The 286,628-nt window shown below is 48.7% G+C and overlaps 1 protein-coding gene across 9 annotated transcripts; it reads left to right on the forward strand.

Annotated features, from left to right (window-relative positions):
* Positions 1-12,833: 12,833 nt before the first annotated feature.
* HDAC4 (histone deacetylase 4) lies at positions 12,834-239,972 on the forward strand. Of its 9 annotated transcripts, none has more exons than XM_084892691.1 (27): positions 12,834-12,969; positions 45,250-45,452; positions 126,233-126,304; positions 152,675-152,919; positions 166,062-166,212; positions 175,031-175,151; positions 178,451-178,572; positions 181,135-181,266; positions 183,473-183,585; positions 187,335-187,451; positions 187,536-187,734; positions 190,366-190,589; positions 197,238-197,495; positions 200,332-200,518; positions 202,166-202,299; positions 205,922-206,027; positions 208,461-208,507; positions 212,115-212,222; positions 214,255-214,310; positions 216,246-216,333; positions 217,800-217,919; positions 218,709-218,806; positions 225,503-225,621; positions 227,229-227,362; positions 237,876-237,960; positions 238,876-239,017; positions 239,407-239,972. In XM_084892691.1, the coding sequence occupies exons 2-27, from the start codon at positions 45,431-45,433 to the stop codon at positions 239,444-239,446; spliced, it is 3,240 nt and encodes a 1,079-aa protein (XP_084748817.1). In that variant the 5' UTR covers positions 12,834-12,969; positions 45,250-45,430; the 3' UTR covers positions 239,447-239,972. The 9 variants fall into 9 exon arrangements, with proteins under 9 accessions (XP_084748817.1, XP_084748816.1, XP_084748813.1 ...); XM_084892689.1 differs by lacking the exon at positions 12,834-12,969 and adding an exon at positions 101,269-101,330 and having other exon boundaries at positions 45,318-45,452; positions 190,351-190,589; positions 205,922-206,042; XM_084892690.1 differs by lacking the exon at positions 12,834-12,969 and having other exon boundaries at positions 205,922-206,042.
* The last annotated feature ends 46,656 nt before the right edge of the window (positions 239,973-286,628 follow it).

Genomic DNA, 286,628 nt, shown 5'->3' on the forward strand with positions numbered 1-286,628 from the left:
TTAAAATTAAATCTGAAACCACAGGATATGTACAAGAGGGTGATGATTATGCCGGGATTTTTATCAGTCGCAGCTGTTCCATTCTGTTTGTTTACTTTCGGGTAGAAATGGTCCTTTGAAATACATGACCAAAATAAACACACTGGCAGCTGTACTTAGCTACAGCGAGGGAGCCAGCGAGTGGGGCCAGCCCGGGGCCACCAGCGCAGTCACCATGTCAATGGCAGAATAAATATCCCTGCGCTCTCATCCCGACAATACCCCAGAAGAGAGATCTTCTGTGAAAAATCCTACTGGAATCTAGGAATTGTGAAATTCTGTGGAATGTTGCAGTGCCAGCAAAAGCCAAACATTTTCTTAAAAAACACTGAATATGACATTTAATGTGGTGTTATGAAGAAGCCACAATGATACCATAAAGCAGTTACACTGTCAATAATTATTATATGCAAGTTTTATTGCACACTTACTGTGTGACCAGCATTTGCCTCTGTACTGGGCACCCAGCCATCAGAAAGGATTCCTTTCTCATGGGAAAACCAAAAGCGACAAGAAAACCGACAAGCAATATAATTTCAGGTAATGGTTTACATTATAAAAAGTCTCAATAACAACTTAATTTGAATTATTAAACTTGGTTGATCACCTATGTACAGATACATGTTACCTGAATTAGGGTAAAAACTTGGCTTTTATAAATCCCAAATCATCTCTGACCAAAAATCAATAGAAGAAAATAAGAGCAAAAGAAATCCTGAGAGACTTTCTGTTTTCCTCATACACATATAGAAATGCACATTGTTCATGGATTCATGTTTCACTTCCATTACATAACTTGTTTTAGAATGTTAGGAAGTTTTCAGATGTGAAATTTTTTATTTCAGGGAAAAATGTCAAAAATTTTTTTTTCTTTGAAAGGTTGGCATTTGTGCCTCCAATCTGAGATCATGAAATCACGGTTTCTGACAGCGTTTCCCTTTTTGCTAAAATTGAAACCACTCTGTGAATAAGGGACTACTTATAAAAACATCTATTAAAATATCTGTTTCCATCTCTGTGGCACAGTCGTCGTCTGAGGTAACGACCCAGAGATTTACAAGAGATTTCTGTTGACTTTTCACTCCCCGCAACGCGGAACGCATCAGCGGAGAGAAAATGGAACCACAGAGCAGTTGTACAAGGAGACGTTGTGTGGGGACTTCCTGTGAGTTGTTTGCCCCTGGCTCTGAAGGAATGTTCTGGAAGAGGCCATGCTGCGACTCCAGGATGGGAGAACCAACTGGGTGCAAGCAAAAGGATGAGCCGAACAGGTGAAGCCAGGTGGCGCCTTTCCTGCCAAGCGCGCAGGAGGTTTGTCACAGTCCACACACCGAGAGGCACCCTCTCCACACACAGCTCTCCTCTTGGAGACGCAGATCCTGGGTCCTCGGGGTCGGATCGGAGTTGGCCTCCATCTGAGATACAGACTTGACCCTCAGTTAATGTTTACACCAGGTGTTTCCTATACCAGATAAACATGTGACTGAATTCAGTAGGACTTCTCTAAATTACAGACAGCTACACAATGTTCACACCGGTCCTGTTTCACTCCAAGTATATGCGAAAAAAAAAAAAAATTCAAGTATACTTCTACCACTTAGGATAGCCTAATGCTTTAGGCTGCAAGGAAAGGGTGTCCAACCTCAGAAGCTAGAATCTTTCATATAGTTTTTACCTATTGCTGGAATCTTTCCTCTCAGTCTCCAAACTTGTTGGGTTTATTTTTTTCACATGCAAAACATCTGTAGGTAGAGAGCCCACGGCTGCACAGCTCCTTGCTGGTGTCCTTCAGGATACGGGCTTCTCCGAATTTTCTACTCCGGGACGCACAGAAGATCAGCTTCCATCTTTGTGCTCATTGCCTTCTGCTTCTAGCAGGTGGCTGCACCTCCACCATCACATCCATGTTCAAGTATAAAAATATATACAGAGGGAAAAGCAACAGGCAGCCCTTGCCAGGTTTGCTCAGTGGTTGGAGCATTGGTCCAATGACTGAAGTGTCTTGGGTTCAATTCCCTGTCAAGGGCATGGACCTGGGTTGCAGGTTCGATCTCTGGCCTGTTCGGGACATGAGTGAAAGGCAGCCAATAGATGTGTCTCTCTTACATCAGTGTTTCTCTCTCTGTGTCTCTCCTTCTCCCTTCTACTCTCTCTAGAATTCAATGGAAAAAATATCCTCGGGTGAAGATTTAAAAACAAAAGCAACAATGGGCAGAGGAGGGATGGCGTCCCCTAGTACCCAACCTGACCGGCTCCCACTGACATCTTGTTGGCGCTGGGAATTTCCAAAGATCTGGTCTCTCCTACCCAACCCAGTGCCATGAAACTATTCCCAAAATCCAAACCCTGAGTCTGCAATTCTCTGCTCCCAGAGTGCCTTGCACTGAAGAGTAAAAAGACGTCAGTATTTCCCAGGCACCCAGGGCCAGGTGGGCTTGGAAGCTCTAAGTCAGTGAGCACAGGAAGCAAGAACCCATTGGGACCACAGAACCCGCCCTCTCGGGGGACAGCTGGAGGGGCAGGGCCGGGAGGGTTTCCTGTGTTGGTGGCATGGAGATGAGAACTCCCAGACTTCAGGCTGCAGTGTGTCAGCACACCGATGCTTTCAGTGCCCAGGTGTACAGGCTAAAACTGCATGGGGCCAACGGGTCAAAGCACGATTGGTGGCTTCTACCTGACTGCCTGGTGGTCTGAGTGTTCGGGAGGCTGGCACAAAGAGGCTCCATCTAATGTTGGACGTTTGCTCTTCACCCAAATGACCCTGCCTGAGTTAGAGTGTTGCCACAGCTTTGTGTTCTTTCCTCCCCGAGCCACAGAGATAACCCTGGGATAGGGCCATGACAGTTGGAGCGCATTCATACGCAGTAATTGGCTATCAACTCCCTCGTGAATCTGTTTCGAGAAGAAAGGAATTTCAAAAACTCAAGGTTCACTCTGGAGCTGGGAGCGCTGCCTTCCCTGCTGCCTGGTGTTCTGGAGAGCACTCCCAACCCCACCGTGCTCTGCAGGAATGAATTGTTACCAAGAGGGCTTGTGCTGGGTAGGGCCTTCAAGGGCAACAGACAAAACACACAGTCTTTAAGGGTAAGAGCAGAGATTTATAGGCAAAGCGCAGCTATTCGGAGACTTTTCAATAAAGATATACAGCCTGAACAAAAGGTAACTGTTTCACCTAGTCTGTGAAAGCCTGTGAAATTTATTTTTTGCAAGTTTTTACAGTCCATGGCCTTCCATTCAATCTTGAATAATAGCACTGAATTGAGCTGTAAAAGCTTCCGAAGTTTGAAGCCTTTTGACAAGTTAATTTAGCAGTATGGTAAAAAGTTTTTCCCCAAGATAGAATAAAGCCATCATATCATGAGTGTAGCAGTCATCCAGAGGGAAGAAAACACCATTAGGGTTAGAAATGGTGTGCTTTATGGAGATAGTTTGTGGTTTCGTGTAATCTACTATCAATATTTCAGGAGAAAGACGCTCCACTCATCAGTCAGCTGAAAGTCAATATCTCCACTTAAAACCAACACCCAGGGGCCAGATCACATATATCTTTTATTGGAAAAATAACATTCTCTACGCAGCTTCCTTTCTACAGTTCTTTAGATTCTAATTGTGTTGTGAGTGTGTTACAAAGAGGTCTTTTCTTTTCCCTAGGAAAAAACAAAGAAAAGAAAGAAGCAATATTTTCTTTGTCTCCTCCCCACACATACATCTCCCACCCACAATTCTCCAGCTGCTGGGAGCAGCCTTTCCTTGCCCATTCAAACAGAAATAGAATGAGCCAAGTCCTTTCTTTAGAGAAGAAGAAAGCTAACTGAGAGCGGCTTTTTGTTTGTTGTTTGTTTGTTTGTTTGTTGTTTTCTGCCAGGCTCAGGTTGCTTCTCCGTTCACAATATGAAGACAGAGAAGCAAGCCGAACTGCCACCCCACCCAGGTCTCAGGGGTTGTTGCTGAGAATCTTCGGGGAAGGGTAATATTTCACCTATAAATAGGATCAATGGTACAGATCCAGCTTTGTCATGCTGGAGAAAGAAGCCAAGAAAAATTAATTATATTTAACAGAGAAATGCTGCAGATGCCACCTGGCCTTGTGCCCTGAATATAAATCTCCAAATGTTTCTCACTTGAATATTTTAGTGGGGGGAAAAAATAAAATTTAAATGAAAAACACACATATGTCCTATTATTGTGTTTATTTAGTGATTGCGCGGGTCGCTTTGAAGTACTCCTGGGTGGTCGGGCAGGATCAGCCATGGGTCAGGGGTCTCACTCTCAAATGTGTGGCTAGAGCATGTCCGTGTGACATGGAGCTCGGGCTCCACGCTCTGCGAGGAACTTGTGATTTCTCACCTGAATAAAGGGAGGGTTATTTTGTTGTTTCTTATTCTACTAGAGCATTTTAGGAGGAAAATGCACAGTGGGTTGGAGTTGAAGAAAGAGAAATAATAAAATTTATGGTGCTGGCTCAAAAAGGAAGAGTATGCTTCGAAGCAGCTAGGCCTGGGTCCAGGCTAATGTCTAATGATGTTGAACAATGACGTCAAATTTGTTAATGTTTTTCTTTGTGGTTTATGCTTTTTGTAGGAGAAATCTTTATAAGAAATTCTGCAATGGATCATAAAACCTTAAAGTCCCCAAACTAGAAAGTTTTGTGTTTTATGTATAGATTTTTCTCCCTCCAAGTTTATGTGTTTGGTGTGAGATAGTATTGCATTTTGTTTATTTCATCATGTTTAGTCAATTCTCCAAGCATCGATTATTTAACAGACCTTCCCTGCTGCTGGGTAACACAGTCGCTGTCAGAGATCAAGTTTCCTCAAAGATGTGTAGCTGTCTGGACTCTACTCATTTACACTGCTCTGTCCCTGAGCCAATGCCATGTGATCAGATTCCTGTAGCTTAAAAAAGATCTTGACATCTGGTAAACACACCTCCTCCCCACCCCCACACCCCACACACATGTATTTATCAAATCTGCCTAGCCTATTCTGGGCTCTTAGTTATTCAATGATTTTCAGAAGAAACGCAATAAAAATTACATTGAAATTATAAAATACATTGAGAAGAATAGCCATTTTTATAATTTTGAGTCTTTCCATCCATGGAAATGGTATTCATTTAATCCAAGATGCCACTGAGTAAAAGACTCACAGTTATTGTGTGTGCTATGAAGAAAGAAAAAAGTCTAATTGACCCATGGTTTATGACACAAAGCTTAAGGCACTGTAAATTTTAAGATATATCTGATTTCTGAGAGGTTACCGGTAAAACTAAGGGGGAAAAGAAGGGCATGTTTCTGAATAGATGAAATTTGGTGTACTAGTATGTTTCCAGTTATTTGGGTCCTTTTAAAATAGCTTTCAATAAAGCTTCATAATTGTCTCCATAAATATAAAACATTTGTAAGATCTATCCCCAAGCATCATGAGGTGTTTGCGTCATAAATGGTATCTTGACAATTCTGTTTCTGTGTATAGAAATGTAGTAAACTTTGATATGTGAATGTTAAACCCATTGATCTTACTGAGCTCTCTTGTTAGTTCCAATAGTTTCCATAAAAATGTTTGTGAAGTTATCTTTTTGTAATTGGTTTCTAATGAAACCATGTTTTAGTTAAATAAGTTTTGCATGGCCTTGATTTTTTGGAATGTGTTGAGAGTTGCTTGTTGGTCTAGCATGTGGCCATGGCCACTATTCTATATATGCCTGATAAGAATCATTGCTAATTTGTAAGTACAGAATTCTTTCAACATGTAAACATTAGTATAAAGGTGTTGATTTTACTATTCAAATCTTGTACATAGTTGTAGAAAGACTAGTGTTCTCTACTATTTTGGGTTTATAAATTTCTCTTGGGAACTTTAAACATTTTGCTTTGTATTATTTTGAGGCTAAATGACTAGATGATAAGTTGAAACTGATACATCTCCTGGGAGAATTGTCCCTCTTGCCTTTGTGTAGTGGCCACTTTGTCTCAACGTGTTCTTTCCTTGGAGCCAGTTTTGACTGATACTAAAGTAACTGGGACTCCTTTTGCTTAGTGTTGGCATAGAACATCATGTTTTGAATCTACAGGCTATCAGCTTCTTAGTATTCTCATGTTTAGGGCTATCACTTATAAACAGTAAGAAGATGGTGTGTATTTTTAGACCAAATCTGATGGTCTGTCTTTAACTGAAAAATTTAGTCTGTTTACGTTCATTGTGATAACTGATCTACTTGGACTCGGTGCTTAGGGCTCTTCTGGGTTTTCTGCTAACCCTGCTCCTTCCATGCTTTTTTCCCCCTTACATAACTTCTGGACTGTGAGATTTCATCTCCCCCTTTTCTTGACAGCCCCCCCTTTCAAAGCTGAACATTCTATTTCAAGTCTTTTAGTGTTTTCTTTAAAATTTGTAACAAGAATTTTGCTTAACCAAATCTAGAGTTACACTTCCCAGACAATACAAGGATCTTAAAATGCTTAAACTCCAATGTCTCTAATCATTGTATTTTATATTCTTGTTTGCAATAGCTTAGTGGTCGGCAAACTCATTAGTCAACAGAGCCAAATATCAACAGTACAATGATTGAAGTTTCTTTTGAGAGCTAAATTTTTTAAACTTAAGCTTCTTCTATTGCCACTTCTTCAAAATAGACTTACCCAGGCCATGGTATTTTGTGGAAGAGCCACACTCAAGGGGCCAAAGAGCCGCATGTGGCTCGCAAGCTGAAGTTTGCGAAGTTTGCCAACCACGGCAATAGCTCATGCCTGGTTACATTACTCACACATTTACAGTTTCTCTGATCACTTTTTCTTGCAGCTGACAGGATTCCCTGTCTGAACGGCCAGAAACCACATCCTCAGGTCTCTCAGGGTTAAGGGGAGGCCAACGTGCAGGTGAGGGAGAGCTTGGACTAGGTTGCGGATGCGGGGGCGTCTTCATGCATTCAGGTGATGTATCTGCAGGTGTGTGACGCGGCGAGGTGGGAAAGAAGGGGACAAGCCAGGGCTGAGGCTCTGTTCTGAGGTGGAACCCGGAGGAGGAATTCTGAAGTCAAGACAGTTACAGGACATGTGTATGGAGTGGATGGGGGGAGGGTACACAGAGCATGTATGATTGAACTGTTTGTCAGCTTGGCTTGCTCTTTTTAAGGATTCAGACATATATGTGTGAGCCTCCATTGGCACTCCAGGCCAGGGCTGTTCTGGAGCTTCCCTCTGGTCCTCTACATTGCTCGGGGAACAACACTGGCAAGTGAAAACACAGCACACAAGAGAGTATCACCCTCTTTGGAAGCTTTTGATTGGATCCATCCAGATCAGTTCCATCTAAGCAATGGAACCCAACAAGCCAGGTGAGTTTCCCTGCCAGCTATCCTGTGGGTGGTAGCTCCAGTCACCTGGCTGGGCATCCTCATCTGCAGTGGGTTTGGGGAGAGAGCTGTGGGGGCCAAGTCTTGGGGCTGGAAGATGAGCCTTAACTCCACCTTCTCTGCTATACGATCCCTCTCTGTTGGTGATCCAACCCCAAAGATCCTACAGCTTCTCTCAGCTACTCATCCTACTGGGTCCTCAGGGAACCTCATCTCTTTTTGGAGAATTAAAAAAAATAAAAATACAAAAGTAACACATGTTCACTGGAGGATGTAGAAGACTGGGATGAGCAAAAGAGAACATTAACCTGCCATCTCCCACAGATTCCGAAGAAAGCATTGGAATATTCTGATGGACATCTTTCAGTGTTTTCTCTGTCTATAAATGTTTCCATTGATAAAAAAAAAAAAAACCTGCACTATACTGTAATGATGTTTTATAGTTTTCCTTTTCACAAAAACTATATCGTGAATTTCTTTCTGTGATAGTAAACCCCATATTTTTGGAAACCTGAAGATAGATCTCCATAAGCCTATATTTACATATGTTCCAATCATTGTTGCTGTAAATCAGTGTTTCCCAAACTTCTCTCATGATGAGAATCACCTGGTGGAGTTGTTAAACTACAGATTCCTGAATCCCAACTAAGAGGTGCTAAACTAGCATTTTGGGGAGCATATACAATAGGTAAAAGTATACAATTTTACCTATATGCTCCCCAAAATAAAAGTATACAATTTTACCTATATGCTCCCCAAAATTCTAGTTTAGCACCTCTTAGTTGGGATTCAGGAATCTGTAGTTTAACAACTCCACCAGGTGATTCTCATCATGAGAGAAGTTTGGGAAACACTGCTGTAAATCTTTTAGCTAAATCTTTATCACCATCCTTATGTATTTCATTAGGCTAAAGCTCTAGAGGTGAAATCACTGATGAAAGAATATGCAAAAGTTTAAGATTTTGTGTCTTGATTAGCTCACAGTTTCTACCAGTTGACGCTCACTGTTCATGTGTAATTGTGTTTATTCTCATTGGTTTGTATCAAATGCATAAAGCATTGTGTTTCTCTTGTTATTAGGGAGTGGCACGTTTTGTCATGTCTATTGGGAATTTCTTCTTTTGTGTCTACTGTTCATGTCTCTGCCTGTCTCATTTCTGGAATGTTCATCTTCAGTCTCAGCCTTGAAAGCCCTTTTACCTGTGACGTTTGATTAAGCCTCTTTGAATTAGGTTGCAAGCTATTTCCCCAGTCCTTTGTCTTTTAAACTTAAAAATTGTGTTTTGAACCAAGAGGTTCCACCCCTCTCCCCAAATTGGGACCTCCAATCTTTCGAGTAAAACATCCTTGTGAAAGGCACAGCTCTTGAATTCAATTAGTTTTTTGCTTGCTTGTTTTTATTTATTTATTTATTTATTTATTTATTTATTTATTTATTTTATTTCAGAGAGGAAGGGAGAGGAAGAGAGAGAAACATCAATGATGACAGGGAACCACCGATTGGCTGCCTCCTGCATACCCCACACTGGGGTCTGAGCCTGCAACCCAGGCATGTGCCCTTGACTGGAATGGAACCTGGGACTCTTCAGTCCACAAGCCAACGCTCTATCCACTGAGCCAAACCAGCCAGGGTGAATTCAATAAGTTCTGATAAGTCTTTAGCCCTGTGAGATCTCAACCCCCAATCAAGACGTATAGCATCTCCATCTCCTCAAAAAGTTCTTTTATGCTTGTTTCCCAATCAATTCTCTGCTTGCCTCACCCTTGCAGAGAACCAGACTTCTGGTTTCTGTCCCCATTGATTCTTTAGGTGGGTTCCTGAATGTCACAGTAAGTCATGTAGTATATACTCATTCGCGTTGAATTTTTATGATGTTCTCGACATTCACAATTTGCATCAGTAGTACATTCTTTTTTTGTTGTTAATCCTTACCCAAGGATATATTTTTTCCCATTGATTTTTAGAGAGAGTGGAAGAATGGAGGGAGGGAGGGGGGAGAGGGAGAGAGAAAAAGATTGATGTGAGACTTATGGATTGATTGTATGCGGTATTTACCTTGATGGGGGCTGGGGATAAAGTTCATCTGGCATGTCTCTCCCATTTTGTACTTGTACAATTAATCTTACTGGACTTATATGCACTTCCTTCTGATCATTGCACAATCTCAATACTTTGTGAAATAACACTGCACCTTAATTTTTATCATCTAAACGTTACTCAGCCACTGATCCTTTTTACCATATGCGAACTTTTGGTTGTGTACTGCTTGCATCATTGCCCAGTGGTAATGGTGGAATTTTCTTCAGCTGTATCTTTTAATGTTCTGCAATTTACCATTCATTTGCTTCAAAGTTATCTTGGGATAGGCATTTCTACTTAGACTGCCCAAGGTTATCTAGTCGTTACTTTTTATTTCAAGATACTTAAAAGTATTGTAAAATTGTGCATTTTCATTTTGAAAATTGTATTTTCATCTACATAGCTACATTTGCCAAGAATCACTGGTCAATAACGATATTAAAACCAATCTCTGTTGATTTCTAAAAGGATAGACCTAAAAAATGAGCAACTACGAATCTCTGACTTCTTTCAGGCCAAGTTTGTCACAGATGCTCCATCAGGTTTGCCTTGAGGACTATTCTGAGATCGGTAATTAAACTGACCTGCTTTCTGAATTTATTTTGTTCTGCAGAGTTTAACAAAATTCAACTTCAACATTATAAGACAATAGAAGAACATAATACCACAAAGGATTGATTTTGATTAAGTCTGAAATGCTGCTTTTCTCTCCTAAAAAGCATCTGGGCCATAAGTCTTGGAAAAGCTCAAGGGTAAGTTCAGGAGTGATCAAGGCTTATCAATGGCTTTTTTCTGGATAGACCAGTGAGAACTGATGGTGTCAACACTTGGGCAGCTCAGGCCTCTCCTCTCCCTCCTGTAACCCAGCAGGTAATTTCAGATAACCTAGTCACCTCTGGTAATTTCTCCATTGACTTCTTTCTTAAGAAAATATTAAAAAAAATTATCCTCATTGTGTAAAGTATTATAGCTGCCTCCCTTTCCCCCTCATTGACGCCATCCACTCCCCTACACTATCTACCTCACTATTGTCTGTGTCCAAGTTTTTTTTTTGGTTAATCTCTCTCTCCATCCCCCTTCCCTCTGAGATTGGTCAGTTTGTTCCATGTTACTGGATCTATTTTGTTCATCAGTTTATTTTATTCATTATATTCCGCATTTTTCTCTGACTGGCTTTCTAGGAATATATCCTAAGAATACCAAAACACCAATCAGAAAAATTATATGCATCTCTATGTTCATAGCAGTGCTACTTACAATAGCTAAGATGTGGAAACAGCCCAAGTGCCCATAAGTAGATGAGTGGATAAAAAGATGTGGTACATTTACAGAATGGAATACGTACTATGCAGCTGTAAAAAAGAAGGATCTCTTACCCTTTGAGATAGTATGGAGAGACCTGGAGAGTACTATGTTAAGGGAAATAAGCCAGAGAATGACTTCTCTTCTTTTATGATTAAGTTCTCGAGATCAGTATTATTTCTGTTCCATCCATCTGCATGTATATATTCCTGTGCGGTTCAGTAGAATGCTCTCTGGGTTCGTGTTACCAGAGTCTGACAAGTAAGAATATATTGACACTTGAGAAAAAAAAAAAAAATCCTTGAATGCAGTTTTTAAATGATCTACCTAAATTCTGTTTTCTAGGAAAAAGGTTGCTTTAATTGAGCACCAACATATTTAACAGAATATGGTCATTAAGATCAAGGTTTTTTTTTTTTTGTCACTATTTTTTGTTGTAAAACATCCTGAGAGATTTCACAGTATCCTGAAGGTATAGGTTTTTTGGAAGCAAATCAACTCTTATAATTTAGAATATTGATTCCACACAGCACTCTGATTAAAGGAAGCTTTTTATAAACAATCATAAAATGCTGCAATTTGAATACCAATGTTTTGGTGTTTTAGTCTATCAAGACTCCCTCTAAGAACTCCCAACAGTGCTAGTGCCACGTAGGTCGGAACACTCATGGAAGGCTGACCAGCAAAACTGTTTCTGGAGTTCAGTGGGGAACCACAGCCCTGCAGCTCCCTGCATTGGCTCACATGGTCACCTGAACACGTGGGATTCTGAAACACTCGGTGCACCTAGCTGAAAAGCTGTCACACTCCCTAGAAAGGAAATGGTCAAGGGGCTGGCGTCGGAGACCTTGCCCAAGTTGCTGCGAGGGCAGACTATGTGCCTCACTGAGCCCCCGGGACCTCCGAAGGGCCTTAGCCCGACAAAGCACAAACCAACCAGCGGCCTTAACATGCTGAGCACTGGGGCAAGCGAGCCGGTCGTGACCCCCCCAGCAGCAGGGGTTAGGCTGTGGTTACCGGGAGAGCCCACCGTCCCGCCACTCAGACCCTGGACGCAGGACCGCAGCACCCAAATTGGCACCTAACTCAGCCCGGCTACCTCGCGTTGGCGCAGGCGCCGTGGGCCGGCTCCACGCCCGCCTGGAAGGCCCACCGCCAGCGTTCCCGCCGCGGGGCAGGGCGGGGCCCTCCACGCCTGCGCACTACCCCTTCGCACAGCCCCAGCGAATCTGGGCGCACGCAGCAACACGTGACCGCTGCCAGTGTCCAAGATGGAGGCTATGGCCAGGCCCCGCAGGCACCCCGCTTCAGTCCCAGCCCCGGCATGCGCCCGCTAAGCGCGCAGGCACGCGCTCTTGACCGCTGGGCCAGCACGGGGCTGCCAAGCCGGGCAGACCAAGGCAAGGACCCGAGTTTTCAGTCGCTTCCCGCGCCGTGCACCTTCCCAACGGCGAAGCACCCAGGGGCTGGAGCCCGTAGCGTCCTTTGGTCGCCCCGCCCCCTGAGATTGGCAGCTTCGGCAGCCAACGGGGTTCAGGACGTGTGCGGGAAGGCGGGCAGGGGTGGAGCCTCTCTGCTGTTCGTAGGGCGTCTGGCCGGGCCGTAGGCCTCTGCCGGACGAGGGGCGGGAACAGACGGGGCTGTACTTCGGCTGCCAGCGGACCAATGAAAGGACAGCCGGGAGCTTGGGAAGGGCGGGGCTGAACCGTAATTGACGAGCTCTTCATTAGAAACCAGGCAGGAGGGAGGAGCCCGGGAGGGAGGCGATGCAAAGATGCCGCAGCCAATGGCTGCAGAACTTTCGGCTGGGGGGCAGGGCCTTGGCGGCTGACGGGCGTCAGAGCTAACCTATCAGCGCCTGGCTCTGTGCTGGAGGGGGGAGCAGCATCATGGTTCAACGTGGGTCAATTTTTTGTGAATGAGGAGGGGAGGTTGTGGGGCCGCCGCCGCGGTGCACTGTCCCCGCCGCCGCCCGCGCTCGAGCCCGCGCGCCCGCCCGCCGCCCGTCCGCCCGCGCCGCCGCCTCAGCCGCCTGGGCCCGGCGCGCCGTGGCCGCGTCCGTGCTGTCGCCGCCGCCCGAGCGCCTGCCCGCCTGCCCGCCGCCAGTGGTGGTGGTGGCGGTGCAGGCTGAGGAGATGCGGCTCGGAGCGCCCGCCGCCGCCGCCGCCGCCGCCGTCTCCCTGCCTGCCGCCGCGGTAAGCGCAGCCCGGTCCGGCCTGGCCCGCGGGCCATTGTCCGCCGCCGTCAGCAGGCCGCTGGCCTCCACGCCCTCGGCCCGCCGCCCTGTCCGGCAGGTGGACGTCGGTCCGCGCCCCCGGCCCAGCCCGGCCCGGACCCGGGCACCCAGGCCGCGCGCGCCGCCTAGCTCGAGGGTTCCCGGGCGAGAGCGGCAGCCGGTCGGGACCTTCCTTGCAGCCGAAGCAAAACGACGGCCCTCCGCCGGGGCCGGGAGCGGCCAGGACGGCCGCTCGCCTCCGGGGTCGCGCGGCGCCTCTATCGCTCGGGCCAGGCCGAGTCCCCAGCAGGTGGGCCGGGGGCTCCTGGAGCCCGGCGGGCGCCTTTTATGTAACTTTGTCAGGGCTGTGAGTTTGCAGAAAACCGTCCCTCCCGGGGCTCGCGGCGTGGGGTGCGCCGTCGCTCCTTGTGGGTGCGCCCCGGCCCGCGACGGGGTTACGGGTGCTGCCCACGACCCTGCCTGGGTGCCCGCAGGGTTTCCACAGGCCGAGGTGTGGCTGGTCCTGCCCCGAGGATGTGAGCCGCGTCTCCCGGCGTTGTAAAACACACCATGGCATTATAAGCAAATTATCTCGTATTTACATTTATCGTTGAATTATTTGACACTGTTACAGCGGGAGACCGTGCGGATCTGTTGGAAAGGCCGGGGGTGGAACCCAGTGTACTCATTTAGTGCACATCAGAAATTTGTAATAACTCGCAGCAGCTGATATAAGTGTTTTTTTTTTATTGCATGCTGTAAATTGACCTGCTGTGACACAATTTTCAAATAAAGCGTTGCAGAAATTAAACTTAAGTTATTTTAAAACTAATGACTTTCTTAACTAAATCCTAATTGCATGACTGTAGAGACCTACCTAATTGCTTGCTGAGAGCAGCGCTGCTGCCTTGCCCTAGCCGAGGGAGGAAAGGGCCTGGTAGTTACTTCGCTTCCTCTTTTCTCCACTCGGGCTTTTCTGTTTATTCCCACAAACCACCTAAGCATGGAAGGCCTGGGAGTAAACATGCAAACATCCCTCGCCCAGAGCCCGCCCAGCAAGACTGGGGGAGTGCCAGTGGGTCTGTACCTTGGCCTGGTTTCACTTTTTCTTTTGTAGCATGGTCACGGTTACCTGGAGTTTTAATTGCTTCTGATAATTATGTGCATTTTGTGAGGTGCGGTGCTATGATCGTGGTGGTTTCACGGTACAGCCAGGAAAGGTGGTGATGGAGACGGGAGAGGGAGAGACATTGAATTAAGAAAACTCAGCTGCTTGTACACAAATATACACTACAGCATTTACAAAGCAACAAAAGTTATTGCAGAATTTTGCAGTAACTATGGCAACACAATTACTCTATTATCATTGGAAATGCAAAATGCCACCCTGCTAGAAGTTCCTTCAGAATGGAGTTTTGGATATTGAAAATATGTAGATTTGATTTTTTTTTTTTTTTTTTTTTTTCGGGTAGCTCCTGAGAATCCTAAAATCTGTGTTCAATTACCTATTTTTAAGACTGACCAAGCTTTCCCAGATAGTCTACTCACTTGGGTCTGTGGCATCTTGCCCTAGAACTCACATTTGTGTGGGAGGAAAGTGTTTTCCTGCTTTAAAAACACACACACCCTGACACATTGTAAGACTTCCACAGTGATCTGGGCTTTTATTTTAAACATCAAATGCCTTCCTAAAAGGAACAACGATCAGTCAGAAAATAAGCAGGGTTTCCACAGCAGGCAGATGTAACACTGCCCTCTTTAGGGTTCTTTCTCCTGCCAGGGGTGCAGGCACCATGAGTGCCAGGGGTTGGGGGTGGGGTGGATGACTTGAGGATGGCTTGTGGGACTAGAAGGCCTAGGGACCAAGGACAGATGTGGCCTGAGCCAGAGAGAATGTTCAGTGGTCGCAGCTTCTCAGCCGTGCAAAGTAAAAATCTCCAAATGCCATGCTCTCCGAGGCCTTGGGGGCTGTTATTGTAGTGGGATCAGTGGAACATGGCATCCTGGCAATGTGCAGCTGGAGTGCGGGTCTTGATTTTCGGTGGTTGGAACCTGCTTTGTGAGGATAGGATGCCCCTCATTATGTTTACCAGGAAGACTCTAGTTCTGGAAGTTTCCACACATTGTGGGGTTGTGCAGTTTAATTTTGTTATAATCCTTTCCTTTTAACCACTGCATATTTATGCCCAGTAATCGACTTCCATTTTCCAGCTTCATTGTGAGGTTTCAATGCAGCATGAACGGCTTTGAATTCTCATCCTTTGATGTTGGGGGTGGCACCAGAGGAAAGGGGACTTTGTGCCGTCTTAATTGCCGGAGCAGAAGAAACATTTCATCACTCCTGTAGAATGCGTCCATACCGTTCTCTATTGAAAACGGCTGGGCTTTCATGGCTCAGAAGCTGCCATGAGTAATAGATTAATACCTGATGTAGGGAGTGAGCCAGACACAGGGAAGGGGGGACAACTGCTGGTGCTCGGCTGCCTCAGGCGACAGGCGGTGCTGGGCTTCCTGTCCCTGGACCAGAATCAATGACTGGAGAAAAGGGTACCTGGTTTTGGTGGGAGCTGTGGATTTGGAACTTGGTTCTTCAGCCTGTGAAGCTGGGCCCCAGTCCTTGCTGTTCTAGTCAGAGGGCAAGTCCCTGCCCCATTGGTTGCTGCCCCACCTTGATCCTGGGGTGGGTGTCAGGGATCAAGTTTGGAAGGGGTTTTTGTTTCAATCTCAGATGGTCAGCATATGCTGTGAGCTGCATGGGCTCAGCGCTTTTGGCCTTGACTTTAGAGAAAGGTACAGTGTCTGCTGGTTCAAGTCAGAAGAGGGGCCCCCTGTCAAAAGTGATGCCGCATTTTAGCATTATTAAGTATGTTTATAGAGTGATTCTTTTAGGGAAAATGGTCACTGAAGTAAGAATTGTGAGTTCTTTTTGTAAGGTCATGTTTATCATCTCTTGGGCTTATGTGAAGAGAAGGGCTAGGTGGGGGTTGTATGGGGTGCAGCGTGGGCTGTGGCATCTGCAGCTGCTCAGGGTCTCTCTGCTGCCTGCCTTTTCTGACATGCCTCTTCCTTACTTTCTGAAAGGAAGGTCCAGGGCCCTACATAGGTTTTCTCCACTGTCTCCTCTCATAGAACCACGGGGACAGATCAGCATCTGTATCAGCCCATGCAGAAGCCAGAATGTCCCTCTTGGGAGGCGAGTGTTACCCTTACATAGCCAGAGGATAGCATTTAATGAGCACTTACATAGAGGCTCCCTTTCTCTCCCCACAGCCTGAGGTGGCTCTTATTCTGTACTCAGTTTGCAGAGGAGAGAGCTGAGATAGAGGTGAAAGCACAACTGGCACCCAAATGCTAGTCCCCTCTTCCTGCCTCTGCTTCCAGACCAGTGGTGGTCTTAAAGTTGAAGTTCATTGTCGGTGAGCCCTTTGGGAGAGCACAGCCTCTTTGAGAATATGACAGTTTGGGATACTTTCTGGGTTCAGTGTTGTGGGCACTGCTGTTGGAGCTGTCCTAGTTGACAGAGTTGCAGTAGCCTCTGGGAAGTAGCTCTGTTTTTCTTAGAATGTTTCCTACTCCTCCAGTGCACATAGAATTGGGAGGGATCTTAACAGTTCTGTCAGCTGGCAGTGGTGGTTGCATGGAGTGCTTGGATGTCTCCTGAGGCTGCCTGGGGGCAGGTGAGAGTGGTGGAGGACACCTCCTGCTCCACAACCATTTCAGCCAGAGCAGGGTGGCCCTCAGTGTTTTGTCTGGAAGATTACCTAGGAAGGATGCTCTCCAAGGACCTAAAACTTTGAAAAACCACTGATTTAATCTGTTATTATAATTCCAAGCCAGACCCCTTAAAAAATATTGACAGATTTAACAACATAAGAATTAAAGAAAACTCTCTTTGACAAAATATTCTGTGAGTTTAAGAGACAATGTGAGAAAATAATATACAAAAAAATGTACCTATATGAGCTTAATTGTCAATATGCAAAGAGCTTTTAAAAAAACAATAAAAAAAGGATCAGCATCCCTATTGCAAGATGAGCAAAGCATGTAAATATGCAGATCAAGTGGCTACTGTAAAAAACTCAAGCTTTACTAATAAAGAAATTTAGCTAAAAGGAGATCCCCTTTATGCTCATCATATTAGCAAGGGTAAGTTTGACAACACCCATTGGTGGTAGTATTGATAATTTCTATCTTCTGTGGTTTTTGAGAAATTAAAGTAAGTTAATATATGGAAAGTGCTTAGAATAGGGCCTGGCACATAGTAAACAAAATATGAGTGTTGGCTATTATGGTTTTTTTGCTCTCCGTAGAGCAAAATGTTATAATTAATTGTTCTCCAGAAAAGTTTTGTGTGTCAAAATTTTAAGTGGTCAGTCCCCTTTCCCCAGCAGTTCTATTAACTAGAATATTTATTCTTAGGAAATAATATAATGAACATAAGGCCATCTAGATGTGCACAGGATGTTTTGTTATGTTATTTATAAAGGTGACACTTATTAAATACATTTTGGTATTTTGGCCTGTGGAGTGTGTGTGTACAGGGTCCTGGCTGGCAGAAGTGCAGTGTGTTAGGAAAGCAGGTCCTGAACAATACCCAGGTTTTTTTTTTTTTTTTTTTGTTTTTTTTTTAAACTATTTGGGCCTAAAGTGATAATGTGGTCCTCTGGGGTTTTAGGAAAATGAAATGTGAGGGACTTTGATTGTCTTTTTATATGTAATCTATAATAATAAAAGCATACTAGTATGCTGATTAGACCAGACAACCTTCTGGACAAAGCCAGTGCTGCAAGGGAGGCCTGCTGCAGCTGGAGGAAAGCCCAGGTCTTGGGTGCCAGAGGGAAGCTGGTGCTGGTGGCCAGGGGAAGAAAGGCCTGCTCTTGCACAAATTTCGTGCATTGGACCTCTAGTTCTATATAATAAAAGGCTAATATGCAAATCAACGGCTGAATGACAGGTTGCTATGATGTGCACTGACCACCAGGGGGCAGATGCTCAATGCAGGAGCTGCCCCCTGGTGGTCAGTATGCTCTCACTGGGGGAGCACCGCTCAGCCTGAAGCCAGTTTCACGGCTTCTGGAGAGGGCATGGGCTGGGCTAAGGGCCTCCCTCTACCCTCCTAGTGTACATATTTTGTGCACTGGGCCTCTAGTGGTATTTATTATGTAACTTTTTGCTCTAAGCATGGAATACTTTTAAAAAGAAAGTTGATTTTTCATTGGGGGGAAATACTCTTCAATTACATTATTTATTAGGGAGAGAAAGACCAAATCCTTGGGAAGTTGATAAATATGCTTAGCATTAGAAGAATTTAGGGGATTTGTTTCTCTGACTTGCTTGTGAGCTCTCTGAGCAGAGAGCTGGCCTCCTGGGTCTGGGTGTGTCTGATGCAGTTCGTCTATGCTGCAAATGGTATTCTCAGTGGTCTCAACCCAAAGCAGGTTTGTACTCTGCATTGCCTTTCTCAGATCCTGCCATGTCTTCCTGTTGTTCTTAGTACCTGGAAAGCCTGCCTGATGCTGGCCTTTATTTTACCAGCCTCTTTCTGATAGCACTTGTCTGTTAACTGAGCTTTGGTCCCTCCCTGCTTGCTTCCTTGCTGTCAATAAGCCCCTTTAACCTCAGGGCCTTTGCACACATTGTTTCATTTCTTGGAACCACCTCTCTTCATCTCTCTTTCCCTCAGCCCCTCAATCCATACATGTCCTTTGACCCTTGCTACATATAAGCCTACATTTTTTCTGCTCCTTCCTGATAGGATCCAGTTGTATGATTTCAATGGCTTGTCATGATGATAGTAGTTCACTGGCACCACTAACATCATGAGGAGTTTGGGGCTCAATGGGGTTGAGGGCCTCATGCCTACTCTGTCTCCAAGGCCTGGCTGTAGGTGTTCCAGGAATGAATGACTGAGTCGCTGAGGGAAGGGCACAGTGTAGGCCCTGGTGGAGAGCCTGGTCCGGGCCTCACGGCACCTGTGTGCTTCCTGTGCTCTGGAATTGCCTGTTTCCTTCCTGCCACCATCTGGGAACTTCTTAGATCTGATTTTGGAGATTACATGCTTTTAAGGAGATGCCATAAATAAAAGTGATGTGGATTCTGTGATCCAGTGAGGAATGATCAGAAGAAGGGCCTCAAGTGGCAAAAGGGCCATTGTGCACACAGGCAAGGTGGGTGCACATGGCTTGTCCTCGGCCTGGGCTTCAGTGTTCAAGGTGGCCAGCTGCTGCTTTTGTTAATGGCATTTCCCTTTTTGTTTCATATTGGAGTTAATGACATTGTTTAGTCATTTCTTATTTAACCTCATATTTTTAATATGATACTTTAATATAGTTGTGTATGTAAACATTTTGGAGTCTGCTCTGTTTAAAAAAGTGAGTGTTAGGCTGTGTGAGTTTACTATTATTTATGAAGTATTTCGTCGGTGTGAGTCAAGTGCTTTTGTTGGATTGATGTTTGTACTTGAAACAATAAACCGGTTCTTAGGGCCTGAAAGCCCAAGCCCGCCCTCCACGTAGAAGAGTTCGGCAGTGATGGAATTACGTCCTCGCTGGGAGCATGTCATCTGCCTTCTGCGGCGCTCTTTGGTAGAGTGGTCTTTTTCAGACTTCACAGAGAAGTTTTGTGATCCCCTATGGCCTCTCTTTGGTGGCGGAGTGGTGCTGGTGATGTTTGGGAGTGTTTCCTGCAGTTTTTAATTGGTCAGTTAATATTTTGCAAACCTTAAGCCTGTACCCAACCCCAAGTACAAGGGGAGGGGACAGAGAGGGGATGGAGTTGAGCAAATAAATGCTCCTTGCCTGGAGGGACTCGGTGGCAGATGCAGTGGCAGGTCCTGTGACCCGTCTCCATCAGGAAGACGCCTGTGCCCACAAGGAGTGTAGTTGTTGGTGGTTCTGAGAGTGGGGGAGAGGAAACACCTACAGGTGCACCAGGCTGGGGAGGCTGATGCGGGGGGTCTGGAGGCCACAGTGGTAGAGGAGCAGGGCCCACATGGAGGGAGGCAGAAGCAGGGCTGGAAATGGGTGCTGTCCTCTTTAGCCAGAGCAGAGCTGTGGGCCTGTGCAGAGTGGAAAGGCCATCAGGATCAGGTGGTCTGAGGACTGAGGAAGGATGAGCTGAACAGCCTGTCCGACTGGCTAGTTGGGCTGGTCTTTGTGAACGACTCCCTGATGCTTTCTTGCACACGGTTTGCTTGCATTTCATTGATGTTTTTGAACTTCAGTTCCTTCTGTTTTTTGCCAAGTGCCATGTACCTGACCTCTTTGCATCTAACCTGGCTGAGGGAACAGGGTGAGGGACACCGTTGTGCACAGCCCCAGCCAGAAGCCTCCCCTGCCCCATGGCCTGGGACATGTGCTTGGACTGAGCCCTTTCAGGGAGGACCTCACACTGGGGGTGGGTGGGGTCATGTCCTGTAGGTTGGTGACTGATTCTTTTCTCCTTCCCTCAGCCAGTGTTCCTGAGAGCCCTCTTCCAGGTCTGGGGCTCTTTGGAGTAGCTGTCAGGACCTGAGCTTCATGGGAGTCATTCTAGAGAACATTCTAGAAGGAACCTGAGCCAACATTTAATCCAGGTGTTGGTTTTGTACATCTGGAGTCAAAAGCTGATTCTGAGCCCCACTTGGCCCTCAGCAGGGGCTTTCCTGGCAGAATGCAGGACTCTAACAGACATACAGGTCATGAGATAGACACTGAGCAAGTCAGAGGAGGCCACAGGTTCTTTGAGGACTGATATTTGAGCCCTACTAGGGCGAAAGGTTTAGAGTTCTGATTAGCCTGGCCCCCACCCCACTTTTGGGGTTGTGGGCACCCATGGGGAGGTACAGTCATGTATCATGGCCTGGGCCACCAGTGCAGGGCATGGGGCTAATTAGTGAGTGCTAAGAGTAGAACCACTCGGGCTGGGGGGCTCTCTGCCCTGTGGGCCTTCAAAGAATCTTCCTGGCCCATACTTCCTCGGTGGGCACTACTGTGGATTACAACCCTCTCTGCTATAAAATGTATGTATGATTTTGCACTGAAAAGGTCATAATAGGTGGTTTCAGTTCCTGTTCTTTGCAAAACCTTTCTTTGCCAGCTTAAGGGCTGGGTTGTAATTCCTTTCTGGCCTCCAGGTCAGAGGGACACATTGAAGGACATGACACTGGGGCATTTCTGTTCCAACTTTGGTCTCCTCCCCAGTACCTTCTCTGAAGCTGGTGTTCGCCTTTAACTAGTTTAGTGGCAGCCTGAGCCCATCCCCTGTTGTCAGCTTGGACAGCAGCCCACCTGCAACCTTCTAATTAATGGTCCTTTCTACTCAAGGTCCCCGAGGAAGTGTGGGCCAGGCGGCCTGCCTCTCTCTGGGCGGCTGGAAGTGGCCTCCTCTGCCCACAGCAGCCCTGAGCCCCCAGTGGAGCAGCATCGAGGTCACCTCCTGGCCACCTCCCGGGGCTGATGGAGAGTCGACCTTTTGGATCAAGGAGTTAACAAACAACAGTGTGAAATGTGTCCTAACTTGTGCCCTGAAGAAGAATGTCCTTTTGCGTCAGTATGCGTAGTGTTTGGCCAAGTGTGGGCTGCCTTTGGGGGAAGCTATTATTTTCAGAATTCTTTAATGAAGTGGAGGACAGAGCTGAAGGGGCAGAGAGGCACACAGCACACTCTTTCTTCCCAGTGCTTTCTTTCTCCTCCTTGTGGCTCCTCTGTGGGTTCATTGAGGTTTCGTTGCAGCTAGGTGCCGGGTAAAGGGTGGAGGTGCAAGTACTGTTGTGCCCAAGAGGGGTTTCCATGGTTGCAGATATCTTGCTTTCCATGGCTGTGAGTGCTGAGGACACAACGTGGGTGTTGAGTCACACCTCGGTTGAGATCCCACCTTCACTGTTGTGCCTCTGTTGACTAGCTGATATCACCTCGCTTCTGCCAGTTGAATGTTCTGTCTATAGGATGGGAGATGGGCTCCTCCCTGGGAGCCATTGGGAGGCTGAATGGGGGTGCTGGGCAGTCAACTCTCTCCCTAAGCTCTGCCCTTCTCTGCCCCCTCTCGGTTGGCAGGCCTCAGGTATGCTGTCATCTGCAGGGAACTGGGGGGGGGGGGGGGGGGGAGGGGGGGGGACTGAGCCTTTGACTCCCTGAGGCCCCTGTGCTGGCTCAGGCCTCTCAGAGCATTTCTGCCTGCATCTGTCTGCTGAAGTCCTGGTAGGGCAAGATCCTCCCTGAAGGACTTCAGTTGGGAAGAGTTGTTATCTGTCTTTGTCCTCGCAGGCCCTGTTTCTCACTTAGCCTTTGGAGATGTTCTTGAAAGCTCAGTAGCACCTGTTACATGGCACATGGAACACCATCAGCTTCAAGGGTGCTGCTGTGCGTGTCCCACACATAGGGCTGACTACAGTGTGCCTGGCTTGGACATGGTGTGATTCGTTTCTAGGCCAGGGCTGCTGAGGTCCCTGGCTCTGAAGGTGATCCATGAGCTGGAGTGATGGAGATTTCATGCTGGGTCTTCACCTCAGAGCAGAGCTGGCTGCATGTTGCAAAGCCAGTTGCAGGTTTCCCTGCCCCTGGCTTCTCTTCTTGTCACTGTTCTTTTATCATGCACCAGCAGGGAGCCTCAGGGACAGAGCATTCTACCCCTTCCTCACCCCCTATGGATGGCAGCATGGGAAGACCTTGGGAAGGTCTCCCCGAGGCAGCTGTGGTTTGAGGGAACCTGCATGGCCTTGGTGCTTGGGTCCTGTGTGGAGGGGACTGTAAGCACCAGGACTTAGAGATCAGAGAGGCTGGATGCTTCTGGTGCCCTGTGGTCATGCCCTCCACAGGAGATGGTGCTCTATGGGCCATGTGTATGTGGGGGCAAGGTGTAACTGTGTTGTAGGACAGGTGGCCTCCGGAGAATGGAGGAGCATGGAGGCAGGAAACCAGATTATGTCCTCCCTGGGATTGTGGGAAAAACACTTTAAGGGAATCTTTGTTGTTGTTGTTGTGGTTAATCCTCACCCAAGGATATTCTTCCCCTCTCCCCATTGATTTCTAAAGAGAGTAGAAGGGAGGGGGAGAGATACAGAGAGAGAAACATCGAAGTGAGAGAGATCCTTTAGTCCTCAGGCCAATGCTCTAACCACTTAGCAAAACTGGCTAGGACTTTAAGGGAATCTTTTGTGAGTGGCTCTCAGTATTGAGCAGGAGGATATTTCTGGTAGCTCTCTATCAGCTAGTATCTCTCCATGGCAAGTTCAGAGAGCACTGTGAAGATATTGATAGACTTGCTTCCTCAGAAGGTGCAGGTGAAGGAAGAGTTCAGGTATGGCTTGATCCAGCTTATCCACACTGTCATTAAGACAGACTTGTTTCTTCTCCCTCTCTTGGGTGAGTCAGCTTCCTGGTCCCAAGAGGGTCCTGCCAGCTGATGTCAGGGTTGCACACCTGCTAGTTTATGCCACCAGGAAAGAGAGTATCTTTGCCCCAAGAAAAAGTTTTGATTCACTCTCCTTGGTTTGCCTTAGGTCACCTATTCACCTCTGAACCATCACTGTAGCCAGGGGTATGTAATGTGCTGAAAGGTTCAGCCTCTTCCAGAAGCTGGTTAGGACGTCCGCTTCCCTCATCTGGAAATCACTGAGGTGGGGAAGGAAGGGAAGAGATCGTGATAAGGGAATCAGCTGACAGCATCCTCCATGGAGCTCCTTTCTCTTAGCAGCCCAGCAGCATTCCACACGGCCTTTCCTGTGAACCCCAGTGTGTGGGGCCATGCTGAACTCTTCACAGACCTTGTCTCATGGAATTCTGCAGCAGCCCTCAATGGAGGGAGGGATGATGCCCACCACAGAGGGGAAGTGAGGCCTTGAGTAGGACTTCTGTGGCAGTGGATGCCAGGGCACTCCAGCTTCCCTGTGTCTCCTTCCTGGATGTGACCTGGGCCCTACAAGTTGGGCATGTGGCTAGAACTGGCCAGTTGACATGGTGGACAAAGGTCAGGGAAATTCCTCCACTTTCTCCCTCTGCTGCTGTCTGGCAGGGCCCTCAGGTAATGGGGCTAGTCCTCCTGGTATCTTGAGTGCTTCCTACTGACCAGTCTCGCTGCCCTCAGAGTTGTGCCCCAGCAACCCAGGGGGGCCAAGGCAATTGTCAGGATGCTCTGGGGGCAATGCTGAGGGGGGCAAATGCTGAGGGTATCCTGGGAAGGGTGAGGGCAGTCCCAGGAACCCCACCAGCCATACCCACCTCTCTCTAGGCAAGAGGTGCAGTGGAAGGGATGTGCTTTGGGATCAGATAGAATGGGCTTAAAATTTGGCCTTCACAACCCTCCAGTGTGTAGGTGGTCGGTTGTCCAGCTCCCCTGTGCCTCAGTCTTCCCACCTACAAGGTGGGCATGAGGGTTTCTGCAGGGGAGAATTGTCGTCAGGATTCAGTGGGATATTGAGGCCTGTGGCCTAGCTCTAGACCTGCCAAGAGACACAGGATGAAGAAATGCTATTGCCTTTCCTTAGGTTCAAGTGTCTGTGGGTTGGGCAGACCCCGCCCAGGGGCCAGTGCCTTAGCACTGTGTGTTATTAAGTACCGTTTGATAGTCCTTCAACCTCTGTGGCATAGAGACCCTTACTCCCAGTTGACTGTTGAAGCTGACACAGAAGCAGGAGCAGATGGCTTGATGGTGAGGAATTGGACTCTGAGCCCCTGCCTTTCTCTCCTTCTGTTAACACGTGGGAATGTGTGGTACCACTGTCTGTGCCTAAATGGGAGGTGCTGGGCTCATTCTGGATGCACTTCTGGGTCCAACAGGCCGAGTGGTGAGGGGCTGGTGTGTGTCCTGTCACATGTTCAGGTATGGAGAGTGTCCCAACCAGAGGGAGAGGCCGGGGACCTCAGAGCTGCACTTCCTCCCAATCCTGAGGATTTCCTTCTTAGGGAGGTAGGGCTTTTCATCAATGTAGGAGGGGCATGCTGTTGCTGTTGGTGGTAGCTGGCCCTATGGCCCATGCCAGCCAGGAGCACAGCTGATAGTGTGAGGAACCAGCAGCCCATATAGTGGAGCTAGGCTGGATGTGGCCTTGGCCTGGGTGGGTGGGAAGCTGTTCTTACCCCTTTCCCTGCTCCAGTCCCTGCCCCCTTACACCTGTGCTCTGTTAGCCTTCCTCCTCTCCTGGCCCTGCCTCAGCTGTGTTGCCAAGTGGAGTTGCCCCTGCTTATGGTCACTCAGGACATTTGTTACCGGTGTCCTGTCATCTTCTCCCTCTTCTTTAGCCCAGCTGAGTTCTGGATCACAGCCCTGAGGGTGCCCCTGTTACCCCTATGACAGGCACTTGCACAGTTACACAATGCACACCCACAAGGGGCAGTACGTGCCCACATGCGCACACACACAGGCACATGTGCATGCAGTGCCACATGGGAAATATGAAAACCTGGCTCCTCTCTTGTGATTCTCATTGAGCTGATTTTAGCCCCATGTCTACGTGCCTATCACTTAATGAGGGACAGCAGCCTGTGTGGAACTTGGCACATCTGATGACGGTTGGGGTGATGAAATTCTCCCTCCATGTAGTGCAACTCTCACCCAGTTCCTCATCTCTAGGCATAGATCCTTTTTTAAAAAAATATATATTTTATTGATTTTTTTTTTTTTTTTTTTTTTTTTACAGAGAGAAAGGGAGAGGGATAGAGAATTAGAAACATCGATGAGAGAAACATCGATCAGCTGCCTCCTGCACACCCCCCACTGGGGATGTGCCTGCAACCAAGGTAATGCCCTTGACTGGAATCGAACCTGGGACCTTTCAGTGTGCAGGCTGATGCTCTATCCACTGAGCCAAACCGGTTTCTCTGAGCCTTTGATTTTTAATCCTTACAAGTTTGGCTTTCTCAAGGACATTAGTTTTACACGTGGAAATTTGAGTGTTGACCACCAAAGGGGGCTGAAGGTTGGGTTGGTCGAGGACTCCTGAGATCAGCCTTTCTATAAGGCCCTGGGCTGAAACCGGTTTGGCTCAGTGGTAGAGCGTCGGTCTGTGGACTGAAAGGTCCCGGGTTAGATTCCGGTCAAGAGCATGTGCGTTGGTTACGGCCACATCCCCGGTGGGGGGTGTGCAGGAGGCGGCTGGTCGATGTTTCTCTCTCATTGACGTTTCTGGCTCTCTATCTCTCTCCCTTCCTCTCTGTAAAAAATCAATAAAATATATTAAAAACAATATATAAGGCCCTGGGACATGGCCTCACTGGACTCTGACTGGCATTCCTTAGGAAAGTCCAGCAGCTGCTCCTGAAGCTGATGTGCTGACAGGTTCCCTTAAAGCACCAATTCTTTGTTTCATAGTGTGGTCATGTTCCAGGGCACACACAAGATTTGGAAGCTTCTATGTAACCAGGGAAACTCCAGTGGAGAACATTCTAGCAGAATCACCCAGGCTCCTGAGCCTTGCACCTTCCCCTGGGCACCCAGGGTTCCTGCATCCTTAGGCAGCACTCATCTTCCAAACTCTTCCAGTGGAGGGTGCCCCCTTCTTTAATTGTAGCACCTCAACCAGCAAGACCTTGGATTGGAGCCCAGGATCCATATCACATGGTTTCTCCAGTGGCCAGGACCTCAAACCTGGTGGTGGTGGTGGTGGTGACCCCTCCCTCTCATCTTTGGTCTTTACTCTTCTTCATAGTGATGACCCTGAACGTGCTCCCTGGGTCCCTACTCCAGTTCTTGCCTACTTACACTTGTGTTCTGTTATCTTTCCTCCTCTCCTGGCCACAGCACTCCTGCCCAGACAGTCATGGCTTCTGCTGTCTAGAGTAAAATTCGGGTCCTTTTGTATCACCTGCATGGTCCGCAGGCCTTGGTCTAGGTGCTCTTCCCCAGATTCATCATCTGTGCCTCTGGCCTGGCTACATGGATCTGTTTGGTCCATTTGCTGGGCTCCTGGCCCTGGGCTTTAACTTGTGCTTTGGGCTTCCACGTCCACATCTAATAATTAGAGACTCATTCTGGTGGCTGGATGGCTCCCTTTCAATTCCATAATGATGGAGGTTTTAACAGCCTCCTTGGATTCTCTGACCCCCAACCCGTTTCTCCTGTTCTCTATCCTCTACATGCCTTTTAATGGGTAGTGGATGAGGCCACAGTTAGGGTCTCTAAGTCCTGCTGCATCACACTATCCTTCAGTCCCTGGGGGCAAAGATTCCTATGTAGAAATGGGGGCTAGGGTGTGCTGTTCTTCATTGTCATGGAGGCCTGACCATGCTTCAGCTGTGCTGCCAAGTGGAGTTGCAAGACTTCTCATAGCTTGAGGTTGAGACTCCAAAAGCAGGTGGAACTTGACCCCCGCCCCCACCATCCTGTAGTCAATCCTGCCTTCCAGCACCTACCCTGAGGGGCTGGGCTGAGGCAGTCCCCACTGGGCTTTCACAGTTGGAGCCCATTTCCTTCTGTCCTTGTACCCTGCTCAGTGCTTAGAGCAGCCCCACCTGCTACCCCAGTGTGCAGGGCGTGGCTCACTTTCTTTGCAGGCCCTGATGGAGCAGGGATGGGAGGCCTCGGAACAAAGGAAGCTGAGAGTCAGCGATTCTCCCCAAGGCCTGCAGCAGAGCATTTATCAGAGGGGCTGGGAGAAGGTTTCCTTTCACAACAGGAAGAGACCTAGAGTCTGTGACCACACCACACCTGGGCAGCGGGCATCTGAACTAAGGGGAGAGACAGAAGAGGCTCCCAGGAATGCGCCTCTGCCTGCAGGTGCTAAGCATTTACGTTTGTTTGTCTCCGGCACCCAGGCTCTCCGTGTCTTTGGACTAAAGAGTTTGGGATTAGCTGCCTTGTACCCTCTGGTGGCCTTTCCCATTCACAGGAAGTGGGTGTGTCCTCCTGATCACTGAAAGACAGGCTGGGAGTGAAATCATTCTCTGGACAGTGAGGACAGTGACATAAAACTCCTTCCTATTAGAATAAACGAATACAGAACATCCATGTGTTGTGCAGCAGGTAGAAGGCTCCGACCTGGTGGTGGAGAGTTGGGGTGAGGCTGGGGGGGAGGGGAGTGTTCTCCTGGCCCAGCCCTGCCCAGGGCAAGCTGAGACAGCCAGTCCTGGGTGACTGATCAGGTCCACACTGGGTATCCTGCAATTACAGGATCAGAAGGTAGATAACAGAAATCATTTATCTTGCATTGCCTGAGAATGTAAAGCATTTCCAATATCATTATTAAAGGAACTAAATTGGGAGAATAGATCAGCAATACAAGTAATCAGTTACTGTAATTGGGAAAAATATTAATGATTTAATTTGCATATGTGGGAATAGCATTTTTTTTTTTTTTTTATGACTGCCTTGATAATAAAAGACAGGCTGCTTGTCACAAATGCAAGCAAATAGAGAAATCCATTAATTCTCTTATTAAAAAAACAAACAAAAGGTTCCCGGCTTTTCCAGTGACAGTTTAATAATGAGTGCCTAATTTGAATCTGTTCGTGGGTGCATGCCCTTCCTAGCCTGGGAAACCAGCTAGTATTGGTGTGATTCTGTGCTAGTTGATGGCCCAAGGAGGTCCAAAGGACCTTCACTGAAATCAGTCTGTGGCCCTGTGGGACCCTGTGATTTCCATCACTCCCGCTGCTTTGGAGGCCTGAGTAATCCGGGAACTTCCTGCTGTGCCCGGAGAGGCAGTCTTAGCTGGTAGAGTGTGTGTGTGGCACAGGGAATTTGGGTGTTGGCTTAATGACATGTCTTTTTAGAGAGAGTCCCACATGCTTCAGGAGTTCTCACCCAAAGGCGATTTTGCTGTCACTGGTGCAGAGGTTGGGAAATCCTGATGTCATGGTGTACAGAACACAGTCCTAGCATTTCTTTCAGCATTGAAGTAAGCTGCACTGCATCTGGACCAAGCTGGATTTGGTTCTGCTGTGCAGTCATGTAATAATTCAAGTAGTAATTTTGAAACCACTCCAGGGCAAGTTACACACGTCATGTGCGTACCAGCTTGGGGTGAGGAAGTGAAGTCAGCTTTCATTTGCTTTGTTTGCATATGAATGAAATGTACCTTTGTTCTCTCCTTTCCCTTTTCTTCCAAATTTGAAGAATAGATGTGAGTCCTCAGGACTTAACTTTTCTTAGCTAGAGCAAGTTTTTCATACAGATGTCCTTGGAGATAACCGAGGGGCATGTTGTGCTATAGTGACAAAAGAGAGGAACTTGCTGAATGGAAAATTGCATTTTTAGAATATGCTAACACCGGGGCTGAGATGTTTGTCTCTAGTGCTCGCTCTCAGTGCTGGTGTGCCTTTTCACTGTAAGGATCCGAAAGGTTGTTGAAGAAAGGAAGGCAGGGCCCTCGCTCCTCATTCCTAGAATCTGTTTCCTTCGTTATAACAGTGTATATTAGTCACATGTTCTGGTGACAGCTCAGTGACCATGGGTGATATCCTGATGTGTGTGATGGGGGTTGGGGGTTGCTTTAGTCACTTCCAATCATTTTCTCCAGTTATTGGGACACAGACGTTTGTTTGCTCAGTTGCATCCTGGAGATGCCGCTGAGCTGTAACTAGTCCAGTGTAGTTGTGAGAAAAACATAATGTGAAAATTATCACCTTAACCAATTTTAGGTGTTCAGTAGTGTTAAGTATATTCACACTGTTGTGCAGCTAACCGCTTCATCTCGCAGAAACTGAAACCATTAAACACTATTTCTAGTAGATTTAAAAAAATAGGTGGTTCTTACAAAACACAAGTCACCATTGATCCCATGAGTATGTTTAAGTATTATGTTAATATCATTTATATAATAAATGCATAATTTAGTGAGTTCTGTTAAGTTACATATATGCTAACACACGCTGCAGGCTCTTGAATGTGCATAGTGCGTGGTTGGGCTGCAGGGGCTTGCTTTCCCTTAGGAAAAGGAGCGAGAGCGATGCCTCCTGGGTCCCTGGACAGAGTCGAAGTCTGCAGAGAGGTCTGTTTGTTTCTTGTTGCTGAAAACCTGAGGTCACACTGTCTGATTGTGTGCCAAGGCAAAGGAGAGTGTGAGCTGCAGGCGAGCTCCTGAGCGAAAGAGCGGGGTCAGGGGACAATGTTGGGGGCCCAGGGACCAGTGCACGTCAGACATGAGACTGGCCCCTCATCCCTCAGCTTCTCAGAGCTCCCTCTCTCCCTGCTTTTCTCTGTCATTACTTGGTCAGATTTGGCTCTAACCCCTGGCCCTGCACCCCTGTCCTGACAGCTTTAGTTTTCTCCCAGCCCTTGTCACCTGACATTCTGCTTGCTTGACTCCTTCTAGGATCATGAGCCTCAGAGCTACTGCCCGTGATTAGGGGGCCAGGGGCTGCCTTCCCTTGCTGACACGGGCAGTAGCTGGTCAGGTGCACGTGGATGGGTCTGCTGTGGGAGCTGTGTGTCCCCACGGGTGCCGCCCACTGCTGCCTGGGCAGAGGTGCTGTTCTGGGACCAGTTTCCCCTGCTACCTGACACTTCGCCTCCTCCTCCACAGTCTTTTTGAAAACAAACAAACAAAAAGTAAGGAAAGTTTGAAAACTAGGCATTTTGGTTTTCATGGAACTTCAGTTTCTAGAGGAAGTTAGAGGTCACTGAGATGAGTCACAACTGCGCCGGTGGGTGCTCATCTGGTATTTGGAGATTGAGTCCTGGCTCAAAGCTGAAGGACGTGGTAGGGAATTGTCCCAGAACCTGTCTGCAGTTCACTGCCCCAAAGGCACGGTCAGTATCCTGGAGTCGGTGGCCTCTTCACCTCTTGGACCTTTGCCATGATTTGGCATCTGCCTGGACATGCTATGAGCTCTGGCCTATGTTAAAAGGCGGTGGCAAGAAGAGAGGGCACTGCCCTTCCTGCTTGCATGCTTTGGGGCTGCTGTAGATTTGCCCCAGCTGGACCATGTTCTGCCAGGTTGTGAGAAAGTGAGACAAGACTGGGGGTCTCACTAGGGCCGAGGGCAGGACTATGAGACCTGCCTCCCCTTACTCAAGGTGACAGATGTGGGACATCTCAGTGTGTAGGCTAGGAGTAACTTGCGGCCGGGTACAGCTAGTAGGACAGGAGTGCTTCATTTAGGGGGGTCTGGACTAGGGTCTGTCCAGCAGCCTGATCCCAGGTGCCATGTACACTAGTGGTTCCTGCCTGCAGCAGGCTGACTTTGTTTACTTTTTAAAATAGAAATAGCTTCGTTGTTTTTATTATAATAACAATGATCCTTATAGACCATTTCAATACTAAGTGTTGGAAATTTAGGAATTTAGAGGAACCCTGAATTCTACCCCCTCACTCCCTAGGAAACTGGGTCTCTGTGGGGATACCTCTTCTGGACAGGCCGATGCTGCTGTTGCCTTTGCAACTCCCTCCACTGCCAGCACAATGAGCTCTGGGCGAGGATTTGCTCTTGGTCCAGACATGCATTTATTGGGACCAAAATTTAGAACTTTGGAAAGTTAGGATGCCAGAGGCTGAGTCCCTTCACCCTGCTCTGTGTCTCGGGGTCGAAGCTCTCTGTCTGGAAGGAAACCAGCAGGGCCACTGGGTGAGCCGGTCCATTTCAGACCTAGCAAGTAGTTGGTTTCCAGCTTTCCAAATAGGCTTAACTTGGCTGGTATATAAGTGATACTCACTGTATTAGAAACGAGTACAGGAATTTAAAAAACATTTATTTCAAACAACACATTCCACAGTGATATAGATTACATACATTTTCATAAAGATTTATTTTGTAAAACAATAGGTAGAAACAAGAAGAGGCACCCTTCTACATTTGTGTTGGTCTTTGCAGTGTCTGCTTATTGGAGGTTGGGGCTTGTTGTAGTTGCCTCTATATCACATCTGTTGTCATTTCACATGACTTGTAGCCCCTGGAAAATTCCTCTGTACATTTGTGAGGGCATGGGTGAGGATGGCACATACTATCTCAGTATTACCATGGAAATGGGCCTGGGACACTTCCACAACCAGTTCAACAGACAGTGGTTTCCATATGGTTGTGAGGAGGAGGAGAAGGAGGAGGAGGAGGAGAGGTCTCACCTCTGTTTATGGCAGTTGATCAGGCATTTGGCCTACGGAGCCTCCTGTCAGTGAGCTGGTTTTCAGTTTCCTGTGACTGTCAGTGATGGCAGTTCCATGTTGTTGGTGCAGCACATGTGCTTGGGTTTATGGTGGTAACAGTTGAAAGGCTATGCAGCTGCTTGCCCCTTGCCCTGAGGTGTCCTGTATAGGACATTGGTCTAGGCCCTGTTTTCCTTAGGGGGTTGTAGCTGTCTGTCTGCCCAGGACATGACTGGCCTCTGGCTGGTGTATGTGAACTCATGGCCTTTTGATGTTAGATGATCCAGAATTTTACAATTAAAAGTCCAGTCTCTAGTCCCTGCCTGCCAGAATCCTCCTATCTAATAAAAGACTAATATGCAAATTAACCACTCTGTTACACCCATAAGCCACGCCTACCAACCAATCAGGAGCAAGTATACAAATCAACACAACCAATATGGTTGCAGCCACAGAGCGAGCAAGAGGCTTGGATTTCCCCAGCAATGGAGGAAGCCAAGCTTTCTGCACACTCTGGCTGGCCCAGGTCTCTGCTCAAGGCTACAAAGTTTCAATTATAGAAGTTAAATAAATCCCAGATAACAAGGCCTCCACTTGGGTCTCTGGGGAGCGTGGCTGGCATGCAAACCACCACAGGCCCCTCGCCCAGACCACCCCATGCCCGAAGGAAACCCCCACCCTGATCTGGGACACCCTTCAGGGCAAACTAGCTGGCCCCCACCCGTGCACCAGGCCTCTATCTTCCTATCTAATAAAAGAGTAATATGCAAATTGACCATCACTCCAACACACAAGATGGCTGCCCCCATGTGGTCAAAGATGACTGCCCCCATGCGGACACAAGGTGGCCAGCAAGGGAGGGCCATTGGGAGAAACCAGACCTGCAAGGGAGGGCAGTTGGGGGCAATCAAGCCTGCAGGGTAGGGCAGTTAGGGGCAAACAAGGCTGGCAGGGGAGCAGTTAGGCATCAATCAGGCTGGCAGGGGACTGGTTGGTTGATCAGGCTGGCAGGCAGAAATGGTTAGGGATAATCAGGAAGGCAGGCAGGTGAGCAGTTGGGAGCCAGCAGTCCTGGTTTGTGAGAGGGATGTCACTGCCCATTTAGGCCCGATCCTACTGGGATCATGTCTAAACAGGCAGTCGGACATCCCTCAAGGGGTCCCAGATTGGAGAGGGTGTAGGCTGGGCTGAGGACACCCCTCCTCCCCCTCTCCCCCCGTGCATGAATTTCGTGTACCAGGCCTCTAGTCTTGAATATTATTTTATTTAGCAGCTAAAGAAAATATATATTATTTTATCTGGATGCTTTATTCATGTGGACCCTTAATCTAAAAAGTTTATTTTACCAAGAAGTTTAAACATATTAGACCTGCACCATGGCTGTTTATCAATGAGTAGATGTAGCCATCTGGAAAAGGGGTCCTGTGCCTGGAAGGCATTTTCTTTCATGGAGAAAATTGGTGCTGTTTTGCTCCTGACAGACAGTTGTTCCTATGTGCACATGTGAATGTTTGTATGTGTGAGTGTGTGTGCACATGCTGTGTGTCTGTGCCTCAGGGCTCTGAGGGTTTGGTGGTGCCTTGCTGCCAGTACTGGTCCCCTCTGTCCCCAGCATCTGTCCTGGTCTTTTCAGAATGGCTGGAAGGTGTCTGCCATTTCCTCATTACTCAGAGTGAGTGAAATGCTTCCTGTTAGAATGCACTGAAATGAAATTTTATTACTCTCAAGTGTAGAGCCTATTAGGAAACTAAAATATAAATCTGTCTCAACAAATTATGAGTAAAGAAATCTTAAGTCTTCTGTGATGTGACCATCTATATATATAAAAAAGCCTAAGTGACCATTACGGCAGAACGACTGGAATGACCAGTCACTATGATGCACACGGAGCAGGCAGGCAGGTGAGTGGTTAGGGGCAAGCAGGCAGGCGAGCGGTTAGGGGAGAGCGGTCCCAGATTGCAAGAGGGATCCCGGATTGCGAGAGGCATGTCTGACTTCTGGATGTCCACTGCAGGGATCAGGCCTAAACCAGCAGTCAGACATCCCCCGAGGGGTCCCAGATTGCAAGAGGGCGCAGGTCGGGCTGAGGGATTCCATCCCCCCTCCCTGTGCATGAATTTCTTGCAGTAGGCCTCTAGTCTATCATAAAATAACATTTCCAAAACATGATTGCTAGACCTTACGGTCCATATTTCATTAAGAATGTTCACTGAACAAAACAATGCTTATTAACAATGGACACAAAACCCTGGAGGGGGGAAGGGTGTCAGGGTATGTATGGGAGTGGGGTGGAGGGGCAATGGTAAGATATGTACACATATAATACCTTAATAAAAAAAAAGAATAAAGGAAAAAAAGGAAAAAGAAAAAAACACACAGCTATTACTGTAAATAAAGTAAAAAAAAACAACCAACAATGCTTATTGAAAAGCTCACTGTACAAATAAGTCTCAGGAATCAGTTGAGTCTGTTTTTTTTTTTAGTTAAAATTTGAATTAATTTAAATGTATTAAGTCCAAATTAAATTATTTAATGGGAGAACGTTTACATTAAAAATTCGTGGTTCCAAGAGGGGGTAATTTGACAAATATTCCATGTGTACATGCTGATTGTGACAATATGGTAACGAGCTATGAAAGTGTAAGGAAATAATGCGGGTAGAATGGGTCAACCAAGGAGGTTTTATTTTTGGATTTTTCTTTGATGCAGGATGGTCTTTGAGGAGTTGATTTAATCAGTCTCTTTTTTTCTGCTTCCCCTTACTCTCTACCCAGTCAGAATTGTTCAGTGGGTGAATTTCTACTAGGTGAACTCACTGATCTTCACTAACCTTCTATTGGATCAGGAAACAGCCCCCTTGTTTATCTTTCCATTCCCCCCACCCCCTCTCAAGAGGGTCACCTGTCTTCTGACAGCACAGATTAGTTTTAGTTGGTGTCAGACTTTATCACATGGGGTCATACAGTGTGTACTTTTGTGTATCTCTCTTCCCTTGCAGACAGATTGTTTGATTCATCTGTGTTGCTGCTTATAGGTGTAGTTTGTTCTCATTACTATGCAGTATACTATGATATGACTATTCTTGAGTTATTTATCCATTCTACTGTTGATGGCTATTTGGGATGTTCCCAGTTTCTGACTACCACAGATAATGCTGCTCTGTCATTCATGTAAATAACTTTGATGAGCAATCCATGCCTTTCTGTAGGGTATGCACCTAGGCGTGGCCTTGCTGGGGCACAGGTGTGTGTAGATTCTGCATCAGTGCTTGTCACCAGGCAGGTTCCCATAGTGTTGTGCCTTTCACACCCATGGCAGAGTAGAGAGTCTCAGTTGCTCCATATCCTTGCCAAACTTGATTTTGCTTTGTGCAGTATTCTGTTGCAGTTTTAGTTTGTATTACCTGTGCATACAGTTGCTGTGCACCTTTTCATGTGGTGACTGACCATGTGGAATCCTCCTTTATAAAACTACCTGTTCATATCTTTTGCCCATTTTTTTATTTGCTTCGTCTTTTTTAAACTTAGTGATTTATAAGAATTATCTATATATTTGGGATCCGGGTCCTTTGTAGGATGTATTTTGGGTAGATTAACTTCTGCTATCTGGGTTGTTTTTACACTCTTCCACTGGGTATTTGATAAACTACAATTCTGAATTTAATGCATTACAATGTATCCCCCTCCCCCCCTTTTATGGTCAGTACTTTAAGAAAATATTTAAACATGTTTTTAAGAATCTTTGTCTACCTGCAAATCTTTCCCTTTGCTGTCCTTCAGGTTGGGCTTTGTTGTCTTACCTTTAACATGTATGATCCACCTCACACCGATTTTCATAATGGTGGGTCATGGTTCAATTGTTTCCATAAAGGTAACAGTTAACCTAGTACCTGGCCTGTTTCCCTATGGATTTGGAGTGTAGTATCTTCTGCTCTAATCATATTATTTTATTTGTGTTGGTCTCAAATAAACTGTTTCTGTTTTATTTGTCTAGACCAGTGTTTCCCAAAGTGTGGTATGCGTACCCCCAGGGGTATGGGAGGAGTTTGGTGGGGGTACATGTTGCACCAGAGTTTGGTGGGAATATGCACTGCACCATGCTTAGCTGCGCCTAATACATCAATTTTTATTTATTTATTTATTTATTTATTTTTTGACGAGCGGTACTCAGCATTACGAAAATTATAGAAGGGGTACACATATGTCAAAAGTTTGGGAAACACTGGTCTAGTCTTATACCAATGTCTTAAGTACAGAGTTGTATAATAAATCTTGGTATTTAGTAGCATAAATTCTCCAGATCTTTTTTTCTCAAGATTGCTATTCTGGGTCCTTTGTGCACCCATGTAAAATTTAAAATTAACTTGTCAATTTTCAAAGAATTTTCTGGTGGGATGTGATTGAGAATGATTGACTACCAATTAATTTGGGGAACATGGACATCTTAACTATATTGAGTCTTCCAATCCATGCACATAGTATGTTCCTCCATTTATTTAGGTATTTAATTTCACTTATAACATTTCATAGTTTAATGTGTAAGGTTCTTATACTTCTTTTAGTAGATTTGGCCACCAATATTTGCTGATATTGTAAGCTATTGCAAATTTTATCTTTTTTATTTTCTGTTTGTTGCTGGTATGTAGAATAGATTTTTGTATATTGACCTTGTACCTAATGTTTTGTTATGTGCACTTAGGAATTTTGATAGTTATTGGTAGAGTGTTTTGAGTTTTTTGTGTACATAGCATGTTGTCTGTGAATAAAGCAGTATATGCTTCTTTTTTAATACTTGTGCCTTTCATGTCTTTTTCTTGCCTTGTTGCACTGGCTAGCATCTCCAGCAGGCTGTTGAGTAGAAGTGGTGAGTTGGTAACCTGATTCAGAGCAGGGTCTCCTTGCCTTCTTTTTTTAATTTGCATAGTTTCTCCTCCTGCATTGGGGTGCCATAGCCTGTGTGGCATCTCTTTGATTTACCTACCAGCTTGGCAGGCCAAGGCCGTGCTGGGGAGGTATATGGACTTTAAGCCACTGTTATTGTTTGCTCATGTGACAGAATGTGGAAGGTTGTGGTCAGTGAGAAAACATGTCCTCCTTTCTCTCTGCCACAATTCTTTGTGGTCACTTAATAAGATTTTAAAGAGCATATTCTCCTAAGGATTTATAATTATAAGACATTTACTCTTTGTAAGGTTTATAGTCTATTCCATGAAATTAGGCCAACTAAAATTTCCAAGGACAGCTGCAGGATGGAAGAACTATAGGTAATCTTAGATCCAAAATCTTTGGTGGAGGAAATATTAACACACCCTGAAGCCATAGTGACACATTTGGTTTCATTTATTCTGTATGGAATGGAAGTAAAAATAAAGAAAGTGATGTCTTTATTAAATATATGCTTAGTGTCAGAGGCTGCCTAATTAGTGGAGTGACCATGCCCCTTTTAAAGCAGGATGTAAATTAAAATTACAGATTCTTTTCTATCACTCACCCTTCCAAATGTGGGCTTTGTATTTATGTCATATATCAGGGAAGACTGCAGTCATAAAAGCAGTTGTGTTTCAAGTTATAACATGTTCAACACATATCTAATATATATCAGTAGTATATGCTTTTGTTAGAGATGTACAGATATACACTTCAGACGTTCACCGTGAATAGGTTTCTGAAAGCTTCAGTTCCTGTCATTTTTTGAGATCTCAGAATCATGTGTTGTCTATGTGTTTCCTTAAAAAAGCAATGGGCTATTGTTAGTTAAGATGTTTATATCAAGATAAAAGAACTGTATCACACATGAATTTTATTTTATTTAAACATTAAATTTCTGGTGTGTTTTTATGTTGTGAATATTGCATTGGACTGTTCAGAGACTTTCTTTCTAACAGGATGTCAATGGCTAGAGGGAAAGAGAAGAAATATGGTTGAACAAGTCAGACTGTTATCCACAGGAGACAGAGTATAAAGGATTTTGTTCTCATTGTGGGATTTTTGTGGTATTGCTTTAGTTGTCAGGAGTTTTAGTTTTCAGCTAGAAAATGATTTGTTCTTAATTTTCTTCTCTCTGTCCCACCATTTTCATTAAAATATGCAAATTATGTATTTAGCCAGGTGTTCTGAGGGTTGAGAAGGCTGTTACCTGATGCTCTGTTGCTCTGCCCACAGTCCTGCTGTTCTCTGAGGCCGTGGCTTCCTGAGGCCACGTGCTTTTGAATTTTTGGAATCTTCTGCATTAAATGTGGTCTGTTTTCCTGGAACCTCCCAAAGGCAGTATGCTGTTTTGAAATTCTCTTTGACCTCAGCCCTTTTGAGGTGACTTCTGAGGTACATACAGGACGATTTTCAAAATGTCATTCCCTTCAGCACCTCTGGATATGTCAGACTGTGCCCCACATAATAGGGATCTAGCAGGGCAACCAAGTGGGGACCCTGGCAGATACACCTTTGTTCTAACATGCCTGCATCTGAACCTGAGTCCTTACCTCCTTTGGTTCACACAGTGTGTTATAATTACTTGTTTCTAGAAAGAATCCTGGAATTGGTTCTTCAGCCTCTATTCCTGGTCCACTGTTGTCTAGATTCCCCTAGTCTCGGCTTCTCCAGATCCAGCTCCCACTGCCATTCTCTCAGGGAGCCATGGGCCCTAGCACAACCTGGCTCTGAGACAACCTTAACTAGAGATGGTCAGGGAGTGACTTTCTCTGGGCAAGCAAGGGCCTCTGATGGCGGTAGAAGAGCTCTGATGCTGGAACAGGCTTAGTGGAGGGAGTGTCTAGGGTCTGAGCTCTGGCTCTGCAGAGGGGCTACTTACTGGGAAAGAGGCCGTGTCTAGGTTGGTACTGTTATTTGGCATACTCCAGAGCCCACCGCAGACACTCTGTCCTGCTCATAGACCTACAGGAGGCTCTTGTTTCCCACAGGATGGAGAACACGATATTCTGACAGGCCCCATTATTTATGACAGAACTAGATTCTGAATGAATTATATCAAAGATATTTATTTCTCACTAGTTTGGCAATGCATTTAAAAGCAAGAAAAGCCTCATATGGTAATAGGGTTACACACATCTACCCATTTTTACAAGAATTCAGTTAAATTTTGGGCATTTAATATATGTAAAAGAGATAGAGGTGAATGTTGGTAATTGCTGAAATAGGTGTTAGAAGCTCATTATACTGTTCTGTTCACCTTGTATATGTTTGAAATTTCCATAATACAAAAACCATGTTTTAAAGCAAGATAAATTTACATTAAAACTCTGTAAAATCTTAAAACTTAAATTGCAAATATCAACATGAACACATTTTTCTCACTTAAAGATTGTATTTCTTACTCTTCACATATCCAAAAAATAAACAGACTAATCAGGATGTGGGGGGGGTACCAAAAATGAAATACTAATACTTACAAATGACTCAAGTTCTATCACAAATGCAGTGCCCTCTATGCTGAAGGGGTGAAGAAGAAGAAATCTGAGCTGAGGAACTGGGGACAGTGGACTGTGGACCACAGGGCTGGAGACAAAAGAATGGGACACAGGCTGGAGCTTCGTGGGAGAATGTTTCTCGTGTAGATGGGTCAGCAATTATGAAACTACTCTGTACTAGAATTGAACAAATAAGTAACTTTATTGGAGATAATAAAAACCAAGGTTTCTCACTGGTGGAGAAATAAGTCGAACATCAGGAAATGGGTATGATGTTGGATTGGAATCGGAGAAGGTATACACATATACTCAGGCTCCTTGAAGAAGTGGTTGATTCCAGGCTGCAACAGGGACATCTTGTGGGACCAGAAAGTAAAGAATGGTTTAAAAAACGATGCTCTGGCCGGTGTGGCTAAGTTGGTTGGGCATCTTCCCAAGCACTGAAAAGTTGCCAGTAAGGTTCCTGGTCAGAACACATGTCTGGGTTGTGGGTTGGATCCCTGGTAGGGTGTGTGTAGGAGACAGTCGATCGATGTTATACTCTCACATTAATGTTTCCTTCCCTCTTCTTCTCCCTTCCCCTCTCTCTAAAAATTAATTAAAAATATATTTAAACAAAAAATAAAAGAAAAAGCTGGGGGAGGGTACTTGTCAGAAAAACGTAGGATTTGACCTAAAGGAGCTCCCAATGGCCAAAGCTTGAGCAACAAAATAAATAATGTTAGGGTTGGATTATAACACAGAGACTAAAATAAATACCTATGAGCCCATGCTGGTATAAATAAATAATTGATTTGCTAGACAGATAGAGAAGTGACAGCGCATCCTTGCACTGAAATGCTGAGAAGCAAGTAAGAAAGGAGGAACTGAACAAGAAGAGTCGCAGCTGGGATCTCCTCATGGATACTGACTGTGGGTGGGCTCTCTCCTTGAGTGACTTTGTAGTTTGGATCTTTAAGACATTTGTTGATTTCACCTAGATTGTCAAAGTTACTGGCATAAAGTTGTTTCATTTAATATCCATTTGGTCCATGTATATTTCTCTCCTTCTTGATATTAACTGGTCTTCTTTTTCATCTTTTCTGATCAGTTTAAGTAGAGGGTTTTCAATTTTACTAGAGGCCCAGTGCACAAAATTTGTGACGGGTAGGGTCCCTAGGCCTGGGGCGACCGGCGGGGTTATCAGGGGACACCCACCTTGGCTGGCCTGGGGCCTGTGGGCTGGGGCAGCTCCTGCATTGAGCACCTGCCCTCTGGTGGTTAGTGTGCCGTCATAGCCACCCGTCAATCCACTGGTGGTTTTGCTGTTTGGTTGATTTAGATATTAGGCTTTTATTTTATAGGGCTAGAGACCCGGTGCATGAAATTTGGGGGGCCCTCAGCCCGGCCTGCACCCTCTCCAATTCAGGACCTCTCCGGGGATGTCCGACTGCCAGGGACATTGGGCCTAAACCGGCAGTTGGCCATCCCTCTCGCAATCTGGGACCTCTGGCTCCTAACTGCGCACCTGCCTGCCTGCCTGATCACCCCTAACTGCCTCTGCCTGCTGGCTTAATTGCCCCCTAACTGCTCCCCTGCCAGCCTGATTGTCCCCTAACTGCCATCCCCTATCGGCCTGATCGCCCTCTAACTGTTCCCCCCTGCCAGCCTGATTGCCCCCTAACTGCTCCTTCCTGCTGCCCTGATTGCCCCCTAACTGCTCCTTTTTGCTGGCCTGACTGTCTCTAACTGCCTTTGCCTCGGCCCCTGCCACTGTGGCTTTGTCCGGAAGGATTTCTGGAAGATGTCTGGGCTAATTAGCATATTACCCTTTTATTAGTATGGATTGTCTCAAGGAATCTGCTTTTGTTTAATTGCTTTTTTCTCTTTTCTATTCTTTTGATTTCTGCTCTTTGTCATTGTCTCTTTTTTGCTTATTTTGGATTTAACTTATTTTTATTTTTTAGCTTTTTAAGGCAACACCTGAAGTTTTTGACTGGAGATCTTCTTTTCTAATACAGGCTTTCAGTGCCAGGAATTTCCCTCTAAGTACACATTGAGATATGTTGTGTTTCATTTTCATTCATTTCGTTATCTAAAATACTCTATATTTTAATTCTTTTCCCCATGAAGTATATTAGTTTCCAAATATTTGGAGTTTTCCAGATATCTTTCTGTGCTTGATTTCTAGCTTAATTTCAGTTTAGTCAGAGAACATATTTGTATGACTGGGCTTGAGTTCTTTAAAATTTACTGAGACTTGTTTTATGGCCCCAAAGATGTGTATCTTGGTAAATGTTCTATGTGCTTAAAAAATGTGAAGAATGTGTGTTCTGTTGTTTATAGAGTATTCTATAAATGCCTTTTGGTCAGATTGGGTGATAGTGTCATATCTTTTCTGTTTTTACTCATTTTCTGTCTTTTTTTTTCTAACAATTCCTAAGAGCAGGGTGTTGAAATTTCCAACTGTAACTGTAGATTTGTCCATTTCTCCATACACTTCTATAATTTGTGTGTGTGTGTGTGTGTGTGTGTGTGTGTGTGTGTGTGTAGGAAGCTCTGTTATTGGCTGCATGACTGTTTAGAATTGTTATGGCCTCTTGATGAATCTTTATGAAATGGCTTCTTTGACCCTGGTGAGACCTTTCCCTAAAACCTCCTTTATCTGATATTAGTGCAACTATTGCAGTTTTTTTGACTTGCATTTCCATGCTGTATCTTTTCCATTTCTGTCTTTTAATCTTTCTGTATCTTTATCCTTGTAAGCAGTGTTATACTTGGGTCTGTAAACGTGGGGAAGATTTATTTTACAACTAGAGGCCCAATGCACGAAATTCATGCAAGGGTCTTAGCCCTGGCCCCTGCTTGCTGCTGTAGCGGCTGGTGGCCTCTGTTGCTTCTGCCTCAGCTCCCACCCCTGCTCGCTGTGGCTTTTCCTGGAGGAAGGATGTCTGGAAGGACATCTGGTGTAATTAGCTTATTACACTTTTATTATTAATCAAGTGCATGACCTTCTCTCTGAGTCATTTTTTGTCATATCTCACATGATGCCTCTTTGAACTCTGACAAAGAAAAACTCTTGTTTTTTCTCCAATCTCACAACCTTTGCCCTCTGACTGGGGGGTGAAGAGTGGACCATTTGATATGCTAATTGATAGATTTGGGTTTAAAGCTACCATCTTTCTGTTTTCTGTTTGTCACTTTTTTGGTTCTTTTTCCCTTTTTGGCCTTTATTTGGGTTATGTTTATGATTGTATTATTTTTAATTGACTTGCTAACTAGAACTTTGGGGCTCCTTTAGGATTTTTAGTGGATAGGCTGCTATCAGGTGATGGTATGACACACTCCACACCTGGGAACACAGGGCCCTATGCTTCCTGGACCTCCTCTTAGTTTGGGTTATTTTTGATAGGTTCTTAGTATATGATATAAACATCTCAGTAAGTATTCTTTTTGCTTTAAACAGTTCTCTTTTTAAGAAACTCAAGATAAGAGAACACTTTTACATTTACCTATATGGCTCCCATTTCTGTGGATCTTCATTTCTGTGTGTGGAGCTGTGTGCCTGTCTGGTGTTACATTCCCTCTGCCTGAAGGACTCTTAATAGTTTTTTTCTTTTGTTTGTTTGTGTGTAGATCTGTTGCAGGTGGGTATTTTCAGTTTTTGCATATCTGAAAATCTCCATTTCTACTTCACCTTGTGTTTGAAAGCTAACTGCATGTGAGGTGCCAGTGCAGAGCCCTGAGAAGGTGCTTAGCCAACCTTGTGGTGGTCGCTGGGGTAGGACGCATGGAGTTTGGGCAAAACACAGCTCTGGATAGAGTTGTTCATTTTTGAGGATAAATAAACAGAAAGAACCAACACTATGGACCTCAGCAAGTTGTCCCAGGGGAGAGAGAATTACACTAAAATGCAGAAGATGAACTTACCTTTAAAAATGATTTATGGTTGAAATCAGAAAACAAATTTTAAAAGACTGGCTGGGAGAAGACGTGACTCCACAAACAGGAGTAGAAGGTCATTAAGAGTGAATCCATGGAGAGGAAAAGATAATGGATGAGTTGTAAAGGAAAATGGTTGGAAATAAATGTTTAGTTAAAATCCATAGTAGAAGCTGTAGGAGTACAACTGATCACATGAAAAATAGCAGTGATGTGAATAGCAGAGAACACCCTTGAGAAGATGCCTGGGTATGGGAATAAACAGCAGACGTGCCTGTGGTGATAGAGTGAGTCCAGTCAAATGTAGAAGGATCCCCTAAGAGCATTTCCTGAGCAGAAAGACCAATATGTATGGAAAGGTTCATGTTTGGAGCAAAATAAATGAAAGGAGGCTTTTATCATACATCTTCTGAAAATGTTTTTTTAATTTCAAGATTAAAAATATAATTCTAGCTGAATCCAGACAAAATAAAGTAACAATAGCAACACCACCACCACCACCATTATACTCTGCCCCCAGGGTCTCCATGGGAAGGAAACACTATTGAGCCGATGGAATTTTCTGCAATGTGAAGGTTGGGGCAATGCCTACAGATTTTTAGCCACAAAATATGAGTTAAGACTTTTATACCCAGCCAAAGTGTGACTTGTATGAAGGATACAGAGCCTAAGGTTTGTTAAGGGTTTGCAAAACATATAATCTACATTGCCTTTAAGAAAATGATGTTACTTCTGACTAAGAGATGAATAAAAATTCTGAACCTGAGAAAAATATATCACTGTGTTTCATAGGAAATAATCAGATACAGAACCATAATATAAAGATATTAGATATTAACCACAGAGTTACAGATCCATGTCCTTGGAAACCACCTAAAGACCAACCTCGGAGAGGGATCCCTTCCATGCTGTGTTGGCTGGGGTTCTTTGGTTATAAAGCATAGGGAAAGACTGTCCTTGAGTAATTTAATCAAGAGCAGGAATTTGTCACACTAGCAAAGGAAGAGGTGACAGAGGCCTCAGAAGGGCCTTCAGCCAGGCGCAACAGGAGAATTTCCAGAATTACCATTTTTTTCAGTCTATTTCTACATTCTGATGATAAATGTACTATCTGCTCATTTCAAAGTTTAAAAAGTCCCTCATGATGCCACCGCCTAAAGCAAGGGCTTGGTGGTGGGAGTTCCTAGACTTGTCTCAGGCTCTGTCCAGTGACTGACCTATGGGCAAGTCTGATCTTGGGGAGAGGGTTTGTTGAGCTGGCCAGTCACATGCCACCCACCTGGCATGGGGGTGGGGCAGCTCTGTCACAATGCCTTCCAGTTTGTGCTGCCAGGAGTGTTATGGACACTAAAACTGGCTGTAATGTCAGCACAGATAGTAGGAAATGTGGCTGGGAGCTGGCAGTGTGGGCAAAAGGCAAAGGAAAGCATGTCAGGATATTACCAAATGTCTGCCTCTGTGATGGCATCATGGGTGACTTTAAATACTTTCCTGTGATGCGTGCATACTACTTTTATAATGAGAAAATGAAAATCAGCTGAGGAAATGGTAATTGTGGAGGTGGAAACGTGGGGGATGATTTAAGTGAGGAGGGCTTACTGCAGACTGGGACTCAGATTGCAGTTAGGAAAGATTTGGTGTGTGTGTGGATGTGGGCTGGATGGGAGTGAGCACACATGAAAACTGGTGGGAATGGGCCAGAGTGACTCCCTGAGACACATTCTCCACTCATGGTGTCCCGGTTAGAAACGCTGCCCTGTGGATCGTTTCACTTATATTCACATGTGTTTACTAACAACCCAGTGCTTCCTGTCAGCAGAAACGCCCAGATGAATTGTTTTACCAGTTGGCGGTGAAATGATGAAAACATATCTGGGTTTCCTTGGGTCGCCTCCTGACTGGCCTGTTTCTGTCTCCCCATGCAGGTCCTCCCCTGAACTGGTGGACACGTTGCTGTGGACCGCCCAGCATTGACGTGGCTGAGGCTGTGGCCCCCGCCCGCTGCTGCATTTGGATGTGTTGGCGGGACTCTGGAGCTCTGTGCAGCATTGTGTCCGTGGAAGTTTCGAGCCATTGATTTGTGAAGAGGAGCAGACGGTGCTAGCGATGAGCTCCCAAAGCCATCCAGGTAAGGGGCTGTGGGCTATCCTGGGCAGAAAGGAAGTCACTGCAGCTGCAATGTCTCACTGGTGGGAGACTGGTCTTCTTGACAGTTGCCCCTGGTGGTCTGACAGCACCCGGTGCAGAGTAAATTATCCTTGGGAAAGACACATTGTAGAGCCCTCGGGAGACTCAGGCCCCATCTTTGCTGAATTGCACATTGACTTGAGTGGCAGATGTGTGTCCTAGACACCAGGAGACAAGAATGTTGCTTTAGTGAGGTGGGGTTCAAAGGTCAGTTTGTGATTTGAAAAGTTAATTTCTCACCCAGTTTCTTTGTTCCTGGGGACTCAGGGTTAAGGGTGATTCTGTGACAGGGCTCTGCTGCTGGATTGGGTTTTATTAGGCCCTATACTAAACATGTCACATGATTCAGTCTTTACAATGCCCTGAAAATCTCATCCTGTAGGGAAGGGGTGCCTTGTCCATGGTCATAGAGTTAGTAAGTGGCTGAATAGGACTGGAAACCATGCTTGTGTGGCCTTTGGCTTCAGAAATGTGTTGTGGGTACCCACCATTAGGTCAAGTCCCAGTGCAGTTGCCTGATGAAAGCCTGAGTCCTGATTGCTGCCACTCCCAGCACCTGGCCTGTAAGAGCACTTACAGCAGGTCTGTCCTGTGTCCACGTGGGAGGGATGGCAGTGGCCACTGGACAGAACTGGGCATCCTCAGGCACCCACACCCCTGTCAGTGTGACTGGGGAGTCTGGTCTGTGCCTCTGGGATGGCCCAGAACCTGCACACACTCTTCCTCCTTTGGCCCGACTGGAGTTGTCTGAAACTCTGGAGGCTAGGATTCCCAGTTATATTTAGATAGGAAGGCTTTATTGAGCTAAATTGTTCATGTTTGATTGATAAAATGTGTAAAACAAATTTAAGCATCTGGATTGAAGTGTGTCAAGCAGACCTTGAGGGGTGCCCAGCTCTCCCTCCCAATGAGGGAGCTGGGCTTCCTTCCCATGTCTGAGCACAGGGGCTGCGTGCAAGCATTTCAGTGGCGTGCGGTCATCTCATCTGTGAGCTTCTGTGTTATTTTTTTTTCCATCTTAATGTATTATGAGCACTTTTTTGATGTCAGTATGTGTATAAGTCTAAATTATTTTGATGGCTTGTAGATGAATATTTATGTGATTGCAGCACTATTTATAGCAGCCCCAAATTGGCATCGGACAATTATTATATGTATACTTTGTACATGCACTTCTATAAGCATCTGTCTGCACTGGATCAATTCTAAGAAGCAGAATTACTCCGTCAGTGAGCATGGTGGGTGTGCATGTTTAAAATGTTAAGTTTGTTCTCAGAATGCTCTAGAACCTGTCAGCTTATCTCTTGGTAACCCAGGTGTCTAAATAAAATACAATGTATTTCTCTTTGTTACCCGTGTCTTTGCCAAGAAGTTAATTGAGTTTCCTGAAAGCGTTTCTGCCCTTGGTTTCCTGGGCTGAACAACATATCCCCTCCCACTTATCATAACCTTCCAAGCCTTCCTTCTCTTTAGGCTTGTCTCAGGGAGGAGCAGAGTGCTTCACTGGCTTTCTCTCCCCTGAGAATCTGCCTGTATATGCAGGTTTGCCCATCCGTGTTTATTGCAATCACTACCCTATCTGGCCATGTGTGTCGTGCCACCAGCTGATTCCTGAGGCCTCTGTCCCTCCTTAGATTGGAGACTGAAGATGGAAGAGGGGCTGGAACTGGTGAGAGCAGGGCTGCCTTGGAGGCTGAGCCTCCTCTGTCAGTGGTGGTGGCATGCTGAGGGCCCAAGCTCTTGGGTACTCCTGCTCTCTGCAGTGCTCAGGTGTCCTCCTGGAGCCACCTTTATTCTCAGAGTAGCTTCTGGAGTTGCAGCAAGGGACCCCAAACAGCGCTGGCCCGCTGCAGGGGGCTGGGCTGGGCTGGGCTTGGATCTGTACCCTCCCTGTGTGAGGGCTGTTGTCTGTCTTGCCGGGTGGTGGGTTGATCACTAGAGATTGTTTTCCTGTCACTTTGATCCCATCAAATTTATATTTTCTTGGAAACTCCTCCTAGTTTTGGTCAGCTGAGCTATTCCCCACTGTCTAGCATTGCTATATATCCTTTTATATTTCTGTTTATATTTAGTAATTTAGTGGTTTGGGGAGGAAGAGATATAATGAATACTCACTTATTCAGTTTGCTATTTTGATTGGGAAGTTTCTTCAAACCAAGGAGGTCTCATCCCCACTGGACCTTACTGCGCAGCCTCCCTGCTGTGGGCCCCTCGCCCTCTCATCATCCAAGCGGTTTCTGTCTGGCTGTGACCTGCTCTGCCTTGCCCCCTGAAGCCCTCACTATCCCCCAAGCCCTCTTCCCTGGGGCCCTCCCCCCCCACCCCCCCCACTGTCCCCTGGGGCCTTCACTGTTGCCCAGGGTCTTCACTCTTTCCTGGGGCCCTTACTGTTCCCTGGGGCCCTCATTGTCCCCTGGGGCCTTCACTCTTCCTTGGGCCCTCACTGCCCCCTCACTGTTTCCCGGGGCCCTCTCTGTACCCTGGGGCCCTTGCTGTTGTCTCCTCACTCACACTTGCTGTGCAACTCGCCTTTGCCCTGATGATAAAGTGACCTTTTTATTTGAAGTGCTTGATTTTTTTCTCTCCTGTTTTCCCTTCAAACTCCCTCTGGTGGGTGAGGCATGCAGTAGGGTTTTATTGCTGTTCTTTATGAATGCCGCCAGAGCTGGGCTCTGGTTCTCTGACGTAAAACTGCTCACTGCTGGTTTTATTGCTCTGAATCAGTGTTTGTACTGATGGGAGCAGCCTGCGGAAAGGGCCTGAATTGATTTAGTCTCAAAGAACTCCTCTTTGACAGTAAGAAGAGTGGGAAGAGGTTCTGAAATATGGCGCTTTTTGCCTAATTCCATGCTCGAAATCTTTGCCTGTTGGGATGTGCTGAAACAGATCAGGATGAACGTGTAGGAAGGACACAGAGCCCCTGCCTGGACAGGCGTCCCCGAGTGACATGGAGGGAACTTGACCCTGTGTGGGTGGGCCTGTCCTCGGGGTGAGCAAAGGCTCCCTTTCCTACCCGCCTTTGTTCCACTCCCATGCAGACGGCAGGCTGGCCTGTGAGCAGTGTGCTGAGACCTGGGAGCCTGGCTCACTTGCTGAGAACTGTTCTTCAGGGGCTTTCTAACACCACCTGCCCCACCACCTTACAGTTTACCTTCTTTGCACCATTTCTGCCTGAAGAAACACTGTCAGTCACAAGGCTTGGACTGGTGGGTGTTATGGACCTGTGTGTAGTCATGCAGACTTGACCCTTGATAGGAAACTGGTTGAGCAGGATGGAATTGGGAAACTCAAGTGTTCTATCTTCTTCTGCATCTCGGGAAGAGGTGGTAACAGTGTTTAGTTATAAGCAAGTAACTATTTTGAGGGAAACTTGTATATTTAAGAGCAGTGTTTTAATTTGGACTATTCTTTGGTTTCCTAATATTCTATTGAGTTTGAAATACCCCCTCTGCACAAAAGCAGATAAAAAGTTTTGTCAGTAATAGCTTAGTTGAGTCTTGATGTGGTTTGATTTCTTTAGATCATGCTAAGGTTTTCATCCGGAGGTCTTCCCAGGGCTCTGCCTTGTTCTGGTCTGAGCTGGGCTGGCTGCTTCAGTCTTTGTGCTCCTGTCTCCTGTGCTTGATCTTGAGTCTGTTTATTGCCACCAAGGTTAGTATAATTTAGGATATAAGTTTTCTTAAAAAGAAACTTAACCCTTTGCACTCCGAACCATTCTGGACATTGGCTACCAGCTACTCCGAACCATTCTGGACATTGGCTACCAGCTACTCGACGCTACTTTGCGAAACGTGCGTTGAATTAACTCAATTCCCTGTAATCACTAATAAACTGCAATGTCCCCTGAGAGGGGACATCCGAGTGATATGCTAGAATTCCGATGTCCCCTGAGAGGGGACAGCGGAGTGCAAAGGGTTAAATTGTGCTTTGCAGTGCCAGACTGTTTCAGGATTCTACCAAGTTTTAAGGACTTTAAAGAGAGAAAATGAATTTTGAGGGCCTGCATTTAACGTAGAGAAGACATCAATTCCAAGCTGCAGGTAATAGGCGGGTTCTGGACCTAGTGAGGCCCTGGTTGGGAGAAGTGACTAACCTGAGAGCTGGGGGTTCCTGGCAGGGGTGGGGCTGAGGCCCGAGGATACAGGGGAGGGTAGAACAGTCAGTGACATAGAGGGTAGAACAGTCACTGACACAGCTGCATGCAGGTGTGTTGGAGGAAGACTGATTGGAAGGATTGAAATTTGGTGCAGAAGGGCTCTGAGCTCCTTGTGCAGCTTCCTTCTGCACCTGAAGGAAGGGTTTCAGAAATGCCCCTGAGCCTTCCCGCCCCAGGCCCTCCAGGCTGTTGAGAAGCCCAAGGGCACATTTGCAGCTTGAGCTGTCACTCCCCAACTTCCACTCTCTGGGAATTTAATCAGTCAGGATTTGTTCTGGAAATCACAGAGACAGAACGACTTCTTTTTCAACCTGCTTCTTTTTTTAATCCTCAAATTGTGTTTTGTCTTTAAAAATCACAAATCCTCAGAACATTCACTGTCAATGGAGCATTGATGGGTTGTTTTGGCAATTTTCTGAAATCCTTATACAGTTTGTGGAACATTTGCATTTATGCCCCTTTTTTCAAAGCCACCATTGTGGAAATGCAAATTTCTGAGTTCTGAGATGCTGAATGTTGGGTGATTAATGACATTGAGATTTAAGAATGAGTTCCCGGATGGATTTGACATACAAACTCAACATCAGAGACCATTGAGTGCAGCTTGGTGCCGGAACCAGAAGCTGTAATTGGAGCGCCTGGCAGTGGGCAGTCAAAGCAGACAGGTGTGCAGGTGTTCCGCCCCTCCTGACGCTGGGCTCCAGAAGGGGGTGCTGGCGTAATTTGGACTCTGTTTTACCGTAGGTGTTTAAAACTTGTAGTACGTAGTAATACATTTGCGTTGGTTATATGCTTGCTCTAAGTCAAAACCTGCTATGCTTTTAGGCCATAATGAGTAGTGGCTTTGTTCTGGGTTGTTCTCTACAGTTATTTAATATGTTTTGCATGATACCTTGTATAGGTAGCTCCAATGCCATTATTCTCATTTTATAGTTAAATAAATCAGTAGTTACTGCTATCTAGCGCTTAGCAAATCAGAGGCCAACCTAGAAACTGAATTGGTCATCTGTCCTTGACATAAGCCCCCCTGCTGGCAGATGCAGGGTGCACTGGGCCCACTTAGGAGTTGGTCTTACCAGCATGCATGGAGCTCCTGGGCCAGACAGAGGCTCCAAGGCCCTTGGTACACTGTGGTTCGTGAGGTGAGAGGGGAGAGGCAAGGAGACAGGTGAGCTGAGTTTGGGAAGCAGAGCAGGAGTTCACCTGCCTGGGTGGGGGATGGAGGGCTGGGCCCAGGACCCTGGAGGTGAGAGCCTGTGTGGCAGAGGAAGGACATTGGGAGTGAAGGGTGGGTGTTGAGGGACAGGGGTCGGTACAGGGAAGGCTGCTGCCACGTAGGTAGATGTGGTCTCATGGCACTGAAGGTGTGGAGAAGGGATTGTGGGCCCCGCGTCTCCTGCTCCCTGCACTGTGCCTGCTTTTGGGTTTTGCTGTTGACTCCTTGCTTTGCACTGGTTATGATGTGTCCTAAGTATATCATGAACTTCCCCGGACTCTGCCTCTTTAGGAAGCTGGGGCTGAAAGGGTTCACGGGTGACTGGCATACAGTGGCATTGGGTGGATTTGGTTTGAAACTTTCCGTTGTGCTTTTACCAAAGAGCCTCTTATTTGCTCATTTCATGAAAACATGATAAATTTAAGGGATTGTAATGATAAAGAGAACATCAAATGAGGCAAATAACTAAAGTTTTTAGAATTGTATCTGACTTTGTGTTTTTAAATTGTCTAGCTTTAGCCACATAATCCATCAGCAAGATAATGGGAGTATTGGCCTTTCAGAAGGAGTGATAAGCAGAGTATGATGAAAAGAATCCTTATCCTATTCTTTTCCTGTTTGCCCTTGCCCTCATTCCCTTCTTACCCAACAAACAGAAACAGAAAATACTAACTCTGCTTCTCAGGGATTAAGGTGCTAGCAGGTGGGAGCTTGGCGAGTGGAAATGCCAGGTGCACAGCTGACTGTTGGGAAGACCTTCAGCCTATGGCTCTGGGGCCTCTGTAGGATTAGGGGTCTAGACTACCCTCCACCCCCCTTCAGCTTTCCTCCTGTTGGACTTGGGCTCTCATCACCTCATCCCTAACCATTATCATCTCCTTCTCCTCCTCCTCCTCTTCTTACTCTCTTCCTCCCCGTGTTCTTGCTGCTGTTACTTGAATGTCAGGATTCTAACTGAGAACTGGAACATTCCATGTTGAAATGCAGCATTAGAATTTTGGGGATTTTTATATGAAAAATAATGTTTAACATTATAACCATTTTCTAACTTTTACTAATACTACATACTTCTAAAAAGTTTTACTGAGGTTTATTTTGATATATATATTTTTAAAAATAAAATACATCTATTTATCTGAGATAGCATTTGTAAAGAATTCTATAAAGTTGGTTGAGGCATCTTGATGTTCATTACTTAGTGGTCACTTGTTTGGGGAGCTGTTTTTTTGCACTAACTAACTCATTCTCCTAAGGTTCAGATGAGCTCTGACTGGGTCTTCAATCTGATTGTTTAGATTTGTTATCAGGGCCTTTCACTGAGGAGCTTTTGTGACTGTGGAGTTAATTTTTTTAAATTTTCTGCTTCTGGGCCATTTCTTAAAAGGTTTCTTCTCATGTGCCAATTGTTCAGGTGCTAAAGTCAAAAGGATAACTAAGATTTTAAGAACTAAAGCTTTGTTTTGATATATTTACATTCATAGCTAAGTTTATTCCTTTGTGTTTGATTTTTTCTGGGAAACCCTTTGTAGAAAGTATATTTTCAGTAAGCATGTCCTTAGGGGAAGTGCCTCTAGTATGGTGCAGTGTAACTCAGGACTTCTGACTCTTCCCCTTTCTAGGTTCACATTGATTTAACCCAGTTCAGGCTTAGGGACTTATTCTTAAAGCTCTACCTCCCCATTACTGTCTGACCCAATGCAAACATGCTCCGGGCTCTTTGGTCGGGAAGAGACATGGTCCTGGCCCAAATGCCCACAGGCTCAGGTAGCTGTGAGAGGGCAAAGGGTCATTCTTGCAACAGCAAGGGTCCCTTCCTTCCGCGTCCCTCTTGCGAGGGTCCATGGCACCACCTGTTTTTCTTTAGCCTCCTTGCAAGGATCAGCGAGAGGGAGGAAGGTGGGTGTGTGGTTTACGAGTTTGCAGTGGACTTGAGGAGGTACTAGGTGACACTGGAGCCGTGGATGAAGAGCTTTTCATAGGAAAGTCCAGTTGTCTGTCTGCTCTTACATCTTTCTGTGACCCGGTTCCTTCTGTCACCCCCCGATTGTCTTAGTTATTTTGTAAACATTATGTCTCACTGTGGTGTGGAAGGTAGGGGGGGCTGTGTCCCCTTGCCAATGAGTGGCACAGGTCATTCTCTCTGGTCAGTTTGGCATAGGCATGTGTCCCGGAAGGGCTGGGGTGACCTGGAGGTGGGGGAGCAGCAGCACATGGCAGGTGATTAGTGCCTGGGCACTGCAGCAACTCGCAGCTCAGAGTTATGGGGTGATTTCCACCGTGCTCACTTGTGGACAGGTACCCAGCTCTCTGGGTCCCTCTCTCTACTTTGGCCAGCACCTCTGTCCAGAGTAAAACTCACACGGCCTGGCTGCCCTGGCCCGGACATAGTGGTAACTTTTTTTGGTTCTTGTTGGCTTTCCTTGAACTTCCCGTGGGGCTATAGGACTAGATGTGCGAGAACCAGGGGGTATGTTTCTTTGAAGGTATGTGCTTCCTGTTATGAGTGAATTTGGTGGACCTGTTTGCGTGGATGTGGCCTCAATGACTGGGGTCCTAAGGAGATGGTTTTTTGCTTATTTGTTTTTGAAGAGCCATTTTCAGCAGTTTAGTGATCCGATGGGATAAGCCTGCTCTGGTTGAAGGATATTTCCAACATCAGAAGGATATTATTTATGAGAAGAAAAGAGCAATTTGGGTCTGTCTCGAGTTGCTTAAATTGCCTGAGAGAACATTGATAGCATTTCTCAACGGTTTCCAGTCTGAAATATATGGGTTTCACCTGGGCCATGGGTATGGGGTGGGGCTGAGTGAGCCACTTAGCAGAGGCAGCCTGTGTGTATTGGTTTCTGTGTATAACCATGCCATCTCTGCTGAGGAAATGTCCTTGGGGTTTCTCAGCCCGGCCTGGTTCCCTCCTAAGAGTGGGGCCACATTGCCTTGTACAGGCCCTGGCCCTTCAGAAGGACACCTAGCTTTTGGTTTTGCCCTTAGGGGCCACTGTGTTGGAGCTTGATAGAGGTTAACAGTATGGCCAGTAGGTGATCTTGTGTCTTCTTCCCTCAAGAGTTCTCCATTGGGGTGGCCGGAGGGGGAGAGTTGCGGGGGCTCGGTGAGGTGGGTCCCAAATAGGGTGGCCCTGTATTTACAGTCAAAACCTGGATGGTTTTACAGCTCAAAGGCAGTAGACATCCAGAGTAATCGGGCCTGGCCCACTGCACCTGGCTGGCTGGGCATGCTCATTCTCACCTGCACAGATCTGGGTCCAAGTCTTTACCTGGACAAAAGGCATCTTGTTGTATCAATTCCTATATTTATTTTGTGACATTGTTTAAAATTACTTATCAAAATAACTTCTTTACTGTTGTTTATGCAAGCCAGATTCTACATTTCCGGTTTTATGTAAACTAAATACATAGTTTTGTTAAATACAGGTTTCCTGTGCCTTCACAGTTCTTTTTGGATACCCTTCAAGTCAATTCTATATGCACGTTCTTGCTAGAAATAGAACTGTATTCCTGGGAAGCTGAAACTAAGCTCTGGGTGGGCAAGGACTGCAAGACTGGGCCACGCCTGGCATGCGAGTCTTCCAGAACCTTCCACCAGCCGTTTGTGAAATGCACTCTGGCAGAGTTTCACTCTTGCCTTGAATACGAATGAAATCTTCTGAGGTTGATTGAGCTCAGAAACCCATGGAACACAGAGGTCTTTGTCGGTCCTATAATATATAAGTCAAAATCCACACAAGTCCCATGACAGCTGCAGAAGATTGAGAAAACTGTCTGAGAAAAATAATAGTTATTTTCTCATATTTTATATAGTGATATGTAAATTTTGAACATCAAGTTTTAGTTTGGGATTTAAAAAACAAATATGAATAAACTTTGAACTTGAATGGGCCATTGCTATTTATTAGCATGTGAGTTAGCAAATCCATGTTTACACTGGGTAGGGGGGTGGAGGGTCACACAGAATTTGGGGTGCTCCGCAGAGATTGGAAAGGTGTCACATAAAAGGGTTTTCAGGTTCTTCTTGGAAGAAGCCAGGTGGGGACTGTGGCCAGACTGAGGGCATGGGGGGAGAAGATGGTGATGGGAGAGGTTACCTGCCAGGCCCTGCAGAGGGGGGGTGAGGGAGAGGAAGCCAGGTAGACCCTTGGGATGCACCATTTTTGGACTGTAAGGTGTCCTGGGAGGTCTCAGAGTAGTTCCCGTGGGGACTAAGGTGAGACCTATGTGGTTGGTGGGCGTGGACCCCCTGGCTGAGAGCTGGGATCTCACTCTGCTCTTTTGTGGCAGCCTGGGCACCTGGCTGGTGGGCAGGGCTGAGTCACACCTTTCTTCAAGGCCATTGGTGGTGTGGGCGTGTCCTTCTGTATGCCAGGCCTGTGCTCCCACCCATCTCTAGTAAGCTAGCCCCTGGGATTCCAAACCTGAGGGGTCTTCTCCTTTTCTTTTTCTTCCTGTGCAGACATAGCAGTGTCCAAAAACAAAGTCTATGTTTCTTGTTCTCCGTATTTGTCACTTGTCCCCACTTGGGCTGGGTCCAGGTTGCCTGTTTATTCTTTGGTGGCAGGTCTGCAGCCCTCAGCTAAAGCAGTTGTCCTGTTGTTGGGCTCTCACTGTTCCTGGAAAGCCTTGTCACGCACAACCAGGGCCACCGGGGGTGTATCCTGTCCCCCCTGTTGCCACGTGTGTGGGAGCAGAAGCCGGCTCTGGGTGGATCTGGGATATACTGTTAATTCATCCTACTTCTTAGAAGCAAGAGGGGAGGGTAGAGGAGAGAAAGAGCACTAACTGTCAGGCCCAGCAATGGCCATCTGACTTTGTGGCTAATCACCAAGTGTAATCAAGATGGAAGCTTTTGATTTTTCTTCCTTGTCTGCCAATTTCAGGTCTCATTTTGTTTACACTCATGAGTCCTGATTTCTTCTGGTTAAAAAGAGATAGCTGGTTGGGTTGTCTTCAGATGGACTCCTGTCAGGGAGACTGGAGGTGGGGGAGGGCCTTCATGCCCAGCAGCCTGGTGCTGGTTTCCAGCTTCCCGCCCTCCTGGGGTGCTTGTGGTTTCCAGCGTCCAGCCCTCCTGTGGTGCTTGTTTATTGTGGATTCTGAGGAATTGCTGTTTGCTGCATTCCCTGGGGCTCTTGTGTGACACCAATTGGCACCAGCAGTGGAGTGCAGTGGCAGTGTGCTGAGTTTAGGCTGTAAATTTCACATATGCGGTGAGAATGCCCTTTACCTACGTGCTCTTCTTTCCCAAGGCGCAGTTGGACCAGAAAGACATGACATTCCAGGAGAAGCTTGTCCTTTACGATCCTTGTTCAGCCCCTTAATACTGTCAAGGCTAACAATGACAAGGACAGTCTAGAAACTGTCAGGCCCAGAGTTGCCAAGGGGGCAGTGTGGGGTCCTGGCTGGCATCCTGGGACAAGAGAAAAACATGAGGGAGGATCTAGGGAAACCTGAAAGAAGTATAATGACGTGTCAGTGTTGGCTCATTAATTGTGACTAATGTACTATAGAATCGTGAACTGGGTGCAGCTTGTTTGTGGTTGGGTATGTGTGAGCTCTGTACTGTTCACTTGATTTTTAATAAAGTCTTGATCAAATTTGAGCTGACACATACAGGAAACTTGTAGATATTCTTGCTCATTCAATCTGTTTGTGAATTGTGGCACCCTGGAGACGCTCAGCACCTTAGCTCTTGAAGCTTTTCCTTTGGATATTATTCTAAATCAGTGCAAAAGCAGTGCCTTGTCCTATCTCATAGTTGTGTATTACTGCAATGTCATTCATTTAACACCGTTCACTGTTGGTGTGCACTGAGTTTGTTTCTAGTCTTCCCACTACTGCTCTGTAAACAGCTGCCATGAGCATTGCATTCCTGCGTGACCTTTCGTGGAAGTGTTACAGGCGTCCAGGAGAACACACAGCTCTCTGGGTTCACCTGGTGCTTTCTGTGGAGGGCATGCCCATGACAGCTGTGCAGGTCAAGAATCAGAGCATTCCGACCCCAGAGCCCTGCATGTTTCCGCTCGATTATCGCACCACCTATCCTGCCCTGGGAATCACCCTCCAGCTTCTAACAAGTTATATGCAATTTTTCCGTCTTTGAACTTGATATAAATATAATCCTAAAATACTTGGCCTTTTTGTCTGGCTTCCTTCACTTAACAGTACACTGCCTGTGTAAGTTTCTGGTGGTATGGCTTCTAGCCATTGTTCATTCCCATGGGTGTATGGTGTTCATCGTGTGGACATGTCTGTCTGTTCAGTTACTGAGGACTTTTGGGTGCCCTCGAGTTTGGGTGGGTACATCTGATGCTTCCATAGCCTTTTGATGTGTGTCTTGTGTCTGTGCAAGTACACATTTCTTTCAGTGAGGCATTTGTGTGCCCAACAGGTTTCCCATTGAATGTACCCATTTATGCTCTGTCAGAGAGAGACTTAAGGGCTCTGCCCCCCATCATGCTTGGTACTGTTATTCTCTGTCATTGTAGCCACTGTGGTTTACTCTGCCTTCCCCTGCTTGCTAAAGACATTGGGCATCTCTTTGCACTTGAATTGAACAGCTAGGTGAAGTACCTGTTCCAGCCTTTGGTTCATTAAAAACAATGGGTTGTCTTTATTTTTCTCACTGACTGGAGGAGTAATTAATATGGATGAAGGATAACTCCTTTGTTGGTTATTCCCTTTGCTGTTTTCTCTCTGACTCTGGGTTGCCTCTTTACTCCCTTAATGTTGCTCTTTGGTGAACAGAAGTTCTTAATTTTAACGTTGTTTAGTTTCTTGGTCATTTTATTTAAGCCTCCTTGAAGATCATGGAGATATTCTATTATTTTGCAGAAGTTTCATTGTTCTGCCACTCACATTTAGATTTCCGGTCCACCTGGAATTGATTTTTTAAGAAAACACGGTGTGACGTAGTATTTGAGGGTTACTTTTCCCATTTGGATACTCAGTTGGCTCACCAGTACTTATTAGAACAATTCATCCTTTCCCCACTGCTCTAGAGTGCTGCCTTGTCACAAGTTAAGAATCTGTGTATCTGGTCTGCTCTGGAGTTTATTCTTGTCCATTGTTTATGGGTCTATTTCTGTGTCAGCACAACACCCTCTCATCGAGCTGTGGCTTTATAATTAGTCATGATATCTGCTAATGTGGGTCCTCCAACTGCAGATCATTTCAGAGGTTATTCCTCTTAGCCCTTTGCATTTCCATGTGAATTTTATAGTTACCTTTTCAATTTCACCAGAACACTGGGATCTCTTTAGGGAGTGTATCAGTAAGAACATAAAATCAATTTAATTAGACTATTTCCATCCATGAATATGTCTATTTGTTTAGGTCTTCTTTCATGTCTTCAGTTACATTTTGTAGATCGCATTGTAGAGGTCTTTCATTTCTTTGGATAGATTTACTTGGTAGTTTTTTTTAATACTGTTTGCTTTAACATTTTTATTTTTTATTTGTATTTAGAAATATAATTAACTTTAGGATAGCTTCTTGTCTCATGACAGCTTGCAGAATTTGCTAATTATTATACTAGCTTAACTGTAGATTCTTTTGGGTGTTTTAATGTGTATTGCTAGCGCTTGTTTTATTTCTTTTGTGCTAACTTTTAAACCTTTATGTCTTTTTCTTGCTTTACTACATTGTCTAGGGCCTGCAATCACATGTTAAACAGAGCTGGTGCTAGTGGACCACCATATCTTATTCAACTATCACAGGAATATTCTCAGCATTTCATCATTCTGTGTGGAACCGCTGTAGCTTTCTTGTAAATGAGCTTCATCCAGTCATTGCAGATCTCTTCTATTCTTTGGTTGCCGATTGTTCTCTTGAGTAGGTGTTAAAATATTAGTTGAACCACAAGATAGTAGTTCATAAGATAGTGCAGATGTTTGATATTTCTTGTACAAAATGGCACTTCCTTTGGGTTCAACTTAATAGATTTTTTTTTTGCATCTATTAATCATATGATTTTTCTCTTGAACCATATGATGAATTAATTTTCTTGATGGATTTTTGAATGTTTAACCAATCTTACAATTTTTAGTAATTCTAACTTGATTTTAATATATTGTTGTTTTTATATATTCCTGGATTTGCTTTCTTATATTTGGTGTCCTTTTTTTTTCATGTAAATTCATGAGTGAGATTGACCTGCTATTTTCTTTTCTTGAAATATTCTTGTGAGATTTTGATGTTAAAGTTATGCTGGCCTTTACATGGGATGATGTTTCCTCTTTCTCTGTTCCTAGGGTTGACAGAGTTTTCTTTGAAGAGTCAGATGGTAAATACTTGGGGCTTTGTTGGAGCCCATATGGCCTCTGTTGTATGTTTTCTCTTCTTTTTAATTATTTATGTAGCCATTTTTTCCTAGCAGGTCTTATAAGTTGTGTTGGCTCTTGTGTGATTCTCTTGAAGAGTTTATATAAGATTGATATTATTTCATTCTTAAATATTTGGAAGAATTCATTGGAAAATTATTCTGGGAGTTTTCCTTGTAGGAAGATGCAGAAATTAAATCCCCAAGTGTTCAGATTTTCTATTTTTTCTTGTGTTAGTTTTTATATGTTTAGTTTTCTTCAGAAAATTTTCTATTTCTTCTAAATTTTCAAATGTTTTAATGTAAATTATTTAAATGCCCTCTCCATATCTTTGTAATGTTTGTGGGAGTTATATTGACATCTCCTTTTTCATACTTTATATTATTTATTTGCTCTTCCTCTTTTTTCGTTCATTTACCTACTATGATAATTACATTAATGTTTTTAAAGAACCATGTCTAGTTTTGTTGATTATTTTTATTGGATTTTTAAAAAATTTAATAAATCTTTATTGTTCAGATTATTATAATTGTTTCTCTTCTCCCCCTACCCCCCCCAATAGCTCTCCTCCACCTGGTCCCCACCCCATCCTCTGCCCTTATCTCCCCCCCCCCCCCCCCCCCCCGCTGTCCTCATCCATAGATATATGATTTTTGTCCAGTCTCTTCCCGTACCCCCAATTCAGACACCCCTCTGGAATTGACCTCCAGACCAATTGGCTGTGGGGACTCATTGTGTCTATAATGGAAGAATTGCTGTGTTACAGACACGTTTATGGGGCAGGACTTGTTCCAGTAGGGCTTTGGTGCTCACCGAGTGTGCCTCTTGAATGTGTCCCTTATTAGAGTAGTTGAAATCTGGTGTCGTCTCACACTGACCACTGGATACACTAGTTTCTGGATCTCCAATGGGGTGCAGGTCAGTTACTGTCTAAGGCCACCCAGCAGGAACTGCAGCAAGAACTACAGTTTTCTCCTCTTTGCTTGGGAGTTGGTGGTTTTAGAGCAGTCTAACTGGGGCTGCAGTTTATTTCATTAAGCTGCCAAAGTGCAGGCCATTTATATGCAAAAGCCGCTGTGTGGAGCCTGGGCAGGTTTGTATTGTAGAATGTACAGGGCGGGGCCTTGGGGCGGGGCGGGGTCTCAGGGCATCACTAAGCTGGGGCGTGGCAAACAGCAATAGCTACCTTCAGCTGTTAGCCATCTCTGCCTTTCTGCATTTCCAAGTCCCCGTGTCCCCAAGCTCCAGAGCAGTATACAATGATTGTTGCACGCACCTCTCAGCTTTTCAGCTTTTCAGTGCTTGTGCTCCTTTCTCTTTCCTTCTAGTTGTAAGACGACTACTAATACTACTACTACTTCTTCTTCTTTTATAAATATATTTTATTGATTTTTTTACAGGGAGGAAGAGAGAGGGATAGAGAGTTAGAAACATCGATGAGAGAGAAACATCAATCAGCTGCCTCTTGCACACCCCCTACTGGGGATGTGTCTGCAACCAAGGCACATGCCCTTGACCGGAATTGAACCTGGGACCTTTCAGTCCGCAGGCCTATGCTCTATCCACTGAGCCAAACCAGTTTCGGCTAGTTGTAAGACTTCTGTTCAGCCAGCTTTTCCATGGTTCTGGGTGATAGATGTTTTGTCTTTTAGTTGTAGTTTTGAAATTGTCGTGCGAGGTGGCAGATTAGTTGTTTACCTTTGCCACCATCTTAGTTTTCTCCCTTGATTTTTAAATGAATCAATTTCTGCTTTTACTGCTATTATTTGGATTTGCATTGCTTTTGAAAAACTAATTGAAATATTTAGAATACTGATTTTTTCAAACTTTCCTAAGAAATATTAGTACGTGCATTTAAAGTTATGCTTTTTACCTATCTATAGCTTTAGCTGAATTATATACATTTTAATTGTAATTTTTATTATAATACAGTTTAGAAAAGTTTCTTTTTGATTTTTTTGACCCAGTAGTTGAAAAAGTATTTCTTTATTTCAGCCATTTTTAAATTTCTTATTATTTTGCTATTGTTATTGGTTCCTAGTTTAATTTCACTGTGTTCAATGTATTTATTACATATATTTCAGTTCTTGAAAATTCTTTGAGTTTTGCATTTTCATTCCATGGTCAATTTTGTAAACGTTTAATGTATATTTGAGTAGAATACGTTAATTAAGACTTGTCAATTCTCCAATTAAGTGAAGTTTGTTAATCTCAATGTTTAGATTTGTTTACTAATTTCATTGTTCGCTTTACCTTTCAGTTACTGAGAATGGTATTTGAAAATCCCCAGATGTAATTGTGAGTTAGTATTATTTCTGCCAGTTTTTACTTTTCTATATTTGAGGCTATATTAATCCCATGCAAATTTAGAATTTTTATAATGAAATGTCTGATTTCAGTGTCTATGAGGGCCAGCCTTCTCCTTGTCCTACTCCCCATGTGGAAGCTCCTTGTCCTCACTCTCCTTACCTACTTAGACCTCTCCGTGTGGCAGGCCCTGCATCTGGCTCAGGTTTCCAGACTCAGCTCCTTACCCTCCATCCAGCCTGGGACTTGGGTGTCAGCAAATGCCTTTGTGTCCTGGCTGTCTCCATAGCGTTCTGATTCCAGCTGTAGTAGTATACACATTTGCACGTGTGTTTTATAATTTTACCAAGCTTCTGTTAGTTGTTAGCTACAGCCAAAGTGGAAGTGAGCTGTACCTGTCAAGTGCCAGGGCTGCTGCCAGTGTCATGGTGGAGACTTGATTTTGATTTGTCCCTCGTTCATGTCATTCTTGTGTCAGGGGTCCTGGCTGATCTTTCTGTGGCACTGAAATCCCTGCTGGTGTATTTGAAAGTGGACAGAAATATACCTGTAGCCTCAAGCTGCTCTTAGAGCACTTTTATTCAGATAGTTTACGAGGTGATTTATGTCGCACCTTGTAAACGGTCAAACCTCCCAGGTCCTAATGCAGGGCACACTTGTTCAGCGCCTTCCTGCCTTCCTGCCCTCCCCTCCTCTCCTCCTCGGTTTTTACTAAGTTGTTTTTTTTTCTTCCCCCAATATGAATGAAGAATTCATTTCAGATTTACCTTGAGAAGTCATTTGTAGGACGTTGCTTTTCATGCATGCCATTAATGTCATGACTGTACCAACTTTGGTTCCAGCACGGGGTTGGGCGGAGCATGAATGTGACACAAGGCCTCTCTTGGCCTCAGGTTTGTCATGCATTGAGCTGGGGCGGAATTAAATTATATCTTAGTTCCTTTCGAGTCTGAGATTTCATTATCCTCACATCCAAGTGGTAGCCAAATCCTGAAAGGTTGGAAGTAAGCCATAGATTGGCAATACACATTCTAGGAATTTTTATATTTGGGGTTGGGGTGCAAATAGTTTCTCTTCTTTAACGGCAGTATTGGGGTGGGGGAGACTGGGTGGGAACTATTTTTCCACATTAAACTTTACCATTCTGTTTTCTAACCAATGCATTTTATGTTATATGATTAGGCTATAAATATCAGGTTTGGTCTATTACATTTAGAAGTGCATTTTATTCATATAATTGCTAATTTAAATAATTTATAAAGAACTATAATTTTATTTGCAAATTGAATTATGGATTACTTAGTTTTAAGGAAGACAGGCTTTATGACTGGAAGATCATCTCAGCATTGCAGTAAAACAGTACTTCAATACTTTGGTGTGTTTTTTTCTCCAGAATTTGGTCCTCTTTAGAGATAATAAAACAAACCTCCTGTGAAGGTTAGCTGACCTATAACACTGTCCCAGGATGGCCTTTGGGGTCATGGTGCGCCAGGGCTCAGACAGTTCTGCCTAGCCACACTTCTCCCTGTCACCCCCTGTAGCCCTGATTGCCTGGAATGGGTACTGAGATCTGTGTCCAGGCGGCTGGCAGAGTCCCCAGGGGTCCTTATTCAGGCCTTTGGAACTAGGCAGAATAAAGCATTGCCACTTGTCACTCATGCATGATGTCCCCTCCCCTGGCTTGGGTGCCCCGTAGAGGACGGGCTGTGGACCCCTTCCTTCTCATGGTCTCCTGTGGTCTGGGAGGTGCTGATGTTGGTAGCAGCCCGCTTTCCCCACTATTGCACAGTCCCCCTGTCAACATGTCCTGGAGTAGGGAGCAGTTGGTAGGTCAGTAGTTTTGAGATGGTGGAGGTGGTGCCCTCTTCTTGGCAGCCCTGCGAAGGTGCAGCCGCAGAGCTGTGTGCCATTCTTTTCAGTCAGCAGATGACAGTCCCTCAAACCTTGGAGTGGGAGGAGCACCTGTTCTAGCTGTGAGGATTGGGAAGTGAACTGGGAGGAACCACTGACTGTCACGGGAGCAGAACCAGGAGTCGGGGCTGCTTGGCTGCAGGGCATGGCTCTGTACCTATGGAAAACCAGAGGTTGGGCCACTTGGGGCCCTTCCTTGTTCTTCCCTTTGTTCTCCTCCTGAGTCTCTAGAAGTGGATGTCTGAGCTCAGACCTGCTTCTATCCCCACGTGAACAGGGCCCCTTCCTCTGAGCTGGCTTCCTTATCTGAAAAGTAAGGACTCAAGAGGCTGCACCCAGAGGTTGCACCGTGTAGGGTTGTTGTGAGGAGTAACTGAGGTGGCATGTAGCCAGTGCTCAGTTGTTCCCTGGATGTCAGCTGCTGTTATCATCACAGGCATCTAGAACCATCCGTAGCCCAGGACCAGTCCCAGAGCGTGAGGCAAGTTTCAGTGTAGCTAACCTAGTCAGACTCATGCCCTTTTTGAGAAATATGAACACCATGTGCCCCTCCATGTTTGAGATTTCAGAATGCTGTGACATCATTTCTCAAAGCATGGGTGTTTGTACACATGCAGCCTCCTCTATCCCGGCCAGAAACCACCTGCTGGCCTTATCTAAATAGATCACCCCCTGACCTGGTCCTGAGCCCAGGCAGCACAGACAGGGGGAGCATTGGGGGAGCCCAGTGACAGGAGGGGTGTGGAGAAGACAGCGGGAGAGAAGCTCATGCAGAGTTGCTCCCCTGCCCTGCAGGATGCAGACATGCCCCCTCTCCCCCCCAAGCCCTACTGCAACAAGGGACCACTGTCAAACTCATGTACTTTAACTTTTTTCTCTTTGGTGATTATAAACTTTAAAACCCAGCTCTTGAGAAAGGGATTTTTGCAACAGGTGACAGAGTTCAGGGGCACCCATCATTCTTGCAGGGTCTGCCCAGCTGGCACTGGTGTACTCTGATCATCAGGATAAACCTCTGGAGTGGCCTGGGCCCAGGTCTCTGTTTGGAGAGATACAGCTAGAGGTAGACGGGACTCCCTGCCCCCGTTCTGGGAACCTTAATTTCCCTCTGGTAAGCTCTGCCTGAGCTTGACCCTGTGGCCTGTGAGTCCTGGGAGTGCTGCTGCTCTGGTGGCCCTGGGCCTGGAGGAAGAGCTCAGCTTACACTCTCTGCCTTTCAGGCCGGCAGTGGTCGCCAAGTGGTTTCTTAAAAAGAATCCTCCTGCCTGGTTAATTTCTGGCATGCGGCTGGGCTCTTGCGTCAGTAAATCGTCATAAACCCTCCGTTGTCTGGATAAGACATAAACACTAAGCCCAGCTCCACCGACCCTGACGCTTGGCCAGCGCTGGCGCCCGCAGAGCTGCAGGCGGGGCATTGGAAGGGAAGGGGCCTTGTGTTCACCACAAAGCCCTTTCTCCCAAGGCACCACTTGGCACTCGCACAATCTGCAGGAGGGTGCCAGGCACAGGTGTGATTTATTCACTGAAAGGCAAGTGTTGCTTCCCCCAGCTCCTCTTCTTACTGAGACCAAGTTTGCCATTTTCCACGGGGTCTTCCCTAGTGGTGTGGAAAGGCCTACATGGGAGGGTTAGAACCTGATTTCAGCTCTGGGAACCCAGGGGTGTTTAGCAGGCTGCTGCCCCAGATCCCAAGCTCCCTGTGGTTTCTTCATTCTCATTCAAGGCTTTGCCATTGGCACTTGGGATCTCCGAGTTGCTGGGCTGAACTCGTCCTGACCTTTTTTTGAAGAACCCTTTTCATCTGAGGCGCCGTGTGGTGCTCTGCACTTCTCATCAAAAGAGGCAGGAATGGGAACTGTTGTCTGCACAGCCCTCAGTTACTCTTAGTGTGCTGGGACGGAACTGAACACAACGTCCCTATGTCCTGGCTCTCCCTGGGTCCTCCCAGGAGAAACAGCTTGTGCCTCTAGTTTTTCATGGGTGACTCAGGCAGTTGGCAGATGGTCATTGAGCCCCACTAAGGTGTGTAGTGCAAAAATCATGGTTTCCAGAGTGTCCACAAGGAGCTTACATTTGAGATGGGTGTGGGGGACGACACTCCCCGAGGCAGTAGCTGGTAGATGCTGAAGGATGTGTCTCAAGGGCCCCTGTGGACAGTCCCTCATGGGTGTGCAGGAGAAGCAGTAAGAAGGTAGAGCAGAGGCCCTCTGGGGAGGGAGGCCTGTTGGATGCTAGCTGGTAGAAGTTGGGTGGGCAACTGAATGAGATTTGGCCAGTGCCCTTGAATTTAGCCAGTGGTTCTATAGTCTTGCTTCAGTTTCTGGGCACCTGCAGGGCACAGGGTGCACTTTGGGAGTTGTGTCAAACCCCATCTTGTACATCAGGCACAGTTCCCAAAGAACACCCCAAAGATAGAACGACAGCCTCAAGGCCATGCCCCTCCAGCCAGGGAGCTGAGCTGATGGTCTGATTCCAGGATCTTTAGTTTCTACCTGTGTACGTAAGCTGTGGTGAGGACCATGATTTTAAGGAAGACTTGTAAATAAAAAACAAGTAGGAGGCATCTGTAATGTGAACTTTGTATAAAATTGAGCAGAGACGGCCCTGTTCCAGTTGAGGAGCAGAGCTGAGTCCTGCTCCTTGGGCCCTGGGGCTCCACAGCAGGCAGCAGAGCAGGGGTCTGGACCCATGTGTCCTCTGCTGTAGGAAGGTAGACATGCCACCTCTCTGTGGTAGCCCCTGGCCCCGCGGGAAGGGGACAGTGCTTATGAGGCCTAAGCTGACCTCATTTATGCTGTTAGCTCATCTAATGGGATGGGTGCAGCTTTTGCTCTAGGAGGGGACAGTGAGGCTCAGCTGAGTGCTGGCAGCAGCACCTACTGGCGAGGGCAGGCCAGGGCTCTACTCCGTGGCTTGCTGGGGTCTGTGTGTCAGAGACTCTGAAACAGTTGTTCAGGAGGCCGTTTGTTAATTGTTGCAGTCCAAGCATAGTGTCTCCAGAAACAGGTGCAGATAGCTGGGAGCCCTGAGTGAGTGATGTGGTCTCTTTTTGTATCTCATGCTTTGAACTCACAGGGCTAGAGAAGGTAGAGTTGGGGGTTTAAGAACACGCCAGGGAGTGTCTTCTGTGTGGTCAGGGTTGGCATGCAGCTGCTCACCTGCCCCATGTCGCTGTTGGGAAACTCAGGTGCTGTAGATGTGGTGCTCTGGGGCTGGAGCCGAGCTGCAAGGTGCCAACGTGTCTGGGATAGCTGATGGAAAGGCCTGGGACTCTCAAGAAATCACATGGGTTCTAACAACAAACTGTCCCTGTGCTTTTTCCCAGCCACTTGCTCTTTTCACTTTGCATCTTGAAGATTATTCCCTGTCAGTTAGTGAGGCAGTCTCTTGGACAGTTGGGTATTATTTCTATTTACCAGCATGTATACCAATTTCTTTGTTCTCTATGTGTCTCTTTTATTGTGGTAAAATATAAATAGCATACATTTACCATTTTAATCATTTTTAAGTGTACAGTTAGTTTGGTGGCATTGGTGTAACTCACAATGTTGTGTACTTATCACCACTATTTCCAGAACTTTTTCTTTATCTGAAACAGAAATACTAACTCCTGACTTCCTCCTCTCAGCCCCTACGGACCTCCAGCCTACTTGTCTCTGAATCTGACTGTTCTAGGGATCTCAGACAAGTGGAATCATACATTTGTCTTTCTGTGACTGGCTTGTTTCACTTGTTACAACATTTTTAGGTTCATCCTTGTTGTGGCGTAGACTCTAATGTACTGCTCTGCTGTTTCCACAGTAGCTGCGCCATTTTATGGTCCAATCAGCAGTGCACACATCCTCATCAACACTTGTCATTTCCCTTTGAAAAAATAATAGACATTCTAGTAATAGGAGGTGGTCTCTGTGCTTCTGATTTGCTTTTCTGTAATGACTAATGAATTGAGCATCTCTCCATTGGCTTTTTGGCCATGCATGTGTATGTCCCTCTGAGAGAAATATCTATTCATGTTCTTTGCTCATATTTCATTAGATTGTTTGTTTTTTGTTGTTGAGTTGTAGTTCTCCATATATTCTGCCTATATGCTTTGATATTTTCTTCCATTTTGTAAGTTGCTTGTTTCCTGTCTGTAATGTTCTTTGATACACAAAATTTTAGATTTGCCGAAGACTTTTGTTGCTTATCCTTCGATGTCACATCTAAGGACTCATTGCCTAATCCAGTGTCTTGCAGATTTTTCTTTGTTTTCTGCTAAGACTTTATTTTCTTTAGGTCACTGATCTACCTTGAGTTAATTTTTGCATATGGTGTGAGGTCAGGGTGCAACTACATTTCTTGCCTGTGATTACCCACTTGTGCCAGCATTATTTGTTGACAAGGACCTGGCTTGCTCTTCCATTTGTAGACAAGGACCCAGTTTACTTTTCAAGATTTTCTCTGGAAGTATGAGCAACAGTCCAGGTTGGCATAGATCTTGCTCGTCTTCAACCAGGATGTTGCAGCCACATTTACAGTTTCTCCTCCTCTGGCTCCACTTCCTGTCACTGTGTCCCTCAGTTGGCACCTTTTCTTTACCCCATTCACTTTGCCTACCTCTCTGGGGTTGACAAGTTTGAGAACAGCCGACATGGTGTTCTGTAGAACACAGGACAGGCAGACTTGGCTCAGGTTCACTGTTGCTGCTTCCTGTTGGCAGTTGCCCCACATGAGTGAGACTCTGCAGCCACTGTCTCTCAGCCTGCCTGCCACACCGAGTCCTGATTAGTATCTGTAGCTCGGTGGCTTCAGACAGGTGGCAGGTGGGTTGCAAGCAGGGATGTATAGTATGCACACACGAATACCTTGGCCTTGCTCTGTGCCTGCCATAGCAGTAGGCTTTCCAGGAACTTTATTTACTTAGTATAGAATGCATTTATTACATTTATTTAGATTAAACATTGTTGTTCTTGTTTTTAATTGAAATGAAAAAACCCAAATTACTATTATTCTCTTGCTTTTAATTTTCATCCTTCAGCCCCTTTGGTATTGGATGGTGTATAGTGGGGATTTTCCAGGTTTCATTCACATTGTGACCTGCAGCAGGAGTAGTTTTCTCTTGGGATGCCTCAGGGCTGTGCTTCTTTCAGCTACCTGTGGCTAAATTTTTACTTTGCAAAAACTAAACTTGGGTTTGAAGTTCAGGATTATCTTCTGAGTGCTTTAGGTTGGGAAATACTCCTTGGATATACAAAGTTACTTTTGTCTTCCTACAGCTGTTGGTTTTTTTGTTAGCTGCCATCTGATTTCTCACTTTCAACTGTGTTACTCCTTAGCAGTTAAAGTTACATCAGCCTTTGTCAGTGCTTAGAAAACACACACCACTGTGTCTGTGTCCCCATCAGATACACTTGTTATAATTTGTATCCAGGGGAAGCTACAAAGAAAATATTTCATTCTGAAATTTTCATTTGTTTGTAAGCTAAAAAAGTTAAGAGTAATGCATTTCCTGTCTTTAACACACACACACACACACACACACACACACACACACACACACGATTTTGTGACACTTCTGTGCCTACTTGAAGATAGGCTTTTCTTTTTGCACAGGCCCAGTGAGTGTGTCACCTGTTGTCCCCAACTCCTCCTTTTCTGGGCTCCATGATTAGCTGCTGGCCTTTCCTCTTCCCCAAAGGACTTCCCTCCTCCTCTGGTTGGCTGGGGAGCCTTGGAGGAGGCTGGGGCAGAGAAAGTGAATGCCAGCCTTACTCCTGGCTCCTCCTGAGTGTTGTGTTGTGCAGGGACAGGGCTTTGCACCTCTGTCCACCTACAGTGGCCCTGCCATAGAACAGTCCTCCAGGGCTCAGCCAGACTTACTGTTACTGATTTTGTTTTCCCGAGAGCAGTTTATTTTATGGGAAAAACACTCCCCTCCCCAAATTTTTTAAAGTTAATATCCCATCTCCACGTAAATTCAGACAATGCCAAAGGATAGAAAAAAGAAAGGAAAACACCTCAACCCCCCCCCCCCCCCCCCAGACCACAGTGACTGAGAGGGACTGATTATGTTTTGTAGAGATTCTCAAGCAGGATATACAATATATATGTGTAACTGTACCTCTGATGTGTGTTGGTATAAGAGCATAAGGTATTTTGATAGCTGCATAATATTCTAGCACTTAAAAGTCCTGATCGGGTAGAAGTTGAATGTTTTATTGTATAGTAGGTAACATTTGAGTGGAACATTCTTAGACACACATTTTTTATTTGTGGTTGATTATATTTATTATTATTGCTTTATTGGGCTGAAGCCCTAAGAAATAGCAATTTCGGGGCTATGCTTACTGCTGGTGACCAGGCAGGTGTCAGGCTCTGGTACAGCTGTGCATTGGAGGTTGCCGGTTCCTTACCACCAACTGCTTGAAGGGAAAAATGCCAGTTTCATTTGGGAATATTCTTGACGAGAAGGACAGCTGTTACTTTTATTGTCATGTGAGTCTCTGCCTTGGAGGTGCACTTCTCTTTAATGCCGGGTATGACACGTAGGTGTGCACACAAAGCTTTGCTGCCTGGTGATGTGTGGTGACTGTCTCCAGGAACAGTTCCTGTGACCAGGTTCCAGCTGAACTAACCATGCTCTTCAAGGGATGCCATTTTTACTTGAAAGAGTGATTTACATATAGAATTTGGTTATTCAGACTTGAGTACTTGCCAGATACTTTCTTACAAATGAAGGGAGGCTGTCACCTGAAAGAAAATAAATGATGGTTTGTGTGGTCAGTGATGACATCCAGCTTCCAAATGAGACATTGTCTAAGGCACGTGTCTACCTGGGGACAATCTCAGTGAGGCAGTCTGACCACACGACCAAGTCACAGGCACACTCAGATGACTTGCAGGTGCCCACAAAGACTATGCATCTCTGTGAGGTGGGTGTCTTCCTCATTTCCACCTAACTAACCTGTCAGAGCACATGGAGTGCAGAACAGATATGAATGTCCCTGACTTCCACTGAGCCAGATAGCAGAGATCTGCAGAAGGCAGACAGTGCCACCCACTCACAGTTGTCTGTGTTGTGGAAAAGGTACTTACTTTTTTGTAAAAATAGGTAATTTACGTTAGCATTCAGTGACACTCATTATTATTGTTAAAAAGTTTAAAATATTCAGTTTTAACATCCAGTAGTAAGTATTGGTAGTAATTGCTACACAAATAAAAAAGTTCTTTGGGGTCCTCAATATTTTTAAGGGGGTGGAGGGGCCCTCAGACTAAAATCTGTTGATCCAAGCTCTCTGTGCTAACATACATAGGTTCTGAAGAAGCACTTAAATCGATTTTGTCTGTGTGTCTCGTCTGCAGGTGCTGAGGAGGCCAAGGTGTCTTGTGCTGGCACAGGGCAATGCCAGTCTCATGAGGGGTGGGTGCATGCAGGGCAATGAGCCAGCCTGTGCTGAGGGTTTCTTTGTGGTCCCCCGGAGGGGTGGGTAGACAGGCCTACAGGATCATAGCTCACAGGTGTCGCTGAACAGGACTTGTAGCTGCTATGATTGATGACTTTATGTTTGTGTTGCATTTGTTACATTTAATTATACATGATTATGACTTATTACATGGATAAGTTCTAGGTGATGAGAATAAATTTGCTGGAGTTTTCATTCTTATTTGCATTTTGTCATTTTGCAGAGAGGCAAACTTCAAGGAGCATGGTTGATGAGGGTAGGTCTTCCAAACCCAAACTGTCAGGGTCAACATAGTCTCACTGAAAATTAATGATGACAGTGTTCAAAGTGCTGAGTAATGAAGAAAAAAACAAAACAAAACAGGAAGAGCCAGGAGAAATCTAAGGACAGAGAGTAAAATCTATTCAATAACAAGTTTAGGTAGAAACATTCTCAATAAATGAACTTCTTTGGCCATAAAAATGAGACTTCACATTGTTCTTAGAAATTTAAGCACAGCTTCCCTGGACTGCAGGTGCATAAATGAAAGGGTGTTGCAGGGTCTGGGAACATGGACCCTGGGCAGATGTCACTTAGAGAAAGGGCACTGGGCTCCATAGGGTCCCCTGACTGTGAGACATAAATGACCTGCTGACAGTGGGGCAGTCAGGCTTCTGGAGAAATAGGAAAGACAGTCACCTGGAGGAACGACACTGAGGGAAACTTGGAAAATCTCATTTGAAGGGGTCTCAGCTATTAGATGGAGCATTAGGGACCCCAGTGAGAGGTGTGCCAGAGTGCTCATAATGTTAAAATGTCTAAACTCCACACTGCAGGAGGCATCCTTCCTCTGCCCCAGGAGAACTGTGAATGGTGGTAACCGAGACATGCTGTGGACTCGGGATTGCTGGTACAAGACCCAGCTGGATGTTTCTCAAAAGAAAAGTACCTACTTGTTGGGGGATCACTCAATTTTCCCCCAGGGTCAACCCTCCTGAAGATTGCCCCTAAATTTAGAAGAGTGTTATTGATGTTTATGAGGCTAAAAGTGCCTTCATCCTAAAAACCTATTAGAGACAGCAATAAAACAAAAACTATAAAGCAGATGTTGCTTATGAGCAGAAACACCAAACCCTAAACAAAATATCAGGGGTATCCATTACCAAGGGCTTTATTGCAGGAATCTTGCTGTATAAGGAAAGATGTGGAATTCTTGTAAATATGGGAGGATACCCTGGCGGTATGCTCGGTTGGAGCATCGTCCTGTGCACCAAAAGGTTGCGGGTTCGATTCCTAGTCTGGGCATGTGCAGGAGGCAACCCATTGATGTTTCTCTCTCACATCAACATTTCTCTCTCCCTCTCCCTTCCCCTCTCTCTACAGTCAGTAAAAACATACGCTCAGGTAAGGATAAAGGAAAAAAAAAGGGGGGGGGAGAGAGAATGTTTAAAGAAGATTAGATAGATAAGTACTCCAGTTTTCATAATTTATTAAAAATATCCCCAAACTGGGAGGAAACATAGCTCTAATAAGTAGGTTAAGGATTATTTGAAAGCAGAAACTAACCTTTCCTACGGTTAGTGAACTAGAAACCTTGTACTAACAAGAGTCCTGCACTGTGTATTCAGAACAACTATTCTGTATCCTTCCAGAGGCTCACAGTTAAAGACTATATAGACCCTGTAGCATCACTTAAAGAAATAAAATGGAACCAACAATGTACTCACTCCCCTCTCCACGGTGGAGGCCGAGCATGACTTTTGCGGGTTTGCTTATCATACCCTGGCTTTAATGAAAATTTATATAATGTTTCTCAATAATATGGTTTTAGTTTTATATGTTTTTAAACTTTATGTAAATGGAATCATATGTTTTTTATTTTAAATTTTCTTAAAAAACAAAACTATTTTGGAGAATGATCCATGTTTGTGCAGTTAGCTGTAAATTGACTATTTTGATTGGTGTTTAGTAATTCATTTTTTGAATTTTCATAACTTATTTTCCTGTGTCTGGCTTATGGCCTATTTTCAGATGTTACCACCCACAGACGAGGTGTTGTGAATATTTTCTTGTGTATTTTCTGGCACACATGCGCCCTGGGAATGGGGTGCTGGATCATGGGCTGGTGATATTCCCTCTCTATGCTATGCCAGCCTGTTGCCCTGTGTGGCTGTACTGTCTGCTCCATTCCTCAGCCCCACCAGCACCACATGTTGTCAGGCCTCATGAGCTGGTGTCATGAAACTGGATCTTACTGTGCTTGACCCAGATTGCCAGTGAACTTGAGCATCTTGTTTTGGCCACGTGTATATTCTCATATGCTGTACTCATTGTTCTTTTTAGATGTTTATTTCATTTTCTTACTGATTTGTAGACTTGATATATCTGTGTGTGTGTACATGTGTGAGCATGCATGCACATGTGTGTGCATTTTCCTTATAGCAGTTGGATGCAAAGCTGGTTATGTATGTTGCTTTTTAAAGACATGTCTCTTTTCGCTCTGGTCTCTCAGTGAATACAGCTTTTTACTTTTAATGTTATACTTATTAGTCTTATGTTATTATTGTTTTCTACAATGTTTATATTTATTTTATTTGCATGCTGTGTTTTGGATCTTATTCTGCTGAAAGTGACATCCTCTTTAGAAATGTCTTTAGCTGCTATAGTAGTAAATTCTCCCATTTTTGTTGGTCTGAAATGGCCTCTTTCACCTGTACTGTTGGCTGTTGTCCAGGCAGTAGTTTTGGGTAGACAGTTGTTTTTCACTTTGGAAATGTTATTGGTTTGTTAAATTCTACTGTCATTGTGCAGAGTTCCACATCAGTGTAGTCCTGACCTTTTTCTCTGTCTTAGTCTTCTAAGCATTTTACTAAGGTTTTCACTTATCTGTCATGATACGTTTTGGACTGCTTGAATCTAGAGATTAGTGTCTTTCAAAAATTCTGGGGAGCTTTTAGCCCTTAAGTCTTTCTGTTTTTCCTTTTAATTTTGCTGTAATTTCAGACTTACAGAAAAGCTGTAAGAACAGTGCAAAGCATTACTTTATACATTTATTTATACAAATGATTCTTTCAGGACCATTGGAGATTAGTGGGCAAGATGCTGCCCTTCACCCCAGCTCTTCCGACAGGTCCCACACAGAAGTAAGAGCAGCGTCCCACTGGCCGCACAGGACATGGTCAGTATCAGGAGGTCACCAGCATGCAGTGCTGTCATCCAGTCACAGGCCCTACTCATACTTGGCCTGTTGTCCTAATGCTACCTTCCATCTCCCGAGCAAGTCCCGAGTCCTGCATGTCTCCATGCCTCCTCTAATCTGGAGTAGTCGTATGGTCTTTGCTTTATGGCAGGTCACAAAGTACAGGGAGCTATTTTGTAGTTTCCCTCAGATTTCGATTTTCTGGTGCTCCTCATGATTAGGTTCAGGTGATCCAGCTGGGATGTTGGTACCTAACAGTGCGTTTGAGGCTGTCATTCACTAGTTGGCTTTCTGCTGCACAGAACTTCCCTTTCTTCCTTTTTGTCTACTCATTTTGTGGATTCTTATTTTATTCACGGGTTATAATCCTGTTATTATCTATTCTGGTGCCCATATTGCCCCTTCATGCTGGCTCCTCTGACAGGTCTCCAACATTTTAGAGCCTCTCTTTATTCTCTGTGCAAGAAGATGGTCTGGTCTTTCTTGTGCCCCCTGCCCTGCCCTGGAGTCTGCTGCTACTCCCAGGAGGCCTGGATCCTTTCCCAGAGGTTGGTGTTTAGAAAGCAAATTCTGTGTGCTGGATGTGCTCATTGCTTGTAGGCCTCTCATAGACAGAGCTGGGAAATGGATGTCTTTGTGAACACACCCACCACACAGCAACCATCACACACCACACAACACACACTACACTATACATATCACATAACACCCTTCCATCACCATCTGTGACTGAGGGTGCATATGAGCCAATGAGCTCACATTGATCCCTCCAGTTACAATTCAACTCAGCAGGTTCATTAATTGTCTTTCTTCTGCATGTTTGTATTCCCTCCTTCCACACTGAGATACTCAGCTCCCAGAATGTGCAACAAAAAATAATCTACATACACCTCTGTGAGAAAACCCCACTACCCAGATTTCAGCATTTGTTTAGGGTGTGTAGTCCAGATATAGTCCAAATACCACGTCCCAAAGCCACTTTGGACAGCTCTCACTCCCTCCACCCTGCCCCAGTGTGCTTATTTAATATCTATTTAATATGTGGTTGGGTCATTTGTTTCTGTTTTTATTTCGTTTTTGAGTTTTTCCCTCCTCATCTTTTTTTATTTTGCTTATTTTCATTTTTTGAGTACATGAGATATGAGTATGGTTCCTAAAGTTCTAACTGTATGGGAAACTAGGCTCAGAGAGGTGGCATCCCCCACCCTGCCATACTTCTGTCCTTCCCTGGTCCATCCCAGCCCCACTCTTGGCCTCCTGAGTCCCCTCTGGACAGTTGAGCGAACACATGCACTTAATTTTGCTTCTTTCTTGCGCAACTGGAACTTCCTATAGGTGGCTCTTCTGCAATTGATTTCTCACTCAGCCTGTCCTGGAAACCTCCCCCTCCCTCTACAGAACTGCTCTTCATTGTCTCTGACAGTCCCATCTGCTCTGTCCTCCATTCAGACATCAGGGCAGGTGACAGCATTGGCCCTTAAGACAAGTTCGATGGGTAAGGTCATGCCCATGCGCTTTCCTGTTGTCGGGGTCGTATCTTCAGACTTCCTTTACAGAAGTGATTCCTATCAGATAATAAGAAATATATACCGAGTGGCCAGATTATTATGATATCTCTCTCTCTCTCTCTCTCTCTCTCTCTCTCTCTCTCTCTATATATATATATATATATATATATATATATTTATATATATATATATTTATATATATATATACTTATTATTATTATTATTATTTATTTATTTTTTTAGAGGCCCAGTGCATGAATTCGTGCATGGGTGGGGTCTGGCCAGCCTGGCCAGGGGGTGGGGATGTGGGCAGTTGGCCGGCCTACCTGCTGGTCAAACTCCTGGTTGAGGGGATAATTTGCATATTAGCCTTTTATTATATAGGAAGGATTAGGATATACTACACTGAGTGGCCAGATTATTATGTGTTCAGAGATCATAATAATCTGGCCACTCTGTATAATTCTGTTAGATTCTACCAAATTTTCCTGTATGACGCTTGTACTACCAGCAACATACGAGCATGCCTTGTTCCCACATGGTCTAAAGAGCAGAGGAGGTTACTTATTTTGCCACTCTGATAGATAAAAAATGCAGTTTCAGTGTAGGATCTTTTCTTTTTTTCTTTTATGCATTTGGCCTGTTTTTCTTTAAGGATTTGATTTTTGTTTTCATCATTTTTAAGAGTTGTTACACATAAGTAATATTACCTTTTATCGGTGAGATAGATTGCAGGCAACTTCTCCCAGTTTGTCTATTGTTTTTTGAATTCTTTATAGTATGTATTTCTTTTGCCATTTAAGCCCCTCCACATCATGGTTCAGACTTAAGAATTGCTTCCTTTTTTCTGTTAAGTACATCTGGATTTGAGTTGCAGGCCACATTTTCTTTTGGAGCTCATGTGCTTTCCTTATAGTGAGTTCCCTGAGTCGTGCAGGGTGTGCTCTTATGTGTGTGAGATCTTGATCTAATTTTATCTTTTCCCAAGTGGCTCTTACAGTTGTCCCAGCACCACTGATGAAATAGCCCTGCTCATCACAGTGATGATCATGCCTGGAGCTCCATGAGCCTGGTCCATGGGCCTGGTCTGTCTACCTGGTTATGAGCCTGTCCTACACTCTCTAGCATGGGGCTTCCTAGAATATTTCATGTCTGGGAGGGCTCATGGCTTTTCTCTGAATGCTTCTGTACCCCTCATACATTTGTCTTGTGTGTCTCTGTCTGTTGTCTCTCTCTTCTCCTGGATTCTGACAGATGCATGTTAGTGTATTTCCTCTGCCCCAACCTCTTCCAGCCTCTCTCTCTTCCTCTCTCTCTCTCTCTCTCTCTCTCTCTCTCTCTCTCTCTCTCTCTCTCTCTTTCTTAATTTAAAAAATATATATTTTATTGATTTTTAACAGAGAGGAAGGGAGAGAGATAGAGAGCTAGAAAGGTCGATGAGAGAGAAACATCGGCCAGCTGCCATTGTACATGCCCTTGACCGGAATCGAACCTGGGACCTTTCAGTCCGCAGACTGACGCTCTACCACTGAGCCAAACCAGCTTCGGCCCAGCCTCTCTTTTTGTGGCCTTGTCCTTTTGTGTTGCATTGTGGGTTATTTCCATAGTGCCATTTTACTGTTCACCAATTCTCTCTTCAGCTCTACCTAACTCTACCTAATTGATTACCTCATTCATTTAAATTTTAATTTCTACAAGTTCTATTTGGATCATTGTCAAATGTGCCTGCTTTTTTTTTTTTTTTTTTTTTTATATATTAGTGATAACAGCTACCACATAATTTCATTTGCTCTTACATGTTCCTCAGGTGAAGGCTTGGCTGTTACAGCCACTCCCAGCAGATGAGGACCTGAGCACAGAGGCTGAGGGGCCCCAGGGCTGTGCAGCTACTGAGCGACAGTCCTGGACAGTCACCTGCTTCAGTGTGACCCTTGCATGACACCACTGTTCTCCGGCCTGTGGCTGAGATGTGCTTTGTGGTTAGAGCAGATTTCCTATAACTGAAGTCTGTCTTGACTGAACTTCCACTCCCTGGGTTTTCTGATTTGTGATTTTTGATTGTGACTTTCTGCCCTGAGAATGTTTTACAGACATTCTTCGGGGTTGATAGCACACTTGTGCAGGGCGGATGTACATGTTTCTGCCCAGTGCCAGGGAGGCAAGGCCTGGTCATCTGCAGGCTCATCTTGTTTCTCCCTAAACCTCCTCCAAGTGAACTCTGGTGATGGATTCTTAGAGGATCTTGTTTCTTTCTTGTTTAATCCTCACTTGAGGATATTTTTTCCATTAATATCTAGAGAGAGTGAAAGGGAGGAGGGGAAGATAGAGAAATATCAAGGTGAGAGAGACACATCAATTGGTTGCCCCTGCATGGACACCTATTAGGGCAGGGGAACCTAAGACCCTTTTGGTCTGAGGGCCAATGTTGTAATCATTGAGTAAAACCGGCCAGGGTGGGAGTCTTCTTTCTTGACCTCCCTCCCAGCAGTGGTCAAACCTGGACGTGGGCATGTCTTTCCAGCAGTGCCATTTCCCAGCTTCTCCCCAAGGGAGCCACAGACCCATCGCACTTCCCTGGGCCCCAGTGTGGTCTCCTGTGTGGTGGCCTTTGTGACCCAATGAGCTACAGCCCAGACAGTGGCCCCAGGATAGCCTTAGGGCACCCTTTCCCACTGAACCCCTCCCCCCCAAGTTCTTGCCTTCTGAGAGTTCCTTTACTCTCACTCAGCTCCCGTATAGCAGGCTTGTCTTGCCACCACATGGCTCACCCAGGCCTCTCCATGCACTATCACCAACACTGTGAGTGGGCTTTCTCTTGAGGGCACTTCTTTTCTCAAGAAATAAACTCTACCTGCACATGATGCGAGGCAGTGAGGGCCTGGCCCTGTATCTATTAAACAATGTAGAAGATGTGAATAATTTCTGTTGTTGGCATACTGATAGCTTATGCAGGGTCCAAACTGTTATATCAAAGCTCTATTTTAACAGTCACACTCTGACATAAAGCCAGTCCTGATCTTTGAGTCTTCAGGGAGGAAGGAGAAGGTTCTGGTGTGACCACTGGGCAGATCTGCCTGGAACACTCCCCATGGGCATCCTCTCTGGGGTTCTGCTCTAAGCCTCTTACTTTTATGCTGCTATAATTAGTCACTGACTATGGTAGGGATACTTACATCAGTTGGTTTGTCAAGTGATTGTTGTTTTCAATAAGAGTATATTCGTAAATGAAGTGAATCCAAGCAGAAGGCAGCCTCTGCTGCTCAGCACATCTGTGTACCTGGAAGAGGAAGAGATTAGATAGAGGATAGAGTTTCCGACCTCCCTTTTCCACATTCCTAATCACTGAGCTCACACCTAGCAAATGGACCTCTTACCTCCTGTCTATAGCCCTTAGAATGTCCCAGCAACATGGTGCAGAGGAGCTCAGGGGACCGAGCACTTTCGAGCTATTAGCACTTCCATCCTCACAGGTCAGAACTGGGAGGAATGTGAAACTTTTCTTTAAAGATGAAGATGTCCAGAAGGAGTCTGGTTTGGCCAAGGTCACCCGCTTGTGTCAATCTTGGCAGCCTGGGCCTTGGCAGCCAACGGCCCTGCCTTTCACTGAAGCCCTGTCTCCATTTCGCCAGTGGTGTCCTCAGGGACAGGACATAGTGATGATGCATGATTTCTGTTGTGGTTGCTGCAGAACAGAGCTGAGGGTCAGTGTCTTGAAAGACCACTGCAGAAGAATTAACTGTGTGTCCTTGGGACATGCTAGTGAGACCCCATGGTCCTGGCTCCATGTGCAGTTTTCTGTTTTAGTAGAAGGTGAATGTGCAGGTTTCAGAGTAGTTGACACATGAAAGAATGAATTTGAGTTTTCTCTGCAGCAGCCTGGTGGCCCATTTTTCTCAACAAAACTAAATAACAGCTGAGTGTTTGCTTCAGATGAAGGACAATAGGGGACATTTTTTCTCCTTGGTTTTACTATCTTTTCAGACAGTTGAGGAAGAAAGGGCGAACTGTGAAAGTTGGCATGTGTGTGCTGTGTGGGCATCTTTTGTTTCCTTGGTGAGCACAGTGGAGGTGCAGGTGCAAGGCCGCATTCCCCGAGGGCACGGTTAGGGAAGGCTGGCTGCCTGTTTGCCTCCTGGCATGCAGGGAGAGATAGCAGTTATCCTAGCCTGTGACAGAGTCCTCCTCAGAGCCCAGGGCTGAGGCGGTGATAGCGATGAGTTCTCTTAGGACGAGCCATTGCTGGAGTCCTGATGAGTGTCTTCCAGCTCCATGCCACTCTGCCCAGGGCTCGCCTACCAGGTCTAGTATGCAGTCCATGCCAGGGTGGGGCCCCTAATTGGTCCTCTCCAAGGAGATGGTGCATTAGGCTAGCAGTGAGGATGCATGGCTTCTGGTGCCTTTTGATGGTGACAGTTTTACCTCACTGTTGAGATCCCTCAAGTCTAAACTGAGAATAACTGACTGTGAACTTGTGACTTTGGAGTTTTCATTAGGAATTTTATCGATTTTATCTAACAGTCTCCCCACCCCCCAAGTGTTACTTTAGTGCTTGAGGGAATCACAGGATCTTGGCTTTGGGGACTTGTAAAGTAACTTTTTCTGAACTCTTTGTTCCAGGAGAAGCCCAGAGCCACCTGGGGATGGAGATGGGGATGGGGATGGGAGTGAGGCTGGCCTGGCCTCAGTTCTTGCTATGTCACCCTGGGGAGAAGCTGCCTGTGTCCTCATCTTTGGGGCTGTTATTAGCAAGTCTCGGCATGTTGTGTGAAAATGCAGTGAAAATGTGTTTCTTACTGTTGGTTTAAAACAGAAACATGGAGTCCCCTGTGTTTTTGGAGGCCATCCTGCCCTCTCCCATCGCCGCCACTGCCCCCTACCTGTAAAGTGATTACAGGCCTTGTTCCTAGTCTGTAGTGCTCAGTGTTACTTCCTTCCTTGACTCTGATAGTTCCAGCTTGCTGGCTACTCTCAGGTTTTCACATTCCCCTGATACCAGGAGGAAAGCTAGTGCTGTGAGTGTGGATCAGACAGCTGATGAGGGCTCAGAACAGTTCATCCCACTTTGGGTGTGCCCGTGACATGCTGCCTGAGACAGTAGACAGGCTGGCTGTCTGCAGCCTACCGGCACTGCTGGTGCCAACATTGCGACATGGTGCAGAGCCAGTGTGCCGTCCACACCGCAGTGTTTAATCGCAGGCTCTGAAGGTGGCAGGGTGCTTGAGAGTTCTCGGAGCCTCGGGTGGACCAGGTGCTGCCAGGCTGTGGCCACCAGGTTGCCCAGGGGTTACTACTCTGAGATTCTTTTCTTTGTCTTGAGGACTAACACTGCCTGACCTGGCAGAAAACTTTGAGCCAGGAAGTTTACCCAGGCCTGGGTGATGCCTCTCAACATAGGTAAATACCATCAGCATCTGTGGCAGAGACAAGTGTGGAGTGGTTTGTGATGTGGCCTGATAGGGATTCATTCTCTCTCAGTGGCTGATTCAGCGTGGTGGTGAACACCTTTGCCCTGAACCCAGGCCCATCTTCCTGGGGAAAGGCAGCCATAGGGAGTGCAGCCACAGGTTGGACACTGTGGGCTCCCTCTCCTCAGGTCCCTGGCCCATGGGATCAGGCAGCAACTCTGTCTGTGCTCTCTAACAAGCCACAGGCACAGAGGGCTGTCCTGGACACTGGTTTCTTCTCTCTCTCTCTCTCTCTCTCTCTCTCTCTCTCTCTCTCTCTCTCTCTCTTTATAGGAGACCCATCCCCACCCCAAGGAAAGAATGTCCAGCCCCCTGTCCGAGGCATGGATCCCTTAGCCCTTCCCTGGGAGTCTTTCCTTGGAGCTGAGGAGGGGCCCCTTTGCCTATGGTGGCTGAACGAGGACGTAGAGGCCCAGGAGCTGCTCCACTCAGATTTGTGTGTCCAGGAAGGAGAGGTGGGTAGATGGGCGGGCAGAGCACGGCCATAGACCTGAGAAATGTGGTGGTGCTAGGCCCTAAGGCTCCCGAGCTGCCTGGTGCCACTGTTCTACAGAGGCGTGGGGTTCTCTGGTTTCTGGGAGCTGCCCCAGGGTTTACAGACAGGTGCAACTCTTGGCTCCATCCTTGTCAACAGACAGCTCAGACTTATACTGAGAGTGATAAAGGATCTGAATCTGCTGTAGGTGGAACTAGGAAGGCAGGGTGGGACCTGCCACGCCTGGGTCAGCGGGGAAGGCCCCTTGGGAGACAACAAGGTCAAGGGAGACCCAGGGGGAGTTGGGCTCCAAGGCCTGGGCTGGTTGCCTGGGCCAGGGCTTTAGCAGGCTGGATCCATCTTCCCACCTCGCTATTTAGGTACAAGTTTGTGGTTGAGTCTGATGCTTAAACAAGCATGACTGTACCGTCCAAACCTACAGAGCTTCTTGGGGCCCCTGCTACTGAGGGCAGAGGGTCTGTTTACTCTTTGCCTTAAAGTGATTTTTCTGTTTTGGTCTGACTATCCGAGACAGAAAGCTCCTTAAGAACAGGGCCTGACACTTGGTGCCCAGTCATGCTTGAAGGGTGTTGCGTGAAATCACAGGTCCCTACTTGTTCAGACACCTGCCAGCCCATTGAATGGTGAAGGGCATTTCTTAGTCTATGGCCAGTGTTGGTGCAGGCAGATTAAAGTCAGGGAGGCAGAGGCTTTGGATGTGGCTAACTTATGAGGGGCAGCAGTGATCTTGGTGTTAGGTAACAGGGTGGGGCGAAAGCCCTTTATCTCCAGTCTGTTCCAGAGAAAGCTGTTCCTCAGGTCCTGCTTTGCATGTATCAAGCCTGGCCTGGCCTCTCCCTTTGAATTTTATTTTGACTCTCCTTGCTGTTCCTTAGCCCCTGCCCTACTTACATTAACAAGATGAGAAAGGACAGCACACTCCACAGGAAGAACCCCAAATTAGGAAAACAACCATATATTTACATGACATCTTCCAGAACCCCCTCCCAGTGAGAGGGGTCCTGACAGCTCTCCTCTCATCTGCTCCATGGCAGCAGGGTCGGTCCTTGCTGTTTGGGACCACTGTTTGCTCAATATTTTCCTATCATACTTGAAGTAGCTTCTCCCCAGCGATTGTCCAAGGTCCCTGATGGGGCCAGGAGACTGGATCTCAAACCTGCTGAGTTAGAGTGCTCTATGTCCTCGAGACTGGAACCCAGTGAGGAGTGGGGGTGGGGGTGGGGTGGGGAGCGATGGAAAGCACCCGCACTTCACACGCTGTGACAGACCAGACCCCAGGTCCACTGGCTGATCACTTCTGCCCCTCACATCAGCCTTGCATGTCCGTATATTAATAAGAAAACATTTTGAATTCCCGCATCCCCCCAGGCAGGACAGTTCGCCCTGCAGCTGAGTCATTGCTCTGGGTCTTTGACTGAGGTTAGTAGTTCAGTTTCTACCTGCACGAAGCCGCCCAGGGGCCAGCTGTCAGGTGTCCACCTCTACCATGGAGCCAGGTTGGTGGGCCATTCAGGCCACTCTGGGGAAATTTTGGGTTCCTGGCCCCCTCATGCTGCCTTGCCACAGTCCCCCAGGCTCAGGTGGGTGGAGATGCAGACGGCGGGCACCTGGGAGGGCAGCTTCAGGGAGGGGCATGGTGCTTGCAGAGGCTTTTTACTGCCATGCTTCCATAGCCATGTTCGTGGCCTGAGGTGTGTTTAGCCTGTGTTCTTAGGGAATGCCCACACAACCACCCCAGTAAGCCGAGGGGAGGGGAGGGCGGGCACTGCCCCCACATAAGGCTCCAGAGCTCTCAGGATACTCACTGCAGTGAGTGCCTTGATAGCTTTCTCCCCCTGGGTTGGTACCATACATGTCCCCAGGGTGGTAGGGACTCCTGGCCTTTGTTATCAGATCCGTCCCTAACTCACATGTGACCACCTTCCTGAACCTGTTGGAGGCTGAGGCCTCTTTCCAGACCTGGGAAGATGAACTCCAGGCCCAGAAACTCATCTTTTCCTCACATTTGAATGTGGGACCAGAGGAAGAAATTCAGAATAGAATGATTTCAATCAAAGGTACAAAGCAAGTGGTGTCTTTTTGCTGCTGAGGGCATGAGCTGTAAGTGCTGACTTGGAGCTTGGATGGTACTGCTTCCACGCTAAATTTGGTTGGGTGAGCATTCGTGGCTCGGGATAAACAGCAGTGCTCTGGGGCGTTCACCGAGAGTTCTGAGCCAAGTCTGGCGATCCGTGTATCTGCGTATCGTCTGCTTGTTATGTAATGTAACAACAGGGGTATGAAATAGAAACCGTACGGCAGGCGGGGCAGGGCGGGGCAGTGGAGCGCTTCCTCGGTGAGCGCCGCCGGGAGGGCATGCCTCACCTTTTCTCCACTGTCACAGGCTCATTGCCCCAAAGGACCAGTGCAAAGGGCCTCTGGAAGCTGCAGTAAAGCCTTCCCTGAAGGTAAAGTATAAACTTGGTGTGATGAACACTTTTTAGGGTTCCCATGCTCTGCTATTAACTGAAGAGTATCGTTCTGAGTCATCTGCCTTGCTACCAGGAATCAACCTAAAGCCTTTGAACTGCGAGGGGATGAGCTTTGTGTCACCTTCACAGCCTCTCTGCAAAGGCTTTGGGTTTAAGAGTGAAGGAGATCCATGTTTCAGTAATGAGAGGCAGGAAGCAGACTATAGGCCTCACATACAGACCCATGGGGAGCACAGGTTTGTGGGGCGAGGTTGCTGCCAGCACACAGCAGCTCCCAAACATGGGCACTTGGATGTTCTAGATGTCCTTGGCCAGCCCCTGTGCCACCTGCAGGAAAGCGCTTCATCTCTTCAAGGATACTGGCAACCTCCTCAACACGCTCTGCTTGGACGCACCATGAACATAGATCTCTGTCCTTTTCAAATGTGCCAAGTAAACTCACCTAGGTCAGCAGTGCAACGAGGCTCCCTTGCTGGAAGCAACAGCTGCTGGGCTTCATGGCCATGTGTTTCACTCTTGTCTAAATAAACAAATGCTGGTTGAGCTTCTAGAAGGATCCGCATGCTCCTCCTTCACCAGGAAAACCCCCTGGAAACAGAAACCTTGGCTGGGACCCCACCCTCCAAGGCTGCTGTATAGCCTCATGGAAATGTGACATTCTTATTGGGAAAACCTGTGCTAAATACTACTTGGGTTCTACTGACATCGGTGTCCCCATGAACAAGCCCCGTGAGGAGGGTAGGATCTGTGGCTACTAGTCCCTGTGTGGACCCTTCTCTCTCTGGGTTTCCACACTCTCCTCTATTAAATGATCATATCCATGGTGTGCCTTTCTGGGTGCGAGGCCTCATGCTAAATGCATTCATTAAATTTCTTAATGCTCAAAACATACCTATAAAGATAGGTATGTTTATGACCTGTAGTTTCCAGGTGAGGAAAGTGAGGCCCAGAGAGGGTGAAACTTGCCCAAGGTCATCTCCCAGGTGAGGGCTGTTGCTGGGGTCCAGCCCAGTCAGGGCCTCAGGAGACAGCCGGCTGTCTTTGGCTTCTCCTAGCTCACGATGTGGCCATCTGCTTCGATGGACTCCGGACCTTTGCTAATGCTGCTACTAGGGCCTCATGTTCAGATTGTTGTGAACATTGGAAGTGAGTGGCAGAAATCCTCACAGGATAGAGTGTGACATGTAGAAATGAGTGCCACAGTTCCTAAATCTCTTCCATGGAAGAGAACATGGAAGGCTAAGACATCCTTAGTCCACTTTGCTTGTTCTAAAAGAACTTGAAATACCCACCCCAGCAGGTTGGCAGGACCAGTGTTGCCGAGTCAAGGACTGATTCTCCATTACAATAGGTTGTTTGGATTCAATAGGGAGTCGAGTGAAGTGCCACGAGGCAGGGCACTGAGTTTTCTAGACAAGAGGGACGTTGCTGCAAAGGTGTGGAGGACCTGGCCTTCTGACCACTGGGTTAAGAACCTCTGGCCCTCAAGGCCCCTGAAGTGGCCCTTGGTCATCACTGGGAGGACCTGTCACATCCCAGCCTTAGACCCTGCACAGCTTTGTTTTAAAATATAATCCTCCAGTGAAGAGAGAGGTGTGGAGCAGAGGTCCCTGTCCTAGCACCCTACAGCCCCCCTGGAGCAGTGTGGGACTCCAGCTCTTCCTTCTCCTTCATTTCTTCCCATCAGCAATGTGCTGTCATGGAACAGGGAGGAAGGAAGGGCTGGTTGAAAAACTCTGTAAGAGCTGGTGAGGAGAGATCAGGCTTTTCCACAGCTCCCAGGCTCACTGGGGCCCAGAGCTGTGCTCTTTCCTGTCTGCAGGAGACTCAGTCTGGCTTAATCCACGTTTATAGGCAGAGTCAGAGACAGTAGTGTTTTCTGCTTAGTTGAGGGAAGAGGAAGACACTGGGAACAATGGTTGCTTTGTGAAGAGGAGACCTTGGCCGCTAATCCAGAACTCTACCATGGTGGACATGATCTGTAGCTGCCCAATTCATGCTGTGGCTGTTGAGCACTTCAAATGCCTCTAGTGTGACTGAGGAACTGAAGTTTACATTTTATTTAATTTTAATTAATGTTAGAAACCACACAAGGCCTGTGGCTACCTACAGTGCAGCACCGAGGAGGCTCTACAGTGAGGACTTGCTCTTCAGTTACTATATAATAAAAGCGTAATATGCAAATTGACTAAACGACCAAACAGCAGAACAACTGTCTGGATGATCTTCTGGATGACCACTCTATGACACACACTGGTACCAGGCCAATCAAGCGATTGCACCCCATGCCTGTCGCTTATAGAGGGAGTCGACTGTGGGGGAGAGGGGAGGGTCAGCGCTGCACAGATGGCAAGCAGTGGCAGCGGTGGGTCCAGGGTCAGTTGCCGGCAGCCAGGGCAAGGAAAACCCTGATAGGCCCTGATCACTAGCTAGGCCTAAGGACCCTACTCAAGGGGTCCCGGATTGCGTGAGGGCGCAGGCTGGGCTGAGGGACATCCTCCACCCCCACCCCATGCATTTTGTGCACCGGGCCTCTAGTTTGAGAATATAAGCCTTCATCCTTTTAAACATCATGGTTGGATAAAAAGAGCTGAATCTGTCACTGCTTTGGCTTGATCCCATCCCAATCCACTCAGGGAGTTCTCTTTTGCTGCTGTATACACTGTTGAAAATTACTTAGCCAGAAAGTAAGTGTGGGTCATTAGCCTGGGAAATCTCAGTTGCACTGTGTGGTGGAGGGACCCCTCCTGGTGTCCTCACCTCTTCTGTTTCTGCATTTTGAGCCCCTTAGCTACTGAGGGGTTCAAAGCATCTGTCTGGGATGAGATCAAGCACATGTAGAACTGAGTATCCAGATAAACTGTAATCCTCTGTCCAGGTTGCTCTATTGCTCTGTGCCCCTCACCAAAATGCCTTGGTTTGGTAGTGGCCATGCTACTGTCAAAAAGAAATATTTTTTATCATTGATGTGTTAACATTTGGGGACCACTCATGGTGGCAGGGTGCCACTCAATCCCAATTTCAAGAGGAGAGGGGTTTCCTGACACAGCACATTTTTGAGGAAATAGTATTATTGATAGTATGACATGGTTAAATGTCTGGGAGGTTTTTAGCAATGAAATGAGAATAGTTCTAACATGTTTCATGTTATTAGGCAAATGCCATCTTCAGCCCCTGCAAGTGGACAGTGGTGATGTCCACCCTGTTGGGTTCTGGGTAAGTGAGCTTTCCGATTTTAGGGCTTTGTGGACATGGCATGTGTTTCTGTTCACATGGTTATTCCTGTGCTGTCTCTGGGAGTTAGATGAAGTAGAATTAGAATGGTGAGGTAGAAACAGGACCAGATTCCTCTGAGGATGCTCATAGGGACTTTCCCATGAAGCACTCAGCACAAGGAGACCCCTGAGCTCCAGAGGCAACTGTTGCAGAGGGACTGTGACTGGGATGGTTGCTGGACTCATAGAGTATTTCAGTGTAGACATACTCGAACTTAGGGTGCCTTGAATCTCCCTAAAATGCAAGGCATTAGTGTTATGGTTTCCTACTGTGAGTCAGGCTCTGGAAGCATCTTCTCGCATCCCCATGATGCCCAGGTAGTCTGCCAGCCTCCAAGGAGCCCCACTTGCCCAGAGAAACTAGCCAGATCAGCAAGAAGCCTGGGTCATGTCCCAATTCCCTGTGCTTGTGGACTGTGTAGCATCCTGTTGAGCCCTAGCATGGGCCACTGGAAAGGGGAGTGGCTTTCTCTTGGGAGAGATTCTCCATTGCTTCAGAAGGGGACCCTCAGTGTGACAGTGACCCACAAGCCGATGGCAAGCAGAACACCATGTGTGGTCCACCTTCCAGCCTGTACCTGTGTCAATGTACAAACTGTGCTTGCTCCTGGCTTTGTTACCCTTGTCCCTTATTTAGAAGGGTTCCAATTAGGAGGCCAAAAAAACAGCTCCTTCATCATCCTGTGGTTCTCAAAAAAAGACTGGATTTTCTGGGGGTTGGATTCTGCAGTGGACAGTGTCTGTGTCCTCAGGAGGCCCCTCCTTGCAGGCCCTGAGCTGAGCCCCAGTCTTCATGAAGTTCTTCCATGGCATAGTGGCAACTGAGTGGCACCATGCCCAGGTCTCCGGGATTCATCTCTAAAGTGTCTACCTTCCAAGTAGGTCACTGCCTTGGCTTAGCAGTGATGCCCCTCGTCCCCATTTCAGAGGTTTGGGGGCACAGGGCTTCCCTGGTTGCTCACCCTAGTCCCCGCTCCCGGCAGAGTCCATAGGTCACTGTCAGGCTGAGCGGGGGAGGGGATACCTTGACTGGGACCACCCCTTGTATTAAGTAGCATAAAGTGAATTCCTTTTTTTAAAATAAAAAAGTAAACATAAATAAAAGTTTTGTAATTCTCTTCTTGTTTCCCAAGGGATATCTTTGGGAAGCCATCTACATCACTATCTCATTTCTTTGGCAAGAATAACCAAATATTGAATATCGAGGGAAATTACAGCAAATAGTTCCAAGATCATATGATTTAGGCAGGTCTGGTGAGTGAGATTAACCATTAACCCCATGTTTTCTAAATTTATCTGCTACCCAGAATCTCTGGGCATAGGTGAAACCCTGATCTCTGAGCCCCACTCCTGGACCTCAGGGAAGCCACCTCCAGAGTTTGGGTGTCTGACAATTACCCAGTTCACTGTCCCCAAGCCGATTGGGATGCATCGCTGAGGTTTGTTATTTATTGACTGTTCAAGGAAAAAGAGCCAGAAATGATCAGATAAAGGGAAGCCCTGAAAAAACAGCATGGATTCTCTTAAATGCCAGCCAGCGTTGTGACCCTGATCCCAGGAAACCTTACAAGATATCTGAGGCCACGGGAAATGTCATGACCTTTAGACAGTGCTCAGCTCGTTGTCTACCTTTTAAAAAAGGGACAATAAGCAGTGAAACAAGAAGTGAAGAGAAGCCAGGCAGTGGGGCTCTGGGACAGGACTTGGGCTGGCCCACCATGGCTGTTGGCAGGGACCCTGCAAGGGACGGATAGTGAAGGCTTCCTTTGGATAACACCCACGTCCATTCCCAAGGCACATATGTGACCATGTCTGCCATGTGTGCTAGATGGTGACACGGACACGTGCAGATGTGCATTCTGCGCATGACTGCTCTCTGTACAAGTGGAGTGCTTGGGCCATAGCTCCTGATGTCAGTCTGCTTGGTCTCCTGCTTGAACGTCATCCTTTCCTGCCTGGGACCTTGGGCAATCCTTGAACCTCTCTGTGCCTCATCTATAAAATGGGAGCATTGGGGATGCTGGCAAGTTCAGTTTTCTCTTGAGTGAAAGTTATGGTCAGTTCGTATGAGAGCTTGAGGCTTGGTTGGCTATCATTTAAGGGAAAGACTGTCAAGGGGGCCTAGTGGGAAGCAAATGCAGTGGGAGTTTCGACAGAGCAGGGAAGCTTCCCCAGAGTTCTCACTTCCCAGTTCCTAGGATGCTCCTTACTGGTGTCAGTAAAAGGTGGCTGTGGGAGACACGGGTAGCTGATTCTCCACTCTGTTCACACAGAAGATCATTGGGAGTGAGTCTGTTGCTGTTCTTGATTCTGGTGAGAACATTTTGTGTAAGAAATGAAATGTGGCTTCACGTGACAGTGAGAACAGAGCAGCTTTGGAGAGGTGCAGGCATGGAGGCTGCAGCCACTTCAGAGGACCCACAGATCTGTGTTCTTTTCTCTAACCATAAAGTGGTAACTGTTTGTTGGAGGAAATGCTGAAAAGAATAAAACATTTGAGGATGGGGAAAATTTCCTTTTAATCCTGTCACTGGTTTCAATGCCCTGAGCATGTCACTATTTCCTTCCAGTCCACTGCCATGTCCTTGTCCTGTCTTGTTGGTTCCAGCATGACTGGTCCCTTGATGAATGCTAGATTTGGCTATTTTGCATTTTACTCTTTATATTTTATAAATATTATAGGGTACGCTTTGCATTGATCAACGGCATAAGAATTGCCTTGGTAGGTGTTGTCCCAAGTTGGGCTGACAGTTGCTCCACACTGGGCAGGTAGAGTCTTTGAGGTTAATTTTGGGTAAGAATAGGAATAGAGCTTTTCTGACCCTCTGGCCTTGTTCTGAGGCTTACCAGTATTGACCAGGTGACCCTCCCAGTATTTCTGAGGGAGATGCTAAGAAGCAGGGGCCAGAGCAAGGCCCAGTCTTCCAGCTTATCCCTTCCCTCTCGTGCTCCTGCCCTGGGCAGGCTGAGTCCTAACAGCTGCCTTTTCTGTGCCCAGCTCTGCTCTCTCGCCTGAGCCTTGCTCATGATGGACTTTGAGTCACCTGTGAACATTGTTCTGCATCCTTAACTGTCTCTACCCCTGTTCTCCCCATCCCGGAAGAGACAGCCCCACCCACCCCAAAACCCTGGCCCGGACATGACTCTTCTCTTTCTCTCCACCCTCAATATTTCATCAGCTTCCCAAATGTACTTATCCTTTCTAAAAATTGTTTAATTCCTGTGCTTTATTCTGGTCCTACTGAAGCTCTGATTTCCCATTATCCTATCCCACAGCTTCTAGAAGAACCTTTCTAAAATGCATGTCTGACCAGTGGGTTGCTGTCGTCCCTGGTGGCAAGGACAAGTCCCTCCATGACTCACTCATTTTTCCGGCCTTAGGGCCTTGCTCACCTGCGTGGGGTGGTACATGCATGGTTAGTGGGGTCCTTGCCTCAGCCACCTGGGTTATAGAGTACATGAACGTGACCTAAACCACTCAGCCGTTTGGGAGGGCACCGTGTGTGGTAGGACATGGAGGGTGGGGGATAGAGGGGATAACTTGGATGGCCCATCTCTTTCTAGAAATGTCTTCTAGTACATTTGCTTCCTTTTTTCTTACTGCAAGTGGATCATTGAAATCCTTCTGTTGCTTTTAGCATCCAGGGCCTGTCTGGTGCTTAGCAAGCACATCCTTGTAATGAATATTTTCCCATTAAAGTCTTTTGAGGAAGGGTGGAGCCAGTATTCCTGTCTTCAGGGTGTGCATGCCACTGAGATGTGCTAGGATACACACCTGAGCTGTGTGTCCAGGTGACACAGGTCAGTGTCCCAGTACAGGGTGTGAATGGCCTGAGAGGAGGGTAGTCGGGTGAGGCAGAGGTCAGGGCTTGCAGGCCAGCTAGTTACTCTTATTTCCTGTCTAGCTCCTTTTTATTAGAAAGAGTAATCTCTTTAATGAAGTTTCCTGTTTATTGTTTGGATGGTAACTGAAGTTGAAAACGTTCTCTTCCCGCTAGACGCCTGAATGGGCTGTGCTCATGGACTGGCTTTTAAATGAGATCTGTCCACCCTAAGTCCCCATGAAGCACAGCTTCCCTGGCTCCTGGGAACTTGCTTTCGTCCCAACCCTATTCCAGAAAAGAACAAGAAAAAAAGAAAGAAAGAAAGAAAGAAAGAAAGAAAGAAAGAAAGAAAGAAAGAAAGAAAGAAAGAAAGAAAAAAAATAACAGCATCTTGTCCACTCCCTGCCCCATTCAGTCACTGGTCCTCACATGGGAAATGGCACACCCTTTGACCTGGTCACACCCATGAACTTGGGTGTTTATGTCCAGATGGCATACTCATTTGCTCTTCTGAATGTAAAAGTGCTCATTTTAAATAAGGGTGAGAGGGTGTGTGTGTTTTTCAGACCCTGCCAAGTGGCCGAGGCTGCTCTGTTTTTTTTTGTGTTTTTTTTTTGCTGGGACTGCCTGGTCAAGGCTGCCTGGCAGATTTCTTGGCTCAGCCGAGGCCATTGGTATTTACCCGCAGTTGACATTCTCATTGCAGATGCTCTCAAAGGCCTTTACGTCAGGCCTCTGACAAAGAACAAATGCTGAAAGAGTCTGTGTTCCTGCCACATAAGAGCAACAGCCAGAGCTCTTTGTTTACTGCCAGGCCAGGCCTGGGGCCTCAGGACCTCACTGTGACTGTGGTCCTAAGCCTTGCAGGTGTTCTAGAAAAGGCTGCTGCCCGAGTCTCTGCACATGCTTTGCAGCACCAGCATTGCTGAGACGGGTGCCTCCCAGGGCTGAGGGCTGTGTGTGTCAGAACACCCCATGTTCAGCCCCACTGCCTTGGGGTGAGGACTGCCCTGTGCTCCTCCTGCCAGGAATGCATGGGGGTCTGCAGACAGGGCTGCACTGTGATTTCCTCAGAACTAAGGTTCTGTTTCCTTGCACATGCAGCTTGCCACTTCCAGGAGGAGGCTCCAGCCTGAGTTAGGAGCTATCTATCGGGAGCTTAGGCCCTTTTTCTAGAAGAAGCTGGCAGAAGTTTTAAATCTTTACGATATTTAAAATGTGTGGCCTTGGAGAAGAAAATAAAAAGCACCCACATGGATGTCTCCAGTGTATCCTCCCCCCACAACCTGCCAACCAGCGATGCACAGTAGAATTAACCTAAATTAGGAAGATAATTGTTCCCATGTTAATTGTAGGTTGTCCTTTAAAGCTGTTTTCAGTTGTGAGGTCTCAGCAGCAGGCTGGCGCTGGGCCCAACCCTGCCTTACCGAGCATCTGCTCCCCTTAGAGGCCAAGCACCAGAAAACTGCGGTGGAATTTGGTCACTTCCCGAGTCATCTATTGCTCCACCCTTTCTAGATGATGTTCTTCTGAAGTCCCCACTGTTGACTGCATGTCCCTCAGGCCTCTGCCCTTGCCTACACCCCAGGACAACCCTCCCAAAGTGCTGAAAGGCTCGCTCTCAGTCGATATAAACAAATGTTGCTATTTTTAGTGTGCTCCTCAGCGTCACAGCTGTTATGGCCTGTGCACTCACTGCAAGGACCCCAACCCTACACTTCGCCTTGGTCAGCAGAGCCAGCTCTGGCAAGCCTGTGATGACCTTAAACCTTCTTTCCTTGCTAGTTTCAGGTTTCTCATAAGGCCCTCTGGCATAGGCTATAGGCTTCACCACAAAATGGTGTTGTCAGAGCCTAGAGGGTGATTCTGTGATGGTTCTTCTTCCTTGGGAACTTGGGTTTCTGTTTGAAGGTGCTCAGGTGGAATTTGTTCATTTTATCTAAATCTTTACTTTTATAGCTATGAAATGTTCATGATATTTTTTTATCTTTTGAAATATCTACTGAATTTGGAGTTATGTATCCTTTTTTATTTCAAACATTATATATTCTTCTTTTGACCATTTTTTGTTAAATTTTTAAGAACCAATGTTTGATGTTATTCCCTTTTTAGTTTGCTTTCTAGTTTTTAAATTTCCGCTCTTCTACTTTCTTTGGCTGTCATCTTGTATCATTCCTAACTTCAGAGGTTGAATTGCAGCCCATTAGTCCTCAGCCTTTCTCCTATATAGGCTGCACATTGCCTTGAAGTCCAGTATGAGGCATATCCAACAGGTGCTGGCACCTAGTATTTTCATATTCATTCTGGTTTTTGAAAGTCGTGTTGATAGGTGTACTCCTTTGGTATAGTATAAAGAGAGGGCACTTCATCTCCGGGATGTTTTTTCTGAAAACACAAAACCCCATGAAAAAAAACATCAGGTAAATCCAACTGAGGGACACTCCACAAAATAGCTGACCAGTACAGCCCACAGGAGCCAGAGGAGACATGGCCACTGAATGTTAGGTGGGCTCCTGTAGCACACTGAGGGAAAACTCAGAAAGCTACATGGAGTATGGACTTTAACTAATGATAATGTATCACTGTTGGTTCATTAATTGTGACAAGTGCACCATCCTGTTGCCATGGAAATAGGATTCTTCCATGGTGTCATGAGAAAAATATTTCAGGGACCCATATGTACGAGAATGAGGTGTGGTGGTAAGATTTATTGGAGCAGTAAGAAAGGACTGCCCCCAGGTGCCTAATGTGTCATCCACCACCAGGTGGCTCAGCTCAGTTCTCCAGAAGAAGTAAGTCCTGGGCCTGGTGAGCATTGAGCATAAGTGCCCACCAGGAGGCTCAGGATACAGAACTGTGATGCCATCACCTTGGGCTCCAGTAGTCCAACATAGTATCTGCTCTCATTGGCTAGCTGTTCCTGGCTGCACTCCAACTGGAGCTGCGCTGCCACACCCGGGCCCTTGCGTGGACCCAACTTGGACCTGCACTTAGAGCCTCATGGCTGCTACTAAGAGAGAATGCAGGCAAACCAATGGAGGAACTGATAAGTGCTACTGAGTAGGGCCTTTGTTAAGCTTTGATTATATTACCTCAGGATTGGAAGAGAATAGGCTTTCTTTCAAACTATCCAATCTTTTCCCTCATCCTTCACAGACTTATATTGGGCCCTCTCCCTTATCCAATACAATCCTTTCCTCAGATTTTCCCAGGCTAGACTCTGCCCATTTATGTTGCTGTTTGACATCTACTGCCCATGCCTCAAAGTTTTGCCTCATCCCTGCACTGTTTTGGTTTCTTCATTGCATAGTTCTCCCTTTATTGTTTATTCCTCCCCTATAGTGCAGGCAAGTGGAATGCTTGTCCCCTGGGGAGATGGGAAAGCCTGTCCTTCCTCCCTATATGGGGGAAAAGGGAAATGAATCTCTTTAGTGGGGGTTCAGCTTTCACCTGTGGTGTCTGACGCAGTATCTTCCAGACTTAATCAGACTTAGGCTTAGCTAGTTTTGTTCCCTTCTCTTTTGTTAATATCGAACTAGCTGCCTACACTGACAATCCTAATGTCAGGTGTTAACAACACCCAGTTCTCCTGTAGTGCACAATCCTCAGCACCTGCAGTGCTCACATCATCTCCAGTCCTGTGGTGTCCCGGTGCAGGTGCTCTTTATTCCCTGCTGCATCCCTCCTTCCTGGTCCCATTCTTTCCACCTGATGCACATCCCTCAAGAATAGTGTTAGAAGGTCTAGTGATGATAAAATGGCTTTGTTTATCTGAAAAAATGTCTCTTGCCCACATTCTTGAAGGATCATTTAAAACATCTCAAGAGGACCTTTTCCCCCCACCTTTTGCAACAGGTAGGGTGTTCTTCCTGTCTGTGGCTCCTGTGGTTGTGGTGAAGTGAGATGCCTGCACAGTAGTTGTCCCTCCCATGTCGGCCTGTTCTGACCGCTAACATTGTCTTCATCATCACAGTTTTGTGCAGATGTGTTAGTATGGACACACCTTTGTCTCTTGGTATACGTTTTCCTTCTGTGCTTGTGAATTTGTGATTTTATCAATGCTAGAAGCCCTCGGCCAGTGCTTCTTCAAACATTGTATCGTTTTCTTTGCTTTTTCTGCCAGAGGTCCTGAGTAAACAAATGTTGTGCCATCACATTTTACTCTATATGTTTTTTGCCTGTGTCCAGCTAATTTCTTCACAACTACCCTGTCCTTCACTTAATAGCTTCGTTGGTTACAGGTTCCAGAATGTTTATTGTGGCCAACCACTCTGAAACTGTTTTGTCTTTGTCCACCTTCTTGGGAATTTCACACAGAGGAGTTTGGAACAAGTGTGTCTGAGGTATTGTGGCTTGCTTTCTTTAGGTGATACAAATGGTTTCTCACTTTGTCCCCATCTCATGGGATGTTGGCATAGTTACAAATGAAAGCGAATACAGTACAGTGTATGTTTACATATGGCATGTTCTGTATTGTTTTTACCAAAATGTTTTCTTTCCATGGTTAACAAAATAGAGCCAGGGTGCATCTCAGGTGATAGGAGGAACTTTTATCAACAGTGACCAATTTCTCAGCTGATAAGCCTGAAATCCCAAGTTCCTGGAGATAAGTGTGCTCTGGAGAGAGATTTAAGGGCCCTGATAGTGAAGGTTCCTGAGGTGGGCTGACCATGGTCCTTGGCCACAGTATAAGTTCTGGAATGTGTGGAGAGTTACATTCCCACTTTAAAAAAGGCTGGAGAAACCCAGCGAGAAGAATTTGCATTTGTTCTTTTTCCCAGGAGAAATATCTCTAATTATGCAGCCAAACTTCTCTGCTGGGGAGGACTATGGAAACATTTTCACTGATTAGCCTTCTTCCAGTTTCTTCCTTGCAGCCTGGCTGGGTGGGGTTAATTCTGGGTCCCATTTGTCACCTACTGGCAGGAGGCACAGTGGGTATTTCACTGGAGATCTGCAGCTAATGACTTTGCTTCTTTTTGTGTGTGTGTTCTCTCCTCCCTTTGCCTCTGTAACACCTATCCTCCTGGTGGGACATTTTCCTTCATCCGTGGTCCATCTGGGAGCCAGGACTCTGGTTTCTGTTGGGACAGTGGAGGAGACTGACTTTGTTGTAAGCATGGTCAGTCTGCATCCAGCTTTGCAGCTCAAATAGAGGGAACGTTGCCCAATTTCTTTGCACCTCGCTCTTTCTCACCTGTTAGATGGGGGTAACAAAACCTACCTTATGCATTTGTCATAAGGCTTAAGGGATTGAGTGTAAGCTTGTAGTTTAGTGCCAGGTAGACAGTTTGTTCATTGATTCATTTAATAATTCATTTGTTTAGTCACTGTTTTCAGCAGATAAAACACAGTCTCTTCTGAAGGCACAGATCACAGGCCTCACCCTCTAGGAGGCAAGTCTCCAGGGGACTGCAAATCATGGCTTTATTTTTGCAAGTAAAGGCCATTATTACACTTGAATTTGAAAGTGCTCTGAGATCTAGAGAGGGCACAGGGCCTGTGGGCCACTGCCGCTGAGCAGTCACCTCCCAGCTCCTTTCCCTGCCTGGGGATATGGCCACATACCTGCCCTGCCCTTCTCTCCAGTTTCCAGACTTCTCTACAATTGCTCCTGAATCAGTCTTTCCCTATTGAAGAGGCTGCATCAGTGTTAGGGGAAGGGAGGTGGTTGTAGAGGGAGGATCGAGAAGCTTCTTAGAAGGTAAGCTAAAGCAAGCCAAAACCTTCAGCAAGTTACTTTGATACATAGTAGGAAATATGTCTCCATACTCAAAAATTTTTCTTTGCAAATTAGACTGTCAAGTATTTTTAAAAGCTGCTTAAATGCTGTGGTGGCAGGAATCCTGGCTGGGGAGGCACTTCTCAGCTGACTGCCCTGGAGGGCTCACTCAGAGTTAAGTGCACCACACCTTCCTCACCCCTGGGCTTGCCACTCTCTTGCTGATCTGTTTTCTCTCTTTCCCATCTGTGTGGAGGGTTTGATAACATAATGGTCTGAAGCTGTTGCTGAGCACAAATTTATTTCTCAGAAACCCCAGTCTCCAGGTGGCCTTAGCCGGCAGAGAACTCGGCGTGGAGATTGTCCTGTTGGGAGAAGAGTTGTCTTATTTGTGTCCGCCAGACTTGAGAACCCGAGTGTTTGGAGTTAGTTAAGGCCAGTGCTCCTGGGGAACGTCCCTGCGCAGGATGCAATTGCTGGGAAAGCAGCAGTGCATTGTGTCCAGTGCTTTGGGGGCGATGTGGGGACGCAGAGGCAACCAGGCCAGGGCTTTGGGTGCAGAGTGCAGGCCAGCTACGTGCAGGGCTGCTCTTCTGCTTTAGAGGACCCAGTGATGCCGACTGTGTGACCCGCACGGCATGGTGGCCCTGTGGTGGGATCAGAGGTGGGTCTCCCTATGCTATTAGTGTCAGCTTTGTGGAGACCTTCAGTGTGCTCTTTCCCACTCCATCTGTGTATGGCTCTTTGGGGTGTGGCCTGTGTGCCCACTTGGACCTGCACTTGGCTTTGACAGAGGCCCTTCTCCCCTGTGCATCTTCCCTCCCAGCCTTGGGCCCTCATCCTGTGCCTTCAGGAAGGCCTGATGAGACAGAGAACAGGAAAGAAATTACTGTGCCCATTCTCAGGGGAAGCTTGGAATGCCAATCCTGACTGGCGTGCTGTCTCCTGGGTTGGTTGGCTCCCAAGCCCTTCCATGGTTCTTCCCCTCGGAGAAGTGCACCCAGGATCCCTTCTGACTGCTTGTGGTTTTCCAGCCTCATGTGCTGCCCTCCCACCCCTCAGGGCCACCTTCCCTGCACTGCATCTCTGTCAGCCTGCTGTGCCTTGCACGTGCTGTTCCATCTGCCTGGACGGCCCCCACCCCCACCACCTATAATAGAAAGTTCTTGCTTACCTCCTTCTCTGGGAGGCTTTTCCAACTGAGGCAGGCGATGTGGGGCTGTGTCTTCCTTGTCCCTTGGGTGACACTAGGCACCATAGGGGATTTCTGGGGCCCCTCATCTTGTCACCTCCCCATGGGCTCCTGGAAGGCTGGGATCCTGGTGTGCGTGGCACTGAGATGCTAGAAGTAGGACCAAGGACTGAGGTTAGAGCTGGTGTATAAGGGCATCCACGCCCAGTGTCCTCAGCCCATGCATGCATTCACCAGCTGAGCAGGCACAGGGCTGGTGGTCACTGCCACTGCCTCTTCACTCTGGTCCCCCTACCCCCCCTATCCTGTTGCTGGTTGACAGGACTAGTGTCCGGCATTTCTTTGTGCTGTGGTCCTGCCAGCGCTGCCGCACTTAGGAGCCCAAATGTGTGCCTGCATGTGGAAGTTCAGACCAGCAGCGCCTCCAGAGCGAGGGGAATGTTCTCCAGTGACTCAGCAAGCTTGGGCTCTGCCATTTCTGTGGGAGCGGTGCTGGGACAGTGATGAATCACTTGCTTGCCTCTTGATTTGCGTCAATCAAACCACATGTGAAGAAAGCAGCAGTGAGTGAGGCTTTGCTGGCAGCCTGGAGTCCAGCGCGGGGACACTCGCCAGGGACAGCCACAGAGGGCCGGCCGCTCACCCCGGTGGTCCAGGCTGCAGGCTGGGGTGGCTTCCGCGAGCTTCGCCCCCACCGTCCCCGCCATTCCCGCCAAGCCGCAGTGGTAATTTCTCTCTCTCTCTCTCTCTCCTGGCCACTCTGTCCTGGGCGAGGGACGCTTTCAGTCATGGGAGTGTTAGCAGCTTTCTTCTCTGACATTTCACAGAATTGTCCTAGACGTGGCTCTTTGAAAAAATTCCTTGTAAGACAGACTCATTGAGAAGGCGTGTCACTGCTCCCTGCCCCCATGATAACCCAGAGACCTGATAGGGAGGACGTTTCCAGAGCAGGAGGGCAGGCCTAAGAGCAAGCCTGGGGAGACTGTTTGCAACACAGTTTGTTCAAGCAGATGCTTCAGGGACTGTGAGCCTTTCCCCGTCAAGGTGTATCCTCCATGTGGTCCCAGGAGCCGTGCCAGGGGAATCGCAGAGATTCCTGTGGCATCACCAGTTTACTGTTTGCTTTGTTTGAAATAGGCAAGTTAAGTTTTTATTTTTTAAGTAACTTTTACGGTATTATTATAGTTTAAATTGTAGCTGATATCCTAGTTGCTTGGCTAATCACAGCTATGGTTGCATCGTAGGAGGATATTGCCCTCACCTTCCCAATGTCCTCTTCTCTCAGTGAACCCCTACCTTAGCCCTGGAAGCAAGGCAGAGCTCCAGGGCACTTTGGCAGAGATCAGAATTGTATGTAGGTGCAGCTGCTCTAGGGAATCAGAGAAACTTAGTGCGGGTGAAGTCTTCCGAAGTCTCTGAGTATAGTGTGGCCTTCCAGAATTGTAAGCAACCTGCAGACAGCTAGTAAACACCAACCGAGCAGCCACCACATGGACAGAGTAACACTGGAGTCCAAATCCAGCCCTGTCCTGAGGTAGCTTTCAATTTTTTATTATGGAAAATTTCTAACACAAAAGCAAAAGAAGTGAGGATCAGGAATGACCAGATGGCCATCCTCAACTTCAGCCATACCCAGCTGCGGCCAGTCTGTGGCCCTTCTTCCTCACTGGGTGTGTGCACGTGATTATAAAAGATATCATTACCACAACTGAAATGTTGGCACTTTAATGCTGTCAAGTACTTATTGTTTAAAACTTCAGTTGTATCAATATTGCTTCATATTTTTCCTGGTTGTTCAAGGGTCAACTGAGATTCATATACGACTTCTCTCCCCTTCTCTCTTTGCTTGCAGTTTTTAAAAAATCTATTTATACATACATTATTATGTTAGTTTCAGGTGTATGACATAGTGATTCATCGTTTATATACCTTACAAAGTGATCACCACAGTAAGTCTTTAATGGGCTTGTTGACTATTTGTATTTTTATTTTTGGAGAGATGTCTACTCAAATCTTTTGCCTAACACTTTCAAATTGGGTTATTTGCCTATTTATTATTGTGTTGGAAGGGTTCTTTCTATATACTAGATACAACTCTTCTATCAGATCTGTGATTCATTTTCTGGATGGTGACGTTTGAAGCACAAAGGTTGTTAGGTTTGATGAAGTACAGCTTATCTGTTTTTTTCTTTTCTTTCTTGTTGATTTTGGTGTCATCAGAATTATTTATTAAAGTCAAATTGGATAGAAAATTACAGTGCAGGTCTCCTCCTAGGGCTGCTGGCTTTGACTTGGGTAAAATGTGAATAAATGCTAAAAGGCTTCTGGGGCTGTTAGCAGGGGCTTATTTCTTGGTTGTGCAGTGTTCACGGTGGCTCACTTTCTCACAGTTGTTTTTACTTGAATGTCCATGGGAAAATGGCCAACTAATTGGAAAGTTTCACAGAGAGAACCAAGTTTCTGCACTGATTTTTAACCATGGTTTTATTCATTGTTATTGTGGGCAGTTTGTTGGAATTTGGCATCATGTTGTGAATTTTCTTTGAGTTTACTATTGCTGGTCTCGCTGAATATCCCAGCATTAGAGTGGTTCCTCCCTTCCCCAAACAAAAATTCCACAGCATTTAGAATGCTTCATGTATCATACAGATAGACATTTCCATATCCGCAGGTTAATTGTGGGATTCTGTATGTCCTGGGAGGGAGGCTAGGGCATGGACTCTGCAACCTGCCGGCAGGGTGCACAACTGGCTCACCATTCACCCACTGTCATCAGTCTCGGCCACCCCAGCTTCATGTCTGTACAGTGGGATGACAGCAGCACCTGCCTGAGAGTCAGGTGGATTCACTGTGGGTGGGTGGAAGCTACAAGGAGGCTGCCGGTTGTAAGGGATTATACTGAGCAGTCACTCAGAACAAGGAGGCGGATCTCAACTGTCCAGGTGAGCATCTTGGCAGTGACAACACTGGAACTTAGAATGCACTTTGTGAAACTTGGAAACTTTGGAATAGGCTGCTGCTGTCTTAGGCCATTTAAAGATAAAACATACTAAACACCAACCTTTGTATCAGTTTTTAATTCTGAATCTTCTGTTTCCTTCATGTATGGTTTGTGTCTCTTGAGCTGTCTCACTAACCAGGGTATATTTAGTATCAATCCAGATAGTTACCGCCTTTCCCAATGAGGAAGGGTCACTTCGCATTTTCCTTGTCACCAGCCAGCCCCCAGTATATGGTTTACTCTGTGTTTGCTTTTTCCAAGGTCCGTGTACAGTGTACTGGTCTGAAGTAAGAGCCACTTAAATCTCCACATGCTGCTCACAGGTAATATTCACACCCATTCACAGCATCAGCTGGTTGTCTTATCCTTTCCATTAAGTGGCTGGTTGTTCTCCTTTTTTTTTGTCTCTGCATTTGCTCTGTTTTGCTGCAGTAATTCCTGATTTTTGCACGGTGTCAACTTACTCTGCTCCCTTCTAGCGGAACACATGGGAGGACAGCTAATGAGTGTCCCATTGAGGCAACAATTATTTGCACTTGTCAAGAACTTGCCTCCCTGTTGAATTGCCTTTAGCAGATTTCTGTGTTTATCATCATGTATTTTCACATGTACTGATGGGGACAGGCAGCTCTTCATTGGCACAATTAACTCCTGTGTAGCCCCTGGTTCTGTCTCCAGGACTAGCCTCCCTGCTCCAGAAAGGGTGTTGGGCTCTGTGATCTCAGAGCCGCCTGTACGGAGCTGACTCTTTTTCTCAGAGTCGCCTGTTTGTATCGTGTAAGGGCATTATTGAAAGACAGAGATCAGGTACAACCACTGTGCTTGTTTGAAGAGTGGGTACCTAGGAAGCCTTGGCAAGTTCTGATGAGCCATACATTAGGACGACAGGACACAGGCCCCAACACCATCATGTGTCCTTTCTGCCTTTTGTTACGTGTATACAGTGTGTCCTTTCCCATTTATGGCTGATGTGTAAGATTGTCAGTGTCTGTACATTGACATGGTTTGAGTGATCTTCCCATAAAACCTTCAGTGAGGAACTTGGTTGCTGAATACATGGCGGAGCCTGAAAAGGGCATCCATCCCAGTGGCTGGCCCATGGGAGCCTCTGAGAGTGTCTCATTTCTGAGCTGGCCAGGGGGTCATCCCTGATGCTGAACCCAAAACACCGAGTGGAAGGAGTGCTCTGCCGAGTATTCCTGGGCACCCACCCGAAATGCGTAGAGGTTGCCTGATCCTTTCTCCAGCCTGCAAACCCCATCATGTTTGTTATACACTTATGCGTACACACTCATGAATGTATGGGTGTACATATGTGTGATGACAGGTGCTTGGGTGGTTCCACCTATTGGTAAATAAGTGCTGATGTGGAAATTTCCACAGCGGCTGAGAATACAGTTGCTTGAGGCCCAGCCATACAGGTGACTGGCCCTGTATTCCCTGCCAGAGCTGGTAGCTTCCTTCATAGCAGCTGAACTCATTCCTCCCACATCGTTTCTTCTTTGTCCCTTTCATTTTGGAGGCTGAGGAGGATGGGGCTCCTTAAGTCTCTTTGAGTCCTGGGTTCTCCTGTACCTGTCCCCTAACTGGCCCCTTGGCCCCAAGCCCATCATGATCCCAGTGTCCAGAGGTCCCCTGGAGGCCTCTTTGTAAAAAAGCTGAGGCTTATTCCCTCCCAGAACCTTTGATTTTTTCCCCTTTCTCTGTTGATCCTGGTCTATGTTAAGGTGGATGAAAAAGCATAAAGAAGTTTGGCTCTCACAGTCTAGTCTATATAGTTTACTGGGAAATCTTGTTGGGAGCCTCTCGAATCTGGGACAAGAGACTGGGTAGTCAGCTGGCTACCTCAGCACCACCTGGAGCCCCTACCTTCCCATGGCCTCTTAGTGCTTCCTAATGCCATCTCTCCTGGCACTTCTGAGATAAAGCTGTTTGTGGAGATGCTTGGGAAAAGTCAGTGTGGAGGAAGTATTTTGATTCTTTGTTATGATAAGTCAAAACTCTGAGAGACCTTTTTTCACTATGAAGATGAGTATTTTTCTCCTCAACATATGCCTTATTTACTTAGCATCTTTTCAAAATCACAGTTCACCCCAAGAAATTCTAAACTTCCCTCCAATATCTCTTGGCTTGCTTTCTCTTTTTGAAGTACAGAGCTGGGTATTCTCTCCAGGAGGGCCCCTTTGCCATCCCAGGAGAGGCTCAGGCCTGGAGTAGGCTATTCAGCAGGTCACCAGCTCTTTTGGGCTTGCTGAGAATTTTTTTGCCTCTTCCAGCACATACTCATACCTTGAAAGGAGTAACTCAGCAGATGGAATGAGTGAAGAATTAGACAAATTAAAAAATGACATGTAAAAAAATATTTCCTATTTTGATAACCCTTAGATTTAATTAAGATAAGTGAGGATTCTGATAATATGCATGCAATTTACAGGCAGTTCATAGTGTGGTGTTTATTTTTTTGAAAATTGCTTAATGGTCTGTCATTTTAGGAAAATGCCTTCATTCTTAGATGGGATGACATTTGAAAGACCATGTGTATGGAATTATCCAAAAATCCAGAAGCTAGAAACAATGAGCAATAGTAGACTTCATGTTGAAAACTGACCAGCTGAGCTCCAGTAGGCTCTGGTCCTACCCAAGAGAGAGGCCTGAGCTCAGGAGCTGAGGCCCTAGGGGTGGGGGTTGGAGGATGCCTTTCCCATGCTCTCAGTCTCCATTACCCTGTTGTGATCACACGCACAGGACTGCTACTGCACAGGCCTTTTTGTGTGAGAGATCTGGTGCCAGCCTGCTGGGCCTCCTACACCCTCCTGGTGCTCCCCCTGAGGAAGTGCTCCTGAGCTGTGGTTTAATGTTTCCGGCTTGTGGCTGGTTTCTTAAGTGTACAACTCTCTCTATAGCTGCTGTAGAGCGGGGAGCCCTTCCGTGAAGTCATAGATGTTTGCTGTCTTCATGGCATCTGGAGGGGGTTGGCAGTCTCTACTGACTTTGGGGAACCCTGGCTGTGATGTGGCCCTGGTGCCCCTGACAGTGACTTTGGGGCACTAATGATTTCAGATTTTATCAGTTTCCACATGAGGGTTCAGCTTCAACATGGAGGAGGGAATCTGGGTGCCCCCACCGAGGCCAGGGAGAGTGGATCCAGAGGCAGTGCAGGGTCCACTCTAGCACCTGGAAAGAGCCAGGCACTTGGCTTTGTGGCTTTGAAGGCTGGTGCTGAGGTGCCTGACAGTGGGGGCTTTCTTTGTTTTGAAGAGGCCTGTTTTTGAGTGTGAGCCCCTGACTTATTGGGAGAAGTGATTTTTTTTGAAGTCACACCCATTGTCTGACTGAGAGTGATTTCCTGATTTAAAAAAGTTCTGTTGCTGTATTAACTGAGAAGTCACAGGTTTGAACAGGAAGCCAGTTGTGGCTTTGTTTATGAAATCTCTGGATTTATGAAATCTCTGGAACATGGTTAGAATATATGATTTTTTCTGTGAGAGATGTGTCAGCACCCTGTTTAGGACGGGCCAGCTAGGGAGTCAGGTGGTTGCATGCTGAGCCTGGGCCTGGTGCACAGGCTAATAACCCAGGTAGTGGCATCCTTCCTTTGGTGACACCAGGTTTGGGGTGGGGGTGGGGGCGCTCACAGCAGCTGAGGAAAATGTCTGGGCTACGGGGTCACTTCAGTTCTTGGCTTCAGTGGTCCCTTTGCTCCCAGGGCCCTACACCCCTGCCTACCCATGGTCTGTTGTGTGGTGGGAGAGGAAAGTCTAGGCGAGGTGTTCTCTGAACCTGGGAAGTTCTGAGGCAGCCATGCCACAAGCAGCATGGATGTATCCCGATCGGTGTCAAATGTATTCCAATCAGTGTCAAATAGGAGGAAAGGGGAGGTATCTTGAGGGTGACAAGCAGTCCCCTGCCTCCATGCAGGTGTAGACACCCTGGTATCTCCAGCAAAGTGCAGCCCTCTCATGAGACAGACCCTGGCAGCCTGGAAACCGCACTCTCTTTCCTGAGGGTTGGACAGAGACAGAGGTGCTTGCAAAGCGCTAAGTTCACCTGGAAAGGCTGACTTGTTCTCCCATAGCTCCTCTACAGGTGGGCAGGTGTGGAAATGCAGTGTTGTCAGCTAGCCCTTTGTGGACCAAAGAGCCTTAACTCACCCACTGTGTCTCCTGTGGCTGCTGTCCCATCTTTGTGTGGGCAGCCAGGTTTCTTTCCAGGGTGAACCATGGCATTAGCTGCCCTTTTCCCAAGGAATCTCACATGAGCAAATTCTTAACAGACATTTAAACACCAGCCCAAAGACCCACTTCCTGCCACATGCTCTTTCTGCACACTCATAATTATAAATTGCTTTTGGAAATGCCTGTGCTGAAATTGCAAACCTAAGCCTAATTTACCTTCAGTGGTACTCCAGTCCTGGCTGAAGATGGGCTGAATTGATAGAAGCAAAATGTGGATACTGCTGGGGGACATGTGTTCCTTCTCTCCATTCCAGCCAGTATTTTAGGAGGCTCCTAGGGATGAGCTTTGGGAAATGTGCAGCCCAGGAGGGCCCCCTGGTCAGGCTAAGTAGACCCTTGAGGGCTTTCCTATTTGAATTGGGAAGTGAGCTGCTCCTCCTTCCAGGGCTGTGTATCCTTCTATCCTTCCTTCACCAAGCCCCTCCTTGGGGCCTCTGGGCATCCAAATGGCTGAACTCTGTGTCACTCCATCAGGCTGTTTCCCTCTCATACACCTGGCAGCGCAGGCAGTGTCACCCACCTCTCTGTCCTGCCTCGGGTGAGTGCTTTCAGATGTGGTTGATGCCCCTTCTCCTTCTAGAACAAAACCCTTGTGAGCTGCATGCATTGCTGCCCTTTGTTTGTTGGCTCCCTGTCCTCGGACTGTGCCAAGGGCAGACACCCTCCCCAGCCCCAACAGTACCCCTTGGATGTACATGCCAAGAGTTACCTGGGTGCACCATGATCCATGCTACCAGGATCAGACTTATCTTGCTTGAGGACTGAGCAGTGGACTGGGCATCAGGAGAGCTCTTCAGTGGCCCCTCTGATGTTGGAATAGCTCTGATTTCTGGGCTCAGAGGCTGGAGCCCTGACAGTAAGCAGAGACTGAAGAGATGTTGAATTCCTATTCTGGATCTGAAGCAGTGACTGTGGTGGTTTGTGTGACAGGCTCAGGATCTGTCTGTAGGGCAGATCCTCAACCTCAGTCTCAGTCCTGGGACTGACCTGTGGACTTTAGTGGAACCTAGAGAGGCTTCCAGAGTGACTCAGGTATGCACAGACACTCCTGTCAGAGTCCCTCCCAAACCTGGCCTGGGGCACCTACCTGCTCATGGAAGAGATGCAGCAGTTCTGGAAATAGGCTCTCTGGGCAGGCCTCAGAGCCCTTCTCCCACACTCATGTGGCTGTGAACACTATAGGGCCTGGGTGCACCTCTGTGGGGACTGTGGTGCTGGCATGAGTGCTGGGACAAGTGTCTGGATCTTGGAGGTGGGCCTGTCAGAGGACGACATTGCGTCACCTCTGCCACATCTAACTTGGAAGGGGCAAGCAAAGAGGTTCCGGTCTGTTTCTGTTAGATTGTAATCTCTGCCTTCACAAAGCTTACCTCTCTCCTCTTCCTCCTAATTATTTTTAAAATTGCAAGGAAAATACATCTCTTCTATTTATAATTACGCAGAGAACCAAATTACTACTCTGGCTCCAAAGAGTGTTATTAAACCAAAGTTTTTGTAATTCCACGAAACTCCCTCTCGCATCATGGAAACTTAGGATCCCTGAGCCTGAGCTCCAGCAGGAAAGGCTTTCTGGTAAAACACCTCCTGCAAGCCCACCTGGTGTGCTAGGCATGGTCCTGCAGGCGAGTCCTCCCTGGGGTCACAGGTGCCTGAGCTCCAGCACCTTGCCCCTCTCTATGACCAGGGTCATGAGGGAAGGCTCCTCGGCCTCTGCAAGGGCTACCAGTACACTCTAACCCTTCTTCGCCCCCACCCCAACCCCACCCCAGGCAACAGCCACTGTCACAGCTTTCCCCTTTTAGGAAGTTGCTTTCTTGGTTTTCTCTGGGACCTCCAGTGCTCAGGCAGGAAGGACAGAGCCAGCCACACTGTCTTTGTTTCCTTTTGCTCCTCAGGCCCTGAAAGGAACCAGGGGTCCCTGTAGGCCCTCTTGTCCTTGGGGAGTTGTGGCAGCGTTTTGGTAATAGTTGAAAAGTGTTTCATCATATGGTCGCAGGGTATTCCTCAGATGTACAAAATCAGAGGTCTTTAGAGACTCCCTGCTCAGGCCCAGTGTTGTCCAAGGGACGGAGCCACGTGTGCTGTCATCTCATCTGTGGAAACTCTGGGCCTTGTCTCCACATCTGCTCAGAAGACCTTCCTCCTTCCCCCCATCCTCATCATCCTCATCTCTAGCACACTTCATGCGTCTGAATGTGTTTTCAGGAGTGACTCGAGCCTCTAAATGGAATTCCATGCATCAGTAACTGCCTCGTGCACATTTCTTGTTTTCTGTTTAGCTTTGTAGGTAGGTTGAACAAAATTCATCTTAATCTTCACTTGAACCCCTATTCCAACACACATGCACAAATGTCCCCATAAAAACTTAGTGTTGATGCTGAGCTTCAGTGGAGCCCAGCATCCTGAGACTTGAGAGGTATGCTCAGGTTTTGGGGCTTGGTGGGCCTGGTAGCCCCTTCCCAGACCAAGGCTAAGTGGCTCCTGCTCTCCACACTGAGAGCAGGGCTTTCTTTGTGGCTGCTGATAAGGAAGGGTGCCTTGGCCTCCCTCCCAGGCTCAGGGCAACAGTCCCCATTCTGGGAAAGAGAGACCCATTAGCATAGTGCAATGAATGCTGCCTTCCTGCCTTCTATGGGCTCAGGTCCCCAGGTGAGGGAATGCTCTGCAGGAGGCAGGGGTGGGACCACTGTGGGTAATGGGACCTGGGAACTCTCACCCGGTGGACTGGAGGAATCATCTCTGCCCTCCAGGGACCCCAGACCAGATCCTGCTGATGTTCTCATGAATAATCTGCTCCACATGCATTTTATTGAGGTGGTTCTGTTGTAGTGTTGGGATTATGGTGATTATGATTATGGAGGGAAGAGAGGCCAGTGGGAGGAAAGAGAGAGGCCAGTAGGCTGGCTTGAGGCCTTCTGTACTTTGTTGAAAGAGGGTAGAAACCTAGTGATGAGAACCTGTTCTAGATGCTTTTTATCTTCAGTGATGTGATTGATCCTGTGAGATCCCATGCTAGGGGGAAGAAACATGGCCACGATCGCCTTGCTGGTAAGTAGGGAGACTGGTGTGAAGTGCACATGCAGCTCCAGAGTCCACCCCTAGGCATAAAAGTCCTCACATTTCCCTTAGGTGGGGTGTCTACTAGATGCCAGGAGCAATCCCCCTTTCAGTTGTTACAATTTTCATCATTCTCACCAGAGAGCTTTCTATTTTATTTGTCTTTATAAAACCAGTTCTTGGTTTTGTTAATCCTGTTTATATCTACTTCAATAATTTTTGTTCTTTATTATTACTTTTTAAAGCTCTCTTTGAGTATATTTTGCTGTTCATTTCTAAACTCTTGAAATGAACCTTAATATATATGTATATAGTAGCTTTCAGGTTGTTCACTATTGTGAGACTAGATCAGAGGACCATTCACCTTTTCTTGCACTTGTGTTTTTGAAGAAGTCATGTTTGTCCATCAAATGTTGTTCAGAGTGTATTTTTCAGAAACAAAATCCCTTCCTGTATGACTTAGAGGAAGAGAGGAATAATGTAAGATGAATAGCAGTGTATCTGTGAAAATTAGTCAATTTGAAAAGAAATTAATACCTAGGTTAATTATGAAAGGCCGTTATTGGAGATGTTTATCTGATATTTTTGGAGTTTCAATGGCAAGTTGATTTTGAGGGGTATCTGAAAGTACACATTTCCTTTTCTTTGTAGTATGTTCCATGAAGATGCTTGATCTAGAGGGTCTGATTGGTTAAAATACCTGCAGTCCATGCATATGGAAGGGTTAGACTATTTCCGGACATTCTTGGTTGGATAGAGATTTTGGAAGTGTAATATACTTGAAATCTGCAAGAACTCAGATCAACTTTTTAGATTATCTCTCCTCATTTGTATTATGATCCGTCCATCCATCCATCCATCCGTCCTCTACTATTCCTGAACTAGTAATTAATTGTTTTAGGATCATTGATACAAGAACTATTAAGATTTCACCCCTCTTAGAAACTCTTGATTATGTCAGAAGCAAAAGAGTACTTAGTGAAGTGATCTTAGGACATCAGTGTTTTTAGCAAGGAGTCTTTGAGTCACTGTCCTTGTCTGCAAGAGGCGGGTATGCAGGGTGAAGGCAGAACTTTCAGAGGGAGCTAGTCTCTGCTCTGGTGGTAGCCTAGTGCTGCCCAGTTTTTTCTTTCCAACACCTGTTTTTCTGAGTATATTTTTCCAGCAAAGGAATATATAAAAAACAACCCTAATTTCCTCTTTAGTCAAAACTATTAAAAAAGAAAATCCCACACACGAAGCCAAAATTCTCCAGAAGTAAATTCTGAATTCATTTTTGGATTTGTTTCTTTCTTGCCTAAAACTGAAGAAGCCTCCCCAGGAATCCAGCACATTTGCTTTCTGCTTTCAGCAAACTTCCTATTGTGCCTCTAGCTCTCTGGAAATCTGTTTCCTACTCTAAAAAAGCAGCTGGAATGCACGAGAGCTGCTCAGCACAAACTACGAAGTGATGGCATTGACTGTGCAAAGCAGATGCTGTTTGCATTCAAATAAAAGACAAACAAAATATTTGCATTAATAGAGAGCCTTTGCAAAAGTATTTGCATAAAGTGATTTATCCTTTCCCAAGTGATGGTTACTTGGAACTAATTTCTGAGTGCAGCAAAGGATAAGCAATCTTTTGCTGATTATTTCTCAAAAGTAGTTGCTTTTGCACAAGGGTAGCTGATTTCAGAGAAGGGCTCTCCACCATGCAAATGTAGTGTCAAGTGCAACCCTGCATTGATTACCATCAGTCATATTCCTGGTAGTTTTCTATGTATAAAAGTAGCATTGATGAACTGTTACTCTCTTCTCAGTGAAGCTCTGCCCAAAGTGGGCCTATTTCAACACTTGCCTCTCCATAGCTCGAAGAAGCCAGGCAGTATTGTGAGGGCTTTGGTACCTGTGCATTGCAGTTTTAAGGATGTATGTTCTTAGTTCTTATGTCATTCTGAGGGCGATGTAAGTCAAGATAAAGAAATCAGAGCAAAGGAAAAAAGATAGTCTACCAAAGAGAAGTAGACCCAGAAATCCGTGGTAAATCCTGCATTATTCAAAAATTAACTGAAATTGAGCCATGAGTTTCCTCACTGTCAAAGTGAAGAGGGAACCTTGTTTATTTTTAGTATTTACATTGTTCTTAAGAGGAAACCAATGAGCTGTTTTAGACAGTGACTTCGAAACATAAGTTTGAAGAAACAGTGTTACACATAATGAAAGTGGTCTCAGTGACTAAATGAAACTCTGAGTTAACTTAGTATTCAGCACTTACCTATGTTTACTTATATGTTCACTCGTGCTTTACCTTAGCCTCTTTCTAGCATCTTACTTTCACTTTGGATATGATTTTCTTCTTTCTGAATAATCCTTTAGTTGTTATTTTAGCAATAGTTTCTGAGTGGCAAATATTCTCAAGTTTTGTCTAGAAAAGGTCTCTTTTCTCTTTTTTCTTTCTTTTGTCTTTTCATTGTTTTTATTACTCAATAAAGCTTCCTATTTTAAATTTAGCTGACTGTGCTTGTGCCTTCCACACTGTCAACCATTTCCCGCTCCTCAATAAGGAAAGCACACTTGATCCTGTCTTGGACACATTTAGCACACGTGGATCCAACCACAGGCCCTGCTGACATGTTTTTTTCATTTTAGACAACTTCACTTGAACTTTGGGTCTCACAGCAGAACTCATGAAGTCAGCCTAGACACAGGCCACATGCAGATTGTGGTACTTTCCCAACCTTCTCGGTATAAAGGTACTAATTTTATTAGAGACTACTGTAGGACAGCCTCTGCCAGTATGCCAAACACTGGACCATTCTGAATGCTTGTAAATAACCCTCCCCCAAAGAGCCCTTTTTCTTGAACAGTGCTTAGCTGGGTATAGAATTGTAGGTGACTTGTATTTCACTTAGCAGTTTGAAGCTGTTTTAATGTCTTCTGGTTTTTTTGTTACTGTCAAAAAGTTAAGCTCTCAGTCCAGTGTTGTTTCTTCTTAGGTAATTTGTGTTTTCATCTTGATGCTTCTGTTTCCTGTTTGGTGGATATTGTATTCTGATATCATGTTGCAATGTGCAGATTTGTACTTACCCTGCTTGGGATTTAGCATGCTTTTTAAATAAGGACTCTTACATCTCTGGAATTCTGAAATATTCTCCTTTATTATTGATTTGAATATCACCTTTTCTGTATTTTCTCTCTTCTTTACTTCAGGAAATCATACTATTGGGTCGGCAACTAAGTAATTGCGGGCTTCACACACATATGGCTTCAGTTGAATTTTTAGGTTTGCAGACGTAGTACAAATGTAAAACACATTTTGTTATTTGATAGTTGGCTATTCAGCTGTTAATCAGTAAAAAAATTTTTTTGATCTGTTTTGTAGTTTTCGTTTGGCGTTCGTTAAAAAATGGAAAATCAAAAGGAACATTTTCGTCATATTTTGCTTTTTTATTTCCTCAAAGGGAAAAACGCATCGCAAGCTCATAAAAAGTTATGTGCTGTTTATGGTGACGAAGCCTTAAAAGAACGGCAGTGTCAAAATTGGTTTGCCAAATTTCGTTCTGGTGATTTTTCACTCAAAGATGAAAAACGCTCTGGTCGTCCAGTTGAAGTTGATGACGCCCTAATCAAAGCAATAATCAATTCGGACTGTCACAGTACAACACGTGAGATTGCAGAGAAGCTTCATGTATCACATACATGCATTGAAAATCACTTAAAACAACTTGGCTATGTTTAAAAACTCGATACATGGGTTCCTCACGAACTGAAAGAATCACAGTTAACGCAACGCATTAGCAGCTGCGATTTGCTAAAGAAACGTAATAAAAATGATCCATTTTTAAAACGACTGATAACTGGCGATGAAAAATGGGTTGTTTACAACAATATCAAGCGGAAAAGATCATGGAGCAGGCCAGGTGAACCAACTCAAACAACATCAAAAGCTGATATTCATCAAAAGAAGGTTTTGTTATCAGTTTGGTGGGATTACAAAGGAATTGTCTACTTTGAACTCTTACCACTCAACCGAACGATCAATTCTGATGTCTACATTGAACAACTAACAAAATTAAACAATGCAGTTGAAGAAAAGCGGCCCGAATTGACAAATCGAAAAGGTGTTGTATTCCATCATGACAATGCAAGGCCACACACAACTTTGGTCACTCGGCAAAAATTAATGGAGCTTGGTTGGGATGTTTTGCCACATCCACCATATAGTCCTGACCTTGCACCATCTGATTACTTTTTGTTTCGATCTTTACAAAACTCCTTGAATGGTAAAAATTTCAATAATGATGATGATGTCAAATCGTACCTGATTCAGTTTTTTGCTAATAAAAACCAGAAGTTTTTTGAACGTGGGATTATGATGCTGCCTGAAAGATGGCAAAAGGTCATTGATCAAAATGGGCAATACATTACAGAATAAAGTTATTTAGTTCCATGAAAAAATTGTCTTTGATTTTCTTTAAAAAATCCGCAATTACTTAGCTGCCGACCCAATAGATTACCCTATTGGACCACCTTGCCTTTTTACCCATGGTCCTCTCCTCTAGCTTTTCTCCTTTTGGTGCTGCATTCAGGTTAGTGCTATAGACCTGTCATCCAGTTCATTCTGAAAGATTCTTTTTATTCTTTTTAATGGTTTTCTATTTCTTTTTCCAGAGTTCTATCTTTTATTATAGTTTTTCTCCTTTTATTGAATGTCTTACTTTTTAAAACATCCATGCTTCCTAGTATTTTTCATATTCTAATATTTGCAGATACGTTGGAGTTCTTTCTCTGGACAAGCAGCTAAATTCGACCACTTTTGGTGTTGTGGTGTTGGCAGGTTGTTTACATGTATTTTGTTTGTACTTTTCTACTTTAATTGTAAACTCTTCAGCAGGACTTTGTTTTTTTCTTCTTCCCCGCCTCTCTCCCCTCTCCCTTTCCTTCCTCCTCTTCTTCTGCCACTGGGATCTCATGTGTCTTGGGATATGGCTGTTTCCCATGAAAGTCAAGAAAATGACTTTCATGGGATTCAGGGTTTCCCAAGCTCAGGTCTAAATTTTACCTTAATTTCTAGACTGAGGGTTCCAGAACTGTTTAAGCGATGTGAATCTGGAGGCCACACTTGCATGGGCCAGGTTTAGGGCTTCAGTTTTTCATAGGAGACTCTTCCAAGCAACCCCTCTGCCTCCATGGCCTGGTGAGTAGAGTTGTCCAGTCCCATTTTTATAGATCCAAGAGTCCTCCAGAGTTCTGCCCTTACAAAGGAGTCTCAGTCCAAGTTTCCATCAGGACAAGTTCAGTGGACGGGCCTGCAGCTCACCCCAGGGCTGGTTCTAAGGACTCTGGGTCTCAGTGCCCTTGCTCAGAGAGCACCTCCTGTTGTTTTCTCCTCTGGTAACAGGGTCTTCTCTGTCTTTCTTTTAAAATTGGGGTGGGATTTTATTCTATTTTATGCTCACCATTTCTATATTCTTGTTTTGGGAAGTGAGGAGCCCTTATGAACTAAGTCTAGTAAGGTTCAGGAACCTCGGGTTGTGATAACTTTGCAAATTGTTCAGCTCTGTGTTGTGGACATGGATAGGCCCTGTGTTTTCCCGGGTGTGAAATTGGTTTTTGCCACAGATGTCCCTGTTAATTCAGTGTGTCAGCCAAGCAGCACAGACTCGACTACACTCTTTTTCAGTTCCTCTTTTCTTACAGTTGAGTTAAAAGGCTGCCCTTCTTTCTCATTGTCTGTGGATATTTTAATGTAGATCAATGATAACTGAGTACCCACCTAAGGGTGCTTATTTTAATTACAGATTGCTTTCATGCCTAAGCAGTTGGACATAATCTGTGTCTATACTGGTGTAATTGGTTATATAGAATAAGAAAGGCTGCTTCCCCCCCATGTAGTTTCTACAGATTTCCTTTGCTCCATTATTCTTCTACTCATTGTCACAAACGAATACACTGGGACATGATTGAACTTCATCTGATTTGAATATTGAAAAATATGAAATGAATGTGTTCCAATAATTATGATAGCTTACAAGAAGACATGCCACCAATTCAGGTAGGCTGTAAAGCAAGTGACTTTGGGATGAAAATGTCATCAGGCTTCCACTCTGCTCCATGTAGTGCCAAGTGCACAGGACTCTTGCTGGGAGGCAAGGGTATGGGGGCTGAGCCAGGGAGCATCAACTGGTGGTTTGCTAATAGAGAACAGTTTGGAAAGTGAGAATGCACATGTGTATGTGGATGGCAGGGGAGAAATGATTTTATTTATACTTCTTAATTCAAATTCAAAGATTACTCCATTACAAAACAGACAATAAGGAGAAATAGCCTATAAATTTGTATCTATCTAAGAATATATATAGATATGAAGTTTCAAAATGTGGAAAGGTTGTTTGTTGTTTAATAAGCCATTCTGGCTATTTGGAAATAGTCTACCACTCTCCAGCCTGGTCTGGGTCAGCCTGTCCTTAGGAGAAGAAGTGAGGCCCAGTACATGCACAGACCTGTTGGCCTGTCCCCAAGAAGGACTTGTGTGGGACATCAAAGCTTCCTGTTGTGTTGCTCCTTCCTGTGTCTCTTGATTTTCCTTTAATTACTGCTGAAACCTGGAAAGTACTGCTGAAACACATGCTGATGGGAGTGAAAGTCAGAGGACCCACTTCCACACTTCGGTTTTCATGGCACATGGTCCTGCTGTTTGTGAGCAGGTCCTGTGAGATAGGTATGGGGGCTGGAGGGGGGGGGGGGGGACTCACTCAGTGGCCTGTTTTAATCCTTTTGGTCCTGTGAGGTGAACATGTCACCCATTTTACAGATGTGGAAAATGAAGCCACCAGTTGTTATGTGAGGTCAGGGACAACTAGGAGTGGATCTGGGCTCTGGCATTGGATTATGGGTGCTGCACTCACAGCTGAACCTTGGTGCCACCAGCTGCAGGTGCTGGACTCCTCAGTAGTCATGTGGAAGCTACAGGCTGAAAGACTCAAAAGGACAGAAATTCATATCCTGTCACCGACATTAGCATAGTTAACATCTAACAGCAAATTGCTGCTCCTCCCAGTAGCTCTATTTTTAGAAGGTTAAAATAGAACATGATACATTGTAATCACTGTATTTTTAGAAACTGAAGTTAGCATTGTATAAAAGTGGCTATAAAAGGAATAATGATCAGGTTTAGAGAGTCTGATTTGGGGGAAGCTGTGATCAGTGGAGTACATCCACACTGTGTGTAATGAAAGTGTAAGAGTGACTTTTGCAGATTGCAGGCCTTTTTGGAGTAGGACCCAGGAAAGCTAGCTTTATTGGAGAGAAGGGTATGCTGTGGAATTCTTGAGAGAAATAATGTTGATAAAGTGACCTTGAGCACACATGCAAACCTCTGAGCACTTATCATTGGGCACAGAGGGAGCACACGGTCTGGGCTCTAAGGAGATGCTTGTGTGAAACAAGTTGCAGTATCGTCATGTGCACATCATGCCTAGGAGGCTGGAAGTCTCCCAACAAGGCTGCTAAAATGCTAACAGCTGTGGTATTTGGGTAGCATGGCTTGTATGTCCCCTCTCTTCTTAAAATAAAAAGATATATTTAAAATAGATATAACTTTAAAAATAATATGCTGTATATTATTAGGCGATACAAAAATAAAATAAAGGAAAACTAGAAATAATTTAAAGCTTCTGAAACAGAAGCTGCCCTGTTGAAAGCCCTCCTTTCTGCTGGACTCTGCGTGGCCCTGGGATCAGGGGTGGGGGGCGGGGGGTGGGGCTCTTCTGACTGTTTGCGCTTGTGGTGAACCCAGAGGTGTGTGGTGGAGGTCCGGGCAGAGGAAGTTCTCTCCAGGACCCAGTGGTCATCTCTCTCCTACTGCATGGTCAGCAAACTGCAACTCATGAGCCGCTGTTTGCGCTCTGTTGACTAATGAGTTTGCCGACCACTGAGTAAGGCATTACCCTTACCCAGAAGTTTTGACTTCAGGTTAGAGACATTAGTACATTATTAAAATGTTTTTTAAGTGTTTTTCCCTAAGTCAGTGGTCGGCAAACTTATTAGTCAACAGAGCAGCAAACTGCGGCTTGCAAGCTACATGTGGCTCTCGAGCCGCAGTTTGCCGACCACTGCCCTAGTGTAATTCATGGGACTTCCTCTCTTGTTTTCCTTTTGCTGAGAACTCTGTTAGCAGGGCAGTCCAGTATCAGACTGTAGAAAGTCATCCTTCCCATCTGGGATGTGGGCAGGTGGATGGAGCATGATAGCTTCTAGGGAGGAAGCACTTTTCTAGACCCGTAAGGGCTGGATCCCTTGAAATCCACTTCCCCTGGGAAAGGTTGAGATGTCAGGAGAGCCCAGTGTCATGGGTCACTGCTGATAGTGAGCACTGAAACTGTCACACTTCTGGGTGCTTCCCCACCAGTGGGACAGTACCTCTGTTTTGTACCTATTGTTCCTGCCCATAGATGAGCTGCTGGAGGGAGAATCCAGCCTCTGACGGCTCCCAAGCAGCAGATGGGGACAAGTAGCCACTGTGCAGAGCTGCCCTGGCGAGGCACAAGGGAGACCAGGAAGTTTTTGGGTCATACAGACATGCAACTTGTCCCATGGGCACAGTATGGGATTCATTGTCACCCTACTGGTTCTGGTGAGGCATTCCAGGGTCTTTGGGCACATCTTTGGGGTTGATATCTGGGTGCTGAGGATGAAGTACTTGCTTGTCTTCTCCATGGTCTGTGGCCCTAGAGGGCAGTCTGTCTCTGTTAGCACAGGGTTCCCAGAACTTGATGCCATGTCTGGTGGAGCACACTTGGCTCCTGAAAGCATGTGTCAGAAACATGAAATTATTATAAATCAGGGCATTTGATTGAACCAGGGGACATCTATGCACCATAACAGGAAATGTGTGGCACCTGTGATGTGGCAGATGCTGCCACTAAGGGAGGTGCTCCAGATGAGGCTTCCGTCTGGAACAGTGACCTTCCTTGTGCACAGTGCCCGTGGGAAGGGAAACTAATCTGCATGGAGGAGGAGGTGAACACACTCACCTCTGGGTGCTTTGGGCACTTGTTTCCTGGCAAGATTTCTGGGTGGAGTGTATACCATTTAATATTAACTTTCCTCTTTTTCTCTTAGCAGCTCAGCTGCAGAGATTGATACATATTTTGAAGATGAAGCCCACCCAGGATTCTGGGCATCTGGGCAGTGGGATGAGGGCAGCAGTGAAGAATGTGTTAAGGGGTGGGCGGGGAGCAGTGGCAGGGCCTATAAACTGGCAAGATGAGTGGAATAGCTAAACTGAAATACATTAATATCTTGAATTTTGAACCATTGACAAATCTTGAACATTTTTGGTAATTTTTTTCTGAGGAAGTCATAAAGTAACGAGAGAAGGTTTTAAGTTCCATTTGCTCTTCAGAATGCCGGTGGGTCTTTCAGAATGAACAGGTCAGTGAGACTTGCCTTCTGGGTTCCTAGCCTTTTCCCAGCAAACACACCTCCTCTATCTTCTCCTGGTCTGTCATACCTGGGTGAGTGTCTTTGTTCTGCAGACCTATGTGTCATCCACCCAGAAGTCCCAGTGGACTCACCTTTACAATAGAGCGTACATTGGACCACATCTCCCAGCTCTGTGGTGAGCATCCTCATACTCACCTGGACCATTGAATCAGCCTTCACTCTTCTCTCTTTATTCTCCCTCTGTCCCCCAGCCCTGGGTCATGTTCTTTGTGACAGCAGAAAGGAGCCTTTAGGACCAGTGGCCAGCTCGGATCATCTCACACTGTTCTGGCTCCTTGGCTCCTTCTACTGGGTGCCACAGCACTTACTCTTCAGGGCCTTCCCCGTGTTGTCCCTGCCTAGGACACTCTTGCTCAGGTGGTTTAGATGGCTCCTTCTTGCATGTCATTCAAGTGTCTGATCAGATGTCACCACCTCACAGGGCTCCCTCAATCACTTTATGTAAATGAATGATCCCCAATCACATCCTACCCCCATGATTTCTACTCCCAGCATGAAATCCCATGGTTTGCTATGTGTGTGTGCGTGCCATGTCTTTACCAGTGGAAGATTAGGGTGCCAGGCTTTACCCCCAGAATTATGATAATCACTCAATAACTGATTCAGTAACATTTGTTGAATGAATGAATTAATAAATGAATGATGTGAATTTGTAGGTAAAGTGGGCAGTGTGGAGAGGTAAACTTGCAGAGTTGGTCTGACCTTGATCACAATGACCTTCTTCATGCCTCTTACTTACTTTTTCATCTTTAAAATGGGATCAATAATAGTACTTACACCATTTGTTTCCCTGGTGAGTACTAAGCATGCTATAACAGGAATAAACTCTTAGACAAGTGCCTGACCCATAATAAGTGTCCAGTACTAGTTAGCTGTTATTTCTGATTTAGAAAGTAAACTTTGTTGTTTTATTCTGGCAAGATATGGCCAGATTGTTAGTTTAGGGAAACTAAATACACTTTCAGTGACTTGGAACAAATACTGTCCCAAAGAGTGCTAGGGGAGAAAACCTTTTGACCCCAGGTGACTGTTGGCTGTTGCAATAGCATGGTATCAGCAGACATTTGCCGATGTGACCTCTGGGGCTGAGTGTCCCTTGGGCTCCTGCTCTGGCATTCAGCCTGGTGGCTCGAGGTCCCTCCGTGGCCAGCATGGTTGAGCATTCCCTGATTATGCTGGGTGCTTGGTCACTTCTGAAACCTTGCATTAAAGGGAGAGGGCAAAGGCTCTTTTTTTCTGTATGAAGGACAAGAATTGCCTCTGATGCCAGTGTGGCTGGGGAAAGGGTGAGCAGGACCCACACTCTGTTCCATTTGCCCGGCCTGCTCGGTTAGGATGAAGCTTGACTGCTCTACAGCCACAGTTAGTATGCCTGCGTGGACTTGCTCCAAATGGCTGTTTCTGGTTTATTGTTATGAGTTAAAGACTCATTTCTCTTGAGCTGCTTATTAGTATGTACCTATTTTCTGGCTTCCTATCATTTAACCACAAACACCTGTGAGCTAATTTTTAATGCTCAGCAATGCAGAGAGTGTTCAGGGAAGTGGCTCATCCATCACATGGAGGTAGTGCTGACTCACATTTTCAGGAGATCCTGGGCCCCATCTGATGCCTTGGCCTATGTTCTGTGTCCAGGCAGGATAGAGTGGTAGCATCACCGACGTGTGGGGGAGTGGAGAGGAACTGATTTTGTGCCCTGCTCTTTATAGTATGTTCATTACACTGCTGGGCAGTTAAAAGGTGTTGGTTCAGAAAGCAGGACTCCTGCAGAACAGTGGTAGGTACTAGGAAGGGTTTGCCTCCAGGTTTTCACAGACCCAGCTGTGAGCCTGAGCAATTGAAGAAGGGGGTTATTCACAAGTAGGGGCTACTGGCTTCAGTGTTGGTCTTATGGCTTGACTTTGGACCTTGCTGATTTCACCTAGGGAACCTGTGCTGATGACGATTCTGAACTTCAGTGATCCCTGTATAGATTCGGAGTGCTTTTTTGTGGTATTGGTATGTGATTTTGTTGTCTGCTATTTCTCATATAGACTCAGAAACCTACAGAGTTTACCGCTGATGCTACCTCCTACACCTCTAGTGCTCCAAAAAGGCTTTGAATGACTCACCGATTCAGTCGTCCCGTGGAGCTGATGGATGTCCTTTTAGGGGCTGGGACAAATCTGTTTTCAAAGGTGAATAGGATATTCTCTCCAGATTTGTCTATATCTCTCGTTAATAGTTAATTGAGCTGTGCGGGGCCACTCAGTAAGAGCAGCTGAGAACTGTGGGTCTCCATGTTCTTTCACTCAGGGAGGAAGAAGTATGACAGACTGGTCCTGGAGGACCGGCTGAAAGACGTGCTAAGACGCTCCCTCCAGGAAATGTTGCCTCTGACCACACAGCAGAGAGCTTTGTCTGTCCTTCAGAGCACTGCTGCCTGGACACCAGCAATGCCCATCTGCCAAGCTTTTGACTCTGGTCAACCTTGGTGTTCAGGCCCTGTTACTCTCTGGCTCAGTGTTATTCAGCTCTGTGGGGACAGGACAGACCCCACTGTGCTCTCAGACCACTCCACCGATGTTCCTCCTTGCGGCATATGCCTCGAGCTGTTCTTTCCCCTTTACCGAAGCTTTTTGGTTTGTGGATAGTATCTCAAATAGGTGTTGGTGAGGTAGCCTTTTCACTTTTGGAATTTTCCAAAAGAAAATTCCCAAGTAACCAGCTCTGATCTCTCTTCTGTGAAATGATGCCTCTGGTATCTTTTTCACTGAGCACCAGCCTTTTTGCTCGTTGCCCCAGGGCTCTGCTGGGGCACTTGGACACTTGGCCCTGTCTGCCCTGACCGAGCCTCAGGTGTGACACAGGAAGGCTTTCGGGGTGTGACAGAAGCAGAGCAGGTGCTTGGGGAGGTCAGCCTCTGCATCATTCCACCCCCATGTACCTGTAAAAGGGAAGATACAAAACTTTAGATGACAGTGTTGCAACCACCAGGTAGGGCAAATTTTCTTGAACTTGACATAAAAAGCATAAGCTTTAACAGAAAGATTGATACCTGTGGTCTTAAATAAAGAGAAGCCATCATTTTGGCGGTGATATCTACAATGTATAATTAACAGAAGATTCCTCTGAAACAGTAAGGGAAAGAAAACCCAATTAATAATAATTAAAAAAAAATGGACGAAAGACTTGAATTCAGATTACCAGTAAGCATGTAAAAAGGTGCTTGATCTCCTTGTTATCCCAGAGGCAAAATTAACATGAGATAGTTCTTCCTCCCCACCTGGGTGGGACTGTATGGGGGGCCGTTCCCCATATTTTCCTCCCCCACCCCATCTCTCACTGGTAACACCTGTGTGTCTGTCTCATGGACTGCCTTTATTGGTCCAAGAAACATAATGTTCTTTTTGGCAGTAACATGCAGATGCTCTGTAATTATCTATAATAATAAAAGTATAATATGCTAATTAGACCGGACAGCCGAACAACTTTCCGGACATCCTTCTGGACGACCTTCCAGACGAAGCCGGGGTTGTTAGGGTTGCGAGGGCCAAGCCCCAGAGTTTCATGCATCAGGCCTCTACAGTAATAATATACTTCTATCATGGAAAGGGTGGAGTTGCCTTCTTCTTCAGTGTCTGAAAGTTTTGCTTTGGCTCTTTCATCCCATAGATTACATGGGAGTTGTCACAGAAATTGCTTTGGTCCACATTATTTGAGTCCCCGCTGGTTGACTATGCCTGATCTGACTTGCATGCCCATGCCTTCCAGGAGGGGGCAGTTCAGTTGTCCCCGGGTTTCACCGTGCAGCTAGGTCTGGGGGCCTCTCTGGGCTGATATCTCTGGCACTTGCCCGACTTTGTCAGTGGGTTCCATAGAACGCCCTGTGAACTCTGTTCTTTAGAAATTTTGGAAACTTGGACCTGAAAAGTGAAGAAGTGCATGAGTCATAACTTGGATGTGCTTTCATCCCTTCCACCCCCTTTCTTCTCTCTTTTCCTAGTGTTGTCTGTCTTTTCCTGCTTTCTTTCCTTTTAGCACAGGTTCCTTGGGGTTGAGAAGGATGTTCCTGAAGCCCTAAGTTGCTGGTACAGGTCTGGTGAGGGAGCTTTTGCCCAGGTCCAGTTCAGGTTTGCAACTGGTTTAGATGAGACCATTTTGGGGTCTGGGGGTGCTAACTGCATGATGTTGGGCACAGAGCTCAGCCCTGCTGGGCCCTTTCCCCATGAGTAAGAGATGGGAGCAGGCCAGGTGAATTGAGAGTGAGGTTCCTTTGGCTCCAAAGGACATGATTCTAGTTAGAGACCTTGGTGCTTATCACTCAAGGTAGAGTTCTGAAAGCCATCTGTGCTGTCCCTCGGGACACTGAGTTACAGCAGGCAATTACCGGTATTTGTAAGCTAAAGCTTGTAATCTTGAAACACACCCTGCTGTTTCTTTGTGAGCATGGTCCTGTCAGCTCCCGGAGCACAGGTGACTGTGCTCTGTGCGCATCCACGGTGAATCACATTGTGAGGAGACTTGGAGGACATGCATGCTCCCCACTTCTGTTTTCTGCATGTGCGTTCTTTTAGCTCAGTTAGCTAATTAAGTAGTCATTTTCGGACATGAAGTACCACAGTCCAATCCAGTGGGTTTCCAGATTAGATTCTCCCATGAAGGCAGACCAGGGAGAAAACCTGCCTGCTGTGGGTGTTTCAGGGTCCAAGAGGAAGTAGGTCTTTGATCACTTTCTTCCTGTTAAATGTTAGGTTCTTATTGCTGCTTCCTTCCGAAGTTTAGACTTCCAGCAAAGGATGTAAATATGGAAATTATACCTAATCCTCATTTCAGCTCACTCCGGAACATGCTGTCAGAAGCAACATAGCATTAAGGTGCAAGCCTGCGTGGGCTCGTTGACCAATGTGTCTCCATGGGCACTAGCCTTGTATCTGTGTGGCTGTATTCCTACTGTTTGCTGTTTCTTCCTGGCAAAGTGTGTGTTTTGCTTTTTGGCTACCTGGTTACATGCTGTTGATGCACTTAGATCTGTGTTCTGAATTGTCATCTCAGCCTTTGCAGCCCCTGCCCCTCAAATGTGGTTTCTGCTTTGTACTGGGACAAAGCTGCACACCCTGAAGTCTTTTTTATGGGAACTGAGATATGGAACCAGATTTGTCAGACCTTTGGTTGGATATGTCACCTATTCTGGTCCCTGTGCTGCTTCACTCCAACTTTCTTGTCTTATTACTATGGCTTTTGTGTGGCACGTTACTTACACATATAGGGTCCCGCTGCAAGTATTACATGGAGTTGGGACGTCTTTCCTTTATAATTAGATTTGAATCCTCCAAGACTAGGGAGGACCAACATGTCTCTGTGGTCCCTGTGGTCCCAAGCCAAGCCTTTGCCATGTGATCAGGTTCTTACCAACCATATGCCCAGGTCACACACCCAGGACTCAGTCTGGGCACCTGAACCAGGTAATTGCAGGACTCTGGGGCCAGTATCAGAGGTGGTGGTGCTTGTCTGTGTCTCGTGTCCCAATGTCCAGTCTGTTCTTGGTGGCCTTCCATTGTTTGCTTCTGCTCAGAGACATTTCCCAGGCATTCTGTACTGTTGAACTCCATGAGGCCAGCCTATCAGGTCTGTCACCTGCCTTCTTTGAAAGCACCTGGTTTTGGCTTTTGTCTTCCTCCTTTAGTGATGAGGTTACAGCTTCTGCTTATGGTGTCCTGCTGAATGAGTGACTTGGGAGGGGCCGAGGGCGGGATGTTTAGCTTTCCAGGGCTCATGCTGCTGCCCTGTCTTCTGCTGCAAGTGTCTGGTGACAGGCCTCTCTGCTTGCCCCTCTTCAGTGCCTGTGTGTTTAGACCCTCCTGCTGTTCGTAGGCAGTTTCACATGGTAGCTTCTTTATGGAGAGGCAGGACACTTTACTAGTAACCTAACGCTAACCCAGAACACTTTCCTACTAGATCTAAGTCGGACTTTATCCCACAAGGATGTGGAAAGGTCAGGTTTAGGGCGTGAGTGTACAGGTTGCCTCAATGTCAGCCAGCTCAGCCTGTCTGTGTACTGAGCACAGGCATAGTCCCTCTCCCTGACACCATGCACTGTGCTCGGCTTCAGTTTACGTATGGAATCTGTCATGCTCTTATCCAGTGGCAGTGTTTTGTGGGCTGCCAGCTAGTTCACGCATACGATTGTTTTCTGGTGACTCAGTATGACATACCCTAGGCCAGAGCCTGGAAATGTGGTGGGTGAGCCAAGACTCAGCCCAGCCATACAGTGATTTAAACCACACAGTGAAGCTTTTGAATACTCTGATACTACGTGTCTTTAACTTACACTCGGGATTGATTGCATAGAGGTTTAATGCATCTTCCAGCTTTAGTGTGGGTGGAGGAACGTATTATTAGGCATCATTTATTCATGTGATGATCATTGAGATCTTTAGGCCTGAGGCAGATAGCAGTTTCATCCCACATCGTGGAAGATCTGTACTGAGCTGGATGCTGCCCTGCACCATGGACCGCAGTGTGAAATGAGGTTGCTGGCTGGCGTCTGAGTGTCTTAACTGCTTCTGGTTCAAGAGTTTCACTCAGATGAAAGCTGAGGGTGGACATTGAGGAGGTGACTGGAGGAAGATAGTTTAGGGATGTGTATTGGCTGGTGGAGACAGAGAGAACAGCCCTTGCTTTCTCAGAGCCCAGCTGTGGAACCCTGTACAGGTAGTATCTCCGAGCATCTGGCTCTGACCCCGCCTCTCGGGGAGCTGCAGTTGGATGGGTTTTCAGAAGTACCTTTTGGTGTTTCTGAAGTGATCACAGTAGGTTAAAAGTCAGAATATGTATATACTTTCCTGAATTTTTCAGTTTTCAAAACAAATCACTCCACTTATAAATGAAATAAATTTCTTTTCAGGAGAAAGTTTTGTGACCCATTTCCCATCACTGTCTCGAGGTCTCTGTGTGAGTGGCAGTAAAGGTGCTCATAGCCTTAGGTTTACAGTTCTGCGGTCAGGCCAGCTTGGGGTGGTTGTGTTCCAGGAGAAAACCCTCAGTAGTTGGGCATGGTGGCCTCAGTGGCCTCCATCCTTCTCTTGACTCAGGGAGTATGGACTGTCTTAACCCCAAATATGCTGTTTTCTTATAGCTATTGTGATACCTTCACATGGCCAGAATTGGGGAGGGGTGCTAAGTGTGGGAGAGACTACACATACCAGCATTTGGTTCTCTGAGCTGCCCACAGCTGCTATCCCTGCGGGTACACAGCTAGAGCCGCTCCGTCCATCTCCCATGGTGCAGTGACGAGGGCCTCATGCAGGCCATACCAGAGGGCAGTTTGGGGGCCTCACACGCCTTGCCTTTCTTCCTCAGATTGTCTTCAGCTCTCAGGAGCACCCTTTTAGACCTCCTTAGGTCATTAATTTTGTCCTTAGATTTTTAGCATCTCCAAAGACACACATGGGTGTTGTATAACACAAAATGTGAAGGCTGCACAAAATGTTATCCATTTTGGATACAAAGCAAGGTTTTATGACAGTCAGTAGAGCAGAAGTTACTTGTTTTTATCATTATTGAAAGTCTGCCTCAGGACCTGATGGCTGCACTGTGCAACTTGTGTTTTCGCCCTTAAGTTGGTAAGGAAAGTTACCTTTTGCACTGTCATGGATAATGAAGTGCCTCTCATGCAGGCCATTTGACACACTTGTCAGGAGCTAATTTTAAAGAAGCGTGATTCCTGGAAGTTTTACTAGAGTTTTCTTTCTTTTCTCTCTGAGAGAATGTGGAAAATCTTAGGCTGTCTACGTGCAGCCTGCTACAAGCTTGGGTGGTGGACAGTCTCTGTGCCCAGCTCCGCAGTAGCCTGAACACATAGACATCATTCCTAAAGACAGTCCAAGCCTAAAAGGGGATGCAACAGAAACCATCAATTAAACATTGTCAGTTCCTGGCCAGGTATTTTTCTAAAAGGTTTGTGTCTTCATCTGTTTCCTTGACTATCCCGCCTGCATACCCACCACCGCTGCTTTAAGCTAAGCTGCCTCCTGGGGGCTGTTTCCCTCAATACGCAGGCCATTTGTTAGTGCCCGGCAAGAATGAGTAGCTCTTCTGTTGTTATTGTCTTTATGCTTGTGGTCTCTGCAGGAAGGCTGACTTCTGATAAACACAAGTAGGTATAATGTGGTTGCTGACTGAAGTAAACCAAACAGCTAAGCCAGATTTTTGGCCAGAAATTGGTGTTTGCCAGTTTGGGAACTTCTCTTGGGGACTGTTTTGGTTATTCTACCGAGGGTCTTTTATTTTCTGATTCAGCAAATAAAAACGACCCATGATGGAATTAAATCTATCATCTTTAAAGTAAGAAGGACACATACTTTATCATTGTTTTCAAGGATTTGCTTCGTGGAGGTTCTGAATGTAAAGTGTTCTCATTGAAATTCAAGCAGTTCCTGAAACCAAACACTTTCTCTATCCTGTAGATGGACTTTCTGGCCGAGACCAGCCTGTGGAGCTGCTAAACCCGGCCCGTGTGAACCACATGTCCAGCACTGGTAAGTCAGCACTCTCAGTCCTGGGGCTCGGCTCATCTGAAGGCTCCACTTTCTTGGGAGGGCACCGAGAGAAAGGAGTGGAATTACCAGCTCCATGAAGATGGGGGACCTTTTTCTGGGGTAAAATAGGCTGCCCGTCTTGGGAATGAAATGGGCACTGACTGGATCTTATCCGTGGCAGAGATGAGCTATCCTCTCTGATGCAGTGCCAGAGGCTGTGTCTGAGCTGGAGCTGGGGCCAGAAGTTGCACGCCAGGTGAGGCCACAGGGCCATTGGCGGTGACACTTTGACCATGGCCCCAGCCTTTCTAGAGGTGAACTGAGTCCATGACATTATTTCCTAAGCGCTTTTGATTTTTTTTTTTTAAACAAAAAAGCTTCAACTGTGATTATAAATCTTTCAGTCCATATATGATATTTCTAAATTGTATGCTTTTAGCAAAGTTTCCTAAGTTTACATGGCCATGGAAATTTTTTTTTTTCCTTTTTCTGTAAAACATTTCTCCCCGTGTGATGTCCTGCAGAGTTTCAGCTCAGAGTGGGTACTGTTTGTCCTTCACAGGCCGCTTGGCCTTACTGAAAAGAAAACTAACCTACTGAAGTCCTGGGGTGTGAGTGAGCTATTGTCGCTCGGTCATGTACATGTTCCGCCAGGACTTTGAGGGCAGTGCTGCTGGACCCTTGCCCTCACCGTGTCCTGAAGGCCTCTGTGTCTGTGGTTTTTGCTCTGTGGCTCCTCTTGGACCCAGGCTTCCTGTGGCCCCTCTGTACACTCCCTCTGTGAGCAGGGCTGGCTGGGACAGGGAGGTGGCAGACCCTTCTTTGGCCCATGGTCCCCATCAGACCCACACATTCATGGCCTCACCTTTCCCAGGCCCCTGAAAAAGAAGATAAAGCTTGCAACAAGGCTGCAAGTGTCAAAGGAGAGGTTTCTTTCTGTGCAGGACGATGCTGAGGTCTGCCAAGGATCGCTGTTGGCCTTTCCTCAAGCACAGACCCAGGCTGTTTCTCTGCAGTGCTCCTGGAAGGCGCTTGTTCCAGGGCACAGTGCTCAGGCCCTGCGGAGTTGCTGGCCTCCTCTCTTCTACACTGTCATGTATATCCTCCCCACCTACCAAGCAGTGTACTTTTACCTCAGGACCCGGGGTGGGGGTTACTTTCAGATGGCTGATGAAGATGCTTGCCGATTCCCACTCTCTGTGTTTCCTTTGTTTAAACACCGAGTCCTTGTGCACTTGGGCATTTTGAGACAACTTCCTGGTGCCCACCAGGTGTGGGATGGAGGAAGAGATTTTCAGTGGCTGTACAGACCATGAGAAGGTGGTAAATGTGGGTCATGTTAGCGTGAGCAGGAAGAGATGGGCTTCAAATGGACCTTCTGGTTTGGGAAGCAGTTCTGTGGCTGAGATCTGATGTCGGGCCAACTCCTGCTTCGTGTGGAGACAGCCCTTAGACTTCATTTTGGGCAGAGGGTTTAAATCTTATTCTTCCCCTTCTCCTTAACTTCTTATGCATGAATACCCATTTTATTGCTCTTTTTCCTTGTTTTATTAAACTTTTTAATTATAAAATAGTGCTATCATAAAAGAGGGAAAATATATAATCCTGTGTGTACAACTGTATTATAACAGATACCCGATTATTATTACTTTTAAGATAGCATCTATTTTCTGGGTTTTGAAGAAGTGAATAGCATGTCAATGGGCAAGGCTACTCCCTTCCCTGAGGTCGTTTGTTGTCTTCCTTCCCAGTGGGGACTTGGGACACAGACTTGGTGGCTGGGTGGGTGTCCTGTGGATGCCAGGTCATCAGCTCAGAGTTAGGTGGGGAGAGATGCTCAGGTTGGGGACAGGAGAAGATGAAAGATGGTTACCTAGGAGAGCTGACATTCATGTTCGGGATTACATGCCACCTGTGTCATGTGCTGGGATTATAGGGGACTTAAAAACAGTTAAGTCATTTGTTTCTGAATCATAATTTTTTTTAAGTAAAATACTTTTTTTCTTAATTATAAAAGTAACCATGTTTATCATAAAAAGGAGACATTATACTGAATGTGTTGGATGTTGGTTTTTAGAACGGGGAGACAAGCTTGAGACAGTGTAGACACTCACCAGTATGATTGAGTGAGGGGTTCCAGAAGGAGGCTGGGCTGTCCAGGACACTGTGGAGAAGAACAGAGCCTCAATGGCAGCAGGATGCATACCAGAGGTGCTGCTGTAACCAGACAGCAGAATGGAGGTTTCATCCTCCTTTCACTGATCCTTACAGCAGCTTTGCTGGAAGGAAGGCGGGCTCCTTCCAAGCATATAAAGTATGGGGGAGGGACCCATCTCTGCTTTCCAGGTGTGCTTCTGGGGAAAGACAGCCTTAGAACATGGTCTGAGCCTTAGCACCAGTAGGGGACATGGTGGCTGACACTTGGATGGGCTATACCAGAGAAGAGTATCTTGTGCAGGTTGCTCAGGTCCAACATGGAGGTCCAGTGCCCTTCACACATGTTCCCACTAACTCCTGCTCTAGTCAGAGTTCAGAAGGTTTCTGTTTAAGTTCTATAACAAAGGTGGAATTTTTAAAAGAAAATCCTGGAAATTTAAAGAAACTACAGAAACTCTAGAGAACTTATCCAAACTAATTTTTAAAAAGTGAGGTTTTAGCCCTGGATTCCCAAATCTTATAGGATATTTGACCACCACTCTGTCAAAGGGGTTATTGAATTTTTTGACATTCCTGTAGAGTTTTTGAACAGGAACTATTTGAGATTAGCTGGCTTCAGGAGCCTCCCAGGCACGTTTTACTATTGTTTGGTTTGCTGAGGAGCCTGCACTTAGGTCCAGATAAGAGATCTGTGGCCTCAGGGAAAGCTTGGACAACCTTCCTCCATTGGCCCTAGAAGTAATTAATTTACCCAGTAAACAGATGCCCTGGGGACAGAGCCTTAGGTGGAAAGCTTCTCACTTGCTACTCCTGAGTTCTGGATGGGGCAAAATAGAGGATTAATGGCCACCTTTGGTGGCTCCTAATGGCTTCTCCTGCTGAAGTAACAGGGTAGTGGGAAGGAGAGAACTCTCTCTGGTTTCCTTGTTTTAGTGCCAGGTTTGACTCCCTGAGGTGTCATTTCCTTCTAGCTGAAGGAACTGTCACTCAGTAAAGAGCTTCACACAGTGATGGCTTTTGGGCACACAGTAGGAGGCTTGCAGGCGAGGTGGACACACAGTACATGTCTGCAGACTAAAGGAGCATGTGCATCATGGTGACAGGTTATCTGTGGTGCTTTCCTGTTTGCTTATTTGTTTTAAATTTTGGAGTAAAAATGAAACATAGAACAAAAAGATATCAAAGTAAAATCTAGCCATCTGAAAAACTGGAAAACAGCTCATACAGTTTGATTTACTTAAATGAATGGTGAGAATGTTCCCCTTCCCTCTACTAAGTTTGCCGGAGGGAATCTGTGAACAGCTATGACTTAAAGACTGGTTTATGAGTGTGTAGCGCATATACTGTAAAACCCGAGTGTAATTATACTGTAGGTCTTCAGGTTACATTGGAGATCTGTTCCTACACTTTTCGCTGTAAGTCGGAACCCACCTACATAAGTACCTACGTCACTCAGATGGAACACATACACAGAAGTAAAGAAGTGAAACAGTAAAAAAAAAATCTACAAAAAAGATAACAATTCCTGACCTTTACTTGTTGTAAATACAATAAATAATAAAAATAGTAAAGCACCAATGTACATATGTCGAAATGAAGGAACTTTAAAAAAAATAAATACGTGGGAGATGGTGACGTAACCACGAAACGGTGTACATTGAGTCCAAAGTAACCTGAGGACTGCCTGAATTTTTTGTTTGTTCATGGGTTTTTGGAAATGCTTCATTCACTTTGGGGAACAGGTGAACTTATAGGCAGGAACAGCTCTAGACCAGAGGACGCTGCTCGACTGCTGCCTGTTCATTGGGTGTGGTGCTGAGGAGCCCTCAGATCCCAATTTGCCCTCACCTTTGAAGGTTCATCCCCGCTCAGGGTCTGTAAAAGGTGTGACCTTTCCAGCTTACACATGTCAAACACCCCTTGTCCAGCTCTTCCTGATCGAGAGTTCCTATGGGCAGTTGCTGTTTCTGGAAGCGCTGTGGTGCCAGGAGCAGTCTCTCTCCTGTGGCACAAAGATAGACTATATCTTTCTGCCCCATTTCTCCCCTCCTAGCTCCATTGGGGAATACTCTATTTCCGCCCTCTACACCCCCACCCTTGGTCTGTGAGTGAAGGGTCAGGCTTGGGCCTAGCTGAGCTGTGGCAATGCCAGGGAGCCAACAGACCTGGGGAAGCACGGTCCACCTGCCTCTAATTGGTTACATGGCTTTCAGCAGGTGGCCTGTCCTCTGAGCTTGGGTGCCTCTCTAGCATCTGGTGGCTGCTTGGCCTGGCAGAGGCCTCAGGTGACCAGGAAGCAAAGCAGGTGTCCATGGCTGTGCAAAGCTTTCCCCTCTTGTGTTTCTGGTGCCCTCTGGTCTGCCCATCCCAGCAGCTGGCTCTGCTCCTTTCTCCAGTGTGACTGTCTCTCCCCGCTTCCCTTCGCCAGCCCCGAAGCCTCTGTGATGACACCTAGGACTCCCTATTTAAAACGAAGCAAACACTGTGCAGTGCAGGGAAGCCCAGCAACTATGATATATAGTGCTTAGAGTTTTGTTGAGAGCCCCTCTGGAGGCTTCCGCCACTTTGTTCTCTCTCACTGCTCTGTTCTGTGAAGTTACAGGCGTGCTGCTTTAGTCAAGCACCTGAACCTACTGAATAGTAAATGTAGCTATACCTACAAGCAGAAACCCCCTTGTGTCTGCTGCCCAGGTACAGGGCGTCACACACTACCTGGACGTGACACCTGGCCCACCGCAGTCTTCCTCCTGATCGCTGCCCTCCTGGTGGATGGACCAGCGAAGAGGCCAAGGTGACTGCAGGTGTGTTTGCTGGGCGTCACCAGCTCTCACCCCAGGCTCCTGTCCTTAGCTGAGGGGTGGTGACCTCAGCATGGTTGTGAAGTGAATATTTGCCTTCTGGCAGTGACCCTAAGGTCTGACCCAAAGGTCCTTTCACGTCCTCTTGGGACATACGTGATTATTAGGGGGAGAAAAGGATGTTTTTTCAACATCCTGTTTTGAATTCTGTTTTGATTGTGCCTTACAAGTGCCCCCAGTGGACAGCATGTGCCTGGGAATGTGCATCACTGTGACACCAATTGCGGGGAAAGTGTGCTTTTTCTTTTTATTCCTTTTTTCATTGGCAGCAACTAATGAAGTGTTGTGTCCTACACTTTAGGGCTATGGGGTGTGCATGAAATGTCCCTGGAAGCAGGGACCCTGGAAACAAAGTCTAAATGTGTCCAGCTAGGAGTAGGGCGAGATGTTAACTCTTGTCTCTGTTCTCTTGGTATTATCCAATTGAGACCATTTTCATTTTCTGTGGTTGTACTAACATTTCAGTCACACCCACAACCTGCCATCTAGGAGGTTAAAATGTCATCTTTTTGGGAAAGGTCCCTATTTCTGAAGCCTTCCAGCAGTGGGTTCTGTTTGATGGTTCCCTTTTTTTTTTAAAATGAGATATTTAGAAGTGTTTTTTTATGTGAAGGTATGAAGTTTTTCAAGTAATCTATTTGCTATTGAATTACAGTTTACTATATTATGGTTGGGAGTGACTAAGCTTTTGAATTTGTTGAGACTTGCTTTGTGGCCATTTTTTATGAATCTACATCGTGTGTGAGAGAGTTAAGTTCTTCAGTTTAATGCTGGGTCCTAAATATGCTCATTAATTCAGTCATTGTTATAGTAAATTATGCAGAACATCAGATGTGAGAAGATGATAAGGGCTATGGAGAAAAAAGCAACCTGGACAGATGGAATTCTTGTGTGGTCCATTCCTCCTATTTAAATGAAGTGGCCAAGGGAGGTCTCACTGTTGACCCATCAGGCTCCTTCGTTCATTCATTGACTCAGTCATTTATGGCATTTGGGCCTTCTAGGTGCCAGTTACTGTCCCTGGCACACATAGACTTGTGAATGAAACATCTCCATGTTTGTGGAGCTCACATTGTGCCAGGGGAAGAGGACATTGAATAAATACAATTAGTTAACTGTGGCAAGGAAGCAGGGTTGGGGAGCTGGCAGAGAAGGAGCTGCAGGTTGGGTCCAGCAGGGGCGAGGTGCCTGGGATAGTCAGGAGACATGAGAGGAGTGTGGGCATGTGACTGGTGAATCCCTGCTTCAGGCTCTGGCTGGTCATAGAGGGACATGCAGGCCATCTTCAGCAGTGAGACTTTGCCTTTGAGTGAATGGGGAGCTCCTAGCAGGGGTCCTCAAACTTTTTAAAGTGGGGGCCAGATCACGGTCCCTCAGAGAGCTGGAGGGCCGGACTATATGAACTACTAATTCCTACTGTAACACCTCGGCTGCGCTCACTGCCTAAAAAACCTGGCGGGCCGGATCAGACTCCTCTGCGGGCCGCATGTGGCCCGCGGGCCGTAGTTTGAAGACCCCTGTCCTAGAGGTTCTGAGTGGAGTGACCCACCGGCCTTGTGCTACGGAGAATGACTGCGGACACATGGGGCAGGTGAGGGACAGGGAGCCTGGTGGAGACAGTGGTGAGAACCACTGTGATTCTACACATGTTAGATAGGATTCACTGAGGCTGTAGGTAGGCTGGGAGGGAAACCCTCGGGGAGTGACTATAATTTGAGATTGGAGCATCTGCAGGTGGAGTTGACATGAATCACAGTGGAGAACATGGATGAAGCTGGCCTTGGGGGGAGGTGAGGGCTAGTGTTGGACATGTGGATTGTTGAAAAGTTATGCCCATTAGTGATGCTGAGTAGGCAGTTGTGAACATGAGCCCCAAGTTAGGAAGGGGGCTGAGTCAGGGGGCTTAACATTGGGAGTCGGTGGCATAAAGATGGTATGGAAATGAAATCTGCCAAGGAAACGGACCTCCATGCAACATCTATAATGTAGACATTGTGTATAATTTTTAAAAAAGATAATGTTTAGAGTTGCCAGTGCATTCTCTACCAATTCATACTTTATAGAGTCTCACTGTTTCTCAACAGAGGTTATCTTGTCCAGATCTCTGTTTTGTGTGTCTACCTGTAGGAGCAGCCCCACACCTGAGGTGGGAGAGCTCAGCATCATAGCCCTGGGTCACTGATAATTACGGTGATGATGGCAATAAGGATAGCAATGGTACCTCCAAGTGCTGCCCACCGATATTCCCCAGCCTTTCATTCTTCCTGGGGGCCTGCAGGGTAGGTGCCTGAGGCTGCTAGAGGCCAGGTAACTTTACCAAGCTTACACAGTGAATTTTAAACAAGTGTCCCAGGTGTTTCTTCCAGCTGAACCTAATCCCTGTTCCCCCACCCCAACACAAACTGCAGTCCCAACATTTCCAACTGCCTGTTGGATTTTCCTGCACCCCACACCCCCAAGACCAAACAAGCCCTTGAAAGAGGCCGCTTTCCCTATTGGACATTTGAGGTCCAGCAGGGCAAGTTGGTTTCCAGAAAGCCCAGGTGGAATGCTTATTGCTGGCCAGAAGGGCGGCCGCGTCACCACCCCGCGCTGGAGGAGGCCAGCTTCCCAAGAAATGCAGCGCTGCTTCAGGTTGGCCTTTTTGCTGCCCTGTCTTCTCTCTCCACCAAGTGGAAGAAACACCTTCTATTTTTAAATATTTCAGCTGTTACTATTAAGTAATATTGGTTCCTACTACAATCCAGCTGTTAGGTAAAATACATAACCAAACGTTTGGAGGTTGCTAAGAAGGAAATTCTGAAATGTGTTTTTTGTATTATGTAAACTTGACCTTATGTAACTGAAGTGGCAAGGACAATTGCACATGAGATTTGTGGCCTTCCTAGACCACTGGAACTATTTTAAATTTTAGATAATGTATTTTTATCCAATGAGTTTAGGGCAATCAAAGCGGCTTTCAGAGACTAACTTAGAGGTGTGAGCACAGCTAAGCCCAGGTGTGGGCCTGCAGGGGTGGGAGCAGATACTTCAGTGAGTGTGACCAGATTTAAATCCAGGGGTCAGTACTTACTGGCTGCTGCCCTGGGCAAACTGCTAACAACTCACCAGCCTGGGTTTTCCCAAATGTGGTCTGGTCACCGCTTCCTGAGCTGTGAGGACTGAAGTCAGTAGTAATACAGTACAGCTCTTGTACGAAGTGTTGAGTAGTAGAACGATAGGTTTCTTTTTATGCTTCTATCTTATTGCCTTTGCATTGTAATTGTATAACATTAGAATTCTTGTCCAGTAACACCTTATTTATAAAGGTATGATAGCAAAGTCCCACATGGGTTGCTCTGTCACTTATTTCTGGAGGTCAGGCTCGTTTTTAGTCAGCTGAGAACTTAAAGCAGGTTTCATCATTTTGGGTTCTATTTATAGTTTCTGGGAAATACATTTGTGCACTTTTTGAAAGCCAAGTTCCCCACTGTGTGCCAGGATTTTATTACAGCTGTTGCTCAATTTGAGCTTGCAGATATTTCCAAAACACAGTGTTTCTTCTTAAGGGATACAAAAAAAATTAGAAACATTAAAGGGATTTTTAAATAGCTTTAAGGATGGTTCCGAACTTGGGAATGGGGGATCTAGCACTTGCTTCATCGGTCCATTCATGGTACAGGGTGCATGCAGATGACTCTGTTCTCTCAGATTGACCCTAGCATGTCCAGCCACACACAGGAGTGTTTGCACTTGATGCCATGACAACTACAGAGCTGTCTTGACAGTGGGAGAATTCAAGTATGGTGCTGCACGTGTCTCTGAGTTGGAGCTGCTGGGGTGAAGCAGCGTCCTGATGCCTTGTGTAGAGTGACCCCAGAGCCCTTGGGAGAGAGCTGTGTAGACTTACATCTATGCATCAGAAGTAACTATTTTCTGTGGAATCAGATTTGGAACACATTTTTGAGTAAAGCTTTCTGCATAGTGTATATAGCATATTAATCTGTTTTAAAAAACCATTTAAGTGGTCTGTTAAGAAAAGTTTTGTTTCTTAAAATCCTGTATAACTTCAGTAATTTCAGCTTGTCATTTAATAGGACTTTTAAAAAAAACACTATGACCTGAAGAGAATCAAACCAATAGTGTGGGTGGTGTGAAGATGGCTCTCCACCAGGGAGCACTGTGGCTGAACATGAGGTTTGAGTTGACCATACATTTGAAGTGATCCTAAAGAACATTGGCATGTGGATGTGGCAGCTCTTCTGTTTCCATGTGTTCCACTGCTGGAGCTGGGCTACTTTGGGGTTTTTGTTCTTGTTCCTAAATTGGTTCTGGCATTTGCAGTGGGGTGGCTCCCAGTGTTGCTGTCCTTGGTGGTGTTGGTCTGGAGAAGAAAGATGGGGGTCCAGACTGGTACTTCATATCTCTGCCTGTTGAGCTTCACCTGCCTTGAGCCCTTACCCCCTCCAGATTCTGGGAGGTTGGCATTGATCTCTGATGCTGTATGCAGTTGTTTCCAGGTGAGATGAGTGGTGCCATTCAGCTGCAAGTGCCACCTACCTGGTGGTCTTGTAGCATCTAACAGATGCCAGTTTTCTCTGGCTCCCCACCCTCATCTTGGTGGCCTCTCCCCAACGTTCACCAAGTGAATCACCCTCTTATAGCACCTTGTCCCAAGATCACATGCTCTTAGTGCCTGGCCACTGCCCTTGACACTGGTCCTCATCTCCTTGACATGTCTTTCTCATTTCTCCTACTTCTTAGCACTGGGACATCCCCAAAGACTGTCCTTGGATGGCTGCTCATTCTTGTTGACTCATCCCTAAGGAATCTCAGTAGTCCCTTCCCACCATATCATAGCTCAGAAACCATCCTGATTCTGCTGCAGTACACATTTATAGCTCCAACCTGGATCCTCCTGAATTCCAGATCCCAGAGCTCTCTGCTTGTCTGGATGCCCACCTGGGCATTTACTAAACATCTCGGACTTGTTGTGCCTGAAACCGGATTCTCGATGTCTCCCTGCATACCTGCTCTTCTCACAGCCTCCATGGATTCAGTGGTACCTTCATTCTGTGCCCTTTCTCCTGCACATTGATCCAGTTAGCATGCCATCTGCTGCCCCTAAGATAAGTGCACAAGGGGTGATCCCATTTTAGTGATGAAAATGTTCCAAAACTGATTCTTAGTGGTGATTGTGCAACTTGGTAAATTTGCTAAAATAAATAAATAAATAAATAATAATTAAAAAAATGAAGAGGGTGAAATGCAGAGCGTACCTTAGTAAAGTTATTAAATGTGTGTGGAACCTCCTCGCCTCCTCACACCTGCCACCTCTCCTGCAGCATCAGGGTCACCTCCCTGTTCTAGCACCTCTCAGGTTCCGGGGACCCTAGAGAACAACACCTGTATCCTTGTGTTTTCGGGGGGAAGGGATAGGGGCTTAGCAGGTGGCACACGTTTGGATTTGTCTCTTTTTCTCATGTTAGGGGCTTTTCTGATGTCAGGCTAGTGTGGAAGGAAGTCTCTAAGAAGCTGGCTGGGCTGCTGATGGACAGGGCCTCTTCATTTTGTAGGGTCTCAGATGCCATGACATGTTGTCTTTTTCTCTTGGCATACTCATTTCACCAGAGTACCTGTTCAGCTTCTCCTTAGGGCACAGACTTCCCACCCACGGCCCTCACTTCTAATGTATCAGCAGCACCCATTCTGTGCTCTGCTCTGCTGGCCACTTACCAGCTTCTAGGATTCTATGGTTGTTGTCTCCTGGGTGATCGGTTTTGGGAAAGACTTTGTTATTTTCTCATTGCCCTTAGCGTGGGAGGGAGCCGAGTAAGTTCCATTAGCCATGTTCCTCCAATAAGCCACCCCTTGAGTGTGAAGAGTGAGGCACCCCCTCAGCTCAGCAGAAGGCATTGGGTGTGCAGACCTTGGAGATTGCACTTTCAGAATTGACAGGGAAGCCTCATTGGACTTCTAGTAACACTCTAGACATTTAAACACTCCAGTTCACCATCACTCTTATTTATTTTTTCTTAAAAACACTGGGCTTCAGAATTAAAAATTGTCCTCTCCACATCTTCATCGCTCATGTTAGGAACGCTCAGAAGTCTGTAGGAGCGTTGTTTTTTGTTTGTTTGTTTGTTTTTTTATAAGAGAGATTTTATGTCAAATGGCCCTATACTCACCAAAATGATTTTATTAAGTGTTAGGTCTGTTAGGGTACAATTACCTCTGCCTTTTGTTTGTTTTGGAGTTTTGTTTGCTTGTTAAAGAAGAGGCAAGAGCAGCTATATAAGTCCTCTGAGATATTTTTAGGTGCTAGGTTTGATGGAATGTCTCACATAGCTTAAGGATGTCTTTGCAACTTTAGCTGATGAATAATCAGGGCTGGAGACCATAGTCCTTCCTCAGACAATGCCCCAAGAATTGGAGTTCCCCAAGTTGGCTGGTTAAGCAAAGTAACTTGAAAATGGTGATTTCATATGCAGATGTCATTGAAATGGCAGTTTCTTTTATCTTAAGATAAAATTCAGCCTATTGACTCCGTCCTCCTCATTGAACACCTAGTTCAGGGTGGTTGTAGGGCCTGGCCCATCCTGGGGACTGAAACACTCTGGGTGAAGGAACAGGCTGGGAACACTGTGTTTTGCTTAAGCATTCCAGCTTCCTGGGATTTACATTCTTGAGAGGTATCGTGTCATAAGGGCACCACATCTGTGTTTCTACCATTAAAAAGTTAAATAGAAGGAAAAATATATTTCCTTATGTCAGAAATTTTCATTTAAAATTGGTTTTAAGTAAGTCAATTTAAAGTGACTTTTGTGAGCAGAAGATTTTCTCTTGTGCTTGTGTTTCTGCCTCCTGGGAGGCAATTGTCAAGATTCTGTGTATCCTCTCTCAGGACATGTATAGATGGTCTGAGTTAGCCAGGATCTGCCCCGTTTTTGGTGAGCTGTCTAAATATAAGTGGCAGTTGGTATTGTGGAATGAGTTGAAAGGTCCATGATGGGCTTTTTTGCAGCAGATGCTCCTGATGCCCAGGCAGGTGAGGGATGCTACCTCTTCTTGTTCCTTCTTCCAGTGTGTAGGGCAGGGCTGGTCCCTTTTGGGAGGGTCGAGTACCCTGCTCCAGCCCCTTCCACATCCCAGTCCCCGCCCCCACTGGGAACATTGGTGTCAATGTTCTTACTAGACATGCTGCACTCTGTTCTAAGAATCTGGTAGAATGTTGAACTTCCCTTCCGTTCTCATCATCAGAGGAACTTCTAATAACAAATGAGTCACATTTGGTGAAAAGTGGAGCGAGATGTTTCCCTGGGTGGATTTGGCTCTTAGCCCTTTTGCTCACAGACCTTGCAGTGAATTCCAGGGTGTATGGTCAACCCCTTGTTGTTAACATAAACTCTGTTCTCAATTTTGTCTTTGACTTGCTTTTTTTTAAAAACAAACAAAAAACAACTAGTTTGCCATATATGTATGGTTCCTTAAACAGGATCCTGTTTTGTCTCACTTTTTTTTTTTTTTAGCTTTTTTAAAGTGTTTATTACTGATAAAGTCTTCTGCAGCCCCAACTCCCCACCCCCTGCTTCAGTATTATTTCTAAGATTCACTCACATCATTTTCATGCTAAACACAATTATATACTCTTAATCTCCTGCAGGATCTGTGGATTTGTGGTGGCTACTTGGCAGCTTCCAGCGAGCCCTGCTTTAACAACTGTTCTTGCCCTACTCTCAGATTCACTCCCGGAGGTTTTTCAAGTCAGGATATCCTCAGTGTGGAGTTGCTGGGCCCTAGAACCATGATTCAGCTTGAGAAAAGCAAATCAGTGATTTCCAGAAGGTCCATTCTCATTTACACTGCTACCTACCCCACTGGCTGCCCCACAGGCTCTCCAACACCTGGTGACTTGGGAGTGGAAAGGGTGTGATCTTAGGACTCAATCAATGCTGGTCTGACTGGCTTTCCTTAACCACCACTGTGGCCTGGGTTTTAGCCTATATTTTCTTGCCTTAAGAGCCCTTTTTCTTTGAAAAGCCTATCACATTTTTGGCCATTTTCTTTGGTCTTTTTGGTCCTGGTCTGTAGAAGTTACTCATGTATTATACTAGATGCAAGTTCTCTGTCAGTACTTTCAGTTACGTGTGGTGTTGACCATCTTCTCCACATCTCAGTCTTCCATTTATAAATAATGTCTAATAAGCAGAAATTCTTAATGAAAACATAGTCAAATTATTCAGTTTTGTCTTTTATGGTAAGCACTTTTTGGATTTTGTGTATTTATTTGAAAGGTCACGAGGATATTTTCAAATAGTGTCCTTTAAAGATTTTTAAAATTTTGCTGGTTACATTTGAGTCTTATTCCATGCAGGATTAATTTTGGATCATGCTGTGAATGGGGATGAATTCCAACTTTTCATAAACATAAATGTTAAATACTTTAGCTCTGGTTATCGGCACAGGACCTATTACCACCTTCTTCAGGAGCATTTTGGGGGCTCTGGGTTTATTATTCCATATGAACCATCAAACTAATCTGTGTATGTGGAGGGCCCACTTAAGTTATGTGTGGATTTTAACTGCCTGGCTGGTCAGTGTCCCTAACTCCTGTGGGGTTCAGGGGTCAATTACAGTTTTACAATCACTTTGTCAAGTTCATGAACTTTCTGCATTGGATCTACAGACTAGTTTATAGAGAATTGATATCCTTTTGATAGCAACTCTTCTTGTTCTTGAATGTAGTCTTTCTGCTCATTTAATTCAGTCATTTAAAATATTTGTCAACATCTTTTATAGTTTCTATTCATGAAAAGTATCTCCTATCTTCTGTTATATTTAATTGTTGGTACTATTAGGTTTTCTATGTGTTGCATTATATTGACATACAGTTTGTTTTTTAGTGTTTTCTTTTCCAGAACCTTGTAAATGCCCTCATTAGTTCTATTAAGTTTTCTGTAACTTATTTTTCTTTTATTCTCCTTTTTTTTTTTTTTTTTTGGTCGGGAAGAGCTCTGTATTGGCAATCAGAGAGTCTGTGAATCACAGTGATTGTGTTTTGCCCCTTTTTGCTTGTGTTATTATACCATAGCTAACTCCTGGGGTGGCTGAAATCTTTTTCAAGGTTCACTATTAAAAGCCGTATTTGCTGTGAGTTTTTTTTTATAGATGCCCTTTTTTAGGTTAAAGAAATTCTCTTTTATTCTTAGTTGGCTAAGAGCTTTTATAATGAATAGTTATTGGGTTTTATGATATGCTTATTTTCATTATTTAGGTGATCATTACTAGTGTAGTGAATTACATTTACAGACGTTCTATATAGAAATGTGTTCCATTTCTTATGTTAAAATGCCACTTACCTTGGCCTATTATCTTTTTTATAGACTGTTAGATTAAGCTTGCTAATAAATTACCTGGGATTTTTGTAGCTCTGTCATGACTGAGTATAATTTTTCTTTCTTACACTGTCTTTATCTGGTTTTGTAATAAGGCTTATACTGGCCTCTTAAAATGATCTCAGCAGTGTGCTTTACTTTTCTGTGCTCTTTTAGGTGTGTAGTTTTTGTTTGTTTTTTAATTGAATGATCGTTAGTTGAAAGATTGATAATACTGTCTCTAATATGATCTTTGTGGAAATAGTTTAAACTATTGATTCAATTTAATTTGTGATTAAGGATTACTGTATATTTTTGTCAACTTGGGAAAGTTATGTATTTTTTTAGAAATGTGTTTAATTTATATAGGTTTTTATTATTGATTTGCCTAAAGGTCATTTAAAAATATTTTAAATCTCTGTGATATCTATATATTGGTATGCATGAATATCTGTAATGAATATTTATTATTTCATGCTTCTGGGTCCTATTTGTATCACCTGATGGTGAGACTTCCAGTTTGGTTCCGTGTCTGTCTGTACCTAAGGGACCCATCACCTGTGCTGCTGTGAGTTCAGCAGGTTTGCAAAGCAGGAGGCCTGCTAAGTGGGCGATGGGCAGGTGGGTGGCTTCTGCTCTTTGTTGATGGGGTGGGGCCTGTCAAAGGTGACCTAGGTACAGAAGGGCTGCTCCCTTCAGGGTTTAGATTGGCTCCTGGGGCTTGGAGGTAACACACAAATCTGATCATGAAGTTGCCTCAGCAAAGCCATAGCTAGTGAAGATGGGGAGTGGGCCTTTGTGTTTTCTCTTCATCCCCATGCCTGTGCCTCTGTGCTCTAAGCAGCGACCACATGCCTTTAAAGAAGACAGTGGTCCTGACTGGTTTGGCTCAGTGGATGGAACATCAGCCTGCAGACTGCAGGGTTCCAGGTTCAATTCCAGTCAAGGGCATGTACCTTGGTTGCGGGCATATCCTCACTAGGGAGTGTGCAGGAGACAGCTGATCGATGTTTCTCTTATCCAACGTTTCTAGCTCTCTATCCCTCTCCCTTCCTCTCTCTATTAAAAAAAAAAAAATCAATAAAAAAATATATTTTAAAGAAGATAGTGGTGGGACAATGAAGCCCCGGCTGTTTGTCTATCAACCTCTGGGTCTGTCTCAGTTCAACGGGATTTTAGCCTGAAAACCTGACGAACTTGATTTGTAAGATCAGGACAGGAAAGTGGGGCTGCTGGTCCTCCCTCTGGGGTCCTGAAGTGGACCCCCACTCCTGTGTTTTCCATTCAGACTTACTCAGTTCTGGTTAAAGTATAGGATGGATTTTCCCCAAATCTATGTTTCTCTCTTTACTCCTATAGGAACCTACAGTTGGATTTGCCAAGAATCACTTTATTACTACAAGGCAGTGGTTGACAAACCATGGCTCAAGAGCCACATGAGGCTCTCGAGCCGCAGTTTGCCGCTCTGTTGACTAATGAGTTTGCCGACCACTGCTACAAGGGAAGTGTTGCTCTATGGCAGGAGAGGAATCTTCCCAGGTCTCCTGCCACTGCTGCATCCCGACAACAGCCAGTGAGGTGCTGCCTTTACTGGTGAAGTGCCCCAGGCCGGCTGTGGCCCCCCTCCCCGTGCTTGCTGTCCCCTAGTTGTGTCTGCTTTGGGAAGGGCAGGGTCAGTGGGGTGCTGGAGGTGTGCTGGCTCCACCTGGTAAAGGGAAGGCCCAGGGCTTTGTGCCTGCATGTGGTCCCTGGACACCAGGCCAGGACCTGACAGAACCTTCTCTCTCCTCCCCTCCTCTACTTCTGATGCAGGGAGCTCATGGGAGGCAGTGCTTCTGGAAGCCCCTGGAAGCTTCTAGAAGGCTAAGTTACCTGAGAGGCTGGATGCTCCAAGGCAGTACTGCTCTTTGTTGATGGGGTGGGGCCTGTCAAAGGTGACCTTGGCACAGAGGGCTGCTCCCTTCAGGGTTTTTGTCAACTTGGGAAAGTTATATATATATTTTTAGAAATGTGTTCAATTTATATAGGTTTTAATATTGATTGGTCTAAAGTTCATTTAAAAATATTTTAAATCTCTGTGATATCTATATATATTAGTATACATGGATATCTGTAATGAATATTTATTATTTCATGCTTCTGGGTCCTATTTGTATCACAAGTTGTCCTGAGGTCTGCAGAGTTGTTGGTACCCAGACAGAATGAGATTGGGCTTGTCTTCTGGAATATTTGAGTCTCCAGAGGTTGGGACCAGCCTTTCCTTCCACAACTTGTCCACAGCTCTATCTTCAGCTGTAAAATACGCACACTAAGGGTCAGCTGGCACTCTCCTGGGCTCTCTGCCGGCGCCCTGACCACCAGCTTTCTGATTGCCCTGTTTACCATCCTCAGCGTAAAAAGTGTTTTCTGGGCCCACATTTTGGGGAACAGGGTTTAGGAGACCTGAGGGAAGGTGGGCTCAGCTTTGTTGCCTCGGGAAATGGAAGAGGTGCCAGCCCCTCTAGGACTCTCTGCCCATTTGCACGAACCGCATGACAATGAGTCTGGGTTGGAGCCTGTGTCCTGGTCCCAGATGGACACTAGGTCACACATTTAGCACCCGCCATGTGCTGACACTTGTCATGTTACTCGAATGATGGAGGAAAATCAAGGCCAGGTGTCTTTTTGCAGGTCAGTGGCTGGATGTGAACTCACAGCGGAGCCAGAGTCCACCTACCATCACTGCCCTGTGCTCTGGCCCACGCTGTGGACATGTGGGGAGCCAGTTCTCCAGTGCATGTCCCATGAGCCAACATCACAGGGGCTCTGCCCAGCCTGCTCTCCTTAGTATTAACTGATCACAGAACAGCTCCCATCTTATGCTCCACTGTCTTCCACATTGTTGGCTAGGACGTGGGTGCAGAGACAGTGAATTTGCAGACAACTTGGAGATGCCAGTGTAGTAGGGATGGGGTGGGTGAGGGGCAGGCATAGCCATAGGAAAGTCCTAACCAGATGTGCAAAGCCCCTCTCCTCGGGGACAGACACTGACCGAGAGCCCACATCCCATAGTGTATAGAGGGACCTTAGATTTCCTTCCAGGGAGAAACATTTGGAAAGCTTGTAGTTTGGGAGGTGGTGTGAATTGGGTGGAGGTGAGAGCTGATTTAGGTGAAGCCCACACCTGGTATAAATTGTAGCTTCTTATTTTAGCTATGACAAGAATTGTATTAGGGCAGTGGTCGGCAAGCTCATGAGTCAACAGAGCCAAATATCAACAGTACAACAAGTAAAATTTATTTTGAAAGCCTAATTTTTTTAAACTTAAACTTCTTCTAAACCCACTTCTTCAAAATAAACTCGCCCAGGCCATGCTATTTTGTGGAAGAGCCACACTCAAAGGGCCAAAAAGCCGCATGTGACTCGGGAGCCGCAGTTTGCCGACCATGATATTAGGGGATTTTCTTTCCAGCTCTACCCTGTGGGTTATGGCAGTTTGGTTGAACTTCTAAACCTGTCTTCTTGGTCCTGGGTGGGTGGCAAGACCTGGCCAGCCTTTTGGGGTCTTGAGCAGAGCCTTGCAGGGCTGATCCTGAGGCTGCCCCAGCCCCAGGACCTTTCAGAAGTAGAGTTGTTCATGGAGAGCTCAGAACTGCAGAGCACTTGAGCAAGCCAGTAATGACAGGGCAGACTGCCTTTGGTCACAACTGAAACCAAAGTCAGAGCTGCAGGGAGAGAAATGAGTGGTCAGGCAGGCCCACTGCTGAAGGGAAACACTCTCGTGGGTGTTCACTCAGAGCTCCAGGTGAGGGTTCCTGGCTTCCGGAGGTGCCAGACCCATCGAGCTCTGCTGGAGACTACCAACACCCGCTCCCACATAGAGCAGGCCTGAGTCCTACATTGTTCCCAAGACCCCAGGCACCCAGCCTGAGAACCACCGCTCAGGGTGACCTGCCCCCTGGGCAGCATGGTTAGGATACCCAGGTTCTACTTCCTGGTTGTCATTTTCATTTGCTGGGTGGCCTTGGACATGTTGCTCAGACTCTGTGCTTCTCTTTTTCCACCTGTCCTATGAGGCACAGCTGGTGCCTGTCACCGTCCTGTGGGATCCTTTGTGTTACACATTAAATGAGGTAGCACGAGTGAAGCTAGGCCAGGCCCAGCGCACAGGACCTGCAATGATGCTCTGGTAGCAAGGACGACAAGAGGACACACACAGGGAGGAGTGCTGCCTGACACCCTCTCCGCCTCCAGCATGGAGCAGAGACTTACCTGCTCTAGTCAACTTCTCACTGGCTTGGAAGACTGATCCACTCTGTGGAACTATGCAAGGAAATCATGTGTACAGGACACAGAAAGGGTTACATTTACTGTAACATTTAATATATGCAAACCAACTGATACAGGTCTCTCCCTGTCCCACGTGGAGAACAAAGCCTTGCCATATATACATCTGTAAAATCTATAAATGTTTCCATTGATTATATTTATTTCTTTTCATTTTGCTTCAATTGAAAACAGTATAAAACAAAACTGCCTCTTCTTGTGCCATAATTTTTTTTATTCTCATTTTTCAAGTATAATGTAGATGATGGTGAATACTTTCCATAAGCCCATTTCTTTGTAAATGAGGCAGAGAGAAAGGATATGTATGTTCATTTACAAATGAGGCCAAGGTGGGCCCACTGAAGTTATTTACATTAGCCACAGAAGATCATTACATCTTTGCATCGAAAAGCACTTACAGCTTCATCTCCCCTCCCCTCTACACATACACACAGTGTTAAAAAGAATAATTGTAATTCAATTACCATCACCTTTGGGGAAAGTGATATTACATATAAATCAGTATTTTGAATAAAACCTGATATGACTTGATTCTTTTGACTGATATTTTTAATAAGTAATGTATTCCGAAGCTCCTTGGTGAGATGGCAAATTGAACATATGACTGTAATTCCACTCTCACCCCAAATTCACAAAAACTCTAGTAAAGATTCATGTGTCAGAAGCAGCAGCCTAAGCACTACTCCCCACTGGAGAGGCCCGTTTTCCTCGGGAGAATGTTTGATGCAACATGGGGATCAAATTGGGCAAGAGAATCAAGCACTTGCCCCACCTTTCTCCTAAAAACTGCTGTCTGAGAAACATGGGTGGTTGATTTGGGTCTCTCCTCATTACAGAAATGGTCTGGCTAACAGTTGAAGGGGGATGGACCATTGACAACCCCAGTGAGATAATCTGTTACCATTGCTGGCTGTTCATAGCATAGGAAAGCCTTCACGTACGTCATAGGAGCTCCCTGAGCAGGTACAGAACCTCCAGGGGGTCTTGCTGGGAATCAAAGTGGAACCACCCATGCCTCCAGATCCCTCTGATAGTTTACAGGAAACATTTGGGCAGGGAGCCACCCATGCATCTAAACACCAGTATGGCTCAGTGGTTGAGTGTTGATCTATGAACCAAGAGGTCACAGGTTCAATTCCCCATCAGGTCACATGTCCAGGCTATGGGCTCAATCCCCAGTAGGGGGAGTGCAGGAAGCAAGGGATCAATGTTTCTATATCTCTATCCCTCTCCCTTCCTCTCTCTCTAAAATTAATAAAACACTTAAAAAAACACACACACGTAGCAGCAGAAATTATGTAAAACTCGATGGAAAGTTAGAGTTACTTTTAAGGAAATCTCATAGAAAGTTGTGCATAAGAGAAATAAAAGGAAATGGCAATTTACCACCTAAACAGGGGTTTCAGAAGGACAAAATAAAAAAAACAGGTAAAATAATTCAAGGAAAGTCCCCACTGATGAGGACACCAGTTGCCACAGTGAACAGACCAACCACGGGCCCCCTCATGGGCACAGAAGGGTCATCCCCAAGCACTTGAATCTAAAATTTCAGAACCTTGGGGATAAGATCTTATAAACATAGAGAAAGGATATCCAGGTCCCACAAAAAGGGTCAGAAAAACTTTACACTAAACAACAGCACTGGGAACAGGCAGAGAGCAATTCCTTGCAGTCCTGAGGGAGATGGTTGCAAGCTAGAGTCTCGGCACAGCGCCAGTACACGGAGGAACAATGGATACACTTGCAGGCAGGCCTTCCATGCTTCCTTTTCAAAACATAGATGGAGCCTGAGTTCCCTCAGGATGAGAGAGTAGACAGAGAAAGATGAGTTGGCCAAAGAAACCCAGACATTTAGTCAAGGACAGAGACAAGGGACTACCAAGCCATCGAGCAGGAGGCCCTGGGTTACCTGGCAAGGTGGAGCCCTTGGGTTTTGAGCAGGTGTGTGGAGGCAGGGCTGACCGTCAAGACTGCCTGTGCTCCGTGGGCCTTGGCCTGTAGACAGAGACTGGTAAGCCTGTCCAGACTCTTGTTAGCTTGCTCCTGACCTGTCTGGAACATCTGTCCCACTGGCCCCACTTCCCTGAGGACACACGTCTCTCCACAGGCCTTCATGGCTCATACCTGAGCACAAGAAGCAGGTGTGCAGAGCAATTTGGGTCCATGTGACTGCCCTGCCAAATGCCACAATAAGAGTGAGTGGCCCTTGGTGTCCTGGGGACACTCACAACCCTCCACAGAAGACACTCTTGTCTACTCTTCAGGCTGCTGGCAGACCAGACTCCAGACTGCTTATCTTTTCCTGGGAACCATTAACACCCTATCATGCCATTGCATTTGTACACCTTTTATTAAGGAACACATGTGTAGGAATAACACAGATGGTTTATAACTATAAAGAAAAGTCAAGGATGTCCTAGCCCAGTGGTTGGCAAACTCATGAGTTAACAGAGCCAAATATCAGCAGTACAGGGATTGAAATTTCTTTTGAGAGCCAATTTTTTAAAACTTCTTCTAATGCCACTTTTTCAAAATAGACTCGCCCAGGTCGTGGTATTTTGTGGAAGAGCCACATTCAAGGGGCCAAAGAGCCACATGTGGCTCGTGAGCCACAGTTTGCCGACCAGTTTGGCCCAGTGGATAGAGTGTCAGTCCGAAGACCGGAGGGTCCTGGGTTTGATTCCTGGTAAGGGGCATGTACTTGGTTGCAACCAATCGATGTAACTCTCTCACACGGATGTTTCTCTCTGTCTCTCCCCCTCCTTTCTACTCTCTCTAAAAATCAATGGAAAAATATCCTCAGGTGAGGATTAACAAAATAAAAATAAAAACACATCAAAAATAAAAGCAAGGGGCTACCTGACAAAGTTAGAATATTGGGCGGGCATGTGATGTGCAGAGCACACAGGGTCTCTGGCATCACTCTCTTCTAAAAAATATATATATTTTTTTTATTGATATTTTACAGAGAGGAAGAGAGAGGGATAGAGAGCTAGAAACATCGATGACAAAGAATCATCGACCAGCTGCCTCTTGCACACCCCCTACTGGAGATGTGCCCGCAACCAAGGTACATGCCCTTGACCGGAATCAAACCTGGGACCTTTCAGTCCGAAGGCTGACACTCGATCCACTGAGCTAAACCGGTTTCGGCCGACATCACTCTTTATCCCAATACATGTTTTTCAGTGTGTGGACACATTTCACAGCCATAGGGGAACACGTTTTTCAGTTACATCTCTAATTTACCCCATCTTCTTTTCCCTCACTTTCTCCACCTCCCCAGATAGGCAAAATGTCAGAGTAAGAGGAAATCGTGGTTACATAGTTTCAATATCTATTATTTTTCCCTGGATTTGAATGACTCATTCTTCACTTGAATGGACCCTGAACTTTGGCCCGGTTTTCTGAGGAATAGTGCTTCTCTGTGTTTTGCGTCTATACGATAGCATGGCATGGTGTGTGAAGAGAGGACCTAACCATGGAAAGTGACAGTGTCCTTTATAATCACTTACTAAATAAAGAAACAGAGTACCCCAGATTTCTTCTCTCTGTGGTTGAGAACAGCACAGCCTGCATTTCTTACTGGGCCTTGAATGTGCTCTTTGTGCTTCTGCTGACGTCACGAGTCTGATTGTGTTAATGTATTTCTCATGGCACAACCTATACAAGCAATTTTCTCTCCACCATAAAATATTCATGGGAATACAGGCTTTTTTGTTTTGGTGCTGCATTTTTTAAGTAGAGAAGGTTTGATTGTTTTCTTCAGGGCGCTCTGGGTCAGAGGCACTAGCAACTTCTACTGGGAACTCATGGCATTTCAGCTAGTTTTTGATACTGAATCAGTACAAGTCTTGTCTGACGCACCCCCTGGAGGCTAGGATGAATGGGGATTGTGACTTCTCTCAGCAGCTGGTGTGCAGGACAGGGCTTGGGACAGCTACAGCCACTCCCCCAACATGACATGTTCATAGACCTTCTGCCTCCCTGCCCAGGGGGCAGCCACAGGGCAAGGAATATGAGCTCTTCTGCCTCAGAGTCCCCATGACCCCCACACATGCTCCCGGACCCCTGGTTCCTTGCTAATGATGCCTCTTCCGTGTCAGGGAGATGCAGCCCCTTATAGGCCTTCTCTGGGCCTTCGTCAGCCCCATTCCCTCACAAACACACACACACACACACACCCCAATCTGGTGTCCCATTATAGGCCTGGGTCTGTGTCCAGCACCCAGCATGAAGCAGGAGGCCCCACACACTAAGCACCCAGCGTGGAGCAGGAGGCCCCGCACACTAGCATCATATAAACGTGCATGGACATGGTGGCCCATCACAAGTATGGTTAATAAAAAGGAACCCTTTATTTTTTGTTCTTGTTTTTTATTATTATTATTGATTTTTAGAGAGAGAGGAAGGGAAAGGGAGAGAGAAATATGGATGAGAGAGGAAAACTTTGATCAGCTGCCTCCCCCATATCCCCTACCAGAGATTGAGCTTTCAGTCCAGGCATATGCCCTGACTGGCAATCAAACCAACAACCTTTTGGTGCATAGGACCATACCCAACCAACTGACCCACGCCAATCAGGGCTATGTTTAGTTTTAAGAGATTAACTATGGGACATTTCTGATGCCCCCACTGCCCATCTATGGAAAAATAGAAACAGGGAGAGGATGAGCTCAAGTGGGCAGTGAGACCTCGGTCCAGCCTGTCAGCAATGGCATTGCTGCTGCATAGGGTCTCAGGTCACCTTGGCACATCTTCTAAGTGGGGTCATACCTGACCTCCCCTGCCATATGGCCACCAAGGTGACAGTGCTCACAAAATGTAGGTTCTGTTTATTCATTAGTTCTCAGCGGTTATTTAGTGAAGCTAAAATAGCACTGTTTAACCAGACCAGCAGAGAGTGAGAGACACTGTAGGTTGTTCCTACCTCTGAACATAGACCCAGGAGTTCTCTCTAAAACATTGACCGTGTGTGTGTAACCCAGAAAGGTAGGGTCAGGTCTGTCCTTCAAAAGCAAAGTCAAACTCACCTGAGAAGTCTGTCACATACCTCACCTGTAATCTAGGAGGTAATGAGGCAGGTTAGCAGGTTAATGGACAATAACTTTTGGATCTCATAGGTGAATGAAGAGGGAACCTGTGAGGCTGATGGTCAGTCACAGCAGCGATAGGTGTGGGAGCACTCAGCATTGTTCACAGGTGACAGTGACACTCCTCTAAACACATAACCTGAATCCCCGCATGGTGTCAAGTCCCCTTGTTGCTAAGCTTTTTTACTAAGCTCTCCTCCCTGCCCCTCATACAACTTTATTCCTTCAGAGAAAGGCTGAAGCAAATGGGAGAAGATATTGAGGGGTTTTTTTAACTGGTATTATTTAACCTGTTTATCCAGTTTGCTATATTTTCATAATAAAATGATCAAAACAAAAAAGCTAAAGGATTAATAAAATACAGTCTTCTCAGTTGTATGTGGTGGGGGTGGGTGGGATACCACTCTTCCCTGGGCCTGTTCATGAAAACACAGTTTGTATAGATTTTATCACATAAAGATCAAATAAAAACCTCTTAATAGGTCAAGTCTGATACCCAATTAGAAGAAAATGCAAACATTTAAAAAGTTGGGAGTTGCACTTCACTGATTTGGGGGACAGAAGAGAAACAGTCAGCTGGTGTTTACCCCTGCTTGTTAGTGTTGAATGGAGATTGGATAGCTTCTTAAAATGACCAAGTGTGGAGAATTTGTTGGTCTCCCTCTGGGCATTCTGTGTTATAGCTGCTTCAGACGCTGAGGTGAGAGTATCCTGGGCAGCCTCCAGCCTGTCAGCTTCCTGGGCTCTGCCTCCATGATCATGCACTTCAGTCAGATGACACATTTGTTAGGACAGGGTGCTCAGAGCACATTGCCTGTGTCAGCTCGGGGTCAGAACACAGGGCTTCCACACAGCCAGCCTCTCCCTCAGCCCCTGCCTTCCCTGACCTTGCCTTATCAGAAAGGCCAGTGTGGGACCTGCCACCTGGGCAATGACCACAGAAATGCTCTGCCCCGAGGGCATGGTTCCACTTATGCGCTGGACTCTTTTACCAGAACCTATGGGTATAAGGGCTGGGAGCACAGAACTCCTCAGGAACTGTTTATCTGCCACTGGAGGACTCTGTGGCCTGAGGGCGAGGTCCTAGCCATTTGTGCAGTGGGGGTGACTACTTCCAGGCAGACTCAGGGACCAAGTCATATGCATAACTTGGCCTGTGCTAGGGTCTAGGCAGAGATAGCCCGTAGGTAAGAGAACTGGTACTTGGTGGCCCTGGCCTATTGAATTGGGGCTCCCATCTGAATTTTGCAACCCCCTTCAGGGCAAGGCCTCCTTCTCCTGCCCTGGTCCCCAGGTCTGGTGCTTGTTGATTGATGAAGAAGTGGGCCTAGAGCAGATAGGGGGGACCTTTCTGGAAGTGACAGGGAAGCTGTGGGTCTCTGTGCTATGCTCTCCCCTCAGCTCGTTCAGGGGCTTTATGAGCAAAGTCCATGTGCGGGGGGAGAAGAAGGGGGGGCAGAGCACAGTGTGCCTGAGTACCACTGTGGAAGGTTCTCTGGGCCACAGTGCAAGCCTGTATTCTTGTATTTTCAAAGTAGGAACCTGTCCCAGCAGGAGTACCTACCTTGGGTTATCTTGTGATGTCCATAATTGAAAACTTACATTCCTCCTGTGCTCCTTATCTCACTTTAATTTGGTATTGATTTGTCAGCATTAAGATTGATTCTGCCAAAACCTGTTTGGCTCAGTGGATAGAGCATCAGCCTGGGACTGAAAGGTCCCAAGTTTGATTCCAGTCAAGGGCATGTACCTTGGTTGCAGGCACACCCCCAGTAGGGGGTTGTACAAGAGGCAGCTGATCAATGATATTTCTCTCTCATTGATGTTTCTAACTCTCTATCTCTCTCCCTTTCTCTCTGTACAAAATCAATAAAATATATTTAAAAAAAAAAAAAAGATTGATTCTGCTGCTGTTTCTAATCTCAGTCACTGGTGCTGTCCTCGGCCAGCCTTCGAGCCTAGAAGAAGCCGTGGGTTCTATGCAGCAGACTCGGCTCATGCATGTGCCTGTGCAGGTCAGCTCGGAGGCACTCCATGGGCTGCAGCCAATAAATATGTTTGCTGAGAAGGGCACTCGCTTCCCCATGGAAACAGGCCCTCATCCTGAGCATCTATCTGGACCACTCTGTGGCACACACTGTTCTGTGTTTCCAGTACACAGTTCTTCAGTGACTTGGAGAGAAGGAGGAAGCGACACCGCAGTCAGCCTCAATATTAGTACTGTTCAACCCTCTCCAGAGCCTTTCTTCCCTTTTCTCGTTGTGATTTTCAAACTTGCTTTCAGAAAAGGTGGTGGGCCTACAGTAGCATCCTGTGAGAGAGCAGGGGGCAGTGCGAGGAATGTGTCCTGGTCTCACCTTCATGATGGATGAGGTTTTTGTATTTGAAGAGTAGATCCTCGCATAGGCTGCTGAGTCCTGCACTATGAGCCTTTTGGGCAAGAGTTGGGGAGTGGCATCTGAAATGTGAACTGTCCTTCAGCATGTGGATACCTCTTGCTGCTTGCTAAGGATCTGGGTAGTTGTTCAGGCGGGGACTCTGTGGCCTGCAGTGACCATGCTCTGTGCTGTGCTCTCTCTGCAGTGGATGTGGCCTCGGCACTGCCTTTGCAGGTGGCTCCCTCCGCGGTGCCCATGGACCTGCGCCTGGACCACCAGTTCCCGCTGCCTGTGGCGGAGCCCGCCCTTCGGGAACAGCAGCTGCAGCAAGAGCTCCTGGCTCTGAAGCAGAAGCAGCAGCTGCAGCGGCAGATCCTCATCGCAGAGTTCCAAAGGCAGCACGAACAGCTGTCGCGGCAGCACGAGGCCCAGCTGCACGAGCACATCAAGGTAAGTCCTGGTTCCAGCACATGCTTTCGCACCGTGATCCTAGCTGCTGAGCATGGTCCCTAGCAACCAGCTGCACCGCTAGGACTCACAGGCCGGGACGCTCCTCACCGTGTCCAGACGACAGATCACTGGATACCTGTATTTTCAGCAGCAGGGTGTTGGCCAAGTAAATTAGGGCAGATATAGTATATAGTGGAAACAGTGTCTAAAATCCCAGTGTTGGATATACTTAAAACAGAGAGTGCTTCCAATCTATTTACACCTATTAATACATGTCCTGAAATATGAAAATTACTACTAGGAATAGTAACCCAGGTTATCTGTTGGGTGATGTCTACCTCTTCTCATTTTGTCCTACTGATCTTTTATAACTGGAAAGAGATGTTAACATTTTCTTATATTTAAATAGAATAAGAAAAACTAACATAAACCTTTTTGAGGGAGGGCTTACTCTCTACAACTATCTAATCATATCCCAGATTTTAAAATTAAACACATAGGAAAGAAACATGTATTAGTGACACGTAGTGAAGGTATAATAATGTAGTTGACAGTCCTAGTGTGATGTGCTGGTCCTGATAAGCTCTCATGATATTTGAGCCATGAAGAGCAGCATTGCCCAGTAGAAATATACAGGGTACATTACACTTATGTAGGTAATTTTATATTTCCTAGTAGCCATGTTAAAACAAAGCAAAAAAAAAACCATGTCATGTAAGTTATTTATTTCTATGTAACATATTACCCTGCAACTTAGCAGCTACAACAACAGATATGTATTATCCTCTAGTTTCTGTAGGTCGGGAACCCAAGAGCAGCTTAGCTGGAGGTTGGGACTCAGGCCTCTCACAAGGTTGCAGTCAAGCTGGCATTCAAGACCACAGGATCCATGTCCAAGCTCACATGTGGTTGTGGGCAGGAGGCCTCAGGTCCTTATCTCTAGCAGCCCCAAAGCACACAGAGTGCATGCGTGTGCTCCCAAAGGTGGGCCCCTCATTGTGTGTCTCTATCAGTCACATATCCAGGCCTCCCCATGTGGACATGGGTTTGCAGGCCCAACACGGCTGTAACTGGCTGACGGAAGACTTCAAATAGCTACCTGTGGAATTGCATTGTCCCCTCATACTCCTGCCGTCATGCACTAATACAGACAGTGCCAGTGTCCTACCTTGCAGGCATGGTTTGTGCCAACCGGCATTAAACATGTCTCATGAAGGAGTTTGTTGAATTAATAGCTTGTAGAAAAAAATGAGATTTTGAGAAATAAACAAACCCTGTGTATGTCAGGTCATCAGAGCAGCAAGAATCAAGACCCTTGAGAGGGAGGTGCTGCTGTCACAAAGCAAGCGGGCTTCCCGCAGCCTGGTCCTCTGACTGAGCTGGGTCTAGTTTCCTGACCCTGTTCCTGTCCTCACTTGGCCTGCCATGGAGATGGAAGAGTGTCCTTCCCAAGTCCTCATGCCAACCTGTGCAGGGCAGGGCTGGCTGTTTGGTGCTCCTCAAGCCCTTGTCACCAAGAGAGCTCAGGCCTGGTTCTCATATACAGGAAGAATCTTAAGGTCACATGTGTCTGCATTTTAATCATTTATTTTTCCATTTAAAATGGAGATCATAAAAGCTGTTTAAACTTTGTAATTGTATCATTACATCAGCGGCTTTTGTTTTGATGATTTAAACCCTCTTCCTAAGCTGTCATATGGTTAATGACATTTGGCAGTCGTGTTTGCCAGACAGAGCTCTTGAGCACACAGTCTAATTAGTGCCATTAAATCATCAGTGAATTTGAGTAGAAACTTGTAAATAAGAAGGAATCATTTTTTAAAATATGACTTGAATTGTTAACTTTGGGTACAGAAGATCTTTAATGAGCTCTCAGTGCTCAGTACTGCAAGTGACCTTGACAGTTTCTCTGCAAGTCAGGCTACTTCAGGCTACCACGTTCCTGCTTGCATCCTGCATGGTAGTTCTCTCCTTCCCTGGACAAGGTCCCAGTGAGCACTGTACCTGAGGCAGGGTGTGAAGAGCCAGAGTTTGGGGCATGGAGAATATCTGTCCCCAGAAATTTGAACTTTCATCAACTGGGATAGCACTAATTAAAAGACTGTTTTCTAGATTTGCTGCTTTGGGAATTGTAGTTTTAATTCTTTCTATTTTATCAAAGAAATATGTGTTTCTAGTGTTTCAAATAAAAAAGTAGCATGGGGTTAACCAACAAAGCTGCCCCTCCCTGCCCCTAGACCTCATCAGGCAAGCATTCCCTATTTAGACAGCCAGCTTTCTCCCTACGTAGGGGTGTCGAACTCAATCAGAGAAGGGGCCAAAATCTAAAATCCAGCCTAAATCGCGGGCCGAATGGTTTACTGAACAGTCATAAACTGACAATGTCATAAACTGACAGCGGAGTGCAGTGATGACAGCGCGGTGCGGGCCACATTGCAAGGCCTGGTGGGCTGGATTTGGCCCGCGGGCCTTGTGTTTGACACATGTGCCCTACAGGAACGAAACCAGCAAATGATTTCCCACTTGAGGGAAGAACTGGTTCTCTTGTCCCAACCCCCACACACATACACATGGCCACTTCTTGGGGGCCACTTACTAGTATACTTAGACTTCACTCTGCTTAAAGACCTACTTAGAATCTCCCTTCCTGTGTCACCGTGTGGGCGTATTGCTCACACTTGGCACCCAGGGACCACGTGCCCTTCCTGATACAGCTTTGGGGTTTCCCTGGAATGAATCATTTTTCCCTTCCCATTGGCTTACATCCCTCTTTCCTGATGCAAGCCAGTCCCACAGTTTGAGAGGCCTTGGAGCTCTTCTCACAGTGGCCACTCACTGATGAGTGCATTTGTGGTTGTCAGCGGCTATTTCTAAGTATAATGATATAATCACTTTTGTTTGTTTTTATTTCCAAGTATCTGAAATTGGAATTTATTACATCTTTAGATTGGGATCAATAATTTAAATAATCATCTCATGCAAAGGGGAAATGATTTTAGCATCTAAGCCTCACTAAGTCTCTCCTGCTTGTGTGGTGATGCTTATCGTTTTATAGAACTGCAAGGACTGTATTGTAGGAGTGTCTCAGTTAAGTTTTGCTGTGTAGCAAATGACCTCAAATATAGCACTTACCACAGTAGTCATTTTGTATGTTGAGGGTTGTTTAAGCTGTTCTTCAGGCCTGGGATTTCTCTCTGTACCTGCAGCAGCTGGGTGACCTATAATTGCCTCACTCTCTGGTCTGATGTTTGGCAGGCTGTTAGGGGCCAGGGGATTATTTGCTTGTTTCAGAGTTCCAAGCTCAGCAAAAAAACAAGTGTGTTTTCAGTCTAGGATGTTACTGCCCCACTGGCTAACACAGGTCTCATAGCTAAGGTCAGAATTCCTTTGAGAATATATCCAAGGGAATGGGTACTGGGGACATGCAGCAACAGAGCCAGAGTGCATGCAGGAGTGATGCTCACTCTCATTCAGAGGGAACAGGGGACCAGGACAGCAGTGACTCTGACAGGAATTAGGTGCACTCAGGAAGAAGGGGCAGGACACTGGGGACCCCAGTAAGCCAATTCATCATCTTAGCTACCTTCTATCAGGGGTGACATCTCACTATCTCCAGCCATAAGCAGGGATGTTTCTGTAAATATATATTTACAGAAATATTGTCTTCATGTTTTTCAGATACTTATATTTGTGTTGGTAATGCATCAAACATTTAGCTTCACTGGTAGACATATGTGAACATCTTTAGTTGGAAGCAGTGTTGACATTGTTGTCTGGGAGCTACCGGGAGTAGTACTGTCTTGTTTCCCAGGTGGAGACCACAGCCTTCCCAGTTGGGTGTTTCTTTCACTCACTTGCTTTGCAGTCCAACAGTTTCTGCAGTCTGTGGTCTGTGGATTTGTATCTATTTAAAAAATACTCTCCTCTGTCCCTGTAGGTGCTTTCAGGGCGGTGGAGGTCAGGCCTGTGTTCAGTCAGCCACATTCACCCAGATGTTGGCCCTCCTCTTTAGTTGTTCACTTACAGAACCATACCCACAGACCCTCCTCCTGAACGTCCCAAGTGGTGAATCCATTGCACCCCCAAAGGAGCAACCCACTGGTAATGTGTCCTGAGCATCAGTGGGAGGAAGAGGAGGATCTGGGGCCCTGGGCTAGAGGTTGTGTATGGACAGATTCAGCCATATGCTTGTGTTGGCATTGCAGGCTGTGCCACTGTTATAAGAGATGTTTTTATGGTAACCTTTTCCTGATTGTAAAAGTCTTGTGTTAATGATTTGAATAGTTAAAAATTAAAGGAGAAAATATTGCTCCTGTGCTATTAGGTAGGAAGGCTGTTGTTAATGAAGTCCTGTGATCTTATGTACTAGTAAGCTATGTGCATGTACAGGTATAGTATTATAGAATGGAGTCAAACTCTGATGTATTTTTACTTACTGTGTTGTTAGCATTTCCCAAAACCATTCCATACACTGCAAAAGTATAATATGATTTTAATGGTTTTATTGTAGTCTTACAGTGAGCTACAATTTAAACAACCACTAATACCCGAATAGATGAACATTAAGATTATTTTCAGTTTTTCATGTTTTTACATTCCTTGTGCATGAATCGTGTGCATGTGTCTAGACAGAGTAGAAATGGCATTGCTGACCGAAGCTAAGTACTTTTTTGTGGCTTTTGTTACCCATGTTTATCTCCAAAGTCTCTACCAACCGAGTGTACATGTGTCTGTCTGTCTCTCTCCCTCTGTCACACATGCACACACACTTTGCTTATTCTATGGAGAAAAGAGCAAAGCAGTAGTAACCATGACAGATGGCACTTACTGAGTCGTCCTGGGTGGGACCATTCGTGCTGGGCACTACACATGTGCTCTCCCTTGCACCTACAGTTGCCCAAGGAGCTGGTGCCCATACCTGATCCTCCACTGATGGGACTGTCCACCCCTTCCTGGCCGTCTAAGGCCTTAGCTGGAATTGTTCCCATTATATTTCCGTTCTGTGTCACATCGTGTCTCTATTTCTGCGATTGTGGGTAACCGTATTATATAGGCTTATTCACTTTTTCTACTAATTACCATTTTCTTTGCTGTTTTTCTGTTGTAGTGCTGATCTTTTCTTATTGTTATAGGAGTGCCCATTATAAATTAAGGGTATTATTTCCATGTTGTCATGTGGCTGTTACTTTTGCCCATAATCAGTAGTATCTACTTGTCCTTTTTCATTCACAGATCAGAACATGATTTCTAAGTAGTTAAAAATGTCACTGTGGTCTCCTAATCAGTGTGTGTTTGCCTCGGCTTTCTCCTGGTCCTATGCTGACACCACACAGCTGTCAGCAGGAGCCCCTGCCTCATGCGCTACTCTCATTTGTATCAGCATGTCTCCTGTCCCCTCACATGGATTCTACCTTTTAAATTCGCTGTAGCCTGTCTTCCCCTTAATTCTTCCAGGTGAACTTCAGAATCTTTCCCGTAAAGTTCTCAAAACTTATTCTGGAAATGTATGGAAGTTGCAACGAATTCATAAATTAACAGTTTCACAATAACTTCCTGATATTAAGTTTCTAATCTAGGAACACGGTGTTACAGTCTGATAGTTTAAAAAGCCTTGTTTTATTTTTTCATATAAGGCTTGTAGATTTTATACTCAATTGTTGTTGGGTACTTTATATATTTCTTTATAGAATTATCAAAGTTTTTAACTCATCTCAAATTTATAATTGGTTATTTCATGTTCTCTAGGCAGATAAACATGTCATATGCAAATAATAATTATGACCTCCTTTCTTCAGCTGCATTGACTAAAACTTCCTTACTCACGTCGAGATATTGAAGAGTTATCTGTGACAACCTCCTTGACAGCCCATGGTCAGGGCCTGGCCCATCCCATGACTGTGCTCTTGCCAAGGTTGAGCTCCAGGTGTGGGTGATTCGCGGCCCTGGAGTCCTGACAGGCCAAGGTTGTTTCCCGAAGGATCCATTTCTGACCCTGGTTTTGTGGCTTGCAGGAGCTCTGGGGAAGGTGGGACCGTTTTCCTCATGCTATGGGCTCCTCTGGGTCACCCCAGGAGAATCTCTCCCGTTTCTCCTGTGGGGTTACCAAGGCCCCCATGCTCTGATTTTTATAGAGCAGATAGCCTTTCCTGAGTCCTAGGTGCAGAGATGGCCTTCTCCTCCTAGAGGAGCTGGTTCGCTGGGTAGTGCTGGGTCATGGTAAGTGTACTCATCTGTGGAGCTATTTCATAATTTTCTGGTGTTCCTCAGGATCCAGGTCATGTTCCTGACAGCTGCGTTTCCCCGTTTCCTGCAACAATTCAGGTTGTATCTCCAGTGACCATCAGGCTCTGCCCCTGGTCAATTGGTCCTTCTCTGCCTCCACCCCCTTTCCCACCTCCTGCTGCTGGGAGGCTCGGGACCATCCAAGACCAATTGCACTGCTGTATTTGGTCTCAAGAACCACACTCATTGTCCCCTGAGTCCCCACAGATGGAGATTCCACATAGGAAACCGCTGTGCTTTCTTCCTTTTCTTTTATGGGAAATCCTTAGTTTTTTCCTTAGTTATTTTTTTTATGGTGTAAAAATTAAGTAGCATTGCCTGGTCTGTGTGACTCAGTGGTTGAGCATCGACCTATGAACCAGGAGGTAATGGTTCGATTCCCAATCAGAGTAAATGCTCCAGTTGCATGCAGGAGGCCAATGATTCTCTCTCATCATTAATGTTTCTATATCTTTCTCTCCTCCTTTCCTCTCTGAAATCAATAAAAATGTATTTTTTTAAAAATTACATAGCATAAAATTCATCGTTTGACTATTTTAAAGTATACAATTCAGTGACATTTAGTTCATTTACAATATTGTGCAACTATCACCACCACCTAGTTACAGATCATTTTATCAGTTTCTCCCTATCCCCTGGCAACACTTGTTCACTTTCCGCCTCTGCGAATGTGCTCATTCTGGACATTTCATATGAACAGAATCACACAACCTATGGCCTTCTGTGTCTGGCTTCCTTCCCTCAGCATCACGTGTTTAGGGCTCACTACATGGTAACAAGCATCATGCTTTGATCCTCTTCATGGCCAAGTGATATTCCTTTTTCTGAATGAACCTCAGTTTATCTGTCTGTCCATCTGGTGACAGGTATTTGGGTTCTTGCTACTCTGGCTATTGTGATAGTGCTGCCATGGACAGTCATCACAGGTTTTTGTTTGAGCACTTGTTTTCAGTTCTTTGGAGTGAAATTGCTGTGTTATATGGTAATTCTGTGTTACCACATAACCCCTAAATCATTTCTTTATTGTGATAAATATACTTATGAAGTTTGCCATCTTTCCATTTTTAGGTCTGTAGTTCAGTGGCACTAGCACACTCACTCTGTTCTGCAAACCATCACCAAGAATTTCATCTTCCCACACTGAAACATTGTGCCCATTAAATATTATGCATCCCCCAGTCCTGACAGCCACCATTCTACTTTCTGTCTATAAATTTGACTACTCAGTGGACCTCATGCAAGTAGCATCGAAGCCTGTTTGTCTGGAGTAGATCTCAGTGTTGGTATAATGATAAAGTCAAGGGTTTGGGTTAGTAGGTGGAAGATTAGTGCTCCTCCCAGAGGTATAGGCAAGTGAGAAGTAAAATTAGGCTTCTGCAGACCTAATTGGTGAGAAGTAAAAATTCCCACATTGTTTGAATTTGTGATTTTTTTGCTAGAACAGATGAACTTCTCTCTGTTCATGTCTGTTAGTGTGATCTGTGCTGTTCCCAGGGGTAGGACAGGGTTTTTAAGAGCTTTTTAGTTGAGGGTATGACTCCTTTCCCTGTGGGGACAGGGAGAAAATTGAAAGGAAACCTGATTCTAATGGCACTAGGAGTCCACTGGGATGTTTATTCTCTCCTTATTACCTGCCTCAGGTAGCTGAAGAGATGTTGCTCAGAATCCTGGCTTCCAGGTCACCTGAGGCGACATTAATGAGCCAGTGGGATACTCTCAGGTTGCTGTAACCCTGGTACCTGGGAAGTCTCTTGTCTACACAATGCAGACCTGTGTCTCATCCCCCGACCTGTTTGTGCCTAATGAGTGTGCTAGGAAGCATTGCATATACAACCGGCAAGTGGTTTCCAGGAACTCATTCATGGGCAGGTGGATGGCCTTGCTCCACCCACCTGCTGCCCTAAAGGTCACTGATGGCCACTCTGGCTATCACACTGGGCTCTGCTTTTCCTTGGCTGCATCTAAGAGTATTGGCTTTATCAGTTAATTATGCCTTCCAATTGCAGGCTGCCTATGGTTGTAGGAGAAAAGGAACTCTGTCTCCAAAGCAGCAGCTGTGGGAGTTTGTATCCTGCCTGTCATGCTCCTTCATCCCTCCTTACTGCATCTACTGCCTTTGCGCTGGTCCCCTATTTCTGGGCTTCACTCATACCTGCTGTAGGCCCAGCTGAGGTCTGCAGAAGACAAGGGGCTCAGCCCCAGCCCAATCACAGGCAGTCTGAGGCCCCAGTGCAAGTGTGCCAGGTGGCGGTGAGGCCTGAGGGAAGGAACTAGGATTCCTGGGGGGGAGGGGAGGTGAGTGAGGGTGCTGGCCTTGAAGGAGAAAGTAGGGTTACCCTGGGTACTGGGGACAAAGGCAGAGGAAGCACAGGCAGCCGGGCTGGCAGTTGGCCTTCCTCCTCATACCCCTCCCCCTCCTGGCTCCACTTTCTCCCCTGTATTGTCCCCCCTCCTCATTACTCCCTTCATTGCTCCACCGTCCTCACAGTGATGCTGTACCCGCAGCCTTACAGGAGTGGCCCACAGTGCCCTGGGTGTCTGTTGCAGACCTTCCTCTCATAGATCAGCATGCTGAGGCCAACTGCTTTTGTGTTTGTAACATTTGAGTGGCCAGTTTGGGGTGGGAATATGACTGCCACCTGGGGGATTTGACCCTGGTGGGGAAGAGGGAAGATGATTTTGGAAGTACTGAAATGGGTGCCTCAGAGTATGAGCCAGCACATCCAGCGAGAGGAATATGGAAAGGCTTCTGTTTTGAGGATACCTCAACAAATAGCATTTTAGTCCCAAATGGGCTATAGAAACCATGACCAAACAGCACATGTTTCTAGATGTGAACAGCCAGCCCACCTGAGAGAAATCTCCCTCAATCCGAACTGTGTTCTTAGAATGAGGGAGGTATCAGGGTAGGGGTGGCTGCCTGAGAGGCCTCTGCATCTGTGTGTGAGTTTGGCCACCTAACCGGCGGCTGTGCTGAGGCACAGAGCTCCCAGGCCATTCCCCATCTCACAGTCCTGGCCTTTATGCACATACTCAGTTTTGCACTGACTGTGCCAGGCTCCTGAAATGCTGTGCATTCTTCAGGGAAGAGGCACTGAATCTGTGCTTTATTTTCAATTTAACCTTTTCAAGAGAAATGCAGTGAAGGAGATGGCAAAGACAGCTCCTAGCATCCATCTGCTGATGGCAGGGCTCTGCATAGGTTGTGATAGGCCTCGGGTGGCAAGCCCTCGTGAGGACAGGGGTGCTATGGAGAGGCAGGATGCAGTTTCTCACTGCACCCCTCCACCGTGGGAAACATCTGTGTGAGAGGACCAGTGCCTGTCTGTGCTCAGCTTAACATGGGTCACATGAGCACCTGGAAATTCTGGCCCTGGCTGACTCCAGCTCATCTGCATGATAACACATGGGAGACTGGAAGGTACTCCTCATTGCTGGCTGCTTGGTTTTTATTTGGAGCCAGGATTTAGTTGTGAGAGGACTGCAGGAATCATTGTACATCAGCTCCCTATTTCCTGAGACAAGGGGAGTGGGTGATCTTTCATACTGATCTCATTTTCACATTTGCTACCATGGGTCTGCAGTATATTTAAAATCAGGAAGACACCCTTGACTCAAAAAGGAGCCCTTTGTCCCTGCGGGGAACTTGCATGTTTGACCATTAGACATCCTTGGGCTCCTGAGCAGGCTGTGGCTTTCACGCCCTCTTCCTCCCCCTGCCTCCAGAGTGAACACATGGCCCATGGGATTCCCCCTTGCTGAAATACAGACTCCTGCCATTGTATGGGGCACCTCTGGCTCCAGGAACTTGACTTCTGAATGGCCATACATCAGCATTAGTTATTTTGCAGAGTGCAGGCTCAGGGAGGTTGGTTTTTGAGCAGCGTTGTAAGCATCCCTGTGGTGGTGGTAACGTGCTTTAATGGAACCTGACTGCTACCACTTCTGATGACCAGTCGGTTATTGAGCCATAGGATTAATCAGAGGCATTCTGAGAGGGTCAGGTGACAGTTCTCTGGAGACTGGAAGGTCTCTGTCCTTGGCTAGGGCTGTGATGGGTACCTGTCCCCAAATTTCAGTCCTTCCATCTCACAGGGTTTTAGTTCACTTTTGAGAGTAGACATTTGGCTGTTTCCACTTGAACATTCTTTTATTCAATTCTAAAGTCAGAGTCAAAGAAGCTGAATTCCAGGAACCTATACTTTGATTCTGAGCTCGGTATTGGCTTAAAGGTAAATTCAGTGTTAAACTCTCATTAAAGTGATGGGACTTATTGTTATTGAGGGTTCTTTTTCTTGGAAAAATTAAGTTGTCAACATCTTTTTTAGATTGCTTATAATGGTTTCAATCTGCAAAAAATAGCTTATCAACAATTCTTTCTCTATAGAATATTTTTGACCATCACACATGTTAGCGAGATACTAGATGCAAATAACTCTATGGATTTTACCTAACATGAAAATTAGCACATCTCAGAGACCTCTTTTGTATTCTGAAGACTACACTTCATGATACATTCATTCATTCCCCATGGAGGGGCAGCTGAGGAGCCTTCCTGGGTACTGACAGGGAGTTCATATTTACTATTCCACAGAGTGATGTGTGAGTGGGGACAATAATGCAGATGATCCTTATGTTGTAGTTCACCCTTACTTCCCCTAAATCTGTGAGTCTAGAGGACCTCTTTGTCCCAAGATCAAGAGATAGGCCACAGATGTGATGTGACATTGTGAGGGAGGGCAGCCAGGTTCTGATTTGTTCCCACCACTTTTGTTTATGGGGCTTTAATATAAATCTAATATTGGGTAATGTCCATCCGAACGGGAGGTGGAATGAGATCATACAGTGTAGCTCTGGGACGTGCTGGGAAATCTGGGTCGTTGTTTGTACTTGCTGCTTTCATTAAAACTCCATGACAATATTGTTTTTCTGGGAGTTCTGTAATCCTGTGAATTTTAATCACCAGTATCTGTGGTGGTTGTTTCTAGTCTTTTTGTAAAGATAATTGAAAGATCTCTTTCCTTCTGGGTTCTGGCTCAAAAATAAATGTTGAGAGAGACTATTAAGCGAATTTCTGCCTGTTCCTCATTTAGAAATTAAATGCATACTGAGCTGCTGAAAGGGAACCCAGGCTGTACTTAGGGCCCTAGGGGTATAGGTAATACCAGTGGGGAGGGACAATTCATTATAAAAGCTGTTGTCGGGATATCACTGTAATACTGTCCTGACCTGAGCAGCAGCAGGCAGCCCTCTGGGATGCGCGTTTCTTGAGATTGCCAATTCAGGAGGGCAGGGCTGTTGACACCACCAGTGACCCAGGAATGGGGTGTGCCTCTACCACAGACACAGCGTGTGGCTCTTGGGCAGGTCCTCTGTATCTATTCAGACCAACAAATAGGTATCCAGGTGGAGTCCTTCCTCATGTGCGCCTGTCCTTAGTGAGTTCAATGTCAGCCCTCACAGTGCAGCTCAGAGCATGGTGTCTGGGATCGAAACTAAAAACAAGGGGAATGTCACCCCCACTTCATTTATTGTTTTGTCACAAGGGTGACAGTAAGAAAGCTCCACCAGTTTGAATTGTTTGTACAGTTTTAGCTGGTATACAGTTCTCTGGAGCTGGACATTCAACCCAGGTTGTGCTGACTGTTGGCGACCAACACTGCAGAACTAGGAAGCCGGTTTTGTGGTTTAAAACTCTTGGAATTCATCCCTATGCTCTGTTCTGTGTTTTATGTTTCTCTGGAAGACCACTGGGGCCTCGTTTTGATCTTAGGATGACATTGAACCTTCAGAAGGAGTCAAGGTCTTTCAGAGGAAGACAGAATACAGACAGAAAGCTTGTGCCATGCTATTCTAAGTGTTTCCCATAGGTTACCTCCTGTAGTCCTCACAGGGAGGAGTTCAGTACTTGAGTGGAGGCGGTGGGAGGTTGAAGATGCAGAGCTAGGTTCATGCCTGGCAGGCTGGCCTCAGCAATTTCCTTTGACCCCTTGCCATTTGCCACCAAGAGTATTGTCAGGTGCCAGGAAGGGCAAGGAATGCGCCTGTTAATGTGCACTGCCCCAGTTCGTGTAAGTTGACTGCAATATATTTTTTCCTAAGAAAGCTCTTAGAAGTGACCCTCGGTATCCATGGTCCTGCCTCTGATTTTTGTCACCAGGTCTTAGGAATTCCTGTTCTCGAACATCACAGAAGTAGAAACTTAATCTACTGACTCTGTCCCTGTCCCCACTGTCAGCAGTGGGCATTTTCACTGCGTGTTCTGCAGAAGGTGGTTTTTCCTCTGTCTCTAGCTCATCCCTTTTTATCACTAGGTAGTATTCCAGCATGTGAACGTCCAGTTTGTGTTCAATTCAGAAGTACATCGGGGCATGGCAAGCTGGGCTGTCCTGCAGGCTGCCATACACATTCCCTAGAGGGCTTTGGGCAGATTTGCCCTGTATCTCTTGGGTGAGTCCCAGGAGTAAGACAGCTGTGCCTTAGGGTGAATGCTTATTTCACAATCTTTTGTATCACTCTCAAAAAGGCATTCCCAGCTTGCAAGATGACATAAATAAATCTTCCTGTGTATTTTCTTCTAGGATTCAGTCATTTTTATTTTCATTTTTAACACTTTAACAGGTTAGGAGACATCTGGGCCCCGAGCAGCCCGTTTGCGAGGGCACTGTACAGAGTTGGGGTAAAATCATAGGAAGCACAAGCTGTGGGACAGGACCAGCCCCAGCGGCAGCACCTATACAGGGGCGAGCTGGTCCTTCGCTGATTCTGTCGTGTGTGTGTGTGTGTGTGTGTGTGTGTGTGTGTGTGTGTTGGTTCTTGTCTCAGCCCCAGGCTCTGACCCATCTCTTTCCCTCCTGCAGCACCAGCAGGAACTGCTGGCCCTGAAGCACCAGCAAGAGCTTCTAGAGCACCAGCGGAAGCTGGAGAGGCACCGCCAGGAGCAGGCGCTGGAGAAGCAGCACCGCGAGCAGAAGCTGCAGCAGCTCAAGAACAAGGAGAAAGGCAAAGAGAGTGAGTGCCACGTCTAGGCCACGCCAGGGCCTTCCTCAAGTCAAGGTTCTTTGTGCTCCACTTGCTCCCTGGTCTTCGCCTGAGGTGTCACTGCAGGGTCACTTCAAGTGGCTATTTCAGTTGCTCTTAGCTTCAGCCTTGACAGTGACTTTATCCTCGTTTGGGGGCTGCAGGAGCAGTCAGCACAACCTTTGGGTTGATATAAGCATGTTAAATTATATTTGGCAAACTCCTAATAGGTTGGACAGTATTAAAAAACAAATGGGTACTGCGTTTTACCTGTGAGCTTAATCCTAAACATTTGAAAGTTCTTTTCTTTTGAGAGCATTTTGTGGATGCCTTGAACACAATGTTTGCTTGTGGGACACCTGTAGTTGAGAGGAGACATCGTGACCAACCCCAATTCTGCTTTTTATTGTGGCTGTGCCCATATGTCTGATACCAGTGTGGTCTGTTATCCTTAGGCCCAGACGTGATCTGAGCCTGAAGGCTGCTCTGTGTGCTGTTTCCCTTTGGAAAATTTCCTGAGTCTCTCAGGGAGGAGGCCACAGCCCCCTCTGCTGACTTCGCAGCCATTGGACAGAGATTGCCTTGGGCTTGCACCTTGACATGGATGTAAGGTGACTAGCTTGAGTAAGGCCTGGCATGTCAACAGTTGCAGCGTCTCACCTAGACTATGACAAAAGGAACACTGCCCCCATGGGTATTGTGCTGCTTTCTTTTGACAACTTGTTGCCATGACACATCAGGGCCTCCTCAGCAGTCATGTCCACAGTTCTTGCCTGTCAGCTTCCACCCCAACACCAGTGCACAGCTAAACTTATTTATCCCTGGTCATACTGAAATAAGTCAGGGTACACATCTGTCCCTGTCAGGGCTTAGGCATTGATAGTTGGGTAAATTGCCCGTACAGTATTCACGAGTAAAAGTAGAAAACTTTACATGCCTCACCAAGAAGCAAAACCTCTAAATTCTCAAAAGTCCTTCAGCTTCAACTTCTGAAAATAATAACCATCTGTACAGTCATTTTAACAAGCTTTTGTTTAAGTGGAATATCCAGTTCCACGACAGCATTTTATATTCTTAAAGTCTTCTTGTAAATCTATTATTTGAAATTGTTTTAAAGGTAATTGTTATTGGAATATGATAGACATACAGAAATGCCCCCAATCTTCAGTTTATAGGGAACTCTTGGGGGAAACTGTCCTCAAGGACCATCCTGTGTTACCATCTCGTAATACACACCTGGGGCCAGAACAGTCACAACTCCATTCTCCTCTCCAAAGATGCTCCCTGACATCTAACACCCCAGAGTCATTTCTCCTGCTTCCAAAGTGAGTGGGATCATTATCTGAGGCTCCTGCGTTTCCTTTCTTCGCTTGGCACTGTGCTTGTGAAGCCATCCTCACTGGTGTTCATGCGCTTTGACTGCGGGTCAGCCATCATGGATGCACTGCCATGTGTGTCCAATGCACTGCAGATATTCGGGCTGTCACAGCAAAGCTGCCGTGCATGTCCTTGGACATGTCTCTGGGTGCAGATGAATCCCTGTGATGTATCACTGAACCTTAGGGCCAGTGTGTCTTCAACTTTCGTGTCCAAGCCTCTGTACCAGTTTTTGTTGCCACCAGATGTGGGATAGTTGCTAGTGCTCTGTGTCCCCATCAACACTGGTACTGCCATCAGTCACCGCCTTGTCTGCTGGGTGTAGCAACTTCTCATGGCTCCAGCATGTTTCTCTGATTATCAGTGAGACTGGGCACTTTTTGCTATTCCCCATTGTTGAAGTGTGCCCCTTTGTCCAATGCTCTGTCTTCCTTTCTCTGGATGTGGAGTTGTTCTTTTTATGTCACTATCCTAACATAAGTTCAGTCCTCTATCTTCTTTAAATTAGAATTAGATTGTAATAAAAACTGTACTATTTTGCCTATATTGTTTTCTACCATTTTGTAAATATTTTCTCTTTAAAAGGGGCATATTTTTATCCTAAAAGTAGTTAGCTAGTATATTCTCTCTATTTTTAGCTTATTTCTCTATTTGTAAGTTCATAGTATTTGTTTTTATACATAAAATTAACACCTTTTACAATCATTTGTTATTACAACAGTTTACTTTTTTTAATTTTTAAAGTATGTTTTTATTGATTTCAGAGAGGAAGGGAGAGAGAGAAACATAAGTGATGAGAGGGAATCATCCATCAGCTGCCTCCTGCATGCCTCCTACTAGAGCCCAAAACTTGGACATGTGCTCTGACCAAGAATCGAACCGTGACCTCCTGGTTCATAGGTCCATGCTTAACCACTGTGCCACACTGGCCAGGCCAGCAGTTTACTCTTAAAATAATAAATATTTTCTTCAACTCTGTAGAGCTTCATTGTGAAAAACACATCAGGAGTTTATTCTCCCTGAGAGATCTAACCTTTGTGCTGATATTTGAAAGTAACTGAATAGCACAATGATCTGTAGCACAGCAGTGAGATGTGGTGATGACTGAGGCTCAGTGGTGGCCCAGTCGAGATCCAGCAGTGAGGACAGAAGGCTGCCAGTAGGAGCTACACTGTAGACTCTGGTTTGCTGTTAGTAGCCTTGGTATTGGAGTACAGATTGGACCCCTGCAAGGGGCAGATTGGGCACATGGTGTCCGCCACCCTAGTTGCTCTCACTGCCTGGCCCGCTGGCTCAGATAACACTCTTCTTCTATACCACTGCCTGCTTATGTGTGCTGACTTCTTTGAGCTGAGGGAACTTCCTGGCTGAGGGTACAGCCAGGGCACTGAAACCACGAGAGACGCCTGGGAGGTGCAGCACATGGAGCCAGGTGTCCTGCCATGTTTATGTGGAATGGAGTGTGGACAGAGGAATTGTCATTTTTAAAACTCCCGGGTGAGCCTACTGTGTGGCCAGGATGAGAAGTTGCAGTCTAGGTGATTCCTCACGTGCTGTGTTAGGAATCTGCATAACCTAGGGGCTCCGTGGCCTGCCACATATGGCCTGGCCTTGTATTTAGGTGCTGCCTTCCACTTCAGAGAGCCACCACCATAGACAACAGCACCGGGCCTTATAGGGAGCCCTGTGAGGGGCTTCTGTTGTGAGCAGGAGGCTTGCATGCAACCCAAAGCCACAGGAGTGTGTGCAAGGCTGCTGTTACATGTGGTCCTCCAGGAAGTCCTCTGTCCCCATTCTCCCATTCTCTGCTTGGAGCTCAGTGATCCTATGCATTTTTATTTAAGAGGGGAAAGTCATTGCTGCTTATCCAATGATTGACATTTAACTTGTATCAGCTAGTTGGTCTGTGCCACAACTAACCAACAAAATACCAATTTTTCAGATTGCTTACCAATAAAAGCAGCTCATCTAAATTAGTCCTTGTATTTACCAGAATCTTCCAATACAAACAAACAACATCCTAAACTCACAAAATATGAAAACCCTTGACCTCAGAAAACATCTTAGATCTCTGCCGCTCTTGTGGAACAACCCCACTCTGCCCAGCCAGAGTGCCGGAGTGTTCTCTGCTTTCCTCCAAGCTGTCAGCGTAGCGCCGGTGGTTTCCAATGTGTGGATTTAGGTGGTCAGATTTTATTAGTAGTAGTAAACGTGTACGGTGTGAGGATTTGGCACACTGGGGTTGGCTTTGCCGCCTTGAGAGCGGTCCAGTGCTGTGGCCCTCCCTGCCTGTGGAGGGGCCTTGTGTCGTTACAGGCTCTTGGTTATACACTTGGAAATGCAGGACACAGCTGCTGTCCAGTTTCTTGATTTTTCAAATGAATTTCTTTTAAAATCCTTAATTCAAAATTTTGTTATATTTGTAAACATTTACAGTACTTTTAATTTTAAATAATTCTGCAGGTGTATTCTTTTAATTTCTGATACCATTAATACCATTCATTTGAAAGAATAGTGAATTCTCAAAATTTGTGAGAGTTATGGTATCCCTGCATTGATACATGATCTTTAATCAGTTAAGTTTTAGTTAGATTTACTACCTTTAAGAATCTGAACTACATATATAAACTTAAAAGCAAGTCTTTGTTCTCTGAGCAGGTCAGAATGAGCATGTCGACTCTCATCACTGTTCTTTATAATAGCCTTGTTGAGAGTAAGGGGCCTTCAGTAGGAAAGTCATTCACTTTGTTGTAAAAATGGCTCAAAAGGCTGGAGTTAAGACTGAACATCTGATCCTGAAAGTGACCCATTTGTTCCATTTCCTTCCTCAGAGGAACGTGGAGCATAAAAGAAGGAGTCAGGCTCAAGCACAGGCAACTGAAGGTAGCAACAAATTTGTTCAATTCATCGTGTCCACCAGCTCATTCTCTGGGCCCCCACCTGGTCAGGTCCTCCACCCATCTGCTGCACCCCCAAAGTGGTCTAGGTCCTCCCACCTATCTGCTTGGTTCCACCTGTTTTACTGTACTTCATGCCTCTCTTCCTATTTATCTTTTTATTTACCTGCCTTTTCTTTAGACAGTCTTTCCTCCCCCACACACCCACACACCCTGTTGTATGAGACTTTGTCTCTCTTATGTTAGTCGGATCAGTACTAGCACATAGTAAGGTCTTTCTAAATCCTTTCAAATGAATGATAATGAACATGAATTATTTTAAAAAGTAGAAATTTTGAGACGTTTGGTTTTTGTTTATTGAAGAGGCGTTACTGATTCCAGAACTTCGATTTAGAGTGGAAAAATCCTTTGAGAGATGAGTACATAACCAGAAGTGTGAGGATCAAAACCAGCAGCTTCCTTTTTGAATTCTATCCTTATGAAGTATAAAGAAGAAAAGAGGATTTCCTTTGCACTTAGAGTCGCAGGTCTGTCGCAGGTCTGTGCCTTGGCAATACTTATTTGCTGCAGTCAGGCCTGTGGGAGCTGAGAGGATGTGCATTTGGGTCATGCCCACTGGCCCCTGTGAGGAGGGACTGTAGCTCAGCCCTCAGCTAAAGGTGGCTGGAGGAGGCCAGTTGGGGTCACTCCTGTGACCACATCACCATTGGCCACTTCTCTAAAGTAGACTTGGTCTGACAGGTGAGTGTGGCACTGCGTCATTTATTTAGCTCATTTAGCTGGGTGAGGATCATTTTAAAGATGAGGAAGTCTTATTTGGGGGCTTGGGTTTGTTTTCCTTTGATTTCATGAGAGCCTGGTAAGGTTCCCTCTCCCACCCCTGAGCAGGTCAAGGAGCCATGGTGCCTGCAGCTGCCCGTGGCCCCTCAGCCCTGCAGACACCCCTCCTCCTAAGAGGATCCTTTCAGCAGCTCAGGGGACAAGGACTTCTTCGTGTCCCAGCTTGGTGGGTGCTTAGCACAAATGGGCCTTATCTCGACTGAGCAGTGCATGTGCCCTGGCCACATATTCCTGCCCTTGGTTGTTACTGGTATTTATTGTGTGCCCTTCCTGCTGGGACTGGGCATTTGTTCTTTGCCTTTCTCGGAGTTCAGGAGCCCATGATGCAAGCTTGAAGGTATGGCCAAAGCAGGGAGAGGCAGTGACTTCCTAAATGAGAGATGTGTGAGGTTCTCTCTATTCCTAGAGCACTTACAGGTGAGACACACCATCCCTCCCATAAAGAGAAAGTGGATCCATGTGAATAGGTATTTTTTTGAGGTTAGGCCAGCTAACAGGAATTCTCATTTGTTGGAAATTTTTGGGATGTGTTCTTATCCTGCTCAGTGAGAACTCTGCTTCTTGTCTTGCTTTCCATTACTCCTTCTGCGACAGCAGGTATGGAAGGACCTGAGGGTTATGTCCTTTGTCTGACCATCGAGATTGTCTTCACCCTGATCACTTTCCTGTAGTGCCAGTGGCACTAAAACATGCCAAGTACTGAAAGAGAAAGGGTAATCTCACCTATTGATAAAGATGTAGGGGACCTGCCCCTGGTGTATGGCCAATAGAAAGTCACAAGGTGGTAAGTGTTTAAAGGCATTTGGAAGATGCTCCAAGGACTATAATATTAAACTTGTTAGATGTCATCATTTTGATGGTCTCTCTTAAGCACTATTCACATGGACAGTGTTATTGACTCATACATGTTCTTTGCAGCATAGTTTCTAACCACAACTAAAGGATAATCTAAGGATGCCCCCCAGTCAGGACTTGACTTTGTAATCCCTGTTTCACTCACAATGGGAATGTTTTCCCACTATGAAAATGCTGTTAGAGTTTATACAATGATGGGACATACTTAGGCCATCATTGTTGGGGGCTGGACACAGATTCTGAGTAATCAGTGACAGCTCTGAGGAAACAGGGTAGGTGTTCACAGGGTGAGTGTGGGAGTGTGAGTTTGGACCTTAATTTCTGTGTGTCTCTTTCTGAGATTAGCTTGTTTGTGCTACTTCCAAGACACCCCAACAGTGGACACTAAGAGGCTCTTGTCCCGTGAGCTGCCGGAAGAATCCTCACAGGAGGAGGGGCATCTGCAGGGTTGAGGGGCCTCCAGGGCAGCTGCAGACACCATTGCCCCTTGACATGCTCAAGGGTGGGAGAAGCTATGGCCAACAAACCATGAAGCTCATGTCTTTGACTTTAGTCCAGTTGGTGAAGTACTTTCTGCCTCAGTAGCTGCGAGGCTGGAAGAAACAGAAATGTGCATTCAATATTATGTGTTATATATACTGAGTGGCCAGATTATTATGGTCTCTGAACGCATAATAATCTGGCCACTCAGTGTGTGTGTGTGTGTGTGTGTGTGTGTGTGTGTGTCGCCCAGTGCATGAATATAAATTTGTGCATGTGGGATCCAGCCAGTCTGGCCAGGGGGAGGAGACATGGGCAGTTGGCAGGGTTGGCCTGCTGGTTGAACTCCTAGTCAAGGTGACAATTTGCATATTAGCCTTTTATTATATAGGATATACACTGAGTGGCCAGATTATTATGCATTTAGAGATCATAATAATCTGGCCACTCAGTGTATAATGTCAATATGATTGCAAAGGAACTTGTTGCCTTATGGGTTCAGGAGTGTGGCAGCCTGCCCAGGATGCAGGCCTCATCTCTGCTGCCGTTGCCATGGGAGGGACGTGTCAGTGTGTACAAAGATTCTCTGAGATTCTGCCTCTAGTGCTGTAGTGAGAAAGAAACCACTCTGCTGCCAGTGCTCAGTCCAGAACTTACTTATTTATTTTTATTTATTTATTTATTTATTTATTTGTTTGTTTGTTTATTTGTTTGTTTTATTTATTTATGAGAGAGGGAGAGGGGAACATTCATGTGAAAGAGAAACATCAATTGGTTGCTTCTTGCATACACCCTGACTGGGAAGGATTCATCCTACAATCTGGGTATGTGCCCTGACCAGGAATCGAACTTGCTACCCTTTACTGTACAGGACAACACTCCAGTCAGCTGAGCCACCCAGCCAAGGCCAGAATGTTCTTTTATGTAAGAACTAGAGGTCTGGTGCATGGATTCATGCACTGGTGGGATCCCTTGGCCTGGCCTGCACTCTCTCACAATCCAGGACCCCTCAGGGGATGTCCAACTGTTGATTTCAGCCTAGTCCCTGCAGGCCAGGCCGAGGGACCTCACCGGTGCACCAGGCCTCTAGTATGCATATAAGAACTTTGTTTAATCTCTTATCGCCTTCCCCGCTTCCTTCTGAGGTTCATCAGTCTGTTCCATGTTTCCATGCCTGTGCATTGAGCATCTTCACCCTTGATGGTCAGTGCACTGCAGCCGATTGGACGGTGGTCCCCGCCCCCGATTGGGGTTGGGGGGCTGATTGGGGGCAGGACTGGCCATGGAGAAGAACTGTGGACAGTAGGCTGGCCAGCCCTTCCCCCGAATGGGGTGGGGGTGCTGATCAGGGGCCAGGGGGAGGGCCATGGGATGGGTGGTGATCAGGGGCAGGGCTGGCCATGGGAAGAGGCTGCAGGCTGATTGGGGTGATGGAGACCCACTGGGGCATGGCCAACCAGGGGAGGGGCAGCAGGAGGTTGGCCGCCAAGCCATGCCCCCTATTGAGGTGGGAGGTGTGATCAGGTGCAGGCCAGTTGTGGGGGAGGGTAGGGGTGGGCTATGTGCCTGTTGTGGTGGGGCTGGCTGATCAGGAGAGGGGTTTGCATGTGGGGGGGGGGGGAGAAGAGGGGGCGTTTGGCCAGCCGCCCTGCTCTTGATTGGGGTGGGAGAGTCCGATCAGGGGCAGGCCTTTATGGGGGAGGGGCTGCGAGGTTGGCCAGTCGGCCCCACCCCCTGATCGGGCCACTCACTGTTCATTATGGTTGTTATGGCCATTATGGTCACTGGTGTGTGTGTGTGTGTGTGTGTGTGTGTGTGTGTGTGTGTGTATATATATATATATATATATATATATATATATATAGGCTAGAGGCCTAGTGCATGAATTCATGCACAGGTGGAGTCCAACCGGCCTGTCCTGATTTGGGCCGATTGGGGCTGGTTCAGCTGCGTGGGGGGGCTGCAGGCAGTTGGCTGGCACGGCCCCCCAATTGGGGTAGGGGGTGCCAAACAGGGCTGCTGTGTGCATCAAAACAACTGGTCGTTCCAGTCATTCTGGCGATCCAGTCACTTGGCTTTTATATACTGTATATAAATAGATAGTAAAGCTTCCTTCAGAAGTGGATTAGTATGAGGGGATAGTCTATCTTCATACTTATTGCTTCTGCACTTTTGATAAAATGCAATTATGTAAAACCCTTGGTGGAAGAGGACCTCTTATTAAACCTTCTGCCTTCTCCTTCCTTCAAGAAGCTTCCACGGTGTTAGCAGCCTCCTGAATTATAATCCCAATGTCTCCATCCCCTTCCCATTTCAGGGCAGAGCCTCCAGTCACTGCCTTGTGCTTTCTCCCATGCCAGGTGCTGTGGCCAGCACAGAAGTGAAGATGAAGTTGCAAGAGTTTGTCCTCAATAAAAAGAAGGCGCTGGCCCACCGGAGCCTGAACCACTGTATCTCCAGTGACCCTCGCTACTGGTATGGGTAAGTGGGGTGTGGGCAGGGCCCTAAGCACACAATCCGTGATAGATTTGAGTGACACCAGTTCCACTCCTGGAAGGTGTGGAATTAGACACGTCCAAGACAAGTAGCAAACATGCTGTGAAGGATAAGGTCTGGTGGTTAAGACACACTGCAGTCGCCCAGAGGGGCTTGGCCCTCTCTTAAAATGACCTGAGTGATGCTCCAGGGCTGGGGCCTGCCCATCATTCTCGGCTTTCCTGGTCTTCTCAGGCCACAAAAGGATCTACTTCAATTGGAACTCTGGTCTCAATTAGGCACCTCTATATCTCTTCCCCAGGTGTTATTGATTCTTAGGGAGTCAGTAAACCCCTGCAGCGTATTTATTTATTTATTTATTTTAAAAATATATTTTATTGATTTTTTACAGAGAAGAAGGGAGAGGGATAGAGAGTCAGAAACATCGATGAGAGAGAAACATCGATCAGCTACCTCCTGCACACCCCCTACTGGGGATGTGCCTGCAACCAAGGTACATGCCCTTGACCCGAATCAAACCCGGGACCTCTCAGTCCATAGGCCGACGCTCTATCCACTGAGCCAAACCAGTTTCAGCTGTTTATTATTTTTATGTAAGAGCCTCTGCCAGAGCCTGCACAAGGACAGAGACCCTCAAAGAGCCTACTCATGCTGGAAGTCGAAAGTCCTGACCTTGTCGGTGGTGATGCCATGTGCAGGGGGAATGCTCTGCCAGCAGGGTTCCAGAGCCCTGGCCGTGGACACAGGCCGGGTTTGGAAGGGCGTGGCGAGCTTGTGGCTTTAAACACTGACCAAGGGGCTTCATAGATGTTTGCTTTACTTGTAAGTTTCTACTGCTCTTCCGAGTGATTTCATTTTGGGAGAAACCCATGGGTAGTTTTTATAAATCAAAATGTGACTACCATTAATTTCATGGGGGTGAAAATGTAGCTGTCCTCACGCTCCAAAGTACTAAAACATCAAATCCCATTGAGGTGATCTCACTTATTCCCTTAGATGACATATCAGTCATCTCAATGCAACCTAAAGGCATTTTGTCCCCAGACCCTTTTCTGCTCCCCTTGGCTCTCTGTGGCTGCTCATTGCTGGAACACCAGGCTGTGCTCATGCCATGACCTGCTGTGGTATTTATACAGCTCAACCAGTGACAGTCACACAGGAAGGAAGGCCATGGGGGTCCATGCAAAGTCGTAACAGAGTCCTGAGCCCAGAGCCACCTGAGAGGGGGTGTTCGTTAGCCGTGCTGGGGCAGTGCACTTGGAGATCCCACTTTTGATAGCACCAGTCTGACCTGTGGTCTCTCCACTGATAGTAGTCACAGGTTTGTCATGGGAAAGATCCATTGTCTAGGCTGGGGTGGCAGGTGGAAGCTGGCTGAGTGAGAGTAGCAGTTGGGAAATGGCTGTGGTGGTGTCCACGGAGTTGAGTTGAGGGCAGCAGTAATGAAGCCTGGTTGGGGTTGGGTGGGCTCAGGGACCAGGAGGCACAGTGAGGAACCTGGACTATAGACTTATAAGGGCAGTAGCTGGAGGGAGGCTGAGACAGCTGGCAGAGAACCTTAGAAGAGATGACCATGGGGTGGCAAGGCCCCAGGAACCTATCCAGAAGAGGAGCGGTGTCAGAGTGGTGAGCCCAGGCGAGTCAGAGTGGGAGGCATGGCTTGAGCACATCAGGGTTGTTGGATGGCTGCCACAGGGCCCTGGAGGAGGGTTAGGGAGAGAGTAGGTGGGCAGGAGTAGAGGCCATGGTGGTGGGCTCATGGATGAGGGGAGCATGGAGTCCACAGGCTGGGCAAGTGCGTCACCTGCATCAAGGAGGCTGCAGAGAACAGGTAGCCTCTGCAGAGACGGGGCAGGAGCTGTGAGGTTAGGAGTGTAGGGGCTTCTGGGGAGGGGTCCACAAGGAGTGGCTGGGGCAGGGAAGGGGAGAGGGCAAGTGGCTGCCCCTAGGATACACTGTAAAGCTGTGATTTGGTAGAGGGTGTTAGCCCCCAGACCTTGAATGACATTGTGGGAGACAGTCCCCAGGGTGACGCTTTCGGGGTCTTAGTACAACTGCAGGTTAATAGGAGGGCTTTGTGCCTGAAGGAGAAGTGACCCTTGATGAGGTTGCAGCCAGCCCATGGGTGCCCCTGTTCCAGCCTGGACTCCCAGCCCAGGCCACAGGTGGTCTCAGGAATGTGAGAACGTCGTGATGGAGTTTCATCCCTGTAGCGGTGGGGCATGGCCTGGCGGGGCTGGTGCCAGGCGCTCGATGGACTAGCCCTGCTCATTGGCCTGGTCTCTGTGAGAGATACCTTCTTTACACTGCTTTGCTCTTGAATATTCAAATATCCACCTGTAAGCACTTAGAAGCTCACATTCTTAATTCAAATACCAGCAGGTGCATGGATAAGAAGTCCTGTGTATTCAAATAAATAGTCTAACAAATTCCAAATAAGTTTGGCAAATTTGTTTTCAGTCATTAAGCAGATTACACAGTTTGAATTTCACAGAATTCATTACACCTCTGGTGCTTCCACAAGACTCAGCTGGCAGTTCCACCAGGACAGAGCTTGCTAATGGTTGTTCGGAGGGCAGCTAGCCCTCTGATGCCTCCCTCTCCCCTGAGCCTCCCTGTGGCAGCCTGCCTGCCAGGCATTTTAAGGATTCTGAGTTCTATATGGCTGTTCATAAAGAAGTAAATGTATAGATCAACTCCAGGGCAGCCTGTCCCTCCCCACAGAAGAAAATGTCTGCGGTGATTTTGTCTTGGTGGAAAAGCTGCAGGTTCTCTGCTGGAGGGAAGTACCATGTGGCTTCTGCCCTCAAGGACCCAGACATTTCCAACTGTCCTCCCAAATCCCTTCCATTTCCTCTCATAGCCACCCCTACCACTCTTTTGGTTCTTTACACCTGGAGCCCACCTGTCTACCTCTGGGCCCTAGCCCCCCAGGACGAGCCCCTCTGCCAGTGGTGACCCTGGTGGCCAGAGTACAGACGAAGTCAGGAGTCACCTGAGAGCAGTGGCTTGGCAGAGACTTCTCGGCATCAGGTCAGGCAGGGGAGGTGCGGTCACATGGTCTGCCTCTCTGTCGGTCTTGGTTTTGGTTTTCTTTCAGTCTGGTCCCAGAGAGGAGACTGGTCTGCCCAGGAGGCCACCAGCTGAGCTGGAGTTGATGTCAAAGGGAGGACCACTCATGGGGACAGTGTCTCAGACTTTGGTGTGCCTTGCTTTGAGGAGCCAAGCTACACTGAGTCCATGCCCCACACTCACTAAGCCATGTCTTTGCATGTCATCCCCAGGAAAACTCAGCACAGCTCCCTGGACCAGAGCTCCCCACCCCAGAGCGGTGTGTCGGCTTCCTACAACCACCCGGTCCTGGGCATGTACGACGCCAAAGACGACTTCCCTCTCAGAAAAACAGGTCAGTGTCCCTGTCTGCTGGTGTGAGGATGGGGTGGGCCCTGCACCTGCACCCCCCACATCCCTAAGTCCACCTGGCACTAACAGGAAGCCCTTGCTAATTTTAAATTGGTGCTTCTTTATTAGAGCATCATTTTAAACAATATTCTGAAGTATTCCTATTGATTAATACCAAAAGCATGAAGGTCATGTATATGCACATACTTTTTAAGGCTCAAGCTCATTTGTAAACATGCAAACTTACTCTTCTTTTGGGGGGGTGCTGTACTTTGCCCAGCCTAGAGTGTCCCCTGGTGGATGTGGGAACACAGCTGCTCCTGTGATGGGCCTTGAGATCTTCTTAATGTTGGCTCTCAGTACTGCATCTGGGCAGAGCCCATGAGCGGAGGTGGTTGGGGTGCTGGAGTTGGGGGGAAAGCTGTATGAGAAAGAAATCAGGGACATTGCAGGGGGAGGTCTCAGGGGTTTGAGCAGCACCTCTGTCACAAATGTAAATAGGGTACCAGGCCTTTTGGACTTTCTGCAGTATTGGTGGTTTAAGCAGGCAGAGGTGTTTAAGATGAGAGTGGCCATGGGCAGTGCACTGGGGCTGAGGAAGGGCAGGGCTAGGGTAGGAGAACCATCCAGAGCTCTGTCTCCGGGAGGCTAGGGCCTGAATGGCATCAGAACCTGGGCCGCAAGGCAGTGTGGGTAATGTGGGGACACCTGCTTAATGGGAATAGTCTGCTGTGCAGCTGTGTCTTTGTAAAAACAAACTTTGTGTTATTTAGAAGATTTCAGTTAATTCAGGACAGAAATGTTTTAAAGCAGTCACAACCCAGGTCTTTTACCTCAATGATGAGGCATTGGGGGTGGGGGCTCACCTGCCAGCCCACCCTAAGACTGAGATGGAGTGGTTGGGGGGTGCTTCTCAGTAGGTGGAGCTGTGCCCAGAGATGGGTCAGACCAGGGTGCAGACCTGGAAGTTGCAGGGAGGGAGGTTGAAGCTCAGCCCCAGCGAGATTTGACTAGCAGTCGAAGTGTGTGAGAGAAAGGGGCCACAGCAGTACGGCCATGCCCCTGGTGCTGACCCCAGAGCCTTGACTAGATGTTGAAACCCCTCCCAGCCAGAGGTGGGGTCCTACAAACAAGTGTAAAACCTTTAATGCTAAAGGTGGATGTGGGGCTTCTGTCCTTTCCTTTTCACTTTGAAGGTATGGTTCACACTCATCATCTACCAAGACTGATCTTGAGTTTCCCCTAAAATGAGTATCTACCAGCTGGACAGAAAGAAGTATCTGTCAGGGTCTGGGGCGCATCCTCCAATTGCTCTTAAAAAATGGGCTTGAGTGTATTCAGAAGGTTTTAAAGACGACTTTGTTGTGCTTTTCCAAAGAAACTCCTAGAGATAGCCAGTGTTGTTCAATACTAGGCAGCTTGTACACTGGGAAAGTGGTTCACACGTTGTTCTGTGTTCAGCCTTCAAACTGACACCTGCCAGACTTGAACTCCTTTCATTATGAAAAGTGCCCAGTGAGATCGAGATCTTGTGCTGATCTTTTCAAATCTGCAGGTTTCACTGTTCAGTGGGAAAGCTGCCCTGAGCCCAGTTGAGTATGGTAGGGGGTTTAGGAGAGCATCACATAGAGTACATTTTTTAAAATGAAAAATTACATAAATAAATCATGCTTGTATTAAATTAACACAAGCAGAAGTACGCACCCTGAGTCTTATTTCCCAAGGCAGCTACTGCCAGTGGTTTATCTGCAGACATTTTAGAGCCTTTGTGTTGGGTGTGTGTGTGTGTGTGTGTGTGTGTGTGTGTGTGTGTGTGGTGTGTATAGCTGTCTTTTTGTTAACAAAATACCTGCTCTGCACTTTGTCCTGTAACTCTGTTTTTCAGCTAATGTTATAATGGAGGCACCATTTCATGAGCGTATAAAGATTAATACCTGATTGGTCAGGGGGTGGCCTAGGTTTTAGGTACAGAAGACTTAGGAAACACCATGGGCAGAGTGGCAGGTTTGCAAATGGCTCTGTCCACACAAGCAGAGCTGTGAATAAAAACCAAACCAAGCTGAAACACCTGTGGCCTATGTGCAGGTGAACTAGGATGTTGAGACCTGGCTTGGTTAACCCTCATCCCAGGGTGGTTTGGCTTGGTGTCAGTACCCTCATGTCAGCCATTCACAGAGGACACAGGTGCTCCAGCGGGCAGCTTGCTTCTGGGTTTGTGATACATGGCAGGTGAGCAGGAAAGTATGTAAGGTCAGGATAATGCCCATGGGCCAAAGCCCCAAAAACCCACTTCTGTTTTCCTCCCCTCTGCTGGTAAGGCACAGTGACATTATTTTTTATGACTCCACTGACACAAGTTTATAATCCTATATGTGAAGAAATATAGGCATCAGATGTGTTTTACTCACTGTTTGATTGAAAATACTCTGCCCAAGGCCTCAGAATAGTGCCTTCACTCAGCTGTTAAGCAAATATTTACCCAGTTTGCAGATTTTTAAACCACCACAAAATAACCCTGACCCAGGTTGTGTCTGCCTTGCTGTAATGACATCTCCTTTTCATGCAGCTTCAGAACCCAATCTGAAATTACGGTCCCGGCTAAAGCAGAAAGTGGCTGAGAGACGGAGCAGCCCCCTGTTGCGCAGGAAAGATGGGCCTGTGGTCACTGCTCTAAAAAAGCGTCCCTTGGATGTCACAGGTATGTTAGAGGAAAGTATAAACCCCACTGCCTGCCCACCAACCCAGCACCACCTTCTCCATGAGGCTCTTTAGCACTTCTGAGGCTGAAGCCCACCCTGTACACCTTGCTCCAGCATGAGTCACTAGGCACAGGGAGCACAACAAAGCTAACAGGGCAGGAGAGTTCTGCGGGGATTCAGATTGAGGTTACTCTGAAGGTGAGGTTTTAATCCATTCTGCCTGTTAGTGGGGAGTCACACGTGTCTGACCTGCTCCAATGCCAGAACCACTAGAGCATCAAAATGGTTCAGCATGGGGCCAGCAGGTAGACAGAAGAGAAATGGGTACCACCTAGTGGTGGAGACACAGAATATACCTACTGGGCAGAGACCCTTTCCAAGGGCTCACCCCTTCACAGGGATGTACTCCAGGTCCCTTGGTGCACCCCAATCCTCAGAAGCACCCCCTTACAAGAGTGAATCCCCTATCCAAGATATACCCCACCTCGAGATACACCCCTGACCCAAGACACACCCCCTCATCCTGTGGGCATACCCCGTTTCTTGGGGGTGCACCATGTCATAAGGGCACACGTCTACATTCCTGAAAGCACAGGACAAAGAAGTTGCTTAGAGGTGGCCTGGAAATGGGTATATGTGTGGGAGGGGTTGGGGGTTGAGGGCAGCATTTGCACCAAGTACAGGGTTTGGATTGAAAACCAAGACTCTCTGGAGCAGTAGGGGGCCTTTGGTGTTGGTCCTTCCTATGTGAGCAGCCACATCCCACAATCTGAGTCCCAACACCTTTGGTATAAGTGCCTGGCAACCTGCCCAGCTGCTCTTGAGGTTCCTCGGCCCAGGGGAAACCCAGCCTAGAGCCTGTCTCCACATATTTGTGGATTAGTGTAAAAGAATCTGGGGACCCATTTTTGTCTTTGTCTTCCTTTTTCAATGTGGGGTCTGTCCACTGGTTGTTCTAGTGTGGAGGCCTCATTTAAAGAAATGAAGAAACGTCTGAAGTCCCTCTTGATTTCACCAGCTTGACACTTCTGTGCGAATTAAAGAATCCCGTTATGTTAAAGCACTTGTGTGCTCATGGACACAGCCTGGTTTCCTCTGAGCAGCATCTTGGTCAGGGCCAGCTCTAAGGCCAGCATTTATTTCTAGTCACACTGTTGGGGAGATGGCATTGTCCCAAGGCTTCTTTCTGAGCATTAGAGTGAATGTCATGTCAGCCATGACTGCTGATGCTACTGTAAGACCTGGCTGGTCCTCGCTGCCCAGGAGCTTTCGATCTAATTCAAGAGACCTGACCATCACTGTGAGACAAGTAACAGACTGGGTGTGCAACTCCTGATTGACACTGAGTGTGTTTCATAGATAAAGCACCCAAAGGAACCTGGGCCAGGACATGAGGGAAGCTGCACAGGCCAGAAAAAAACTTGAGGGACAGGTGCAGGTGTCCTGGGCAGCACAGGGCCCCAGGTGGCTGGAGGGGCCCGTGCTCTGAGCATAGCTGATTTCCCAGCAGACAGGACCTGGTGGTGGCCGTGGTCACAGGTTGGGGCAGAGAAAGCAAGTCCTGTGTTCATTGCTGCTCCCCTGGAACTCAGAAGGCCAACTGGACAGAATACCTTCCTCTCCTCTATCACACAGCGAATGGAGCCTTCTCCCTATGAGCAGCGTGCAGCCACTGTGCCTTCACAGTTACTTATACACGCTGTAGTGTGTGTTTCCACATAACCCAGATCAGTCGCAGAAACTACAAGCTCTACTTTTCTTGGACCTCGATGTAACTCAGGAAGGATGAGAGGATGTGTTCAAAGTGGACATTAATGGTGTGTGGCTTTCCTAGTGACAAGTAACCTTTCCCTGCTCTCATCATTGGGCTTGTGTGTTTCCTGGCCTTTTGTTTAGAGTATTAGTTAGTGTCCAAGGGCTTGTCTTTCTGGTCTTGAAGATCATCTTAAAACACAAAAGAGAAATAAAATTGATAATGTGTACAGCTCAAAAGTCTCAGGTGTGGGGGTCCACAGAACTGAAAGATTAGCAAAACTGAAAATGGGGAGTGGGCTGCACAATGCTCTTTGGGGACCCTGGTCATGTTCTCTCCTGCTGGAGTTTGCCCACACGCTGGTGAGCAGCAGCCCAGGCCTCAGTAAATGAGTCCCATGACTTTCCTGGGACTTGAGCGAGTGTGGATGACGACATGTCTTTCCACTACAGACTCTGCATGTAGCAGTGCCCCTGGCTCCGCACCCAGCTCGCCTAACAACAGCTCCGGGAGCGTCAGCACGGAGAATGGAATCGCACCTACCGTCCCCAGCATCCCAGCCGAGGTCAGTGCCCCGCTTTCTGTTTGTTTCCTGAAGGCCCTGAGGGGGATTCAAAGAGCTGATTTGTTTGAAGTGAGTGCATCTTACAGTTATCCTTCAGACTTAACTGTCCAGGTCGTGGTGAGGGAAATTGAGGAATGAGGCAGCCTGCAGAGCACTGATGTGGACTTCATTGTCCACTTGCCACTCATCATTCGACCTCCTTTACATAGGGACTCAGGAGTTCCCAATATGAGAGTCGTGGTCAAAGAACATTTCTGCACCCCCTCTTTCCTCCTGGGCTCTTCAGAGCACATTAGGTCCATCCTCCACATGAACCACATGCCAATGGTGCCAGCTGCCCATAACCTCATGGCACAGGGCTCTGCATGCTGGTTGGGAACAGGAGCCCATTGGAATCGTGGCTGGATGGGAATTAAAATATTTTTTGTGGCTCTAGCTGGTTTGGCTCAGTGGATAGAGCATCAATCTGCAGACTGAAGAGTCCCAGGTTCAATTCCGGTCAAGGGCACACCTTGGTTGCAGATTTGATCCCCAGTCCTGATCGGGGCGCATTCGAAAAGCAACCACTAGAAGAATCTCTCTCACGTTGATGTTTTCTTATCTGTCTTTACCCCTCCCTTCCACTCTCTCTAAAAAACAATGGAAAAATATCCTCTGGTGAGTTTTAACAACAAAAACAAAAATACTTGTTATGTATTGAGAGATACACAACTTAAAATGTTGCCAACAAGGCACAGGTACTTGTGTCAGGAACACTGGATGGAACCATACTGGGAGATAGTTAGGGTGTCAGCATCACGAATTGGGTACAGAGAAGGTTCTGGGATCACTTGGAGGGAACATCAGGTGCAGGGGTTGGCTGAGAGGGAAGGAGGGCCTCCTGGGAGAAAAGGTGGATAGCTTCTTCAGCCAGGTGGAGGGTCCCAGGGCCAGCTGCAGAGGTGCTATTCCCTTGACCTGACCTGAGTCAGAGCGACTTTACAACAGTAAGTTCCAAGACCTTTGCTCTTACATTCATTCCCCACCATTTATCCCCCAAGTGTCTCTGGAGCGCCTCTCTTGCCCCAGCCCTTTGCAGGCTCGGGACTTAGGGCCAGAGTCCAGCCAAGGGCCTGCTTCTCCCGGCTCCTCATGTTGGTGAGGAGAGGTAGTCAGGTGGGCCAGACTTGAACAGAGAACTTCGCACTTGCTGAGTGGGGATGTGGGTGGGATCCATGTGGGGAACCTCCTCAGCATTGAGTGTCTGGCAAACTGAGCCAGAAGCACCGTCTGCCCAGACAGCTCTACTGAGTGGGTTCTGTGTTCTAACTGACAGGAGGCCATACTTTATTAGACATAGCTTCTTACTTTCCTCCTTAAATGGTTAGAAATGAATCCAGCCCTTCCAAAGAAAGGGCTGACAGAGTTCTAGACACTTTATCGGTAAGCAGATTCTTGGAAACTAAGATTACTGTTTAATTTGCTTAATCCCCATTTTCTCATCTTTTTCTTTTATACATCTCTTTCTTTTATGACCTTTTCTTTTCAACCTACTATTTAAGTGCTTATTTAGATTATATAGAAAGTTTTGAGAGTCCCCTTGGGTGTTCAGGTCATAGCTCATTGCAGCCTGAAGTTGTGTAGAGCTCAGCCTAGAAATTGCTTCCGGGACGAGATGTCAGGATCATCACGTGGGCAATAGCGATCCCGGGCCCTGGTGGTTATTATAGGTGGGCAGGTACGTATCTAATGCTTCATGTTATAGGGATGTCTTATTTGGGTGAGTCTATATGGTTCCGGTTTAAAGTATGTGTTAATTTTTCCAAGTCACACATTAGTTCGAATTACTAGAAGATGTAGGAGGGTTCACAAGAAATGTTAAGAGTACTGGCAGGGGAGACTTGGAAAATGTGATGGTGTGTAGATGTCCTTTTTTAGGATTGACAGTTCCCTGAGAGGCACAGAGGCTTCCCAGTCCAGAGGCGGTGTGGAATCCTTGTGTGGGAGGGAGGCAGGGGACCCTTGGACAGCGTGGAGCTCAGCCTCACTACATCCTGTCCCCTTTTATACAGAGGATGTAGGGCTCCCTGTGCCACAGTCAGCGGCTCCATCCAGTTCAGAAGGCTAGGTGTGATTGAGACATGCCTGTGACTAGGGTGTGCCTGTGATTGGGGTGTGGCTGGCAGGGCGGTGCCACAGAACTGAGAAGCTGATAGAGACATTGACACTGAAAATGCGGGCAAGTCTACCTACCAAGTAATTCTTAGGCAGCTTTATTTCTAAAAATAACTTAGGTAAAAAAAAAAAAATAGCCTTGATTATAAAGAGGAACTTCCAACCTTGGAAACATTAGAACATCTCTTCGTTCCTGGAGAATCTCAGTTCAGTGGAGCCACGGTTTCCTTGGCAGTCGCAGTCATGGTCCCTAAAACATAGCCTGTTAGTATTTTACTTTTAACAAAATTGTTTTGTGTGGGAAGAGCGCTTTCACAGTCGTCCTTTCATCGTTACTGTACCATTGACTCATGGGTGACTATGGTAGCTGTACAGGTAGCTGCAGCCAGTCTCTAGAACAAGACATGCTGCTTCCTTCCTCATGAGGAAAGCCGTTCCATCCTCTTCTGCCTTTAGCACAGGAACAAAGTGTATGTTTCTTGATGACACCGAAATATGACACCATCAACATAGCCACCTGGGGAATCTGCAAGTGCACACTCTCCGAGTCCACACATGGGCTCTGAGGGTGGGCACTGGTCCCCGCAGGCCGGCAGGGCTGCAGACAATAGCCGCTTTCTGTAGTAACGTGTAACAGCTTTCAGTCCACAGGTTTTCCCCTGGAAGTGAAATGGTTCTTATCCTTGATTTATGTTCACTGTGGGAAGGATGGAAGGAAGTCAGGATGTTCATCCCTCATGTTATTTTCCATCTTGCAGACTTCTGCCACTCCCACCTTTGTGCCCCATGGCAAAGTCACCTGTTGGTGGTTTGCTCATGGACTCAGTGCACGTTTGCTGAGTGTCTGCTGTGCAAGGATGTGCTGGTGAATAAATACTCCTTTTTACCAAAGAAGGTTTATTCTAGAAGCAAAAGATGTTAAATATCTCAGTACTTCAACTCCTTGCAGACTGCTCACCCTTTTCTAACTGCCCTTCTCGTCCTCACTTTTGCTGTACACTTAAATAGTCTGTCTTATTTTTAAAAAGTGCAAGATTTTGTAACTTATTTTTCTAACTTAACATCATATCACGAACAAGATTCCAAGTAACTACAAGCCTCTCCCAAACTGATGCCCCATGTATAAACGAGCCTGCTTTTGATTTGTGAACTCTTTATATATTAACCTTTTTTTGTCCTGTATTTTGCTACTATTATCATCACCATTTTTTCCCTTTCATGTGAGGGTTTTTTTTTTTTTTTTCATCTTTAGTTTCCTCTTTGGTTTCTGCCTCTGATGTTATATTTGGAAAGACATTTCCAACTCTAAGAATATATTTTAAAATACGTTGTCCTAGGTTTTCTTCTTGTAGTTTTGCCATGAGTAAGAAATTTGAATAAAAATGAGAATTTGGTGGATCATGAATCTATGGTATCATGCTTGCTGCCTACTCTGAAATGTTGCACTCACCTACATGCTATAATCTGTTAATACATCTTTATATTCTCGGCATGGTCTGCCCAGAAGTGTTTTCTGTTGTCCTTTCCTTGGTGTGGTTGCCCACACTTGGCCAGAGCAGATTCTGTCTGATGGTCGTCTTGTGTTCTGTCCCCAGACCAGCTTGGCACACAGACTGGTGACTCGGGAAGGCTCCGTGGCCACACTTCCCCTCTACACATCGCCATCCTTGCCCAACATCACACTGGGACTTCCTGCCACCGGCCCTTCTGCTGTAAGTAGACTTCCGAGGGTCTGTGTGGTGCGGGGCAGCTGTCACAGGCACATAGCCTGGACATTACCAGTTATGCCTCTCCAGGGGGCAGCAGGCCAGCAGGAAGCCGAGAGACTGGCTCTCCCAGCCCTGCAACAGCGGCTCTCCCTCTTTCCCGGCACCCACCTCACGCCCTACCTGAGCACGGCGCCCCTGGAGCGGGACGGCGGGGCAGCTCACAACCCTCTCCTGCAGCACATGGTCTTACTGGAGCAGCCACCCACACAGACGCCCCTCGTCACAGGTAAGCGCTCTGCACGGCATCAGGCCTTGCCAGCTCACAGAACCCGGCAAGGAAATCTGTTCCACCCTGTGTTTCCCTCACTTCCCCCATGTCCGGGCATATGACATGATGCACCATGTCTCCCTCACAGAACTGGGTGGGTGACATGCCAGTTACAGGTCCTTCCCTCTCAAGAGGAGATTGAGGCTCCTCTGGATCAAGCTAAGCAAGTGGCAGAAACACAGACCTGACTTGGGAGGACAGTCAATTTCTATCAGCAGTACATTTTATTAAAACGGTGCCCCATCTGAAGGATGGTAGTATTTAGGAAAAAGTGGGAAATCTGTGGTGTTTTCATAGCAGTGATGGTGTACAGAGTCACTAAGAATCACCAGACGTGTGGGGGCTGCGGTCACCGTCCTCCTCTGGGTATCATCCTTAGTTTCATATCTGGCTTCTCGAATATGTCTCTGTTCAGAAGTAAAATCTACAGCAATATTAGGGCTTCACCTCTAAATCTCTGACCCCCAACCTCAGTGGGAAATGCAGGTGCCTGCAGGCCAGAGTCCAAATGTGGCATCTGTGGGTCCACATAGGGGTTTGGTTTGGTTTTCCTGTTTTGTGCTTGTTTGTCCCTCTCAAGCACTTGTTCCTTAGAGTCACTGGCTGGCCTGGCCTCGGGTCGTGTCCTTCCAGGACCCCTGGGCCCTGTGATAAGACACCTCCTGACTGCTTTCCTGCCTAGCTGCCACTAGGGTCCCCTCAGGGCCTGGGAAGTCCCCCCGTTGTGCAGCACAGTGCTGTCCAGTGCAGGAGCACCAGCCACAGTTGGCCATTAACATTGAAATTGAAAATTAAAAGCACTCAGTCACCTGTGAGGCCTAGCGAGTGTTCCTAAGGCTGCTGGTGCAGTGCGACCTGGACCATTTCCATGGCACAGAAAGCTCTGGGCCGCTGGCTGCAGAGAGGCCACAGCTCTCAGCTGGAGATAGGCTGTGCCAGGCCTCCGGGCCTCTTCCTCCCATGCAGCTCACCAACTATCTAGTTTTACTCCTCACTGGCTGGCCTGCAGGGTGATTCTGGAAGCCCTGTTGTTTTCCCAAAGCCCCTTTTTCCATGAGGCCAGCTCCTGTGCCCCTGTCCTGCTCCTGTGTGCTCATTCTATGTCAGCTGCTATGGACACTACATCTGTCCTGCTTCCCTCCTGGGGCCCAGACTTTGCATTTTCCTACAGCTCTGCCATCCTCTCTCTCCCAGCACCCACACAGTCTGCAATGCCTAGCAGATAGCATAAGCACAGTAAATATCCTTGTGACTGAGCCCAGTGAGAGCCATGGTGTCTGAGGTGGCTATGTCTGAGCAGGACCCAGAAGGTGTCACTGCAAGTTTCCTATGTCAGTGTATCTTAAGTCCCTCCGAGTGGTCGGCCCACAGACCTACCTCCTTGCTGATGATCTCGTTGGACAGACTGACCAAGTTATACCAGCTCCACTCACAAGTGCTCTGCAAACAGGCCCCTGTGAGAGGAGTGTCTAACTGGGTCAGAGAGCAAGCAAGGTGGAGGGTCTCGGGCTCTGTGTCCCCTTCCCCATAGGCCCTATGGCTCATACGTTTTCATTTTATTAGGCTTTCTGCACACAGTATCATTACTCTTGGAAAGAGCATAGTCCCAGTATTCCCAGAGGCTGAGTTTGAGCAGCTAGCCGGGGCAGTGCATGGAAATTGGGGTCATTTCCAGGCGAGAAGGAAACTGTTTGCAGAGTCCTGGCTTGTTTCTGCAGCTCCACACAGAACCATGGGCATTGCCTGGTCTGGCCACACAGCTGAGCACAATGCTTGAGTGGCCGGCGAACCGAACTTTCAGACCAGTGTGTCCTACCAGCCAGATCCTGGGAGATGGGCCCCAGAGCTTGGTAGTTGGGTGTGTGCAGGAGGCTGGGTGCTGGGGCAGGTGAGCTTTAGGGAAGGCTTCCTGGAAACAACCATCGCTGCTTGAGACCTGAGGTAGGACTCGGCAGGTGAATAGGTGAGAAGAAGGCCAAGCGGGGCAGGTGTGGGTACCTGGCGGGTTATTTTAGCCTTCTGGTCACTAACAAGGCAGCAGGAGATGGTGTGCTCAGTTCATTTACCATTTCTCCTGGTCGGACATCCTTGACCCAGGGTCATTTTCAGCCTGAGCAATGTTTAGTGTTTGTTTGCCTCAGGTTGCCAGGGGGACATACCCAGGTTGCAGGAGAAGGGGTTTGTTAGACCTTTTTGCCCATAGAACCTTGGAAAAATGGTCAATAACCTAAACAACAATTTGCAAAAGAAAGACCAGATGGAGGACAAGCCTACAGAAGGAAAAATGGTAAATTTCCTGGTTCACAGAGAGGTTGCAATTTAAATTGAAATTCAAGTGCAGACATAGCCAGAAGGCCTGTTGATGGCATTAACCTCGGTGTCAGAGACAGTACCCTCCAAGTGACAGCTCAGGATGCTTGGCATGTGCCTGGAGTCACACCCGGTGGGCTCCAGGGAGGAGGCACCTGGGCTGGCAGCTACAGCTCATGGTGTCTCTGTCATTCACTCAACAGCTTTCTCCCCTCCTCTCTTCTTCCTCTTCCCCTCTGCTATTTTCCTCCATGTTATCTTCAGACTGGTATCTTTCAGGCCTGGGCGCCCTGCCCCTGCACGCACAGTCTCTGGTTGGCACAGACCGGGTATCCCCCTCCATCCACAAGCTGAGGCAGCACCGTCCACTGGGGCGCACACAATCGGCTCCGCTGCCCCAGAACGCCCAGGCCCTGCAGCACCTGGTCATCCAGCAGCAGCACCAGCAGTTTCTGGAGAAACACAAGCAACAGTTTCAGCAGCAGCAGCTGCACATGAACAAGGTGGGTCTGTGCCGTGCGCTTCGCGGCCTCACGTCTGTTAGCTCTTTCCTCAGCTTTGCCATCTGGCAGCTGCCCCTTTCTGACCTTGAACAGCCAGGAGCCACAGGAGAAATAGTAGGTCTCAAGCTTCCCCACGCTCGGCAGGGATGGGCTTGTGTGCAGCTGGAATTTGGGGGAATTGTTCGTGCAGGGGATGACAGAAGTGGGCAGGGCCAATTCCCGAGTCCCTGGTCAGTGTTATGTATGTGAAGTGTTTGCATCACTGCGTGGCAAATTCCACTCGGCCAACACTTTTTGCTTTTTAAATATGTTTTTATTGATTTCATAGATGAAGGGGAAAAGAAATAGAAACATCAATTATGAGACAATTATTGATTGGTTGCCTCCTGCACTCCCCATACTGGGGATCGAGCCTACAACCTGGGCATATGCCCTGATAGGGAATTGAACCTAGTCCATAGGTCAGTGCTCAGCCACTTAGCCATGCCAGCCAGGCAAGACTTTTTTCTCAAGCATATTATCTTCTTTAAGCAAACACTAAACAGAAAGTCCCCAACTTTATAGTGGCCCGAAGTCCCCAGAAGCACGTGTCTGGGGTAACTCTGCCCTTGCAGTATACTTGTCCATTGGAATAACATCCTCTAGGGGGCTACCCCCAGGCCAGCTCACAGAGGCCTGCACACCTGCACAGTCCCTAGAGTCATGGCGGCACCACTCACAGCAGGAAGTGGTGGGAAAGGGTGTTGTTGCTCTTTAGTGAGTAAAATAGAAAAAGCAATTTTGAGTAATGTTTTTCAAATGCCAATATTTGAAAGAAAGCATATTTTAATAGGAAAGAATGAGATGAACCTGTGGAAGGCAGTCCAGCATTTCCTCAAAAGGTTAACAGAGTTGCCATTAGACCCAGCAGGCCCACTGCTAGGCCTGCACCCAAGAGAGTTGACAACATACATCCAAACAAGGGCTTGCACACCAACAGCAGGACAGCCCAGATGGCAGTCAAACAGAATGGGCACAGACAGGCCTTGGTGCATCACTCAGCCCTGAAAACATAGTGCTGAGTGAGAGAAGCCGGACAGAAAAGCCCACAGGTTGTGTGATTCGATGTGGGTAGAACATCAGACGGGCAGGCAGATTGGTGATTGATGGGCACCCTAGGCGGGGTGGGAAGTGGCGGGGGGTGACTGCCAGTGGGAATGGCATTTCTTTCTGAAATGATTGAAAGTGTTCTAAGAGACACGATGGTTGCACAACTCTGTTAATATAAATGACTAGTGACTTACACAGTTCAAAAGTGTGAACTCTGGTATGTGAGTTACCTCTCAAAGCTGCTAAGACAGAAGTGGGTAAGGTAAAAGAAGGCAGCTTTGGTGGTTTCTGAGGGGAACTCACAGATTTGGGGATGGACAGACTTGATTCTCAATGTGTCTCTTTCCTGGTTGCATCCGCTCATTCAGGGAGACCCCAGTCAATGATCCTCCACCCGTTACACACGGTTAGGCTTGTCTCTGCCTCCCTGAGGAATGAAAGAGTGGAGGGGAGGGGATTAGAAACAAGATCTGGAAGGGTCCACATGAGTGTGAAGATGGAGCAAGAGGAGAGAAGACCACCTCCCCGGGGCCGAGCCGCTAAGTGCAGCCAGCCCTGTTCCTCTGTCAGCCAGCATTCCCAGCCCAGTTGGGTTTTGGGCACGGAGACTAGTCTTCAAAGAAGACTCCACACTCCCGAGGTTTGCTCCTCTGAGTCTTGTCCCGAACATCACTCATGAGTTCCCCATGCCAGTTAGAACTGCCTCCCAGCCCCATCCTGTTACGGTGCCCACCCTCCTGTCTGCAGCGACTATACCCATTCCTCATCTTTCATATTCCTAACTCTGTTTCCTCCTGGCATGTCAGCCCACAAGGATGTGATCTGTGTACCCTGGTGGACCCAGGTGCCTGGCACAGTGCCTGCCTAGAGCGGGTACTGGTGTGGTTTTGTCAAGAGTTGCTTGTTGAAATGCCATCATGTCTTTTGGGGCTGCTCCTCCACTGAGTCCAGCTCAGCCCCCACAGGGTTCACAGGTGGAGGTGGCAGCCACATAGCCCCAGTCCACTCCAGTGTGTTTGCCCTGACAGGGCTGAGGGCGTTTCCTCCTGAATGGCCAGCTGCGCAGGGCAGCCAAGCCCAGACCCCTCTACCCACCAGGCACTAGGGAATATGCTTGGACCCCACCCGCATATTCCCCACCCCACAGGCTCTCCCAGCCAGGCAGGACAAAGCAGTCAGCAGTGGGCAGGCCCTGAGCCCGTCTCTGATGGGACAGGAAAGGGACTCCTCACTGTGTGGGAACTTGACATTTCTCCATCTGATGCCAGCTTGGCTTCTTCATTTTGTTATGTCATTATCTGAGTGTCACGGTAGGAAGCTCAGAAGACAGGAAACACCTATTCATAGGTGATACGTTCCTGAACAGAGCGACTTGTAAACTGGGTAATCTCCCTGATTCTGCTACATGACTGACTGATGGTGGGAATGACAGGTGACTGACATGTTTATACACTGTTCTCGCGGCGCTCAGGGAGCCAATCTCGTATCTGGTACCGTCTGGCACTGATGTCTCTGCCCTTCATCCTGGTTCCTAGACCTCATTATCTGATGGCACTAGAGCCCAGAGCCTGGCAGGGCTCCCTCCCTGCAGCCCTGTGCCCTATGCATGCGGGTGGTGGCCTTCCATGCATGGTCTGCTGTCATTCAGCCTTGGTGGGCAGTTGCTTCAAGGATGTCACCCTTGGAGAGGGGTCAGCCCTTCCCAATTGCTGCACTTTCAGCAGCCCACTGGGGCTGCTGTGGTTTCCAGAGAATGGCCCATTGGCTGAGAAAGCCTGTGAAGCAGGAAAGACGGACCTAGGAGCTGGCTGTGTTCACCGGGGCTATCACCATTGCTCTCCAGCGGTATGTGGGCCTCCCTGTGGGTGCCCAGCGCTACTGTCCAGCTGTGTGCCAGCCTCACTGTGGATACCCATGGCCTTGCACGCAGTGTGTTTAATGGGTGAAGGGACTTTTAGGAGAATGTTTGCCATCAAAGGGGAGTGGGGCGTCTGTGAGCATCTGAGAATGGCCTCAGGTGTGGTCTGCCTGTGTAAGGTGAGCAGCAGGTACAGGGGCAGAAGTGCTTTTTCTCTGTTAGGAAAGAATTCTTTTTTTTTTTTTTTTTAAATATATTTTATTGATTTTTTTACAGAGAGGAAGGGGGAGAGATAGTTAGAAACATCAATGGGAGAGTCATCGATCAGCTGCCTCCTGCACACCCCCTACTGGGGACATGCCCGCAACCAAGGTACATGCCCTTGACCGGAATCGAACCCATTACCCTTCAGTCTGCAGCCCGATGCTCTATCCACTGACCAAACTGGTTTTGGCAGGAAAGAATTCTTAAGGCACCTTGACAATTGGAGAAGCTGGCTTTGCTGTGACAGTAGTTCTGTCTGTGGTTGCTGAATTCCACATGCGCCCAAATCCTGTAGAGCTGGGTTGGATGAGTTTCCCTTTCACCCGACCTTCCCAATATTGAATATGAAAACTGGATCTCGTTTATTTGTGTTGTCTAATTATGAGCACGGCCAATAATCTTTAAAAATGGGCTGCTTACCAGTTGGCTTTGGCTCTGAACTCCAGTCTGGCTTTTAGAAAATGTGTTGCTCTAATTTGGAGTTGCATTTGTTTTCATGTAATTGATAAATGAGGGCTCCTAAGGTCCAAAGGCCACTAGGAGACAAAGAGCTAACTTGTTCGTCCAGTTTGCTGCCGATTCTCTGCCAGTGTTTCCTCCAGCACGTTTGCCTGCCACTGCCCCTCCTGCTGCTGGCTCTGCCCTATGGCCTGGCCACAGCGGTCAGTGGGAAGCAGAGCTGCATGTCAGCGACAGGGGGCCAGACAGTGGCCTCGGCCCAAGGAGGCTGGCCGCACAAGCTCCTGCATCACTGCTGAGTGGACACAGTCCTGCATCACTCCTGCAACACAGGGAAGCTTCTGATGCAAGCCACATGCCACTGCTCTGGCAACATCCCTCCTAGGCACCCTCAGTCCTCAGGCCAAACTCAGTTTGTGAAGTGAGCTCCAGGAAGCTCTGGATGTCCTAACTACTCTGGAGGGCCTGGCAGGCCCTCATTTCCCAAGGAAGCTGAGAGGATGGCAGAGGAAGCCCTGGATGTCTGCTGTGAGCAGGCTGCTTTGTGTCCCCTCTGCCCAGCTTCTCCAGGAAGAGCTGCCGCTGGGCCTTTGCCATCTCCCAACTCCTTTCTCCTCCCCTTCTATGACCCAGAGCTGCCACCCATCCATCTGCCTGCAAGGGCTGCAGCCTCGCCCCACCCCATGCCTGCCAGGCCTGGGGGGATAGGGGAAGCGGTGTGGCCTCAGGGGCTCCCTAAGAGTGAAGCTGCAGGAGGAAGGAGGAAACTCCATAGAGCCCATCAGCTGGAAAGATGCCCAGGACATTCACTGGAACTGGTGAAACTAAACATTCAGCCCAAAAGCAGCATTGACAGAAAGGATGGAGTGCGGTCCATAGGAAGCACTCTGACCACAGCTGGAAGCCCACCTGCCCACAGGGAGTCTGCCCAGCTATGTCAGCACCTGCCCAGATACCAGAGGGGATGATCCCTCACCACATCCAGGGGCCCTTTACAGACAGTTTGAATGCTTCAGACATGGCAACTTCGGACAGGTCACCCAAACACATGTGATCTGTAGCTGGACCCAATTTGGAACAGAAAAGGCCATAAATGACATTACCGGACAACTGAGGGAACTTGAATATTTGTGTGGTCTACAGCACAGTTGACAGTCACTATCAGTGAGAATCCGAAGTGGGTGATTCCCAGGGTTCCGTGGAGAAGGGTAGAGGAATGCTGACACGTGGCTTGCATCTCGCAGCCACTGGTAGTCCTCAAATAGGTCAGGGGAGGAGAGGTCAACCTCTGCCTGTATCCATGTCCATCCATCTATAGGAGAAGGGCATATGAGATTTCTTAATAATTTTAAAAAGTTTTCTCTAGTTTTGAAATTTAGAAGAAAACTTTGGAACAAAGTCAGGATTGGAGTATCCTGTCCTCTGAGTACATGTTCCCATGGCCACTCTCTTAATTTTTTAGTATTAATCTCTGTTTTCTCAACCAGCTTCCTCAGGCAAGCACTGGGGCCCTGGCTGGGCTCTCCATGCCTCATTTACTTTCCCCTGACCTCCCTGGGGAGGGACCAGAGCTCAGTGTCTTCAGAAACTCCCCACATCAGACCTGGGCCTCCCAAGTGGCCTAGAATAGGCCCTGGGTTACTCTAACATACAAATTACCTCCCTTTGGGGTCATCCTCAGGTCACAGCCTCCTGTTTCCCCCACACTTGATGCAGATGCTTCCCATAGCCATCTTCATGGAGCTTGTGGAATGGCATTTCGGAGCACGGCATGTGGCCTGTATGCCTCCTCGTAACACCCCAGAACTGACTCTGAGCCTGCAGGTACTCAGGGCCCTCTAGTCTTCCTCCCCAGGGCAGTGGATGGACAGATCCCTCTTCCTCTCCTGGCCTCTGTGTTTCCCTTTGTGTGTGTGGACTCGCTGGCCTCAGTACAAGCCTCCATGAGCCTTGCATGTGCTTCTGCCCTCGAGTTTCAACTTCCTGAATGCTCAGTTGTCCCTGACAGCCATCTCCAGTCCTGAGCTGGCTCCTAAACCCTTACTTGGATCCCCTTCTCATGTGGCACTTGGATTTCAGCCTCTCTGAGCCGTTCTATTCCCTGCCCTTCTTTCCTGGCCAGCTGCATCCTTCTAGGCAGTAGCCAGCTTCTGTCCATACCTGCACCAGGAGTCAGCCCTGTTGCAGCCTTGCACTCCTCTTTCTGGACCCACCCCCTCCTCTGGCCTTTCACCCCAGCCTGGCTGAGGTCCATTCAAAGTGTCACTCCCAGTGCCCCATTCTCAGTTTGACCTGTTAGGACCTACCTATGGCACAGGCAGGGTTGTGAACCCCCTTTCAGAAAACACAGCTTCTCATGACTATGGTCTGGAGGTCAAAGTTCATGACATGGAAGCTTTTTAGGCCCGAGGGTGGGGGGCAGAAAGTGGGACGGGTTGGAGACTCTAGGGCCTGGTCAGCTGGCAGAGAAGCTCAGAAGGAGGAGGAGCAGATGCAGGTAACAAGTCCCAGTCCTCTTTCAGGTCAGGACCTCAGTTACACTAGGATGGATACAGAAAAGGGATTTCTCAGACAGATGAATAATTGGGCTGAGGGTGGAAGAAGGCAGGCAGTGTCTCTCTCAGCAGTTGTGGCAGTGGAGGAGGGGACATTGTCTCTTCCCTTCTCACCCAGGCGCAGAGGTGGGTTGACATGTCTGATTGTCATTGCTGTTCTTTTGCTTGGCACAAACACAGTTTCATAAACAAATCAATTGCAGGTCTGCCTCCTTCCCCGCCTGGGGATTTGGTATTACTTCTCAGCACCGCGGACAGCGCCCATATTCTGCATAGGTGACCAGCCTGGTGCCTGTTGGCCTTAACTCACCCCCAGAGTCCTCTATCCCTTTGTTTCTGAGATGAAGACTTTTTGATGCACCTTTCCTTTATGATGACCTCAGTCACCTTGGGTCACTCTGACTTCACCCTTCACCTCTGTAGATTATCCCCAAACCCAGCGAGCCAGCCCGGCAGCCTGAGAGCCACCCCGAGGAGACAGAGGAGGAGCTCCGTGAGCACCAGGCCCTCCTGGAGGAGCCTTACCTGGACCGGATCTCCGGGCAGAAGGAGGCCCAGGAGCTGGCTGGAGTGCAGGTGAAACAGGAGCCCTTGGAGAGTGATGAGGAGGAGACAGAGCCATCGCGGGAAGTGGAGCCCAGCCAGCGCCAGCCCACAGAGCAAGAGCTGCTCTTCAGACAGGTGACCAGGAGGGCAGGGCAGGCAGGGTGAGGAAAGGTGGACAGGAAGGGAAAGTGGACTGGAGCCTGGTGGTGCAGGAGACAAGGGACAGGCCTGGCCTCAGACAGTAGCCCATGTTTCCAGTGGATAATGGAAACTGAAGGGCCTCTTCCTTTCACTCCTGCCAGCCCAGGTCTTTACCCATCACTCCCTAGTGGTGTGGGAGGTGGCTGAGGGCCTATGTCTGTTTATCTTAGCTATATCCAGACATACTGGCCATTTGTCCAATGCGCCCACTTTCCAGCCAGAGTTGGCCCAGACTCCCTAGGGATGGTTTTCTTTCAGGTCTGTAAGCTGTGATAAACATAAAGCCAAGTGTTAGTAGGATTCAGCATAATCACTAAAGGTTTGCGGAGGAAGATTAATGTTTTAGTTGATCAAAAAGGTAGACAGGTCCTTTGGGGCCTGAGGAGGCAGCAGTGGCCAGCCTCGCAGATCCAGAAAAGTAGTGTCAGCCAGGTGCCCAGAGCCAGGAAGGGTTCTGGGCACTGGCACACAGTAACCAAACTCACAAGAGACTAGTGGATATATGAATGATTTATTTACAGTAAAAATAAAACTGCCAAATCAACAGAACACTAGGTCAACCAGGCAGGCAGCGAGTCAGAACCTCGTGTTAAGAGGCCCAAGTGCCACCAAGGAGGTTGCTTACTCCTAATGAGCCAGATGTGCGAGCCAAGGGGCGCTCTCGAGGTGAGTTGGATCTTGTCCTCCAGCAACAGAGCTCTGTCCAGGGTGCAGGCCCTGGCTCGTCCCCGCCCTTCTCTCCACTAGATGTTCTGGCCATCCAGTTGTGCGCCACTCATCTCTGACAGCCCAGGCATGTGGCCCTCCGCAGCTCCCCCAGCAGCACTGGGAAAGAGTCACCTGTTACACACAGGACCTTAGATTTCTCTAGGGGCCTCTGGGTGGGCGGCAGGCCACACTCTTCACCCCTTCTGGGTTTCATGGGGGGCCCTGTGGCTGCCTGCTTGTACAGTGCTTTTCCTTTTTCTTATTCAGAGGGGGACCATCTCGCATTTCTCAGGCCACATTATAAGCACCCAGGCACTAAGCCACTGCTCTGCAAAGTGCAGTGGAAATGGCACTAATGAAAATAGAGAAGTTCCAACAAAGGAGCCTTGTCTTCTGCTGTGCAGCTCCAGCAGCAGGAGTGCCTGGCTGGCTGTCCTGGCCAACAGGACCCCATGGGCCTTCATTCCCTGGTCTGTGTAGGTCTTGGAGTTATGAAGGAAGCAGGTTTCTTATTATAACTGAAATTCAATGTGTTATTAGTACCGGAAATGAGATTGGAAAGTACTTATGTAAATTTTTAGGGTAAATATAGATGATAAAGCCATCAGCATTTATTTATGAAAAATAGCCTTGTACTCCAAGCCTGAGGAAATCATTAAAAATACTAATTTTCTATGTTCTTTGGAGAATAATTAGCAGAAGTCTTCATCAGGGAAACTCAATGGTGCAAGTAGCAATTTGCAGATATAAACGTGAGACATTGTGTCTGAGATTTTGGAAAAACTGTACTGGGAAGAGGGCTGGTTGGTTGTAGGTGGCCGTGAAGCTGGGTGTGAATCCAGTGGAGCCTCCTGCTCAGGTCCTCCCAGCATCTCAGGGCTCTTCCTCTGCCCCGCGCCCCTCTCCCCCACCCTGCGGTGTGCCTGCCTCTCCCCCCAGGGTCCAGGAAAACAGACCTTCCAGAATGACAAGATTTATACATGAAAACTGAGGCACTATTCGCAGAGGATTTGGCAGGCTCTGCTTTCTCTGGCACCTCAGCCTATAAAGTAGGATGTGGACCCTTCCTTCCTTTGCTGTCCCAAAGTGGCCCTAGGGATCAACAGCTCCTTGGGTAGGGCTGGTCTGGTCCCAGGGTCATACCTGCTCCTCGCTCCCTGTGGCTCTACTCTGCCTCCCACAGGACACGCACCTCAGCCTGTCCACAGCATCCCATCGGGGTCTGTCTTCCTCAGGCCCTGGCTGAGTGGCCCCATGTTCCACAGACTAGCACTTTCCCTGCACTGCAGCCGTGGGTTAGCCCCTCTGTCCCAGCAGCCTCCACAGCCCCTTCCAGAGTCCTCCTTCATATCCACTGGCCAGCAGTGCAGAGGGGGAGAGAGGTCAGAGACCTGCTGGCTTTTAGGCTTTGGGTCCTGGTTATATTTGTGCTCTTACAGAAGCCATTCCTCACACAGAAACAGGATTTTTGTGGGGAGAAAACCTTTTCATGGATGTATGTGTTTAATTCATCCCTTTCTACTCTGTTTTTTGTTTGTTTTTTGTTTTGTTTTTTCCTAAAAGATGGCTATGAGTCCTGGGATTGTCCATGTAGGTCTCTACCTCCTCAGAGGCACAGCCACACACCCCCGGCCCTGTCACCCCAGCTGCTTGGGCCCTGGGTGTCAGGAACCTGATGGCTCACATCTTCCTTGCTTCAGCAGTCATTCCTGTCCTCAAGTGAGGGTGTGGGACAGTGAGGGGCCATGACAGGGAAACGGTGTCAAATGAAGTAGAGTTAGCATTTCTCTTCTGCGGTGGGCTCTTCAGCCCAGGTTTCTGGCATGCAGAGCAAGTGCTCTTGGTCAAAACCAAGACAACAACAGAATTAACCAGGAGGGCTGCTGGGGCATCTGGTGGCCATCCCCAGTGTTTATCCAGGTGTCACTGTGCATGGCACGATGGTGAGCGGGTGGAGGGGAGGGCGGGCACAGGGATGAATGATATGATACATGAGAAAAGGACATGCAGAGCCCTTAGGGAGGTGAGGTTTCTTTGAAGCAACAAATGTGTTTCCCCCTAGCAAGCGCTCCTGCTGGAACAGCAGCGGATCCACCAGCTGAGGAACTACCAGGCCTCCATGGAGGCCGCTGGCATTCCTGTGTCCTTCGGCGGCCACCGGCCTCTGTCCCGGGCACAGTCCTCCCCAGCATCTGCCACCTTCCCCATGTCTGTGCAGGAGCCCCCCAGCAAACCGAGGTTCACCACAGGTAACATGAGCAGGGAGGGCCGGGGTAGGGGTGGTGTTGGGCCTAGGCTGCCTAGCAGGGATATGACAGACGTCTGTCTGTGAGGTGTGCTTCAGGGCAAGTTGTCAGAGACAGGCCGCTTCTAGGGCTGGGCAGCCTCACACTTGGGCCAACCTCTTTCACTGGGTAGAGGGTGTGTGTGTGGGCGGGGGGGGGGGGGGGGGCACAGATGGATGGCTCACTGATGCTCCCATCTCCTGCCCTCCATCTACGATCCTGGAAGCTTTCTCCTGGGCATAGAAGCCCACCCTCGCATCCCAGAGTCATTGGTCTCCAGGAAAAGGTCCATCCCAGGCCAGCATGAGTGTGGTGTGCAGACTGGACGCCTCCCTGTCATCATCAGCAGGGACACTGAACCTGCCCTTTCTCCTCTGTCCCTTCCTTGAGTTGAGCCTATACCTAGGGCCCTGGACTTCGCATTGCTGTCCTCCTTGTTGCCAGTGGTCACAATTCCTACTGGGCTGTTCTGTGTTGCCCGACCTCACCACGCCAGAGCCGGGGGACACATCTGCTGGCGGGAACCTTGTTTCTGCCTGAAAGGCTCCACACACAAGTCGGGAATGAGAACTGGGTGGTTGAGCCAGGCACCCACTGAGGTCTGAGGCACTGGGCTCGTGAGTGTGCCTTAACCAGCCTGGGGCGGAAGGAAGCCAGGGTTGCTCTTAACACTGTTTTCATCTGATATTTATTTTCAATGATTTATTAACACAAAAAAATGTCAAAATTCAGAATGGTTTCATCCTTCAAACCTTATAAAAAGTCTTAGTTTTTTCACAGTTATGTCTAAGTGTGGTTACGTTCTCTTTGTCAGTTCTTAGAAGGATATTGTCTATATTCAGAGAAAAACTTAAGTAGTGATTATCCAGAAATTAAATTATTGCTTCTCAGAAAGGAGACCAGAGACTCCACAGGTTCATGTGAGCAGCAGGTGGCTCTTCCTGGCAGGAAGCAGATCTTGGCCACTGGCCAAGATGAGCCCGGAGCCCAGCTCACAGCAGAGACCATGCCTTGTCTTTCTGAACCTAGGAGCCTCAGTCAGTATAGTCCACTAGGACTGCTTAGGAGAGAAGTGGGTTCCTGGCAGATAGACTTGGCTATTTAGAGCAAAATCTCATTTCTGAAACTCTCCCTGGTCCTCTGCAACATTAATGCCATACAGCATTAATGCTGGAGATAGGAGTCCTGGGGTGGGCCTCCTTTTTATGTCTTTTTCCTTTACCTGCTCCCACCCAGCAGGGTACCACACCCCAGAGGTCTTGTCAGCTTGATTCTGGGCAGGGTACCACACTGTACTTGGTCACAGTCAGAGTAACACACCCCAGAGATGTTGTCGGCTTGATTCTGGGCAGATGTGCACCAAAGCCATTACCCAGTTCCTTCTTGACCTCTCCTTGGTTTTTGTTTCTTTGAACTGCAGTTGAGGGGTTCTGATGAGCTTTGATTTTTCTAATGAATCGTCCCTGCAGGATGGGTCATAATGTGAGCCTCTGTCCACTTTTATGGAAGTGGTGGTTTGCCACCAAGATGGTAGCTTTCTGGGCTGGTGGTGGGCAGCCTTCTGCCGAGCTCCCCTATTGCTCTGAGGGTCTCGCCACTGCCTCCCTGCAGGCCTGGTGTACGACACACTGATGCTGAAGCACCAGTGCACCTGCGGGAACAGCAACAGCCACCCCGAGCATGCCGGCAGGATCCAGAGCATCTGGTCTCGGCTACAGGAGACTGGCCTTCGAGGGAAATGCGAGGTAAGGCTGCCCAGAGCAGCAGAGAGGGTGGCCCACACAGCCTGCAGGAATCTGGTGTGGAGTGTGGGACCCTGCGGGAAAGGGGCCTGTGAGCATTTCCATGATGAGGACTGGCAGCGTGGGATATTCAGGCCTGCCTTCTGGAAGATGCCCAGAGCTATTTTCCTAAAAGCCCAATGCCTCCTGAAGGAAGGCTCACCTCTATCCTGCACCCTAATCCCCTGTACCCGCTGATCCCCTGCATCCCCTGGTCCACCTGCATTCAGTCCCCCTGCATCCCTCTATCCGCCTGTACCCCCCTGTCTCTGTACCCCGTGGTCCCTCTGTGACCCTTTGTCCTGTACCCTCATCACACGCTGTTCCACTCTCTCTCAGCACACTGTTGCTGAAACTTCTTATTTTCCATCTGGTCATTCCCCTGGAGCAGTGGTCGCAAACTGTGGCTCGCGAGCCACATTCGGCTCTTTGGCCCCTTGAGTTTTTAGCAAAGAACAGCTTAAGAGTACCCTAATTAAGTTAATAACAATGTACCTACCTATGTAGTTTAAGTTTAAAAAATTTGGCTCTCAAAAAAGAAATTTCAATCGTTGTACTGTTGATATTTGGCTCTGTTGACTAATAACTTTGCCGACCACTGCCCTGGAGGAAACATTCTGAGACTCTTCTCCCATCAGCTCCCAGAATGCACACAGGCCGCCCTCCAGCAGGAAATGAGCCTTTTTGCTTTCCTTCAGTGTCCTCTCACTTAACATTCCTGAAGCTTCTCCCAGTATGTGGAAAGTGTCAGGTTTGAAGTATCCCTCAGAATCCTAGTTCCCACGAGGCTGTGAATGGTGTGGAAATTTGAGTCACAGTCTGGTCCTGTCTTGTCTGGTTGGAATTTGATTAACGGTCATAGCACCCCCACCCTCTCTGAGTGGAGTGAGAGGGTTCCAGCTGGTCCTCAGTCTCCACACGGCCTTGGATAGTGAAGGCCAGTCTCGCTCTCAGACAAGGAGGGCCCCCACCTCCTGGCCCATCAGGGCCTGGGATTCCAGTCTCTGCCCACGTGGCTGCAGTGTTCCCCAGCCAGTAATGACAGGAAGGCTCTGCTGAGTAACATGAAGGACATTCGTTCATCCTGCTGATGGGGAAAATGTTTCCACGGAGTGACCCAGCTCACTCTCTGCCCTGGAGTGCAGCGTCATGAAGGAGTATAGCTCCCGGGGAGGCCTTGCCATTAGTGGGTGCATGAGGAGAGGCCCAGGCTCAGGGACACCTCACAGTCCTGTCTGTGGAGGGGTTGGCAGCACCCAAATCCCAGGAAACTTTAGGACAATGGTCCCAGTCCCCAAGTACCCGTTAAGTGGGACCTGTTGTGTCTGCCACACATTGGAAATCCCACAACACTAGGGATGGGACATGGATGGCTCATGCTGCTCTGCAGAGTGACTCTGGGAAGCTAGGGCCCTGCAGTTGATGACAAACTGTCCATATCTCTGCATCACAGCCCAGGCCACATGGGCCACAGCTGAGGCAGGCATGTTGCAGAGAGCCAACACATCCAGGACTCTGTTGAGCCCCCCTCAAGTCCCTTCACTTCCCCACTCAAATCCCCATACTGCTTCATTTGAGTCCCCCTTCCCTACTTGAGACCCCCCATTCCCCATGCAAATTCCCTCACTTCCCCATCCAAGTCTCACTTTCCCACTCAAGTCCCCCCATTTCCCCACTCAAGTCCTCCCCTCCTGCCCCCCGCTTTCCCATTCAAGTCCCCCCCTTGGGTCCCGCTCCTCTTCCTCCTCCTCCAGAAACTGGATGTTTAGGAACTTTAGTTCCCCATCTTTTCCAGTTTTTCACATGATTTTTGGAGGGGAATGGGGCACAAAGGTCCGGTCCAGAATCCTTTCCTCTAGTGCCCACTGGGGAAGACCATGACCACTAGTGAGAAATGGAGCTTGGCACCTGTTCTGTGTCGCCAGAGCTCACCACTAGGGGGCAGCATTGCCCCAGCAAACAGCTGTAACCTGTTCCTCCTGCAGACCACCTGGCCCTGCTTCTCCATAAGGCTGCTGGGGCATCTGAAATCCCCATGCCCAGCTTCCTGTCCCTCCCTCCTCGTCCCCAAGAGGGTCAAGGAGGCCAGAGGCCTCTGCAGTAGTTTCTCAGCCAGGAAAGCCAATATGGCAAGGTGGAGTGAGACATGAAACACAGAAGAGTAAAGCTTCAACCCTCTTCCATCTTCTTTGGCACCATAGGGGGCACCAACCTGTTCTCCCTAATGACTGCAGTGGGTCCCCAGACCTGCAGGACTTGGGTACCAAGGAGGGGAGGGGTCTGTGGTTCATGGGTCAGATCTAAATCAGCACAATGGTCCAGAGGAGACTGGGTGGAAACATGTGGCCTCCACGCAGTACTCATTCAGAGACCTGTGTGGGCTGTGCACCTTGAACTGCACCTCCTAGCTCAGAGTGATGTGTGGTCACTCAACCCAAGGGAGTACAGGGTTTCTGTCACCACCCCTCACACCTGGCTCCCAGCATAGTCCCTGGATGGCAGAGTACATGGTCTGGGACGGGACATGTTTATAGGAGTTGACCTCCAACAGGAGAAGTTAAAGGGACTTACCGGGATCCCAGGTGTCCTAGTCAGGGCCCCTCAGATGACTGTGGGGGTGTCCATTGGGTGGGCTCCTCTGCTGTGTCGGACTTGCAATGGTGCTGAAAGATGAGTGAGTGGATCTTTCCTGGGAGCTCACTCCCTTCCACGCTGAGGCTGTGCCAGCAATGAGACAGCCACAGGCAGCTTGTAGCCAGCTCCCTCTGCTTTTACCTTCTGCTACAGCACGGTCTCTGGAGAAGCTGCCCTATTCTGAGGAGTTCCAGATCACCCCAGAGGCTTCAGGAGCAGGAGAAGCTGCTGGCCTGCCTCTTTGCTCAGGAGTGTCACGCTATCTGGCAGCCCAGGGTGTCCCCAGACCACCACCACCGGGGACTCCCGGGGACTCCCAGAAAGCCACTGTAGTGTAAAGTGTCAATTTAATCTCATCTCATAAACCAACCCCTCCCGCTATAAGGTCAAGTAAATGTAACTCAACTAACGAATAGTAATTTTATGTTAATTTTTTGGGGAAATCTGAAAACAGCACTGATTTGGATAATTCCCAAACCAAAGAAAAATACAGATGAAGAGGCGTGGATGGAGATCCAAGGCCGATTCAGGTTTCTCTGGGCTCCCTGGAAGGTCACTTCTTTCCGGCACAGGGTAGTGCTCGGGGACGCGTGCCCCAGCCTCCTCTCAGGGAGAACTCAGGAGGCAGCCCCACTGCCCTTGGCAAGTCCTCTCTGCTTTGAGTCCAGACCTTGGCAGTGGGGAAATAGAATAGTAATTTGGTGACAGTGAAGGTTAAAGCATTGAAGGCTGGAATTGTCTTTTTAAACATTTTTTTCAGTTACAATTAAAGTAAGCCATCCCTGGAAACTTAAGAAACATTGTGTAGGTGAGGTTTGTTTTGTATTCTGCAGTAACCAAATAACTTCTGCTCCTGCACGTACACAGTTCAGTTTCCTTTGGGTGATGGTTTTCTCTTGAACCTGAGACCACTCGGGCAATATGAGCGACCTCTCCCATTGTGTCCCCACAGTGTATCCGAGGACGGAAGGCCACCCTGGAGGAGCTGCAGACCGTGCATTCAGAGGCACATACCCTGCTCTACGGCACGAACCCCCTCAACAGGCAGAAACTGGACAGTAAGAAACGTCTAGGTATTCCGAGGCCTTCCTAACTTTACTGCCCGAGGCTGTTTCCAGCCCTGTGCTCACTCAAGGCGGCTCTGTGCCTGGTCACAGGAGGAGGTCCCATCCTTGGCCCGGGAGGCTGTGGCTAAGACAGTGAGTGTCACCCACCAGTCTCTTCCCGGGCAGCCAGGCAGGGAGAGCCCTTCTCTGTAGGGCTTGCGTCCAGTTCTAAGGTGAGGTGCTGGAGGAGGAGTTTTCACCCTGTGTATCTAGTGGGGTTCTAAGTCTTAGTTGTGTCCATGTAGGAAATGGTGTGGAAACCACTGGTTTCATAGCATCTGAGACAGCAGAGGTTAGATGCTTGAGCTCCCAGCCTGCTGCCTACCCTCGCCTGCAAGGAGCCTGGTCCAAGCTCTGCCCTATGCTCTGCTGTCCTGAACCCTGTTCCCCCTGATGCACTGTGAGCCCTGGGAAAGCTGATGTCAGGTGTGGACCAAAGATTCCCTCCACTGTCATGGCCTGAGAGCTGTCACCCCACAGAGGCACTTTTGTTCTCTACTTTGTTCTTGCTACTTGGTTTTTCAAAGCTCAGCTCTTGTGGTTTAAGATACGACATAGGAGGTAGAACCATAAGTAAAAGTGTGGGGACCATTGGCCAGGAGCAGGAGAGAGGTTCCTGGTCCCCATGGAGGAGGGTGTGGATGTCGTCTCAGTCACAGGATGTTTATGTACATCATGTACACCCTTCATGTGAATGATCCTGCTACTCACCCCAAAAAGGCAGTTGTGTCTCTCAGCTCTGGGGGATGTTTGGGGTGCACAGGCCCCTTATCCCATTGTCATGGAGAGGGACTTAGGCAGAGGGCAGGGAAGTCTGAGCCAAGTTAGGGGACAAAGGCTCTGGAGGGACACATAGCTTCTGGAGGGCTGGGAGCTAGAGCTGTGGTGCAGAGAAGAGCGGAGCATCTCCAGAAACGAGCCAGCATTCAAGGCCAGAGGAAAGGACAGCTAGCCTGGGGCCAGGAAGGGTTTGGAAGAAAGGAGCCTTAAGAGATGAGGACAGTGGACAGTGGGGAGAGGGCAAGTGGCCTCAGCAGGAGGAACTGATCAAGAAGACTACATGCAAAAGACAGCCACATAGCGTGACTAGCAGTGCCCAATCCCCAGAGCCTCCAGGGTCCTCCAGGAAATGTCGCTGCTTCAGCGCAGGTCTCGCTGCCTGGAGTGTTCTCCTCCTTTTGGGAGAGGGGCCTGTGGTCCTGCTGCCACAACTCGAACCAGTCACCCCAACTCCAGCCACAGGGAGGTCTCTAGTCACAGGGCAAGGTCAAGAGTATGCTGTTTGCACCCATGATATTATAAATCACTCTACTTTGGCTTTTCTGCTAAACTTTTGGTTTTAAAATCTGTTCACATGGCTATGAGAACACCTGATTGGTTTCCTTCTCACCACTTGGGATCTACTTTAATCTCAGGGTTGTTCTCACCAGGACACGCCACTGCCGTCAGTCTGCGTGTCCCAGACATGGTAATAGCTGGTGATTATCTCAGGTATTAACTTAACCCTAATTAGGTGTTTAAACACTGCTGGGTGGCTTCTCTTCCTCTTCTAATTGAATCCACAAATTCCTGAGTCCCGTGCAAGACCTGTGTAGCGATGTGCAGGGACAGCTTGGCTGGGCTGCAGTGTACTGTGGACTCGAGGGGGCTGGTCAGTCACCCTCCTAGGTGTTCCTGGAAGTCGGGGCGGGGGGGGGGGGTTCGTCTTCTGATGGTGGTGACCTGGGAAGGGCTGGGGAGGCTTGCTCCTGTGTGCTGGAGCTGGACAGGCTTTTCCAGGAGGCAACTTCATGCACCATCCAAGTGAACGTCAAACATTTGTCAGTGGGTGTGGGTCTGTCTTTATTCACATTCTTGAAAGATCCCTGTGTCTGAAGGGCTCATTGTATTCCAGCTCCTTTCCCTGTTTACAGCTTGGGGGTGAGGGGGGCTGCTGGGGCCTTGGGACTTAACCCAGCGTTAGGGCCATCAGTGAGGCTCTCTTTGGATCCAGATCTGTTCTTGGAACTTAACCCAACATTAGGGCGACAATGAGGCTCACCATGGAGCCAGGTCAGATCAGATGACTGAGGTTTGCTCAGACACAGCCTTCAGGAGCATGGGGCTTTGCCATGCAAGGTGCATAAGCTCTGGCTGGAAGCAAAGCCCACCCGTGGGTGCCATTCCTGCCTTGAGAAAGGTCCCAGGACCCACTGCCCACCAGGTGCCACCCCAGCGTAGGGGGTATAGTTCTATCTTTGAAACTAGGTTGCCCTCAGTTGGGGATGTATGATGGTACCCACGCCTTTCAGGAACCTACAGCATTTTCAGAGCCTACTCTGGGCTCAGTTCAGCCAGGCGCCCTGTGACCTTGGCCCTCTGACCTTGGCTCTCCTTCTCCTGCAGGCTCACTGACGTCCATGTTTGTCAGGCTGCCCTGTGGCGGTGTCGGGGTAAGTATTTCTTTAATGTGTAAATAATGTCCTGTTTGTTCTCAGCGTCCCAGTGGTCACAGAAACCGCCGCCTCGCTCTCTGCCGAGTGGATAATGGCTGCCAGGTGTTTTCCATAAACGGGCTGGCGGCCCGGCTGCCCTGCCGCTCACACGTGTGGCTTCAAAGGCCCCATGAGCCTGTGAGCATTTGATGGCTGGACTCGGGCACCTTCCTGGGGAGGGTCGTCTGGCACCGTGGCTTGCCTTAGGAAACGGGATCGGGTGTGCAGGCTGGTCTCCTTGCTGCAGAGCAAAGTTTGCTCGTTCCGATTCAGGTGGTGAAAACCCTGGTTGCCCTGATGTCCAAATCCAGGCCCCAATGAAGCTCAGACTGCAGAAGCCTGATGTTTAGGGGCCATTGAAGTTCCAGAAGCTGCCAGTTTGGTGTGTTCGCTGCTTTTCTAACTCTGACATGCTTTTAAGCAGATCAGATCGGGTCAGGGGGACACTTATGAGGGCCTGAGTTTTAATGTGGGCACTGAATAGGAGGACTTTCTGGTCTGGGTGTCAGCCTCCCTCGGTTCAGAGAAGGTGGGGTCTCCCCAACCAAAGCCTCTTTAATAAAGAAGGGACTCCAGGCCCACACCCACTTAGATGAGGGTGGGGGCAAGAACAGAGCTGCAGTTTGAAAGTGAGACCAGGCCTCCTTCTGGCGATCTGCTGGCCCTGAGGTCCCAGCGACCCGGGAAATGACCAAGTGGACAACAAAGCTGTCGGGCTGAAACTGCGCAGCGGCGGGTGTGCGTGTAATTACAGATCTCAGGGTGAAGCCCAAGGTCTGGATTCTGTTATGGAAATGAGACAAAATTGTTTTCTTCCTGAGTCTTTACAAAAATCGCTGCTTTGAAAATTATCCCGTCAGAAAGGGAATCAGCGCATTTATTCATCCACCACCAAGCCCTCCTAGAGTTGTTTTATTCTGAATTGTAAGTAGGCTGCAATCTCTTAATTCGGGGCAAATTTCTGGCCAGACTTGAAAAGGTTTGGATTCGCACAGCCCTGCAGCTAGCACGGGGCAAGGCAGGACTTACAATTTGCAAATTGAAAGCTGAGTGGGACCTTGAGCCAGATACCCCTCCCCAGTGTGAGTCCAGACCTGACCGCAGGCTGACCAGAGCCCAGCTCAGGGACCAGAGCCCAGCTCACACCCAGGCACAAGAGGCTCCCACGCTCAGGGACAAAAGTCCCAGCACATGGGCTGGTAGAGGGGCGCCTGTGGGCTAATTAGGAGTGTGAACTGCAGGGTTTCTCTTTCCATTGTTTCCATAATTACTGAGTCGCTGGTGCAGCACAGTCCTTCTGGGCCTCAGCATCTCCTTCCAACACCAGGGTCCAGTCCCTAGAGGCTTCAGGAAGCACAGCCGACCTTAGGAGGCCAAGGGTGGGTGGGAACATTATGAAGCAGTAAGAGAAGCTGCTCCCTTTTTCCTGAGTTGCTTTAAATTAGCATTTAGGTGTATAACTCATTCTTCCTTAACTGTATTAAAAGAGGCTAAGATGATTTACCTCTTTTCAACCCAGGTAAAAAATTGCTTTGCTCACCTCCTCGTTATTTGTAGGTTTCTCTTAGTGAGGACTTGGTGAGTCCCCTGCCTGGTGGACCCTGGTGCTGAGTGCTGTGCCCATGCTCTGCACTCCTAAAGGGCCGCCTCGGCTCTCCACCCCAGTCTCTGTGCAAAGTCTTCTCCACCCACTCTTACCTTTGCGTTCAGTGGGTCCTGCCCTGAATTAACAGGCACATTGCCGCCTCACTCTAAGCAGGGTTGCCTCCTGATGGGGCCACTTGTCCAGGCTGCACTCCCTCCCCAGATCCTCATGCTTCTGGAACTTGGGGCTGAGGGCTGACCATCCCAGGCTTCTCCACAGTCGAGTGGCCAGCAGCTGGAGGGCCAGCCTTGAAGTAGTGGAAGATCCTGGTATCCCACTGTGGGGCTAGGGGCTGTCCTTGGCTCTGGGTAGGGTGGTACAGGACCCAGGGTGGACAGTGGGAAAGCAGAGGCCTTCGAAGTACATAGTGTGTGAATTCACTCCCTCCCCGCACTGAGTTACTTAGCCCTAAAGCCTAAATCTTTACCTGTAGAGAGAAATAGCCTGAGTGGTTTTGCCCAAACTGCCTTCAGTCCTTAGAGGAGCAGCCTTGGGCTGGCCTGCCCATGAAAGTGTCATCTTCCTGAAGGCACAGGCAGCTGGTGGTTACCCCCACTGGCTGTCAGTCAAGGGCTGTCACCTTTGATTTTATGAGGTGTTTCTGCAGCCAGGGCTGGGTGCAGATGGTTGTGTGAACAGCCCGTCCGAGGACAGCAAAGCAGTGTGCCCTAGCTCAGAAGCCGGGCTTTGGAAGTTGAATATCAAAGCTGGGAGAGTTGGGGAAGCGCACAGCATTCCTTTGACATTTGGAAACTATTTAAAGAACATAGAGGTTTGGTCATTGGAAAGAATAACCCTCGAGAAGTAGCACTCATCAGACAGTGGCTCAAACCCCTCAGAAATGTACTTTATTCTAAAGCATCTGGCTTTGAAGATACAGCTTCAAGACTTCCTTGAAAGAAGTTCATCCACCCACATGAATAGTCAGTGTTGTAATCAGGTGGGCAAGAGCCTGTGCAGCACCAGGACACACCTGCCAGGAGGGGTGGGCACAGGTTTGGCAGCAACATCTCAGTGTGCAGCTGCCTGGGCCTCTGTCTTTGGGGTCCAAAGCATCAGTGCTCGGAGGAGATGAGTTTGGAGAGGAGGGTCCTCATTTAGACTTGCAGATGCTGTATTAAAGATAAACAATCATGTTACTGCACAACTTCTCAGCATCTTTACTGGGCTGTGTCCCAAAATAGGGCATACAGTGTATGTTGCCAAGGTACATGTGGGTGGGGCACAGCGCCCAAGGGCTTTGTGCTTAATCCTGCCTCTCTCTTTCCCTGCTCTACAAGGAGACACTCTTCACAAAACTGAGGCCTAAGTCTGTCTCCTTCCCTCCCAGCCTTAAAAAATCTAATATGCCTCAATAAATAAACCAATACACACCCAGAAATTTCTGATATACCTGCACACAGTGGCAGTGAACAGGCAGACATGCCTTCACCTGGGCAGAGCATGGCACAAAGTCCACCTGGATATTCCAGGAGACCCTCTCTCCCCTCACCTCCACTCCATGCCTCCATTCCTATAGAATTTATCAAGTATTTGGTGCTTCTAATTAAATTCTGCACAAAATAAGGCAATAATTTGGAAAGACCTCTAATTCTTCTCACATTTCATTTTGCTAATTGTTAGTTTAACTCAACTGCAGTTGTAGTAAAAACAAACAGGAACTGACTAGGCAACCTTGACATCTGTACTCAGCTTTGAGTGAGTCGGAGCAGCTGAGAATACAGGGACACTCCAGCAGGGGCAAACACAGACACACTAGTGTTGGTGCAGGCACTGTTCTTTTCTTGCTTAGGATTTTTGGCAAAAGGTAAGGCATGTCTTTGGCAAAAGGTAAGGCATGTTCTGTAATTGGTGAGTAAGAGACAGGCTCTGGGACAAGAGCCCACGGCACGGGTCTCACTGTTGGTGTTGTTTCCACAGGTGGACAGTGACACCATATGGAACGAGGTGCACTCATCGGGGGCAGCCCGCCTGGCTGTGGGCTGTGTGGTGGAGCTGGTCTTCAAGGTGGCCACGGGGGAGTTGAAGGTCAGTGAGCACACAGCAGAGATGGGCTCCTAGCAGGAAACCTGCCTGGACATTTCTGGGGGTGGGGGACTCGGCGGAGGGGAGAAAATAGCCATGTGACTCCCCCTCTAGACAGGCACAGTGAGGCACAAAGAGGGGACTTTGTTCTGTCAACAGCTGTGAATCAAGAGGAACATTTCCTACATCTGTATAAACATATCATGTAGCTGTCCCCAAAGGTATGGGTCCTCAAGCACTATAGTCTTAGGAAGTATTGGAGCATCCCAAAAACTTTTGTGTGTATAAGTTGTGTCATCAGCATGGACCATATTAGAGATGAAGCCGAGAAACTTCAAAAATATTTATAAATATCTGTCTGGCTCAGGAGGTCAGCTGGGTTCTCATAGCTACTTCTGTGTGCTCTCTGGTTATATGCTGTTTTGGTTGAAGTACCTGAAGAAAGTCGATATCACACAGACACGGAATTGTGGAAAGGAGATATCTTAGTAGCTTTTTGAGGTAATTGTGGATATTCTTTGATGCTGCACCAAAATTTAGCAAGTGGAAGTCTCTTGAATTTAGTTGCAATGTGGCACCTGAAAATCCATTGGCCTGTCTCACACATTGAATAGATCCTGTATCTGCACGTGACATGGGTAACTCTGGTCACTTGGAAATACGGGCTCATTGGGTGATGTAAGTCTTCCCAGCCTTGCCCATCTCCCTACACAGTCAGCACTCAACGCTGTTTTCTGAGTGCCAGGAGGAGTGGTCATCCAGGTTCCCCGAACGTAGACTTATTTTTACTTGAGCACTCAGATCTTAGCGCTAACGGCTACCACTGAGTACCACTTTCCCTGAGGTGACAGCTCACTTGGTTTATTTTTGAGGAAGTCCTATTCACTCAGTGTACACAGTGGTTTTCTGGCAGTGCTTCTGAGGAAAACTGGTGCTCCTGCAGAGAGCAGCCAGGCTTGGGTCAGCAGCAGAACTGCTCATACAGCCTCTAGCTTCTCCACGGGATGGGCGTGTGTTCAGGGTTGAGAGTTGATGAAATTGATAAGTTTACTGCTTCATTGAGAACATTCTGCCATTTCCCCTGCAAATGTGTGGCATGTGGGTGCCTGAGTTCCAGCTATGACACTTAGTGAACCCGCCAGTGTATCCACACAGTACCCAGCACTCTGGGAAAGGTTAGAGTCATTATAACAGCTGCTTCTGGAGGGGCACAGGGTCCCCAGGGTCTGTGGTCTGCACTCTGAACACCGCAACACAGGGTCCGTGTGCAGGGAGATGCTTCTGCACTACTGAGTTTATAGACGGACCATGAGCTTCCTGTTGCTGGTGAGAACAAGAAATGCTCATGAAAACTATTTTTATATAGTGTATCATTCTGTACAGTGCACACATTCTGTACAATGTATACATCCTGTGCAGTGTATACAGCAGCTACAGAATGTCCTTTAAGTGGATGGTTTGTTAAAGCCTACCTGACCTAGAGGTCCTAATAGAAGGCACGGGTGTTCAGCTCCCATCAGCTTCTGAGGCATTTCTTCCAGGTGTTGATGGGCTTGCTTTCCATGTGGTCTACTCCCCTGTACACTGAGCTGCAGCGATAATGACAGACCTGCACGCCAAGGCCAAACTGGGACATGACATGTGCCCCACAGCTGAGCCCCTTCCATTTCATCTACACTCGGGGACCCCATCAGGGTGCTTCCTGGAGAGTCCTGATCAGAGGTGGACTAAGGGTTCTCTCCATCCCTCCCACAATCTCACAGTGAGCAGTGTCCACCCTGGCCAGCAGGCTGGCAAAGGTAGAAAGTCAGGAATGACTTTTCCTTAGTAACCACAATCGCCTGTAGACTAGCCATCTCAGCAATGCTGCAGTCAGCCCTTTATCCTGGTCCTATCTAAGCCCTGGGTTCCGCATAAATCCACATCCTCAGGTGTCCTCTGAGTTTGCTAACCATTCAGTCTGTATGGTTTTCTCACTGATGTGAAACCAATCTTTCTTCCCTGTTTTCCCCCACATGTCTGGTATTGTGTGTAGAATGGCTTTGCTGTGGTCCGCCCTCCAGGACATCACGCAGAGGAGAGCACACCCATGTAAGTAGACACATGGCCCTGCAGGTGGGGGAGGGGCTAGTGTCTGACTCCTTAAAGGACTGAAGTTGCCACCTGCCAGCTCTCCTGTGATGTGGAATGTGCTTGCATGTATTCAGCACCAAATGTCCCCGATCTAGCATGAGTGACTAACCCAGCCATTCTGGAGTCAAAGGTCGACTTCGCTGATGGGTGTGATGAAAAGGTGAATTGGAAAATGAGAAGGAATGAAAGGAATCCACAGAATTAGTCTAGACAAGTCAGTTAAGTGTGATGCTAAAAATTGGGAGATGAGTCCATGTGGCCCGTCCTTGTTACTGAGCATTCTGGGTCAAACCCTCCACTTGTTTTCAGTATGACCTCTCAGGTAACTGCTTATGGTATGGTGATGATATAGCTGAAGTCCCAGAGTTATGCCCTCATGGCCAGCTCTCTGACTTTATTCTGGGTTCTGGATTCCCCTGGCTGAGCACCTCTGAGGCGGTGGCTGAGGTGGTGCGGTGTATGGATTGTCCAATTCATCATGTTCGTGGAGAGCCAGTGACTGGTGCACACTCACCTGGGGCAAGGTCATAAGGACTGACTCAGGCTCAGGTGTTGTGCAGCGTGCCTCTGCTGCCTGCAGGGTGAGGCGCCATCTCTTTGGACTAGGAAACCACCCCAGTGAACACGGTGGCCTCCCCTGGCCAGGAGATAGCCCAGGTGAGTTAGGAGGAGGTGATGTTGAGGCTGTGCCTTGAAGAATGAGTCGTGGTATGTCACCTGGCAGATGGCACTGTCAGGTGCAGCCAGGAAGCGCAGGGTGGCCAACGCCCTTGTAAAGCCGCTAGACCACAGTGGGGCCACGGACTAATCCGTGATGCCCAGAGGAGCTCCTGTCATTTCCAATCAGGAGTGAGGGGGTCAGAGCAGAGTTCCAGAAGGAATCATCTTTGTGTAGGAAGAAAGAGGTGGACATGGGTTGGAGTATTTGAAGCCTCATCTGAAAAGTCGCTTGCTGCCCCATGACCCAGAGCACTCACTCCAGGCCAACTGGGAGCAGGGCCTTGTCTCAGTGCTCAGAGTGACTTCTTGCTTGAATCTCAGTGTTGGAAATTCTGAGTAAACAAATGGCTACAGTGGGTGACAGAGGGATATTTTCAGTGCATTTCCTCCCCTGTGCACCAAGCTACAGCTGCACATCCTAGGGGGCAGCTCCCAGACTGCAGCCTGGATTCCAGAAGCAAAACAGCAGGCCACTCGGTTCTGTGGGAATTCCACAAAAACAGGCTTAGACTGAGAAGTCTTTCATTTTTACTTGGATCACTTTCTTAGCTTTTCTTACTCTCTTGAATAAGACTCTGGAATTACAGTCAGTCACTGGGGTGCCTGTATACATCATTGTCATATGTCTTAGAATGTAGGAAGATGGGCAGTGAGCAACTAAAATAGGTCACACGTCTGTGTTCTGTGACCCATGTTGTCTCTTGAGAGGCCAGTAAGAGGGAAATATTGGTACAAAGTGAAATGGATTTTCTTACAGGGAGCCTGGCCGCCTGCACACAGGAGACTGGTCTGTCTGTCAATCATAAGCATCAAGTAAGGTTCTCAGACTGCTTGATTAGAAATTGTACATTCACTAGACTCTCTTAAACTCTGGATGGTTCTATTGCAAGTTGTTAAAAACTGATCTAGCTCTGGGCAGTGTGGCTCAGTTGGTTGAGCGTCATCTGTGCACTGAAAGGTGGCCCTTTTGATTCCTGGGCAGGGCACTTACCCAGGTTGTGGGTTTGCTCCCCAATAGGGGGTGTGCAGGAGGCAGCTCATGGATATTTACTTTTCTCACCGATTGTTTTTCCCTCTTCCTTCCTCTCTCTCTAAAAACATCTCAAAAAGAAGAAACCCCACCTGATCCAAACCTGAATTTTTTTCTCCGTTTCTCCTGATTCTTACCTGCAGGGGTTTCTGCTACTTCAACTCCGTGGCTGTTGCAGCCAGGCTTCTCCAGCAGAGGCTGAATGTGAGCAAGACGCTCATAGTGGACTGGGTAAGAGGCCTCCCTCCCCAAGGCAGGGCTGGGGGAGCTGTGATTCTTGCAGGAAGACTATGTCCGATGTAGAGGGAGAAGGCAGGCATTTCTGCCTCTGGGGACCTTAGCTTCTGGAAACTTATCTCAAAGATTTAGAAAATAAAAGCCCAGACCTGTTACGGATCTATTTCATAACTTCAACAGCTGATCCTACCACTTCTCACAATCCCAGTGCCCCAAAGGGCAAGCTCTAGTTTAAAACGCTGTGACCTCTGAACTCCACAATCAGGGTCAAGGGTTCTGGTACTGGAGGTGGATAGTCAAGGTGTTATTTTATTTTTTTTTTTTTGCGGGGGGGGGGGGGGAGGAGTGAAGGGTATTCTCTTTAGTATTTATGATTAGTTTTATAAAATTTTAATGAAAAAAATTAGATACACCAGGTAGGCGTATGATTTATAATGCAATGTCCTCTCACTTTGAATATAAGAAAAACTAAAACGCAGCCCAGGATACCCGGCAAGCTCCCAGATGTGAACACTGGTCACGGAGGTCCAGGGGCACTTAAGTGGCTGAGGCTGCGTGATTTATGTGGCCTCAGTGAAAACAGAATCACTGGCTGCAAGTGTGCCTGGCGCCTGTGTCCCTGAGTGCTTAGTTGCTCCTAAGGGAATAACTAGAAATGCTGGGGAGGCGACAAGCGCCACGTGATCTATAACAGCTCAACCAGGTCATCAACGCAGGCGTGGCTGTAGCAGTCTGCGAAAGTTGGTGACCTTCACGGAACCTTCAGAGAACCTCCCCAAGGCATGTGCTGCCGTGTCCCACAGGATACAGGTGGCGTGCACCTGCCGCCTGTCTGCACAGAATCAGCGGTTCCTGGTGGCCTGACTATGTGTTTGTTTCTCGCAACTTATGTGCCATGGTCCTATGTTTTCGATAATGAGCACAGATGACTTTTATGAAAGGAAAGTTACTAAGCAGTTCTCTGGTATTCCCAATCACTGACATGCAAGCAGCCCCTCAAGTGCACACTGGGTGAAGCAGGCCTCCCATCTCGGTGGCCTCATGGTCCTGGCCAAGAAAGTGGGGCCTAGGGCCTGGTGGAAGCTTGGCCACCCAGTGTGATTAGGAGAAGTGGTTTGTCATTCAGTTTGGGACCTGGGCCCACAGTGCTTTGTGCCTTGTGCACCTGCCACTCAGTCTGCGGGGTAGCTTCCCACCCATTACCCCAGCGTCAGGCACAAAGCTGACACTTCTCATGTGCTCGGACATCAGCAGCCATGGTCAGAGAGAAGAAGAAGCTGCTCACTTTTCACAGACACAGCCAAGCAAGAAATTAATAAATTTCTGGGGCCCTCTGACTGACTTCCGGGCAGGGGGGTGGCATTCCTATGAACTCAGTGGCCTGGCTGGGCTGCTAGGGGACTGAGCCTGGGAGATGTCCTGGCTTGGCCCAACACTGAGTCCGCTCTCGCTGTCCTCAGGATGTGCACCATGGAAATGGGACCCAGCAGGCCTTCTACAGCGACCCCAATGTTCTCTACATCTCACTGCACCGCTACGACGATGGCAACTTCTTCCCAGGAAGCGGGGCTCCTGACGAGGTACTTAGGACCTCCTGTAGGTGTGCAGGACTTTGGGAGGAGGTCAAGGCAGGGCTACCCTGGAGACAGAGTGGATATCTGCACAGCAGAAGCAAGGGCTACCCACTCATGGAAACCCCAGAAGGTGACTTGAGGCAAGCATTGGCCTGAATTCCATCCCGTTGTGTACAGCAGCCTGATTTTTGTCTGATGTGTAAGTGAAGGCCTGGAGACTGTTTCCCACCCAAATCTAGGCTGACAGAGGTATTCCTGAGCAGGGAGCAGGATGGCCTTCTTCCTCCACGAATAACTGCTATGCAGGCCGTGCTCTTGTCCAGTACCTCGGGCACGCTGACTGTGCTCTGCTTTCATCTGTGGTGCCACACAGTGGGTCCTAGAACAACAGGCTCAGAGCCTTCATGACACCTCAGCCCAGCCATGCCTGTGATAGCCCCAGCAGTGGGGAATCCCACCCAAGGAAACAGCTACTCCACCTCCGGATCTTATTTTCCAGAAGGAAGTTGAAAGGGCAGCCTCGTCTGCCATCATTTCCTGTGGCCCTCTGCTGGCCTGTGTCTGTCACTCAGCACAGAGCTGCAGTTCATCCAGGGCCCAGGGAAAGGGTGGCTCCCACTCACCCACAGGTCAGGTGGGCGGGGCGAGAGCCCCGAATTCTATGAAAACATGCTTTCATCAGAGTCAGCATGTCAAGGGTTGTAAGGAACAGCTCATGAGGAGCACAGCCACAGCTCTGCTGTGGGACCACCAGGACTGTCTGTCAAGGGTCTGACACATGTTTCCTTCTCACAGGTGGGCACAGGGCCCGGCGTGGGCTTCAACGTCAACATGGCTTTCACTGGTGGCCTTGACCCCCCCATGGGAGATGCAGAGTACTTGGCAGCTTTCAGGTAACTGTCCTGGCTTCCTATTCATAGGCATTTAGGGGCCTCAAGGAATTTCACCACCATGCCTCAGTTCCTGTTGACTTTGACCCTCACTTTCCTTCATAAGCACCCAGACCCGTCTCAGGAGGACCTCCAGCATCCCCAGGGTGCACCTTGCAGAGACAGACGCTTCCATCCTGCATGTGGAGGGACGATGCTCTGAGGCTCTAGGGTGCGGTCTTAGTTCCTCCTATAAGCTGAAGGTGGAATCTTTGAGGCTGCCTTCTGACCTTTATCTGCAAAGCTCCAGGCTGTGCACTTTCGGTCCCAATAGTTCAGTGAAGAGATCAGGAGGTGCTGTATTAACAAAAAGTGGGTGCTCAAATCTGGAAGGCTGTGGACTCCTGATTTAGCTTCCAGAAACCTCTGTGAGAAGACGGGAGACAGAAAAGATCTTCCTCCTTTATTGATAAACTAGAAGGCCTCGCCATTCATGCACTTGCTTAGTGTTATTCTGGGCCCTAGAATTGAGCCTCAGTGTTTGCTTTTGTCATCAAGTGGTGATTTCTGCTTTGATCTGGGTCAGACTGAAGTAATTCCTATAGAGCAGGTGGCCTCTGTTGACTTTAAAATGGCAGATTGGATAGCTCAGGGTGGGGCAGGGCCCTTGAGAGGAGGAGAGCTTTGTTCAATGGTGGTATCTGACCATCTCAGAAAACCGGGGAGTTAGTGCCCTGGGGCATCTCCAGTGACTCCGCCTCCTTTTCTGAAGGCTGAGATCTATTAAGGACACATCTTGCAAAAGCTTTGCTGAGGATTCTGCCTCGCATCCCAGTAAGACCTACATGGGTCACAGAACCCTTCAAGCATCTGCTCACTCACCTCAGAACGGGGTCCGAGTCCCCAGCGCCTGCATGCGTGTGAGGGTCTGCAATGGAGAGGCCTTCCATCGTCCGCTCCAACAGCGGAATTGATCTGAAAAGGAGCCAGTTACCTCTTAGAAGACCTACCCTGATTCACACTGAATTACTTTTTCTCCTTGCCTCATTGGTCTAATTTTGATGTTTCTTCTTACTCCATCAAATATTGTGGAATTTTTATAATTACCCTGCCTAATTTAAGAAAGAAGGAAGCCCCAAAACATCTGACAATTTTCTCATGTGCACAGTTAAATATCAACTTCATGAAATCTGAACCCGTGTGTCTTGCCCACCTGGGCTGTGGCTGCATGTGCATGGAACAGCCACTCAGCATCACTCCCCTCCTGCCTGAGAACCAGCCCTCTCAGGGGTTCCTTTGGAAATAGGTGTCCAGATGCCACCATGTGGGGTGTAAACAGTGCCCAAGTGAATGTTGGTGCCATCCAGGAGACCAAGGCACAACACGGCCCAAACCTGGTGTGGCAGAGAAGGTAAAACTTCCTTTAAACTGAAGCTTGAAGTGGTAAGAACTAGGTAGTTCTCTCTTCTTTCAGACATTTTTCAGGCCAGGTTTGACTGGATTGGCCCTTGCAGCTTGTCAGTGCCCTGTGCACTCTGATCCTAGGCGGACGAGTCGGCACCTCTTCTGGCATTTCATTGGTGGTGGGCAGCCAGGCGGCCCTGGAAGTTGTCCCCCTCCCTGGGCCAGCCTTTAAGATCAACCTTTCCCTCGGAGTTTCTGTCGACATTCTGTTTTAATCTCCTGCCAAGTGTGTACATGATGATACCTTATCAAATGAGCTTTTTAAAGCTTAAATAACTTCTTTGAAAAGGAAAATTGTTTCTTTTTTTTTTTTTTTATTGATTTTAATGTAAAATAGCACTTTGAAGTTTACAATTTATGGTTCCCTGGGCATTGATCGGAGGGGGAAGAGGGTCAGGATCCGTTTTCCCCTTTCTTCTGTGCTGCTCCCTTGGGGCCCTGCGGACAGTGCGTGCCTCAGACGGAGCACCGTGTTCCTCAGACCCTGCCTGCCACATTGCATTTCAGGAGATCAAGCCTGCGATGAGGGGGAGATAAGAAAACTGCCCCTAATGAAATCCAGGAGCAGCGGCGCTTTCTCCTGGGGCGAGAGGCTTGTAGGAGAAAAGGGGGCCTAATTCAAACCAGTGGAGTGAGGCTTTGAAGTTAGCTGAGGAGCTGAGGGCTTGGGCTAGAGAAGATAATGGTGCACTTTCCTTAACCCCTCGCTTACCTGCATCTGGCAGCCCAGCAGGTCCATCTATCAGCAGTGAGGAAGTGAAATCGGGATTGTCCATACTCTGACATTGTGATTTGGATTTCATTGTGACATAGTGTCTGAGAGGCGTCAGGGACCTGCATATCCCAAAGTGGTAACTGCAGTGACCCAGCAGTTGAACAGCCGGGCAGGTTCACGTCGCCTTCCCTAGCCTTTCGGGCATGGCGTCAGGTTGTGGCACTTCTGAGTTTTGTTACATCCTTAAGGTGCGTTTTGCTTCTTTCTAACTTTTCTGTTGTGTTGAAATGTCCATGACATTCCGTGTTCTCTCCATGTCTCTAAATTTTACCTGAGGGCATTCTGCGGTGATTTTAGAAGCAAAGATATAAGCTAGAAATTCAGAATTGGGCAGTCTCGTGTTCAACTGCCCTGCCCTGGGCAGCGGGGATAGAACAGGTGATCCATGCAGTGCCTGCCCCCTCAGGTGACTCAGACAGGGACCACAGGGCTGCAGCAGGTGCATGTACCTATGCCCACTCACAAGTATGCAGGAGTGAGCTGGCACGGGTGTCGAGGAATGGGGCTTTCCCACAGGAGCCGGTCAAGGCTGTGTGGCTGCCTCCAGGGAGCTGGACCGTGACTCTGACAGTGAGTGTCCAGGGCTCTGCCCAGGTGACTAAGGTGGTGTGTTCTGCATGTTTGACAGCTATCTCATGGCAATTTGGTGACAGAATTGGTTCCAGGATGTGTGGACTGCCCTAGATCCCATGGACAAGCCCAGGGAAGCATGGCAACCCTGGCCAGAATGGGAACAGGGTGAGAAGGGCCATCTCAGAAAATGTTGGGTGATCAGATAGAACTGATGGGGGACGGGGACTGGTGGATGTGGGTGAGGATAGTGGGCAGAGAACCAGGAAGAACAGGTCTTGACTGGGCTGAAGGATGGCACAGCAGGGTCAGAAAAGGATGCGTAGTGGGGTCAGTGGTGTTTTAGCAGATTTCCAGGAAACAGCCAGAAAGTGTCCCTCTATTTGGCAGTTGGGAGGGGGCCACAGGTGACTCAGGGAAGATAGTCGGTAGAGGTTAAGACAGAATGTGCAGGAGTGAATGGGAGCTGGGGACAAGAGGCAGCAAACACACTGCTCTTCTGAGGACCTGGGGGAGGAGAGTGCCTAGTGGAGAAGCTGGGGCTCTGCCCAGAGTGAGGCAGAGATCAAGGTCAGCTCCAAGCAGCAAAAGGGCCCTTGTAGTGGAGGTAGCCTTGAGGACAATGGCAGTGAAGCTGTGGGAATCATGAGGGAAAGATGCTACATGGGTCCGAGGCCTCCTTTGGTGGTGACTGGTGGAGTATGGAGAAGCCTGTGGAGCAAGACATGGCAGGAGAGGCAGGGAGGGAAAGGGTGAGAATGGGATAGAGTCAAGAGGCCCAGGGGCCCAGGAAAGCATCCCTCCAACGCCCCAGAAGCTACAGGAGAGAGGGAAGGGTGTGCCCACTTCACCAGGATAACCCCCAGGAGGTGAGGAGGCTGGGAGCAAACGGGCCCCCAGCCCCAGAGCATGAGGCAGGCAGCAGGCTCTGCAGGGGCAGGAGTGGGGGTAGGGAAGTGATCTTCTTAGTGTGGGAGGAGCTCAGACCATCCTCAGGGTCTAGCTGTGTTCTAGCTAATGTGCACCTTCTCTGGCCACCATGCCTGTGGGCAGATGGGAGCAGGGCAAGGTTGTGGGCATCACCGCTGGTGGCAGCCAGGCCAAAGCAAGTGGGTTTCCATAATTTCTATTTGTTCTGATTCTAACTCTCAGCAGAGTTTAAATATTTTATAAACAGTTGATCCAACCAGTGGCTCTGGTGCAAACATGGTTTTTGTGGCTCTCTCAAAAGATGGGACCCAAAGTCACAGCATATAATAAACTAGAGGCTCAGGGCACAAATTCATGCATAGGTAGGGTCCCTTGTCCTGGCTGGCAATCGGGGCCAGCCAGCTTGGAGGAGGTATGGCAGGAGGTTGGCCGGCCGTGGGAGGTTGGCTGTGGGGGTGCACTGACCACCAGGGGGAAGCTCCTGCATTGAGTATCTTTCCCCTGGTGGTCAGTGCATGTCACAGTGACTGGTCAACCGGTTGTAATGGTCACTTAGGCTTTTATATAAATAAATGGAATTTTCAATCATCACAATGCTGATTGTTGAAATAGTGCCAGCAAGTGAGGAGGGCAACCACTTCCTGTAAGATGGGGGTGAGGGTGGAGGGGTGTCTGTCCATTTGGCAACTGCTGCTCCTGGTCAGGCCTCTCCAGCACACAGGAACGTCCCAGCTGCAGACATGTGTTACACATCTACAGGAAGCACATGTTACAGAAGGAAGACTGAGGAGAGCAGATAGCACTGGTAGCCCAAGTTTCCAGGCACCTCAAGAGAGGAGGCATCTACAGACCCATCTATGTGGATGATGTTTCAGGGCACCTGGAGGGACAGATCAGCTAGGGCACAGGGGTGGTGTCGTGGCCAGATGGTTAACAGCCCCGTGCCTGCTCAGGAGCATGTGCTTTGTGTAACAGACACCCCTTTGCGTTCACAGAATCTGTGAACTTTGGTTACCACATACATCCCCATAGACACAATGAAACATGTTAAAATCTGGAACTGGTGCTGGGCATTGAATAGCATCACCATGGTTGTAATGACGGGTGAGGAGCAGGGGTTGGCAGGGTGGGGCCCTCGTTCCAAATCCACCATGTGTTTTAAGTAAAGTTTTACTGGGGCACAGTCATGTGTGTTCACATGGTGTGTGTGCAGCTCACGCATGGCCATGTGCCCGCAGACTGAAAGCTAGCCACGCCCATCCAGATCCTGTGTTTTGTTCCTTGAACCTGATGGATGGTGCCCGAGACGCACACCCTGAGGCTAGTGCAGAGGTGCTTCCCAGGGAAGTTTATGAACTGCACTTGGCCTTGGAAAAGGGAATGCTGTTCAAAACCCAGCCTGGTTCGTCTGCTGTGACTCCAGTGTGAGGTTCCAGAGGCAAATTTCTCAGCTGCCAGTGCCTGTTTTTATGGCAGGTACTCAGTCCCAACTGGAGCAGATAAAAGCCACAAGGCACAGTCCATACTCTCCTCCAGGAAGCACTGGCTCAGGGCTCTTCAGCACTGGGTAGTGCATGTTCTTGGAGTAGGGCCAGGTACTCTGCAGCATGGGTCCTGCAGAGACCAGGTGGCTTTTCAATGGAAATCCAGAGTAGTTCTGGAGTAGAGGAACATTTCATTTTGAGCATGTTTGTGTCCTTTGACAAAGTTGATACTTTATGGAGTTGACTTTGCTGACTTAAATGGCTACTTCATTCTGTAATAAAAGTCCTTGGACATGGTGTCCCCGGGGCTCTGCGTGGACATGTGCCATGCCCAGTGTCTGTGACCTCCTCCTCCCAAGGGCCTCTGAAGCTCCAAGTGAAGGGAACCGGGACTCAGAGATAAATCACTGAGCGAGCTGCAGGAGCACCAAGCAGCCTTTGGTGCAGCAGAAACTGTTTGAGCTGCTCTGAGAAACAGGCGGAGGAATTGTGAACACTGGGCTTCTCCAGTGGGGCTGGCAACACGTCGGCAGAGGCTCCCAGTGCATTTAGATCATCATGTCCTCCTCTGCCCACTTCAGGGGCGTGGGCCCCAAGCACCTGTGATTCTGCCCACCTCCTCTACAGAGGAAGGAAGGAAAGTGAGAAACAAGCTTAAATGGCAGATACCACTGCTGAGCTCTACATTTAATAGTTCTTCCATTAAAATACAAAGCACATGTTTTAGGGAAACACTGACCTAATTACACTGCAGGCTCCCAGGTGGTGGTTTTGTGTTTAGTTTTTTTGTTTGTTTGTTTGTTTTTCTGTATTCAAGTAAATCTTTTCCTTGTTTCCCTTATATAATTTAATCCCAAACCTCTCAGTGAGTGTATGTATTTTTAACTATTAATTCTCTTTAATGTGACTATAACTTTTCCTTTTAAAAATCTCAAGTGTAGAATTTCTTTTTAACTAACCCGATGCAGCACCGTTGCAAGTGCGTGTATGATCATTTGTTGCTAACGTGGCCCTCGGGATGAGTAGAAGGAGGTAGGAGGGCTCCCTCGGGGCCAGCGCTGCTGAAGGGCTCTCTCACCTCCTCAGCCACATGGCCCTGTGTCCCTGATGCTGGGGCATGGCTGTGCCCATCTTGAATTGAATCAGAGCCAGTGTAAGGTGAGCAGAGCAGTCCACACTTTTGGAGAGAACCCTTAGCAGCCCTGGTAGCTGGCTCCACTTCCCCATGTTGGTGCAGCTCAAGGTTACAGACCACCTCCATGGTCTACAGAGAAAGCCTCCTACAAAACCAGTGCGCAGCTGGCTCTAAGCATTCGTACAGGGCCTTGTTGGTTTGGACTTTTTAGGTACTGTGAAATCTAACTCTCAGCTATCAGATTCCAGCTTCCATGAGAGCCCTCAGCCCACTAACCTTGAGGGGAACTACGTTCAGTGACCAAGCAGCCCTCCCATCTGTGTCCCCGCTGTCTCAGTGTCACCTTTTCCTGCCCTTTTCAGAATGGTGGTCATGCCAATCGCAAACGAGTTTGCCCCGGATGTGGTGCTGGTGTCAGCAGGCTTCGACGCCGTGGAGGGCCACCCCACACCTCTGGGCGGCTACAACCTCTCTGCCAAATGTAAGTCGGGTTTTCAGGAGCTTAATGGGACCTGCTGTCTCTGTGGCCAGCTGTGCTGTATCTCACATCTCCCGTTCAATGACATTTCCAGAGACGTGACAGTGTGGGCAGCCCCAGAAAAACAATGGGGGCAGCAGGATGGTGTGGACCAGGAGGTCACAGGCCCTCCCCCCGGAGGTCATCCAACCCACAGTGCTGACCTGGGGGGCTCATGCTCAGCTGGGCGCATGCAGGCCACTGGGTCTCCAGTCCGGCTGAGAGCTGGTGTGGTCACTCACATTGAGGGCAGGAACATACTCTAAAGCCTGTGAGGGGGGGTAGCTGAGAGAAGGTTCAGTTCAGAGTTGGAGGGAGGAGGGAGCCCCAGATTATGGGTTCGCCTAAGGATTTGCATTAGATGAAGGCCCTACTTCCATTATGGGAGGGAGTCCTGTAAAAAAGCCCTCCCACAGGTTGGGGCCTCTGCTTCTGCCGACACGGAAAGTCACGTCAGAGACGTACTGGCGTGGAGCCTTGGTCCACAGAAGATCCTGGGCACCCTCACCCCTGCCTGGCCACCACTACCACCACCAGCCCCCTGCTGTGGTGGTCACAGCAATCTAGATCCTGGGACTCTACAGGACACCCTGGGGGCCCCTCGTGCTAACCCCATGGGTGCAGATGGCCAGGGAGAGCCTGTCGTCTCTCCCTCCCACAGGGAGAGTGTGGATCTCCCAAGAAGAATGAGGTCAAACCAAGGGCTAAACTGGCGAAGCCGTGTTCCAGTGCGGGGCCCCTCAGATCCGTCTGAACCCGGGCAGTGTGGTTCAGTGGCGAGGAAGTGACCAGGCAGCCAGGAAGCCCATGTCCCTGTTTCCATCAGAGATTAACCAGGGCTTCGGGAGGTTACAGTGCCCATGGCTGCCAGTGTGGGGCCGGGTCTGCCGATGGCCACCTGGCAATGGGATGCTGACCAGTGTGGCATGTTTTCACAGGCTCTTTAATAAATGTCAGGCTGTCTGGCCGAGGGTGGTAATTATCATTACCCATCACGTTTCTGCCTGTGGGAGGGTGACGTGGGTGCAATGGAGGGAACATGGCTATTGATGAAAGCCAGACACTCCAGATGCAGATGTCAGAGTCCTAGAAGGGCACACGCAGCATTGACGTGTGTGCCGGAGTGTGTGTTCATGTGTGTGCCCAGCACACCCCCAACCAGAACCTCTGGCCTAGGGATGGACATGGCCATGCCGCCAAGGCTGCCTACAGCTGCCCTGCTCCAGGCATCCTGTCTCCTGGCCTCTGGTCCCCATGTGAGAGAGCCTGGAGGCTCCTCCTGAGGCCCATCCCCACCCCCCAAACAAGGTGATTTGCAGCATTATGAAATCAAAGCACTGAAACCGTAATTCCTGCTCTCACACAGATCAAACAGGATCCCAAACCGAATTCCTCGATGAATTTATTGTGATCGAACCTGGCTTCCATTATGAGCCGCAGTGTGCCAGCCCCCTGGGTCTGTAATGTGATGTAATGCACTTCTGGACGCTTTGATCTGCTGCCAGCGTCGGCCCTGCACCCTCCCTGCGCCCGCCCTGCCCTCTACTTGTATCTCCCTTTTCCCGTTGCAGGTTTCGGGTACCTGACGAAGCAGCTGATGGGCTTGGCTGGTGGCCGGATAGTTCTGGCCCTGGAGGGGGGCCACGACCTCACGGCCATTTGTGACGCCTCAGAAGCATGTGTTTCTGCTTTGCTGGGAAACGAGGTAGGAGGCCTGGAGGCCCATGGTTGTTGCATACAGGCTCCAGGCCCAGGCCTGTATGGGCCACTTCACTTGCTTCCCACTCGGTGTTTGATGTCCCCTCCACCCCCACTCAGGCAACATGTCTGACAAAACTGCTTGATTATGGCCACAAGGAGGTGAGCAAAAGGATCATCAAGAACCCTTCATCTTAAAAATGTAGTTTAGGGTCCTATGTTTTGAAGGGGCTCACCTTTATGTGTGGGTCACCTGGAGAGGGGTCTCAGTTTCCTCCTTCAGCAACCGTCAGTTCCCCAGAGGTTCTAAGGCAGGTTCCAGGAGTGGCGTCTCTATGCAAGTCTCGGGCCCTGGGTGAGAGGCCTCTGCCTCCTGGGCTCACAGACACCCAGGTCCGGCTCTGCACAGTGTCCTCAGAGGCTCAGGACACAGTCAGGGAGACACATTAGCTGGACCAAAGGGGCTCAAGGGATCTGGACCAGGGGAGGCAACTCCAAGGCTGGAGGAGAGCCACTGGGCGTGCTGCACTCCAGGCTGACCTGGACCAAAGGAGGGCAGGCTGGTGGGAGGGAAATGCCTCCAAGGATGCCTAGCCTGCTGAATGGCCACACTTCCTGAAACTTGAAATCCACCCACAGCCTTTGGATATGGGGCCACAACTCTGTCCCCTGAGCCCATCAGAGGTTCATGGAGCGGGTTCAAGATCCCCCAAATGTAGCTTCTCTTGTTGCTTTGATGTCTCATGTTGGTCCTAGAGATGAACTGGCTGGTATTTGGGGAGCTCGGGTGAGTGCCCTAGATTAGAGGCCCAACCACACAGAGAGGTGCCAGGGCCCCTGCTCTCATGCTGTCCCATCCCTGGGACTCATCTCCCTCACCCATCAGACAGGGTGACTGAGCACACTCCTCAGTCAGGTCAGGGCTACCTGGTGTTCAGTCAGGGGGCCGTCATCTCCACAGCTTTCCTCCTGCTGGTCAACACCAGGAGCGCAAGGCTTCAGTTAAGGCCCATCTTGGGTGCGGCACCCTCACAAGTTCATTGCTCAGTGGGGCTCCGTCTCCAGCTTCTGACCTGTGGGCTGAGTGCCCAAGAGGCCTCCTCCAGGAAGCAGTCACTGGGAGCCCGCCCTGGCCGGCCCTGAGGCTTCCCTTAGACCCACCCACCCCGCTTCCCCCCCGAAACACAGCTGACAGGGCCCACGAGGCATGTGGGGAGATGCAGAGGGGGGCATCGAGCAGGTGTTGAAAACGCCATATTGAACTTTATTGCATCCGCCAGACTGGGGAGATGGCCAGTTGTAGTGAAGTCTCCTGTGATGTGAGGTAGCATTCTGTCCTGGAGCTGTTCCCAGTCCACATTGTTCCCTGTGACTTGTATGAACTGACAGAAGGTAGGCTGTGGGCAGGAGGAGGAGGCGTATGGCCAGTGTCCTGCCAGGCTCATGCGGGACAGAGATGACGGGTGTCATGTGGAAGCAAAGGTGAGGTATCGCCCAGATCCGGTCCTCAGCCAGCTGAGTGTGACAATGACCTGATGTGGGGTTGGGTCCATAGGAAGCTGTGTGTGTTCTCCTGAGAGATGGCCCGCAGAGGAGAGCCAGGCCAGGTGCCTTGGGGAGTGGGCACCTGGGAGGAAGGCCATAGCTCTGTCTGCCCCTCTCGAAGGCCAGTCCTGAGGAGGGTGGACTGAGTGAGCACCATCCTTGGGGGGGGGGATGCTAAACCCACTCTGTGGACCTCTGAAGGGCTCAGAACAGAGGTGTGGCCCCATACGCAGCATGCTCCTGGGGCTGCAGTTGTGGTGGGGGTGCTCAGGGCTGGAGGAGAAAGGAGTGTGGTCCCAGCTCCTGAAGGCCCTGTGGCGCTCCAGCTAGCCCCCACGCCCTGGCCACCTTGCTTGTTGTGGACAGTGTTCATTTTAAGCCAGGTCACAAGCAGATCAAAGGTCCTAGTGGCACCCCATGTCTAGTCAGCTGGTTATCGATACGCTTGAATATTCCCAAATAAAATGCCAGTGTGCTTTTTAAAGTGCTCACAGAATTTCACCTAGCCTTTCTTCATATAAAACAATATCCCTTTCCAGCTAAAGTTAAAAGGCAACTGACTTATGTATTTAAACCATCCCAAACCTTTTTGATTCTTCGAGTTACTTTAAAATAACAATAGAGAACTGAGCTTTCAACTAAGGCCTGTCCCTGCTTCCTGCTTCACTCTTCTGACAAGAAAATGTTCCTTTACTTACACACATCAAAAAGCAGGAAACACTGGTTTATCAAGGTCTCTTAAAAATATTTTTAATGCAAGAGAGTTGGACGGAGCCCCACTTCTCTGCCCTGCAGCCTTTGAAGTGGATTGATCTATGGTGTGTTGGACGACTTGGTGCACACAACGGGCAGCCAGCTGTGGCCAACATAGCCACCTGGTGGTGTGGCTCCAGGGGAAAGAGGCAGGAACTGAGCCTATAATAGGAGACCCGCGCTGTGCCGAGGTCCACGTTGCTCCCAAGAGCCATTTCATTGAACAGTTTTGGCTTTTTTTTGCAACTATTGGTGACAACTGACCTTGAAAACTCAAATGTTTTGCAGGAGCATTGTAAATGGAGGTTCAGGGAGTCCAGCAAGTGGGGGGCTAAGATGAGCAGTGAGAGCCCATCATTTCTCATGTCACCCCAAGACAGCGTTTGGTTTTGACCAATTTTCTAATTAATCATGTGGCATATCAAGGATCAATGCCATCATTTCATTCAACCCAACTCCGAGATCAATGAAGGAATTCACAGAGGATAAAGGTGGAGCCTCAGTGTTGGGAGAAAAGGCTTTCATTGGAAATTTAGCAACTGTGTTATGTTGTTACACTTTAGGAAAGGTGTGGCTGTGACAAAACACAGTGATTACAAACAGCTGTGTGTGTGAGAGGCAGACTCAGAGACTCTGAGTCCACTCAGTCTGGGAGCCAATTATCTGCTTTTAGTCGGCCATCTCCCCCGCACTCACACATGCTCATACACTCACACTCATAGGCATGCTTGCACATGCTCACACAATCATGCATACACACACTTGCAGTCATGTTTATGCCATGCTTACAAATGCGCACACTTGCACAGTCATGCTTGTACTTACTCTCAGCTATACTTATTTATACTCACAATCATGCTTACACATGCTCACACTCCCCGCCAGGGTCACCTCCTGCCAGCAGTGGCCGTAGTTTCAGCTGTGTGCAGGCCCCAGTGCATGTGTGTCTGCTTTAGGGCAGTGCATGCCTCCTGTCTGTCCACTTAGAAGGTGGGCCCTCACCTATCCTTCACGTACAGACCATCCTCCTCACCCCAGTCATTGTCACAGAAGGATGTAGGGAAACAGTGACAGTTGGCCCTGCCAGGCCCCCTTTGTAAAATGGGTAAGAAACTCATCCTAGTTGCCAGCCACCTACCTCAGCAAAAGCGTAGCTCACAGCCAAGAGTGGATGCCATCTTGGGCCCTGTCCCCACTTGCTCAGCAGGTTCAGTATTTCTAGCATTGACAGCCAAGCTCCCACTGTGGAGCCCTAACAGCAAGAAACTCTTGTGTTCACAACACTCAGCTTTGGTGACTGATTTTTTTTTTTCCCCAGAGAGAAATAGAGAAGGAAAGAAAGATAGAAACATTAGTGATAGGAGAGAATCATTGATCGTCTACCTCCTACACATCCTCCACTGGGGATCAAGCCCACAACCCAAGCATGTGCCTTAACTAGGAATCAAACCATAACCTTCTATAGGTCGATGCTCAACCACTGAGCCATGCCAGTGGGCTGATTTTTTTTTTTAAATATCTCATTCTCTTCCAAGAAGATTTGGCAACTATAAAAATATGAGACAGGAGAGCCAGGAAGCCAGGCTGGAACATGTGGGGGAGATGAGTTGCTCTGGCCCTAGGTCAGTCCAAGGACACGGGACAACCTTGCCTGCACTGTTCTCTCCACACCTCTTCCCCTACTCAGGGAGGGAGTGATAGGGCTTTCTGAGCATCTGGTCACTGAAGAAGAGCCGCCACATGGCACACCAGTGTCTCCAGCATGTTAGGGTGGCATGTCACGCACTGGTCTAGTTTCTAAGCACAGCGACTGAGGCCTCCAAGCCTGAGCTGATTGGGAGTGTGGGCTTCATGTTCTCTGCAACACATCCCCCAAATCTCCCACAGAGAGGAAGAATGGGGAAGGGGTGCACTCACCCCTGAAGGCATCACCCTGCCACTCTGCAGGTGACAGGACCCACCTAGGAAGAGCAGGCCTGGGCCTCTCCCACAGGTCTCCCAAGAAACTAGCCTCTCCCAGCCAATGTCGCTCGTGGTTGAGCATCGACCCATGCACCAAGAGGTCTCTGGTTTGATTCCCTGTCAGACACGTGCTCAGGTTGTGGGCTCAATCCCCAGCAGGAGGTGTACGGAGGCAGCTAATCCATGTTTCTATCTCTCCTTCCTCTCTCTCTAAAAGCCAATAAAAACATATTTTTAAAAAGAAGAAGAAAAGGAAAGATCCCGGCCAGTGTTGCTCAGTGGTTGAGTCACCCATGAACCAGGTCACAGTTTGATTTCCAGTCAAGGGCACGTGGACTTGATTCCCAGTGGGGGGTGTGCAGCGGGCAGCCAATCGGTGATTCTCTCTCATCACTGATGTTTCTATTTCTCCCTCTCTGAAATCAATAAAAACATTAAAAAAAAAGAAAAGAAAAAGAAACTAGCCTCTTTCTGACGTCATCCTGGCATGTGCAACCTCCATGCCCTCCCAGCCAGGCAGGAACTTTGTCACATGAGGGCCTGAGGCAGCAGGTGGGGAGGGCTGGGCAGCCTGCCCAGCTGGTCCCCGATTAGGAGGAAGGGTGCTGTCATCACAGCTGTACTTTCTTACTCTGCTGTTTACCAAGTCCCAAGCCTTTAACCTTTTTTAAGAAGGAATTTGTTTTTTAAAAATTGTTGAAAACCAACATGAGAACAGGTTGCCAACTTGTCACCAGCTTTCCTGGGCCCCGTTGTGCTGCCTCGGTGGAGGATTCACCGCCCACTCCTCAGGTCACCCTGAAGTAACTGTGTGGAGGGACAGGTCTGGTAGTGTCACCACTAGGCCTGACGGTAGCCGTAGGTTCCCGTGCAGCTGTGCAAGTGCTGGGGCAGCAGGGATGTGTGGGGAATGCAACGGACATAAAGAGGCAACTGGAGCCACAGATGGGTGGAGGGGACCGGCTAGCAGCACAGAACTGCCTAGGAGGCCCCTCTGAAAGCAGCCACAGGAAGTCGGGAGGAGGCAAAGGTGCTGCAGAGAACCCTCTGAGCCAACAGTGTTGTCAGACTTTAGTAAATCTTTGAGGGGTGAGTCCCTTCTTCCTGGCTCCTTTTTCTTAAGTCCAGACCAGAAGCCGTCAGTGTCTCTGGCGGTGGAGCAGAGCCTGGCACTAGGAGGTGCCCATAAAGGCTCGTGGAAAGAATTGGTTCAGTACAACCCAGTAGCATCTCATCACTCATGCTTTATTCCACTTAGGGCATAGCAGCCTTGCCCTAAAAGCCCAGGTCCACAATCGCCCTTTTACCTTCCCTTTGTTCAATGGAACCAGTAGAAACACACCCAGTCCCTGCCATTGGTGCTGGCCTGAGTTTGTTTCCCTCTCTCCTTCATGCACAGGAAGCACCTCCGGCTTTCCTGTCCACTGCCCAGGGAAACAGTCTTCAGAGATCACTCTCCTGGTAGATCACTCCGTTCTTTCCCCTGACTTCCATGTAACTTCACATGGCAGAGGGGTGTGAGCTCAGGACAGGACCCTTCATGGTTCCTGCCTTACTTCACCAGCCTAGGAGAGCTCCACCCCCAGACGCCTTGTCAGGTGCTAGGTACAGAGACAGTGAGTCTCAAGTGCTGCACTAATGCTCAGGAATGGGTGATGGGGGGTCCTGGCCAGCAGTGACATGTCACAGGACTGAGACATGAGGGGCTGAGATTGACAGGAGGAAGAGACTTATAACCCTGGAGGGCTAGCCACCACCATTGTATCCATCCCACTGGGGAGAGTGGCATGGGGAGCCAACTGGAGATGGGAAAGCAGCAACAGTAGTAACTTCCTCCTATGTGTGCACATGCACACTCTAATGCTCCCCTCTGCTTCAGAATGACTGATAACTTATGCAGTGCGTTCCTTTTAAAACACTGGCAAAAAAAAATTCTGGCAAAATATTCAAGTTGGGACCTAATGATTGGGACACATAGGCTGTACTGAATAACCCCAAAATCTCAACGGCTTGTTTTCTGCTGGAGCATCATGTCCAGCGAGGGCCTGAGGCCCTGCCCCTCATCTTCCTCAACAAAGGGCCAGTGCCCTGGGAACCAGTGCCCTGGGAACACTGCTCCTCTCCCTGGTGGAGGCCACAGTAGAGCAGGGCTCCCTTTGGTGGTTACAGTGACTGCAGCCCCAGAGCAGTGCTCACCTGTGCCTCTGAGGTAAACGCCAGCAGAGGGAGCCGTGCTCCCAGGATACACCCTTGCTCACCTTTGGAAGGTGATGTCAGTGTTAGCAGTGGGTGAGGAACTTCAGCAACGCTGGCATCCCCACGTTTGATTTCTGCCAACGTGATGGGCAAAACAGCACCGGTGGATGGTCATCTCGTCGCCCGGGGCTGAGCATCTTTTCATGCTGGGCCACTTGGGCTTCTCTTCTCATGGAGACCATGTCATTTCCAGTTTTTTATATTAGACCATGTTTGGAAGGACGGATGGGATGGGGGTGGTGGTGAGTGGATGGATGGGATGAGGGGTGAATGGATGGAAGGGTGTCTACATATGTGGGAAGGGTGGGTAGGTGGACAATAGGAGTCCCCTCTTTTTCTGTCTCTGGGAGAGTGTGTAGGATCAGAATAGTCTGTTCTTCTTGACTGGGATGGCTCTCCTGGGCCCTGGGTTTTCTTTGGGTGAAGATTTTAAATAATTAATTCAGTACCTTTAGTGGCTTTGGTCATCCATTCAGGTTTTTCTATTTCTTCTTGAGTTAATTTTGGAAAGTTATACTTTACCAATAATTTACCCTTTCAGCCAAGTTTCTGACAGCATCTCTTACTGTCTTCATATATGCTGTATCTGGGGCCTGTTACCCTTCACTCTGTGCCTCTAGTTTCTCCATTAGTCTTGCTGCACTTGTCTACTTAATGGGTAATTTCAAAATATCAACCTTCAGCTACAACATCTTTTTTTTTTTTTCCTTTAAAATGTATTTCTTAATGTCCATTAAGCCACACTCGCTAATTGTGTTGCCCACGTTTTAGTTTTCTCTAAGAAGTCAGTCTCCCACTGTGATGGTACCTTTCCCCATATCTAATTTTAGGTCCGCCAAGTTTACCTCATACACTTTAAATCGATTTTGCTAAATAAGTACAAATGTTAGATCTTTATATCCTTTTGATGAATTGAAATTTTTATCATCACACGGTGACCTTCTTTGTGCCCAGTTCAATCCGTCGGGCCCAGTGCGGCAGACGCCACGCCAGCCTCCTCTCGCGGGGTTTGCGGAGCACCAGTGTCTCCTCGCCGTGGAGCCCCCCCACCCGTCCGATGTCTCTTGTACCCAGCTAGAGGCAGGGATCCTGTTATCTTTAGATCCAGTGCCACAACCTGTGCTTTGGGCGGAGACTTTGGTTGTGACCATTGGTTTGAGTGCGGGTTGTTTGGTTTGTTCAGATTCATTTCCACCATCCAATTCTGTGCTATTTGCCCCTTGCCTTGGCTCTCTTTTCTCTTTCCATGCCTGCTCTTGACACAGGACTGCATTTGTCCTCTCTCTTGAGTGGGAAGATACAGCCAATCAAATTCTCTCAGTCATGATCCTTAAAAATGTTAGTGTGTGCCCTTGACTCGGTCTGTAACCTCACCCTTCCCTGTGCTACCAGGGTGTGGGCTGCTCTGTCTACAGGGGACATCACAGATTAAATGCAGGGCACTCAGATGAACAGGCTTATAAAACATGACTGGCTCATCGGACATTTTAAGTGTGACTGGTGTCTGGTATGTCTGTCTGTAGGTGGGCAGCCCAGCCCCTCCCGGGTCTGTGCAGTCATGACTAGTATTCTTTCCCACTTGTGTCACTGCCACTGTACCGTGCGGCCTGTTTTCTTGGCCATCCTGCTCCTGTGCTGTTTTCTTTGCTCCTTGTGCCTCTTCATTTCTCAGTCCACTGGGTCATTTTCATTCTGCCTTCAGCACAGCCCAGAGTCTCCCTTGGGAAACACTTGTGTGCGAACCTTCCCAGCGTGTTGTTTTACAGCCTTTGTTTCACCCTCCCTGTTGCTCAGTGAGTTTTTCTCTTGGCGTGCGGAAGAGGTCACACCACTGTCTTCCTGCTCCTTTGCCATGAATCCAGCGCTGTCTGGCTGGTGCTGCTCCTCTGACGATAGTTTTGTCCATCTGCTTGTAGAATTTTCCACAGGTTCAATCCAATTTGCCTGAGAGTGGGTTTTCCCTTTAAAATTCCTCAGCTCGGGTCTTGACCCCCTCCTGAACTGAGCGTGGGTACCAGTGGTCCATCAGGATGCCCTCCGTTTGGGCACCTGTGATGATGCCTGCCACTCCCTCAGGTCAGCACCTATTCCAGTCTCCGGGCTGCATCTGGGCCATTTGCAGTTGTTGCTTCCATGCTTGCTTTATAGCTTAAAACTGATCATTTCAATGCCGCAGTCTCTGAGGAGCGGAGCTTTGATTTTTGGGTGCCTTTCAATTTACTCGTAAGTAGCAGAGTTAGCACATGTGTCTCTCAGACATTTCCCTCTGTTGTCACCATCATACCTCAGTGTAGGACAGGGTCACTGCCTGGGAGCCAACCCTGGCACACTGCTGCTAGCAGAAGCGCAGGACACACCGAGGTTCACTCGGTTTTCCTGAGAGCCCTTCTGTTTCCGCCCACAGTGGCCCTGCCGGCCTGTCACCTGAGTCTCCTCAGCTGTGACAACTTCTCAGTCTTTCATGTTCTCACAACTGCCACAGTTTGGGGGAGTGCTGGTCAGGTGTTTTATAGAGTCCATTTATGTTTGTCCGTTTTTCCCCTCATGATTTAGGGGTTAGGGAAGCAAAACCCCAGGGGTCCGGTGCCCTTCCTCACACTTCCTCTCCCGATGCTGTCCACGTGGCTCCTGCTGAAGTTCACCGTGAGGGCCTGGTGATAGTGGGCTTGTCAATGTATGTCCCCACCGTAAAGGTCCTTCGGCTGGAAGTCACTCGTGCAGCCCCGCACGTGCTTTGGGGCAGGTGGGAGGTGTTAGCTCTGTCAGGGGAGGGCTGTGTACTCAGTCACTTTTTATATCAGTGCTCGCTCATGGCTGTTCATGTCAGATTCGGGATTATGATTCAGTATTGCGTCTTGTATTCCGTTTCCTGCTGGCCTTGTGTGTCCCTCGGACGGGCCCTGGCATCTGTCTTTAGCTCTTTTGTACTCTGCACTGGAAGACGCCCAGGCTCCTCCGTGTTCTCCCCGCTGCCCTAGAACAGCCGTGTCTCCAGGGAGCCAGTTCCTTTCATTGGAGGATGGTATTAGAGGCCGAGATTGCTGCTCCTGACCCAAGTGCAGCTCGCTGGCTTCTGTGCTTCATGATCGGGAGGCCATGCTCCTTGGAACTGAGCTGCCAGCACTGGTTGGCAGCCTCGGGCCGGGTGCCCATGGGAGGATCGACAGTTGCTGTGCCTGTCACAGAGCCACCACTGCAAGTGCAGGTCTGCACGCTTCGTGTTTACCTGGCATTATCTCGGGTGCCTCTGTTCTAGCTTTTACCCAGAGCCAAAGCTAAAAACAAAACTGCTTACAGTCGTCTCTGCGATCAAGTTTGTGCATCTGCCCTCCCTGGCTCATCCTGGGGCTCCCGGCTTCCAGCCCACCTGTCCCCAGTGTGTCTCAGTGGGTTCCAGCTTCCACCGAGCCCCCAGGTCTCTCCGGGGTTTGGAGGCTTATCCAGTTATTTAACGTTCTTTTAATCATTGTGTTTTCATGCTCTGTTGCAGCCACTCTGGTTTGCCCTGGGGCCCTCTGGCCTTGTGTGGGTTCCGCTACCTGCCGCCTGCACTTAGGGAATCGCCTAGAGCAGAGGTTCCTTCTGTTCTGCTCAATACTTTTCTTCGATTTACCTTTTCCCCTGTTATTAGAAGAAAACCATCACCAGGGAGTAGTCAAGCATTTTTATTTAAAATACCAGGAATGTGAAAGTGATGTTCCCAAAAAGTGGTAGTTATCCCCCTGATCTCATGCTGAAGTCTGCACCAGCCCCTCCCGGACACCCTCTTTGGCCCTGTTACCTGAGACCACAAGCATCCCTGAGTTTCCTAAGCAAAGTGCCCTAAGGAAAATAAGTTCCCTTTTGTAAAAGTTTATGTGATAAATCTGAAGCCCACATCTGGCTGTTAAACTTACGTTTCTTCGCCGTTGGCAAGTGCACTTAAGACACAAGTGCTGATTGTGAACAGCCTGCTCTGATGTGCACGGGGTTATATTAATCATACAGTCACATGTCTTTTGCAGCTCGATCCTCTCCCAGAAAAGGTTTTACAACAGAGACCCAATGCCAACGCTGTCCGGTCCATGGAGAAGGTCATTGAGATTCACAGTAAGTTGTCCGGGCCAGGTCTCTGGCCGGGAAATTCTCCTGTGGGAGGGAGAGTACCCGACTCCCCGGCCCCGAGTCCCCTGCCCTGGGCTCCTCTCGTGTCACTGCCTGCTGCGTCCTGGGCCTATAAGACAGGCCTCGCTTCCAGCCAGATTTGACGAGCTGGTGGAGACTCTTGTTAAACCCCCACTCACTCCCCACAGCCCACTACAATGTGTCATCACCTCCATGTCACAAAAGAGCCTGCCTCCAGGAGACTGGGAAGTCACTTGCTCCCAGGTCCCCAGCTAGCAGGGTGGGGCCAGGGCGTGAACTGTGTCCTCAGGTCTGGTCTCTTCCCTGGCCCAAGAACCCCACCCCTCCTGCAGACTCAGTGTGGGATGCAGGGCTCCCTATTTCCTAGTACTTCCCATCCAACATCAGGTGCTGGGGACCAGGGGAACTGACACACAGCCAGGTGACTCAGACAGTGTGCTAACTACCCTTGTCACAAAGTGTGCTACTCTTGTTACAAAGCTCGTTTTGTCCTGGGTCCTTAGGATGGCCCAAATTGTGGAGACTGTCCGTCTAGGTGGGTGGAAACCAGGAGTCTCACCTGTGTGTCCTGCACGGGTGTTGGGTCCCTCCTAGCCTTAGTGCTGAGCTATTCCCCTGTCCTGATGAGAAGCCCCTGGGTGCCAGAAAAACACCGAGAGGCTGGCTCTGGGCCAGGCCAGCCCCCCCTGCATGGTCCCCTTACTCTGAGGCCACATAGGAGCACTCCCATGGTCTTGGAAGGTCCAGTTGGGAATTCCCTCCACACTGGATGGCAGTCTTTCCATGCCCCCTCGTGCTCCTAGAGTCAGGGACAGGGTCATGGAGAGCCTGCTGGGCCCAGTCCCGTGGTGTCTGTAACCTAGCGCTTTCCTCACCCAGGCCAGTACTGGCGCTCCCTGCAGCGCCTCCCCTCCACTGTGGCCTACTCCCTGGTCGAGGCCCAGAAGCGTGAGAATGAAGAAGCCGAGACAGTCACCGCCATGGCCTCCCTGTCCGTAGGTGTGAAGCCCGCTGAAAAGAGGTGAGCGCTGCAGGGCCTGGCCTGTGGCACTGCATGGAGGGGACGCCTTCTGAAGGAGAACCGAGTCTCAGCTCCTGCATCTGAGGCCCTCTCAGGCCATGGGGGAATCAAGTGTCCCCATCCAACACATCTTTCCAGTGTGGAAGGCCCTTTGAAACACGGGGTGTAGTGGGGAGCATTTATCCCTGAGCAGGTGGCCCAGTAACACCTGGTTAGGAGCCAGGAATTGAAGGTGGGAGGTGGGAGGTGGGAGGTGGGAGGTGGGAGGGGGAGAGCAGTCCTGTTGGGGGAAGAGGGCCAGACGACAGACAGAGAAGGCCCTGCAGTGCTGCCTCTAACCCTCCATCTGTCCTTTCTCTTTTCTGCCATGTTCCTTTCCACTGCCACAGGCCTGAGGAGGAGCCCATGGAAGAGGAGCCGCCCCTGTAACCATGCCCACAGCTGCGACTCTTGTTTGTCTGTCTGTCTTGAAGCTCCGCCAAGAAAAGTTGCTGTTTCTCTGCATCCTGCCAGGCGTTCTCTCAGAATCCGCAGGTGCGCCAGGGGCCCAGACCCCAGGTCTCACCGGGCAGGGCAGCCTTACACAGAACCCGGGACAGACGCCGGGAAGAGCAGACACCGACATGCAGGGCACCAGGCTCGCCCTCGGCCCCCGTGAGGGATGCCGAAGAGGGAGGAAGCCTGCGGCAGCTCCTGGCAGAGTTGCCCGATTTAGCTGACATGAGGAAAAGAAATGAAAATCAAAGATCTAACAACACAACACAAACTTGATCAAAACTGGTGCTTAAAGTTTGACGATTAATTACCCACAATTCCACAGTCTCCGTGTAAACCACTCATCTTGTAGCTTACTTTTTAAAGAGAACGTTTTCTATCGCTCTGGCCTGCCTCTGTGAACCAGAGCGGTGTGTGGTGGGGTTTGCAGCCGGGTAGGGGACAGAGTGGATGAGCATTTAAGAAAAAAAAAAAAAATGGACAAAAATGGAAATGTGAGCCTGCAAGAGCCGGCTTTGCTTTCTCAAAGCCATCGGAAGATGCAAGTTTGTGCCTTTTTTTTATTGCTCTGATGGATTTTTGTGGCTGGGTTTTCTGAAGTCTGAGGAACAATGCCTTAAGAAAAAAATAAACAGCAGGAATTGATGGGACAGTCCTGTGGCTGGTGGGGCTGGCAGTGCCCATGGGGCAGGAGGCTGCCCCGTGCTGGCCAGGGCTTCGAGAGCAGGCGCAGGCTGCGGCCGGCGGCTCCAGAGGGCTGCCAACCTGCCGCCCTCCTTTTGCTTTATTGTTGTGTAAGAAAAATGGAGGTAGTTCCCAAAAAATGGCAAATACTCTCGGGAGTTTTGAAGTCTAACAAATTTTAAATGAATCCAAAGTGTTCTTTTCTCATACGTCATATAACAGTTGAGCATCTCCATTGGTTGTGAAGCATGTCCTAGGCACACCTTCAGTGTTACGGTTGGAATGCTTTTTATTAAAAGCAAGTAGCATGAAGTACTGCTTAAATTTTAGGTATAAATAAATATATATATGTATAATATATATTCCAATGTATTCCAAGCTAAGAAACTTGATTCTTATGAAATCTTGATAAAATATTTATAATGCATTTATAGGAGAAGTATATATATATATATATATAATAAATGCAGGTTGTCAAGGTCCCTGGGAACGAACGACTTGTGAATTAGCTACCAAGGTGCTTACGGAAAGGGATCTAGTTCGAACTCATGTAGTTTGAAGTCCAGATTGGATCGATTTCAGATCGCCAGCACATTCGCCACTGGCAACTACCACACGTTTGTATTTCATTTTAATTATTTTCTAACAGACCCCTCCCGCTCCACACCTCCACCCACATATGTACCTAGTAAGTTTTTATAGCAAGAAATATAAATTTGCTGTTGATTTTTGTATGAATTTTTCACAAAAAGATCCTGAATAAGCATTGTTTTGTGAATTTCACTTTTTTTTTTTTTTTTTTTTTTTTGCACCATTTAGCAGTTTTCTGAATGGTAATAATGTCTAAACCTTTTTCCTTTCTAAATTTTCGCTTGTACATTTTTTTAACTTTCAACGCGTTTTTTATTGTTTTCACATTTGTTTGTATGGTGAACAGTTTTCTCCAAACGGAACTGCTGCCATCCGAGTTTATTTTCAGAAAGAGCGTCGCCTGCGTGGCGGATCTGGGCTGTCGATGGTGGCAGGCTTCTCCTGCCTCGCCAGTAGTATTACCGGGTGGTGTGTTTCCCTCCGTGGCAGGTGTGGAGAGGGCCACTCGTGACACTGAACGGTTACTTGCCAGACACTGCAGGCCGTCAGCTTTCCTAAAACTCATTTAAACTTCTCTGACCATGTCGTCAGACTAGCTTCAGTTTTCCAAAGACCTTTTAAGCATGTCAGCAATGCATGGCCGGCGCCAGTCCAGGTTTTTCCGCTGCAGCCACGTGGCCCGGCCCTTGCTGCCTGGCGAGCCTGTGGGGACTCCGGACTCCTGAGCAGCGCAGCCAGCCTTTGCTCTTTTTCTCTCTGACAGAAACGGAACGTCACTTTTTACTGGTAACTTATTTTCAGAACTTGAAGCCACCGCTTTCATTCCCAAGTGTGTATTGAGTTCAGACTCGGGGGGGAAATGCAGACCCAGCGTGCCCCAGGAGGGAGCCCCAGCCAAGCCTCCGAGTTTGGTGACATTCACAGGGTAGCTTCTGAGAGCCACTGACACAGTTGGGTGTTGACCAAAGGAATCCAAATGCTTGGATTGGCTTGGTCATGGGGATGCTGTTGGTCAGAAATAGGACAGTGGGTTGAGGTAGGACAAGAGGGTCGTGGAGCACATTTGGCTCCTTTCCCCTCCGGCCACTCTGCCCTGAGGCCCACTTGGCAGGAGGAGCTCAGGAGGGATCGGTGCCATCCTTCCCGGAGTGGCGCAGAGCAGTGCGGGGCCCCGCTGGCGGCTTCTCAGCTCCCTTCTCAAGATCCTCCGGGGACCCCTGCCGCCTGCCTGCTCTGCCAGCCCTGGCTCTCGGGAGGAATGCGACATCTGACCTTTTTACAGATGATCAGATGGCCTGGACCTCTTGGTGGCCACATTCTCCCTGGGGGTTTACTTCCGCTCTCCCAGAGACACCCTGCAGATAGGTCCCGCAGGGAGCCTGTTTCGCTTGTCAGCTCACTCCAGCTTCACAGACGTGCAGAAAGCAGAGCCATGTAGCCTTTTTTTTCTGTGAAGACACTCAGCCCCTCTACACGGCCTCCATCCAGGGCAGATGGCGGAGGGCCTGCCAAGTGTGGGCAGGACCCTGCATGAAGGAGGGCCCTTCCGCCCTCCCTCTTTGGTCCTTGGACCTTAGCCTTTTTCTTCCTTTGCAAAGTCCTTGGGGCACAGGCTGGGGGTCAGCAAGTGAGCACTTTATAGCCCTTCACGGGAAACTGTGATGCCGCGGGCCCGGGTGTCACCGGGCCCTTTCAGTTCTCCCGCCACGACGCATCTGAGCCCCACCAGCAGGCAGCCATCCGGGACTGCACCCGGCTTCCAAAGGGCCTCTTTGTCAACGTGTTTCAGTTTTTCTTTCTTTCTTTTAAAGTCTGTTTCCAGAGGAAGGACCCTTTTGTATCGGTCTGACACTGGGAGTCTGGGTGGCAGCACCAGCCTCAGAGTCGGTTGTTTTCAATTTTCCATCGGAACATTCCTCCTTTCCTGGTCACAGCCGCGTGCTCATTCCATTCTTCTTTTTGTAGACTTTGGGCCCACGTGTTTTATGGGCATTGATACATATATAAATATATATATAAATATATATGAGTATATTTTTTTAAGTTTCCTACACCCGGAGGTTGCATGACTGTACGGCCGGCATGTCTTTATATTGTACACAGATTTGCACGCCGAACTCGGCAGCTTGGGGGAGAAGAAAAATGCCTTTGTGTTCCCCTCTCGTGACATTTGCTGACTCAAAAGATGGAGATTTTTCTGTAACGTAGCAAACCCTTGGAGGAGAGGGGGGAACGTTTGCGTCTTATTGAACTTATTCTTAAGAAATTGTACTTTTTATTGTAAGAAAAATAAAAAGGACTACTTAAACATTTGTCATATTAAGAAAAAAAAGTTTATCTAACACTTGTGACATACCATAATAGAGTTTATTGTATTTATGTGGAAACAGTGTTTTAGGAGAACTACGCAGAATTCAAGTGAACTGCCTGTCTCTTCATTTGATTTGGAGGAGTTTTGTTTTGTTTTGTTTCCTTTGTTTCCTTTATCTTCTTGGGCTGGGGGCGAGGTGAGCACTGCCCTCCTGGCCCCGTGGCCGTTGGTGCCGATGGAGAACCGGGAGGGGCCCAGAGCGCCCCTTTCCGCACAGCGCGTTGCCCTTTTTTATTCCTTTTTAGATCATGTATGGCTAAGATTTCACTTTAAGCCGTCGTGAACTGTGCGAGCACTGTGGTTTCAAATTTTACTTTGCACCGAAAGGAAACCATTTCTTCCTTGTAATGAAGCGAGCTTGTTCCTCGCTCAGCTCACTTTGTCTCTGACATAATTAAAAGTCTCCTATGGAAAGAAAAGAAAGTGGCAGTTTCTGTTTGTTTCTTGGTGTGTGTGCTCCGGTGGTGGAGGCTCTATTTTCCGGTTTCTGAGAATGACACACACAGAACACACACATACGCGGGGGCTGACCCTGTTCACCCGAGAGCTCGTCGCAGGCCCGGGGGTAGCGCCACATCCACCCGACGCCTGTGCCTGCGTGGGCGGGTGCCCCTTGGAGCAGCCGCCTGTTTCTTCTGTAACTTCATCGGTTGTCCCGTTGTCTGGACCTCCCGGGGTCTTTCCTTCGCTCAGTGGGGTCAGAAGTGTTCTCATTTTGTCCTGTCAGGTGGATCTGCACCGGCTAACTGTGTCCTGAAGGCCGACTCCACCTCCCCTTCACCCGGAGCCCAGTTTTTGTACCTCGTCATACAACTTGTTACTCTTGTGGTGTCAATAAAGACAGCATTCATTTCCCTCTCACCTCTGGCCTCTGCCGTGTGCTCTTGTCCTTGCTGGCTCGTGGGCCAGGGACCCCGTGGGGCTGCCCGCCTGCACTCAGCCTGGGATGGGGAGTGCCTGTAGTCCTTGCAGTGTTTTCTCTCCAGACAAACTTTGCAACTCTGGGGAGGTGGGCTGGACATGCCCTCAGAGGAAGACAAGGCCCAAGAGCTAGGCTGGGCCACCTTCCCCCAGCTGGGCACGTGCCCCCTCACAATCTGCAAACCCATGCACAGCCTTAGCTGAGCAATACACTGTCCCCCCCCCCCCAGACCATGCCACCATCTCCTTGGGCTGCCCAGTTCTGGGACTACCTATTGGGGTGAAAGATGGGTAAAGGCAGCCTCCTGGGCAGACCCGTGGTTCTAGCCCACTCCTGGGCCTGTCCAAGGTGCTGCCCCCCCCCCCCCCCACACACACACACACACACACGGCCACTGCCCCTCTGCTAAGTCCGGTTCTTACCTCTCCTTTCTCGGCTGCCACCCAAGGGCACTCGAACATTCTATATACATTACCCCCCAAAGTTTGCTCCCTGGAACCCCCCTAGAATGGGCCACAGAACGAGATATGGGGAGCATATCCTCCCAAGCTGACAGCAAGACACAGGCACAGCTGCCAAGCCACAGCCTGGAGGCCAGGAGTGCTTGGAGTCAGACATGGAGCTGAGGCATTGGGGGCTGGAGGGCTGGAGGGCTGGAGGGCTGGGGGCCTGGAGCTGGAGGGCTGAGGGCCTGGAGCTGAGGCCTGGGGGTGGTTACATGTTCTTCCTACCAAACGCGGGGATGGCAGCTGGTGAGAGGCTACAATATACCCAGGGCCTCTTAAGGCTTAAGGTGGATATTTGTGAGAATATATCCATTTGCCCAAAATGAGAGGATCTTATTCTTAAAGTTCTTATTTCTGAAACCAACTAAAAGTATTTCCAGCTCTCGGCCCAGGAGGCTCCTGAGTGCTGCTTCAATTTTATTAGAATCGAGGTTTATGTGACACATCTTTTGTGTCATTTTATCTCAAAGTGACTTTTTAAAATATATTTTATTGATTTTTTACAGAGAGGAAAGGGAAGGGATAAAAAGTTAGAAACATCGATCAGCTGCCTCCTGCACACCCCCTACTGGGTATGTGCCCACAACCAAGGTACATGCCCTTGACCGAATCAAACCTGGGACCTTTCAGCCCGCAGGCTAATGCTCTGTCCACTGAGCCAAACTGGTTAGGGCTCAAAGTGACTTTTTAATGTATATTACAAAGCGTTGATACTTTCCTACCTTTAAAGAATATGAAATACCACAACCACACTGCGGAGAGAACTCCCAGGGTATATGCCCACCACGGAGACTGAGCAAGTTTCACGGGCAGCTGCGTCAGCCGCTGTGTGTGCAGGGAGGCATCATGTGCCAGGTGAACAGAACTCCAAGCCATACCTTCAAAGACACCCGAGGAGGAAAGGGGAGGAATTGCCCTAAAGTAATGCTGGTGAACAATGTCTTCTCCTTGACAGTGGACGTGGGCGTGACCATGATGACATCACATTTACAACCTCAGCCCACAGAACTCAGAACATCTCAAGGAATTCTGCAACTGTTCCAAAGGAGAATGTGGAATGTTGGGTATTTTCTAGCATATCCTCCCTCAGACCCCAAGAACCAGAAGAGCATCCTGTCCCAGTGTCCTGAGGGACCGGGGCGGGGACATCTGCCTGGCAAAGCCACTGTGGGGGCGCCCTCAGCTTCCCAGGCCAAGGTTTGGGGTGATGCACCCAATACCATGCAGGACTGCTGTGAGGTCACCTAAGCTTAGTGGGCTCCTGGCCATGGAGGCTTTATCGATATGGTTATTGCCCTGTCATATGTTCTGTTATGCAACATAAATCATTGTTAGTAAGATGCTCAATGTGGTTAGAGGAGCTCAAAGCAGTTCCTGGGGGCAGGGGCACCGTGAACCCTGGGCCCCCCAGAACCCCTGCAGTCTCTATTTCCCCAGTAGTCCTCACATTGAGGGGCTGTGACGGGATGGATGGCAGCAGGAGAGGAGCAAGAATAGGGCAGCAGAGGAGAAACCAGAAGCCCGGTGGTCCCAGCCCTTTCCTCAGGGCGGGGGTCCCTGCTAGTGCCCAGGGTCCCTGCTCCTGGGTGCTGTGAGGCCCTGCTGTGTGCCCAGAAGGAATCCCTGTCCTGGGGCAGCCTGGATGCTGGGCAGAGGCTGGACCCGGGGCTGTGCATTCACCAGGGATGTGGCACGGCCAGCCTATAGGGTCTGTCCCATCAGGAGAAGACAGGGACCCCAATGACAGAAGCACATGACCCCGCCGGGGCCTGTTGGAGGCACTGCAGAAACCTGTGATGCAGGTTTTAGGGGAGCAATGCTTTTCCATCTTCTGTGTCTGAAATGTTCAGGCCGCTTGGCAGAGGGCCTGAGGCTGCGTGTGGGTCCTGCCCTGGCAGGTCGGTGTTTGGGTGATGGGACCCCAGTCTCTGCTGCCTCTCCTGGGGTTGGGGACCGTGGGAAGCCACAGCGCCTCCCTGAACTGGGCTCTACTAATGCCCAGTTCCAGTCTAACCCCCACAAACGCTGGCTTGGGGACAAGGCCTCCGGGGAGTGGAGATTAATTAATGCCATTGGCTCCAGGCAGTGTTTTGTAATTAAATATGTCCAGTGCCTTTGACCGTGTGTGGAAACACTTCCACACGCTGTTAACGTAATCTGACGGACTCAAAAAGTCATTGCCAGGAGCCGGGCAGAGTGGGGGTGTTTTCTCCAGGCTTCTCAGCCTGGGGGTGTTGGGTCATGGGACCCTCCCTGCCCGCAACAGGGACAAGACAGGCTGGACACTCTGGACTCCTCAGGCTTTCTGAAGTTTGGGGAGACTTTATCAGCCAGCGGTGCCACAGGGGGGCAGGTGTAGTGTTTGGGGACAGTGGGCGGGATGCCCCCACCCGCTCTGGCTTCCTGGGGAAGCTGGTATAAGCCTGTCACCCCCTTCTGTGATTCCAGGAACTGCAGTAGCATTCAGCTGCCCACCCCTCACCCTTGGCCCCCATTCACCTCTCAGTCCCCAAGCCCTGACCCTAACTATTGTAGAAGAGGATGCAGGTGACAACGGTGGCATTGGCAAATGTCAGACACCTCAAACCATCCCCCCCTGTCGCAGATTTCAAAGGTGAGACTGCTCTCCCCGGGGGAGCCTGCGGTGCTTTCTCCGAGTTCTGAGTCCTTTCCTGCAGTCCACTGCCCTGGGAGCAGCACTGATTTCTGGGCAGTGAGGACGCCTGGGGAGCTCTGGACGGAAGGTGCCCCAGGACCCACCAATGGCTCTCTCTTCTCTCAGTGGCAGCTCAACACTCATCTCTAACCCGCTCAGTGTGGCTTTGCCGGATGCTGGGCACTGTCTGGGTGGACAGGAGAGACTGATGGAGGGGCGCACACTTTGGTGGTGGGAGGTGTGACGTGCTAGAGTGAGAGAAGGCAGAGCAGACAGCAAGGAACAGGAGCCACCCCACCGGTGGGAGACGGGGCAGGAGAAGGAGCACCTGCGCCCATGGCAGGGGCTGGTGAGGTCAGCACAGAGAGCTCCGAGACCACAGGGCTCCAGGGCTCCTTCCTGGAGGTGAGCGCCCAGCGCCTCAGGCCCTAAAATGGCCTGGTCTTCACACTCCCTGGGGCTTGGCCCACCCCAGCGGGCCTTCCCTTGGTTGGTCAGAGCCCCAAGCTTGTAGTGCCTCAGCCTGAGATTGTGATTCACTGGGGATAATGATGTTCCAGGGACTGCAATTATGCGTAGATATTTGACTCAATTAAAACCGCCAGCAGTCTTGAGAAGCAGGCGTTGTTCTTTGCAGAATAATCCGGGGCTCCCAGAGGCTAAGACCCTCAGTAACAGGCTGTCCCTGGTCCCAAAGCTGCCGGCTACGCCGCGTGGCCCCCAGCGGGATCACCACGTGGATAGTTGCACCTCATTCTCTGTAACTTTCCAGCTAGAAGACTTTAAAGTTGCTCAAGGCCACCGAAACCGGTTTGGCTCAATGGTAGAGCGTCAGTCTGCGGACTGAAAAGTCCCGGGTTCGATTCCGGTCAGGAACATGTACGTTGGTTGTGGGCACATCCCCAGTAGGGGGTGTGCAAGAGGCAGCTGGTCGATGTTTCTCTCTCATCGACGTTTCTAGCTCTCTATCTCTCTCCCTTCCTCTCTGTAAAAAATCAATAAAATATATTTTAAAAATAATAAAATAAAATAAAATAATAATAAAGTTGCTCAAGGCCTTTTCACAGGCTTGCTGGGGCAGTGGGGAGGGGGGTGTGGGGATGGGAGGAGGGAGGGTGTCCTGGCCTTTAAATGCAGAATGTAGAGCTTTCCCTCCGTACCTGCCAGCAGTGAGGGCCAGCCAACTTTGTGCCCTTGGAGAGGCTCGCGGGGAGAGGGGGCCATAGCAACAGCTGATAACCATGCCAGACCCTTTCCACGTGTTTTCCTCCACTGCAGGTCCTCTTGTCCAAACACCACGGGCTGAGGTGAATGGCAGTGAGCACGGAGACGTGCCGGTGGAGGGGGAATACACTCTGTCCCTCCCCGGTTGCAGGTGTTGCAATATCATCTCCTGCCCCACGCCTTCCACAACTTGGGAAAAGTCTTGAGGAGCAAACCAGCGACGTGTTTGACACCGCTCCTTCTTTCAGCAGGTCTTTGTTTCTTCAGAAATACAGGGACATCCTGTCTGCCTCTTAGACGTTCCCAAGCCTCCCACAGCCTCTGCGTGTGGCCTGCCAGCCGTGCAGGAAAGGCTGCCGTGCTGTCTGGGTTCCTGGTGTGTTAGCCTTGTTGCACCAGCTCCACGCCGCTCTGAAGGCTTTTCTGCTTCACCTCCCAGAGGCCCCGCTGAGCCAGTTTTGTGTACGGGGCACAGGTACATCTCCAGAGACTCCCATCAGTGTGTGTGCTGCTTTGTGGTCGGTTTATTTGACTTCAACGTTATTTTCTATACCCGTTTTTTTTTTATCGACATAATTGGCACATTGCTGGTATTTTCTCTCCTGTTTTAACTGGAAACACATACGAATAAATATTAATAGGTAAAGGTCCCGGTTTGTGGGAAAGAGTGTTTATAATTTCAAAACAGCTAATAAATGAGTTCAGCAAGGGGACTGGATACCAGATCAACATACAAAGATCACTTGTATTTCTATAAACTAGTAGCAAACAGAAAACGAAACGAAGACAACAACTCTACTCACAATTGCATCGAAACAGAGTGAGGAGACTTAAGAATAAACCCAGTGAAGAAAGTGCAGCTTTTTTACATTAAAAACTAAACACTGCCCTCACTGGTTTGGCTCAGTGGATAGAGCGTCAGCCTGCGGAATGAAAGGTCCCAGGTTCGATTCCGGTCAAGGGCATGTACCTTGGTTGCGGGCACATCCCCAGTAGGAGGTGTGCAGGAGGCAGCTGATTGATGTTACTCTCTCATTGATGTTTCTAACTCTCTATCCCTCTCCCTTCCTCTCTGTAAAAAAATTAATACAATATAATTTTTTTTTTTAAATACAAAAAACTAAAACACTGCTAAGAGAACGCAGGGAGACGTGAAATTTGAGAGACACTCCATGACTAAGGACTGGAAGACCCAAGACTGTAATTCTCCCCAAAGTGGTTTGTAGAGTCAGCAAAATCCAAGAAGGATCTCAGGATTTTTGGGGAGTGGGGTTGGAGTGGTAAGAATTGCCAAACTGACCATAAAATTTACTTGGAAATGCCAAGGACTCACAATATCAAAAACAATTTTGAAAAAGGACAAAATTGGAGCATTTATACCATCAGACTTTGAAACTTGTTCTAAAAGCTGCAGTAATCATGGCTAATAGCATAGGGTAAGTATATACATTAATGGAATAAAACTTAAAGTTCATAAATAAATGATTGCATTTGTGGCCACCTGATTTTCAACTAAGGTGCCCAGAAAATCAACAGGGGAAGGGTCCTTTCAGCAAGTGGAGCTGGGCATGCAGTGCACCACAGGCAAGGAGATGACTAGACCCTCTCCGAGTGGATTCCAGACCTGATTTTAAATTCTTAGACAAAGACACGAGAGGAAATGTCGGGGACTTTGGCTTAGGCAAAATGTTCTTAGAAGTGAGACTAAAAGCATGATCCATAAAAGAAAAAATGACGAGTTGGGCTTCATCAAGATGAAAAACATTTGCATGTCACTAGACATCATTAAGGAAATGAAAAGCCACACACTTGGGAAAAGGAGCTACAAATGATGTATCAGAACTTGTGTCTAGCCTGGCCAGTGTTGCTCAGTGGTTGAGCATGAACCGAGAGGTCGCTGGTTGGATTCCCAGTCAGGGCACATGCCCGATTGCAGGGCCAATCTCCAGTAAGGGAGCGTGCAGGAGGCAGCCGATGGATGTTTCACTCTCATTGACGTTTTATCTCTTTCCCTCTCCCTTACTCTCTCTCTCTAAAATCAATAAAAACATACTTTAAAAAAAAAAAAAAGAACTTTTGTCCAGGATAAATAAAAATCTTTTACAACCTCAAAAGAAGATAAACAATCCAATTTTAAATGGGCACGAGATATAAATAGCTATTTCACCGACGAATACGTACAGATGACTAATAAGCACGTGGACAGATGCTTAATATCATCCGTCCGGAGGGCGGACGCACTCAGCCCTCCACACCCCCTGGAACGCTGTTATCAGAGACAGTCCCCGGGCGACGAGGACTCGGAGCCTGCGCCCTCCCTCCTCTGAGCTGCTGGGAAGGTCAGAGGGAAGGCCACTTGGGAAACAGCTGGGCGGTTCTTCTAAATGTTAAGAACAGACTTACTAGAAACACACACTCAAACAGCTGGTCTGTGAACCCACTGCCACTGCTGAGCTACCCACTAGTGACAGCGATCTGTGGGGACAAGATCCCAAGGAGAAGAGGGACAGCGACTGGTCCCAGTGGAGGCCGAGGGCTGAGAAAGCCTCCGGCGTCCTCCTCGCACACTCGAAGGCGAAAATGGATGTGGTGTGTTCATACCGTGGAACATGCATCAGCAGGGCTACACAGGAACTGCTCTGCACCCCTAAACTAGATGACTCTCACAAACGTAATGCTGTGTGAGGAAAAGCCAGGTACAAAGCAGCAGAGTGTGTGTGCGTGCAGAAAAGCCACCTCACGACCCCTTGGCAATGGGCCGGGAGACCCCGGGGGATGATGGTGTTGCTCTCAAATCCGTCAGGGGCAAAGCAGACACACCGTCCGCGGTCCACCTAGCTCGATACTGTGCTGGTGATGGAAGCTGTTTCATGCTGGGGGCACATTTTTAAAAAGGACAAGACCGACAGTGTGACTCGCAGCAACTCTCCTAGGAGTACACCTGCTGTGGCCTGAGTAACCGAGTCCCCCCAAATGCACGTGCTGACATTGAACTCCCGGAGTGATGATAATAGGAGGTGGTTGGGTCCCGGGGTGGAGCCCTCATGAGTGGGGTTAGCGCCTTGATAAAAGGCATGTTTATCAGGGCGCAGAGGCCCCTGCCCCTCTCCACATGAGGACACAGCTAGGAGAAGGCATGTCTGAGTCGGGAGGACGACCCTCACCAGACCCAAACCTTCCAGCGCCTCCGCTCAGACTTGCCAGCCTGCAGAGCCGTGTGACAGAAATGCCCGTGTCGCTAAGCGCCCAGTCTGTGGCATTTATCATAGCAACGCATGTAGATTCGTAACCCAGAGACACGGGGACACATGTCCACCGAGGGCGCGTACAAGTTAGCCCCCAGTGGCCTATTCCTCAGGGACTAACAGCCACCATGTCCACTAACTGGTGACCGGGAACAAATGTGGTTTGTCCACAGCGGGTGCCGTCCGGGGACAGAAAGTGCTGACGGCAGCTCCAGCCTAGCTGAAGGGCAACGTCGTCCATGCGGAAGTCAAGTTCAAGAACCCTCACACCGTGGGATGCCATTCACACTCCGTGTCCAGGACGGGCCGGTGAGGGGCTGCGGGCCTGGCTCCCAGCGGGACTGGGGGCCTGCGGCAGGAGGCAGAGGCTGAAACCGATTGTGCTGATGGTTGCAGAACTCTGTGAAAGTCCTGAAAGCCACTGCATGGCACACGCACAGGGTGCACCCTGTGGCACATACCGCACACCTCCATGCGTAAGCTGTTCTGTAGGAGAAAGCTCCGAGAGACCGGCTTCTGAACGAAGCCGCTGTGTGGGTTCCTGGCTGTCACAGTGAGTGCTGAGTGAGCGCTTACATGGAACCCACCCTTTTTCTCACGGCGATGGGGGATCCAGATTTACTGATGTGTCAACCAGAGGTCACGGGGGGGGGACCCCACAACCTCCAGGTACTTTACGGAGGTGGAAGTCCATACGGGGACTGAGATGCTTACGGCGGTTGGAAGGGCTCAAGTCTCAGGTTCCGAGCTGGGCCCCTCGCCCCTCCTCTGAGACCAGCCGGGAGGGACGGCCTCTGTGCCGGAAGCTGGAGAAGGTGCGTTGGGTGAAACGCCACAGCCCAGGCCTGGCGCCTCGGAGCTCAGCTGTGCAGCACAGCCCTGGGTCTGCACCTCCCCGCAACCCTGCGTCATGGCACCCCAAACCACTGCCAGGGCCAGCATGGCTTTTCAGCTTTTCCTGGAGGAGACAACAGATCCACTGAAAGCCTCTGCTGAGGGTGCCCCTCTGCCCCATTCCTGCCCAGCTCTGCTCCAGGTAGACACTTCGTACCCAGCTACTCCGGACCGCTGGCCGCGGCCAGAACACCTCCAGGCGCTGTGCCAACACCCACACCGTGACCCTGGAGGCGGTGTCGCGGCCACACTCCCACTTCCCAGGTGAGCAGCCGGAGCGATGCCGCCCGGCCCTGGCCCTGGCCCAGCCTCCTGGGCCCCAGTATGGCGCCTGCTCCATGGTAAGCTGTGGGCTTGTTCCGCCTGGGAGCAGGGGTGGTGCATTCACTGACAAGGCCGTTTCACTGGGGAAAAACACTTCCAGCAAACACCAACACCATGCTTAGTCCTTACAAAATGATGCCTCCGTCCCTGCACCCCGTCTGTCCGTCCCAAAGCCCTGCAGTTCACAGCTTTGCCTCTCCCCGCTCCCCCCCCCCCCTCCAGGATGGAGTGGCCAGGGCGAGGGGATGACAGCTCTCAGCTCAGTTCTCCGTGGCCTGTGGGAGGGGGCCACCCCGCAGGGGCCAGGGTGTGGCCACATGCCCCTCAGAGCCTCAGGTTTAAAGTCTGCGTTTGGGTTTTGGAATCAGGTGTTCCTCGGGGCTGATGGGGGTTCGTCCTTCAGTGACTGGCTGGAACACGCTGCCTGTTTGGGCCACACGTGCCCGGCACCGGGGAAGCTGCCCTGGTGTGTCTGTTCTTGGTGCGGGGTCACCCCGGGCGGGGCCGGGCTGCCACCTCCCCGACAGCCTGGGACACGATGGACATTCTCCGGGGACATTCTTTGCGTCTCGCCCGCTGCTCACATTTTTAAAATCTCACTTTAACAGAAGGTCTTCGTTCGTCACGTTCCGTGGTGTTCCCTGTGGCTCCCCGGAGTCTGCTTAGTCCACACGGTTGCCACTGGCGCCTGCGACCACGTAAATGGAATCCACGTTAATTACGGTGAAGTGAGACCAATGGCCAGTTCCTCGGCCACGCCGGCCACCTCCCGTGCTCGGGGCCACACAGGCGGCGGCGGCGGGCGCCGGACAGCGAGGTGACGGGACTTCGCCCGTGCAGGCCCCGGGCCCGCACTGCCGCCGCCGGACCCGTGTCTGTGCTCACAGGCCCGCACCGGTGAGCCCTCGCCGCCACGTTTCCATTCTCTCTGGAAGCAGCTTTCTTGACGGTGGCGAGTCTGTCTCACCTGGGCGGGCAGAGCAGGCCCTTGGCCGTGACTCCCAGAGGAAAGGTGGCTGCAGGGCGGCGGAGGAAGGCAGGGGCACGGCCGGCTGGCGGTGTGGGCTAGGGGCTCCGGGTGCCAGCAGAGTGGCCGCGGGTGGAGGTGGCTGGTGAGGAGCAAAGAGACAAAGGTTCACCCGCCAGCGTCCCAGGCTCTGTGTGCTGACCCCCTGGCCCCCAGCCTGGCTCATGGGGATGAGCTGGCTGGGAATTTGGGAAACCGAGCGTGAGCCAGCCAGTGAGAGGCTGGGTGAGAGAGTGAGAGACCTGCTTGGACCTGGGGGCTGGGGGTGGAGTGGGCGGGGGAGACACTGGGCAGGCGAGGTGACAGGGACAGAGAGAGGAGCAGGGTCAGATGCCAGGAGAAGCCGGCAGGTGAAGCACTGGCCCCCCCACCTGCGCCTGTGCCCTGAGCCAGCCTGAGTGCAGCTCTGCGCCGGGCTGTCACCGGGCTGCCCAGTCCCGGCAGTGCGGGTGGCACAGCCCACCCTCCCGGCCACAGCAGCGCTGGCACTCAGCGTGCAGCAGGGTGTGCCTCGGCCCCGCCCGTTTGGAGGAACATGTGGTTCTGATCGCGTCGCCCTCGAATGGAACTCTCCTGGGCGGCAGGGGAGTCATGGCTGCACTCCAGTGTCCCCATCCCAGGCGGGTGGGCCTCCCAGGGCTGCAGGGGCACCTGCAGGGCCCGCTGTACTGGCCTCCCTGCCCGGCAGGACCTCACGGCATGCGGTGGCCACAGCCGGGGAGCTGTGCGTGGCAGCTGTTCAGGCGCACAAGTCTGAGAAGTTAGGAAATGCCACATGTCACCGGAACTTCACCCCACAGGGTGCTGGTGTGACCCATGGCCGCTGGGTGTCGGGCGGCGCGGCTCAGACGCCGGGGCCTGGACACGGGTCCACAATGCGTCAGTGTCCTCAGCCCTGGGGCCGTGCTCTCCTCTCACCCTGGGGAGGGCTCCCCGGAGTCCCCAGGCCCATGGGGAGACCCCTCCCAGCCCCGCCCTCTGCTCCAGCGTCCCTGCCCGTCTGGAGGGCGAGCGTCCGGCTCTTCCCACAGAGCTGCCTCCACCCCTTCGGGGCAGCTTGGGCCAGCTCCTCCTTGTTGTTTCTTATGTGTTGACTAAACCCTTTGCTGTTTCATTTTCTCTTATTTCCTCGTGTCCTAAGCCTCCTGCCAGTGCCTCAGAGCACGCCACCGTGAAGGGGGCTCGAGCTCTCGGCTCCTGTCTGGCTGCACGGGGTCCCAGAAGACAGGACCAGGCTGGCGGGGCCGGGGAGGGGGTGGTGGTGAGTGGCGTGGTCTGAGGCCCTCTTGGCTTTGGGGTCCCCCTTCTCCCAGCACCGTGTCACATTTGGTGACTGACGGCCCCCGGGGACAGACCCCAAGAGAGCGCTAACACGCACACGCGGCTGAGAAGATGCAGTGAGGGTCGGAGCCGTTCCTTTCCTGCCTCGCAGCCCAGGGGCGTTTCCTCTTCTCTCACCAACACCGATTAACACTTGCTTTAAGCCACTGGACTCACTGGAGCTGACCTGTAGGCCATGCTGGATGCTAGGCTTGAGTGTGGCCAGTGCGAGCCCTCTGAGCAGAGCTTGCTGTGCAGGGACACTCGGAGGCTACGGTAAAGGGGACGGGAGGCGGCCAACAGGGAGGGCGCCTGGCTGGAGGCAGAGGCACCTGAAGTATAGCACGGCTCTGACTCGGCCTCCTCCTGGGAACCAGCCCTCAGGCTTGGGGTCTCGGGATCCATCTGTGTTGGTGAGAAGCCCAGGCTGCACCGGCGTTGGGGTGACAAAGTGAAGAGAAACGGGGCCTGCCTGGAGTTTCAAGGTCTGCACGCTGCCCCAGGCCCAGGGGGTCCCGCAGCGTGGGGGGAGATGGGGTGGGGGTCGTGGCAGCGGCAGGCCACCTGCGGGCTCACACACGTTATTTATGAGCTCCCCGTGGGCTCACCAGAGCGGGAGGCGTCCCAGGGCCTGACCCCTGCCCAGCTCCGAGCCCGCGGAGGGACGCGCCGGCCGCAGCTGCAGCCACCCACGGAGGAGGCCGCGTCCAAGCGCTGGGGGAGGCGAGCGTGCCGAGGAGGAGTGCATACTTCTGTCCTAAAATAGATTGTATCTGAAAAAGAAAACAGATGGAGTTGGGGATGAAGTTCTTCTCTTTTATGAAAAGCACAGGAAGCAGCAGAAAGCTGGGCCGCCGCCCCGCCCCCACCCTCCCGATGAGCCCGAAACGCCCAGGACCCCACTTGGTGCAGGATAAGCTGTTGCGGGTGGGGTGGCGGTGCAGGACTGGCAGGCGCCCTGAGTGGAGCTGCTTACCGAACCCCCTTCCCAGTCTCTTTCCGTCTGCGGTGACACAGAGTTAAAGGGGTCCACAGGGAGGCCCCAGTCTTGTCCCAGGACGGCACCAGGTGAGGGCCCTCTGGGGTGGGTGGAGGAGGTCCGGCCAGGCGACCACTTGGGCAGCTCCTGGGGCCCCCAGAGCTTCTCCCTGCAGGGCCTGGAGCAGGCAGGTCCTGGGTTCAGCTGTCAGGATGAGCACGACTGATGGAGGGAACCAGATGCCTTTTGGAGGCAGGGAGAAGAGATGCTGGAACTAGAGGGGGCAGGTTTGCCATCTGCCTTTTAGAGCTGACTGTAAGTGATGTCTGGGAACCTTGAAGCGTTAGGGCTGCATCATGATGAGTGTTATCTGGGCAAAGCCACCACACTCCTCCTGACTCCGTGTGTCCTCACGTGGCTCACGGTGTAACATCGAGGGAAAGAAAGCATGACGTTTCTCAGAGAGGTGTCTCCATTTATTAGTGTTACACTTGCTGTATTTGTCTGGGACCATTTGAGTGTGGATCATAAACATAATTGTTAAGATAAGATGTTATGACCAGCGGTTACTGAAGAGGGATGGGTTTTCTTCTATTAACACGTTATATCTGTGCCAATGTTAAGGATGCATTTCTTCCCATATAGGGTGCTCTTATCAACTCAGCAATAGGTGTGTCTGCAGCCACTGAGTGTGGTCCCCAGCTCACACACAGACACGGGATCTTAGGAAGAGCCAAGAAATTCACGGGCTGCTTGGGAGTGGAGCTTTGGTGAGAGGATGAGAGAAAACTGGCTCCCAAGCAGCACACAGAAAAGCAAATACTCTGAAATGTACAACTGAGCTCCTCAATCAAACTCACTGTGTTCTAATTGCAGATCCAGTGACCCGAAAATGGCCTGTGCAACTGAGGCTGCCGCTGAATCCCCCGGGGCAGGACAACCCTTGTCGCCCCTGGTCAATTCTCTGGGAACAGATGAGTCACAGATGAGGATCCTGCTGAAGGGTCCTCCTAAATACGGGGCTCACCTCAGTGCACAGAGGTGGGAGGTGGTCTGCAGATCCTGCATGGCAGCGTGCATGATGGGGTTCGGTTTGGAGGGAAGACAGTAGGGCCCACACTCTTGGCTGTCCCACGGAGGACAGGAGCGCCGCACAGCCAGCACTTTTAGAACCAGGCTCCCCACAGGGCTCAGGCTGCTGCAGGGGGGGCAGCTGGAGTTGAAAACAGGGTGGACTTCCTGCCCTGCCTTGGCCCCTCCACGCAGCCAGCGCCGGTTGGAAAAGTCCCATGATCCCTGGGTTTCTGACTGAGGTATGCTTACAAAAACTGAGCACCTGGATCAGTTGGCATGGGAGTCCACGCCCTCATGTAGTGGGAGGGCTGCTGTCAGCAGGAAGTACACAGACAGCCCATGCTCCCTAAGCACTGTGATCTATTAACTTGTCTTTTTCTTTAAAATATTAAAATTATTTTTCTGTCCAAGTGTCTAATTTGTCTTTATAAATAACTAGAGGCCCAGTGCATGGATTCATGCACCAGTGGGGTCCTTTGGCCTGGCCTGCACCCTCTCTCAATCCACCCTCTGAGGATGTCAGACTGCTGGTTTCGGCCTGATCCCCACAAGCCAGGCTGAGGGACCCCCACCGGTGCACAGGCCTCTAGTATGCAGATAAGATCTTTGGTTAATCTCTTCCTGTCCTCCTCCCTCCCCCTTCCCTCTGAGAGTCATCAGTCTGTTCCATGTTTCCATGCCAGTGCATTGAGCATCTGCCTCCTGGTGGTCAGTGTGTGTCATAGCTACTGGTCAAACGGTCAAACGGTAGAAAGGTCACTTAGGCTTTTATCTAGAGAGATGGTTGCAAAAAACGAAGAGAAGGCATCCCCTGGTGTGAATTAGTAAACACAGGGCTAGTGTCTGCAGTGTCTGGTCAGCGAGACGTGATGGAAACATGTCCCACAGGCCATGTTCATCCCAGGCAGGAGTTCTGTCAAGGGCACTGGCTGGAGGTGCTCGATACTGTTACCAGGATTGACTTTGTATTGTTTAATGTATTTCAGACCCACACCTCTCAAGCTGTGATGAAGGACCAGCGCTTTAGAATGTCTGATTCAGGTGGACTGATGCTTTAATGAAATGCAACCAAGATGCCACCGCCACGTCCAAGGTGACAGGTGCAGGTAGAGCTTCTCTCAGGTTTGCCCTACCGCAGGGCGACACTGGCACAGTGGTGGTCTCAGAGCTTGGGTCACAGACCCAGGGCTCTGAGCTGAGATGGGGCCAGTGGGGGAGGCCTGGCTCCCGCTCCCCCAGTGCCCTGCTGCCAGGAGCCCTGGCCACCCTGACGGCCTGGTGAGCAGCTGGGAGTGGACCTGGGGTTGAGTCCCCCGGACTCTCTGGCCTCTCCTGGTGCCATCGGTCACCCAGTCCCTTCGTGATGATCTCCTCGCCACAACACAGTGGGTGGATTCGGCAGGGCTTCATCAGCATGTGTGAGTGGTTTCATGGTTGCTTATTGATTCTGCTTCTTAAACACATATTGCTCTGTAATAAGAAATATGCTGATTCATTAAAAAACAAAGCGTTAGAATGAGATGATGGCAGAGCTAGAACTGGACCTACATAGGCCTAACCACGTTTACGTGCAAAATCCAAGCGACTCGCCAGGCGGTCACTGTCACCTGCCAGCCCTCGGATTCACCCCCCGAGGACTTTCCCCGGACGGTTTCCCATTGGGAACGGCTTCCGGGAGCCAGAGGGCGTTGGGGTCCACAGGTGGCCGCGAAGAGATGGACGGGGAGCCTGCCTTCGGGACACATCCAGTCCAAGGGGCCCCCGAGGAGGGGCAGGCAGAGGCAGGCACAGCTGGTCCCAGGCAGAGCCCAGTGGCCCACGGAGTCAGGACCACATTGGCCTGTCCACCTTCATGCTCAGTGTCCAGCCTGGACTTCAGGAAATTTTGCTGACTGACAGACCGCCCCTTCCTCACTCCCCACCCCACATTCGTGCCCCCCCACCCCACACACACACACACCTGCCCAGGTGCGCTGTGCTTGAGGGGACAGGACTCTGCACAGGACATGTGGGTGACGAGGCTCTGCACGGGAGTCACCTGACCAGGTATGCCATCGACACCCTCGGCTCGGGACCGTGTCCTCAAAAGGTCTGCCTTCCCCAAAGGGACACCCCAGGCCCAGCTGGGTGGGGGGCTGGGAAAACTCAGCGCAGAGTGGAAAGGGGAGGCATCTGACCCAACCTTGAACTTCTCTGGCAAGGAAGTGAGATCCATGAGGGAACACAGGGAGTCTGGGCTTCCTCAGGCTCTGCAGGGAACCGCCTGGGGAGCCATAAATCAGCGTGGGAAGGAGGCAGGAAGGTGGGAGGACGGGTGGGCGTGGGGGCTTTGACCCGAAAAGTTTGCTTTCTGGGAATGACGACGGTCTGAGAGTGTGCATGTTTGCGCATATGTGTCACGTAGTGGCGTGTGCATGTGTGCATGTATGTGCCTGTGCCTGTTATGAATGCCTGTGCACACCTATGTGACTGCAGGTGTGTGCATGCAGGCGTGACATCCTCTGCAGGTGAAGAGTGGAGACATCCCCCTAAAGGCTGCTCAGCTCTCCTGGGCCGGGGCCAGCCATCCCTTCACCCCCATCCAGGGGGCGAGCCCCCACTGTCCCCCATCCCATCTAGGGCCTTTGGAGGTGGACTGTCCACAGGGAGGGGTCCGTGTGCCCCCCCCCCCCTTCCCCACAGAACAGCTCGATGCCCAGGACCAGAGGATGAGCACACCCCTGTCCTCGCCACCCCTCCCCCATCTGCATCCGTCCCTCCCCCTCCCCCTCCGCCTCAGTTTGTGGCGGAAACCCTGGGTGAGGCCCAGAGGGCGGCCCTGTTTCTCTGAAGTGCGGACTGGGGGTGCCCTTAGGTGAAGGCAGGACCCAGAAAAAGCCCGATGGGCCTGGGGACACACGCTGCAGTGCTCTGGACCCCTTCCCCGTGGGGCGCAGGGGCAGGTGTAGGTCTGGGTTTGTGCCCCTCTGGCCTTTGCTGCTGGTGGTTTGCTCACCATCAAGGAAGCTCGTGCCTCCCTCAGGGGAGCACATGGAAACCACACCGACCAGGTACAGGAAGTGCCTGCTCAGGGCTGGTCCCGGGGCAGTGTCTGTGGGTGCAGGCCCTGTGAAAGTGGCAAGGGCAGCCGGTCAACCTTGACGGGTGGACAGGAGACATCAGAGGCTCCGAGGCTCACCCCCGTCCAGGATGCTCAGGGCCGGCCCAGAGGGGAACAGGTGACTGCCAGCGGTCCTGCCCGGGCTCTGCAGGCCCCGCCACCCGCTTTGCTCCTGGGAGTTGGAGCTGGCTGCTGAGGCGGGGCCTCCGGCAAAGGGCTGCTCCCAGATTTAAGACCTTCCCGTGTGTGTGCAGGTCAGCGCTGGCAGCATCACACTGGAGGCCGCGGGCCAGCGATGACCTCACGCCGGACAGATCCCAGCTGCTCCATGGAGATAAGCGGCTGCAAGCTGATTGGGTGGGAATCGTGCAAGATGATGAGTAAGAGGAATGAGGGGGCCGGGTGCAGGACGCCTCCCGTGGCCCAACCTCAGGTTCAGACACAGGCTGGGCTGGGCCCGCTCCGCTGGGCGTTAGGTCTGAAGGCTCCGGTGCCCAGGCTGAGCCGGCCCTGGCGGGCCTGCAGACCAGCAGAGTGATGTGATGGATGGAGGGCATGCACAGGGGCGGGGCCGAGGGGCTGCCCGGACCTCCTGCCAGATCTCTGACATACTTGCGAAAAACAACAGACCAGGCCAGGGCCAAGTGTCCTCCCGGGAGAGGGGGTGGGAGCAGCCGGTAGGCACCGAGACCACGTGTGGGGACGGGCAGTGCGTGCACAGGGCTCTGGGCGGCAGGTTGGGCGGCTGCAGGGCCCGACTCATGGGGGGAGGGGGGTGAAGACTTTCCATGTGAATTCGTTAAATCCTGCCAACTTCCCAGTGAGCCACGGCTGCGTGCCGGGGCGGAGGGCCTCCCACCAGGCCCCGCGGAGCTGCAGAGGGGACCGTGAGGGCCACTCCCGCCTCCCTGTGGCCTCCTGAGCAGAGACCCTCACCCTCCCAGGACCCGTCTCGCCTGGCATTGACCTTCCTCTACGGAAGGGACAGGACAGCACAGGAGTCCACAGGTGCTGCACAGACAGGACCCAGCTCATGGGGACCTTTTCCTTCCACACCATCCAGGGTTACCTCGGCAGCAGAGGCATGAGGCAGAGGGACAGGTTGTGGGGATTTGCCACCCTCACAGCTGGGTGGACAGAAGTTCAACTCCACCAGACACCCCCTCCCCCGCCCTCATCCCTGTGCCCGCTCGCCCGCCACAGGTCCTGGGCACCCTCCATTGCTGCAGGTGCTGGCGGTCCGCTCGGTGTTCTGTGAGCCAGGCTTCTCTCTGGGGCCTCCTACCAGTTTGCCCCTGGGCACAAAGCACAGCGCCAGCTACCTCCTGCGTGTCCTCTGAGCACGCACAGCCGCCCTCAGTTCATCGCCTCTCATCAACACGAAGGGCCCCAGGGCTCCATCCGCACCCTGCCCTCTCGTTCCAACATCTCCCCCCACCCGTTTCCCTCCGTCACGGAGCACAGGCCCCCGGGGCAGCGGCCAGCCCGTGGCCGCCCTGCCAGCAGGAGCATGGTCCCGGGATCCCAGTGCCTTTCCTCCTACAGCAGCTGGTCCCCAACATCACGTCCCCACGTTGGACCCGGTCCTTAAAGAGGAGCCTCCATCAGACGGCCTTGGAGCACAGGCTGCCAAGGGCATCGGGGACGGAGCCATGGCCACTGGCCCTGCCCTCTCCCCACCAGGTGGTCGCCCCGGAGGTCACCCGACAGACATGCTAGGGTGCGAGAAACATGAACGAAAGCCTGGACAGCAGGTGTAGCGGCAGGTGGCCTGCTTCCTGCCGGTGTGGGGTTTGTCCCCAGGGAGGGAGCCCGAGGCCAGTGACGTAGGGCCCCCTGGTGACGAGCCCTCCCCTGGCCTGCGGCCTGGGCCTGCGGGACTGCTCAGGAGGGACTGCTGCTGGTCTTCTCCCATTAAAAACAAACACCTCAGCTCATTTGCTTGGTGAATCAATGTCTTTAAATTACAGAAGAAAATTAAAAGTAAGTTTGACTCAGACTCTCACCATCCAAACAAGCCTCTCTGTCCCCTGGAAGCAATGAAGTAGGGCCAACCTTGGTTTCATCTCCCTTCGTGGTCCTGACGCCCCGGGAGAGGTGGGTGGGGCCATGTGTGGGCCTGACACCCCAGGGAGAGGTGGGTAGGACCATGCGTGGTCCTTATGCCCCTGGGAGAGGTGGACTGGTCCTTATGCCAGGGGAGAGGTGGGCAGGGCCATGTGAGGGCCTGACTCCTCCATGTGCCCGGGAGGACCGCCGGGTCCTGCAGGTTTGCATGAACACACTCCACGAAGTTCCGTATCTGCTTCTCCAAAACACGCCGCTCCTTTCCAAGGACAGCAAGGCATTTCTGGCAACATAATTTGTTGGCCATCCCTGTAACGCGCACATCCAGGTCGGGTTCCCATTTTTTTTGAACTCTGCATGAAAGGTTCACATTCCTGTACGCGTCCCTGGTTTTTAAAAGGGGCTTTAAAAACAGCCAAGTAAACGTCTGTTCTTGAGGAATAAAACGAACCAACTGTAAGGTCACGTGAAGTCCTCCTCCGCCCCAATTTCGGCAGAAAAATTACTTAGGTTTGGCTTTTCTGCATAAGTCAAATGCTTAATGCACAGCTCTTCCTGGTGAAGGGCAGGGTTCTGTCTCTCATGAATCATCCGAATCCCCCCGAGGCGGAGATGCTCTGCCGAGCCCAGCAAAGTGGTTTGAGATGAACTAACGGGAGGCGCGGCTCCTGCCAGGAAGTGGGATCCGGGTCGGTTCAGAGCCCCGCGTCACCGGAAAAGGCAGTGGCCTGGCCCTGACTGCTCCCAGGTCGCCCTCCCTGGTGGCCTCCGAGGAGTGGCTCTGATCAGGCACTTTCTTCTCCTCTGCTGAGAGTGTCTGGTGTCCAGAAAGCAGTCAACAGGCGGTAAAGCTGGCAGCATCAGTACTCGGAGCTGAGCGCCCTCTCGCCTGGCCAGGCATCGCTCCAAGGGCCTCCCCTGCACCCCCTCACTGCACCCACGGTGCTCTGGGAGGCTCATCAACCCTGGGGACAGAAGGGGAAACTGAGGTCCTGACAGCAGAGGCTTCCAGGAGCGAGAAATGGAACAAGACCTCGGAGACCTGAGCCATCGAAGGACAAGCCATGAAGTGTTATTTATGTCTGTCAGATGGGCCAGCGTGGAGCAGTGCCTTCTGCCCTTCCTGGTCCAGCCCTCTGCGTCCCCGCGGGGTGGGGGTCAGGGGCTGGAAGTTGTTAGTAGCCCTCAGGATAGAAGGCTGACCTGCAGGGGCACGTGGCCAGTCTGGCCCGAAATTGAGGCAGAATGTGCTGTCCCTTCCCTTCCGGTCTGCCTACCAGTATCAGTGGCTGCTCTTCATCCTCCCTGCGTGGCACTGTCCCCCCTGGGCACCTGGACACTTCCACCTCCCCTCCTTCTGCCCAGACCCGGCCTTCTTGGGACAATACTGAGAGCAGTGTCACTGGGAGAGAGCTCTGAGCAAATGCCACTCAGGCCTCTCCTGCTCCGTAATCCACTCGTGGCCTCCCATTTGCTGAGGTAACCACAGAGTGCCCATCAGCGCCTGGCTTCCTCTGGCCACCCTGCCACGTCGCCACGCACCAGCCACAGGCCAGCTCTGCGTTGCCGGAGGACTCCCCCCAGGAGCACCACCCCAGAGCCGTGACTCCTTTGCCTGGTGAACGCCGTGAGGTCTCAGATCGATGTCATTTCCTCGGGGGCCAACCCCAGTGTCAGACATGTTCCTTCTCCTGCACAGCAGTTGGCACATTCAGAATTACACTTGTGTCTGATTTGTTTGGAGAATATCTGTCCTCTGGACTGCAGGACCCCGGAGGGCAGAGGTCCCCTGGGTCCCAGGCCAGCACCCTGCCTCACAGGTCGCAGATGTAACACCTTGCTGAAGAAAGGACACACATTGACTCAGGTCAAAGTAGAGGGGCCTGGGGGAGCCGTCGATGCCCACAGGGGTGGGGAGCCACTAGGAGCACAGGGTGAGGGGCAGGTGTCCAGCTTTTAGGAGCTGCAGGGACATCGTGAAGAACTGCTCCTTATCTTGAAGACTTAACAAGTATGGGATATTATCCATACAGTCATAATGTTCAAGCGTGCTGCCATCCCTGCCTGACATGGGGAAGCAGCAAGTCCTCTCCAGGACAATGTATATGAGTCTGGATTGAAAAGGGTTGGATTGGTCAAAGCAGCATGGACACACCTGTGGCCAAGGCAGGCCCAGTCAGGGGCGGAGCCTGAGGATCAGTCATTCTGGAACCAGGGAAGGCCCTCCTTGTCCTTACTTATCCAACATAATTCAGAGAGTGTGTGTGTTGTGTGTGTGGGGGGCGGGGGGGGGGGCGGGGGAGGGAAGACGTGTTTTCCACCTCCACCCAGAGCCTCTGTTTAGTGATTCAGTGGTTAATGGAGCCATTGTCAGGGCAGAAAGTCCTTTCATAGGCTGGCTAGCGCCTGCCCTGCCTCTGGGTTGGACATTTACCCGACTTTACAGGATAGTTGAGGCCCATCTGCAAGTCATTCGGTGCAGATCAGAGGCCTCTGCAATCCCTGTGGATGTATGTCCCTATGCCCTTCACCACCAGCACAACCTCAGACATTTGCACCCATCGTGTGCAAGGAACCCAGGCTGAGGGACAGAAGTAAGTAAGGACAAAAAGGAATAAGGGGGCGGGGGAGGGAGAAAGATTCCTCCCCTCTCCAGGGTTTGCCCCCCACCATGTGCAGAGACATCAGTCACAATAAGCAGCAGTCCACCTCCCTGACAGATAACCAACGTAACCTGACAGTTCTATAGGCCCAGAACGGGCTCTGATTCACTTACTTATTCAAGGAATAATTACTGAACCCCCTGCAGAGGTTGCCCCGTTGTCCCTGTATTTCCTAGAAATGGAATCCTTGTTAGCACATGCATGGCTACCCAGAAGGAAACCACACTTGGTAGCCTCACATGCATCTCTGTATGGCCATGTGACCAGGGTCTGGCCAATGGGATGGAGCCTCACATGCATCTCTGTATGGCCATGTGACCAGGGTCTGGCCAGTGGGGATGTAGGTGAGAGTCTTGTGCGCTACTTCTGAGAAGTGTCCTAAGGGAAGTGGTTTTGCCCTGAATTACCTTCCCTTTCCCACTGCCTGACACAGGACGTATTGGTCAGATCTGAACAGCCATTTCACACCAGGAGGACTGCATGGTGATGGTGGAGCAGAGAGAGGAAGGAGCCTGGATCCCTAATGACTATGTTGCCTAAACAGCCTGGACTGCCCATCTCTGGAGTATTCAATTGAGAAAACAAATTAGCCTGGTTGGCTAATTTGGGGGTCTCTGCTACCTGCAGCTAACGCAAATCCTAATGGGTTTCAGCACCCACTCTGTGTCAGGAGCTGGGGCCGTGAGAATGAATAAGACAAAAGACAGTTCCTGCTCCCGGGAGCTCGCAGACTAGAGAGCAAAGAGACAAGACCAGTAACAAGCAAAGAAGCAAGTATATAAATGCCAATAGGCTCCGTGGTATAAGGAAAGAGCTCTCTGAGTTAGAGAATAACAGTTGTCATTTGTTGGTGACCCCCAGTCGGTTGTGTGAGTGATCAGGTCCAATCAGTTGGGGGGCTGTGGCCCCTGCCCTAGGTGCCCCCATTCCTGACTTCCTGGCCGGATGACCGTCACCTTCACCCAGGAACTGTCAGCCCTCATTCATTCATTCACCAGCTCTGACAGGACCGAGGCCCTCATTTGAGTGGGCGGGAGGACTACTAATCTTCGCCTTGCTTTCCGTGTTTCTCTCCTTCATTCAGTTTCAAGCAGATCACCCGGCTCTTTGTAATGCTTTTGCCTCAGGGATTTTTCCTCCCGGGCAGAAAGCCAAAGCAGCTCGAGCCAAAGGCTCTTTCTGTCTTTTGTAAAAACTTAAATCCATTTTATAAAACGCTAAGCCCAAGGGGCGAGTGGGAGTTAGAAAGAGCGATTCCCTGAGACTGGGCAGCGGAGAGAGGCTGGAGCCCAGGGGCAAGTCCCCCGGAAGCTGGGAGGGAAGAGGGCTGGCCACGCTGGGCCCCAGGGCGGCCGAACCCAGCAGCCGGGCTCTTCCTGCGGTGAGGCGAGGGTTCCCCAGGGCCAAGCGAAGCTGGAGCGCAGGAACAGCCTGGCGAGGGGCCCACATGGGGATGACGGTGCAAGGCCCTTCCTGCCTTCTGGGGACCATGGAAGCTTCCTGATTCTGAATAGAGTGTGGGGGCGGAGGGGTGTTTTCTGCCAGCCCTATAGGGTGGGCTCAATGTTGGGTTTAAATTGATTTAAGAAAATAAAGAAATGAAACATCTGGGTTTCTGGACCATGTGGCCTTGTAAATTAGGGCTTCAAGGCCTCCTCTGCCCCAGATACAGAGCTACAGTAGATAAAGGGTGTGTTTAAAAGTCACAGCCACACTACAAAACAGGACAAACTCTCAGAGGCAGACACAGCAGCCACCACCCAGTGTGTGGGATGTGAGTAGGTGTGTGCTGGGCTCCAGGCCTGGAACTGACCGTGGTGGTGGCAGTGAGGAGAGCGGCCCCCCTCCCGGGGTAGTAAAGGTGAGAGGACAGAGGCTGGCTCGCTGCTGGGACCCCCCACCCTAAAGGGGAAGCAGGAGGATGGTTCCTGGGCCTGCAGCTTCTGCAGAGGTAAGGACCCCCCCCCCGGCAGGCGGGGAACAGCCCCCTTCCTAGGACCGGGGTTGAGCGCCACCTGCCCCATGGCTGCGTCTGGGACAGATCCAGCCTTCTGTGGGAAAAGAGCATGGAGCCGGGGGTGTGAAATGGTTCAAGGAGGTGCCGCGGAGGTTGGGTGGAAACCTGTAAAACGCTGGGCAGACAGGATTGAGTGTATGGGGTTCGGAGGGGCGGGGATGGAGAAGGAGAGAAGAAAGAGGGATGGAGAGAGGTCATCAGAAGGGTGGGGGGAGGGTTCCTAGGAGGTTAACCCAGGATCCTTTGCAGGGTGCACAGAGTTGGGGAGACCAGACGTTGGAGGGGGATCCTGAAGGGAAGAGAGAAAAGGAGCAGGGAAGGGGGAGAGTGCTGGGCCCGGTGTAGCCCCGCGGTCACCCTCAGGACAGCTGCAGTTCCCCCTACATGTCTGTGCTGTACCCAAGTAAGGCCCATTGTAGGACCCACCGCATTCTCTGGTTTGGGCCTGGTTTGGGCCTGTTTTTTTCTGCTACGGCCTCTGAGCTTTCATGGGTTCTTGAACTCTGAGCTACGAAGGTGCAGTATGGGGGAGGGGGCTGACCTCCAGTGGGAGGCCTGCCCCCAAAAGCGCCATCTGCAGGTGAGAGAGCGGACAGGACAAGGCACGACAGAGCGTCTCCTTACTGCTGCAGCTGCTGGCCTTGGCGGTTGGCAAGGCCTCTGCAGCAGGGGCGGCCCCAGTGGAGCAGCACTCCCTGCCCTTCACCGTGAACCTGGGCAGGTGTGCATCCCCAGCAGGCCGGCCTGCGCCTCAAACCAGACCGCTGTGCTCCACGGCCGAGGAACAGCGCAAAGCCCCTGCAGCTCTGGGTGCGCTTTTGTAACAGGGTGTCACTCACCTTATTTAAATCGGGCAGTTTTTGGGTCCGCCTGTGGCAGGTGAATTATCTGGTTTTGTCTGGGAGCCTCTGCACCTTCGGGTCCTGACTGAGTGGACACCCGGACCGACCTCGTAGGCCAGACCAGGGTGCCATCCCAGGAGGCCGTTGGTCTCGCTCCTTGCATTTTGCTTGATGAAAGGCCCCCGAGGATTTCTGGAGCAGAGGAAAGAGCATAATAAGCTTAATTTTGGAATTGTGAAGGTTGTTATTATAATCATTTCCCTCTGAAGAACTGTAAATAGTTCATTTGCAGAACTCCAGTTGGAGTCTCTAATTAGACTCTCGCCGGGCTCGGACAAGCTGCTGCTTCCTCCAGTTGCGAAATCTGTTTTGTTTGGGGTTTGTTTTGTTTTTTTTCTTTGTTTTGACCTTCTCCCCACTGGACAGCTAAGGAATCAGCCTCACATTGTTTCTCATGTTTTTAAACTGTTTCCATAGTGCCTGCCTCACCCGTCACTCAGAGCTCTGCGGGTGGGGACCATGCTGGTGGTGGCCGAGGCCTTGTTAATCCATTAAATTCTCAAATGCACAGAGTAGACATATTTCAGGAGGTCAGGGGGTCACCAAGCACCTGAAAGATTGGCCACCCGGGGCCCCTGCCTGCCCTCTGACCTCCATCCTAGACACCAGGCAGATGAGGGGTGTGTCCTTGGAGGGATGGTGACTCAAGGCTCTGGCTCTACAGTCCAGACGGGTTAAAGCAAGAAGTGTGGCCACTGATGCATCATAAAATGGCCTGCCTCCCTTTTCCCGATGCCGCCACAGGTGACGGTCCCCGGGCACACAGGGAAAACGGCACGGGTGCCATGCACCTGCAGGCCACGCTGCATGAGGGCGGAGGAGAGAGTTCCTCAGGATGGTGCCCACCTCCATGCAGCTCCTCGCCAAGCTTCTCTCCTCCTGAGCCTGGGGTTGAGGGGAACTGGGGGACGAAGGGCGGGGGTCAGGAGACCACAGAGGGGTACTGCTTCCGACTGAAATGTACCAGCGTGGAACCAGTCCTGCTGGCCCAGGCCCAGGAGTCCACGAGGGCTGGCTCTCAGAGGAGCCTCCAGGGAACACTCCCCAGGCTGTGGTCCCACCCACTCCATGCCCCCCCTCCTCCCCGCCCAAGCCCCGCCCTCCTCCTGGCCCCGCCCCCGAGAATATTGGATTGCCCCTTTTTCAAACTCACAGGCAGGTGGGCTCATGGCTTTACTGTTTGCTGGAGGTGAGAGAGGAGAGAATTCAATTGTAGAATGCATATTTGACAAAAACATGCTGCCTCTTGCAGGAGCACTCAGGGAAATAGGAGTTTTTGGAGCAGCCACATCCCCAAGCCGGGCCCTGGGCCAGCCCCCAGCGACCCTTGGGAAGGGGCTCTGTGGTGGCCGGTGGGCGGCACCTGGACTCACCTGTCATGGTGGATATGGGGAGGCCCCCGCCAACCACAAGGGCTTTGAGTGTGACCCCAGGACTGCCCACCTCTATGTGATTAAATCCCGGGTCCCAGACCAGGACAGGCTCCGTGCCTGAAGGTCGTCACCTGCCTGCTCCATTCTGGACGGAAAGCTGTCGGTGTGTTTCCCTCGAGGCCGCCTGGGCTGCACGGCCTGTTCTCACCAGATGCCTGGGTCTGGGAAGGCCAAGGCTGGACCCCGCTTCACTGCTCTCTGCTGTGAAGATAGCTGGCCTGTGAGAGCATCGCAAGTTTACTAAACTCCTCAACGTGGCCTTGTAAACTCTGATAGCTCCAGATATGACGTCAGCTCTATGTCTGTGCATCTTAAACGCCCCTGCATGCTGCGTGCTCCCAGGCCGCAGGGAGAGAGGACTTAATGGCAGGAAACGCCCCCTGGGGATGTTTATTCGCCACAAGGAGGGATGAAGGGTCCTGGGAAAGCTTTGCTGGGTGTCCTGCTCTTTAATTAAGTTTAGCCCTGATTACTACTCTGGGGGTGCTGGGGAGACCTGGAGTGGTCCCTCCAGGCCTATACCCTCCAGGAGAGCTCATGAAAGCACACACGAATGGGCTCCATCTAAATCCGCAGGGAAAGGCCCCGTGGTGTTTAGAAAGGAACAGAAGATGAAAGCTGTTTGCACAAATCAAAATACGTCTTTTAAAGATTCCAGTTAAGTACATACTCATTTACCTGCTTCGTACAGTCTCGACAGTCCCTGCATTTTCATTCGAAGGAAAAGCATCTTTTTTTTTTTTTTCACAAAACTGGACGTTCACATCATGACACAGGTGTGCCATAGCAGAGCTCACTCCAGCCAACGGGGAGACCGTGACTGTCTGGCTTCCTCAAACTTCAGTGGACAATATTTAAAAGCATTTTTTTCTCTAAACAAAGTCCCACTCAGACCCTTCAGATCACTCAGACCCTTCCTGGGAAGCCACGTGAAAAACATTTAAACAAATCTGGATCGTTAAGTAATTATCTTCCTCATCTCAGAGGCAGATGCCTAATCCTGACCTAATTTTATAGCTAAAAACAGATAAACCTGCTTGGAAGCCAAGTGCACTTCATGCTTTCTTTTGTTACTTGCTGAGGAGTGAGAGACTGAAATAAAAAGAAACAATGGCTATACCATATACAAAAATAGAACCCTGACCAACAATGGAAGCAGCCAGCCCAGGAATCAATCCCTTCATCTGAGAGAGCCACCACTGTCTACAAGTCAGACCTTTTATTGTCACAAGTCAGATCCCTGTCTCTAATAACAATCCAGGAAGTGAAATAATATCCCTGTAACCATCAGCCCCAAACAATCAGAACTTGATTAATAACTAATTTTCCCTGATATTCTGACCTCACTTCCAGCTTAGGACCAACCAGAGAAAGCCAGTCATGCACCCCAGGCAGTTACATGGGATGCCCTACTTTCAGCCAGCCCCCTCATCTTCCCTAGACCCCCCCATCAGAGCCCCCTCTGCCCACCATGAAGCCCCCTCCTCTGCCTGCCTTGAGTCTGCCCAACACAGTGGCAGTGGCCAGCCTCCTGCTGTAGCAGCTCCGAGTGAGCAGCCCCCTCTTCTCATTGGGTGGTCTTGGTTTACTTCAGCAGGAGAAAGTTCTCTGAGGAAACGGGGATGAATTGGCCACAAATCGCAGCATTAGCTGGCTCCTCTGAGAGCAGAGCCAACTGATCAAAAAAGAAATTGCAGGGGAAATGGCTGTCTGAATGTGATGCTCAGTTCTATGTGTTAAGTGGGCCACAGGGCACCCAGATATTTGATTAAATGTTGTTCTGGGTGTTTCTGTGAGTATCTTTGGGAGAAATATAGAATGCCCTCCTTCCCTAATGGGGGTGGGTCTCACCCAATCAGTTGAAGGCCCGAATAGAAAAGAAAGGTTTGACCATCTCCCAAGGAAGAGGGAATTATTCTTGCCTGACAGTCTTTAAACTGGAACATCCTGGGTTTTTGTTGTTTTTGTTGTTGTTGTTGTTTTTATTTCTTAGGGCACAAACTGAAGCATCTGCTTTTCCTGGGACTTGAACCTCCTGGCCTTCCAACTATAGCTTACCAAAGGCTCTTTGGCGCTCCAGCTTGCCTACTCACCCTGAAGCTCTTGGGAACTGCTGGACTCCATAATTGCATGAGCCAATTCCTTATAATAAATCGCGTATACACGCGCATGTACACGCACATGCACACAGGGGCACTGTGGCTGTGTGTCTCTGAGAACCTGGCTGCTACTGCCTGACCAACCTCCTCAGGTCGGCGGAGGCTGTCGTGGGAAAGACTAGCAGAGACACTGAGCCCTGAGCACTTTCACTGAGTCCCTGTTCTGCGAGCCGAACCACCGTGAGGCCACCAAGGCCGGCTTATCCCTTTACAAAGGTAGCGTTGCTTTAAGACAGAGCATTAATTAGCAGATTAAAAAGACGCTATTGACCACACGATGGGCTAGAAAACAGTTGTAAAATCCACAAGCCACCACGTGAGAGATGACCTTCCCCACACACATACCTTACACAGGACTCCTGTCTAGAACATGCAAAGAATTTCTACAAAGTATGAAATAAAAATGAGAGAACCCAGAAGACAGACAAAAATGGGTAAGACATTTAAGAGGCGCTTTATAAAGGAAGACATTCCAGTGCCCAGAAACGAAAGAAAGGTGCTGCGGCCCACCAGTGGCCAGAGAAATGCCAACTGTGAGATGGCAGCGGACTGGCAACGACGCAAGAGCATGGCAAGGCCGAATGTCCCCAAGGCCGCGGCCCCGGGGGAGCTCACAGACATTGCCCACCCACTGTGGCATGGTGAGGTTTCCTAGTGAGGTTGCAGGGATGCAGCCGTAGGAACTGATGTACCCACCCCACAGGCCCCAGAGAAGCCTGAGCCCCCGGCTCCAGGAGAATGCTCCAGAGCCTGCACAGCACACTCCTCGTGATCACCCAGATGCTCTTCAGTGCACAAGGGATTGGTCACTCACGGCATGTTGTTTCAATAGGAAAAGTTAAGGTAACTGTAGTTTCAACAATGGAGAGGGACCCGCACACGGGCGCTGAAGAGGCAAGATCCATTCACAAACTCTTTGAACCAGGTTCCACTGTACATGTCTGGGGAATGAAAAGAAGAGCAAGCGATGGTCATTTCAAAAGTTAGGACAGTGGGCACCCTTAAGGGTGGCTGGGTAGAGGGAGATGGTAACCAGGAAAGCTTTCGGGGCCGACAAGGTTCTATTTCTTGGTTACACGGGAATTCACTTGTTTAATTATTTTTTTGCAGTAACATTTGTTTTTAATTAGAATTAATCTTTTATTTTTATTTTTTTTTTTACAAAAGATTATAAAAATGTTCATTCTAGAAAGTTAGAACACAAAAATTAGGAAGTAGAAACATCACCTGGAAATTGCCTCTTCCAGATTTTTTTTAAGCATGTATACTACACAGATGCATTTTCTACCAAAATGAGATCCTACTGTGCACAATGCTTTCACCTGTACATGTACGCTTCTGTGGGTTTCAGCCCACTCACAAAGCTGTGCACCCATCACTACCGCCTAATTCCACGTGTTCATCCCTCCAGAGAGAAAGCTCACACCCACTAGCACTCACACTCCCCTCAGCCCCTCCTGCAGTCCTTGGCAACTGCTCACCTAATTTCTTTTCCTGTGGGTTTTCCTGTTGTGGATATTCCATTTAAAGTGAGTCACAGCACGTGGCCCTGTGTGCCTGGCTTATTTCACGCAGTACAAGGCTTTCAACGTTCATGTATGTTGTAGCATGTATAAGCACTTCATCCTTTTTTGTGGTTGAATGATAGTCCATTGTTTATCTATTCATCAATAGGTGGCAAGTTGCACTGTTTGGCTATGATGAATAATGAACATATCTGTAACAAGTTTGTACATTGCGTGTGTCTTAGTCTCTCTCTCTTGGGCGTTGGACATATGCATGGAATTTGTCGGGGTCGTTGGTAACTATATGTTTAACATTTGTTTTCCAAAGAGCCTGTACCTTTTTACATCCCCACCAGCGATGTATAGAGATTCTAATTCTTCCACACTCTCCTCAACACTTGTTATTGTCCATCTTTTTTATGTAGTCACCCTCATAGGTGTGGTATCTTATTGCGATACCATTCTTATCCCAAATGACTTATGATGTTGAACATCATTTTATGTAATTATTGGCTATTTGTATCTCTTCTTTGGAGAAATGCCTATGTAGATCCTTTGGCCACTTGTTAAATTGGGTTGTCTTTTTATTATTGAGTTGTAAAAATTCCTTATATATCCCAGATACCAGACCCATATAAGAGAGATGATTTATATGGTCTGCCTTTTACTTTCTTAATAGTGTGCTTTAAATAACAAAAGTCTTAAATTTTGATGACGTCTAATTTATCTAGGTTTTTTTTGGTTGTTTGTGATTTTGGTGTCACATCTAAGAAGCCATTGCCTAATCCTCAGTCGTGAAGATTTATACCTGAATTTTCTTCTAAATGCTTTATAGTCTTAGCTCTTACATTTAGGTCAATTAATTTTTAGTTACTGCTTTGTATATGGTATTCGGTAGAGGTACAACTTTATTCTTTGCATATGGCTATCCAATTGTCCCAACACCATTTCTTGAAATAACATCCTCTCTCCATTGCATTATTTTAGCACCCTTTTCTATATTGTTCTCTCTGGTTTCTCTGTGCCTGCCTTCTTTCATGTATAAAAGAGGTATTTTCCAGTGTACCATTTAATTCCCTTGTCATTTCTTATATATTTCTTAAGGCATTTTAAGACATTTAGTGGTTGCCCTGAGGGTTACAATTAATATCTTAATATAGAGCAATCTAGTTCAGATTTTAATAGGTGTGGACTGAGTTCAACCTGCTTGGAGTTAATTAAACTTCATATGTGTACATTAAGAATTTTCATCAAGTTTAAAAGTTTCTCCCATTATTTTTCAAATGTGCTTTCTGCTCCTTTCTCTTTCTTTGCTCCAGGGATTCCCATCATGTAAACGCTGGTATCCTTGATGGTGTCTCAGAGATCCTTCAGGCTCTGTCCACTTTTCTTCTTTTACTTTCTGTTTCTCAGACTGAAGAAACTTCATTGACCTACCCTCAAGCTTGTTGATTTATTTTTTCCAGTTTATAGCCCAAACGTGCTGTTGATTCCTTCTAGTGATGTTTTTATTTTAGTTGCTGTACTTTTTATCTACAGAATTTCTATATGGTTCTTCTTTTAAAATAATTTCTATCTATCTATTGATCTTTTATATTTGGTGGGACAAAGTTCTCATATTTTCCTTCAGTTCTTTAAACATATTTAGAATAGCTGACCTAAATTCTTTGTCTAGTAAGTCCAACATCTGGGCTTCCTCAGGGACAATTTATCTACTGCATTTATTCCCCTGGATGGCTCATCCTGTTTCATACTGTTTTTGTTGAAAACGGAGCATTTTAAATCACATAACATGGCACCTCTAGAAACCAGATTCTCCTTCTCTTCAGGCTGGTGGTGGCTGCTGCTGTTTGCTTGTTTAGTGACTTTCCTGCGCTGCTTCTGTATTCCTTGTCGTGTGCGACCACTCGAATCTGGGCTCAGTTAGGTTAGTGCAGTGTTTTTCAACCTTTTTTGGGCAAAGGCACACTTGTTTCATGAAAAAAATCACGAGGCACGCCACCATTAGAAAATGTTAAAAAATTTAACTCTGTGCCTATATTGACTATATATAAAGTAATTCTCTTGAATAGGAATCAAATAAACACAAAGAAAGTATTTTATAATTACTTTATTATGAAATATTAAGTAAACAAAATAGTGAAAAATTATAAAATTCTTGTCTTGTCTGCACCTACGGCACACCAGGCAACATCTCTGGTGTGCCGTAGGTGCAGACAAGACAAGAATTTTATAATTTCTATAACATTTTATAATTTTATAATTTTATAACACTAGTGTGCCGCGGAACAGCGGTTGAAAAACGCTGGGTTAGTGGGCTGTTCACCACTGGATGGAGATTGTGTTAACTTCCTGCAACCAATAAGTCTCACGGGCTTTGCTGAGAGACTGTGTCTGTGTCTTGGGGCAGTTCTTCAACTCTCAGGCAGGCAGCTATAGCTCGACCTAAGCTTTCCCGTTCTGCTTGCACAGAGCCTCCGCTCAGCCAGTGGTGAGACTGCAGGCCTTACCAGCTCCTTCCTGGGCATGTACACAGCCCTACCACGCCTGCACATGGCCTTCCAGATTCCCAGGAATGTGACAGAGTTTTCCAAAGTTCCCTTCTGGACATCTTTCTCTTCAGCTTTTCCTTTTATATCGTCTGGTCATTTTGTTGTTTACTCTAATTGTTGTCACTGCCCCAGGCTGCCGCGATGACAAACAATTGCCATTCCCAGGGAACTGGAGTGAACAAGCTGAGTGAGGACAGTTCTCTGTGAACGGGGCTTTGGAGGGTCTCCAGTGCAATTTTGCCACCTGCAGTGGCTGGCAGACCTCAGGGCTCACTGAGACGCAGGACTGCTGGCTCTCCGGCTGCCTCCGGGCTGGGAGAGAGAGGGCAATGTGGACAGGGCGGTGAAAACACCACAGAGCCCCCTGTTGTGGCTGAGACTCAGCCATTTTTTCTTGAAGACATACCTCCTGGGTTATTGCAAGATTTTGATTAATTTCCAGAGTTCTGAAAAAATTGATTTTGACCCTTTTGCCAGTTTTCTCATTTCTTATTTTTAGACAATTTTCAGAGGTCCCTAGTCTGGTGTTCCTACTGACACTACCCTGCAATTACTCTTCATTTACACAGGGTTTATGTAGTCATCTGTATTTATAAAAGAACTGCAATAACAGAATCAGTGTTGTGTCCTCTGTGCCCAGACACCATCATAAATAGTGCCTCCCTGTCTTCAGTGTTTGAAGGGCTCTGGAATGCCCCAGGATAGCTGGCCCAGATGTCATTGTGAGGCATCGGTGCCAATTAGCAATCCAGACAGAGCAGGGAGCAGGCTGCGTGCGTGCGTGCAGATGCTCATTACAACCATGGTCATAAAGTGAAAAATTAGATCCATCTCCAAGTCTGTGTTTAGGGGAACAGGTAGGTAAATAACTGCATTTTCTCACTGGAATGGCATGCACCCGTTCTCTGCGATAATTATAAAAGCTAAATGGAAACATGAACAGCTTTTTAGGGTGTGTTTATTTTCAAAAGCAAAGCCCAAACTCCTTCGTGCCCGGTTATAGCTCTGGAACAATTATATATGTGCATGTGCGCAAGCCAGAAGGGAAGAGAGAAAAATGAATACAATTTGTTAGGGTGGAGAGAATTGTGGGTGTTTTTAAATTAGATTTTTTTTCTCTCGTCTTATTGTTATGCTATGAGTGCACTAAATTGAAGTTGAAAAAAATAGGTCAACGTGTCTAAGAGAAAGAACGATTTCCCCGCGGCCTCACCGGCGGGACAGGCCACAGGTCAGGTCACCGGGGACAGGGCTGCAGGGGCCCGGGGGCCCTGGGCACAGACCTGGGCCTCAGCCGGGAGGAGGCCCCAGGGACCTGGGATGGGATGGAATGCAGCTCCCTGCCAAGCCTCTCGGAGACGGGGGAGGAGGAGGAGGAGGAGAAAGGCCCTCTTCCTTCCCCTCTGGTAGGAAAGATGTTTTTCCAGTAAATAACTGTAAAGTCTCAAATGAAATATAAGCCTCGTGAGTTATTTGGCCTCTTTGGGATCCAGGAATCTTTCAGTGTCTGGACAGGGTCACCGAGACTCCTGACGGATGCCCGTGTCCCCCCAGGGGGCACTCCCTTCCTGATGGTAATGAAGTGACCTCCCACCCCCCCCCATCCCACCCCTGCTCCCATCCACTCCCTCCCCCAGAATCTGAGGCTTTTACCTTGGCTCATAGTCCAGCAGCCCTCATCCTGAATTTCTGTTCTCTCTCTCTTTTAAACTTCTTTCTCTTAGGTATCTGAAAAGGGGGAGGAAGAAGTAAGCGGAATGTGCCTGGGAAATAACGTGCCAGAGCAGTTTCCCCAGCGGGGACACAACGGCCCTGGTGCGCCTGGCCCTGGGGTCTCCCGGAAGGCAGGCCATTCCCTGCAAAACCCAGCCAGGTCTCAGGAATCTCTATTTTAGCCGAACGAAAACGGCTCCACAGTCACATAGGTTGGCAGAATATGGATTCAACCAGGTCAGATCCATCTGCTGCAGGACTGATCAGAGCCTCCTGATAAGCTATATGCCCGTGCACACTCAAGACAAGGTGTCCCTGGTGTAACAGAGCACAACAATCTCATTTTCATTTTTGATTACAGAGCGAATACATGAATCTGAGGAGCTGAAAGGCTGCTGGGGCCGAGTGGGCTGTGGACATCTTCTGTGAGGGAGGGAGTCGGGGCCCTACGCCCCTCTCCTCAGGAACCAAATAATGGGAACCTGCCAAGTGGTCAGGTGATCCTCTCCAAGGGGCTGCTGGGAGGCAGAGGAAGTCCTGGGGTAAGAGGCCACGCTGCACTGTGCTGGGTGTGCCGTGGGGTGTGGCTCCTGGTCCGTGGTGCGCAGGGGTGAGTCCTGACCCTTACTAGCCCATCAGACCAGGGAAAGGACCCTTCCTGGTAAAAGCAGGCACCCTGAGTTTCCTGAGGGGGTGAAGGGAGAGGCGTCGTTTGTCTAGATCAGTGATTTTCATGCTTTTTCATCTCATGGCACACACAAACTAATTACTAAAATTCTGCAGCACACCAAAAAAATTTTTTTTACCAATCTGACAAAAAATTAGTATAATTTTGACTGATTTTCAAATAATAATAATAATAATAATAATAATTACCCACCTCTTTGCTCTAAAGTGGCTTTTTAAAAAATTATGTGTTTTTACATTTATCTTTATTATTGAAAATATTACAGATGTCCCCCCCCCCCTCCATCCAGCTCCCATATCCTCCTCAGACCTTGGGTAATTGTATATATGCATATAAATTTTATAGTTAACCTCTTCCCCTCCCCAACTCCAGAGATTCATCAGTCTGTTCCATGCTTCCATGTCTCTGGACCTATTTTGTTCGGCAGTTTACTTTGTTCATTAGATTCCACATATAAGTGACATTATGTGATACTTGCTTTCTCTAACTTATTTCGCTCAGCATAATACTCTCCAGGTGCCTATCCTACCTAATAAAAGAGAAACATGCAAATTGACCATATCTTTGCTACACCCACAGGCCATGCTCACCAGCCAATCAGGGTAAGTATGTAAATTAACCCAACCAAGATGGCAGTTAATTTGCATATCCAGGCCAGAGCAAAGACTGAAACATGTAGAAAGAAGCCAACTGCTACAGAAGGAAGCAAAGCTGCAGAGAAGCAAGTAGGGCGGGAGAGAAGGGAGGGAAGCAGGAGGGGTGGTGACCTCAGCAGAAAACCCTATTGCAGGAATCTTTCTGCAATGGGCCTCTAGTATTTGTATATAAGGACTTTTGGTACCAAGAACTAACCAATCAGATACAACCTTATTATGCAACATGACCTATAAGATGCAAGTCTATTACATAACTATATATTCATGGTTCAATTCATACCAGGTGGCTATTGTGTTTGCTGTTGTCATTTTAAAAATATATATATATAATTTAAAGGAAAAGAGGTCAGTGGACCTGACTAAATAGGCAGGCATTGTGTGTTTTAAAAATTCTGTGGCACACTGGTTGCCAGTCACTGGCCTAGACACCTGGGCAGTTTCAAGCACCAGTCACTTCCCGGTTGGTGAGTTGGGACATCCCTCCAGAGATGGCCCTACAAGCAACTCCCAGGTACCTTCCCTGGGAAGGTGGAAGCTCCCAGGCTGGGACTGCATGCTCCTCTGTGGAACTCGGGGACAGGGACACGGGGGCACAGGACACCAAGAGTAAGGTAACAGCCTCACACAACCTCAGGACTGGGGAGGGCACACATTCCAGCAGTGTGGGCATCCTGCCTGGCTGATGCGGACAGGGGTCACAGGCTCTGCCCTGGGAGCCTCTGTAGCAGGCGGTGGCCATCTCCACTCCTGTCTTTGCCAACTGCACAGCTGTAGGGAGGCCTGTACACAAACCTGTGCATGCACCTGCCGCAGCCCCTGGAACCTGACCCCACCCCTGCTAAGTGGCCGGAGACACTGGCTGTCCTAGAAGAGGCTGCTGGAGCTTGAGGTCACTGGGCCAGCCTGGAAGACCAGCTCAAGCAGCCACCGGGGGTGTGGCTGCTGAGGCCCGAGGTCTGTGAGAAGGGCTGGTGGGCTGCACGCAGTAACTCACTAGTATCCAGGACTGTGCTGGGCCAAGGGGTGTGCAGTGCAGACCCGAGAATCCCTAAAACACTGGTTGTACAGGAAGAATGCAAGGGCCAGTCATCAAGGAGACTCAGCTCAGGGGTTCGGCCTGCTGGGAACTCGATGGGCTTCACAGGACAATGTGGATGGCTTCGGGGCAGCTTGTTGAGAATAAAATTTTTGAGTGAAGATGGTGTGGCAGTCACTCTGGGCCTTTCTGAGTGACGGGGGGCCCAGAAGCAAGAGTGCCACCTGGCCCCGGGTGATGGTGGTCTGGAGGGAGGTGGCTCAGGATGTGCGTGGGACAATGGGACTCCAAGTGCCCAGGAATTCCTCCCCATTTGTTCAGCGGGGAGCCCTGAGATAGGCGAGGGCTCTGGGGGCACAGAGAACCCAGGGACTGAGCAAGGTGGGGGAGAGATCCCAGTGCTTTTTGGATAGACAGATTGCTTTAGCTTGAGGACAAGAACGCCCCCTGTCTCCACCCAAACCTGGGGTTCATCCCTAGTTACAGGGGAGCACAACAGCCTCTGTGTGGGCAGCTAGTGAAGGCAGGCAAAGCTGCTGAGCCCCGGGGAGCCGGGAAACCCCAGGTCAGCCTGCAGACAGAAATGGTCCAATGGTCAGCCCCTTGGGTAGAGTGCAGGGTCTGCTGCAGTTGCCGATGGCAGCCACCAGGTGGCACAGGAGAGTCCAGCACAGGCAGCTGTGGCTCAGTGTCCAGCTTGCTGGCCAGGAGGACATGGGAGCCCTGGGCTCAGCCACAACTCTGACAGGTGACCTGCAGGGAGGAGGGGTGACAGGCACAAGTAACAGTTTACAATGGGCATATGGAGGGGCAGGGGTGGGGTCTGCCTCCCACATGCCGGGGGCAGTTGTGCCCAGTGGGGAAGGGCAGCAGGATTCCAGGCTCCTGGCACCCAGTTGGGCACTGGCACTCAAAGCAAGAAACCAGTCTGTGGAGCCATGGGGGCACAGGACTAGGGCTCACAGCCCAGGACCAGGACCCACCTGCCTGCTGGCCCTTCCTGGGTGACCCTATTGTCAGGCCCCACTCCCAGCGTCGGACCCACGTGGACTCTGGCCATCTCCTGACCCGCCCACAGGTGGGACCACTGCTTGCAAACCCCCCCACCCTGGCTCCCTGTTTCCTTGCCCCACCTGCTCCTCCCGGGCACGGACGCAGGGAAGGTCAGCTGGGAGAGAACGGGTTCCACTTCAGTGTGTCGAACGGGAGGTACCTGTGGACCCCCAGGTTGGGGTCAGCAGGGAGGGATGCCATTGACCTTGAGATGTAGGAATAGTCCGTGTGCAGCGGGAGGTCACTGCAAGGTGGGGGATCAGCACATAGGGGGGCATTGCCACCCTGCACCTCTGCATACAAGTGGTGACTGACCGTGACTTGGTGATACTAATAATATTAATGCAATAGAACCCGGTAGCCGGTGTCTGAAGGTCATGGGCTGAGCACCCCTTTTCGAGCCTTCCAGTATCACCTCATCTGGCGCCGGTGACGGCCTGGAAGGAAAGTGCTGCTGTCCCCCTGTCACAGGCGAGGAGCAAAAAGCAGAGCACATCCCTCATCTGTGTCAGTCTTCCCTGGCCAAGTGGGAGGCCGCCTGGCAGGACCCCCAGGGAGGACGTGCCCTGTAAGGGACAGGCCCAAGGAGAGGGAGGCAGGGAGGAAGCCAGAGCCTCCGGGACCACCGAGTGGCCGGACGCGGGAGGTTCCCACCTCTGCTCCGGGGAGCGGGGCCCGGGCTTCCCGCTGTGACCTGTCAAGCTCGGTCTTCCCTCGTCAGGGCCGGGTCAGCAGAGGTGAGCGGGCAGGCCCCCGCTCGATGACTTCCCTTTTAAACAAACCCTCGCGGCCCGGTTCGTCCCTGGAAGGCCCTGTCACATAAATTCTCACTGAGTGCCACTGCGTTTTCTTCCAGGGAGCTGTCAGGGCTATTTGGAGAAGGAATTAGGAGGTCAAATGTCCTGCTTTCGTGGCGGCGTGGATGGCGGCTGGGCGGGCGGCCAGACCTCAGGGAGACAAAGGCAGCCCAGCCCCAGGGCCATGCGCCTGTGGGTCCTCGGGGTGCACTCCAGCCGGACACCCCGGGCTGGACGGAGCCTCAGCCCCAGCCTCAGGCAGCCTCGTCACACAAAGACGGGGTGACTGTATGTGATGTTGTTGGGGCTGCACAGGGTGTTCTTTCCTTCCCATGAATGCGCAGCCGTGTGGAAGGAAGGGCTGTGCTCTCTCGGGTGTGCAGGTAAAAAGTTTGGAACCCCTATTTGTGCAAACCTCCCTATTTACAAAGCATTCTCTCACACGTGGCCTCACCTCGGCTCTCTCCCCTACACCCCCCCCCCCCCCCCCAGTGCCTGGAATTGACCGGGAATAGCACCCTTTATGGACGAGGAGACTGGACTTCAAGGAGCTGGGAGGTTCCCACAGTCCAGGGACAGGGAGGAGCTGCCCTGGCCTATCTGACCTCCCTCAGGGCAATGCTCACCCCGAGGTCATGACTTTGAAGCCAGTACTGCAGCCCCAGGAGGTGAAGACCCAGCCAAAGGCCAGATGGGTGGTGTGCTTTGTCCAGGGCCCTGGACACTCAGCCAAAAGAGGGTTGATTGAGCGGCCGGGGCTGCTCTGCCCACGGCCTCCTCTGAGCCCCAGCGCTCAGCTGCACTTGTTGGTTTGCCTCTGAGTTGGGGTCTGACCTGGCCTTGAGCGCTGAGTGAGCTCGGGAACCTCCACAGCAGGAAGAGAGAGAGCGAAGAATTCTACAGCCCAGGCCATTCTCCAGTGCTCTTCCTGCCAGGTCACATTCTGCACCTTCGACCTGAGAGATGACGTTCACCAGCTCTGTGTGGAGGTGACCCGACCCCGAAGACCGTGAAGCGGACACGGAGGCCATGGGCGTCGTCTGCCGAGGAACCTGGGAGCGCCTCACGGAGGAGGTGTCCCCAGAGCCGGCGGTGAAGGTGCCTGGGCTGTGGCAGGCAGCAGCGCTGGGAGGGTGGGGAGGCCTGGCAGAGCACTGTGCACAGAGTGGTGCCAGGAGCAGCCGTGTTTTTGTTGGCAGAGCTACCCCCGAAGCCATTTCAACGTACATGGCTGCATGACGGGAGAACGCAGGTCAGGAGATTAGAAAAACACTGCCTGCGGGTTGTGCATGCGAGTGTGTGAAGAGATAGTCCAATTGGCTTGTCTAAGAGCCGACGGGTATAGAGTCAGCTGTGGTTGAAAAGGGTGGAACCATCCAGTCATTTCAGTTTTCCTGCGTGAAACTCTGAGACTCAGGTGTCTTCCTGCGGGAGTCACAGGTCAGCACACCTGTCTCCAACCTGTCAGCCTGTGAGCTGCACAGGCATCGATTCCGGAGGACGGTGCCCGTGGCGAGGGCGTTCGCAGAGTAGAAGGCGGGGCCCTGGGCATGCTGGTGGGAGAAGAGGGTGTGGGGACGCGGAAGTGGAGCCGGGGAGCCGGGTGGGCAGAGGCACAGACCAGGATGGTCACCGCGTGAGCTGTCCTGGAGAAGACGCAGCCCCTGACCCGGCCCGAGGCAGGCCCAGACAGCAGAGCAGCCCCTTGCGGCCCCATCCGGGGAGCCGACTCCTCCAGGTTTAGGTGAAATGCTGAGCAACGATTGCAGTCACCATCGAAATAGGGGTTGTTCCTATTCATTGCGCGTCTCACCCCCTGCCTGCTGCCTTCGCAGCTCTAGGAAGGCTCCCTGCAGACTGAGGGCTGCAGGCACCCTGGGTGGCCGCCGAACCCGTCATTACACAATGAGCCAGGCTACCAGATCGCCAGACACCGAGGGCCTGGGACCACCCCCCATCCCAGGACTCAGAGCGGAGCTGACACAGGTGGGCTCATGCCCTCACCTTCGGGAGCCCCAGAAGGTGCTGGGGGCCGAAACCAAGCGGGGCGGCTGGTGCTGACCGAGGCTGGACCCTCCTGGAGCGCCCCCTTGGCAGAGGCAGGGCCCATAGTGGTCACTACAGGACTTGAGGTCACCCCCTGGCTCAGTGTCCTCACTTTACATCAGGGCTGTTTCGGTCCCCTCCCCAGGTCCCCGAGAGGAGGGCCAGCTACCATCAGGGCACTTGGCACAGAGCCTGGCTGGGAGGGCCCGGGGCTGGGACTCCAAGGCACTCCCCCGGCTATGGCTCTGCTCCCAGCCCCCCCGCCCCCCCCCCGCCTCCCCCTTCCCAGGAATTTCTTGGCTCCAGTGGCAGATGCTGTGGATAAGAAAAACGCCTTCCCAACCAAATGCCTCGGAATAACCCCCGAGAGCTGAGTCACCTTGGTGGGGGTCCTGAGCCGGCTCCCGGCACTGAAGTAATTAATGGGCGGAGAGAGAGGAGCCCGAGAGCCAGACCCCCAGCTACAGCAGCACCAACCATTTACAACACATTATTCTGGCCGTAAAGAGCCCCGGGGCCCTTCCACGGGCAGGTCAGCTGGCACGGTGCGGATCCCAGCCCGGCGCGGTGTTTACTGAGAAAATATCACATGCCTCCCATCTGCTCTTACACTTAGTGCTGACAGCGGCCCATGCAGGCGCGGTGTGCAGTGGGCAGGCTGGCGTGCACAGTTGGGACCCTGGCACGAGTCTGTGATTCCAGGGTCTCACGTGAGCTGAGTCCCTCTGCTCCATGGGGGTGGGGCCGGCGATGAGCTCAGGGAGTTCGTGAGGGTCTCCGCACGGTCAGCCCTGAGCACCGTGTCTCTCTCTCTCTCTCTCTCTCTCTCTCTCTCTCTCTCTCTCTCTCTCTCTCTCTCTCTCTCTCTCTTTCTCTCGCCTCCTACACAGCCTGCTCCTATCCCTTGAACTTGTTCATTCACCAACATTGAAGGGCACCTACTGTGAACTGGGCTTTGTTCCAGGTGCTGGGGACAAAGTAAAGTGGACAAGATGCCTGTCCCATGGGAGTTACACGCTGGTGGGCGCAACGGGGGCATCAGCATGGCCTGGGGGTGCTTCCAGGTGGTGAGCGTTAGGGACCGAGGGACCGGACGATGTGAGGTGGGGGAGGGGATGGAGGACAGAGGAGCAGGTGGGGCAGGTGGACTTGGACAGGGGGGAGGTGAGGTTCAGCAGAGACCAGAGGCTGCAGGAAAGCTGCCTCATGTGCACATCTGGGCTGGAGCCTTCCCCGGGGCTGGATGCTGGCCCCACGAGCTGGAGGAAGGTGGTCAGGGGGAAGGAAGAGGCAGAGATGGGAGGCCGGCAAGACCACGAAGGGCTGTGGGTTCGTCTCCTGGGGCTGCGGTAACCGAGCACCACAGGCTGGGAGGCTTACACAGCAGGTGTTTATTTTCTCACCGTTCTGGAGGCCGAGGGTGGACATCTGCAGAGGCTGTGGGCAGAGCCTCCTCACCTCCCTCCACGACGGCTCTTCAGGCAGCTTGCAGACAATGGCTCCTCTCTGCCTGTCTTCTCACAGCCCTCCCCCTGGGTTTGTCCTCCATTTCTTCTCTCCTATCAAGGCACTTGCCACTAGACTTAGGGCCCATCCAGTTAACCCAGCAGGATCTCATCTCAAGAGTCTTACCTTAGTCACATCCACAGAGACCCTTCCCCCAGGGTGGTCTTGCGATGTGCACCAGGGCTCACTGCGGCCCCCAGCCCGGCTCTTTGAGTGAACAGGACTGAGGAGCTGTGGGACTGGCTGCAGGGATCACGGGCAGCAAGATGGAAACCTGGGTTCCCAGAGAGAGAGGGCTGAGAGGCTTTGAGTCCAAATTGCAACAGGGCCCTTGGGTGCCGCCCTAACCAAGCCTGGGGGTGTGAGATGGATGCTGGGTCCGCCCTGGGCTCTCCCACTGGGTGCTGGGTCCCTCCTCTAGGTGTCTCCACCGTCCAGGACTCAGGCTGAGGGAGTCCCTTTCCAGGATATCCCGTCCTCTGGCCAAAGACACAGGACTGGAGGGCCAGTGTGAGCCTGTTGGGTGTAGCCTAGGTTATTGCACTCAGGCCCCATTGGCCAAAGCAAGTCACCAGGTCCGCATGCCAGCAAGGAGCCGCGAGGCGTTACCATCCATAAGGTCACCTGCCACAACATAGCTCAACTGTTTGCTCATCCTGGAAAAATCCCAGTTGTATTTAGGAGAATCAGTGTGTCTCAGCTATACTCCATTAGCCATTCACAGCTAGTATTTTTTTTTTTTTCTTTCGCCAACTCATGACATATCCTAGATGGTTTTGTGTATGTGGAACTATGGTTAGTATCCCATTTCTTAGTGGCGTTCCCTTTGCTTTGCCCAGATTCTTCCTCAGTAAAATGAACCATTTGATATTGACTGAGGGATGAAAGGGGGCAGGTCAGTCCATACAAAAAGTCATCATTCTTGCCACCCACTCGTGGGGCCGTTATTTCCATCAATGGTCGCCCTTCACAGAAGTATGCTTCTGGCTGGGAAAGGCTTGTGCCTGAGGGTTGGTGACCTCAGTTAATTATTGCAGCAGGCTTTCCTTCAGAGGCGCTGGACACGCCCACCCTGGGAGGGTGAGCTCCTGGCTTTGGTTTGTGATGAAGGCAGCAGCTCCTGGATGGCTCTGTGCTCGCTGGGGTATGGGGTCTTAGTTCTGGCTTTAAGCCAGCGCTTGGGAGATGCACCAACCCTTCAGCCTGCTGATAGCGGAGGGACCCCTTCTCCAGGCAGCTTCCCGCCTCGCTCCTGCCAGCTCTGCCCTTTGCCACGAGCCCCTGGGTCTGGTCAGCTTGACTGGGACAGGTCAGCTCTGAAGAATGTTCCCTGGCAGCTGCCCGCCCGCTGGGAAACTTGGGCCCTTTCCCATGTCTGGCTTCAATAGGTCCGACGACTGCCCCCA

Source organism: Pipistrellus hanaki, assembly GCF_964339955.1.
Source record: "Pipistrellus hanaki genome assembly, chromosome: 8".
Taxonomy (NCBI): domain Eukaryota; kingdom Metazoa; phylum Chordata; class Mammalia; order Chiroptera; family Vespertilionidae; genus Pipistrellus; species Pipistrellus hanaki.

What these genes read in the sequence shown, in the direction of transcription:
- HDAC4 (XM_084892685.1), top strand. Translation starts at nt 45,431, where the DNA reads ATGAGCTCCCAAAGCCATCCAG. An exon ending in GACCCTCGCTACTGGTATGG is followed by an intron (nt 175,152 to 178,450) that starts GTAAGTGGGGTG and finishes TGTCATCCCCAG; the next exon opens with GAAAACTCAGCACAGCTCCC. An exon ending in CTACAACCTCTCTGCCAAAT is followed by an intron (nt 225,622 to 227,228) that starts GTAAGTCGGGTT and finishes TTCCCGTTGCAG; the next exon opens with GTTTCGGGTACCTGACGAAG.